Below are 220904 nucleotides of genomic sequence, written 5' to 3'. Positions count from 1 at the left end.
CTCCATTGTTGTCAAATTACAGAGAGAAAAGCCATCCAACACCGAGAGTATCGTTTAATAAGCTAAATTTAGGTGAGTTGAGTATATAGCGTTCGCATTAAAAATTGACAAAAATTGCCGATTTTTAATGGATTTACCTTCACCCGCATTGACGACACTACCTATGCACCATCAGTCACAGTAACCCATGAGTCAACAGACAAAATTCGACAGCTCGATACAACCGCGATGGCAAAACCAGTGAAACAACTCCGTTCAGAAGTGTGCGGTATTTTGTGGACGCCGGATACCTCCCGTTTCGGCATCTTGAACATCTTGGCACTATTTGACAACAATCAGAGCATCTAAAGAAAACCCGGTTCCGGACGGCCGACGACTCTGAGCGACAAGAAGCTCCGAAGGAAGCTGAAGAAGAGGACCGAAGAAAAAGCTGCGTACGCTTGGCCGGGAGGTCTGTTCATCCGGCCAAACAGTGAAAAAGTTCAATTTGAACTGCTCTGTTCTGATGAGTCAAAGACGAAACGTAAAAAAAGGCGGGTGAGTAATGTCAGAGACATAACTGGATGTCGTGAATACGAAAAAACTGACACGCTCCCATCACTTTTCCGAATATCAGTTAGTTGATTGATTGTATGAATTGTGCAAGCTTTCCTCTTTTTCACTAATAGAATTTGAAGCGATTTACCTACATTAAAGTACAGTTTAGTTACATTAAACAGCTACTATTCTACAACTATGTATTCCAAACTTGAAACAATTCCTTTTTAATTTGCTAATATAGGAAGCTAGGTACGACAAATTTGTAGTTTATTTTTATTGAAGCTATGAAGTTCGAAGATATCTGATTCTCCTCGAAATTTCAGTACGAGACAATTGCAATGGCCTGGTCTGAAATGTATCTACGATCTTCGGTATGCAAGAGTGATTCTAATAATAATAATGATAGTAATTAGAGTGCCTATAACCAGAGTGACGACATCTCATCCGTAATGCTGGCAACAATTTAAAACATTCCATTAGCTTTACATTGAATTGACAGCTCGTTTGCTCGTTTGGAACTGGTAGCTGTCATTTTAAACGAACAGCTGTCGCCACTCTGCTTATAGTCACTCTAATAGTAATAATAATAATACAGATTAACCTGTATATATGGCAACCCTGTTTCGCATGGCATATTTTCACACGACCCCATACTAGTATAAAGATGTGTTCAACATCATCATTTTCGCTTTCGCATTGCCGTTCGTAATTGAATGTGTTAGTGACGGTACAAATCTGCTTTTCTACCTGTCTTCGGAGCCATCGTTCTGACGGTGTCTCGTACGTACAGAGAGCTGCTTTAACTTAAATGACGCTATTTCTCACATCACATTTCCTTTTATACGTGCTAGTGGCAGGGTTGCCACATTTAAATCTGCATTTTTCAGAAGAAAAATCTGTAAATCTGTATCGGGAGCTCAAAAACCTGTATTGAAAATCTGTATATAGAAGTGCTAAGAAATCGAAGTACAACGGAATGAAAAAGTCTTTAGAACTCAAATTTAAAGAAACCAAAACTTTTCTTAGTCTGAATTTTATGATTTTGTAGTTGAAAAAAAGCTGGAAGTTGTTTTTGCGTTGGAGCCTTTCGAAATAATGATTTGACGAAAAACTTTCAAAATCCAATCTGAAAGTGAAACTTAATCTGATTGATCAATCGATAATCTTTCTTCTTTACTACCTTACGTTATGGCCATCTTTTCATCTTATCAGAAGCAATTTTTGAAAGCATAAGCAATTTTTAATCCACGCTATCAAAAATCTGTACAAATCTGTATTTTTTGCCAAAAATCTGTAATCTGCATATGCAGAATCTTGGTCACAAATTTATCTGAAAAATCTGTAAAATGCAGATTAATCTGTATATGTGGTAACCCTGGCTAGTGGTAGCACGGTAGGACGTCCCCTTTGTTAGAATTCCTTTCCTATACGCAGAACGGGAAACAGTGAAACGATATAAAAGAGAGAGTTAGCAGAGCGGCAGCCAGTAATACTGAATGGGTCGTCGAGCAACAACACAGCATATTGTGGAGGAACAATTAAGGGCAAGGCAAAGTCCCGCTCAAACCGTGCTGGTCTGAAGTGCCCAGTTGGCGGCAGAATCCATCGTTTGCCTCGGAAGGGGAACTACGCCGAGCGTGTCAGTGCTGGTGCATCGGTCTATCTGGCGGCAGTGATGGAGTACTTGGTTGCCGAAGTGTTGGAGTTGACCGGTAATGCTGCCCATGACAACGAAAACGAAAATCATCCCTCGCCATCTGCAGCTGGCCATCCGTTGAAAACCCCGTCCTTTTCAGGATGACTACATCACTGTGATAAAGAAATATTTAGAATTGCTTTAAGTTTAGCCAGTTCTGATACGCCTGGAAAGTAGAATACGCAAATCAAGTGGAAACATTTGTTCTAACAATTTTTGTTTTCGGCCGCATACTAAAGTACTCGCGACAAAATACATATTGATCTGTGGCAACTCTGTTTCGCACGGCATATTTGTAAACTAGTATAAAGATGTGTTCAAAATCATCACTTTCGCTTTCGCATTGCCGTTCGTAATTGAATGTGTTAGTGACGGTGCAAATTATTTTAACTCCCATCTTGATGAATCTTTTGGTAGGAAATATTGAGATCTGAGATGGTTCTCGTGTGTGTCTTGTTTCGGCAATGGGCCTTGCTGGACTTTTTGGCTGCCTTTTTCGGTTTCATTGTGCTGACGGTGTCTCGTGCATTCATATCGGGAAACAATAAGACGACAGGTCCTCGATGTTGCTCTCGTGTGTCTTGTTTCGGGGAGAGTTGCTCAGCAAATGATAGGAAAAGTGAACCATTCAACTTTTATATGGATGCTCTTGTATAGATACAGACATCTCGCGTTCTGATTGGCTGGTGCTGTCATGGGTTAAATCAAACAGGTTTTTCAATAGTGTACTATTGAAAAACTTCAATATTGTTGTAATACACGTTCAAGTTGAATATTTTCGATTCTATTGGTAGTTAGATTATATAAATCCTTCTACAGATCACTGAGCTATGAGCTTTCAAAATACGAGAAAGGCAAACGCGCCATATGAATTATCATCTTTGATACTCGTTTATACCAAACATTTCAGAAAAGTTTAATTGTGAACTATTTAAGAATGTGTCACACAACTGAAAGTTTTATCATAAAATTGTGATCATATTTCCGATGGCATGTAGCAAGAATTATGTTGATTCGTTAGATATAACAGGAGATATTCACGATCAAAAACTTATCACTCTCTCAGAGGGTAAATTTTGAAAAGGCGCCCCATAGTAAAGTAAGTCGTATTCACGACAAAATAATGTGTAACTCCACTGCATTTAATATAATTTTACTCGAATATTTAAAGCTAAATTAATGTAAAGTTATAATGCGTCGTGGTTACTTGGGTATTGATTTACCCCTCAACTTACAGTTCAGTGGTAACGATGGTTTCTATGGAAAGCCTGTTTATTATTTATAAATAGATTATATAAAAAATAAAAGAATGGAGTAGTACACGGCGTTTAGTCTGGCCTCCGACGGTTGAAAAAGCAGATTAAGAAAAATTCCGCATACCAACCCTGATACAATTGCTGGTTTGAATTCTACTCCGGTGGACAGGCATTCCCACAGTAGATGTTTGATCACCGGCAAACCCTGCCCGGAAATCTATCTGGAGATAGTACCAAACCTTACGCCATTGTAAGGGGTATTTATTAGCGTAGCGGTTTGAAAGAGCATCTCTTGGAGTTTTCAAAGTTCAAATAACAAATTGGAAGCACATCTCACTCTTAATAACCACGTGCATCGAACTAGCGGCTCGCAAATTTAGTTATAATTAATATAAACAAATATATTGTGATATTTACAGCATTTTCATAATTATTAAAAAGGCGGGTGGGTTATGTCAGAGACATGACTGGATGTCGTGAATACGAAAACAACTGACATGTTCCTTAACACTTCCGAATATCAATTAGTTGATCAATTGTATGAAATATGCAAGCATTCCCCTTTTCCACATTTTTCGCAAAAACAAAGAAGGCTTCACTTGATCTCGATTACTGTGAATTTCACATAGCGAAAAGTGCACAAATCTAGCCAAACTGTTCTAGATTTGCACTAAACTGAGGATATTTCCATACGATTTGCGAACAACAAATCCTAATAGTTCTTTAGAAAACTTTTAGAGCCATTAGAACGACTGATTTTGTGTAATGCTCTCCACCGTTGCTTTTTCACCAATGTAAATGACTGGCAGCTGTGACGTAATCGCTCTTGTCGGAACCCGTAAAAAAATAAACCATTGATTTTACAGCATAAACAATTGATTCGCCATTAGATATATGGGTTACAATACATTTTATTGTATCTTGACAAGATTTTTTTCATTTCCAACGATTCAATGTATTGTTCCTACGATTCTACAATTGAATTTATTGTACACGTGATGCTTTAAACAATATGCAAACTGTACATTTTATTGTTTTCCAAGAAAACATGTATGAGAAAACTTCATGATTTGAATTGTTACGATACTTAACAACCTTTACATTCTATTGTAAAAAGCATTTCCACAATTGATTGAATAGTGTGTAACAATACATTAAAATATTTTTCAATGGTCAAAGCAAAATTGTGGCAGGTTTTGTAACAGCAAATCGTATTGTTTTTCAACAATATTTTTTATTCGGGAAGCGAAACTACCCGTAAAAAAATAAACCATTGATTTTTCAGCATAAACAATTGATTCACAATTAGATATATGGGTTACAATACATTTTATTGTATCTTGACAAGATTTTTTTCATTTCCAACGATTCAATGTATTGTTCCTACGATTCTACAATTGAATTTATTGTACACGTGATGCTTTAAACAATATGCAAACTGTACATTTTATTGTTTTCCAAGAAAACATGTATGAGAAAACATCATGATTTGAATTGTTACGATACTTAACAACCTTTACATTCTATTGTAAAAAGCATTTCCACAATTGATTGAATAGTGTGTAACAATACATTAAAATATTTTTCAATGGTCAAAGCAAAATTGTGGCAGGTTTTGTAACAGCAAATCGTATTGTTTTTCAACAATATTTTTTATTCGGGAAGCGAAACTACCCGTAAAAAAATAAACCATTGATTTTTCAGCATAAACAATTGATTCACAATTAGATATATGGGTTACAATACATTTTATTGTATCTTGACAAGATTTTTTTCATTTCCAACGATTCAATATATTGTTTCTACGATTGTACAATTGAATTTATTGTACACGTGGTGTTTCAAATAATATGCAAACTGTACATTTCATTATTTTCCAAGAAAATATGTATGAGAAAATTTTATGAATTGAATTGTTACGATACTTAACAATCTATACATTATATTGTAAAAAGCATGCTCACAATTAATTGAATTGTGTATAACAATCCATTAAACTATTTTTCAATGGTCAGAGCAAAATTGTGGCAGGTTTTGTAACAGCAAATCGTATTGTTTTTCCACAATATTTTTTATTCGGGTAGCTTTGCAAACGACACAAAATACATCTGCTCGCAGTGGCGATAGAAACCAAACTGATCCAATTTTTGTTGAGAGGTTTGTTTTTACCTGATTTCGTTTGTAGCTTTTTCACTAATGGGCGGTCCTAACGGCTATAAAAATAGCAGCATATGGAGCATATTCGGAACATTTTCTCGAACGATTTATTGTACAGCAGATATTTTTTCTCTTCCTCAGAACGCGTTCTGATTTTCTGGTGTTAACATGGGTCAAATGAGACAGGTTTTTTAATAGTGTACTATTGAAATACTTCAATGCTTCTTCTTTACACGCTTAAATTGAAAAATTTCGATTCTATTGGTAGTTAGATTATAAAAATCCTTTCACAGATCACTGAGCTATGAGCTTTAAAAATACGAAACAGGACTAACGCGCCTTATGAATTATCCTCTTTGATACACGTTTATACCAAACATCTCAGAAAAGTTTAATTTTGAATTGTTCGAGATTATGTCACACAACTGAAAATTTTATCATAAAATTGTGATCATATTTCCGATGGCATGTAGCAAAAATTATGTTGATTCGTTAGCTACAACAAGAGATATTCACGGTCAAAAACTGAGAGGGTAAATTTTGAAAAGGCACCCCATAGTAAAGTAAGTCGTATTCACGACAAAAATCTGATGTATAAATAAAATTAACTATCGAAAAAATCAACGATCATTGAAAATTATTGCCAAATGGCTTCAAATTGTTATATTAGTATTTTGCCAGTGTTCATTCCATAGAATAATCGTGCGATACATCGGAGGGAAAGTCTCAAATGCAATGCTATCAACCAATATTCAGAACTGATATTCCAGATAATAACGAAAATGAAGTTCAGCCTTATTGTATACTCTTGAAACTAAATCCATAGATTGTTTATGAAACAGTTTATCGCAAAAATACTTCTCAGATTGTAGTTTACTCTACAATCTGAGAAGTATTTTTGCGATAAACTAACTATTAATATTGCTTAGCAACATTTGAAACGAATCACAAGTGACAGCTCAACATAAAGTTTTGCCAGTATTTCGATAGAAATCGCCGACTACTCCAGCTTGAGTTTATCTTTGGTTTTAACCACTTTCCAAACCATTTCACTCTCACATCGCACATATAATTCGGAACGCCCCTCGCCACAACGGCGAGAAATTGAAAGTGGGGGCAGATTCGATTTTGCTACTGCACTGCCCAGGGGGTTTGCTGCAGAGATGCCAGGTCTGCAGATTTGTATACTGCTGCAGACATTTTTTGCTGTGCAGACTTTTACAGACTTTTTGAAATTCTCGCAGACTTTTGCAGATTTTTGAAATTCTCGCAGACTTTCGTCTATATTAACAGACTTTTGAAATTTTCGCGACCTTTGTTTTTTTTTTTTGCTCGCCAAGTCAGTTTTGCGTGTCATACTTTATAGAAAAATTGCTGCCAGCAAGACATAGGGTAACAGACTTGCTGACTGCAGATTTTTTTTCAGATTTACAGACCCTGTCTGCAGATATTTTAAATTTTTACCTGGCATCTCTGGTTTGCTGTCATTTTTTCAGGAAACCGTCAACGTTTTGCTTCTGACGTGGTATCGCTGGCTGGAGTTTGATTCGTAAGCCGGGATACAATTGTAGGGAAAAATAGTGTTTTAAAACAAATTAAGTTGAATTTTCCTCGTTATATAGCTTTAAAATGAAGCTTACAGGTAGGTGTTGAATTTCGTTAGCAACAGTTTGTCAATTGTTCAAAATCTTCCATGAATAAATTGCTTGCACAACGGAGATAGCCGGTCTGCCGAATGGGATTTTTTTTCTGTAAGCTGTCAAAAATTTAATTTTATTTTCTTTCAAGGGATTCTTCTATTGATTGGATGCCTTATATCAACGGCGTGGACAGCAAAAACAGTTTCCAAGTATATAACTCAGTTGGAACAGGACCGATATCGAAGTATTTTTAACGAAGGTCTGAAATCAAACGATTTGCAGGCCGTATACTACGCTTCGGCAAATGTAGCCGCCACAGAAAAAACACAGGAGACTTGTAAGGGACTTACCAAAGTTTACGAAGAATCCAAACTGAATGTAAAATTATACTCATAATTTTTGAACAGTTTTAACAACCCTTTTTTGTGTAGGACTTTGAAAAAAATTTCTATCTTACGGGAGCATGGAAAAATTTGGGCTGCAAGGAGACAGTTCCGGCAAAAGTTAAAGATGCGGTGAAAAACTCCTTGCAAAAGGACGCCAGCTCTTCCCAGGAAATTTTCTTCAATCTTCACTCGGCCAAAAGTCTCAACCTACCAATCGATGAAACTGTAAAAACGCAACTGGGAAAGGCTCTCCAGGCTATACTGAGGAAGGACGATTCCTTGAGCAGTCTTGGTCATGGATTCGCTGTTGCAGCGGAGCTTGGAACTCAAGGTGCCTTTGCCTATGATCGTGTGGAGGAAGCTTTTGTTCAGGCTGATGAAGTTGATGGAAAAATGTTGCAGTTTGAAGGGGGGCTGAGTATTACTGCTCTTATAGTGAACGGTGCATTTAAGTTGTCGAGTAGTTTGAAAAAACCGGCTCCTATTAGCGCTGAGCAGGCAACTAAATTTGCTACCTATTTCCTGTCCCGTTCGTCAGTTCAAACCCCGAAAGGAATTAGTATTCTGTTGGAGGCTTTGAACACTTTGGCTGGTCAGAAAAACATCGCACCAATCTGTGTGATGCTTTCGGGGAACGGACAACTCTTGCCGGAATCTCCAGTGCTGGGTGTTAAAGTGAGTGACATGCTTGGAAAGCCGTTGAGTCCAGCTCTGGCCATTGTGACGGCTTCAATAACATCGAAAGCAACCAATCAGGCACTGGCAAGCAAAATTAATTTAGTTCCTAGCAATGCCGATCCCAGCGTATTCACTTACAACCTGAAGTCACTGAATCCACCACGTGGTCAATACAAGGTTGATATAGAAGCCGGTGATTACAAACAGTCCTTGAGAGTGAACGTTCTTGGAAAAGTAAAAGTAAGTTCGCTGGAGATCGGTGTTGGAGATTCGGATAGTGTTGCAACTATCAAAAAACATTCGGTTAGCTTCGCTAACAAGTTGAATACGGAACTGGCAGCCGATTCCCAGCAGAAGATTGTCCTGAAAACCCAGCTAGCAGATGAGGCCAGCGGAAAGCCGCTTAATGTTCATCAGGCTTTCGTTTTGTTACGTCATAAGATTACCAAGCAGGAAATTATTTTCGTTGCTGAAGCCGATTCCGCGAAGGCATACAAATTTGAAATGGTAAGAGAAAAGTTAGGTTGAAAAATTGCTATTTTAAACCGCGCTTTATTTTTATGACTTAGGATGTCGGTGCCAGAAGCAATGATTTCGGTCACAAAAGTGGAGTTTATTCGATCGAACTAATCGTCGGAGATGCCCTCATATCTAACTCGTTCAAGTGGTTGCTGGCAGATGTCAACATTAAATTTTCACGAGAAACACCGCAAGGTATTCAGCAAAAGTTATTTATGCAGTCAGCAATAAGTAAAGATTTTGTTTTCTGATTTCAGAAACAAGCAACCATCCCCGTCAACCTCTACCGGAAATCATCCACCAATTCCGGGTCCCGGAAAAACGTCCCGCCAAATTGGTTTCCGATCTCTTCACCGGTCTCTGTCTGGCTCCGTTGGCATTGCTGTTGATCCTTTGGGCCAAACTACGCACAAACGTATCCAATTTCCCCTTGTCACTAAGTGCACTCGGATTTCATCTGGGTTTGGGAGCCATCTTGGGTCTGTTCGGCATATTCTGGTTGAAGCTGAACATGTTCGATACGATTCGTTATCTGATCCCGTTGGCATTGGTGACTTTCCTCTGCGGAAATCGGCTGCTGCGGAAGATTGCCGGACGATGCTCGGAGAAGTAAGGACGCTGTAAGGATCTCTGCTTGTCTCGAGGCAAGCACACGTACGTACACTCACATAAACACGTAACATTCCCTCAAGTTGCAGTCGGTGATTCGGGGGGTTTACCAAATAACTGGCCAGGTCCGACAACTAGCATTTGATGATGAGTCAATCAATATTTTCAGTTTTATTGGAAGTAAAGTGCTGAAGATAGTCCAGTAGAGTTACTAATTTTAGCTGTCCGTATGAAGTAAGTCGAACTGATAAAGCGAATAAATTGAGTGGAAATGAAATACGATCAATTTCGTTTTAATAACGCTACCGAAATGTCCGATCCATCCGTAAGGAACAGGTGTTGGAAATAGAAAACTTGGAAAGCTCAACAGTTCTGAACAGAGTGATCTGTTTTTCCAGGTGCGACTTCAAGTGTAGATGTCTTCTTGTCCAGTTTATCACATGGATTACCATTTTTGACAATATTGACATGTAGCCATCTGATTGTCATAGGTAACCAGTGATTCGCAAGGAACCTTTGTATCCTGGCCGAATATGTGAGGTATAGGTATAGTCTTCATCAAGCGCACGCGTCACAAACGTACACCGTTAAGAATATCGGGGAAAAAGTTCTTCCACACTTCCTTTTCGATGAATATCAAGATGCATTTGCTCCTTAAGTAAACCTTCTAGTTTTCGTATCGAAGGTTGCACGAATTTTGCACTGCCTGAAGTCAACAACAATTGTATTCTTTTGTATTGGCTGCGGTGGCTTTTGTTCATTTGGTTCACTCATCTCGAGATCGTTCTATTGTTCGTTACACAATACCGTACTTGGTTTCTGCCGTTCCGAACGTAAGCGGTTCTCTTTTTATCGACTGACTTGGATGAGATGTGAAAGCGAACTCGAATTTTACTTTGAAATGTAAAAAAAATACTGAAACAATTGATATGAATCTATATTAATTTTATAAGAATATTGAACCCAGAAGTGCATGAAACTCGCAAAGGCAGGCAATCATTTTGATTGGATTTCTGCTGGTTCTTCGAGTTCGAGGAAAATACTGAACGACCAATCATCATTGAGTCAGCACATCTCATCGCCATCACCAAGTTCTCAAGCCATTATTTTCGAACGTAAAAAAATTGCGGAGTCTTGGCAATCTCAAATTTGATAAACGTCAGTTATTACCGAAATTGTCAGCATAAAGTTTCGGTATATTTTTTACTGAATGTTCGGCAAACGCAACGTTGAATTACTGAGCCTTCAGCAATTAAAAGTAAACAAATAATTCGTTTTTGTTATAATTGTTTACCATCAGTTAGGGATCAAGAATTCATTTTATTTCCATATAAACACAAAAAGTATACATTACTTTACTTATGTTTCGGGGACGTTTATTCGGCAATCGGCGAATATGTTGGTTGGCATGTCCCTGAAGTTCTTCGACATATCCTATAATAACTTCCCGACAGTGGAAGCAATATCTGAAAGAAGCTTTCTATCAATATTCAACAATACACACTTAAATTTTGTTGCTGAATCTCGGCAAAAAAATGCCGAGATTTGCCGTGTGTTCGGTAATCGTCTCGGCAAAATGTATAATTACTGAAAATCTCGGCAATCCTAAATTTATTAACTGTCAATTATTGCCCAGCTTGTCAACAGAAATTTAACTGTTTGTTCGGCAAAAGCGATCAGGATTGAATCATGAATTGCCGAGTCATCAGTCACCGAATGTGGAATGGATTTTTCTTTATTATTGTATGTAAAATAAGTCACAAAAGCAATGGTTGGAGAAAGATGGTGTTTTATTGCGTTCATTTGAATCTAGCATTTAAAAACGTGATTAATCCACCTAGCAGTGAGATGATACCTTTTTTTATCAATACGCATGTGTTTTTGCATGGATATTCTTAGGTGTTTTAGTTCTCATGACATTATTTTAATTATCGTCGTTTTAAACGGCAAATTGAGATTTTAATCACTCATTACCCTGTAATGCCGAAACTGCAAAACATATCGAATTTCAATCTTAGCGTGCGACAATCGATTGAACATTCCATGAGATGTCGAAGTAAGCTCCACTTTAGAGTTTTTCGTCATTATTTATGGTACTTCCAGAGCCGGTATTCAGGAATTAGCATAGCCCAAAATGATTCGAATGGCCATAAATTATTACGCCAAACAATTTACATGAAATTTATATACTCATCATCTGTAATTCCAGAATCGGATAAAATTCACCAATTTTGTATGGGACCTTAAGTCCTGTAATATTTGTTTTCGAAGTTCGATTTGGTCTTTTTTGAGAAAATGATTGAGCTTTGAGAATCGATTCGATACTGGAACCGGAATTCTAAAATCGGTGTAGCCGAAATCAGTTAAATTCACCTGAGCAGTGTGTAGACATCTTTGAGAAATTGTAGTGCGAATTAAAATTTGGGGTACATTCCGAATCCAAAAACGAATACCGCTCAAACTGAAATAAATTTATTTGGTAATCGACTATCCAAATCTGCAAACCCGATAAACCTGATTTATTTATGTGAAATGGACCTTTTTATACTAATCACCCTGCATTTTCTAAACCAGAAGTCGGATCTGACTAAAAAGTAAGAGGTTTTATAGGATTTTAAGACTTCTCATTTGAATCATAGATGATTCTTAGATTTCATTTGAATCTTAGATCGGTTGAGCCATCTACGAGAAAAATTAATTGCATTATTTTAATTTCGTTTCACATATCATCCTGTGGTTCCGCAATCAGAAGTCGGATCCAAACGTAATTCAGGAACCTTGTTTGGGAGTATACGACTTTTCATGTGAATCTGAGTTTGTAGAAAACGGTTTAGCCATCTCCGAGAAAATTGAGTGAAATTATTTGTCACACACGCATTTGCTGATCTCGACGAACTGAGTCGTATGGTATATGGAAGTCATGTTCTTCCAGCATTTATTGCTGTAAATAGTTTAAATCAATATAATTATGGAATTACTTCCAACTCGATAATGCTGGTATCATCTGGTTTACATATGCCATATTCGAAAGATTATGTTGCCAAAAATGAACCGTGCTAAAATTGGTCCGTGGCAAATTGTCATAAAAAAGGATGCTGTACACAGTCTTTTTGGTACTTAGAAACAATTATATGTAACAGTTTAAAAAATCGTGTTTCATGTTGCTCCCAAGCATTGCTTTTTTATACAGCGCTCAAAATTCCTTCTACTGGAATAAGGCTTACACTAAAATATCGATATCTTCGTTAAAAATGGACGGATTTTAACAATCTATGGCTTGTTGGATAGCTATTACCGAGCGAAATCTAAGTCTGGAAACATATTCTGTTTTCAAGGTCAAATGTGACAGATACTGTCAAAAAACTGAAAATTTTGACATAAAACTTCGTATAACTCAAAAAGTAAACATTCGATCTCAAAACCATTCAATAGCGTTCTGGGTGACGGGGAGACCTTTCATTTGCGACTAGTTTGATCAAAATCGGTCCAGCCATCTCTGAGATCTCGACCTCTAAGTTGACAACACACATACATACACACACACATACACACACACACACACACACACACACATACACACAGACATTTGCTCAGTTCGTCGAGCTGAATCGATTGGTATATGACATTCGGCCCTCCGGGCCTCGGAAAATTTTTCGAAAGTTTGAGCGAATTCTATACCTATTTTTTATATATATAAAAACGTGCTTAATCCACCTAGCAGTGAGATGATACCTTTTTTTATCAATCCGCATGTGTTTTTGCATGAATATTCTTCGGTGTTTCAGTTTTCATGACATTATTCTAATGTCCGTCGATTCAAGTGGCAATTTGAGATTTTAATCACTCATTACTCTGTAATGTCGAAACAGCAAATCGGATCGAATTTGAATCTAAAAGTGTAACAATCGATTAAACATTCCATGATATGTCGAAATAATTTTCACTTTAGAGTTTAGGGTAATTTAAGGTACTACCAGAGCCGGTATTCAGGAACCAGCATAACCCAAACCCAATCGATTGAGCTTTGAGAAACGATTCGATACTGGAACCGGAATTCAAAATTCGGTATAGCCGAAGTCAGACAAATTTATCTGAATAGCTATGTAGTTTACATTTGATTTAAAATGTTTAAAAATCAGTGCAGACATCTTTGAGAAATTGTAGCGCAAATTAAATTTTTGAATACCTTCCGAATCGAAAACTGAGTACAACCAAAAAAGAAATAAGTTTTTTTGGTTATCGACTATACAAATCTGCTAACCCGATAAATCTGATTAATTTATTTGAAATAGACATTTTTATACTAATCACCATGTATCTCTCTAAAACGGAAGTTGGATCTAACTAAAAAGCAAGATGTTTTATAGAATCTTAAAACTTTTCATTTGAATCTTAGATCGGTTCAGCCATCTACGAGTAAAATGAGTTACGCAGTTTTAATTTCGTTTCACATATCATCCTGTAGTTCCGGAACCAGATTTCAGGAGTCTTGTTTGGGAGTATACGATTTTTCATATGAATCAGAGTTTGTAGAACACGGTTGAGTCATCTCCGAAAAAAATTGAGTAAAATTATTGGTTACACACGGATTTGCTGATCTCGACGAACTGATTCGAATGGTATATGGATGTTATTTTCTTCCAGCATTTATTTCTGTAAGTCGTTTAAATCAATATAATTATGGAATTGCTTTCAACTCGAAAATTCGTCTGGTTTACATATGTCATATTCGAACGATTATGTTGCCAAAAACGAACCGTGCTAAAATCGGTCCGAGGCAAAATATCATGCTGTACACAGTATTTTGGGTACTTAAAAACAAATGTATGTAACAGTATAAAAAATCGTGTTTTATGTTGCTCCCAAGCATTTCTTTGCCAGACAGCGCTCAAAACTTCTACTGCTGGAATAGGGGGAAAAGTCGTTTACACAAAAATTTCGATATCTCCGTTAAAAATGGACGGATTTTAACAATCTATGGCTTGTTGAATAGGTATTATCGTGCGGAATCTAAGTCTGAAAACATATTCTGTTTTCAAGGTCAATTGTGACAGATACTGTCAAAAAACTGAAAATTTTGACATTAAACTTCGTATAACTCAAAAAGTAAACATCCGATCTCAAAACCATTCAATAGCGTTTTGGGTGACGGGGAGACCTTTCATTTGCGACTAGTTCGATCAAAATCGGTCCAGCCATTTCTGAGATCTCGACCTCTTAGTTGACAACACACATACAGACACACACACATACACACACACACACACACACACACAGACATTTGCTCAGTTCGTCGAGCTGAATCGATTGGTATATGTCATTCGGCCCTCCGGGCCTCGAAAAAATTTTCTAAAGTTTGAGCGAATTCTATACCTATTTTTTATATATATAAAAAAAGGAAAAAAGAAAACATCACGCCTCATGTCAATTTTTTCAAGTTCTCCTCAACGCACCTACACACTTAAAACCATTTCTTGAGCTCGGCATAATAAAATGCCGGAACTGATCAGCAACACGTAAATTTGCTGATAGCTTAGTAATCTTTCTGAACTTCGTTAAATGCATTCACTAATATTTCGGTAAAATGCTTCACTTTGTAGAAATTTGGCATAATTGCTTACTGAATTTATCAGTAAACAACAGATATGCCGACATCAGCAGAGACGTTTGCCGAGATTTCGGAATATGCACTAGCTGTTGCCGAGATTCAGCACAACAGCTGTCATTTATTGCCGCGTAACATTTTCGCTTCGCATTGCGCGATTATTTTCTGATGAAATTCTCTAGTGCAAAATTGATAACCTTCGAAGAAGTGTGGAACCACTTGCTAGTAAAGATATTGAATAAATAGCTTGAATGTTTCGCTTTATAAAAAGCGACTTTATCAGAGCACTCGCGATTATAAGGGAAAACACCCAACTCGGGGCTCAAAGCGTCCCTGAGACAAAACTTTGAGGGATATGTGAAAAAGTAACCCAATGCATGGAATAATTCAATGGATCATAGTAAGTTTATTTGAACAATACCGTATATGCATCATTAAATATTGGAAAATTTTGTAAACCAGAAATCAATATATATATCTATATATATATATATATATATATATATATATATATATATATATATATATATATATATATATATATATATATATATATATATATATATATATATATATATATATATATATATATATATATATATATATATATATATATATATATATATATATATATATATATATATATATATATATATATATATATATATATATAACAGTTCGGCTGAAAAGTTCGTATCGTTTAATAGAAACCCACATTTTTCTGCCAAAATTCGTTTTTATTATTCAACATAATTGCCATCAGAGGCGATACAGCGATTATAGCGATCTTCCAACTCGATACCATTTTTGTAGTACGGTTTGTCCTTTGCCTCAAAATAGGCCTCAGTTTCAGCGATTACCTCTTCATTGCTTCTAAATTTTTTACCAGCGAGCATTCTCTTGAGGTCTGAGAACAGGAAAAAGTCACTGGGGGCCAAATCTGGAGAATACGGTGGATGAGGGAGCAATTCGAAGCCCAATTCGTTCAATTTCAGCATGATTTTTCGTTGTTGTTTTTGATCGATTGTGAGCTCACGCGGCACCCATTTTGCACAAAGCTTTCTCATATCCAAATATTCGTGAATAATATGTCCAACACGTTCCTTTGATATCTTTAGGGTGTCAGCTATCTCGATCAACTTCACTTTACGGTCATTGAAAATCATTTTGTGAATTTTTTTTCACGTTTTCATCGGTAACAGCCTCTTTTGGACGTCCACTGCGTTCATCGTCTTCGGTGCTCATATGACCAGTACGAAATTTTGCAAACCACTTACGGATTGTTGCTTCGCCCAGTGCAGAGTCTGGATAACACTCATCAAGCCATTTTTTAATATCAGCGGCACTTTTTTTCATCAAAAAGTAGTGTTTCATCAATACACGAAATTCCTTTTTTTCCATTTTTTTTTCACAATAACAAAAGTAGCTTCACTCAAAATGCAATATTTCACAAACTAATAATCAGACAGCTGTCAAATTTATACACGTATCTTTTGAAGGTTGGTACTAACTGAAAATGGTATGGATTTAATTCTAGTGGCGCCCTTTCATAGAAACGATACGAACTTTTCAGCCGATCTGTTATATATATATATATATATATATATATATATATATATATATATATATATATATATATATATATATATATATATATATATATATATATATATATATATATATATATATATATATATATATATATATATATATATATATATATATATATATATATATATATATATATATATATATATATATATATATATATATATATATATATATATATATATATATATATATATATATATATATATATATATATATATATATATATATATATATATATATATATATTGGATTCGATAACCTCGTACCATGTACGGTTGCAGCAGTGCTACCGTCTTCAAGAGTCGCCGCGCCAAGCTTCTCTTTCGTTGGTAGCACTAGCTCCAGTTGTTCTTCAGTACGAACGCCACGTAGCTGCTCGAGGTTGAGTCCCGGCGTTCCTGTGCGACGAGTGTTGTGTACCGTCGATAATTTTGAGCGCATACAAGCCGCGACAAGGTAGTGGTCAGAATCAATGTTGGCACTGCGGTAAGTGCGGACATTGATGACGTCACAGAAGAATCGCCCGTCGATGAGAACGTGGTCGATTTGAATTTCCGTATGTTGATCAGGTGATCTCCAGGTGGCTTTGTGGATATCTTTGTCTGTACATTGCCTCCCGGCCTACCTGAACCTTCATGTCGCCGATGACGAGTTTTACATCCCGCTGTGGACAGCGCGTAGAATGCTTCCTTCTCGTCATCGGGTCTCCTCTCATGTGGGTAGTGCACGTTGATGATGCTGTAATTGAAGAAACGGCCCTTGATCTTCAATACGCACAGCCTATCACTGATTGGGTACCATCCAATCACGCGCTGCCGCATCTTGCCCAACACTACAAATCCCGTTCCTAGAACGCTGTTTGTGCCACAGCTCTGGTAGAAGGTAGCCGTTCGATGTCCACTTTTCCACACCTTCTGTCCCGTCCAACAACATCAAAGCCGCGGATTTGAAGCTCATCATGCAGCATTCGGTCGTATCCTGGGAAGCCAAGCGATTTGCAGTTCCATGAGCCAAGCTTCCAATTGTAGTCCTTAGTTCGTCTCGTAGATCTTTGCCGATTGTTCCGAGTAATATTTTTTTCTCAATTGTTCGTAACTTCCTTTTTCCGGGCGGCTTGTTAGGTCTGCACCAACCTCCTGTCTCACCGGAGGGCCATCGTGTCAGCACTGTTTAGAGTCCTACACTGACACAAGGACGGTAATCAGCCGCTTCTAACATGGAGAACAGACGCTAGGGTAGGCTCGCTCCTATGATTACTCGTACCCCAGCACCGCGGGGAGGTAGGGATAGGAGTTACGGGACAAGAGGCTAAGAACCACATTGGGGCCTGAATTGCGCATTGTCCAAAAACAAATTACCGAAATTATCGGTGTTCAACCATGTGAGCTAATGCCGAGATTTGAGTCAATTAATTAAAATAAAATATTAAATATAAAACAAACATTCCAGTTAAAACACGTTACCATTGATATTTTTTTCAACATTATGTTGACTGTTGAACTAATAGACTGGGAAATGATAAGAAAAAAATATGTGAAGAAAATATTGCCAAACATATGTTCACGAGTTCTGTAAGATGGCACTGCGGATGCCGACAGGAGATACTCACTTAGCCCATATAAGGAGTATTGAAGAAACATATAAACATCAACATGACGACACTTCAAACTAACATGTTATGACATTGATCTAAATCATAAAGTTACACACTTTAGTCTTATGTTTAAGCATTCGATATCAACATGTCCACACTTAAGACACAGACTAACAGACATGACAGTATGAGTAAATTCTTATAAAAAATAATTTTTCGTGATGCACTAGCTCCACCTACATATATTGTACTGCGCGAACTATTTACTATCTGTACACCCCTTGTGTTATGTAGAAGTTTTTTTACTAGTTGGTTTCCCCTCGTTTGTCAACACCGATCAGCTGCTTGCAGTGATGCCTGATTTCATCAAAATATTTGAAAATGAATCGTCATAATAAATTATTGGATTACGTTGATAAAATATTTAACTTTTTCGCGTTGTTGGAAGGTAACCATTTATTTGACTCAACGTTGTTCATCTAGACTATTTTTTATTGTGTTGGTAGTTTTCACCAGAAATTAAGTGGCGGCAGACCAGAAGCAAGTAAATATTGTAACAAAACGGGTTCGATTTTGTCTTGCGTTGGAGGATGAGAAATAGGCACAATTATGTATATAGTTTTGGCAATATGTATTAAATCTGTATCCTGCATGAAATTCGCATGGACGTATACAAATCAATAGATTACAGGTAATTCTGTATGAATAGCAACTCTGTTGGTAAATGAAAAAAATAAACACAGTCGAGATGACAGACAGGATGTTTTTGATAGGGTAACGTAGCGCCATCATGACACATGTGAGTACTGTCCCAAATAAAGGAATATTCGAAATGACCGTTAAAATGATTGAAGAATCTAATTTGAGTGTCCTGTCTGTTAGTCTGTGCTTAAGATTCAAACGATATGACACTCGCACATGTCATATGACGACACACTTTATATTTAAGCACAAAATTTTTTAAAAATAAATGAAGCGTACTTGATTTTTTAGTGCGACTAGAAACACCTGAGATTCATGTAGAGCAATACTTTTGAAAAAATTTGAGGGTTGTATTCAAGACACGACCGAGCACAATAACATTAAAAATGAAATTTTTCTAGGGTTCCCATAATAAATACAAAAATAAAGATGATTAATAAAGATCAATTGACTAATTACAAACTTGCTCTAGTTTAAGCGCTTAGATTGTTAGCGAATGATAAAATTGACAATTAGATTCTTTCTTGATAGTTGATTCTATTCAATTTTGATCCCTTTCCACAAATTTTTACATTGTTAAGTTTTTGAATAACGTCCTTTAAGTAAAAGTCAATTATAATTATTTCAAAGTTACTTGAAAACTCAATATTAGATACAAAGAACCTAAAGATTTAAACCTGAATAAATGAAACTAATTTATTTTATGATAACAATTTTCGCGAAACGTACAAACTCATTAGTTTTATAAACAGTTAATCGATCCAAGAGAAGATTTCAAATATTTTAACGCAAAATGTTGTACAAATAAACTCAGTAATAGTGTAATTTTATTAATCCTTCTTCAAAATCGTCGATAATCTTCGGAAAGTGTCGGTAAATAATATGGCAAGAATACGAGGAAGAAAACATGTGAAACAGTTCAGTTTTGCAATGACTGAGCGGAAACATATATTGGAGAAGCCAAATGAATGAAAAACTAACAGAAAAGATGAATTTTTGGAAAAAGATACGCGATGTCCAGCCAGCGACTGGTACCATTAAAGAAGGTGACAAAAGCGATTATAAATACACTCTCCTACTCAATGCTTGATCGGAGAAATAGGTATAAAGCGAGAAGACTAGTGTTTGATGGACAGAGAAGATGTTTGGATATAAGGTATCGGTCGGGTGACGGCCAGGATGTAGACCATGTTCGATGTACGCGCTATTGTGTCTGACTGGCGTTTTAGAGTGACTAAAACAGGATTCAGAGTGGCGAAATGGTAGCGAGTATGCACGGAATGCATAAGAACGCAGGTTCGAGTCCTGTCTCTGAGCGTATCTTTTTCCAAAATATCATCTTTTCTGTTAGTTTTTCATTTATTTGGCTTCTCCAATATATGTTTCCGCTCAGTCAATGCAAAACTGAACTTAGTTATGGCGGCTTTACGTCAAACAACTAAAATTAATAAATCATGTGAAACAATCCGCATAAAATATTAAGTTACTTACATTGATTTTCGCTTTGGCATATTAGGAATATACGGAATGGATACGCAACAAAATTCCGAAATTTTGATCATATTGTAACTTGATGTTTTTAACACATGAATGAACATTGTCATAGTTAAAACGCGTGTAGCCATCAGATGCTTATTGTTTTGAAGCAAATAATAATTTAACTGAAACTGGCTGTTAACCATATTCTACGAGGGTTCCTATTCAAACGATACATGTAAAATCGCAGGTAAACTTACCTTGAGTTTATCTTTGATACTATATGATATTGCATCTAATTGTACTGTATATGTGAGCCTGTTTAACTCATTTATACTACTATACCGAGGAGGCCGCTTTTAGATAAGTTTCAGAATTTAATTTTGAATCTTTTGAAGTGTTTAATTCCTAGTGGGACAACAACTTGTTCAGTCACATATAACGAAAAAGAAGTATCTATGATTATCATCATCACACAACTTTATACTGAATCCATTTGCGCGCCACCGTTTTGTTCGTATGGGAATGGAGATTTAAGTATGCAAACCGATCCGTTGCCAAATTAAAACATTTTTAAGCTTACAATATTGAAGCTTTGAGATCATTCAAATGAGGAAAATCCATTAACATATCATCGAGGAACAAGCACTGCAAATTAGATCCGAAAAATCTATCGCCGATAAATTGACCTGGTAGTTACCAGAGAACCAAAATAAAATACTCAATTCAAACCAATTTTTCAATGACATGCAATTGAAATATTCAAATGAAGTTAGCTCATAAGTTTAAGTTGAATGTTTCCGGATCGATTGGTTGTTGAATTATATAAAATCATCGACAAATGACTGAGTTATTAACGTTCAAAATTATGACGCAAAAAGGTTACGCGGCTATTTTTGAAACTTTTAATTGACACCCGGCCCCGTATAGTGAAGAGTAAGGCCTTTTTAATGCCATAAAAAAGTGTTAATTTTTAGCAGTGTAAACCATAACGTGACCACGAGCCTTCAAGTTACACCATAAGCGGCCCTTACACGAGTCATTAAAAATGTCATTACTAAAAAATAATATCATTTTAATGAACGTGTAATGGTGCAGTAATGACGAGATTTCTAACAAATTTGAAACACATCATTACTTAGTCATCATTTAAAATGACATTTTTAATGCTCGTGTAAGGGCCGCTATAGAAAGCGACACCTACACTGAAAGAAAACCCCAGCCGCATTTTGAATGAAACTTCATTAGCGGCCCTTACACGATCATTAAAAGTGTCATTACTAAAAAGTAATGACACTTTTAATGATCGTGTAAGGTCTATGAGTTCAGTAATGACACGAGTAATGATGGAATTCCGGATTTTCCATCATTACCAACATTATTTCTTCTTCTTATTTTTTTTGTGGAAGTGCTGAATATCTTTAGAACTATACGCGAAAAAATGACAAAGTGTAGTTTTAAATTGTTAATATTTCATTAATCTTAACGTTTCAATGGCAAATCAAATTTATTTTCAGCTAAACGAAAATAAAAATATTGCTATTGCTATTGCTGGAATAGTTACAAATACTCATAATTAATAATGGACGTGTAATGCTAAAAAGTAATGATATTAAGAATGCAGTAATGACGAGCGTTTGAGCAGAAGTGTCATTACTTAGTAATGACACTTTTAATGATCGTGTAAGGGCCGCTATTAAATGCGATAAATAACTGAGAATTCCGACTATTGAATGATAGAACAATCTGCATGATCATATGATCAATATTCAGTGAGTTTTACTTCTTATATGTGTGATTACCATTCGTATATTATATGACTGTCAGTTACGTTTGAAATGTTAGTGAACTGTGTGTTAATCATCATGAATCAGACTGAATGTATGTTACTCATTGTCATTTAATACCTGAGACGAGTTTATTCCTAATAATGAATTATAGAACAGTTCGAATAATTTATGATGAGCGAAAAATGAGTTTCATACTCATTTCTTCTGATTTTCTTCCATCATTTATATGGTTGGCATAAATATATGGAATGGTATTACAATTGTATGTAAAATTGATAATATCGAAATGAATTTGTTATATGATATTCCCGTAACCAAAATCTTTCCATGCATGTATTATTTTCATTTTGCAGTGTTTTACAATCGAACACAGAAGAATTTCTTCTTTCGAAATTTGAATGAAACTTAGATGAATGTTGAAGGAAAAATAACATAGCATGATTTTATTACTAATTATCAGTGCGTTTCCTCCAATTGTTAAAATATTTTTGGATAACTTGTCAGAAAAGTCAATGACAGAATGTAAACAAAACGCGTTTTTCAACCTAAGTTATACGTTCAAGGTTTCTATTTAATACGTATTGTGGTGGAGATACGAAATCAGTGATTAAGAATGGTGCTCTATGGAAATATTGGAAACCCTGGTGTCAGAGTACTTTGTTTTGGCGGAATCAGATTGGCGAACTGACGGAATCGAAATTTATCACGAAATAAATTATAAGAACACGCGGTACAGTTTTACACGTCCTTTATTCATTACGGTTTAGTTTCAAGTGACATTTCAAGAGGAAATAGATCAAGGGATAAACAACTAGTGAAATATAAGTAGTTCAAGATATGTAATTAAAGGTGCACACAAAACGGTGTTGTCTATATGTCCACACTCCTCCTCAACACAGAAGACTTACTCCTTCAGCCCGATTAACTGTCGTAGTTGCTCAACTCTTATTCGTGCTACTGGTTTGGTGAGCAGATCAGCAGCCATGAACTCGGATGGACAATATACGAATTTAATTGCTTCATTTTTATACAACTGCTTGACAAACATGTATTTTGTATCGATGTGCTTTGTTCTGTTGCTGAATTTTTCAGATTGTAGCATTTTTAAGCAAGATTGATTATCTTCGTTGAGTTGCACTGTTCGAGTGTTCTCGCCGAGATCACTCAGAAGTCGTTGCAGCCATATTGCTTCCTGAGAAGCTTCCGATAGAGCGATGAATTCGGCCTCCGCAGTTGACAGTGAAACACTCGTCTGCTTGCGACATGCCCACGATATAGTACCACCACAGAATTTAAATACGTACCCGCTGTTAGATTTGCGGTCAGAGCGGCATTCGGCCCAATCCGCATCAGCGTACCCAACTAAGCCAGAACCATCACCACGACTGCTCAAACGAAGTTTTAAATTTATCGAACCTTTGAGATAACGAACAATTCTTCGCAGCTCATTCCAATCGCACTGTGTCGGACAAGAAAGTTTCCTACTCAAAATGGACACGGAAGCAGCTATATCAGGTCTACTGTTCACAGCAACGAACAATAGCTTTCCAATTAGCTTTTGGTACTCGGTGTTGTCAGGAAGAGGTTTTTCATCGGTATTTAACTTGTAGTATCCAACATCGATGGGGATAGCAGATGGCTTAGCTTCTTGTAAGCCGGCAGACTGTACTATATCCGCAATGTACTTCCGCTGCGAAATGTGATAATCACCATCAGCGTCACGTTCAACTTCAATCCCAACATAATTCCGAACTTCTCCTAGACTAATTACTTCGAAATTCCGTCCAAGCATCTGTCCAATCGATACAACTAGGCTTCCATCGTCACTGGCAATGATTAGATCATCTACATAAACCAGGATGTAACACCGCTTTCCTTTTACTTCTTTACTGTACAAACACGGATCGGCCTCGCTTCTTTTGAAATTATCGTTCTCTAATACCTGATGAAGCTTGTTGTTCCATGAACGAGCACTTTGTTTGAGTCCGTATAGGCTCCGCTTTAAACGACATACCTTGCTTTCAGCACCTTTCATGACGAACCCTGGAGGCTGGCGCATGAACAACTCCTCCTCAAGGTCACCGTTTAGGAATGCCGTTTTAATATCAAACTGCCTCACGACCATTCTCCGCTTAGCTGCGACAGACATCAAAACTCTAAAAGTAGTCTGACGGACGACAGGAGCAAACACCTCGTCATACTCGTTTCCGTATTGCTGATTGTAGCCTTGCGCTACAAGTCTCGCTTTAAACCGTTGTACAGTATCATCCGTGTTTCGCTTCAACTTAAAAATCCATTTACACCCAAGCACACGCTTCCCCGATGGGGGATTTACCAATTCCCAAGCATCGTTGCTATTGATCGATTCGAGTTCTTCAAGCATTGCCTTCCGCCATTTGTCGCTATCAGGACCAGCGAGAGCTTGCTTTACTGTCTTCGGCTCCTCCTGAATCTCAGCTTCCACTGCGCACACATATCGACTCGGAAGTTGTCCCTTTGTTGTCCTGATCGACCGTCGTAAAATGAATTCATCCGATGCAGGTTCTGCATCCTCCCAGACATATTCGTCCTGGTCTGTAGAAGGAACGTCACACATCTTGAACGTTGGTTTATCATTTGATAATGAAATAACCACTTCACTGGCTGAGGGTTGGCCTACCGGATCCGGCACAGAACTATAGCAATCCAGGAATACCACATCGCGACTAATCGTTATTCTCCTAGTAACAACATCTATTAAACGGTAAGCCTTTGACACTTCACTGTAGCCCATAAATTTCAACTTTATTGCTTTATCATCAAGCTTGCCCCGCTTCTCGCCAGGTACGAAGCAATACGCATCAACGCCGAATGGATGAACATGACTTAGATTAGGCTTTACTCCATTCCAGCGTTCGTATGGTGTCACTGGAATCGCACGGGTAGGTAGACGGTTTTGAAGATAGTTCGCAGTTGCTATGGCTTCACCCCAAAATTGGTCATCTAGCCCCGCCTCGATCAACATACATCGAGCCATTTCTACTAAATACCGGTTTTTGCGTTCCGCCGTGCCATTTTGTTGAGGCGAATACGGTGCGGTGAACTGACCGACAATGCCATTTTCCTTCAAAAAACGTTTGAAATCTCTCCCAATGTACTCACCTCCATTATCCGAGCGTAGAATTTTGGGCTTCTTACCAAACTTGGTATTTACCATTGCAACGTACTCTCGCACTTTATCCAGCGTTTCCGATTTCTGCTTGATGATATAGACGACGGTATACTTGCTGTAGTCGTCTATTAGCGTTAGGAAGTAACGGCTGCCACTCAACGTTGCTGTTCTCATAGGACCACAAATATCCGTGTGGACAATATCCATTACGCCCAATGACCTGCTGCTAGACATTTTTGGGAATGGCATACGATGCATCTTTCCCCGAATACACACTTCACATTTTTCAGAACAGGTGCACTGTTTAAACGTTATGCCGGTTACTAAATCAGGCAGTTTTGCTACGGCATCACAGTCTCTGTGTCCCAATCTGCGGTGCCAAACATGAACGCACTCAGTGGGCGAAGCTACTAATGATGCACTTTCAACGTGAAGTTTCATAATAAACAAATTGTTTACGAGATCTGCCACAGCACCAACAATTCCATTTCGGCTGATTGAAGCACCTTTTTCATCGAAAGTTACCACGAACCCGTTATTCACTAACCGCTTCACCGATAGCAAATTTGATTTTATTTCTGGTACCAGCAACACGTTGTCCACTGTTATCAGACGACGTTTGCCCGCACTATCGACAGCGATCAATTTTCCAGATCCTCTTCCAGTGGATCGCACTTTCATCCCGTTGGCAACACAAACATTTTCTTTGACAGTATCGTCAAACGATTCAAAAAAATTACGATTATATGAAATATGACACGTTGCGCCTGAATCTAGAACCCAAACATCCGACATTCCCGAACCTTCGGTCGCAAACGCCCATTCGATCGATTCAACATCATTTTGAACTGCACTGTGAGCGCTATTATCAACTTTTTCTTCCCGTGTTACATACTTCTTGTTCTCTTTCCATTTCTTCCATTTTTCGCAATTCGCTTTCTTCTGACCGGACTTTTTACAAAAATAACACTTGTCACCTTCTATTTTGGACAGAGCATGCAAAGCAGATTCACCATTTTTATCACTCTCCGCGCGATTAATTTTCTTCTGCCATTCGTCAATCAATTTGCCTTTCACAAGATCAAAAGTTAAATCGGCATCCGGCCTTGCTTCTAAGGCGGTCACCAGAGTTTCGTACTCTTCCGGAAGGCTACTGAACAAAATTGCTATAAGCCACTGGTGATCTAAAACTGCATTCGCCTGCAACCCATTCAATTTTTCCACTAAATCGGTCAGCGTCGCAATATGTGCTTCCATATCGCCATCATGTTCCAAACGAAGACGGCAGATTTTTCTCATCAGAGACACTTTCGTAGTAAGCGACTTTTTCACGTACACTTTTTCCAGATTTTTCCACGCTTCAGCGGCAGTTTCAGCTTTCCTGATGTGGATCAATTGGTTATCTTCTACCGCTAATCCAATCGTTGCCATAGCAAGCTGATTTTTCGTTTTCCATTGAGCGGTAACTGGTTCTGGCCTATCCTCACTGATAGCCTCCCAACAGCTTTCTTTAATCAACAGCAACTTCACTTTGAAGCTCCAATTGTCGTAGTTGGAAGCATTCAACTTGACGAACGACGCCAGCCTGTCACTCATTGCGAATCCGAAAAAAAAATTCTTCTCACTTTACTACTCGCGACTCCGGCGTTCTGGGCCCATAACCTTTTGGCGGAATCAGATTGGCGAACTGACGAAATCGAAATTTATCACGAAATAAATTATAAGAACACGCGGTACAGTATTACACGTCCTTTATTCATTACGGTTTAGTTTCAAGTGACATTTCAAGAGGAAATAGATCAAGGGATAAACAACTAGTGAAATATAAGTAGTTCAAGATATGTAATTAAAGGTGCACACAAAACGGTGTTGTCTATATGTCCACACTTTGGTGAGTATTCAGTGAAATAAGGGTCTGTAGTAGACTTAGAATTCACGTAATGTAAGGGCAATTTCTGCTTTAGACAAACAATTATTGTGGCCAATTCTATTTTTCTAGGATTGTATATTGCCCCCTGATTTAATAAATTCAAAACTTTTTCGAATCCGTATAGCGGATCAATTATATTTTATTTGTATCTACTATCTTAAACAATCAGTTTGATAAGAGAAGACTTGCTCCGACCTCCGACCCTTATGTTTAGTAGAAAATCGAGCCAAAGAACTGAATTGAAATGAATGATGACGCTTTTTAAAGAAAAAACTCAGATTTAATCAGTAGAATGAAAAATGATCAAAATTTGACAAGAAAGTTTTCATTCTACCATGGAGCTACTGCATACTCTTGGAATGGATCAAATCTGAGTTTTTTCTTTTACAAGCGTTTATTTTTCTAGGATTGCTATGGAGATGAAAACCAACAAATCTCTGTAACTATACTGCAATGCAGAACTTGATCATATGCATACTTTGCTGCAGATTTTTAGTGTACAAGTCAATCATGTTCTTACTATCAATCAATTCTATTGTAAATAAAAATATTATTTTAAATAATCGTGGAAATTTATTTTAAAATCATTACTTTTACAGACAATAAATAACAAAAATAAATCGAAGCGCTCGACGTTTTTACTTTATCCTAATATAACTTTTCTGGCTGCTTAAACGAATTTATTGCGAAATCGTTTGGAAAGGTTATAACGATTTTCAACAGAAATATAATTTGCATTTGAATGGAAACGGAAAAGTCGTGTATCTCATAGCAAACGATATTTTATATGAAATTGATACTTTCAACATTAAAGTTTTCTTACATTTTCTTAATATAAACTATTGTATTTTTCATTTGACCAACCAATTCCACAGCGGAAATAAGTGATTCTCAATCGGAACTATTCAGTTAAATACAATTTATTGTATTTTGATGACAAAACATATTTTTCACTGTGAAATATATATTTCTTATGTTGGTTTCTGCTGCAAAATGGTGAATATATTCAAACTGTACACTTCATTCTTTTCAGAAAAATTGTTGAGCGGAAAAATTAAGCTTTTAATTGTTACGATACTTAACAACCTACACACTTCATTGTAAAAAGTTTGTGTACAATCCATTGAATACCCTGACGAAAATTAGTACGATAACTCAACCGACTCCAGCATAGTTTATACAGAATGTTGAAATGTCTACTTATGTTAAATGGAAAAGTTTTAATGAATATGTAACAATAAATCTTATGGTTTCTCTGCAACATTGTCTCAGGTGTCTAAGTGGTATATGTGAAAACCTTGCTCTCGGCATCTTGAAACTAAAGCAGAGTGCCTCATTAAATATATTATTTTTACTACCATGGAGTGGGAAGGTAAGTTTCTTGAGACATTATCAACTATTCAACCAATTGTCTTTCAGTTATTTTAGTCAAGAGCAAGAAGTCAGAAGAAACTATCTTTGATCCGCATACATGTAAGTGTAAGTGGATTTATATAAATTCGGCAATAAATCATTCGATTATTATTATTAACTTCAAAAAGAAGATCAAAACTTGAAAAAACTGTCGTCGTAATGGTTAGAAGCAAAGCCTTCCAGATGAATCGGGTGATAGTGCTGATCGGCTTAAAATATATGAATTCTAATTATAATAACATGTATGCGAAAATAAACAAAATTCAAATTTGAACAAATATATTTTTATTTTTGTTAAATAAATTATTTTTATCTTCCGTGTTATTTGTATCTTCTTCTTTCAATGTTATGTTTTTTATTAATTCAGTGAAAATATTTTTAAAAAAATCTAAATCCATTAAAGGATAACAAATTGCATCTTCAACCAATTCTATTCATTAAATTAACTTTTTTATGACTTTGTTACTATTTCAATAAAATAAATTGAAATTGCCCAAACTTAATTATTCGTACAATATTTCATAGTTTTATTAGGCATCCTGCAGATCCAGCCCAAAACACTTGCGAAAAATCTTATCAATTTTTGTAAACTATAGTATACGCCCAAAATTCGTTCCAACATCTTGGTTGACGAAAGTGTGTGGTACATTCGTCGTCATATTTTTCTTATCAAATCTGATCATTTGCACCTTTGATAGGAGCTCTTACATATCAGTTAATCGATTTTGAACAATATCAATATACTGTGATACCTTTTTGACACTTTGACCAGTTCTTATTCATACTCATTGAGCTCCAACGCAATTGTAAAAAAAATTCAACTGTCATAGAAATGTTTAAAAATAGAAGTGGAGTATAATTCAAACTTTTTTTTAATTATAGGTAATTTGCCTTTTTATTTATTTTCATTTCCAGCTGTATAATTTCAATAATAATTCATCTTAATATCATCTGCATTACAAGGACTCCGTAATACATAAAACTACATGAAAATCTCCTTAATATCATCCGACGATTGGTGTAGATTAAATTCATTCGGTTTATGGTATGCGATTATATGTACGAACATCATACGCACTACAAAATGATTTCCTATATGGCTGCTGTGATGATTAATTTTGAAACAAAAATCATCTACACATGTGTATGTGCTTCAAACAAATTTTCAATGATATTCATACAAATCGATTTGTTTTTGACATAGGGGAAATTGAATGGCCGACTTAATAAAACCATCTGAAAATCGTTATGGGGATCGGATGAAGCAAAAACCATTCAGCTTGTGGCCGATAAATTCTTTCAGTGTAGTTAGATTTGCATATAAACGAATATTGAATACAATGTTGGCGGAAAGTTACCGAAACCCCGAACACTTTTGCATGCGCTATAATTGCATACATTGAGGCTTTTGATTTATAGCTTTGTCAGATAGACAAATACAAACTAGGACAGAGTCTATGTGCCTGTGTCGTGTGTTCGATTATTCGCTTGTGAACCGGAATCGATATTTCGTCCTGTTTATCATATTCTCTCGAATAAAACCACCACATACCCACAAAACTGAACGTCATAAAAATGTAAACAAGTGAGATGCGGAAATGAAAACTTCAAAAACTCATTTTATTCATAAGATAATACAGCTGAGTTCAGGCGACTGTATTCCAGTAAAATTTTATCCGCAAGCAAATTTCTAAATGTTATAGTTCAAAACATTCTTCAACGAAACACTAAAAGTAAATGCATCCAAATCTACGAAATCATCGTTTTCCGGAGTTTAGTTCCAAGATCCTCCTTGAAAGCCAATCTTAAATTATATCCATAAGCATCTATAGCTTCGTACAGTTCGTCATTAGGGTGAGCGATAGAAGCAAAATACTCGATGTATCTCTGCAGTCCATGCAATTTTTCCTTTAGTGTTACATATGGCGCGAACAGGAAAATGTCAATACTTGGTAGTGTTGGGTGTTCCAAAACCGATTTGATAATGTTGAACGCAAATTTCCCATCAGTTGGCACACACACGTCGCAACGGCATTTGAAGTACATATTTCTGAGAATACTGTGTCTTTTGTCAGCGGAATGATCCCAGCAAAGTGGTCCGTAGGAAATGAGAATTTCATCATTCTCAGCAATTGGCCGCAGAACAATGAATTTTAGCTGATTTTCCGTGTGCAGCGATAATGTGTTCGGGTCACAGGAATGGTTACACAACGCCGCAAAAAGAAATAACTGTTCGGTGTAATGCTGACCGGGGCCGATTTTCATAAAAGCTGCGGTGCGTATATAGTCCAAAAAGGAGTGCAGCATGAAATTCTTATGGCACTGTTTAGCGAATATGGATTTTACTGTTGGATGGGTCAGGTAGACCTCGTAATATAAAGCTGCTAAAAATCGAAATACGATTTCGTCGTTGAGTTCGTAACGGTTCTTGTCTTGCACCTTATGAAAGAGTTCAAATTGCTTCAAGCGATCGGCCGTTGTGAAATCTATTTTGAATGGGTTAGTTTCCGATGATTTTGGGTGGGATTTACAGAATTTCATCATTTCCTCGATGTTATCTTCAAACAAACTCAAACCGTAGAAAAACATTCGAATGCCTAAATAATGATCGGTGCGAATATGATGAAGCTTTTCCGCAATACCACATTCAAAGCGGTGAATAAATTTTAGACCTTTCTCTAAGCATTCCTCATTGCAAAACATAACCGATCCACAATTTGGACACGGTATCAAACTGTGGAAATGTGTGCTCGAACAAAAGTCACAGTTTAAAAATTTCACCTGTGTGTCTATGGAAGACATGATAGGCTGCTCGCAAAGAATAACTTCTCCGACCTGAAATGCCCGATTTGCAACCATACCTCGTCCATATTTGGGTATTTGTTTTATTTGGATATCCTGGGCTACAGAAGGTCTTTTATTGTTAGTTTTTATTGTGAAATCTAGTTCCGGGTAAGTGGAGTTATCTCGGCAATCGTTGGCTATATTCTTTTTGCAGTTGAATTCTCGAGTCAGCAGTTTCGGTAACAGCTTTGCCGGATAACGATGTTTCCGTGCCAAAGTTATATTAAAAAGTGCAATTTCATATTCTTTCTGTTCGTAGTAAATGGCAGAGCTGAAATTGTTGAACTACATTTAGAGAAACCTATATCGAGTATGACATTACTAGCCACATTTACCGGTTTGCATATCCCAACGCCAGTTCCTCGGAGTCAGCTTTAGCCCAACAAATACTTTCGTTGTATTTTTCTAGTGCCGCTCGGAATCGTTTCTCCTGGAACAGCCTATTACCTACTTGTCGGGTAACGCTTGCATGGAAATTGCATTTAACCTTATTCGATATATTAATTGATGGTCCAAGCTGCTGTACGTAGTTCCGGTAAACGCTAACGTCATTGCTTTTAGGGTGCGCCGGATTTGCAAAAAACTCATGCAAATACCAATACATAGGGTTCGTCGCGGCTAGATCAGGATCTTCACTACCGAAGTCATCAAATTCAAAAAACATTTTGGGAACATTTGGCTCAAACATTTTAGGAAAATAATCACAAGTTTGGGTAGTTACATATCAAACCGGAAGTTGAAGAAAATGGAAGCAAGAAAACTGCACTGCTAGAAATAAGCAGTTTTTTTTGCTAACACAAGACCTGACAACTGGAGGGGCTGCTTTTGTTCCAAAATGAACCAGTTTCTGATTGGCTGATTTTGATGTTGCTACCCGCACATTGTGAAAAGAAAAAAGTACGGGTGTGTAATGCCAGAGACATAACTGGTTGTCGTGAATACGAATAAAAGTGACACGATTTCTTTATACTTTCGAATTCGAATTGATAGCTGATCGATTATGTGAATTGTGAAACTTTTGACGTCGAATTTGCATATTTCATTGAAAGAATCTATCAAAATTCTGTACAGGATTCATTTCTACCTTTTAGAAGGACCAAATTGTGGAATTCTCTACGATATTTAGCACAGTTCGGAACATCTTTCTCGAACGATCTTCGTACAGCGAAAAGTGCACGAAACAAATGAAATTATTTTGGATTTTCACTAAACTGATGATTTTTACCTTCGATTTGCAAAGAAGTAATCTTAATAGTTCTTTAGATAACATTTAGAGCCATTAGAACTGCTGATTTCATACAATGTTGTCCACTTTTCGTTTTCTTTCTCTTCAATGCAAACGACCAGAAGCTCTGTTGCATGATGCAATCGCTCTTGTTTAAGTTGAAACTATCTTTGCGTGCAAATCGCAACACAGTCGTTCGCAGTGCCAAATGATGCGAAACTGGTTTAATGCGTCTTCTCGCCTTGACGACCGGAGGGTAAATGAGAACTACGGCCTGAGTGTTTGAGGTTTTTAACCACGCAGAAGGTGCGCTCTCCGACGCCGCTGTTTGAATGCATCCTCTCGCCCCGACGTCTGCTTCCATCCAACGCTTTTTATAACGTTCAGTTGAAGATATGTGCGTGACTACCTCAAAATCGTCGTCCTTGCACGAAAAACTTAAGCGAAAGTAAAGAGTTTTCCGCGTTATTTTCAGAGTTTGAGACAACTTAAGTTTTGAGTTGTTTGTGGTTATCTCACACTGTTCAAAATACTGTCCTTAATTCCTGATCATATTTTTGATGAAATAGTGGAAGAATTATGTTGCTGTCGTTAATACAAGTCGAGATATTCACGATTAAGTTCTGCCCATTCTTCCATATGGCTAATTTTGAAAAGATGCCCCATAGTAAAGTAAGTCGTATTCACGACAAAACTTTTGTAGGGTACGCGAGCAATGATGCCAAGTATAAAGAAAATCAGATAACAAGTTTATTATGTCGTTTTCGCTTGATACCAAACCTAACACAGTTTCCACCCTAACTGCTGTGAAACCGTTTGTTTGAAGCTAGTTTCGAACCTAGTTTTATCGTTGCTGAACTGAAAATCGAGTCAGTTCCGAATCTGATTCAGTTTCCGTTTTCTCAAGCGAAAACGACATTAGTATGTATAATTTTGGCCCACCAATGAAAATGAAAATTTTCAGAGAATGTTTCACTTTTTTCAATCCCATTTATAATAAATGTATATAGTGGCAGTACAGTGGAATTAAAATAAGCATTAAGCCGTTTTTCTTTTTAGTGAATTAAAGTGTAACAAAAAAAGATTTGTTAAATTAGTATAAACTCGAAAGTGTGTGCAGTTTTACGAGAAGAACGAACTGTTATGTTCCACACTATGGTCGCACTAAGCATTTCTATCCAAACTCAACTTTTTCCGGTTTTCAAAAGATCCGGTAATATGTCAACAATGGATTCGATTTTGCGTTCAACATGAGATATTTCGTGTTTTGTTATCAAAGCTCAATTAATTGTTTTCAAGCGTTAATATATAATAAAAAATGCATTCATCAAAACAAAACCGAGTCTAAAATTAAAATTAAATTTTTTTTCTTAGCATAAAGTTATTAAAAAATGTGTAAATATGGCTACACTGTGGCCGATACGTTAGTATTTATTCCACAGGGCGAAAATGACGAGAATGATGATTCGGAAGGAAGAATAAGAAGCCAGTTGTCGGGTTTTGTCTTAGGTTTTTTGTAACGTTTGTTTTATGTACGATTCAGACGATCCGGCTCCTTCCGTCACAGTCAACCTCCGTCACCGTCAGCGTCAACATTAATTACATGCTTTCTTATGGAGCCATTCACACGTGACGTCACCGTCACGGAACGTCTTGACGGACGGAGCGTGTGAACGTTCCGGTAAAGAAAGTATTGAACTAATTTTGACGGAAGCTGAAGTTCCGGTGACGGTGACGGAAGAAAGCGGACCGTCTGAATCGTACATTATTGTCGTTGCAGTACTAACCCACATAATCGTAATGGCGGAATGAGCAATGAATTCTTACTCGACTGCATGATTTTTTAGTGCTCGATCGGTTCGGTGCTAGAATTTTCGTCTGAGTGTCAGTGATATATAAGTGTCAGTGATAAATAAATGTCATTGAATATTCACTCATTTTATGAATGTGTTAGTGTAAAATTAAGGCGACTTAAGCCATTTCACTACATTCCAGCTAGAGGAATGGATGATGCTGACTAAGGTAGGCCGTTTAGTTAATTTCCAGCGAATTTCAACAGTTTATGTTGGAATTCTAGGAAGAACTGGTTATTTACTAGTTCTGTATATCCGAAAAACATGAAGATTTAAATTTGTATATACAGTTGTTTTCATTCAAAAATAAACTGAAAATCAACACGACATCCCACATTATCGAAATGTCGGAATGCGCAATTCTTAGTCAACTGCATGATTTTTCAGTGCTCGATTGGTTCAGGGCGAGAATTTTTGGTCTGAGTTGGCTGCTCGATCAACCTGATTGACAGTGACATTATACATGTCATTGAGTATTCACTCATTTTATGAATGTTTTAGTGTAAAATTTAGGCGACTTAAGCTATTCCACTACATTCCAGCTAGAGGAATGGATGATGCTGACTAAGGTAGGCCATCTAGGAATCTAGGTCGGAATTCACTCGGATGCACCCATCTGACACCGGTATGTAAGCACCAGCCATTTGAAAGTATACCGATTACGTTGAGCCCCTCGCGCTTCGAGCCCCAAACACTGCGATGTTTTGATACTCATCGCGACTCTCAAATTGTGAAAATTATCTCCACTTGATGTCCCAAAACACTGTCTGCTGTATTTTAGGTAAACCGACAAGTTATTGTGAGAGAGTCGATCCAAAATTCACTAATTTTCATGCACTAAACAAGGTGAACGCGTAAAACAAATGTATTACTCATGAAATCATGATTGTCGGTGATTTCAACTTTCCCGGCTTACATTGGTGTACCACTGCCGATGGATTTTCGTTTGCTGACCCCGTATTATCAACATTCCATATTGGGATTACCACTCTGCTCGACGGGTACAATCTTAATTTGTTACGACAGTTAAATAATGTCGTTAATGAGAACGGCCGAATGCTCGACCTCTGCTTTTCCAGCAAATCTGACGTCGCACCCAGGATCAGTGCTGCAACATTTCCTCTTGTCAAATCTGTTCGACATCATCCTCCGCTGCATATTATTCTCGAGACTAAACGTTTGTCCAGCAACTGTGACGCACTTGCCATCATCAGCTATAATTTCAAAAGAGCCGACTATACTAGCATGACTGACTTCCTATCGAACATCGACTGGGATGAAATTCTTGACAACGATGATGTCAATGCCGCTGTTCAGACCTTTTGTAATGTTTTGATGTATGCGATTGATTACTTCGTACCAAAACGGTCCAGACGAAATTCTCGGAATCCGCCGTGGCAAACTGTCGAATTAAGACATTTGAAAACTTCCAAAAGAGCTGCTCTGAAACAATACTCCAAACATGGTGGATATGTTCTGCGAAATCGTTATGTGAAGATAAATCAGATATACAAAAATATCCGCGAAGCGTTGCCATGCACGTTATTTAAATAATATACAACGTACAATGAAATCTAACCCGAGAGCTTTCTGGAAGCATGTTAATGAGCAAAGGAAAGAATTCGGTTTGCCATCACAAATGCAATTCGGAGATCGTATTGGTTCGTCTACTCAAGAAATTTGCCAGCTGTTCTCGGAAAGGTTCGCAAGTGTTTTCTCTTGCGATTTTCTATCTCCGCAGGAAATAGCACGCGCCGCGAATAATGTTCCTGTATCCAATTATGCTTTGCACTCGATCAATATAGACGAGGAATCGATACAAACGGCAATCGTTGGTATGAAGGCTTACACCTCTGCAGGCCCAGACGCCATACCAGCAGTCATCTTAAAGAAATGTTCAACCGGGTTAATTGCCCCCCTTTGCCGTTTATTTAATATGTCACTAGCTACGGGAGTATTCCCCAACTTATGGAAAGCTTCATTCATGTTTCCGGTCTACAAGAAAGGAGACAAAAGAGATATAAACAACTACCGTGGTATAACTTGTATAAGCGCTATCCCCAAGCTGTTCGAAAAAGTAATACTGACTCCAATTTTCAATCATTGCAAGCAGTATATCGATGATTCCCAACATGGGTTTATGCCTAAGCGCTCCACAACCACCAATATATTATCCTTTACATCTTACGTGACCAACGCCATGTCAAATGGTTTTCAGACGGACGTAATCTATACCGATCTTTCCCTCGCCTTCGATAAAATTAACCATGACATCACAATAGCAAAACTGGATCGACTTGGTTTTGGTACAAACGTCCTTCGATGGATACAATCATATCTCAGGAATCGTCATCTTGTGGTTAAAATTGATGATTGTACTTCGGAAGAATTTGTTGCAACATCTGGAATTCCGCAGGGGAGCCATCTCGGCCCTTTGATCTTCTTGCTTTACTTTAACGACGTTAATTTTTCTCTGGAAGGACCGCGCATATCTTTTGCAGATGACCTCAAGATCTACCGTGTTATTCGCACCTTAGAGGATGCGACGTTTCTTCAGCGACAATTGGCAATCTTTTCGGATTGGTGCAAATTGAATCACATGACCGTTAATCCAGAAAAATGCTCGATCATAACGTTTACGAGAAAAAAAGTACCTTTGAAATTCGAATACTTTATTGAGCGATTCATGATTGGTAGATCGACGTGCATCAAGGACCTCGGCGTTTTTCTTGACGAGCAGTTAACATTCAGGCAACACACCAACTACATTGTGGCTAAAGCTTCTCGCTGCCTTGGATTCGTGATGAGAATGGCTAAGCATTTTACGGATGTTTACTGCTTGAAATCCCTATACTGTTCACTCGTTCGCTCTACTCTGGAATATTGTTCAGCTGTTTGGAACCCTCACTACCTCAATGGCGTTAATAGAATCGAGTCGATTCAACGTAGATTCGTTCGATTCGCTCTTCGCCGTTTACCTTGGACCAATCCTCATCAACTACCGAGCTATGAAAGTCGCGGATTGCTAATCGGTCTAGACACACTACAAATAAGACGGGAGCTATCGCGTGCTTTAATGATAGCAGACGCTTTGACTGATAGAATCGACTGCCCCACTTTGCTCCGTGAAATCAACATCAATGTTCGTCCTCGAGCTCTCCGCAATAACGCTTTTCTTCGACTTCCTTTACGCCGCACTAACTACGGGATAAACGGTGCGATTATCGGCTTACAACGGTCATTCAATCGAGTGTCATCTGAGTTCGACTTCAATCTTTCACGGCATAAAACAAGGACCAAATTCTTACATAGTATTAGAATTAATCATTAGGACCACATCGTGTCTGTTGATTTTACAATAAATAAATAAATTACTGTTTGTTTGTTAACGTTGCAATCAGCTGATTTTGAAGTTCCGATTTTGATCTTATCAAGATGGCGTCGTGACAGGGTGCCGCTCGGATGTGATAATGTGGGATTTTGTGCCACTGATTAGCCAGAAATAATCGTGTGGAATGCTAGTCGACAAAATTCACTGGGATGCAAAGAAAATGAGCGTTTTGTTTTAGTGTATATTGTAAACAGAAAATATCAGTAACGAATTATCTTCCAGTCAGAGATGCCAGGTCTGCAGATTTGTCTGTAAATCTGCAGATTTGGGGTATAGTGCTGCAGACATTGTTTGTTGTGCAGACTTTTGCAGACTTTTGAAATTCTCGCAGATTTTTACAGACTTTTGAAATTCTCGCTGACTTTCATCTATATTTACAGAAAAATTTGAAATTTCCGCGACCTTTTTTTTTTTTTTTGCTCGCCAAGTCAGTTTTGCATGTCATACTTTATAGAGAAATTGCTGCCAGCAAGCCATACTTGCTGACTGCAGATTTTTTTTCAGATTTACAGACCCTGTCTGCAGACATTTGAAATTTTTACCTGGCATCTCTGCTTCCAGTTACAAATATCGTGAATTAAACAATTAAAATTTAAAGTAACCGCATGGCATCCAAAACGTTGCTAGCGAAAACCCCGGTGACTGAATTGCAGGAACTGTGCGTCTCTCGTAAGGCTGCTCATCCGATTTATGAATATACCGGCGAGGATTTGGACAATTCACTTCAAAACACGAGAATTTTTACTACCAAGGTAACTGCTCTTGGTCTCTGGTGTGTAGGATATGGGCGTTCGAAGAAGGATTCCAAACATGACGCCGCATTGAGATTACTGAAAGAACTATCCAAGCAAGGTGGCACGGATATGGAAGTGGACGACGATGACCAACATTATTTGTCGATTCTCTCGTCGGACAAGGTCACCGAAGTTCGTGACATTTGCATTCAAAGAAACTTCCCGGTACCGGAATTCGAATGTGTGCGTAGTTCCGGACCTTCGCATGCTCCGGAATTCGAATTTGAATGTCGCGTTGGACAAATTGTGCGGAGAGGGATTCACAAGACGAAAAAAGGAGCCAAACAAGCGGCGTGTAATGAAATGATAAAAACTTTGCAGGCGGTAAGAATGATTTCGATAAAGAAACTTGAATGATTCATTGATTATTACTTTATCGGACAGATGCCAGTGGATGAACACGAAATGCAGATTCAATCGTTGGACAAACAATTAGAGCAATCGTTGGTAGAAGATGATCACATAATTCGCACATATCGAGAATATAAGAAATCGGACATCAAGAAAAAACTTGGTGTGAAACTCAGCGATCGTCATCGCTATTTCGAGGAACTGGATTCGCAGAAGATTGATGCCGCCCGACGTATTGCGACCGATGAGCTTATGTCACAACGGGACAAAAGCACCTTGATCCCGAAAGCTCTGGGATTTAAATTTGAACTGAAAATGGACGATAGCACCCTGCAAACCGAGCACGGTCAAAGGCTATACTCGTTTGAATTACTTAACACTGAATACGATTGCTACATTATAGGACGGGACTGTGAAATATTCGACACTATTTACAGCTACTTTAAGAACATGCTGAATTTTGATTATATTTCATGAGTGGGTTATGTCAGCTTTTGAACTCTACTATATTTAAAAGAGAAACATTGAATTATAAAGTCCAGTTAATGACTTAGCTTGTATAACAAACAGTACGTATTAAAAATACGACCATATCGTATTTAAATTATGAAGTCATTTCTCTTTTCCTCCCATTATAATGATTGTTATGTAATATTAATTAATTTACTATCTGCAACAAATGCAGCAATTCCACGATGTAAATACATCCTTGTGTTGAGGATAAAATTTTTGTAAATTAGATAAGATACCATTGAAATAAAATACAGGGGAAACTGCATCATTACTCTTATTCTGAATAGTGGCGTGTTGGTTTTTCATCTGAAATTACTGCCTTTCCAAGTACAATTGTTCCATATATTTAATGAAAATCCCAATTTTCTGCCTCATGTCTTTTTTTATGGCGTTTGACCTGTGGATCGGCTTCTACCGGGCACTATCGTCTTCTGCGTGAATAGCAGAATCAGAGTGTGGGAATTGGTATGTATGTTATTAAAATAACATAAGTTATTTGTAAAGTCAATCCTTAGATCGAAATAATTGCATGTTTATAAGATATTTAAGCTGTCCGGTCTAGACCCGATCTCACCTAAAAATGCTACTTGCAAAAAGTTTCTCGCACGAAGGGCCGTGTCTTTCCCGATATTTCAAATAATAATAATTTTGACGAAAGTCTGCGAAAATTCGAGAAAAACAAAAAATTCAATTTATCAATCCATTGTGAAATAAAGTTTGAGAGTTTTTGGTGATTGTATAATCACAGACTGATGTTAATTCTTATAAATTGGTAAATGAAAAAAATAAACACAGTCTAGATGACAGACATTTTAGGTTGATTTTAGTCGTCGTCAAGTTCGGACGTGTTTTTCATTCGCTCCCAGTGCCGCGCGCGAAATATTATTTATTGTTTATTTTAACTGTTAGTTGTGTAATCAACATGAGTTGTGAAATTTGTGCACTGGATACCTCCGTCGACACAATCATGTGGACATGCGTTGGCTGCCCTCGAAAATTTCACGCGGCTTGCATCGGTGTTACCATTCAGCGCGGTTCTCTCAGGAAGAGAGACAAAAAAGCAGATATTAATTCTTATGTGCTGCCATGTTGCGAGGTATGTCAAGAATTACTACAAGTAAAGATGCATTATAGCAGCCTTGTTGAACAACAAAAACTGCTGGAGAAGCAACTTCAGGCCAACACGGAAGTGCTGCATAAGTTTGCTTTCCAACAGGAGAAGCCAACTGTAATACATGAGACGATTGACGGACTAGAAGTCTTACTCACTACCATAAAAAATGAGTTGATCGCACTAAATAAAAATAGCAGTTTGCCGGGAAGTGTGACAAGTATTAAAAATCACATGACTGCACTGCTAGATACAGCTTTAAAGTCGACAAAGGAAAGTGTGTTCTCGACACTGCAAACCGTGACGTCAGAATTTTCTACAAATTTGCGAGACCTGAGTAACGAAATAAGTCAACTCAGCCAGCTATCACTTGACACAGCAACCTGTTTACCTAACAATCCGAATTCTATGGTCGAGTTGGACATTCTAGAGGAGTTGAAGTCTTTATCAACAAATATTGCTGGAATCCAAATTGCTGTATCATCATCATCGACACCTGACTCATGCCCCAGTTTGGATGACGAATTGAACTGTAAAAAACCCGACTATTCTGGATGGCGTTTATTAGGCAGCAAAAAAGTATGGAAAGCAGATTGGAGTGAGTACGACGCACGCCAATCTAGGTTCCGACGTCAGCAAAATGAGGCTGACAAGTCAAGAAGGCGCAGAAAGCGAAATTCAAGAAAAAATTACAATAACAGATCCAATATTCTTTCAACGCATCATTCATCTACAAAACGATATTGTAATAACATTATTAGTCACAACATGAATAATAATAGCAATAACAATAATAACAACAACTACAACAACAGCCGAAATAATCTTCCACCTGATAGAATACTTCTTGCTGCAGCTAAGGATCGATTTTCGGGACCACCAACAAATTACAGACCTACAATTAATTTTCAAAGAGGACCGACGATTAATCCTTATCGAGAGCACAACCTGCAACTAACGATGCCGAATCAAATGACTGCTGAATGTTCGTCAACTGATACGTGCGTGGCGTGTCGTGCTCAACATTCGTGTTTTCGACAATTTTGACGCATTACCCAGAAGAAGAGAATAATGACCATATTATCACAAGTCAACAATCATGTTCAATAAGATCTCCTCATCTAGCGTCGTCGACAGAAATCGTAGCATATTGTCAAAATTTTAACCGTATGAAGAGCGCACTTAAGATTAATGAAATCCATAAAAATATTTTAGGGTGTTCGTATCAGCCCCCTGCTATGACGTCATGAAACTGTGGCCAGCATCATTCAGCAAAAACCAAAACAATGAAGAAAAATGGCTAACAAAAAACTGGATATTACAAACTACTTGTTTATTCAGTACCCTTTAAAGCACTTCCCCGCAAATAATCGATCAGAATATCATCACTACGATAAGAAAATTAAGATTTTACTCGAATTGAAATGCTCGAATGTTTGTTTACCGTACTCTGAGCGCTCTGATTGCCCACCAAATGCCCCAGATGTTGGCTACGCTAGCACTTGCTGCAGCGCCCTATCCTTGCCACCGGGCTGGTTCGTATGGAATTATTCTAGCAACCGAAACTAGTTGGGATGATAGCGTTAACAGCACGGAAGTCTTCGGAAACATTTACAACGTTTTTAGAAACGATCGTGAGCTCCATACATCTGATAAAAAATCGGGGGGAGGTGTTCTCATTGCTGTTTTAGCAGAATTTGACGCCGAAATGATAACCACTACGAAATTTAAAGAATTTGAACACGTATGGGTAAGAATTCATTTAGCAGGTGAAACACATATTTTTGTTTCAGTATATTTTCCTCCTAACAATGCCCAAAAAGCCACATATGAAAAGTTTTTGCATGTTGCTGATGAAATAATTACTAAGCTTCCATCGGAAGTTAAAGTTCATATATATGGAGACTTTAATCAGCGCAATATCGACTTTATTCAAGACGCTGAAAATGATAGCATTTTACTACCTCTCGTTGGGGAGAATGAAACACTTCATTACTTATTCGACAAAATATCTGGTTTAGGTCTTAATCAAATTAATCATGTAAAAAATCAGCAAAACTGTTATTTAGATTTTTTATTTACTAATATTCACGATGATTTTTGTGTAATAGAATCACCAACTCCATTGTGGTCGTCAAATGGTGAGATAACTAAGTCCTCACAAGTCCCTATCTCATGCCTCCCCGAGCGTCTATGATGACATTTGGTCAATAGAACGGCGTCGACTGGGTGCTATCGCCTTCAGCGTTAGTAGCAGAATGAGAGGGTGCGAAATGGCTTGTAGGTTGAAGCCCATCCTAAAGTGCAGTGTTTATCATAGTATATTACAACATATAATTGTGTTGTTTATTACATCATGTATTATTATTATTATTTTTATTAGAAGAGCGTAACTTACACTGCGATATTACCTGTTATATTGTATCATAGCATATTATTTCATATATTATCGTCTTACACTATTTTATGTTATTATATACTATGTTGTATGGTATTATACTGCATTGCATTATATCATATTATATTGTATTATATTGTATTATATTTTATTATATTATATAATATTATATTATATTGTATTCTATTGTATTGTGTTATATTGTATTGCATTATGTTGTATTATATTATATTATATTATAGGGTTTATTATTAGTAGTACTACGTACCTCTGCGCAAAATATAAATTTGTTTTCCTTATAAGTTATCATTTTTAAAGTAACTTTCAACTAAATGTCAAGGTCGTCACAAGCTGAGCTTCATGCCTACACGTGTGTCTGTGGTGACAAATGGTCGATGGAATGCGTTGATGGCAGAATGAGAGGATGAGAAATGACATATAAATTCAAGTAATATAATATCATAGCATATCGCAACATATCATTTTATTTATTCTATTATTTATTATATAATTCATTGTACTATATTATATTGTTTTTTATTGTTATTTTCATTATTATATTTATTGTTATTATTATTAATTTGTCATCAATAATAATAACATATATTATTTTTATAGATGTGGATATTATTATTATTATTAGAAGAGAAATATTCTACTTCCTGCAGTATTGCCAAGATAAGAGCATAACTTACACTACATTAACTGTTATTTTATATCATTGTATTATATTATATTAAATTAAAATATATTATATTATGTTATGTTATATTATATTATTTTGTAATCTATTATATCATTTTATGTTATATTAATTTCATTACACTATGTTTCATTGTATTTATCAATATAAAACATTTTGCACGGAGGCGTAAAGGGGAGGGAGCATCAGGGCATCGGACGAATTGATGACTGGACGAGGGATTGTGGATAGCCAGCCCAAGTCACTTGAAGGAAACTTGTTTCCTTCTGAAGGTTTGAAATGAGTCTGACGCGCCCTTCTCAAACAAACCATCAGGCGGGTTCAAGCATGTATAGCGATATGCTTCATCCATGCACTGGATATTATGGTTGGAAGAGCATCTTTTATTCCCGCGGAATACGAGTAAGTGACTCTACTTACGTATCCGCCCAACCCTTTTTGTTCGCTTTTCGGTAACAGCTATAGTAAGAAGGTGAGTGGATGAGTCATATCGGGGCTACTGTAAGTCTACCCGCATCCACTGGCAAGTCCTTGAACTGATGGTGGCTTCACTTCACATCACATCACATCACATCAATAGAATCACCAACTCCATTGTGGAAAAATGAAGTTTTTCATACAGCAATCGAATTCTCAATATTTATACATCAGATTAATAGACCCGACGACTACGAGTATGAGGAGATTTTCGATTACCACTCAGCAAATTATGATAGTATTAGTCGTAAGCTACGAGAAATAGATTGGCAAGAACTACTTAGAAACGAAGGAAATGTCGAAATTTCAGTCGATATTTTCTACGCACGGCTGTACGACATAATAAATGAACATGTCCCATTAAAGAAAATTAGGCGACAAAATAATTCAAAGTATCCTGTTTGGTATAACGAGCATATTAGAAATTTAAGAAATCGAAAACAAAAAGCTCATAAAAAGTACAAAAGAGAAAATAATAGTGACAATTTATCGAATTACATACACATCTGTGACCAACTAAGTTTAGCAATTGATACTGCATTCAAAGTGTAGTGTATTGATTGGTTTATGTTACACCCTGTATATATTAATCGTGGGATTGCTGCGTGTCTCTTCGTGTGAACAGGATTGACACTTCTTTTTCCGGGTCCGGCAGAATACACGAGACAAGCAGTAAGGAAGGATTACGTAAAAGGGAAGCGGACAAGATTCTACAATTGGCGACGATTGAAATAAATTTGGGAGGTAAATAATTAATACGAAGACTTACATGTAGGGTCACTTGAAAAGTGTGATGTGGATGCGAGAATTAAATAGAATTCTCCATTGGTTTGAACTTTGCGAGAATTGGACGTTCTCATGGCGTTGGCGGAAATTATATGAATTTTCCCCTGTGAAAATTGCGAGAATCTAAAGAATTCTCCAGGGGGCAAAGTTCAAGAGAATATGTTCTGCAAATATATTCTCCAGAAGTGCGGAAATCTTTGGGATCTCCCAGATTAAGATGTTGAAAAAAAAAATAATCGAAGAGATTATGGGAAAGGCCTCAATTGTACCGATGATTGAATTGTTCCAGTACTTTTTTTTTGACAGTCAGTCATAGTTCATTTCGATAACGGAACATACGAAAATTTGTTCAAAAGTTTATTGGACATATTCTCAAGCGGAGTATCAAGTAGAATGAGTTTCATATATACTATCTCTGTCTATTACAGATGGAGGAATCGCGGGCTATTCCACCTTTTCGATGCGACAGGATCGAGACAAGTAAACTTGCTAGAGATTGGAAGACGTGGAAGGAGTCTTTAGAGTGCTACTTTGCGGCCTATAATATAACAGACCAGAAAGTTATGCACGCTAAAATGCTGCATTTGGGCGGATCGGCCCTGCAGACGGTTTTCAAAAACCTTAAAGGGCACGAACATGTCTCGTTGGTTACACTAACACCACGATGGTATGACACAGCAGTGGAAAAACTTGACGAATTTTTCGAACCACGATATCAGAGCATTACCGAGCGTAGGAAGCTTCGACAAATGAAACAAAATTCTGGAGAGAGATTTGCCGATTATTTAATACGTCTTAAACAGCAAGCAACCGAGTGTGGTTTTGAAAAGTATGGAAACGAAGTAGAAGAAATATTGAGGGATATACACCTGACGGATGCAGTTGTTGAAGGATGTTCCTCAAATGAAGTACGTAGAATGATTCTATTGAAAAATTTATCTTTAGTGGATATTGAAGCGCTTGGAATTACTCAAGAAAGTGTGGACCAGCAATTAATCGAAATAACTGCACAAAAAGGATCTCATTCTGAAGACAAAACATACAATGTAACCACACCGAATGGAAAACAACACAGTTTATTGAAGGAAAATATAAATAAAGCACGCTCAACAAAGACTTGCTTCAATTGTGGTAGACTAGGACATCTGTCCTCATCGTTGTCGTGTCCAGCACGAGGTAAACAATGTCACAACTGTAAAAGCTATGGGCACTTCGAGAAGCTGTGCCGTAAACGGAAAGGGGTAATAACTCCCCAAAGAAAACGGATTCGAGTGATTGAGAGTGTCAACAATGAGAATGTTCATAAGACGACCGACGGTGAAGACAATAATATGCAAGATAAAGCTTACTATGCTTTTTACTCAGGTAACGAATCCAATTTGCTCACGTGCATTGTCGGTGGTGTTTCGACGGATATGTTAGTAGACTCGGGTGCAGATGCTAATTTAATTAGCGAAATTGTTTGGACCGAAATGAAAGGCAACAAAGTTACAGTACATTCATCAAAGAAAGGGAGCAATCGTATCTTAAGGGCATATGGAAGCAATGTTCCATTAATTATTATGGGATCTTTCATTGCTGATATCACTATTGGAGCCAAAACTGTTAAATCAGAGTTTCTTGTTGTTAAGGGAGGGCAACGATGTCTTCTTGGTGATAAAACTGCTAAACAACTTGGTGTATTGCAAGTTGGATTACATGTGAACAACGTCAAAGATCAGCCACAACCATTCGGTAAAATTAAAGAAATAAAGGCATTTATTCATATGGATCCAAAAGTCATTCCAGTTTTTCAACCAATGCGCCGCATTCCTTTGCCGTTAGAAGAAGTAGTCGCGAGAAAAATTGACGAGTTATTGAAGCGTGATATCATTGAAATTAAAACGGGTCCTACCAGCTGGGTATCACCACTAGTTGTTGTAGGGAAGACAAATGGAGAACCTAGACTCTGCGTAGATCTTCGGCGCGTTAACGAGGCTGTTCTTCGAGAACATCATCCGATGCCTGTTGTGGACGATTATATTGCACGGTTAGGAAGAGGGACAATTTGGAGCAAACTCGATATTCGCGAAGCATTTCTCCAAATCGAACTTGCAGAAGAATCCCGTGACGTAACCACATTTATGACGAATCGAGGGCTTTTTAGATTTAAGAGATTGCCGTTTGGCCTAGTAACAGCACCGGAGCTTTTCCAAAAAGCCATGGATGAAATACTGGCAGATTGTAGCGGAACCTATTGGTATCTTGATGATATAATCATTGAAGGGAAAGACATTGAAGAACATGACAGTCGCCTCGAAAAGGTATTTTGAGATATATGATCGGTGAAGTTTTGTTTTCATTCTTATTTCAAGAAAATATACTTTTTATTGTCGTTATGAAACAAAAAAAAATATATATATATATATATATATATATATATATATATATATATATATATATATATATATATATATATATATATATATATATATATCCTTGTGTTTTGATTACAGGTTCTTTCCAGATTAAAAGATAAGGGAGTCGAGCTCAAATGGGAAAAATGCAAACTTCGCGTGGATGAGCTACAATTTTTGGGATATAAAATTTCCTCAAAAGGAATAAGCCCTTCTGAATCTAAAATAGAAGCTTTAATGTCTTTTAGAGAACCTCAGAATGAAGCTGAGGTACGCAGTTTTCTCGGGTTGGCCAATTATCTAAACAAATTCATACCACATCTTGCAACTATCGACGAACCACTGCGTCGACTTTTGGTCAAGGGTAAAATGTTCGAGTGGACCAAAAAGGAATCAAACTCATTTCAATCCATCAAAGTTGCTCTGAGTAACATGAACAACTTGGGGTTTTATAAAGCAGAAGATCGTACAGTTGTGGTTGCCGATGCCAGTCCTTCAGGCTTAGGAGCAGTTTTGTTACAATTCGATAATGAGAATACACAACGCGTGATTAGTTATGCATCCAAATCATTAACCGAAACGGAACGACGATACTGTCAAACAGAGAAGGAAGCATTAGGTGTCGTTTGGAGCGTAGAACGATTCAAGTACTATCTCCTTGGGAAAAAGTTCGATATTTTGACTGACTGTAAAGTTTTAGAGCTTTTGTTCTCGAAACGCTCTAGACCTTGTGCACGAATAGAACGATGGGTTCTCCGCTTGCAAACATTTGATTATAACGTTATACACGTCGCTGGTAAAGAAAATATAGCTGATTCATTATCTCGCTTAACTGTCATGGAACCTAAGGCTTTCGATCCTGCAGAAGAAATCTTTGTTCACGAGATAACCGTTCAAACGGCTACCTGTGCAGCATTATCATGGAAAGAAATAGTACAGGCTACCAATACTGACAACGATATTCTGACGGTTTTGAATATTTTGAAGAACGGTAATGTGCAGACCTTACCTGTAGAGTACAGGGTAGTGGCTAATGAACTATATGACTTCCAAGGTGTACTACTTCGAAGCAATCGTATCGTTATACCCGTAACTTTGAGAGAAAGGGTTTTAATAACAGCTCACGAGGGCCATCCCGGCATCGTGATGATGAAAAATCACCTAAGATCAAATGTTTGGTGGCCAAAAATGGATCAATCAGTCGAACGGTTCGTAAAGTGTTGTAGAGGTTGCACATTGGTTGCAGCTCCTGAACAACCCGAACCAATGAGTCGCAGTTGTCTTCCCTCATCACCTTGGCAAACATTGGCTCTTGATTTTTTGGGGCCTCTTCCTGAAGGTCAACATCTTCTAATAGTTGTGGATTGCTACAGTCGTTACATGGAAGTCGTTGAAATGGAAACAACTACAACGAAAGATGTTTTGCGAGAGCTAATGATTATGTTTGGTCGGTATGGAATTCCATCTTTCTTGAAAGCCGATAACGCCCCACAGATAAGTTCAGAATGTGTGGAATTTCGTGAGTTTTGCTCTGCGAATGGTATAAAGCTACTGAATACAATACCGTACTGGCCTCAGTCCAACGGGGAAGTTGAACGCCAAAATCGTTCGATTTTGAAGCGTCTACGCATTTCTCAAGAACTTGGAAAAGATTGGCGGAACGAGTTAAGACTTTATCTATTGACATATCACTCTTCGAAGCATCAAACAACAGGAAAATCACCAGGAGAATTGATGTTCGGGCGACTAATTAAAAGCAAGCTGCCCACAGTTTCGACTTTTCTTGAAGATGAAGAAGTGCGTGAGAGGGATACTGTCATTAAAGAAAAGGGTAAAGAGTACAGTGATATGAAACGACGAGCAAAGAAGAGCGACATACAAAAAGGTGATGTGGTACTTGCCAAACGGATGCGAAAGTCAAATAAATTAGATACAGAATATGCAAATGAAGAGTATGTGGTTCAGCGGAAAGAAGGTACCGACACCCTTATACAATCTAAAACTACCGGTAAGCTTTATAGGCGAAGTTCGGCTCACTTAAGAAAGACTGAGGACCAAGAGTATTTCAAGGACGCTCATCTAGATGATACCTCAACTTATTCTGAACCTACCACGACAACCGCTGAGCATGAAACCACGTGTACGGAGGAATTAGAAAAAACATCAACGAACAGATCGCCATCTGTGAGACGATCAAGAAGTGTACCAACAAAGTACCACGATTATGTTACTTATTAAAGACCCTACTATGATTGAAATCAAATTCAACTGACTAGACTTTTGTTTATTATTTCAAAGGAGGGATTGTAGTGTATTGATTGGTTTATGTTACACCCTGTATATATTAATCGTGGGATTGCTGCGTGTCTCTTCGTGTGAACAGGATTGACACTTCTTTTTCCGGGTCCGGCAGAATACACGAGACAAGCAGTAAGGAAGGATTACGTAAAAGGGAAGCGGACCAGATTCTACACAAAGAGTATAACTCAAGAACTGAACAGGAAATAAAGTCTTGCCCAAAAAAATTCTTTAGTTATGTTAGAAACAAATTGAAATCAGAAAACTTTCCGTCAAGAATGTATTTACAGGAAAACATTGGTAATAACTCACAAGAAATTTGTAATCTTTTCGCTAAATTTTTTCAACAAATTTATACGAAGTTTTCTGAAGATGACCGCGATCGTGAATATTTTAATTTCTTTCCAGAGTTTACTGAAGATATTAATGTAAATCAAATCGAAGTGCTAGACATAATAGATGCCCTAAACAAATTGGATGTCTCTAAAAGTGCCGGACCTGATGGGATTCCACCCATATTTATGAAAAAATTAGCATTAGATCTTGCAACCCCTTTGTGCTGGCTTTTTAATAATTCGCTTCAGTCTGGAGTTTTTCCAGATACGTGGAAAAACTCTTTCCTTATACCAATTTTCAAAAATGGGAAAAAAGCAGACATATGCAACTATCGCGGGATTGCTATTCTTTCTTGCATTCCGAAGCTCTTTGAAGCGATCGTTAATGACAAACTGTTTAGTCAAATAAAAAATAGAATTACTCACATGCAACATGGATTTTTCAAAGGACGTTCCACTACTACTAATTTGTTTGAATTCGTCCACTATACCCTGACCGCTATGGACAAGGGAAATTACATTGAAGCTCTTTATACAGATTTCAGCAAAGCATTCGATCGTGTTGACATACCCATGCTTATGTTCAAATTACAGAAATTGGGAATCTTACCAGGTCTTCTTAAATGGTTGGAATCTTATCTAACAAATCGTCAACAAATTGTAAAATTTAAGGGTAAAAAGTCGAGCCCCATTCACGTCAGTTCTAGGGTCCCCCAGGGATCTCATTTAGGTCCTCTTTTATTTATCTTGTTTGTAAACGACATTTCCTTTCTTTTAAAAAAAAAAATAAAAATTCTAATATACGCAGACGATATAAAACTATTTTTGACATTCAGTAATAGCCGTTCAACCGAGAAGGTTGTGTATAGAAGCGTACAGTTTAATAACGCTGGTTGGTTTACACGCGTTAAATACGACAACGGTTGAACTACAGGTAGAGACCTGTTGGCAGCAGCCGTTAAAACGTATAGTCGTGCTGCATAAGAGAGCCCTAGTGCTGGGCCAAGCTGGTGAAGGAAACAACAAAGGGCGTTTCCCAAACTCTACCCAGGCCGCAATATACAGCCACAAGTGCTGAGCAGGAGAGTGCAAAGGCACATCGAAGAGGAAGAGTGCAAAGGCACATAGAAGCAGGAGAGTGCAAAGGCACACCGGTGCGAAGGCACTTCGGTGCAGAAGCATATCGGTGCGGAGCACTAGGAAGAAGGAGACAAGACAACTCGGTCTTTCCACTGCCATACAACACGCAGGTATACACCGGTGACCTGCGCTGGTTACAGCTGGCGAAGACGAAAGCAAATCGGAATTCGAGTGGTGCTGGATGTCAGGTAGCAGTAGCATCACATCATATTCTATCGCTACAGTGAGCTTCAGCATTGTATCAACGTCCAGATACATCCAACAAGAACATCTAGAGCAACGAGGATCTACACGGCAGTGCAACGGAGATAGACAACAATTTCAAGGTAGAAGTTTTTTCTTTTCCTTTTGATTGAGTACTGTGTAGTGTTGGTTTCAAATTTTATTTTAAAGTTTAGTTAAAAATTTTAATGTAATGGATGAATCCATGGACGTAAATCCTAGCATGAATCCGATACCCCCACGAACGAAAAAATATCAGGAGAGCTCTTCTGGGCCTTGGATAGTCTTTTTTAGACGTATATCAAAGCCATTAAACATTTTTCAAATTAATAAAGGTTTGACATCACGATACTCTTCAATCAAAGAGATCATAAAAGTAAATAAAGATAAAATTCGTGTTGTGGTAAATAATTTGAAACACGCGAATGATATTGTCTCTTCGGAACATTTCAATAAAGAGTATAAAGTTTACATACCCTCCAAAGATGTCGAAATTGACGGTGTTGTTACCGAAGCGAGTCTTTCGGTAGATGATTTACTCAAGCATGGTGTTGGTCGTTTCAAGAACTCTATGCTTGAGGGTGTGAAAATACTGGAGTGCAAACAACTGTACTCAGTAGTTCATGAAGAGGAAAAAAAGTTTATCGCCCATCAGACTCGTTTCGAGTGACATTTGCCGGGTCTGCGTTGCCGTCCCATGTCTATGTCGATAAAATTCACCTCCCTGTTCGGCTTTTTGTTCCAAATGTAATGAATTGTACGAACTGCAAAAAATTCGGCCACACAGCTACTTACTGTAGTAATAAACCAAAATGTATTAAGTGTGAAGGGCCTCATAAAGATAATGATTGCAACAAGGAAATTGAAAAATGTATTTATTGTGGGAATAGTCCTCATGATGATATTTCAGTATGCACTGCATTTAAAGTGCACAAAGACAAAATTAAGCTTTCTTTAAAAGCACGGTCTAAGCGCACATATGCAGAAATGCTTAAAACGGTCATTGATGTCCCCCCTTTGGAAACCGAAAACGGGTTTTCAAATCTAGAGGAACCAGAGGACTCTGACTCTGACGAAAATAGTGAAGGTAATTCGTTTATCACTACCCAAGGGTCAGTTAAGAGAAAGAAGTCTTCCTCCAAATTACCAAAAAAGACACCTAAAATTTCATCTTCAAAAAAAGATCCCCGTGTTAAACAAAAAAAGTCAAAACCAAAGACTGTGCCTCCTGGTTTGTCAAATTCCCAAACCAATCCAGGATCTAGTACAGAAAAAGATAATAATCCAGTGGGCTCCATTTCACAGCCACCAACAGGATTACTGAAGTTTTCGGAAATTGTTGAATGGATTTTCTCAGCATTCAATATATCTGAACCCTTAAAGACCCTCATAATGGCATTCCTTCCAATAGCTAGAACCTTTTTGAAGCAGTTATCAGCTCAATGGCCAATTGTCTCAGGTTTTGTATCTTTTGATGGATAATTTATCACCCGTCGCGAATGATACAATCACTGTCCTGCAGTGGAATTGTCGAAGCATCATGCCAAAACTTGATTCATTTAAAATATTATTGCATAGTCAAAAATGTGATGTATTTGCTTTATGCGAAACATGGCTTACTTCAAACATAGCTTTAAATTTTAATGATTTTAACATTATACGTCTCGATAGAGACTCTCCGTATGGTGGAGTGCTTTTGGGAATTAAGAAATGCTATTCCTTTTATAGATTAAACATCCCTTCAACTTCTAGTATAGAAGTTGTTGCTTGCCAAATAAACATTAAAGGCAAAGATATTTGCATAGCTTCGGTTTATATTCCTCCAAAAGCACAAGTTGGACAGCAAAAGCTTAATGAAATGGTTGAAGCCCTTCCTGTTCCACGATTGATTCTGGGAGATTTAAATTCGCACGGTATTATGTGGGGTTCCGTTTACAATGATAGCAGATCATCTTTAATACAAAACATTTGTGACAATTTTAGCATGACGGTATTAAATATGGGTAGCATGACACGGATCCCAAGACCTCCAGCACGCCCAAGTGCTTTAGATCTATCTCTTTGCTCAACATCAATTCGACTAGATTGCACCTGGAAAATACTGCCTGATTTACACGGTAGCGATCATTTACCAATCATCATCTCAATTAGCTGTAACAAATGTATTGCTAATTCAGCTAGTATTCGATTTGACAAAAAAGCTAGTATTCGATTTGACAAAAAATATCGACTGGATTAAATACCAAAGTAGAATCTCTAGTATTTTGAATTCAATGGAAGAGCTCCCTCCACTTGAAGAATATGACTTCCTCGTTTGTTCGATTCTGGAGGCCGCAGAACAAGCCCAAACCAAACGATTTCTTGGTCCATCGTCTAACAGAAGGCCTCCCAACCCCTGGTGGGACAAAGAGTGCTCAGAGGCTAAACTCGCAAAACAAAATGCTTGCAAGACGTTTCTAAAACGGGGAGGAGGAACTCCTCAGAATTTTGAAAAACTTATGGTTTTAGAAACCAAGTACAAGAGCATACTTCGAGCCAAAAAATGTAGCTATTGGAGACATTTTGTCGAAGGTTTGTCGAGAGAAACCTCAATGAGCACTCTTTGGAATACGGCCAGACGAATGAGGAATCGTAACGTGGGCAATGAGAGTGATGAATACTCGAACCGATGGATATTTGACTTTGCTAGGAAAGTTTGCCCAGATTCTGTTCCTACGCAGAGCATTATACGGGAATCTCCTCCAAATAATGGTTTTATTAATAACCCATTTTCAATGATGGAATTTTCTATAGCACTCTTGTCTTGTAACAATAACGCCCCTGGGTTGGACAGAATTAAATTCAACTTGGTGAAGAATCTGCCCGACCTCGCAAAAAGACGTTTGTTGGAATTGTTCAACAAGTTTCTTGAGCAAAATATTGTTCCACCTGACTGGAGGCAAGTGAAAGTTATCGCCATTCAAAAGCCGGGGAAAACAGCTTCCAACCACAATTCATATAGACCCATTGCGATGTTGTCCTGCATTAGAAAATTGTTCGAAAAAATAATTCTGCGACGTCTCGACACTTGGGTCGAGACGAACGGTTTGTTGTCAGATACTCAGTTTGGCTTCCGTAGAAATAAAGGGACGAATGATTGCCTTGCATTACTTTCGTCTGACATCCAAATTGCCTTCGCTCAAAAGCAACAAATGGCATCTGTATTTTTAGACATTAAAGGAGCATTTGATTCAGTTTCCATTGATGTTCTTTCAGACAAGCTCCACCAACATGGACTTCCAGCGGTTATAAATAATTATTTGCACAACCTTTTGTCAGAGAAGTGCATGTATTTTTCACATGGCGATTTGGCAACATTCAGAATTAGCTACATGGGTCTCCCGCAAGGCTCATGCCTCAGTCCGCTCCTCTATAATTTTTACGTAAATGACATTGACAGCTGTCTAGTAACCCCATGTACACTAAGACAATTGGCAGATGATGGCGTGGTTTCAGTTACTGGACCCAAAGCTATTGATCTGCATAAACCATTGCAAGATACCTTAGATAACTTGTCCGATTGGGCTGTTCATCTTGGTATCGAATTCTCTGCGGAGAAAACAGAGTTAGTCGTCTTTTCAAGAAAGCATGATCCCGCGCAGCTTCAGCTCCATATGATGGGAAGAATGATCCAACAGGTTTTAACTTTTAAATACCTCGGGGTGTGGTTCGATTCCAAATGCACGTGGGGAGGACACATTAGGTATCTGATAACGAAATGCCAACAAAGAGTAAATTTTCTTCGAACAATAACAGGATCTTGGTGGGGTTCTCATCCGCAAGATCTAATAAAATTGTATCAAACAACGATACTTTCAGTAATGGAATATGGATGCGTTTGTTTTCGTTCCGCTGCAAACTCTCATATTATCAAACTTGAGCGAATTCAGTACCGTTGTTTGCGAATTGCCTTAGGCTGCATGCATTCGACACATACAATGAGTCTTGAAGTTCTGGCGGGAGTTCTTCCATTAAAAGATCGATTTTGGGAGCTTTCATCACGCCTGCTAATAAGATGTGAGGTGCTGAATCCCATGGTAATTAATAATTTCGAACGACTAGTCGAGCTTCGATCTCAAACAAAATTTATGACAGTATATTTTAACCATATGTCACAGGAAATCAACCCTTCAAGATATATTCCTATCCGTGTCAGCATCCTAAGTGCCCCTGACTCAACTTTATTTTTCGATACATCCATGCAGCGCGAAGTGCGTGGAATCCCGGATCATCTACGTTCGACGGAAATCCCAAAAATATTTTCAAGTAATTTCAGGCATATTGACTCTGAGAAAATGTTTTATACGGACGGATCGCGAATTGAAGAAGCGACAGGGTTTGGTATGTTCAACAATAATGTTTCGGCCTCATTTAGGCTTCAAGAACCTGCATCTGTTTATATAGCAGAGCTAGCAGCAGTTCATTATAGTTTGAGTGTAATCGTCACATTATCTCCAAACCATTATTTCCTCTTCACAGATAGTCTGAGTGCAATTGAAGCCATTCGCTCAAACATGACTGGCAAGACTGAACCGTTTTTCCTGGGCAAAATAAAACAGTGCCTGAACGACATATTGAACAATAATTATCTAATCACTATAGTCTGGGTCCCGGCTCATTGCTCCATTCCTGGCAATGAAAGAGCCGATATTTTAGCCAAACGTGGTGCTATTGAGGGTGAAATTCATGAGCGACCGATTGCTTTCAACGAATTCTATAGCTCGTCTCGCCAAAGAACACTTGCCAGCTGGCAAGCTTCTTGGGATAGAGATGATCTGGGTCGGTGGATGCACTCAATTATTCCGAATATATCGACAAAGGCATGGTTCAGGGGACTGGATGTGAGTAGGGATTTCATTCGTGTGATGTCCAGACTCATGTCCAATCACTACACGTTAGATGCACATCTCCTTTGAATTGGGCTCTCCGAGACTAATCATTGTGCTTGCGGAGAAGGTTATCGGGATATTGATCATGTCGTTTGGACATGCGTGGAGTATCGTGATGTCAGATCTCAACTAATAAATTCTTTGCGTACCCAAGGTAGACTATCCAATATCCCAGTTCGAGACATTCTTGCTTGTCGTGACCTTTCATACATGAAACTTATTTATCATTTCATAAAGAAAATTGGAGTTTCAATTTAATAAAGGCCCCTTTTAAGACTTAGTTCTGATCCCAGCTGCGTCCATGAGTTCAACCAAAAGCTAAATTAGAATAAAAATTATGTAATGATACAAACAAACTCGAAACAGTTTATGAAATTATCAACAAAATGTCTGAAAATAGCAGCTTATTTTATAAATTATAGAAGTTAATCGTTTGGTTCAAATAATATTTCCGAGTAGATTTCATAATTAATGACGAGTTACCTAAGATGATATTTAAGCTATAAGAGAATATGTTTTCATAAATTCAAAACGTTGTGACTATGTTAGAATTAAATTAGGATAAGAATATTTTGTAAAAGTGATGCTACGGCGAAGAAAAACTTATGTAAACTGCCTTAAGAAATAAACGTATTTATGAAAAAAAAAATAAAACTATTTTTAGAAATAGAGAAAAGTGAGGATGCCAAGGTTTATCAAGAAGAAATTCTTTCTTTTTATACATGGTGTAACAAAAGTCTTCTTCAACTAAATGTGAAAAAATGCAGTAGAATAACATTCAGTAAAAAACGAAATACACCTGACTTGATACTTACTCTTGGAAGTCAAACAGTTCAAAAATGCGAAAGAATTAGGGACTTAGGAATAATACTAGATTCTAAAATGACTTTTGTTGACCATTATAATACAATCATAAACAGAGCCAATAACATGCTAGGATTCATAAAACGATTTTGTTACTGTTTTCACGATCCGTATACAATTAAAACATTATACATTGCCTATGTTCGGTCAGTACTAGAATACTGTAGCTTAGTTTGGTCACCTTGCTTAATCACATGGGATGATCGAATTGAATCAGTTCAAAAACAATTTTTGTTATTTGCAATGCGTAAATTAGGTTGGACAAGACTTCCTCTTCCATCCTATAAAGCTCGCTGTATGCTGATCAGTATTCAAACATTAAAAGAACGCAGAGAATTTTCAATGGTCTCATTTGTAAATGACATTGTCTCGAATCGCGTAGATTCCAGTCAACTCCTGTCCAAACTAAATTTTTACATACCATCTCGGCCTTTAAGAAATCGAAATATTTTTATTACAAACCACCAGCGAACAAACTATGCAAAAAATGGGCCAATAAATCAATTGATGGCTGTATACAACAAGCATTCAGAAGCAGTCGATTTCACTATGTCAAAAAACAAACTAAAGCAATATTTCAGTTCTATTCGGTAAGCCAAATATAATTATTTAACTCATAATAAATTATACATTATTTAGTGATCTATTTAGAATAGTTTACTAATTTAAGACGATTATTGTAATTATCCTTATGGTCTACTTTTGATTGACGACAAATAAATAAATAAAAGACAGGATGTTTTTGATAGGGTAACGTGGCGCCATCATGCCATACGCGAGTACTGTCCCAAATAAAGGAATATTCGAAATGACCGTTAAAATGATTAAAGAATCTAATTTGAGTGTCCTGTCGGTTAGTCTGTGGTATAATATCGAAGAATTTACTAAACAAACTCATTCGCCTGAGGCAAGTTTTTTTTTGATTAAAAATGCCTTACTCTCCACTATACGAGATTGGGTGTCAACAAAAAATTTCATAAATAGCCGCGTAACCTTTACCTGTCATAATTTTGAATGACAATAAACACGTATGGCAACGTCGTTTCAGTATTTCGATAGCATACTGATGAAAAAATTGATTTTTTCGAACCAATCACAGCATACTATCATGATGTCATCCGTTTGTTTTCTCACGTACGGCTGACGGTTTCGATTATTGCTTTACACCTCACATTTCATCTAGTGGCAATTCTGCTTCGATCGATGTAGGAAAGAATTGCGTCATGCAAGAAAAAGTAACACATCGTTTGAACCTTCGCACAGATGGGATTCTATAAATATATGCTATTTTACCATTTTAGCTTTAGTCGGTGGCTGCCTATCAACAGACCCTGTCAGCTTGCAGCGAAATCAATCTTCAGTTCAGCAACGCCACCGCACGGCATCGCATTCAACATATCATGTCCATTGTATGGATGCGCAATGCTGCAATTTTGGTGCACACGAATTTGGCATTTCTCTTCCCTACTTCTATGTATGAGATTCGATGCGGACTCGCCTGAAGGCGCCATGCTCACAAAAAAGGATGTTGCCAATGATTTGTTCGGGAAATGTGAGAGCTGGATAGTTTTGTTAATATGATGTCTTTGCTATCAACCAGGTAGCTTGTCTAGTGAGTGGATGACAAAACTGAAATATATCTGGATACTCGTTTTTGTGTTAAGTATGAATGTCATTTTCCGGTTGCTGCACACCATGTTCACTTGAGTATATTGAATACCGATTTTAACTTGATTCGAAAGCATAACTTAAATACTGTACGCCTAAAATGGATTGGTTTATCGATGGGTCGTATACATACTGCACGGAGAGCCCGCAGATCACAATATTACAATATTGCAATTGTTTAGTTTCAACTAAAATGTTGTTGATTCAACTAACATATCTGTTGAAAAAAAAACGCAGATCAAAAATCCTCTTCATTTCACCAGAAACGTTTCATATTGAAAATTTTCAATGGCAAATGAACGTCATTTATGTCAGTTATGTCAGTGGCCGTTTCATGTAAGTGAAAGTATGCAGAAGAATTTCGAAACAAGTTTTCCATGTATTAATTAGATATTCCTACAGTATAAATGTTTTAATTTCATCTGCGAGTAATGTAGTTTGATATTAGTTTCCTCAAAGCTCAATTTTCAAACTGGGTACTTAATTGAAAAATGCAAATGTTAGAAGAGTGTTTCGGCAACGATACGCTGAAGAAAACATTCGTTTATCAGTGGAACGAATGTTTCAAAAGTAACGAGTCTGTGAATGATGATGAGAGAGTTTTCAGTCGAAAAAGAAGGCGATACTTACAGTTTTCATTGATTACAAGGGTGTTGTGTGTCATGAATTTATTCCATAGTACCAGACCGTAAACAAATAGTATTATTTGGGCGTTATGAGACGTTTGCGTTTAGCAATTCACCGAACAAGATCAGAATAGTGGGCAAACAACTCGTGGATGCCATCGTTACCCGTGAACGTCTGGCTAAAAACGAAACGAATACCATTCAGCAACCACCGAATTCACCTGATTTGGCTCCCTGCGACTTTTTCCTATCCGGTCGACTCAAGAAACTACTTTCAGCACCCGAGATGATATTATGGATAAGTGCAATGCAGTCGATGAGGAATTCTTTGAAGGGGACTATATCGATTTTGATGAATCATCTTGTATTTTTAATTTTCTGGATGAATTTCGGGAACTTGTTAATCAAGGTAGAATACATTTTTTGTACTTTCCACGTTTAGAAATCACTTTATCGATAGTTGGATCAAGATAGAAGGAAGACTCATTACCATGCACTACACTGTTGGTGCTCATAAAGGCTTCAGAGATCTCTTCTTCTTCCAAAATTGTTAACTCATCCTTAAACCAATTCCGAATATCGAGCTCTGTAACACTGTTGTTGATAATCAGTCACCGTACACAATATCAAAAGTCTTTATTCCATCGAAATCGTTTCCTTATGTTGGTGCAACCGCATGAAGAAAACTGTGAACGTGTGAACACTGCTTAAACACAGCATTTGACAGCGAACTAGAACCAAAGAACCAAAATTTTCGGCTTCAAGCCAATTATATGCAGATGAAAATCGTGCCACCGGGGTGGTTTTATTGATGTCCATTTTAATGCAGTATACAAAAAAGCACAACAAACCTCAAAAGAAAACATCACGGTTAAAGACAATTAGTTCCAGGGCTCCTTAACGCTTCTATCTGGGAATAAGAAGACTTTTGTCAGAATATATGAACAGAAAAGTTTTTTTTTATTTCACTTATTTTTTCGAGAAATATAAAAATCTCTTACCTTCATCTAATATACTTTATGATCAAAAAAGAACCGGAATTTTCATTTTAAAATTCCCGGGCTTGTCCAATCGGTAAACTTTTATTCTCTCAACGTTGGCAACACTTTTATACACATTCTGTCAAATTTTGACGCATATCTTACGATTAGTTATTGTTTGGCGTCTATACAAAGAAGTTGAAAAATTTTCGTGTGGCGATTTTTATAATGGATGAAAATTTAGAACAACGGCTCGCCTTCGAAGCGCCATTCGGTCGATTGTTGTGCGGTTTCGACGTCATATTCATAGATCCACACCTCATCACCAGTTATGATGCATTCGATGAATGTGGGGTCACTATCTGCGTTGGAAATCATCTCTTTGGTCACATAAACACGACGCTGTTTTTGAATGAAATTCAGCTTTTTTTGGCACCAGCCGAGAAGCGACGCGTTTCAAACCCAAAACATCAGTTAAAAAGTGTTCGGCTGATCCATAGGAGATGCCCAACAACACAGCAATCTCACTAATCGGTACAGAACGATTTTGCAACACGATTTGCTTCACCGGTTCAATGTTTTCTTCAGTAACAGATGTTGTTGGGCGGCCAGGGATCTCATCATGATCCAAGCTTGTACGACCACCTTTGAAGCGTTTATACCACTCGTATGCCTGTGTTTTTCCTAGACGCGATTCACCAAAGGCCTTTTCTAACATTTTCAACGTTTCGGAAGACTCAATCCACTTGCAACACAAAACTTGATGCACGCACGTTGTTCTAAATTTTCATCCATTATAAAAATCGCCACACGAAAATTTTTCAACTTTTTTGTATAGACGCCAAACAAAAACTAATCGTAAGATATGCGTCAAAATTTGACAGAATGTGTATAAAAGTGTTGCCAACGTTGAGAGAATAAAAGTTTACCGATTGGACAAGCGCGGGAATTTTAAAATGAAAATTCCGGTTTTTTTACCATAAGGTATATTATTTTCCCGCTTCACCAGCAATGGCTACGTGGTGTTTTGCACATTCGACAAGAGACATTAAACAGACAAGTTTAAACGAGTTTCAGTAAAAGCTAACACACTGTTCGAAATCTCGGCAAACGGACTTGCAGATTTCGGTATATTTGTTGTTTACTGACGAGCACAGCATAATATTTTTCCAAACTTCGGCGAAACAAAGCGCTTTACCGAGATATCAGAATATCACATTAACGAATTTCGGAAAAGAGCATATGGATTACTGAACAATCAGTAAAATGTCGTGTTGCCGATCTAATTCGGTGTTTCATTAGGCCGAGCTCAAGAATCTGTTTTAAGTGTGTACGTTCGATTACTGATGACTCGGCAATTCATTATTCGATCATAATCGCTTTTGCCGAACAAACAGCAAAATTGCCACTAACAAGTTCGGCAATAATTGACAGTTAACAAATTTGGTATTACCGAGATTCTCAGTAATTATTATTTTGCCGAGATGATTACCGAACTCTCGGCTGTACAAATCTCGGCATTTTTTGCCGAAATTCAGAGGTATTTTGGATACTTCATATATTTTAGCTCATGGATCGATGTTAAGTAACACATATTGCATCAATTTAAAGCTAATCACATTAAATTACCTATTGCGGGAGGGTTTTTGAAAGATATTACAACATTTGGTGGATATTTTTACAAAGTGGGCCAAAATAAAATCAACTCTAAAGTGGGCTAAAATACCTCTGTTACCCTGAATGTCGTGTTGCCGATCTAATTCGGTATTTTATTATTCCGAGCTCAAGAATCTGTTTTAAGTGTGTACATGGCTTGAAATCGAATAAAAAGAAGCAAAAGATCGGTAGCAATTATGCACTCAAAATAATAATCATATTATAGTTACGTGAAAAATTATGTGAATATTTTCCACCCTACTTTTCACGTAGGTTTTAATGGACTGGCATTTAAAAGCTGTTTAATGCATAATCCAGTAAAAGTTACGTGTTTCATAGGTAAAATGAAATGTACTGTTCATATCACATTTATCTATCAGTTCATATCAAATTTAGATACCAGAAAATTACTATTTTATATATTGGTTGAAGTCAAACGGGAGATTCCAGATTTTGATATAAATCTATGAAAGGAAAAATGCCATGAAATATAAAACATTTATTTCAGAAAATCGTCATATAATTCCAATGGCTTAAAAAGCAACTAATAACGTCGTGGTATCTCAAATCGACAAGCCTCCAGAAATCGTTTATGTTGTCACTGCCATCCAACCGATGCCGAAGTCGAGATCCAAGAACTCCCACAACACTACCGATGCAGGTTGAAGTCGCATTACATGGTTCCAGTGTCTCTAGCATCATACCGACGGCCTGTTTGAAGCATTCGGCAGGAACGGGTAAACTTCCGGACTCACGCAGGCACTCGGTCCAGTTGAACACATGGAAACTTTCATACTGGAATGGTCCGGTCGATGGAGTAAAAAATTGTAATTAAATAACTTTTCTCGCAAATATTTACACTACTTACACTTCGAGGGCCACTGCTCGCCATTTTCAAAATCGAGTTTTTCACACTGGAAATTCACGTAGATTGTTCGACGTTTGGTCAATTCAGGTAAACCTTATGTGATGACTCTATTCATTTTAGGGGATGTTCGTATAACATTCATTTTCGTCACGTAAAAGATTCAATTTGACATTTGAAACCATTTTACGTGATTTTTCAAGTGAATCGAACGTGAATTTTTATTTGAGTGTAGGGTAACAGAGGTATTTTGGCCCACTTTAGGATTGATTTTATGTTGGCCCACTTTGAATAAATATCCACCAAATGTTGTAATATCTTTGATAAACCCTTCCGCAATAGGTAATTTAATGTGTTTACCTTCAAATTTATGTAACATGGGTTACTTCACATCAATTAAATCCGATAAAATCGATAAAGTTTGTTAGGTGGGCCAAAATATATGAAGTGGCCAAAATACCTCTGTTACCCTATTTACTCACAGCAAAATTCCAACCGAATTTTCAGATCGTTCAAAATATGGGAAACAAACAATCGAGTTTTATAAATTGATTAAAGTCTCAATTTCCTTATCGTAATGAAAAATATTCTGATCAATAATTTGTTGGGAAGTATGGTAACAGACATTGAATAAACATTTAGTTAGTAATAACACATTTTTTGTATGCCATTCTTCTTCGTTGTTTTGATTTTTGCAGAAGGATGCCTACCACAGTAACATGGCTTCCCAGCAGGAGGCTGGAAGGAGCATTAGTCTCATAATATTGATACCACTTTTTTTCGAGATATTCTTGCTTGTCGTGACCTTCCATACATGAAACTTATTTATCATTTCATAAAGAAAATTGGAGTTTCAATTTAATAAAGGCCACTTTTAAGACTTAGTTCTGATTCCAGCTGCGTCCATGAGGTCAATCAATAGCTAAATTAGAATAGAAATTATGTAATGATACAAACAAACTCGAAAGAATTTATGAAATTATCAACAAAATGTCTGAAAATAACAGCTTATTTTATATTTTATAGAAGTTAATCGTTTGGTTCAAATAATATTTCCGAGTAGATTTCATAATTAATGACGAGTTACCTAAGATGATATTTAACTAATAAGAGGAATATGTTTTAATAAATTCAAATCGTTGTGACTATGTTAGAATTAAATTAGGATAAGAATTTTATGTAAAAGTGATGCTACGGCGAAGAAAAACTTATGTAAACTGCCTTAAGAAATAATCGTATTTATGAAAAAAAAACACTTTTCTTTGGTTTCTCTCATTGCTTTGACTTCCAAAAATGATTTTTGATGGAATGCCTCTGTTCATGAAGTCTTGTAAATTGTATGTAAAAATGGTTGTGTTTGATTTCGGGAGGGGCCAGGGCCTCCCCTACTGAGTATGTGCCTGCTGTCATAATTTACCGAGAGTAACCAATTGAATCAATATAGTATATTTTGGTGAGACTACGAAGAAGAAATTCATACACTGCACATGAGATTAATCTATTTGCTGTAATGCATACCTACCAGTTCTATCCTGTTCTACCTATCGTATTGTGAAAGTGACAAAGCTATCAGTCCTGCCTGCCTTCAATGCCTATATACATATTGGGCTTTGTGTTCAGTTTGTCGATGACTTTGTTTTGGTATGCGATCGGCACCGGCACGATCATTCTAAGCATCCGAGACTCAGTTTTTTTACGTTGCGGTTGAGCTTCCCGATCACAAGACACTGCTCCGAAACGAATATTTTGTGAATTCTCTCGTGCCAGCCGGATGGATCAGATCAGCGGGGAGGACAGCAGTATATCGAGCTTAGACGAACCGCCCGGCATACCACGTGTAGATGTTGTGTATCTCACCTATAACGGCAAGAGGTTAGTAGCGTAAATGCTGTAGATTCGTTACGGGCTAACAATCATGGTTTCGTACTTGCAGAATCCGACCAACGATCGCACTGGACAACGTCTGTACGGTCAGTTTGTACGAGCTGAAGAAGCACCGTTACACGAAAAAGATTCAAAGGACGCAGATGGGTACTGATGCATATCAGCATTACAAATGGGTAAGTAGGCTGTGATACGTTATTTTTGTTTGTATGGTAACATTGTGCATCTGTCAACAGTACAACACAGTTTTATCCAATAAGTTAAAGGAACAAGGCGGACCGGTGCTACTGAAAGTGTTTCACTGGTACATCGAGACGCCGAAGGTGGACGCTTTCAAGGTGGGAAACATCCTGTACGACGCGGTTTCGCTGATCATTGTTGCACACGTTGAACACTGGTACTGTGCGAAGCGAGGCAACAGCATATACGGTAGTCGGTTACGGTTGGAGAATGGCAAAAAACAGGCAACCGATTCCACGGAACAGTGCAGAGCCCGTATAGTGGATTGTCTGGTCAAACCGGACGCGCAACGAACCGATAAACAGGTGAACCGGCGCTCCCGACGGCTTTCGCTCGGTACGATCAGTGAAGAATGATGGTTGTGATTCATAATCTACTTTTTTATTCAACATTCTGTACCTTCAGACATTGTAACACGTTTTTTTTTGTAATTTTATATCAATGTTGTTGCACAAATCATTTATGTATCTGATTTTAAACGTCAATGTTTCGTTTTTAATTCAACATATGTAACTGTTTTTTTTTGTTTTTCAAAACAAGACAAAATATCATCTTTCTGCGTAAACTCACTTGGTGATCATCATAAGAGAAATAAAATAATACTTGTTCACAAAGTAACTCAACACGTATATAGCCATGAAAAAAATAAATAGTTTTTTTTGTTTGTCTCATAATAAGTTAACACGTTTGTTTTTTTTTTGGGATGGGAATTTGGTTTGTCATGAATGAGTTGTTTTGTGTTTTTTTTTCTAAGCCAAACTAGGACAAACAACAAATCCGGAAACAATATTAGAATCAGTAAAATCGGGACATATTTGGGTCCACATTTATTCTTCCGGACCGACAGGAGGTTCTATGCTATTGGACTGGCGCTGGAAGTGTGTGCGTGTAACAAAACACAACTTATTCTAAGGGTATTAATCGCGTGCAGCATCGTATATTTGTTCGTAGTGAGTAGGTGTATGATTAGTCATAGATTGGAAACGGGCGACTAACGATTAGCTTTTGCTAGGAGATAACAACGAATCACAATTTCTTTGCACTGATAACAGATTTTTTTTGTTTTGCTCCTAACTGAGGTATATCTCTTTGGGTTTTGTAATCAATTTGCCTATACATTCACTTTACTTTTAGTTTATTTTTTCATTTGATAGGATGAGATGCAGTCTAAAATACCGAATAAACTGTTTAGTACAGAGAAAATTTTTTTTTGTCCCATTTAGTAGTGTCGCCTGGTTGTTCATGAGCTATAAAATGCAGAATATCATAGAAAAGATCTTCACGGTCGTATTTTTGCATCGACGGCTAATGATGGGATGATAAAACGATCTCAATTTTCCTGGCCAATGAAACGACTATATCAACTAGGCGGGAACACCTTCCGTTCAGTTATCGGTAGAGAATTAAATAATGTTGTCCTAGAATTAGCTATATGCGACTCAATACCACCCTTTACAATCGCACGACAATCTTTGCATAGCCGTAGCATTTTTTTCCTTCTTTCGTTCCGGTGAAAAGAGTTGACGTACGATTATAAGTAGGTGGTCTCCCAGAAACATTTGTGTGCGTGCGGGACAAAACAATTTAAGCGCACGGAGAATCGGTGGACATCTCTTCGTCGACGGTGATGTAGAGTCCTTCCTCTTCGTAAGTGGAGTCGTGCTTGGCCAGAATTCTCAGCAGTGGGCGAAGTTTCAGCCACCACTGATGCTTGGGGATGCGTTGCCTGTGAATTTTGAAATGTATCGTTAGTTTTCCTTTTTCATATGTTATTCATTGGAATACGAATTAATTGTACACTGCTTATATTTGAGACGGGTGTACATTTCAGTCTGTGATTTTGACGCAGGACAACGCCTCTGATTTCTATATAAAGGTGCAAATTCAAACTACGAAAAATAAAACCGTACAGTGGTCTGACTCAACCGAATTCATATAGATTGCAGATCTCGTAAAAGTTGGACGATTTCCTGCATTAATTATGAGCAACTTGAAACCCACCAAATTCCCAATCTTACCTCGAAACAAGATATCAATGCCAATTGTTTTATAAGAATAATCTACAAAAATGTAAATGACAACTTATTCACAATAGCCGACATGCATTGTTGAATTTGTAAGGAAATTTAATGTTAATTTTTAAACCTCTAGTTTTTATCTCAATCTGTAGACAGCCATAAATGGAGACATTTTGATTGAAGACCAATTATGTTAGTGAAACAACTTTCTTGCTGACGAATAGTTATATTCGAAAAAGAGACAAAACATGCGAATAAGCTGAGGTGGTGAACCAAAAGTTTACAATATGCATTAGAAAACTAAATTCTAAAACTAAGTTATGAAAAACAACGTGTGAAATAAGAAAAACTACAAACAAAACCTGTTTTAATTCACCAAGTGGTGTAATGATGCCTTTCTCATATCTCACATATTCTCATATATAAATGTGTGGTATTCCTCAAAATAATTTTCTTTGATTCTTAGAAAACAAAACGGTTTGTCCATAAACTAGTATAACCTACAGAGTGAAACAGTACTCAGGTCGGTTGAACCATCTCTAAGGAACGAAAAGAGGTACTTCCGTAACCGCAATCTTCGGTCAGTCATCAAAAACCCAAAAACAAACAAGAAAGCCAAATTAATGTTTGGCCTTTCACTGACAATGACTATCGATTGGAATAGTTTCGGGGCAAGTTAACAAATTTTTTTACGTGTTTTGTTTCGCCGCTTCAAGTGACGGTATCCAATTTTTAACACACTTCACCATATAATTCCGGAACCGGAAGTCGGATCCGGATGAAATTTAGCAGTTTTGTATGAGACTATGATGGTTCATTTGAATCTAAGTTTGTTGAAATCGGTCACGCCATCTCTGAGAAAAGTGAGGAAGTAAGTTAAAATAAGATTTTTTTCACTAATCACCCTGTAATGTCGGAACCGGAAGTCCGACCCAAATAAAAATTAGGATCTTTGTATAGGACAATTGTACCTTCCATCTGAATCTAAGTTTGTAAGAATCGGTTCAGCCGTCTCTGAGAAAAGTAAGTGCAGTCGGATTCGAATAAAATTCAGGATTTTTGTGTAGGTTTACAAGACCTTTCATGAAAATCGAAGCCATCTCCGAGAAAAGTGAGTGCAAAAAAATGTTACATACATACTCAACACAAAAAAGAGTCGAGTTTGTAGGGCTTGATGATTGGTGATTGACTGAAGCTCTGTTAACTCCGTTGGTTTCCAATTACCTGTTCCAAAAGCGTATATAGGGGGGGGGGGGTAATCAGGGTATATATATATATATATATATATATATATATATATATATATATATATATATATATATATATATATATATATATATATATATATATATATATATATATATATATATATATATATATATATATATATATATAAACATCTGATATTCAGTTAGATGATTAATGTTGGCCATCGTAGACGTGAGTTGAACAAATCACATTATAGAACGATTTTTGTGCGGATCAATGATAGGATTCTGCTGTTTAAATAACGAGATCAAACAAAGAGGTTTTCTTTGCATTTAGTATGCTGAAGTTCGTTCGCGTCGGGTAAATTCTGGTGCATTGAAAACCATTAGTTGTGAGATTTTATGGATTGACTCGAACGATAAGCTGAATACTGGTACAATCACTCCGTTCACTGTTCACTCCGCTATAACAGAAGAATTGCACATTATTTTCATATAAAACTTTCTGATATAGATTCTCAGTACAGAACTCCATCAGCATTGAGGTACCAAACAAGATGATGTAGTGTCGACTAATGAAACGACTATTGATACAACTATTAGACGAATGCAGTGTTCATGTAAAAGTTAATGGACACAATATTTAAAAGAATGATAACTTGAACTTTCGAATGTCGAAGAATTACTCAATTTATATTTCAGTTTCTTAACAATATCAAACTAACTAGAGATTGTGAGTGGAGAAAGAATATGAAAAATGAAGGAATAGCAAGGATTTGAAGATAAAGTGCGAAAAATTTCGACGTAGCAAGGTTTATTTAAGTAAGAAGAAGGTTTCTCGCATCTAAACTTCTACCTTCTACCAGAGGAGTCGAACTTAGCGATGCGAATCATCCGAGTCTCTGATATGTCAGAAATTTACTAAATAATTACTGACTGACCAGAAGTCATAAATTAAAAGTAAAAAAAAGTTTTATCGCTAAATTGTTAATCGAAAATTGTTCCTGTGATTGTCACGCTACGAACATTAATCAAACACGACTAAATAATATCACCAGACTAGCGAGAAGTGACGAACTACAGGGTGATTTTTTAAGAGCTTGAGAACTTTTTTAAACAATAAAACGCATAAAATTTGCAAAATCTCATCGGTTCTTTATTTTAAACGTTAGATTGGTACATGACATTTACTTTTTGAAGATAATTTCATTTAAATGTTGACCGCGGCTGCGTCTTAGGTGGTCCATTCGGAAAGTCCAATTTTGGGCAACTTTTTCGAGCATTTCGGCCGGAATAGCCCGAATTTCTTCGGAAATGTTGTCTTCCAAAGCTGAAATAGTTACTGGCTTATTTCTGTAGACTTTAGACTTGACGTAGCCCCACAAAAAATAGTCTAAAGGCGTCAAATCGCATGATCTTGGTGGCCAACTTACCGGTCCATTTCTTGAGATGAATTGTTCTCCGAAGTTTTCCCTCAAAATGGCCATAGAATCGCGAGCTGTGTGGCATGTAGCGCCATCTTGTTGAAACCACATGTCAACCAAGTTCAGTTCTTCCATTTTTGGCAACAAAAAGTTTGTTAGCATCGAACGATAGCGATCGCCATTCACTGTAACGTTGCGTCCAACAGCATCTTTGAAAAAATACGGTCCAATGATTCCACCAGCGTACAAACCACACCAAACAGTGCATTTTTCGGGATGCATGGGCAGTTCTTGAACGGCTTCTGGTTGCTCTTCACTCCAAATGCGGCAATTTTGCTTATTTACGTAGCCATTCAACCAGAAATGAGCCTCATCGCTGAACAAAATTTGTCGATAAAAAAGCGGATTTTCTGCCAACTTTTCTAGGGCCCATTCACTGATTTGCAAGCGTTGCTCGTTAGTAAGTCTATTCATGATGAAATGTCAGAGCATACTGAGCAAATAATAATGCATGAAAATCATAACCTCAAAAAATCTGAGCAAATACTAATGCATGAAAATCCTAACCTCAAAAAAATCACCTTTTACAAGTGGGAAAAATGCATAAAATTGTTCTGTATGGACAATGGGATTTTCCGTTGAAAAAGTCGTCTATGCTTGCTAGATTGATTGATGTTTGGCGGGCAACGAGTTGAATAAGTGTTTGGTCGTCGAAGAAAAGAAAACTAGATCGTTTAAAAATCGTTTGGCGCGCAACGAATAGTTTTGTGTGGAGATTTCACATGCATACTTGATTCCTGTTATTTGTCATTTCGAGCCACGTGCTTAATTGGATATCAAAATTATTGCTTACTAATGTCGTTTTCGCTTGATGCCAAACCTAACCCAGTTTCCACTCTAACTGCTGTCAAACCGTTTGTTTGAAGCTAGTTTCGAACCTAGTTTTAACGTTGTTGAACTGAAAATCGAGTCAGTTTCGAACCTGGTTGCTATATCAGGTTTGCTCAAACACCCGTTGTTAAGTGCGAAATCAACACAGTTTCGTGAAAAGTGTTTGTTTGATGAAACTACCCTGGGTTAGTGTCAGTGTTCTCAAGCGAAAACGACATAAATGACTCAACGGAATGCATATGACTGTTCTAGAAAACCGCTGTAGGCATGAGAAAAAGTTCTGATATCTTTTACCAGTTGATGGATTGTGTGTAATGGAGTTAGATAAATAATATTGTCTTTGTAAGCGCGAAGTTAACAAATCAGAAAATTTTTCAATGAATCAATGAAAAGATTGTTCTGTAGAAGCGCTAAGATCAAACTAAAAGATTATCCTTGCATTTTGCTTTATAATGATTTAGCGCACACAATAAGTGGCAATCAGCCCAACCAAGTGCGCTGGATTTATCCCTTTGCTCGACTTCGCTACAGTTAGATTGCAAGTGGAAGGTAATCTGTGATCCTCACGGTAGCGATCACTTGCCGATCATAGTTTCTATCACCAACCGTGGAAGACCATCGGAAACAATCAATGTTTCGTACGATTTCACACGAAACATTGATTGGAAACGTTACGCGAGCTCGATGTCTGAGAAACTGGAAACATCACAGGAGCTTCCTCCGGAGGAAGAGTATACATTTTTGGCTGGCTTGATTCTTGACACCGCAATTCAAGCTCAGACGAAACGAGTACCTAGCGCGCAAGCTAGTATGCGTTCTCCCAACCCATGGTGGGACAAAGAGTGCTCAGAGCTGAAAACGAAAAAAGCTTCAGCCTTCATCTCGTTTAGAAGGAACGGAACTCCAGATAATTATCGGAAATACGCGGCGTTAGAATTTCAAATGAAAAGTCTGATTAAAGCTAAGAAACGCGGTTACTGGCGAAGGTTTGTTGACGGATTAACGAGAGAAACAGCAATGAGCACTCTTTGGAATACGGCCCGTCGCAAGCGCAATCGAAATCACGCGAACGAAAGCGAGGAATATTCTAACCGCTGGATATTTGATTTCGCTAAGAAAGTATGTCCTGATTCTGTTCCGGAACAGAAGATATCCCGCGTCGCGACATTGAATACAAACGAAACACCGTTTTCGATGGTAGAGTTCTCACTTGCGCTCTTGTCGTGTAACAATAGAGCCCCGGGGTTAGACAGAATTAAATTCAACTTGTTGAAAAATCTGCCCGACTCTGCCAAAAGGCGCTTGTTGAATTTATTCAACAAGTTCCTCGAGGGTAATATTGTCCCACACGAATGGAGAGAAGTGAGAGTTATTACTATTCAAAAACCTGGAAAACCAGCCTCCGATCACAATTCGTATCGGCCGATTGCTATGCTTTCCTGTATTCGGAAATTGTTGGAGAAAATGATTCTCTTCCGTCTAGACAATTGGGTCGAAACAAATGGATTGCTTTCAGGTACACAATTTGGGTTCCGCAGGGGCAAAGGAACGAACGATTGTCTAGCGTTGCTCTCAACAGAAATTCAAATGGCATTTGCTCGTAAAGAACAAATGGCATCAGTTTTCCTCGACATCAAGGGGGCATTCGATTCAGTTTCCATTAACGTTCTATCTGAGAAGTTGCATCAGCATGGTCTTTCACCAGTTTTGAACAACTTTTTATATAATCTATTGTCCGAGAAACACATGCATTTTGAGCATGGTGATTTGACGACAAAGCGATTCAGTTACATGGGTCTTCCTCAGGGCTCATGCTTAAGCCCCCTTTTATACAACTTTTACGTAAATAACATTGATGAATGTATCAACACATCTTGCACGCTAAGACAACTTGCCGACGACAGTGTTGTGTCTATTATAGGACCCAAAGCTGCCGATCTCCAAGGACCATTGCAAGATACCCTCGACAACTTGTCGACATGGGCTTTTCAAATGGGTATCGAGTTCTCTACGGAGAAAACTGAGCTGGTTGTATTTTCAAGGAAGCGAGAACCTGCGCAATTACAGCTTCAACTAGGGGGTGAAACCATAGCTCAGGTTTTCACATTTAAATATCTCGGGGTCTGGTTCGATTCCAAAGGTACCTGGGGATGTCACATTAGGTATTTGAAACGAAAATGCCTACAGAGAATCAATTTCCTTCGTACAATAACCGGAACTTGGTGGGGCTCTCACCCAGGAGACCTGATCAGGTTGTACAAAACGACGATATTGTCAGTAATGGAATATGGATGTTTCTGTTTCCGCTCCGCTACGAATATTCATTTCATTAAACTGGAAAGAATTCAGTATCGTTGTTTACGTATTGCCTTGGGTTGCATGCAATCAACCCATACGATGAGTCTTGAAGTGCTGGCGGGCGTCTTACCGTTGAAAAACAGGTTCTGGGATCTCTCATATCGACTGCTAATCCGATGCGACATTTTGAATCCGATGGTGATAGAAAACTTTGAAAAGCTCGTCGAGCTTAATTCACAAACCCGTTCATGTCCTTGTATTTTGACTACATGGCTCAGAATATAAATCCTTCTTCGTTTGTTCCCAATCGTGTTCATTTTGTGGATACTTCTAATTCTACTGTGTTTTTCGACACATCCATGAAAGAGGAAATTCGTGGAATCCCGGATCCTGTACGCCCTCAAGAGATCCCAAAAATTTTTAATAATAAATTTAAAGAAGTCGACTGTAATAAAATGTTTTACACTGACGGATCATATCTAGACGGGTCCACTGGCTTCGGTATATTCAATGTAAATTTCACCGCTTCCTATAAACTCAGTGATCCAGCTTCAGTTTACGTCGCAGAACTAGCTGCAATTCAGTATACCCTTGAGATCATTGACACTCTGCCCACAGATCACTACTTCATTGTATCGGACAGTCTCAGTTCCATTGAGGCTCTCCGTTCAGTGAAGCCTGGAAAGCACTCACCGTATTTCCTGGGGAAAATACGGGAACAATTGAGTGCTTTATCTGCAAAATCATACCAGATTACCTTGGTTTGGGTCCCCTCACATTGTTCCATACGGGGCAATGAGAGGGCGGACTCGTTAGCCAAGGTGGGCGCACTAGAAGGTGATATCTATGAAAGACCAATCTGCTTCAATGAATTTTTCAGTTGCTGTCGTCAGAAAACTCTAGCTAGCTGGCAGAATACATGGAATAGTGGAACTCTGGGACGATGGTTACACTCAATAGTCCCACAGGTATCGACGAAAGCTTGGTTCCGGGGGTTAGACGTGAGCCGAGACTTTATTCGTGTAATGTCAAGGCTCATGTCTAATCATTATATGTTCAGCGCGCATCTCCGTCGTGTGGGGCTCGCTGAGAGTGGTGTCTGCGTTTGCGGTGAGGGTTATCATGACATCGAACATGTTGTTTGGACATGTGTCGAGTATTGTGATGCCAGGTCCCAACTCATAGGTTCCCTTCGGGCCCGAGGTATACCACCCTTCGTACCAGTCCGCGACGTCTTGGCAACTCGAAATCTTCCTTATATGACTCTCATCTATAACTTCTTGAAAACTATCAATGCTCAAATTTAGTGCTCTCCCTATCTCTTTCTCGTCTACAGCTCTACCGCACTCTTCTTTACGTTGCTGGAAGTATGGCCTGTGTAAACGATGCTTCGGAGCATGCACCTGCCTTGAACTGACTGAGTTGCTGGAAGCTACCCAAAAACGTCACATCAACGTCAGAACACACCAACGAAGCATCCCAATCCAGAATAATCTCTTCATTGCTACAAGCTGAAAAACATGAAGATTCATCGAACGCAAAATGTGTCTAAAAGATGTATGCCACAAACCAATGATGTATTCAAATTTCAATTCAATACTGTGTAGGTCCCACCCTCCCTATGTCCCCTTACTAACTGGGGAGTATGCCGCCCCGTAATACGGCATCCCTTTCTCTCTCCCTAACAACAAGACAATCGGCCACGTTAAGCTAAAGCAAATGAGCCTAATAAAAATTTTATTTGAAAAAAAAAAAAAAAAAAGTGGCAATCAGATATCAATGTTCAATATGATTATCATAATGGATTTATGCTGCCATTTTATATTTCATATTCTGAAAAGAATGTTCAAATTGGTAAGATCATTACCTGAACAATATCCACTTTATTAGAGCCCTAAAGTACACGTGCCACTTTTTGGCAACATAAATATACAGAACAAGTTCTGAGAAATCTTTCTCGCTGCTTCAAAACTGTACAAGAAACTGTTTCAAAGTTTATTATGTTGCGTTGAGCGAATATTCGAGTATGAGTAATTCCTTAAAACGGACTGTTCAGAATGTTTTGTATGTATCTGTTAAGTTTATCAATACAAAATTCTGGTTAGTGAGCTTTTTTATCCATTACCGAAAGCAAGAATCACATCTGGAAGAGAAAGCGTGACACCTTATATCCATTATGTCGAAGCCATTAGAGAGAGATTTTTCATTTACTTGAAGGATGGGATGACAATCTGTGCATTTGCTCATTTTTTTCTTAACAGAAGTATTTCACATTTTCACATTAATTTTCGGTGATATAGCTCAAAAGCGAATGTGTGTCGAATTCCGTTGGTTGTAGATTAAGTAATCAGAAGTATAAAGTATAAATAACATAAATTCGAACAAATAATTTTTGGCAGAGACGAAGTTCGACGGATCAGCTAGTATCATATAAAACTTCTATTATTTCGATTCATGGATTGACTTTGTGAACGCGCTTGGAAATGACGCGGTTGAGATGACTTGGGAAGAAATGTTTTTCTCAATTTCTTAGTAGTTTAGCCCCGGTCTCCCCTATATTATGAAAACACCCCCAGAAATTATTTTCTGGATACGCGCCTTCAAAGTGCAATTGGTCGTTTTAATTTTTGATACCCAGAATTGAGGGTAATTTTCATTCATTTTCTCTGTGGCTCAATATATAAATCTCAGTTCACGAATCGAAGCCATATTCTACTATGAATCCCAAAATAATATGAATATTTTAGTTAAATACTTCAGAGCTGTCCTGTAAATAGTCCGATTCACTCTCCGTCTTCCATCCTCTAAAGGTCGTAGTAAACTGATTGATCTAGATTTATAATCTGTCCGTCGAGATGTTGGTAAGGTTACTTTTGTAACAGATCCACTTCAGTTGCAAAGCTCCGAATAACTACAATTGTTAAATCGCACTCTTAGAAAAAAAATGAAAACGTCAATTCAAGCAGTCCGCAATTTTTTCGGTGATGACACAATATATAGATATATTGTGTTATTACCATGTGAAAATAATTCTTGTGTCTGTATCGATGTAAGCAAAGTCTTGGCATCACATTCCTTTCGTGGGATTTGGCCTTTCTGTTTCAGCAGACTTCGCAGCCGATTCTTAGCGTACAGAATCATTGCATGGTTAGTACTACTGATACTAAGAATCCTTCCAGGTCGGGAGCAGGTTTAGGTGTATCGATGTAAACTTCAGTTAAATTAACTGTGAGGTTAAACACATGACTTATTTTTACATTCTTCGAATTGTAAATTTAAGTGAATTGCGACACTCTTGTTAATGAAACGCCCAAGTCGTGCTCTCATTTGGACTTCGATCGTCAGGAGGAGCAGTCGTCGGCAATGAAAGCAGATCTTTTACGTTGTATAAAACTTCAAACGCTCAAGTTCCTACTGAATTGAACTGCTGAATTCAGTTTCGGAATTTAAATTCAGTATTAAGTTCTACAACTAGATTGCAACTGAGTTTTTAAATATATTTTAGTTCGTGAACTGAGTACCAGTTTCTGAATTATTTAAATCGGTTCTTAATAAAACTATTAATATATTCCTGAAGAACTATACGAAGAATCCCTACTATATAAATTTATCATTCCGGTTGGTTCAGATCCAGAGCTCAGTTCTAGTTCCAATAATTCAATCCAATATTGCGTAATGCAGTAATTGCGTAATCTTCAAAGAAGATCGATTGGGTCGTCCTGCTGCTAGTCGTTTGCATTGGAGCAAAATACAACGAAAAGTGGACAACAATTGGGAAAATTATGCAAAATCAGCCCTTTTAATGGCTCCATATGTTATCTAAAGAATTATAAAGATTGTTTCTTTGCATATCGGAGATTAAAACCATCAGTGTAGTGCAAATCATGGATAATTTGATAAGTTTTGTACATTTTTTACAGAGCAAAACTCGCAAGAGTGTTTCATATCATAGAGAATTACACAATACCAAAAATTAATCCCGCACAAAATGTTTTGACTCTCATTTGTTTCGCGTAAATTAATTGTGTGGTAGAAAATATTTGTCGCCAAAAGGTCAATCTTTAGTAGAAATGCAGCAGTAAAAGTTGCGAAATTCACACAATCAACTAATACGAACGATTATCATTTTTATTCGTATTCACGTCCTCCAGTTATGTCTGTGACATTGATCATCCGCCTTTTTCTCGAATAAACCTTTTTCTGGCCGCAAGGATTACATTTAGACACAATTTTGGAATAACTTTCCACGCTTGTCGTGGAAAATCAACGAATTTTATATAACCGATTTCGTTGCATTTTGACGATTTGGAAGTACTAAATGAAATACAAATTACTTCACAACGATGCTAATTCAAGTTATAAACGGAATAATGTTAGTTTTGTAAAATTTTCTAATAATATAAATTTTGCAATGATCTGAAAAATCCGTTTCAGTATGAATGTGTGTAAGAATTGTGAAAGATCACAAAAACACTCATTTTTCAGAGCTATTTTTGATAACACTCGGAAAATACTCCGAATTTTTCAGCCACTTTTGCCCTGCAGATAGATAAAAGTTTTTCAAAGGTCTGTGCTTTTGGGTTTTGGCAATTTTTTTAAATTATCCATCGAATATTTCCCAAAACTACCCGCGCGCATGGTACTTGGACGATGGCCAGAATCGTTCGTTTCTGAGAAAATCAGATTTGAAGCGTGAAAATAGCCCTCTAAAACACCCTAAAACACACTGGCCTCAGACCGTAAGGGCAAAAAGCAAAATATTCCGTTCACGACTGCATTATTCAAACTCCTGCAGCCATTCAGTCATCGGCATGGAAATACACCTTGACTTGGGAGCTCTTATATTTGTGTCATTTTACGACATGGAACAGGAAACCTGTGGATCAATTCTTGGTTGAAAATAATCCCGCCGGACGCCACACGGTTTACCTGTTTGGTAGACTTATACCAACTTTCATGGGTGGCCAAGTATCCATAAAACGATGGGAAAAGGGAGGCTTCAATGGCTTATGCTAATGGCAGTTGAAAACTAATTGGCTGTCTCAGTTACAACGTCGAGGCAGTTTTGTTGATGAAGGTATTGACTAATTTTCTGGACGCGCGGAGCACCGAATATAAACTTCAATAAAAATTCTATTCCAAAAGTACGCTGTTATTTTGTTGTATTGAATCCTACAACATAAACAGTGCACAAGCGGTAAATTATGTCACGAAATGCCACTGCTTATAGCTTTTTAAAATTTCTCATTTATACCACTATATAGAAAACTAAGATATGTGCCACATCATAATCAATACTTACTCGAAGTTAGTATCGGCGATCAGATCCTTGAGCGGGCTGAATCTGTACTGTCGTCGGACCAAACCGAGCAGACAGGCAGTTTCCGGCGTTTTTGCGTTGATGCTTCCGTCGGGCAATGTGTTTGCCTTCAATTGTTCTACCAACCACTCCACACATTTGGCCGCCATTTTGGTACCCATGTTACGATCGAACGGAGTCGGTGATCCGCCCTGTTGCATGTGTCCTGTCGAGTGAAACATACGGGTTTCAAAACGGAATAACTTTGGTTTGATTCAAATTCCGACTTACCGAGCACATTCATTCTGGTCGAGAACAAACCCTTTCCTTCCTCCGAGTACAGGCGATAGATGAACTCGGTGTTATAATTCTCCGAGGCCTTCTCGTTCCGCAGAATCAACCCACGCTGTACGCCATCACTCATTTTCGACGCCATATGGTACACATCCTGTTGCAGATCTTTAATAGAGAATTTTTCCTCGTAAATGTAGGCGGCATCGGCACCGCCGGATAACCCAGACAGTGTTGCCAAATAACCGCAGTAACCTCCCATGGTCTCGATAACAAATACGCGACGCTTGGTACCCTGAGCGGACTGTCGAATGCGATCGCAAATTTCCGTGATTTCGTTCAGACCGGTGTCTGCTCCCAGTGAGAATTCTGTACCGGGAACATTGTTTGAAATGGTAGATGGAATAACCACAATCGGAATACAAAATTCTTTGTAGTTGTCCCGTTGATCTGCCAGCTGACCGGCAGCGTGATAGCCCTCGAATCCACCGATGATCAGCAATGCTTGAATGTTGAACTCCTTGAAACGGGCAGCAATCTCCTTGAACTTGCCCTCCGGGAGAGTACGTTTGGTACCGAGGAAGGCACCACCTTGGCCAACCCATCCGGTTACATCGGCCCACTCCATCTTCTTGATGTTGCCACTAACCAAACCCTCAATACCGTCGTGAATACCCATCACGGTGTCACCACGGTAAATGCAATTGCGAACAAACGACCGCACAGCGGCATTCATTCCACAAGCCGGAGCACCAATGTGCATAACGGCCATCGTGTAGCCTTCGATTCCACGACCCTGCTCGTCGAAGGCGCTCTTCGGGGGCTTTAGGCGGGTCAACATCTTGTAGGTTTCCAAGTTCCTCGAGAAGGACAGACCGCGTAGTTGGACGGCCAGTTCCCAGTTTTTGTCAGCCATCGCTTCCATAACGGCCTTGGTACGCTTGACGCACTCCATCAGGGGCACACGGACCGCCTGATTGCCGTCCAGAGACACCACACACGGTTCCGTGTTTTCGTCGGCTTCCATCAGTGCCATCACGGCTTCGGCTCCCATACGGCAACCCTGATGAGAGAGAAATCGTGTTGTGTGATCGGAGTTTTATTAGAACACATTTGACTAACTACTACTTACCAGTACACGATCGAACGAACTCGGATTTCCTCCGCGCTGCACATGACCCAGCACGGTGATTCGAGTGTCCTGTTGCAGTTTATCGACCACAACCTGTTTCACCTTCTCCGCAGTGATCGGTTGGCCTTCGCGATCGATCGCACCCTCCGACACGATGATAATGTTCAATCTTTGCCCGGCCGAACGTTCCTGTGTTCCGTCAGAAATTCGGATGATCGGGAGAAGTGCACAAAACGCACATTGGGGAACACCGAAAAAAAGAGTCCATTAGAATATACACAATTTCCAGTGTACATTTATAACAAGGTGTTGTTAGTATAAAGCCCTTTTGCAGAAATATACCATAAGCTAGACGGTGAAACAATTAGTAAAAAAACTGATATCGAAAATGAATAAAAAAAATCCAGCTAAACAACATTTTTTTACAGGAAGCGCTTGTTGATGATGAAACCGGATGAAGTGATCGATGGAACAGTGTTTTTTTCTGATTTACAAATGATTGAACACTTAATCTAAGTATTGATGACATTTTCCGTACAAAACTTCATGCAAAACTTCAGGCTCAAGAGGTTTTTAGGGCTAAGCACTATGGGAAACAATGAATGAAAAAATCCACTTGAATTTTGAAAAAAATGACATTTGTTGTGCAAGCTGCGTAGTAGCGTGTTAAATGTTGGCTATTTCGATTTTGGGGTAAAACTATCGTTAGATAAAAGCTGATAACCGTGATGATACCTGGGCATGAATTTTGTTTTACGTCTTTGAATGAGTACCGTTCGTATATGTATATTACACAGATGTACCTTAGCCCCTTAGTTCCTTTGAGTCCTACTTATTATTATCTAAGTTCCATTGTTTTTGTTTTTCTACAAATTAGAGTTTATGAAAATATTTATAATGTTGTTCCCGCGCAAGTTTTTTAATCGAAGAGATCTAATGCATTATGCGCTTCCATTTGCTGTAGGTATTAAATCGCCAATTAATAACAAACACCAAGTATTTCTTGTTTGTTTTTCGTTTGTTTTAGTATCCCGTTTCCTTTTTACAACAATCAGTAACGAGAAAAACGAAACAGAAACTCTTTCAGTATATGAATGGAAAGCGTTACCCGCTCCGTAGTTGGGATATGTGGGAACTGTGCGTACCTGCAGGATCTTTTTGCACAACTTATCGGGCCAATTGTTCGGCGCTGGATCTTCCGGTATGAACACGTAGTCCGCTTCACTAGATATCGACGCCATTAACGCTAAGTAACTACAATGTAACAAATGAATGTGATTGGTGAATGAGAGCTTTAACCAGGACAGTGTTTTCTCGTACTACGGAAATGGGGTTTGTTATTTTCAAGATAAGGGCGGCTTCTTGCTTGTTCGGTTCAAACGGGTTGCACTCTACTGGATCTACAGATGCTGCGAACAGTTTGGCGAATCTTACATATGTCGTTTTCGTTTGATACCAAACCTAACCCAGTTTCCACCCTAGCTGCTGTCAAACCGTTTGTTTGAAGCTAGTTTCGAACCTAGTTTTAACGTTGTTGAACTGAAAATCGAGTCAGTTTCGAACCCGGATTTTTTATTAGGTTTGCTCAAACCCCCGTTGCTAAGTGCGAAATCAACACAGTTTCGTGAAAAGTGTTTGTTTGATAAAACTACCCTGGGTCAGTTTCAGTTTTCTCAAGCGAAAACGACAGTAAAATGCGACCCATTTCGAAAAGATGACAGATGCGAATAGCAACACACAGAGCGTAAGAAAAACCGTGATGCAAAGCTTACTTTGATTGACGATGTACTCTCACATTTTGTCGATGTATTATTCTCGAATACAAAGAATACAAAAACAAATTACGCACAAGAGATTTATCAGAAACTTTGAAACATGGCTGTTTCTTCAAGATTTCAAGATTAGAAATAATTATCGAATTCTCAAAAACAACCATGCTTCCAAGCAGAATTGTTTCTGACAACTGTCAAATTCAAATCAAAAGTTAAAATAATTCGCATATTCGATTGATAGTCTGAGAATGATTGTAAATCAGTATTTTTGTCAGCACAAAATCTATTGCTTTAAATTTGGTTCGGTAAAAGTCGCTTTTAAAGAAAATAAATGCCACTTTATACAAGGGATTTTATACATTTTTCGTTATGTTGCAGCAGATGATTGAAAATGTTTATTTTACTCTAGGTCAAGATGGAGAAATGAACAAACCAAACCAAAATATTGTCAATACCGTTGGTAACTTGTGTCCAAATTTTCTGGTAACTTGTGTCCGAAATCTGGTGTTTGGAGCTTTAAATAATCCAATTGAATAGAAGAGTTCATTGCACATATTAAACAGTTTAATCTCTGGTGAGAAAGTAGTGTTGGATTGATGAGCAGTTTTGGTTTTGTGGTAATATTTTCTTCAATCCGATGGAGTACGCGATCAATAATATTGACAATAATACTTTCCCGTGTAAGGGCCGCTAAAGTCTTCTACAATTAGTTTATTTTTGAAAAATGATTTTTTTTTATGTTCGACCCAATTCTATTCATAATGAAGATAAGTTTTACCCTTCCCAAGATACAGTGCTTTTAAAGAGCAAGACCCTTTGCAAGCGTATAGTGGCCCTTACACGAGTCATAAAAAATGTCATTACTAAAAAATAATATCATTTTTATGAACGTGTATGGTGCAGTAATGACGAGTTTTCTATCAAAGTTGAAATACATCATTCTTAGTCTTCATTAAAAATGACAAAAATAATTCTCGTGTAAGGGCCGCTTATGAGTAATGTCAACAATGTGTGCGTAAAAACAAATTCCGACGCTTGTTTTGCTGATTATAAACAATAAATCTTCCATATGGTTGAAAAACAAACCAATCAGTTCATCCTGCTTAAAATTGCAACTCAAGAAAAGGGAAAATCGTAGTCTAAAACTTTTCCGTTTCTAATACAAATCTATTGAAGCAGTGTTGCTAACTTTTTTATTAGGGAATGAAAATCTACATTCATAAAATGTAAGCAATTTTCCATCAAACGTTGGTGAAAAGTTGATCAAAACTGATATTGCATCCAAAATATCAGCCTTAACATTCATTTGAGAATAAATTATTGTTAAAAAAGATTGTTTGAAACACAGTCGTGCAAACCACTTTGATAAACTCGTTGCACTGCATATATCAATACATAGATCTATGACATACGTACCAAATAAAATGTACGTAATACATAAATTACCAACACAAGTGATTTTGGTTTACTCTTGATCCTTAATATAAAATTTACTGATAACTGAAAATTTACAAAATGTACCTCTCTGGAGATAATTATATTTCATTTGCGAAATAAAACAATAGAACAAACAGATGTCTTCACAGTGCATTCTTTTTCCTTAAAACCCTGGTAATTATCTAGAATATTGGCTGACTTCAAATCAATCGAATTAACCGTTTGTGAGATACATGTTTTAGGAAATATCAAAGGAATTTTTGCTTAGGCAACAATTGAAACTGTGAGCTGATGATGCAAATTGTCCTTATTGGTCCGGAAGAATGAGTATGCCAAATTTCAACACCTAACACGTAAAAACTCTAAGCTTTCGCGGTTGCCGGCTGCCCAGAGCAATAAACACATTATGCTATTATTATATACAGTAAAGTGGAGTCGACGACACGACCAGGCACTCCGAAGAAAAACTGACATTAAAATTGTCCGTTAACGATTCACCGCCAGTTACCGCAAATATAGCGACCCCTTGATAATGATGAAAATAATCTTCTCGAGCAACACTGTTTAATACCGTTTTCGTTTATTGATCAGAGCAGCCCGAGAGCTGGCCCAAACAACTTTTGAGATGTTTGTTGACAACCGCGTAGTTTCGTTCTGAAAATTGTCTAGGGTCGCACCACGATATCCATACGAGTTCATTTATTTTTTTCTTTTTTCTATGAGTTGTTGTTTAGGGCGCGTATAAGTTTACCAGGATCTAGTTACCAAGGATCCCCAGAGCAAATAAACGAGCAATTTGGAAACGCAAAAGATACGAGAAAGCATTTTTCACAGATTTGCTTAAAATATAGGAGAAAATATCTGCGTGTATTTCAAGAATAGAATCAGTGACCTCTACGTGAAAATTTAATGAAGGTCAACTTTCCATTGTATACAATTCAAATGCTAACCTGCTGTTCTAGTTTCAGGCGACGGGAGTTGCAAATGGTTTTGTAAGAAATCCAATTCATGGTCAAGCAATATTGCATTTATCGTGAGTTTTGAAATGTTCTGCCGATTACGATGTAGGATATGATTACAAAAATCAAACAAGAGAATGAAAAATAGGTAGTAGCTCAATTTGTTTGAAGTTGTCAAACAATCTACTTTATAATTCTTGTTGATTTTTTCATTAAATGGCTTAACAATAAGTAACAATTTCTTTTGTTTGTTGTCTTTTATTTCAATTACTTAACCATTTCCATGTTTTGTGTCATCGTACGTAAGATGCCCGATCATTTCTACTACTAAGTACTTGCCGTACTTAAGAGTTTCCTTCACGAGCAAAGCCTCAGCTAATGTTCCCAGTTTGACTACGTTAACGCTCAAAATCTGCTTCATTCGCCCGTTCTACTCGATAATCAGCTGGCGTGACTCGTGATCGATCACGGCATTTCAAATAAGGCATTTCCGCATACAGATTTTCTTCGCTTTTCTCGGCAAACGAGATAAGACCTACGGTTTCATTCATACCGAAGAATTTGATCTACAATGAAGTGAAAAATTGAGTTAAGCAAAATGTCCATTCGAAGCTAGTACCTGCGAATATGCCATTTTCTATCGCCCGTTCTTACACCATGTACATCTAGTCGAACAGCTGCTCTATGCTCTACAGTTTCTACTTTTCAGGGGGTACTAAACGAAACCAAGTACCAAGCAGATCCTAGGAACAACGTAACCAACCGTTCGTATTTCTTCCGGCTCGTAGAAATCTCAATCTCTTCGTTGTTGTTTTGAGATTATTTATATAGCATGTTTCAATTAAACTATATACGTAGCCATGGTTCTGGTATATGTTATTCAAAATCAACAGTTTTCGATTTTTGTTGCCAGTTTCAATAGTTTTTTCAAGCAATTGCTTTTTGACATGACCAGTTACTGTGGGGTAGTTAAATTTACGATACAGTTTAGATAGACGAGTGGCAGGTCGTGTCGTCGGTGGAGTTCAGGAGTTGCATTCATTTTAGTGGAAGTTAACCTGTGTCTCCATATGGATTTTACTGTTGCTAACGTTTCATTGCCTTTTGGTAACCGACCGGAAGCACTTTACATGATCCCAACCTAGCCAGGGATGCCAGATCATTTTTTCAAAAATCTGTGATCAAGCCAAAAACCTGTCTGTGTAAAATCTGTGCACGATTCCCGTCCCATAACAGCTGTTCAGAATCATTTTGGTGAGAAAAAATGATATCACTATTTCCAACCGTTCTGTATTTTTTGGTGCTTAACTGTGATCGATTTTCAAGAATATGTGAAAATCTGATCGATTTTCAAAAATATGTGAAAATCTGATCGATTGCAGCATCTGTGAAAATCTGTGCCAATTTAGAAATCTGTTCAGAAAGTTAGGGCATATTCAGTAGTGTTCTAAATCTAGATGCATAATTTATGTTAGTTACAAAATTTAAATCTGAATTTTATAACAAGAAAAACTGGCAGCCCCAGCAGTGTTTTACTCGTGTTTCAAACATACAAACAAGAGAACGACATCGTTGACCAGTTTCCAATTTGACAGAAGAACGAGTCGAACAAATAAAACTAGAACGGCTTCCTGGGGATACGTTTGTTCCAGTTCGTGCTCTATTATCGATCTTCTATTAGAACTTCGGGCTGCTGAATGCTCTTAAAAACCTGTGAAACACATATTAATCTGTGAACCTGGCATCCCTGAACCTAGCGATGTTTTCTGAACGTATCAAATTAGTATTTTCTTTCAGATGTTGGATTTTCATTCTTTACTAATTTCGGCCAGAGGTTACACGATTGCAAAAACGCTCCACGCAAATTTGTTACTTTTGGAATAATTTGCGATTGAAACATGTTCGGGTTCGGCACAAGGTTATCAACAACAAACCACACGCGCATTATTTTGGAAGAAAAATATACTTATCAACCGCTGAATCCGGTTCTAAACCATTCTAAATTGGATCGATTATTAGCACCGTTTGACACAATCATCGACGCTTTTTTTCCTGTTTGGTTGTTTGATAACATTACAATCTCTGGTGCGATTTCGAATGTACAATTAGCTGCTGAACAAACTAATAACTTCGCGGATCAACTTGACGTATGACCCTCAGAGAACAATCCAGCCTAATAGTCAACTGAAATAATTTGACACAGGAAATTGAGCATGAATCAGCTCATTAAACTCGTGATAACGTTTTTTTTTTTCTGATCGCTTATTGCAGCTATCGGTTGCACGTATACCTCGAACAGATTTTTGGTTGGTTTCAGCTGTAATTGTCATTTTACAAATATACGAACCGAAAACTGTCAAAATAACCCATATCTAATTGTTTTATTGCGGTTCAACTAAATACAAGATCCCACACAAACGAGTCGCGTATATTTGGTTCACCAAAACGATCAAGTTAGCCTAGCCCTCTGTTCTACGTTGAAAATAATTTGCACGTTAGCATCATATGCAAAGCATTTGTACTATCACCACTTGTAGAACACATGAAATTCACATCAAAACGATAAGATATATCGTTACCTCTAGATTCTCAATGAATTTCATGCGAATATCACATTGTTTTCCATATAGATTTCTATTAAACAGAGTTGGCCGATTCAAGTGTTTTGCACATACATTTGTGCTGTACTCATTCCCACTAGAAAACTAAGTGTTTAACACATGTAGTTCAATTCAATAGCAAAACACATCACATCTAAAGGAAAAACGCATCAAAACTAAGTGAAAAATAATCTAATCTCGCATCTTAGTGAATTTTCACATGAAATCTTGAAACAAATCGCTTTGGTTATGTATTGAAAAAAAGTATATTAAATTGAAGTGATGTTTATATATGAATCGATCGTGCAAATTTTTATCAGTGTATTCAGACTTGACAAATTCAATGTTGCTATGGTTATTGGTTAGTGTTGTTATTTCTGTTCAAAAAATCTGGTAAGATGGTTCAGTTACTTGAAAATAAATTAGAAAATTATAGAATTGCTCTCATTTTTAGGACCCGCATAAGGAAAAACGCACCCTCTAAGGAAATGTTGCTATATCTCAACTAAAGATAATAGAGCATGAAGGTTTCATGCATGACTACCTCCGGCCCAGGCTTCCCAGCAGTACTGCTTTTCAATGACATCCGCCACGAGATAGCATGAACTGTCGGAGCGCAAAGTCGAAAGCCCAGTCTACAATATGTGTGAAGCATACGCCGAACTGTAATGGCAACAGCGCTCGCATGCCTAAATGAATGCTGTCACTGAGACAGTTTGTACTCGCCAGATTGATGAGAGTATTCTATCCGGAGAGTAGTCAAACCGAACGGGCTGTTTGTATCCTGTTTCTTTCTGTTCGCTCATTCGCATAAAATGTTACGGAGACAGCCTTTGAAAATCGAAGACATCCTTTGATTTTAAGGGCATTACTGTTACGAAGGGCTGTCGCAAGCCGGCTGTCTCATCAATGTCTCTTGAAGCAATAAACCGGCTGTTTCTGGAGACGAGCCGTGGGTCATAGTGCGCTCGCACTATTTCGGCTGCCTCAATGAAATGGTACTAGTACATACGATTGCGTTGTTGGGATTACCTTTGCAGGAAACTTTAGTAACGTTTCATTACAATACCATTGTGAAATAAAGAAATTGTTTTAGATTTATATATACTGTCGGCGAAGGCAATGAATTTTAATAACTAACGAATATTAAAAGATAAACACTGAGTTTTGTGTAACGGCTCATATATATGAATTTCTAAAGTATTGATCCTTACTGCTTCCTTCTTATTTCTAAAGAAACAGATACACTTCCATTCATTAACAATACTCCGAAAATGGCTTATGCACCCTTATTCTGAATAATGACGTTTGATTTTTGGATCGAATCGCAGCTACTTTTCACAACTAATTAATTATGTAGTGTATTTAACGTTACTCCACCAATAGTCGGCACACTTTGGTACCCGTGCCTCACCGATTTCGTTGAAACTATAGAATATGATACTCTGAACCCAAATAAGATGTTTGGTGCACTTTGAATAGTTTTCGACCATAAAATTGAATGGGCAACTTTTATGTTTATATGTGAACATGTGCTTTCAGATTTTCGCTAAAAGTGTTTTAAAAAGAAAAATATAATGAAACCATTATTTTTCCCAAAAGCATCAAATTTTTTGGTTTACCCCAAACTTTGTTACAAATTTAGTATTCTCAATTGTTCTTTTCCACATAGGAATCAATCAACTAATAGCTTAAATTTATTTAAAATAGCTTAAATTTAGTTGTTCATTTAACATTCACATAGGTTTTGCCAGCAGTTGAAGGAATGAGAATATAAAAAACGTTGAGTTCTTAATTTGTTACTACCTTTGAGAACAGATCTTCAATAAACCTCTTTTGTTTTCATAAATATCACAAAACTAGAAAAATAGGTTTATAAGTTTTTTTTATGGAATTCAGTGCCTATTAATATAGCTCCATAGCGGCTTAAATTGACTTTCCCTTTGCTCTCATTGCAAGTTTCTAAGTACTCCCCGGATCTTGTAATTGAGCTCTTTTTCGTTGAGGTGGTAGATCTTTTAGTACCATCTACACAAATACAGGGTCCGCAACCATGAAGTTGATTGGGGGAGCTCTCAGATAAAAAGTAGTTCAACAGATGGTTGTTTATGCGAAGAAAAGTTAAGAAGAAATTTTCAAATCGCAAATCATTTAATTAAAAGCCTTCCATTTAGTTTCATCCATATTCAACTTCTTGTTTCGAAATTAAGGGATGATCAGTACCAAAACTGGGAATTTAAAAATTTAATTTTTGAATTTTAAATAAATGAAAGACAAATTCGTGTCATATACAGCTCTTAAATTCTGTTTCTCCTAGGATAACTAAAACAATGAGTTTCTTAGGGTCGGAAATGACTGCTACAATATTATTATTATTATTATTATTATTATTATTATTATTATTATTATTATTATTATTATTATTATTATTATTATTATTATTATTATTATTATTATTATTATTATTATTATTATTATTATTATTATTATTATTATTATTATTATTATTATTTTTATTATATCTTTTATTTATTCCCGGTTTCAAACTTAATTGTTCACCGGGGATTTACACCTACATTTTTCAGAACATAATTTCTTTTTAGAAAGAAAACTGTTAAATATGTGCAAAGAACTCGGCTCTCAGAAAGTTTGACTATTTAGTTACAATATTTATAGTTCCAAACGTTTGATTTTTTCAAATGCAGACACAAGCTACTAAGCCAATTAGATTTTAGAAAATTTTCGACATTATTAGACTTTTAACTGCGGAAGTCGGATCCGAATTAAATTCAATAGTTCGCTTTGCTATTCACGAATAACTTTCCTTTTCCGTGAGGGCGTGAGAGTCGACTCAAACAGAAAACCAAAAATGTGTACGAGAATTGTAGCGAGCGCATATAAACTGGATGTGCTGTTTGAAATTTCAATGCACCGCATCTTCTTCTGCGTGCGGCTCGTGATTGCAACATCTACATTTCCAAAATTGGATTGAGCGTAAAAGCACATAAAGGAAATGATTGAGATACTTCTAGAAGTTTACATGAAATTGTCCTTTTAACTGTAGATATAAATTTGGGCCTCAGTTACTTTTATAGCAAGTTTTGTGGTAAACAACGACATTAAGTTAAAGAATTCAAAATATACTGACACAAGCTTCTACTTGATGAAAGATACGCTTTAACCGAGTTTTAAATTTTACAATGTAAAGTGACAGTTTCAACGTGTGTAAAAGTTGCGAACTTCTGGTAGCTATGACCAAAATAATGTAATAGTTAATATGCTGTTTCTGGAAATAAGATAATTCTATGCATAACAGGAAGAAAATGATTCAGCAGATTATCAGCAAAACCCTATATCATATAAGTAACCGTACTATATCCGATTTTTTTTTTGGAATATATTCCAGGGTAATAGAAACACCATAATATTCATATATAGAAGAGAACTTGATATGTATGGAAAGCTTGAGACCACATTACTCAAGAAAGACATTATTACATAACTTGGGGAATTAAAACTTTTCTTCTAAATAAAACAAAATAAACATTCGAATCTGTTACGGGCAACCATGCTGCATTCCACGCTTGGAAACATATTTTTTGGAAGAACCGGAATTTTTCATTCAGTTTTTGCATTCAAAGCTTTGTTGTACGGTACCTGAAAATAAGATGTTTCTGGATGATTTTTGCCTTGCAAATTCCGACTCCAAATTTTTCACTCAAGGTTTTTATTCGATTGGTGGTTCAATGTATAACGAACTTAACGAGCCAGGTTTTGTATGTTTCATTCCTGACTTGAAAGAATTCTTAGTGTCCGTAGTATTGCAGCACTGGCCATGCAAAAATCCCGTAGACTTACAAGTCGACTGCAAAGCTAACGCTAACGAGTATCGAATACGGAATCTTTGATTTGAACATATCTTTCGCTACGAACATTTATTTACCGTTAACATATAAATCTAAAATCTGATTCAATTGGCTTTTACACTCTTATATAAGGAACGATTGCGCCTTTACTATCCTGAAGGAAGAGATAAAGAGGATGAAAATAATGCTCCACGCACATCAGTACGCGCATACACTATGAATGTTACAGCCCACAAACCGACCGCAAACTGCCTGAAAGGAGCACGCCGAACTGACTCAGCTATTGAAAAACATTGCTCTTTAATTAATCGATCTATCAATTCATAGAAGATCGACCAAAATATAAAAATTAACTTTCATTAAAACCAAAGTCCGTTCTTCAATCCGTTTCGTATTAGTAGTTTCGTATATTATTAATTATCAATTATATTGTTATCAATGCCCTACCAACGGTGATTGCTATGCGCAATGATCAACCGCTGCGCAAAGCAATCACCAAAGGCAAAACTAAAACCCACATGCTTGCCTCGAATCTTCATAGCAAACCAAGAGCAACAAATTTGAACCGCACCGGTTACTGTCGCAGACCTGGTCAAGGGAGAGTAATATTTTGCTCTCGACAGAAACAACGCAGTGACTGATACCCGAAGCTTACTGTCGCAACAGCGAGAACTTCATGCTTCTTCGGCTGTCGTGGACCATGACAAAATGTCTTAAGATGGAATGAACTGTCGAACGAAGTGAATGACGGCAACGTTGGCTGTACAGAACTATTTGTCTAAGGGCTGTCGTGATGAAACCTATCACAAGGCTGTCATGGAAAGAGTAGCATGACATCCTCAATAATAATGTCGCGCGGCGGTACATTTGGGAAGCCTGCTCCGGCCCCACATTATTTCTCATAATTACGAACACATACCTACGCACTGTATGCATTGAAAAATACATCAATACATACAAACCCCTTAAAAATTTTATGTTACGTGAAATTATGGTTATCTGAACATAGAGGAAGGACGATCTTAAACATAGGATTAACATCCATCCAAACAACGGACCAAAACCCACTCTTATAATGCTTCTCCTTATTTAAAGAAAGTTTTTTGTTGTGGAAAAGATACTTGCCAGATGGAAGATTGTTCACTATTATTCCTTAAATTTATAACTTATACAAAAATTTTGTGAGTGAATTCTCAAGTATTTTGCTCACACAATTCGGATCATTTTGCCCCCATAAACATGTAACGATAACTTTGATGATTTTTCCATATAGTTGCAAATACATCATCTGTATTAGAACTTATTTTAGAAAAAAAAAACGAAAGGTTGACAAAGAAGTAAACTGGTTACAAAATTGAAATTGTCTTCCTCACTCTAGAAAATTACTATGGAACGAACATCAAAATTTACATGTAATGAAGACATAATTGGTTTTTGGTTATTTTTCCAGATATGACTGAACCATCGCAACCAAAATTTTATTGTTATCTATGGTCATGACGGACTTTCAGTTTCATTAAAATTTCTGAGAAAAAAATTGGACTCTTCTGAGAAAAGTAAGAGGTACATGTTGCCTCGGGGGTACGTTTTAACCCATCTTCCCCTACGTAGTTATTTAGAATAAGGGTGAAACCCCAGGTTTGAGATTGAGATGTGGAATCAGAAAAAGATACACAACTATGATTTTCGAATGATTTATTTTCACTAAGCAGAAATAAAACCTTTTTTCATAATAGCTAAATCCATTCAAATAAAAATGTTCACATTCTCGTATCACACAGTTTACTGAACCATACTTTCAACGAGTTGTACTTCTTCTATATTCGATTTTGATATCGTACACTTGATCAGTTTTCCAACAAGCTGTTCCAATTTTGCACGAGGAAATTTTTTAATTCAAATGTTTCTGTCCCGGAGCAGGGGTTTTGTCATTGTTCCTAACAGCAATTTTTCTGATTGAACTGCAGGGCAGAGCGGAACAATAAAAAGTAACTCTAGAATGACATACAATAGGAAATTTGCCTAAGTACACTGTCACTCTGACAGTGTATCACATAGCGAAAAAATGTGTCCCCGAAAATTTGTCGTAGCATTCCGTATTATAATTCTCGGAAAAATTTACAAAAGGGCGTATAAGCAAGTGACAGTTTCTCTTTGTTTACTTTCTCTTCTCTTAATTACCAAGCTTCCCACGTTTATCACTCAACTCTTTGCATGAAATGATACCCAAAACTTTCGACTTTCAAACAGAATAGTGATATCAAAGAAAATCTTTTTAATCACATCACAATAATCGAAAGAGAGAGTGATTAAATAAAAATTTCCGTATTTCATCTAGTATCGGGGTGGTGGTAGAGGAAAAAAAATTCACTATAAGTCCGTATAACTTATTTTACATGTAATCAGTTTTCATATCAAATGATTCATATGATTTTTTTGCAGTTCAAATCTTACTGGTAGGTGGAGATAGCGGTTCAATATGAATTACTTTGAGCACTGATGAGCCGAAGGCGAAATGCGAAGACTATACTTTGTACAAACCAAAAACCTAAATCTTCAGATGTCTTAGTGTTCAAATGAATTTTATTATTGAATACGAAAAAATGTAGTTTATACCAGAATAAATTATCTATATCTTTATTGCACTCATTAAAGTGCCTAAATACATTCAGAAGAAAACATCTCGGTTGAAATAGGAAATAATGACAGAAAGTATTTAAAATTATCATAAATGACATTTTGGTGTAAATTTTTCTCTCATATAAAAAGTCAAAGAGTGTTTTGTGTTAATTACACAATGAACATAAAGAATCTGTCGAGAGGAGATAGCAACTGCTGGAAAATAAGGCGCATGAGTGTTTTTAATGTGCAGAAAGCACAAAGTTTGTACATGTACTACAAACATGTGGATAGTGTCTAGTTTAAAGAGCACTACAGGCAAAAAGCGCCCAGGCTAAAGAGCTCCCAAATAGCTAACAATTATTGTGAACTGGAACCATTGAAACAAGTCATATGCATATGACTCTGATATTTTGTATCTCACAAAAAATCAAGTATGAATGTTCACTAGTGATCGCGACCAAGAGATTTTTGGAAAATGAATTTTCATAGCCGCCCTTTGCACCCGGAACCTATCTGAAAATGTTCAGTGCGCGTAGGGTGGATAGAATGAAAAAAAAAACATGCCAAATATTTAACTCTTGCAATGTTATATCTATTGGATCACAAAGCATGTTATGAAGCTGATTAAAAAATGTAACCCAATTTACCTAGAATATCATACGCAGAAGTAGCAGGAGCGCAGATTATCGCTACGCGAATTCAAACGCGGCATTCAAATGTTACCCCTGTTGTGTGTTCAAAACATGCAAAATCCTGCGCTCGTATAATTTATATAAATCAAATTCATGCCTATTCTAAATGTAATCTACCAACCGGAAATAGAACAGTCTTTTGTCGTAATAATCACTATTTTGAATGTGGAAAAACTATTGTTGTTTAAATTGACCACATTATGTACATTAAAAAAAGCAGTTATTATTTCTCAGTTACGATTTACTTGCGAGTTTATTCAGTACAGATTTTTATTATTGATAAAAAATTATAATTAAATCTTCTACGAATCACATCAGTATCGAACTGAAGCTTAGTGAAAATTCAGAATCGAAAATCATCGGAGACTCTTCTCCTCTTGCGATTATCTGTTCAGCGATATTACTGTGAGTGAAAATTCGTCATCAAGTTTCGCTAACACAAAAAATCACTTGTGAACTTCGAGGTTCAGAATTTTGTGTATGCGTGTTTCATGATTGAAAATCTCGGAAGTGATTTTTTCAATCACTGATTTTTTTCTATAGAAAATCTCTTGAACTGATTTTTCCACGGGTGATAATGAAATGAGATTTTTTTTATCATGACATTGCAGCTGAGTTCAACTTGTGCAGGTTTCCAATGATTTAAACCAGTGGAGTCTGTCGCCCGGATTCGGTCCGATTGTCGAAATGATTAATCATGTTCCTCTATCATCGTATGATATAGCAGGAAAAACTTGCTGTAATATTACATATATTGATAGGAAATTGGACTTTCTTAAAAAGTCTGCATAAAATCAGTATTTATTGCAAAACCCGTAGAAAAATTCAGTAAATTTCACTAATGTACTTGAAAATCAGTAGAATACCGAAAATTCTGTATATCTGGCAACTCTGGTACTGTCGATTCCGAATTGAAATGATCTACATTACCCGGACTTGCTTAAACAGTGTCTAGATTGCACAGTGTCTAAAATAAAAAGGTTACCTTTTTGCACTTCTGGTTTCAAGAGATCATAGATAAAAAAGACTCTAGTTTAAAGAGCGCTGATCAAAGAGCGCCAAAATTGAAGAGTACCAAGGATAAAGAACACCTCGTCAAAAAGCATCCAGGTTGAACAGCACCACGATTAATGTACGCAAGCGTCTGATCGCTACACTGCCGTTCTACGCATAACTGTCCCATATTACTTTCGGTCAATTTCGACTTTTTGCTATCAAACGGTTTATAAACAAATATATTTCAATAAAATAAAATTAAATCTGGCAGTTTGTATCCCAAAATCTTCGATCGAACATATTAGAATTCAAGGAGACGAAATTCTAGTATAGTAAAAATTAGCAACAATGATATTCAAATTCCGAAACACAACAACAAACAACACAAATCAATGCTATTAATACACTCCAACTGCTAATGACGACACACAAGCTGCTCGAAGTAGACCAATCGTTTTCTATTCTGTCTCGGTTCGATCCTCGGTTAGAAATTTTGTTTCACTTAAAGACGCTAGCTTTGCTTTAACACTGTTGCTTAGGAACGGGCACTAACAAAGGAACGGTCACAGCGAGACAAAAAAATACAATATAATTAAAGTTAGAACACGTATGTCAAACTGAGTTGAGAGTTGTCTAGATTGTGTGTTTTTGTATGTTGTTGGCACTAAATCAGATGCCCTACCTGATGGAGATGGTGAACCAATCAAGCCAAAATTTCAAATCACATTCTACAAACCAATTAATTTTAGAACGGGAAACTACGGTCAATTCTAATAATGATCACTAACAGTAGCATGCAGATGGTGAAGTGCACCAAGCGGGACGCGTCTCGGCAATCAGTTGCAGCTGGTGGTATTGTTATTGTTGGCCGTCGAACGAAACGGAAAAAAGCGACTCTATTGTCGTGGTTATATCTGAATCTAACTGAATCTAACTGCTTTTTCTCTCTACTTGTTTATTACTTAATTTCTTACTTACTCCGAAGATACAAGTTAAAATGTCGAAATAACTTTACTCATAATAATACTAGGATTCCTGCAATATCTCGTGACTGACAGGAATGATTTTATTATAAAACTACACTCTAAACTTCATTCGGTAATTATTTCATCTTGTGTTCTTTAGATTCTACTGATATATTAGCACAAATAAACATTTGTTGACAGACGGTACATTAAGGTACTGCTGTGATGAAATGTTATTTTTACTGAAAAATCTGCAAACGATGTTTGAACAACTGAGATCAGTAATCCTATTTAAGTGTGTAAATTGAAACTAGTAATTTTCTGAATCCGGTTTTTGTTCTTGATCTAAAATTAAAATTCGTAGAAAGTTTGATTAGTCATATATTTAGAGCCGAAGTTCGTGTATTAAGGCTCCGTTATTGATATTTAATGTTTCTTAGAAATTGATCGGAAAAGGAAAAGAGGTTTGTAAGAGAATAAGTTTCTTGCTATTTCTACATTCTTTCTATTGAGCTATCTGCCTAGAAAATATTTTCTAATTTGACTATCTAAGCCTTTTAGTACAAAACGATTATTGTTAGAGTTACCACCTGGGATGGACCCCTCGTCCGGTAGTAATTTTGGGAAAAAATGATCCTGCTATTGAAGAGAGTTGCTTCAAAAATGGTCCCAAGGATTGGTTCCCCCCCCCCCCCCCCCCCACCTCTAAAAACGTTGCGCCGTGGGCGAGTGCCCCTTCGCCTCCTCTAGATACGCCACTAGATACTAGGAACGTACTTGAGTATTTAATGAATACCATATTATTCGCACTTTGTCAGGGGTGTACGTTTTTTACTAGCGATCTAACTACCGGAAGATCTACGATGCGTAGAAGTTGCGCATGATTTTGTATGAGTGGGCTAATTTGTCATCCGATGGGTAATCTGATAGTGGTGACATTTCCCAATTAATCAAAAGTTGTTCTAAAAGGAACTGATTTGGCTTAAACAGCTTACGAAGTTCTGTAATAGCATTCTGAGTAACCCATTTTTTAAGTTATTATCAGCACTTCACGTAACTGAACGTGCTTATATGCAGCAAGAATCAGGAATCATAACTAATTGGCTCAAGTGGCACGTTCCCCTAGTTATTTGGAGATTTGTGCCTTGTCGTAGCTTCTCATCAATTTCCTGATGCGAAGAGAAGGATAAAATGAACATGAAAGGGAATTGTGAAGTGGGTGAGGTGGGAAAACAGCACAAAACATAAAGAAACAAATCTTTCGGCATCCCCGAAAGGATGCTGAACGATTTGCAGGTGCCAAAACGCGCAGAACCTTCAACCCCCGAGAGGATTTAGAGATTTTACAAAAGCGACACCATTCTGCATTCCCGGAAGAATGCAGAACGATTCGCAGTATGTATTCCGCATACACAGACTCAATCATGTATGGAGAACCAAAAACCCGGATACGTAGCTGCGTCAATGCGGGACAGTTACATATAAGATGATATGAAGTACCATAACCGCATTCACACAAATCACACGAATAATACTCAGCACGTTGAATAGTAGCCATGTGATAATTAAGTTTGCAATGTCCAGTCAGAGTTCTGACCAGAATACTGCAATGATGCTTGGTAAAATGCAGTAGACACTTTGTCATTTTCAGATTTGAATCTGGTAAAAATGTTTTGTCTGAGCGCAAGTTAGCAAGCTGCGCCAGTTGCTGGCATTAGAACTGCCATTAGAAGAAGATGATTTGGCCGATCTACCTATTAATAAATTGTTTTCATTAGAAGATGAACTGCAACGTTTTGATTATTTACATTAGAAGAATTAAGAAGTGTTCGTCTACCTGTTACCAAAGCGTACCTGACATTAGAAGAAGACGATGACGAGGTCGATCTACCTGTCAGTGAATTGGCTTCGTTAGAATACGAATTGGAAGGCGTACCTGTTTTTTGTTTTAAATTCGAAGAAATAAGTGCTTTAGAAGAATTAGGTGTGGCATTTGCAACGGTTTTTTTATTTTCAGGTATGTTCTGTAAATTTAAGGTCGTTGATTTGACTTGTTGTCTAAGCGAACGAACGTTAAAATTTTTTTCTCTGACAGGACATTTCAAATAATTGGACTTATGATTTCCATCGCAATTTGAACATGAAAATTTATCAGTGGTTTCATTCATTGGACAAACGTCTTTCGAATGCGATTTACCACAATTCAAACACCGAATGTCCATATGACAACTTTTGGTTTCATGGACGAAGCCTTGGCAACGACGACATTGCGTTAAGTTCGCAATACGATTATGCCGTTTATAATGTTCCCAATGAATTTTAATATGGGATGAAACGTACTTTTTCTAAAGTTCTCGAATTGTTTACGTCACTGCGATTGAAGTGTTTTAGGCAAAGTTCATGGGAAATTCCAGAGCGTGGTTTAGAAGTACCATTCGTTTTTTTGTCATAAGTATTATTCGGGAAGGGGCAAAACCAAGCAATTCTTTTAGTTAATTTTTAATTCCATCAGTACTTTGATCATTTGATAAGCCTTTCAAGACAGACTTGAAGGGTCTGTCTGATTTTATATCATATGAATAAAATTTATGAAGTTTCTCGGACAAATATCGGTTCGACGTTCATAATCTTCCAATCCATCAACCAAGACTCGACATTCTCCTCTTCGTCCGATTTGAAATGAGACTTTTACTTCCGGGAGAAGAGTAGAAAGCTCAGTACGGAATGCTTTGAAGTCGGAAATCATCACCGTCACTGGTGGCATAGATTGATGTTTCTTCCCAGAACGACAAGCGTCCATTTTGGGAATTTTTGAAGAATTTTCTTCTATGTCGCTACAATCGGATTCAGGAAGAATCTCGTAAATATTGCTAGACGGCATAGAATCAACGGAAGGGAAATCCGTCCGTTGTCTTATAATGTTATAATTTTTACATTCAGATTCTATAAGATCGTGAATGTTATTAGAAAAATGTTGAAAAACGGATTGTGATTTATTCCGTATTGAGTTATTTTTAGCCTTAGGCTTGTTGCCTTTCCGGTTGGACGCTGGCATTTTTGAAATGAATTAAATTTGAAATTAAACTAACTAGGCTAAATTATTCTTCGATTAGACTCCTAGTTTGTAAAAGTCTTGATAAAGACTGATTTTGTGGTAGTCTTAATAAAGACTGATTAGTTCGAAGAATAGTTCTTTGAATAGCTAGCCTTAAGAAAGGCTGATTAATTTCTTAGTCTTGAAAAAGACTGATTATATTAGAATATCACTCTTTGTATAGCCTTGAGAAAGGCTGACTAATTGTTAGCCTTTAAAAATACTGTTAGTGATTCAGGTAGCCTTGAAAAAGACTGAAGCCTTGAATCAATGAAACTCTAGGTAGCCAGAAAAAAATTCCAGGAGCCAAGAGCTATACGCGTGCGGTGCGAACGTCCGTTCAGGGTTGTAGTGGACTTTCCATGCTGGTAAGCATGTTGCATTCCATGTAGCGGATGCACGCCCAAACTAACATTCCTGATATAGTGATCGACTACGCGTTCGTATATTCCTTCATATATTCATTGGAGAATGAAATCATCTTCAAACATTAAATTATATTGATCGTTCTGTCGATTCTAACACAGGGATCAATAAGTCCCGAGACTAAAGCAGAGATGGCGCTCGTAGTAAACCAGTAACCACGTCTTTCTAGAGTACAAACCTTTGCTTGAAACGGGTCAAAATTTTAAGTCGATCCGACCAGAAATAGCTGAGTTATCGAGGTTGGAGTAAAGTCGTTTTGTAGCTTGTTTAAAAATGGAAAAAAAACCGAGTTTCGTGTTTTCATAAAACATTGTTTTTTAATGGGTAAAAACACCGTGCAAGCGAAACAATGGATTGAAAAATGTTATCCGGACTCTTGTCCATCAAAAGCAACGATTTGTCGGTGGTTCGCCGAGTTTAAACGTGGTCGTACCGACACAAATGACGCGGAACGCAGGGGTAGACCTGTGGAAGCCGTTACACCGGAAAATGTGAGTGAAGTGACAATAATTATAACGAAAGATCGTAAAGTGAAGCTCCGTGAGATTGCTGAGATGACACAGATATCATATGGAAGTGTATTTACTATCCTTCATGAAAAATTGAGCATGAAAAAGGTTTTTTCCAAGTGGGTGCCGCGATTGCTTTCGATGGAACAAAATGCACCCTGCCACAAGTCGATGAAAACAATGGCGAAATTGAACGAATTGGGCTTTGATCTGCTTCCCCCACCTCCCATACTCGCCAGATTTAGTCCCCAGTGATTACTGGCTCTTTGCTGATCTTAAAAAAATGCTCCAGGGAAAAAGATTTGGCTCAAATGAGGAGGTCATCGCTGAAACTGAAGCTTATTTTGAAGCGAAAGATAATTTTTTTTATAAACATGGTATTGAAAAATTGGAAAAACGCTGGAACCATTGTATCACCCTAAAAGGTGATTATGTTGATGAATAAAAAAAAATTTTGCAAAAAAATGTTGTTTCCATTGTTAGTCTCGGGATTTATTGATCCATGTGTCAATAGAGATTTCATCAATTTTCTAAAATTTTCCGTTTTTTTTAATCAAATCTCATACCTCTTAAAAAATCACCCTTTCAAATCAGTTGCTTCTTACAAGACTAAAGTCATATATTGTGCTCTTCTAAACATCCTTGAGACTACTTAAATAATTCCTCTTAAACCATGTATCTATTTTCCTCTCGTTAAGGCTGATCTCTGATTGAAATGATTACATCCTCTTCTCCGCCCTCCACCTATCTTGGCTACCACTCGCTACAGTCTATAATCAGCTGCTGTTTGCTGTGATTATTCTTTTGCTGACCAATCCGGTCGCACACGTGAAGTGTTACCTCACTACTAACCGATGGATGGATGCCGCTTGTAATCAGTACGGAAAAGTCAAACAAATCCCGATCATGCTAGAGACTGATGCCTTGAACACGTCGATGCTTCAAGACGGAACAGAATAAACACACTCACTCACACACTGACACACATCTTAGCGATCACTATCAAACTATTAAAGTGTAAATTTCACTCTCCACCGATTCTACCGTGTGGTGTTTGCAAAATAGAACACAAAAGACTTCGAACCGAAACGCAAAGCCTAAACTGAGGTGATGATAGCGAAGAAAATGTGACGAGTAATAATCGATGATTAGAGTGAGGCTGGCCGAGATAAGAGCGGCTGCTCCTCACCGCAAATGAAAGTGATATCGAGTGTACTGTGTACTGTGAGAGTTCTGATTATGGTTGAGAGGTAAATAATTCAAACAAAAAAGAATTTTTTTTAAGAGAATCATATGTTTCAATCATATCGACTAGCGCAGTAGTGAAAGAGCGTGCGGTGAGCAGAATTTTCTTGCCTGTGAAAGGTGTCTGCACAGTTTTTCGGGCCAATCTGGTTTGGGTGGATTTTCGGGGATGAAAATGTAATCGGCCTCCGCGCATAGACCGGCGACTACGGCTAGGTAACTGTAAGTGATTGGAATGCAGTGGAGTTTTTGGTTTTGTTCGATTATTGATGCGAGGAAGTAAACTATTTTTGATACACAGTCGTCTTCAGATTAGTACGATTCGTCGAACTTTTTTTTCGTTTGTTTGTTTGTTTATTTTGGCTTGCTGGTGTCATAAACAGTAAGTTTCGATTTGTTTGTCGCGATTTTTACACAATGAGAAAGAAACCTGTTCTTGCAAGTAACATTTAAACTCAGCGGAAAATAGTTTGAAAAACAGTTTAACAGTGAAACGGTATATGATCAGCACGGGACGGGGTAACACATTGAGAGGGATGAAGAGTTTGGGGCCAAAGTTTGGCCGGGGGAGGGGGGCGATAGCCTAACAATATTTCAATTCTTGCCTGTTCTAGTTTGCTGCACAACTTCACCTCCCAGTCACGTGGGGGAGGCGATTCTGGAATGAAAACATAATCAGCCTCGGAAACCACACCGGCAACGACGGCAAGATATCTACGGATCAGAATATTTATCGGAGAAGGGTTAGAGTCGGTTATTCTCAAATCATTGTGTTACTGATCCAGAATAATTTGGCCAATTAGTTGATAATCCGATGAGATTCCTATTTTTTCGTTTGTTTTTTTTCTGGTCCCTGGGAAAAGATTTTCCCCCCACCCAACGACAAACTTACCCACAATGTCTGCCCATGACCTCCATGATGAAGGTTCTCTGATGCGAGTAAGCCGTACTGACAATAGCATCGATGGCCTCGATGATACGATGCAGTGCCGAATCCGTACCGATGGTCATGTCCGTGCCACAGAAATCGTTATCGATCGATCCGACCATACCGGCGATGTGCAGCGACTTATATTTGATCCTTTGATCCTGGTTTATCTTACCAACAGCCAACAGTTCATCCAACAGGCTGGCCCATTCCTGACGGAACAGGTTGGCACCGGTCAGCGAACCATCGCCTCCAATCACGACCAGATTGGTGATGCCCCGGCTGACCAGATTGAACGCGGCTTTCAGACGTCCCTCGCGCTCCCGGAAGTCCTTGCAACGAGCGGAACCAATGACCGTACCACCGCGATGGATAATACTGGATACCGATGACCAGTTGGCTTCCACGATGTTGTCACCGCCGTCCACCATTCCCTGGTAACCTTCGCGGATGAAGAAGACCTGCAAAAAGGCGAAGAGAAATGCGGTGTTAGTAGTTGGCATACTTGACGTGTAACCAGTCTCTGTTGGTGAATTACATGGTAAAATATAGAATATGATATTATTATGACTGGGTTGGGTGTGTAGAGATAGTACTAATACTACAAATACCCAATACCCGACCACCTCTATATCCACACTTTGGAACCCGAACCAGACCTGTACCAACCGGATAGCTTGTCTAGTGAGTGGATGACGAAACTGAAGCTACATTCGCTCGCTCGCCGCTGTGTTTGGATGCCATTTTCCGTCTGCAACACACCGTGTTTGCTTTGAGTATATTGAATACCGATCAGCTGTTGATTCTACGGTAATTAGCAGCCCATGTTAGAACCAGTTCGGTAAAACTTAATTTCAATCGAATATTTCTTGAATAAAATCAAATTTATGGTCGTTGACTGTCAGCATATCCCTTCTCATTAATTTTAGTTTTGTTACCGAAGCTCCCAGAATTTATCGTCAATTGAATAACCGTACCTAGTCTGTTGAAGTTTTTCTTGCTCAGTTTGAAGTGCCAAGTAGTCTACCTGTTTCATTGTCTTCCTTGTCTTCACTGTTTCTCCTTGTCTCACTGAGTTTTCAATTCTCGGTTAATTTTTCAAAAGAGCGTATAAGCAAGTGACAGTTTCTCTTTAATCACTCTCTCTTTCGATTATTGCGATGTGATTAAAGATTTTCTTTGATATCACTATTCTGTTTGAAAGTTTCGGGTATCATTTCATGCAAAGAGTTGAGTGATAAACGTGAAAACCGCTTGGTAATTGATAGAAGAGAAAGTAAATAAAGAGAAACTGTCACTCGCTTATACGCCCTTTTGAAAAATTAACCGAGAATTGAAAATGGCGAATAATGGTGTTTCACAACTATTTGTCTATTTTCCAAATTTAAATCTGTTGATTAAAGACGTTTGCATTTTGAATGACATTATGATCGGTCGTGCCTCGTACACAACCCTGTAATGTTTTTTACCGTTCAACTTTCTTATAGATGGCTGAACCAATTTCAACACATCTAGGCACATTTGAAAGCAACTGTTGAATTATGGATCAAGTTGGAAAATCAAATGGTTGTTACTTCCGGTTGTTAAGATATAATAGTATAAGTGACGTAACCAACTAATCGCACATTTTTTCATCGGCTGAATTTTCTCGAAAATGACTCAACGAATTCTGAAAAGCTTAGGCTTATTGGAAAGCTAACAATGTTAATTAAATTTGGAAGGGTTATGGCTAACACGGTTCAAGATAGGTAATCTTATATGTGACGTAACCGACAAGTTCCAGTGTTTTTCAATGCACCATAATTTCTTGGAGATGCTTTCAATCAATCGATTTTGAACGACTTAAACTCGTTTCAAAGCTATTCGATAAGCCGAGGACAGAACCTTACAAATGTTTAAATGATACTTTTGAAATGGCAAGAGAAAGGCATTATCACACCACTAGGTGGATTAAGAATGTTTTTTTTTAATTTTTGTTTTGATGTGGAACACATCTTTGTTTTCTATATGGGTGCAAATAAGAATATCAAGGAAAAATACACGGAGAAATGTGGTGAGGTTTTGAACACTTACAGCCTAGTCAATTTTGTATCAATTATTAATATTATTTCACCATTCGATTGGAAATATTTCTAAGTTTCAGATCAGGAAGTGCATGCAAAAATACATCCCCCTTTTGTTAGAAAATCATGTGCCAAGTTTTATTAAGCCATTATGTCCTAGCGTATGATATATCATACGCAAAAATATCTATTTTTCAAAAAATGTTTACTGTGGAAAAGCTTCACGATAACAAAAACAGATAAACTACACTACGCAACTACAGGTTGGTTTCCTAAATATATGTTAATAGAAGGAGATATGATTTTTCTACTAAACGTTATTGAACTACATTTCTTAACGTTTAGTTGAAGTAAGCTTTTATTGCACCAAATGTTGAATACGTTAATTTCATATTGGAATACTTCAGCATCCACAGCATTTTTTATTTCCATTAAGAGCTTCATGTCGTCCGCATATACAAGTACTTTTAGATGTTTGAGTAAGGAGGAAATTTTTTGTAAAAAACAAAAAGAAGAGCGCCTAAATGTGAACCTTGGGGAATACCTGAAGTGGCATTTATTGGTTTGGAGTATGTGTTGTGATAGAGTACAATTTGTTTACGTTTTGTGAGATATGATTCAAGCCATTCCAAAAGTTTTTGTTCAATGTCATATTTTTTAATTTTGAATAGTAATAATGGCATGTCAATTCTGTCGAAAGCTTTGCTGAAGTTAGTATAGAGTTTCTACATAATTTGCATTGTTCATAGCTTCCAAAGAGAATGTAATGAATGCCAAGATATTTGTTGACGTAGTTATGTAATTTTTTACTTGTTAAAATATTTTTCCATTGATAATTTTTTCAAACAATTTTGGAATGCACGAGAAAATGGCAATTCCTCGGTTATTACGTATGTCTGATTTTGAGTAGTAATTGTTTCAAAGCTAATTGTTTCAAAAATATTGGTGCTATTCCGTCAGGTCCAGGTCCCTTTGCTGCGTTGAGGGTTTCCAGTGCAGTGAATATTTCTTGCTTTGATAATTGATTGACACTGATGTCATTAGAAAGCTCCGGTATAAAAGAAAAGATTCCAACATTGATGGAACAAGTAAACAACTTGATATTTAACAAACATAGTAAATTCCTTCTAGTTGCGGATATTCGATGACCTAACCCTATGTGAAGAAGCTAAATAGTTTCCATATGACCAATGCAAAAATATACTTTTCATAGTTATATCTACTCAATTATAAAATATTTTGATCCAACTATTGAGTTTTATTTATCAATACAGATTCTATATATTTCTGAAGAAACAAACATTTCTAGTGTTTTTGCTGAAGCTAGACATAATGTTAAAAAATGTATTTTTTGAGATACATTCGCTTCTTTTAATAAGAGTTTTCTGAATTTATCTACGTACAATCTTTCTTTATTACCTGAGTATCTACTAAAAAGTTTTAGATAACCTTCAAATAAGTAACTTTTCCAAATACACCACGTTGATTCGACGTTACTATCAGAACATCAAACAAATTTTATGCGAAAAATAAACGTTTTTCAAAATCTTTTTTTTTCATTGTTGTAAAACTTTGTGAACGCATACTAAGCACTATTTGAACCACTGTACCCTCTAGATCATTGCTATACATGCTATATATTGTAAAAAACGTTAGTATGCAAATATATGAAAGATATCTCTAACCGATTTCCAGCCAAAAGTACATAAGTTCTTCTAAATACGTACAAGCGTGTAATTATATACGACAGACCGCGAAGGGAACTACCAGTCGAGACGCGCGGGAACACGACATGCTCATGTTTGAATACGTGACTTAAGCAAATCGTTGCGATTTTTATTAAGTTTACTTTTTGACAATGAGCCATACTAGAAAAAGCCAGCTTTTTGGGGTGAAGCTATGTACTTTTACAATATTTCATCGTAAATCGGTTATTTTCCAAATCTTCAATAATTAAAACTAACTATGAAAAGGCTTAAAAAAAAGTTACATCGTGTTCCACTTAGATTTTTTTTCTAATATCAGGAGTATTTTTTCCTATGAGTATTGTAAATACAGCATAATTTGCTTATGTCGCTTCAATGCAAGGTTTTATTTTAGGTAAAAAGAGGTAAAGTATTGTATAAGAATAAACCTCTGCCCTACCTTCAACAAATATATATATGATTTTATATTTTCTATAATTATTCCATACAAAATATGTATAGAAAAATATCTCGAAACAAGATAAAAAACTGACATAAAAATGCATTGTATATCCGAAACGGTGCGACCTGGACTTTTGGTATTTTCGACAAAAAAAGCCTTGGTATTACATTCCTGTAGTGGAATTTGACCTTCTGTTTCAACAGACTTCGCAGCCGATTCTTAGTGTACAGAATCAAAGTAGGCCATGAACAATTGGCGATGGAATCAGATAACGCCGTAAATGAATAAACAAGCATTAAATGAACGGTTCTTCTACAAAGTGAAAGTTGACAAACTTTTTGGTCGTTATGAAAAAAAACAACGCTGCATTAATCAGGAGAATTTTCGCGTGGCTCATTGTAACAGAAAGATTGCACTTTCATCACGCTTATTTATCTGTGACATTAGTTTTTTATGGCTGCAGTGAAAGTATTAGCTCCGTTTACATAACAATCCGTTGATTTTGGACTGAGAAATCGGCAAAAACGCTGTAGTCGGTCGAATAATGAGATATTGGACTATGCGAAAATTCTAGACGAGCAACAACACTTTGGTAACAATTTTTTCGCAGCCTACTGTTGCATTTCCATAGCATTTGCATTCACCAATTAACACAGGGTAATAGCTATAGGAAAATAAATGTGTTTCATTGGTTTCGATATTTCGAAGTCGAATGCGATGCTTCCCAACCGGTCACAAGCCAGATCCAATGTCTTCATAAAAATGATCGAAATGCTTATGTCGGGGTGCTAATAAAAATTCACAAAGTTCGCGCTCTCATTCGATGCTTTCTCGGTGTCACGTCCATCACTTCAATTTAAATAATTGAATGAGTGTTTCGTCGCCTTTTTCATGTAGCTTTGGTGGGAAAAATTCCTTCCGATTCCAAGGCACCCTAACTATTAAAATTGTTATCTGCTAGATCTGCTGCAATTTCGGGTCAAGGAGAAAAAATATATTTTTGAAAACTCATCACCAGGATGCTCGCCGAACTCGAAGTCGCGTGACCTTTCTTCGTTCTTCATGCTCTCTGACGAAGAGTAAAATATGGTCATTCACTGTCTAAACGTGTGCGTTTTGAGCAGGTTCCATTTTTGTGGAAAACTGACCACGCATCACACTGATGCCGTTAGGCCACCTAGCTGTGATGCTGCAGCCTATTATTGACAGGGCAAAATTTCCGTCAGTTTTCAGCAGACATTCAACAGATCAATACTCGTTTGCAATACGCATGGCCGCAGTTGAATGTCATACACCCTATCGTAACTATTGTTATTTCCTTTTTCCTCGCCCTTGAGTGAAAGCATGAAGCATTTAGTTTTAGCTGACCTACCATTGCAATTGACTGCCATGGTCGCAACAATTTATTGATAGCCATTGAAAAGTATTCGTCTTAGCTTGATTCTTGAATCTGGTCGACCCTACTTTTTTTTGCGCGTTCGAAAAGGTATATTTTTAGAACATTCGGTATCTGTAATGGATGAGATTGCCTTACCTTACATCCCACATAAATGCCCATACGGACAACGGCACGGACGGCTGCGTTCATGCCCTGGGAATCGCCACCACTGGTGAAGACGGCAATACCCTTGCCCTTGTGCGCTCCATGTTGGATATACCGTTGGACAGGACCTGATTTAGAACTCATCGCGTTGCAATCAAGTATCGACTATTGCTTTCACTATTTCTTAGCACACTCAATCACTGTAATCTTCTGCTGCTTCTCTCGAACACAACACTTTTATTCGCAAATTAATCCGAACCAAACGAGCGTCCGCTGCTGTTTCGAATGAACCCGAGATATGCACTTGCTCACCGTCGGCGATGCTATAACAGACTAATCACACTGATCCTAGTAGCGCTTAGAATAGCGATCCTGTGCAACGATAGGCGAAGAGCTCGTCCCAAAACTTGTAACCGCACTGTGCCGAGTTCGAGACACGATCGACCTAACAGCTGACTCCTACTGTTCGATTTTATCCAGCAGATATCTAGCGAAAGACTGCGATACAGTTGGTGGGACAATCTGGAGTTATAACTACCGTGCGGAGTCTTTTTTTCGCCCAAAGGTTACCCAGAATGACATCTCAAGGTGACTTTAAGGAAAGCTCCTCTCAAACTGCTGCCATATGGTTGAGGCACCGGCTGGAAAATGGTAACATTTTTTAGATTGTTCGTGTTTGTTCCCTATCTGGTGTGTTTTGGGTGTTTCATTAGTTACAAAAATTCTAATTAATAACACAACTGGATTAATAACTCTAAAGTGTATGTTTAAATAATTAAAATCAGAAAAATTTGCTCACGATGAATTCAGATTAAAAATGGTCTGCTCATACAGTACGAAACTCAGTGGGCATTCGCGATGGTGTCGCTTACGATGACCAAATGCCACATGCGGGAGCTTTTTTGACGTTAACAAAAAGCTTCTCAGGTGGACTCTCATTCTCGTTATAGACTCATTTTGGAGGATGCAGAGCAAAATGTTTGTAAACAAACTGCACTTGCATATCGATTTCTATAAAAACTACACGATCGAAAAAGAAATATTAAATGCTAAGATTCAATTATTCGCATTATGCCCTACGGTCCACCGAATTTTGCATCATTATGACGAAACATACTGCCAAAATCCCATCCGGCTGATGCCATCAGTGGAAATAAATCGCTGCGGGATGACTCACGAGACCGGTGAATCAGCACGTGGGAGAGAGCATGTTTTCATACTTTTGAGCAAGAGAAATGTGAAGGAGAGCAAACAGACGAAAAACAACCAAAACGCTCTCGCAAAGCTTCAATACCGCGTGCTGTTTATCACGTGTTTCGTGGTAGCAGCGCTTTAATTATGATTGCATATTCTCATGCACATGTGAAATGCGCGGCGCACAGCCATAAGTCGGTAATGACATTTTTAAAAGGAGTTTATAGTTCGATTGGTCTTTCTGTAAGAGAAAACATATTTTATTAGTTGGCTCGATAGATAAATTCATATCCACTTGTAGAAGGGAAACCCAATATTCAATTCGTCAAAAATGAGTTATTTTTTTAAAAGTGCTATAATATCCTCTTCACATATCGACATCGAAATATCAGTTTCCTTAGCTGTTCTTCGCGTAGTCTTTCACAAAACTTTCACTGCAGTTGATATAACCGGTTTACAATGAAATCTGAGAAATACAGTACGTTTAAATGTGTTTTCCTATCTATCTCTGATGTCAACCAATCAACTTTTGCGTCACTGTTTCTTCCTTGAGTGCAACCATGAATGGTAGTACGAGGGTTTAAAACTGCCGATTTCTAGTTCCAATCTATAACACTCTGGATTAAAACAACCGATTCTGGTTTTAGGCTACTAATATTTGGATTTTATAGGAAACTAGTCGTTTAATTGTTTTGAATAAACTTGATTTTTCTGCTTCTAATATTAAGAAGTATTTATGCACACAAATATAGATTGAATAAAAAGAAAAGAATTGTTCATAATGCTTGATAACTAACGAAGCTACAAAATAATGTGGGTTGGGAAGGCGCAAAAATTTAAAAAAAAAGTGCGTCATCCACAAAAATGAAACTGTAAAACAAAATCTGAGAACGAGTTATGAATTGTCTAGTTATTTGCACTTTTAAATAATAAGTACTTAATTGTTCATAGAACTTGCCCGCATAGCGTTTTGGCTACCTGGGCAGCCATGGCCACCAGACGGCAACCAAAATTGATTCAGTGACGGTTGTCAAATCCAATTTGACAAAACAAAGTCGCCTGTATCTATGTTAGCCGAGCGTTTTCATCTTCTCACCTTCGCTGAAAATGTCAATGATTTCAATTTGGAAAAATCCTGGTGGATACGGTTGTATCGTTTGAGTTGTATATCTGGCAGCGATGAGGCAGTCGGTCACCAGAATGTCTCCCAACCATATTTTTCCAACTGGCAGCGTTTAGTCAGCCATGCGTATGCGGGTGGTGTTGAAACATTCCCCCTACGCACGGTCCTGGAAGATGTGATTCTATAAGAATCTTAAAATGTTGAAAGGGGTTTTGACCGTTGTGAGGAAACCGAAAGAAAGCGAACGAACGAACGGACCCATAACGCTTTTGAAGTAAATTAAATCAAGATAATAATTGTGAAACTTTTGTTTGCTTGGGTTTTGACATTGCAGTGGCTCAAACTAACGAATATCACACAACGACGTTCTAACGAATGAATTCCGGCTGTGTTGCTTAATAAGTTTACGGTTTATGCTTAAAACTTATCTCGCTGGGACAATGATCCGAGATTTCTCTAGAGTTTGTAGGAGTGTCAGCGATTTGCGAGAAACTACACTGAAAATAATTTGCACACTAGCATCATGTGTAAAGCATTTGAACTATCACTACATCCCGCATTGGCTTGGCTGTCAGACGGCTGGCTGCCAGCGGGCACAATATGGCTGGCAGCCAATCTGTTATCCGGCTGTCTCGCCGTTACCAGACATACACCTTAAACGATACAACCGTATCCACCAGAGATGCCAGATATTTTCATATAAAATCTGTATTCTTTGTATAAAAAATCTGTATTAATCTGTATTCACTAATAAAATGAAATTCTTACAACAAAATGATGATAAAAGATGTTATTCCAATAGATTGTGGTTGTATCTTTTTCCAAAAAATCATCTTTTCTGTTAGTTTTTCATTCATTTGGCTTCTCCAATATATGTTTTCACTCAGTCATTGAAAAAAATTGAATATCAGTTCAAATTGGTTTCAAATTATAATATAAATGGATTTCACAGATTTTTATATTAATTTGTGATTTGTCCGTTGATTGATAGACTTTTATATCGTCTCTGGAATCAAATACTTAAAGATAGCTCAGGCAGAAAAGTTAAATTTGTTCTTTCTTACTTTTTGTGACATCTGTATAAATATGTATAAAATTTAGAAAATCTGTATAAAATCTGTACTCTGTATTAAATCTGTATGCGTATGTAAAAATCTGTATAATACAGATAAATCTGTATAAATGGCATCTCTGGTATCCACAAGGATTTCTGAGGTAGACGTGGCTGCCAGCCGTTTGTCATACCGATGGAAAGGTGAAGGCGAACCCGCCCAGTGAATTCGCCCGTCGTGCGAATCGGGCGGGCGAGTTGCATTTGCGTTTGAAAAGTTTGACGTTTGCATTGTGTATCATTAGAACAAAAGAGAAGAAAGATTTATTTTTATGTTTCTCTGTCCGAAATCTTTTATCTCGCTCATTAGTTATGTCAAAAATGTTAGAAGAGAATTTGTAATACGATTGAAGTGACATAATATTTCATAGCAGAATTAGTTTTTTTTCTTAATAATCGAGATATTACTTCGTAGATTAATTTATCACCGTAAATCAAGTTATAGTCCGCTATACGAAAGCAGAAATAAGAGTGCGACATACAACAGAAGATAAAATTTTTTCTCGTTACGAAACTGTTTTCTTCGCTTGCAATTGATTCAATCTGATCGTTTGAGAACGTTTCCTCAACGTTGGATTATTTACATTCTATATCATTCCTTTTATTGCAGAGCCGATCATGACGACATGAAAATCCCGCCGGAATCTGCAATAGGTGCTCCAAACAACCACATCTCATCCGACGCAATAACAACTGGCAATAGACAAATAATTTCAATTAATATACGCACAGCGGTATACGGCTGCAACTGAAGCGGAATAATGAGATTTTTTCCGACAAACGACCCTCACACTTGAATGGATTGGATAAATAGGTATTGTGGATAATTGAACTACGATTTGTTATTTCGATGCATTATATTCAACATAATATAGATTTATTAGTTATAAATTAAAACATCAAGGTTAACGACTATTTTTCTTTCGATTAAATCCAAGAAATCCTAAGTAAAAATAAGAAGAAAATACAAAATAAAAGAGCCCGACGATCGCACGATGTTCTATAGTGCGATATCGGGCCGATGTCGGTCTGATATATCGATGCGTTTCGCTTGTTCGAATGTTGACGCGGTTGATGCAAATGGTGCAAAATCGTCCGATGACGACCCGATCGAAGCGCTACGATCGGGTCCATATCGTGCTGAATCGGTCCGATAATCGGGCCGATGATCGGACCGATGTGGGTCGACAGATTTCACTGGGCGCATACGCATGGCTGCCAGCTGGCTGACTAAACGCTGCCAGCTGGAAAACTATGGCTGGCAGACATTCTGGTGACCGACTGCCTCACCGCTGCCAGATATACAACCGTATCCACCAGGATTTTTCCACATTGAAATCTTTGACATTTTCAGCGAAGGTGAGAAGATGAAAACGCTCGGCTAACTAAGATATCATTTAGGGGTTAGCCAAATTTTGTGCTAGGGCACATAACCGTTTTCATTATTTTTACGTTTCGTCTTTGACTCATCAGTGCAGAGCAGTTCAAATTGAACTGCTTAGTGCTAAACTCGGCAGTTCAATTTGAACCGCTAAGCAGACGTAAAGTTTCTGCTACTTACAGAACACTTTTTGTTTTGCAACGAAGTGCAATGTCTTTTCTGACGTGCCGAACGAAAACGTGTTTTCGACTATTTCTGGCCGATGCCGAGTTTAGCACTAAGCAGTTCAATTTGAACTGCTCTGCACTGATGAGTCAAAGACGAAACGTAAAAATAATGAAAACGGTTATGTGCCCTAGCACAAAATTTGGCTAACCCCTAAATGACCATACCTGCATCGGCCAGAAATAGTCGAAAACACGTTTTCGTTCGGCACGTCAGAAAAGACATTGCACTTCGTTGCAAAACAAAAAGTGTTCTGTAAGTAGCAGAAACTTTACGTCTGCTTAGCGGTTCAAATTGAACTGCCGAGTTTAGCACTAAGCAGTTCAATTTGAACTGCTCTGCACTGATGAGTCAAAGACGAAACGTAAAAATAATAACTAAGATATGTTTGGCCAAATTGGATTTGACAGACGTCACTGAAACAAGTTTGGTAGCCCTCTGGTGCCCATGGCTACCCAGGTAGCCAAAAGGCCGTGCGGGATGTAGAACACATGGAATTCATGAAAATATTCACTTCACTCATAAAATAAGTGTGAAAAATGTTGATATCTAGAGGAAAACATGCTACATTTACCTGAAACGCACATCAAAACGATAAGATATATCGTTATCTTTAGTTTCTATACGAATTTCATATGAATGTCATATTGTTTTCCACATAGATTTCAATTGAAACACAGTTGACCGAATCAAGTGTTTTGCACATACATTTGTGCTGTATTCATTCCCACTAGAAAATGAAGTGTTTAACACATGTAGTTCGATTCAATAGCAAAACACATCACATCCAAAGGAAAAACACATCGAAACTGAAATAAAACGAAAATAACGAAAATCTTTAAATCGCTCTGTAGTAATCGAAAGATAAAGTGAACAAAGGAAAATTTGTTTTTACATGAACATTACCTCACAAAATGCGCTGAATGAACGTCATTTGACAGTTGACGGTGGTTTGTATCTAGGACAGCACCTGACAATTTTTAATCCACTTCGAGAGCCAGTTTTGGACCAGCTCGTGATTGGTTGAAATTGACATAAGTAAGTACAAATTGTTGAAATTAATATAACTGCAGGGTGGTAGAGAAAATGTTGTCAGTATCGTCAGTCAGTGTTGTTGTCGAAAATGCTTCGTCTCTCTTCGTTTGTTCTGGTGTCGGTCATTTACGAATGAAATAGTAAAATATTGAAAATGAGGTTGTTGGAATGGTTTCTTTCATTGACAATGTGTGACAATTTTAAGCTCTGCTCGCGTATACCTGACAACGTTGGGTACGATATTCACCCATATTTCTATTGTTTTCTACACAGAGTCTGAGCCACAGTTCCAGACGATTCGAATGCTGTTTCTAAGATGTTCTGATGAATTGAAAGCCTTTCCTTTCTATTTATTTTACTTCATACACACTTTTTTTTCGAATATATCCATCACAGATGGAAATTAATTGTTTTTATTTGAAACAGAGTTGAAGTTGGCAGTTCTGGCCAACACATCAGGCGAACGGAGAGAGAAATAAACAGTAGTACGAATATACGCAAAACAAAGTCTTGGCATTACATTCCTTTCGTGGAATTTGGCCTTTCTGTTTCAACAGACTTCGCAGCCGATTCTTAGCGTACAGAATCATTGCATGGCTAGTACTATGGATCCTACTGACACTAAGTCCTATGCATTGAACCGCCAACCCGGGACAATACGAATATACGCACACCGTTCAAATAGAACTCGTGAGCAGTTCCCTCTGTTTATAGAACGCTTCCGCAACTTCCGTTTTGACGAATTATTTATATCCCAGAGACTGAGAACGCAAAGGGTGAGATTGAGACTGCAAATACACTTATTAATCGTAGTGCAAAATGTTAGGGCGATAAACAGAAGCATTCGAACACATATTTTTATTTACCAGAAACAATATTTTCTAATTCCAACTCCGTTCAGAAGACTGCGCGTTCAAAGAACGGCACGCCCGTACCGACATCTACAACTCCTTGGTACTATTAGACAATAATCAGAGCATCGAAAGAATGCCAGCTTCCGGATGGCCGACGACCCTGAGGCCAAGCAGCTCTAAAGGAAACTGAAGAGGAAGACCGTGGGAAAAGTGACTACATCGCTGCGTTCAGGCTCGTACCCAGGATTCGGTTTCGGGAGGGGCCCAGATTAAAAAAATGCGCCTTTTTAACAGACACCCTAAACTTTTACACTGGAACTATCATAATAAGGTATTAAAATAATTTTTTTGACTATGTCCGAGTGAAGGTTATTGTATTACATTTCTTAACGTTTACTGTCATGCCATTTCAATCCCACATGTTTAAGACCTTCTAAATGTCCATTTCTAGAGCACGAAAATCCACAAGACTTGCGATGGATTTTGAGAAGTGGTCCGAGATAGATCCCTTACCGATTTGTGGAGAACGGAAAGCATCTTCTAAATTTGTAGGTCATATTAGTTGATGGCCATACAAACTTACTTTAGCTATACAGGTTTCGGAAATAGCGCTCGGATGTTCCAAAACGAAACTCAAATTGATTTCTCGGAAATGTGAGGTTTGGGAACAGATAACAGTTCGAGGAGGCCAAATCAGGTGAACAAGGAGCAAGTAATTGGAGCATTAAACCGATGGTTTTAACTATGGTAGCGATGCTCATGTGCTTCATGTCAGGCCCTTTCACAGCGATTTCGGTCTTTAATCAATTTAGTACTCTAAAAGTATACTATGACAATCCCAGAAAACCGGCATCATGATCTTTCCGACCCATTGAGTATCCCTTCCAGGCACTCATGCCGCGACGACTTCAGTCCATTGTCGGGTAATCTTTTATTTCTCTGGTGTATAATAATGGATTCAGCCAAACCTGTACTCGAAGTGCACTTGCGCTCGTCTTTTTAGTCCTAAATAATTATGTGCGAGGTCCAGCGGCAGGATATCTTTTGAATTTGCAGAATCTCGCTCAACTATGGTAAGCTCGCGCACTTGCATTTTCCAGTCATCCAGAACAATTAAGTGTCTTATTATTTTTGTCGTTTATTTTTTCATTTTATTTAGTTTTGACACTATTCGCTTCGTATCATTTTTTTTTTTGTTTCTGTTTCTGATTTCGGGAGTGGCCAGGGCCCCCCCTCTGGATACGTGTCTGGTTGCGCGCCCTTGGACGGAAGGTCGGTGTAATCGGCCAAACAGTGCAAAAGTACCTGACGAATATGAACATACATGCCAAGAAGCGGAAGTCGCGTCTACTGGTTTCGGATCTGCAGGTAATGACGCAGCGGCAGCGACTGAATAAGATTTCCCGGCGAATCGCGATCACGATGGACGACGAGACTTATCTTACCCTGGATGCCGACCCTGTCAGCTTGAAGCGAAATCAATCTTTAGTTCAGCAACGCCATCGCACGTAGAGTGACTATAATCAGAGTGACGACAGCTGTTCGTTTGGAATGACAGCTTCCAGTTCCAAACGAGCAAACGAACTGTCAATTACAATGTAAAGCTAATGGAATGTTTTGAATTGTTGCCAACATTACGAATGAGAAGTCATCACTCTGGTTATAGGCACTCTAATCGCACGGTATCACATTTAACATATCATGTCAATTGTATGGACGTTTCTCCACTTCTATGTTCGAGATTCGATGCGGACTCGCCTGAGGTCGTCATGTTCGCAAAAGAGGATGTTGCCAATGATTTGTTCAAGAAATGCGAGAGCTGGATATTTTGTTAATATGATGTTTTTGCCTGGATGGAAACGACTGTCAGGACACTTCGCATTTTACTTCCCCCACGAAGGAAATGAGCATCGAGGTGAAGTTCATTTCACACATTTTTTCAGTGAGAAGGGGATGTCAAAGCCGCTTTTCTTTCACTCCGGGATGGCCGTGAATGGGGAAATTTTCTAGTACGAAATGCCTGCTGGACGTTGCGTCGCTCATTAAGAAATGCCACGAGGGCGAAGACGCAGTGTTCTGGCCGGATCTGGCGTCGGCCCACTACTCGAGCCGATCGTTGGAGAGGATGGAGCGGTTGAATATCGATGTGATACCCAAGTCGGCGAACCCGCCCAACGTCCCCCAGCTGCGTCCCATCGAGAATTTTTGGGCCAACCTGAAGTGTAAGATCTACTCCAACGATTTTGTCGAGAAAACTGAAGAGAAAGCTTTCAAAAACATACCTAGTTTAGCACCGTAGGTCAAGCATTCGATATTTCTTTGATCTGCTATTTTTTTCTTCTGACCTATTCTACGATGAAATCCGTCCCAGAAAACTTTTCATATGAACTGAACACCGTACATGTACACTGTGTACGGTCGGTGGGGAACTAATTTTAGTCGTAACCCGCAGATTGTACCCAATTTTCTATCGTTCGACGGAACAGAGCCATCTGTAAATTCTTTCGATCTAAAACAATAGCTACGTACTTACTTACCTTTCGTCCCGACACGTGAACCTCAACAAGAAACACAGTGGTCGGTTTTTTGTCTCTTTATTGAAGGTTTTATTCTCAGTTTAGAGATGTTTAATCGTTTTAAATACAATACCTCTTTTGCTTAATATGGTACAACCAATGAATGGAAACAGCGATATTACCGAAAAACGAAGATGAGTAATTTTTTTTCTTGATTCTCTTCTTTCTCATTTATTTTCTGTTATTCTCATTACATTTACTGCGATTGTTTTTTTTTCTTAAATGTTTTCAGTGAAGCTTGGAAGCTTTGGAGCTGTTGATGTTTCAAGCCGTCGTCTTGTCGCTTCGATAGTTGAAACGTTTTGCGTTTTGAGGCAATCAATAAATTAAAATAACATAGCACTTTTAGCTGAACGCTACCGCAGCCGATAGCACTGATTGTAAATATAAGGGTTGTCAGCGTTCTGTCTAGTGTTTTTTTTTCTTTCTCGGTGAGTAAAAGTAATAGGAAAGGAAATGAAAGTGCAGAGACGTGATTTCGCGGCCTAAGAATATTCACACGACAGACTGCTGGGCTGTCGTTTTCTAAGAAATAAAAAACTGAAACCTAACGAAATGACATAAAAATCGTAACTAAATTTTTTTTCAAGCTGCCCTTTGAATATGCTAATCATTGATTCTATGGATCCAAGCAGTTCAAAATCTAGGAACAATAAATCGTTTTACATTTCGACTCTACTCGACGGTACATATTTCGCATATCTAATATTGTGTTTTAGCACCAATCAGCGAGATTTGTCTTGAATGTTCAACTCAACGTAAGGATCCGAGTGTCGCCCGTTCGCTGATTGAGTGTGCGAACAAATGAATCAAAACCGGAAACCAATGTAAGCCGGAATTTTTATGGTATGATAAATGCCAATTTAACGTACGGTACGTTTCCCGGGTGTTGTTGTTGTTGTTTGTCGCAGTATCCTGTCTTATTCTATATAAATACCACACCCAATATTACACTCAGATCGGGGAAAACACGTTTTTTTTTCTTACGTAAAGATCACGAGAAGAAACCTTTTTCTTTCCCAGCAGTGACGGGTGGTGCGTCGCGCTAGGGCCACAGGCAGCTCCCCGGGGAAGCAGCGTGCGGGTTTTCTTGTTTTTGGGAACATATACGTGAGGTTCTTTTTTTCTGTCATTTTCGATCACCGAACGGAGAACGAAGGAAGCAGCCCTGCGAGAACGGGGGAACGAAGGAAAACTCAATTTTGAGATGACAAGCAAAATGTTTTTTTTTGTTTCCAGTTATCGAACAGTTAATGTTGTTCTTGTTTTATTTAGCTGTTTTGTTTTCACCAAACTTGGCTGCTGTTATAATACATGAAAAATCGTGAGTGTGTTGTTTCTTGTGAGAACGCCATAAGTTAAAAAATATTCCTTGTTACATTTCTTCACAGAATGTGTGTTTTGCTAGCGTATGCGCAGCCAGGCTCCTCTTTAAAAAGGTTGGATATTTTTTTAATTTTTTCTGCCTTTTGATAAAAACTTTCTTACATTATGCGCGTTTTTTCTTCTTCTTGTTCTTCTACTGCTGTTGTTTTTGCATTTTTAGAGTAATAATTTCCATATGATGTTGTTTATTTGTTTTTCCGCAGAACGATGTTCGTGTTCCTTTCGTGTTTTTGGGTCGCTTTGTTCTCGGTAAACGACACGTTAGTTGTTTTTTTTTCCGTTTTCGATTGTTTCTATGTTGAATGCTTAGAAAGACTTTGCTGGTTACATTCTTTGCCATTACAGTTAACAAATTTTTTTTATGTTGGTAAAAAGTGTTGGAAATTGTATACGCGGAATGGCACTGGCGCCCTTCCAAAAAAAATTCGGGCGCCCGATTGCATTCCAGAGTGAATCACAAAAATTTCAATCGGGATGTTTACACATTTACAGAAGTGCGATTTCCTTCTCTTTTGATTTTTTTTTAGTATATTCTTCGTATAGAGGACACAGAGGCATAGAATAATACAATTCGGTTTATGTTGTGTTCTGAGTAAACATTGTAATAGCCGAAAAATTTTAATACTACAAAACCAACCAAATGAAAGAATCTACTCAAACTGGGCTCGCATTGTAAGATGCGTAGAAGCAGTTTGTGCGAGAGAATAAAAAAAAACGTCTGACCAAAGTTCTGCTTTGTGTCTCGAATGAGATTTATTAAAAACGAAAAGTATTCTGATGTGATATCCGACTTCAGTTTATGACTACATAAAATACCATAAAAGCGATGAACACTATTTTGCGGCCTGTATTATGTCAGATAAACTAAACAAAAATCAACAATTGTCCTTGTGAAGTGAAACTGTACTAACGAAGCTTCAACTTTTCGGATGTTTCCCAAATGGAAACGATTCATCAGGAAGGGGGAGATAAATAGAACATACATACAAACATGTATTTTTGTTTTTCTCTTTCTCTCTGTCTCTTGTTTCTGAGAGATCTCTCCACAAAGAAAGTCTGTGAGTGTGTGTAGCAATTTCTTAAAGAAATGATTTCTGCATTTGTTTTCTTCTCTCTCTTTGTCTTGTTTTTCTTTTTGTTTTTTTTTAATTAATTAGTCAAAAGGAATTTCTATTATATTTAAGTGTGTGTGTTTTTTTGTTTCTTTAATTTTAGTTTGGTTAATTATCGCCACCTTCCTGTGGTTCATCGCCATCGCCTTGGGTGTCCGAGGTCCACAGGGTGAGGTTATCCCTCAGCAATTGCATGATCAGGGTGGAGTCTTTGTAGGAATCCTCGTTCAGTGTGTCCAGTTCCGCAATCGCGTCATCGAACGCCTGCACCGTTCACCGATGGTTGGTTTCGTAATTCGTTGTAAAGAGAAAGGGGAGAAACAAAAAAAAAACAAAATTATCATCAACGATTTGAAAAGAGCACAGTTGCTCGCGTTAATACCGAATAAGAAAGCTAATTAAAAACTATTGTAATACTAAGAAGAAAAAAAAACAACAAAAGAACAACTAATGAGAAAAATTATCAAAATAAATAAAATACACAACATGTCACAATTCGAAAGAGCATCACTTCGGTATAAGTTCTAACTTCTCTAACTAGCACATCGGCAGCATTCCTTGTTGGGTATCGTTTTACGTTAGTACGGGTTTTGGTGGTTGTTTGTTGGGAAGTACGGGATTACACAAAGAAATTTCACATCTGGACAGGCTCACCGGATGGAGTTCGAGTTCGAGGGGTTGGCTGGATGTTAGTTAGTTTGGGACAAAATACAGATTTGTCGCCTGCGGCTTCCGACTGCAGGGACGGTTAATTTCAACTGAACAACTGTTGTGGACCGTGTTTGTCGTGCACTGAATATTAGTTGTACAATAAGCAATAGTTATTAACAACACACGTTACAATTGGTTGGGTGTTACTACAGACGTTTCCAATTTGTGGATTGATCAGAAAATGGTTATATGAGTTGTTAATTATGTTAAGGACATACAGAATATTTGGTTGATTCTAGAATGGGTTGCTTCACAAGAATCTGATTGTGTTTGAGACATTGGTGAGGCCAATTATTTCGTAATAACATAGTCATGTACAGAGAGAAAAAAAATGGACACAAACAAGAAGAATAGGTCGTAGTATATAACCTGCTTAGCCAAATGACAGGCCCGTGCCGGTGAGTTAATAATTTCATAATAAAACACGGAAAAATTGAGTGCGAGGCCTAACCGAATCGGATGCGTCGGTTGCATTTTCGACTTGGCAATATCGAACGCTTCCTGGTACGATTTCTGCGAATCCTCAACCACAGCTACAAAAATGTGAAAAGAAAGAGATAAAGAACATTGGGATAGAGAACTAGACATGATATAAAGAGGGTCGTAGTTGCTGTTTTTTTTTCTCGGGTTAGCACTGGTTGTTTTGTGACGGTCAAATTCTAAGTGGAGTGTGGGAAAGCAAACCTTCCAGCAAACAGCTAGCTAGCTATCTAATTGGCTTCGGGAGTGGATTCAAGATTGTTGATCACTGTAAGATGATGCTACCTGCCTTCTAGTGCGTCGTGTGTGCTCGATATGTGTACTTTATTGATTTTCGACAATTTTTCTTTCTCCGCAAAGTGTACGGAAAAAGAAGTGAACAAAAAAACAAAATCAACTTCCGAAAGAATGAAGTTAAACGATAGACTAGAGATAAACACAAATAATTCTAGTAGTGACCTGTTTCGCCAGCTGGCAGGCTTTGTCTGGAGAGTTTAGGATCTCGTAATAGAAGACTGAGAAATTGAGCGCGAGACCCAATCGGATGGGGTGTGTTGGCTGCATTTTGCCTTTACTAATTTCAAAGGCATCCTGGTAAGCGGCTTGGGAATCGTCTACTACGGCTATAATGAGGGGAAGAAATCGCGCGATGAAAAATACAAATAACAACAGTGACGAGATTAGTGCGTGTTCGTCTTCGATGTTGGACGTCCACATCGAGCGTATGATCGTCGGTTAAACGTCGACGAATGAACCACGAATCTCGCACACGCAGTACCAGTGAATCGAAACCGAAACGAAACCCGTAATACTTACTGTTGCGGGTCTCTCCTGTGGCTACCTCGGCTAGGTATCTGTAGTAATCTCCCTTCATTTTGAGGTAAAAGACCTTACTTTCTGGATTACTCGCTTTGGGGATCAAGAATTTGTCCAGCAGGCCCTAGAATTGAGAGAGAATTTCAGGTAAGAAATTATAAATTCATAAAAAAGCTAAAATATTACGGATGATTCAATAAGATTTGTTTGGATAGCACAAAACATTTACTATAAACTAAATGCCCTAAAACAGGTGCATCATCGACTGATACGCAAAGTTTCAAATGGCTTATGGAATCTCAGAATCCGGATTCAAAAACATTTTTATATTTTTCAGTCTTAATCACAGGAACAAAGGCAAAATTATGTCAAAAGTGTTAGTCATTGTAGATCTTTCATCAAGAAGAAATAGCAATAGAAACAACTTTCACTGGTAGTTTGGATCGAAGTGCGAACGCGATTCGTAATAGGACAAATAAGCAATTTAAAAAAAGTTTTCGAATTTCTTAGAACGGTTAAGCTATATCGGTCATCTGATATTCTTACTGTGTGTCAACGTTCGATGCAGAGTTATCGAATAGTTTTCGCTATTACCGGTATTCAGTGGCTTTGAAAGTATTTTTCTTTTCATTGATTGCGTTACTTGAAATTCCAACAACACACCAACTACAGTATTGCTGAAGCTTCACGGAGTTGAGAATGTGGGATGAGAATGCCTTGTGGCTGTGTTTGTTCACTGAATCTGAGTCTCGGTCATTTTGGACATGGAATCAACATTTTGGCGTTCTAAAATTTCCTTGGAAAAACGCATTTTAGTTTCCAACCACTTTCTTTTTGTAAACGATTGGCTATCTGCTAGAGTGGATTGTACCGTGATTATCATTCTTATAAGGAATATGTTTAAATAAGGAAAGATAACGGGGTGAAAAAATACAATCGCCGTTTACTTCAAGCAGTGTCGCATTGGACCTTCAATTCAAGAACTTGAAACGCACTGCTTACAGGGCAAATGCATCTCGCTATAAAGCAAGTACATTAGTAACAATTGAATAAATGTAATAATGCTGTCAACATTCAATAACGCTTCGATTAAAAAGAAAAAGAACTTGTTCCGTGTACATCGTCACTAACGAATCAAATCATTATACATTCTCCGCCAAGAACGGCATCAAAGAGAACAGAATACTTAAATACGAATAACATTCATTATGAAAAATTATTGTTAAATGACAAGTAACCTCAGTAACACACTTATACATATATCCCTTCTCATACATCATAACAAATCAAACAATAATCGAAAAAGATTCAGGTTTGATAGTGATTATTTTCGGCTAAATTGTTGCTACGTTTCTGATTTCCATTGTCATCGACTGCCACTGTTGACCAGCCGCTAGGGATCCTAATCGGAACACGGACAACGCTATTGCGAGCGTACAGAACTTTTTTCAGATGGTGACAGAAAGAAAGCTAAGACAGATAATTGCGTTTGGCCTACCGGCAGTTAACCGCAACATTCGCCATGGCTGACGATAAACTCGTGTAGGCATGTTTTTGAGTATATTTTCTTTGTATTGTTTATTAATTCCTCCTCAGTTTTCGTAACAAAATTGTTGGAGTAGATCTTACTCTTCAGGTTGCTCAGAAATTCGGGATGGGACGCAGCAGGACGGGTTTTCCGATTTGGGTACCACATCGATATACAGGTACTCCATCTTCTCCAACGATCGACTCGAGTAGTGGGCCGACGCCAGATCCGACCAGAACAAGCGTCTTCGCCATAATGGTATTTCTTGATGAACGACGAAACTTCCGATAGGGGTTTCTTACTATAAATTCCCACGTTCACGGTCAGTCCGAAGTGAAAGAATAGCGGCTTTGACTTCACCGGGAAAATCGAGTTGACCATCTTATTCAACCGTTGCCGCTACGTCATTGTTTGTAGCTCCGAAACTAGTTGACGCGACTTCCGCTTCTTGACACGTGTGTTCATGTTCGCCAGGTATTTTTTAATCGACCTCCGATGTAGATGTAAACACTTTTCCCTCGGTCTTCCTCTTCCGCTCCCTTTGGAGCTTCTTTTCCCTCAGGGTCGTCGGCCGCCCGAAACCGGGCTTTATTTCGAACCTCTGATTGTTGTGTAATAGTGCTAAGAAGTTGTAGATACCGGAACGTATACGTAGATATGTATCCGGCGTCCCCACATGCCGCACGATGTCCGTTTTCGACGCGGCGGGGTGCAGTTCATTGAATGCGCACATTTCTGAACGGAGTTATTTCATTGTTTTTGCCATCACGGATTAATACTGCATGGGTAGTTTCGACAATCTTTGTCAATTTTTTCAAATGCAAGCGATGATACTATTCGAAATGCTAGCGATAATTTTATTCGAAGAATCGAGTCGCAGTATGTAGTAGGGGCTGTGGTTCAATAGGAGATTGATAGTACCTATTATCCTTCTCCGGATAGAACCAGCCTAGAGACCGTGTAAAATCCGTCGGACAAAACACGTTTTTTACGCATGCGATAAAAAAGGTTATACCTTCTTCTGAATATTTTGGTCAGATCACAAGGCTTCCATGTGAATCGTTCATCACCTATGGCAATCAGTTGGCTACATGTCAGTATTGCTAGAAAACTATTGATTTCCGATGATAGTTTACACCTATAGAAATTGATCTTCAGTGTCAACTTCTCTTTCTGAGCAGCCTAGATATCCGTGTACTGTGACTACGGTCCATCTATCCCGATGGTATAAGTCAACCAGATTGGTAAGCCGTGTGGCATCCGGCGGAAATGTTTCAATCAAGAATTGATTCACTGGTTTTCTGTTCGTTGTCGTAAAAGGCCACTAAACGCAATTCAAGATGTAGGAGCTTAAGAAAGGCAGTCGTGAACGAGACATTTGTGGCCTTTTTCCTGGCAGAGCTCAAAAGTCACACACAGTTAGACTGACTAATTGAAGGAAACGACTGAACATATGTCTATTTTCGGTTTATTTGTCGTATAACCGATCTTCGTCGAGCGATGGCTTCGTATTCTTCATATTATATGAATTCCTGTGGAGCTGAACACGTTGATTTCTATTCAATTGCTCTCATACAATACTTCGTTGTTTATAATCTTTCTTATATATTTGAACACTGTGTTGGTTCTGCAAAGCAAAAGGCTTTTGGAGTTTCAAATGCGGGATGATATAACAATTGCATCTTCATTCTACGAGACAGGACATCATAAGATGAATGATGCAGTTGGGATTTCACCCGCCGTTGAAATTTCGGATGCTGGAATTTATAAGTCTACAACTATCTCGGGTGAGTTATCACTGTCAACTAGTTGGATAAAGCACAGGATTTGTTCTAGGGCTGCCTCTAAACATGTCAGCTACTGGCGCAGCTTGCAAACTTGCGCTCAGAAAAAAGTATTTTTACCAGATTTGAATCTGAATATGTCAAAATGTCAACTGCATTGTTCTGGTCAGAACTCTGACTGGACATTGCAAACTCAGTTATTACACAGCCACTATTCAGCGTGCTGAGTATTATTCGTGTGATTTGTGTGAATGCGATTACTGTACTTCATGTCATATGATATGTAACTGTTCCGCATTGACGCAACCACGTATCCGGGTTTTTGGTTCTCCAAACATGGTTGAGTCTGTGTATGCGGAGTTAAAATTAAAGGATATTCTATCATTTCTCATCCAATGCGATAAGGATCTATAGTCTGAGAGGTTCATCGTTCTTCCTGGAGTGTACGAATCCTTTCTGTATTGACCTTAAATAGAGTTTATCAGATTGTTTGGTATCCCTTATGGGGTGCCGAATTAACTTCTGCTCATACGTACTGCGAATCGTTCTGCATTCTTCCGGAAATGCGGAATGATGTCGCTTTAGTAAAATCCTCTCGGGGGTTGGAGGTTTTGTTAACTGTGCATTTTGGCACCTGCAGCTCGTTCAGCATCCTTTCGGGAATGCAGAACGATTTGTTTCTCTATGTTGTGTGCTGTTTTCCCACATCACAATTTCCTTCTATGTTAATTTTATCCTTCCCTTTCCATCAGGAAAATGATAAGAAGCCACGGCAAGACGCAAATCTCCAAATAAATAAGGGAACGTGCCACTTGAGCCAATTAGTTCTGATTCCTGAACCGGAGAACCAATTGAATCAACCTAATGATAGTAGAAAAATTAGAGACTCTGTCCAAAATTTCCGGAATCATTTCAGATATCCTTCAAAATGTGCAATTTTGAAACGATTTTACAAATTCTGTCGTACCTTCCTCGCAGTAAAAGAGCTAACGACATATTTCAAAGCACGCACGATGCATTTCACGAGAACAATTTTGTCAAAAAGCTCTAGAATACCTTCTGATTAAAATTGAGCCGGTCAGGTCTATTTAAACTGCGCGCGTAAAGCCAACCGGTAAGTTTTCTAGGTTTGCACATCCTTCTTTGACATGTCTGTTAAGTTTGAACGCAATATGTCAATTTGTGTGTGTTTGGCAGCTGTTTGTTTACGACACGAACAATTTGTCTGGCTATTTCTACTATGAAAAAAAAATGAGTTAGTTTGCTTAAAATTTTGTGTTTCAAAGCAATTTCGGCTTTAGAATCATAAAAAATGTTGCAGAAGTGTTTTGAGGAGTCTACTCTATCAGGAACGCAGCTATTTGAGTGGCATAAAGCATTCAGTGAGGGTCGGTGAATTCGTAGAAAATTTGCCTCATGCTGCTCGTCTGTCCACCTCTGTTAACGACGATAACATCGAAAAAGTGAAGGAAATTGTGCTTGAAAATCGTCGTGTTAGCATTAGAGAGATAGAAGAGGATCTTATCATCTTTTATTAAAAGATTCAGCACATTTTCGTCAATGTTTTGGATATGAAACGCGTAGATGCCAAGCTTGTACCGAAAGAACTGTATTTTTTAGCATGATTGTGACGGAATTTATGATGAAACGAAAGTCATCGCTCAGCCACCGTATTCACCAGCTTTGGCCCCCTGTGACTTTTTTCTATTTCCAAAACTGGAATATCTACTCCGGAGAACGCGCCACGACTCGATCGAGGACATAAAAAGTAATGTACTAAAATCGTTTTTCAATTCAGTTAGGGTCAATTTTAATCGGAAGGCAAAGTGTGAATCTAAACTAATCTCGGCTCTGAAAGTATAGTTGTGCCGTGGCATGAAACAGTAAACGACGGTGTGCGAAAATGATTGGATACGCTAGAATGGTCTCTTGAATGACGCGAAACCCAGCATTTGAAGAATAGAAAAACTTTTTTCCTACACAAAATCCTCAAAATCTGTAGAAATACTTCACATATCGCAAAGCAGCGAGTATTGTACCGATTTGAAATACTCTTTGGCTAGTCACACATGACTATCTAATGCTTGCCACGTCCAAGCAAGCAACGCGCCGCGGATCCCTGGCTATAAATTGTATGGAAGATTAAACATGAAGAAAGATTCATTCGTTATCTTTTTATAATGGTTAGATAATTTTTAAATTTGCCACACCGATAACAATTGCACATGTTAGCCCGTTTTTTTATCATATATTTTTTTTTAGTTCGGACAGCTAGATAAGTGATTAGCAACTCGGTAAAAAAAAATTGCGTAAGATAGAATATTTCCGTGGAAAGATAAACCCCAAAACAGTGAGGAATATTTTTTTTATCGATTTTTGTGATTTTAATTTGATTTTCACAAACACACCAAAGTAGCATGGCCAAAATAGAGAATCCACTTTCGTATGGATCATTAATAAGTTTGGGGAACACTATTCTTTGGATTTGAGCTACTAGGAAGGGGCAGAAAACCCGGTTCTTCCAACCCGAAACTGGACCAGAAAGTGGTATCCCTGATCGTGAAGAACAAATCAATGTCAATACGTGATTTGGCCAAAAAAGCAGGAACGAGTGTCGGAATGATCCAGCGTATCAAGAGGCGAAATCACCTGAAGGTCTACAAGAAACAAAAAATCTAGAAACAAAGTGTAGAACAGAAGAAGCGAGGGCCCGGAAATTGTATTCGCGTCTTTTGCAGTGTCCGAATGCATGCGTTTTAATGGACGATGCGACTTATGTAAAGGAAGACTTAAAAACCCTTCCAAGTCCACAATACTTTACTGTCGTCGTTGGGAAGGATGTGAGCTATGCGGACAGGTCGATTCAAGTGGTCGAAAGGTACTGGTATGGCAAGCAATATGTCCCTGTTGTTTGAAGTCAACCATTTTTTACACTACCGGAACTATAAATGCAGAAATCTATCGATCTGAGTGTCTCCAGAAGAGATTGCTGCCTTTATATAAGAAGCATAGTACACCTCCACTGTTTTGGCAGGATTTAGCGTCGGCTCACTATGCCAAAACCACTCTCGATTGACTTGCGGAAAAGGGTATAAATTTCGTTGAGAAAAATATCAATCCACCAAATCGCCCTCAGCTTCGACCCATCGAACGTTACTGAGCAATCGTGAAGACGGTCTTCAAGTAGACTGGTAAGGCAACATGCAGGAGTTCAAAAAAAATGTGGGCTCAAGCGTCCAAAAAATGCGATGCAACTCTTGTCCGGAACTTGTTGAAGAGCGTTCGATCAAAAGTTCGAAAATTCGTGAAGAAATAACTTAAATTTTATCCGGTTTTCATTATGTTCAAGTTTAACCTTGTACAATAAGGGATCAATTTTTAGTTTGAATAAAATATCGTTTTTTATAATTTAAAAGAAAAATTCGTGGATAGATTATTTTCGATACACTCCTTATAATGCATACATTTAATTTACTTTATATCGAGACTTGTAGACTGTTTTCGTGACCGATTTCGATATTCAATGATACATTTGCAATGTAATGTAATCTAATGTTACTGAATCAGCTTTGATGGTAAAATTTACAGTTTGGAAAAAAAAGTAGCTTACCAATACTTCGTAGCAGATTTCCCTCAGTTCTTTTTCGACCCGTTCTCTGTACTCCCGGGCCAGTTGCTGTTTGCGGGCAGAGGATTCGGTTTTTTGCTCGATAGACGATATTACTCGCCATGACGATCTGTTGATAAAACGCGATTGGGCGATAGAGATGTTTGGTTAGGACTGACACCGTTGCCAATATGCCGTTTGCTACTGATCGCAGCAGCACTTACCTTCGCGCACCGACGACATTCTTGTAAGCGACAGATAGCAGGTTTCGTTCTTCGTTTGATAGTTCTACTCCGGTTTCTGTCACTGATTTCATCGCTTGTGCCATATCGTCATATCTGCCGAGGTACGAAAAAACAAACATTGAACATAGTGAGCTAGCAGATGGCAGATGCCGTGGGAATGGAATGGGATGGGTTGGGATGCGTTGCATTACACTTACCGTTCCGACTGTTCGGCCAGTTTGGCCTTCTGGACCAGCTCCTCCTTGTCGACGGTAGACATGTTGCTACTTCTGGTTAGTTAGCGCTGACGCCTGCTGCTGGGTCGAGTATAGGAAATAATAAACACACTATGATCGAAGATTCGCCCGAGAGTCCGAGACGGTCTAACTTCAAGGTTCTGCTGCAGCACTCAAACTATGATGCAAAAATCGATAGTTGACCCCTGCGAAGAAAAGAGAGTATGAAGTAGTGTTAATAATGATTGTGTGTTGGCCTGCAGTATGTATATTGGATTGGATGGACGGCAGGAGGCACACGTAAACAGATCGGTTCGAAAACGGCTTTCATCATGAATGGTGGGTCCGGGAGGCGGAGAAAACTCAATCAATTGTGTATTATAATGCAGTTGTTCACTGTTCGGTGACAATTGTCATACTTTCTATTGATGCAAACGGTAGTGTTGACGACCGTCTCTAGCAGCAAATCGTAATCATCTCACAAATGGTTCTATACTCGTATTCAATTCACTTAGGTTATATTGTTGGTATGCTTTTCTAGCTAGTAGCAAGCACACACAGCAGCACGTGTCCGAAAGTATATGACTTTATTAAGATAAATAAGATAATATCTTGGGTGGGGCAAACTGAAAGTTCTACTAGTGTAAGAAATAGTTCCTAGAAAGTTACTTAAATTAAAAAAGAAAAATCTAACAAAACCAAATTGGCGAAACGACGTCAGTACAGGGATGTCACAGCTTTAAATTATTACGATGACTAAGCGCATCGAAATGGCAGCAGCAGCAGCAATGCCGCCCGGGTACTGCACACTCACTCATCAGACAGCGGCAGAAACGTGACGCCCGGGTATGACGTAATACGGCACACACAACTCACTTCCAAGCACCAAGTATGGAGATAGGAGAAGAAAAAAACAGTTTTCAATCACTAACTACTTTTTTTCGGCTGATCACTGCTGCTTCATCTGAACCGAAGGGGCCTGGTTCATAACTTTCGAGACGTTCCTCCGGAGAAGAAAGAAGAACAAGTGCAGTGCACTACTATTGCGGACCGTTTTTTACTCTTATCTTCCAGCTAGCAGGTTCAGTATCCATCTGCCAACGGCGTCGAGCTCCAAAGATTGCTGCAGGTCCAACGATCAGAGCATGAGAGGCGTAAGAACTAGAGTAGTAAGAGAGGATAAGAGAGAGAGAGAGCGGAGGATGTGTATGTGTACGAGAGAACATTGGGAGTCCAGGGTTGCCAAATTGTTCAGATAAATTTTTGACCAAGATTCAGTATATGCAGATTACAGATTTTCGGCCAAAAATACAGATTTTTGACAGCGTGAATTTAAAATTGAATTGAACTTGTTCGAAGTAAACCAATCTGCTAATCAACGTAATTTCTTGTGATTTCAAAAATTTCAGATTTCTCTGCTGAAAAAAAAAACAGATTTAAACGTGGCAACCCTGCCCACTACCATATGCTGTGGGGTGCGCTCTTGGCAAGGACACAAGCCCAGTGTGCCTGAACCGCAGTCCACTGCATATAGGCTCTTTTGTGCAACATTAATGCGCCTTTTATCTATACTAGAGCGGTACAAGTACATAACGGAACAACAATAAAGTAAAACTGGAAGCTAGACAAACGGTTATGTAGTTCTCCTTGCTTGCCAATGCGCCTAGCCTACCCCCGACACCGTAGGCTATTTTCGTGCCTCTGTAAGTCTTCTTCCCTACGGTGGCGGAAAAATCAATAAAATATTTTGCCATTCGAGTGATATTATCCGCAGTGCCGCTACCTCAAACTCATTCTACTTTAAATACCCGATTCAGCATATTGGAATGTGTCCACATTTCAGACATGACACATCACAGCGACAAAAGTAAGTTGAGACTATTCCGCCCAAGTGGGCTGAGGAGCTAAAGAAACTATGTGGGGCTTATATGAATAATGTGGTGTATTTCAATACTGCAGGGAAAAAAAACCATTGTCCTGTATTCGACCAGGTGTGAAGCATTTTTCCCCGATAGCATCGTTCTCCTGCACTTCATGGTCAATCACTGGAAGAAATCCTTCACGCACACCCACAGAGATTAATCATAAGTTTAACCACCAAACTGTTGCACGGCGTAATAATGGCGGTGATTGTTTCGGTTAATCGATTTGGTGTCACTGGAATAAATCGATGCGGTCGTTGGCTACCAATTATCGGAGCGGAGTGCGCGAGGCGGTAACCTTTCATATTTGCGAAACTCTAAGCGAAAAGTTGTCCCCCTTTCGTTATGAAACGATATTCCTGTCTTGAAATTTGCTCTCCTTGGCTCTTGTACGAGACTGATATCTCAGTCTGATAGCGAGGGGATAGCAGAAATTTTTTTTGCAAACATGGGAATTGCCAGGAATAGACTGAAGCCGCCGCATGGTTTTGTCGTGCATGACTCTAGCGTAGAAAAAAAAGTATAAACTAATAAAGGAGAATTATTGAAGGATAATTCAGGCTGAATTCCTTTGTCACAAGAATATACCAGTCAGGTTAGACTAGATATAAAAAATATAGTCACACTCAAGGCGCAAACCACTCTTAAACTCTGAGCTACCAAAAAAACTCATTTAATACCCAGTGATCTCTCAAACTTTTTTAACCCATGTTAATTTTTTTCTAAACATGCTAATCCTGTATAATTTCTCGTAAACTTTTTTAGTCCCGCCCATTCCCCCCTAAACGCCTTTGCCATATAGAAAGGTTATGCAACCACTTGAAAAACCGACTAGCAAAAATTGGCCCTGAGGACCAAGTGTCATATACCATTCGACTCAGTTCATCGAGCTGTGAAATGTGTATGTGTGTGTGTCAAATAATCTCACTAGGTTTACTCGGAGATGACTGAATCGATTTCCACAAACTCAGATTCAAATGAAAGGTCTCACGTTCCCATACGGAATTCCTGAACTTCATCCGGATCTGACAGATCCGACCTTGAGTTATACGGTAATGTGTGTTAAATATTGTACACCGTCACTTAATCTGGCGAAACGTAATTCTCTAACTAAGGGTCAAATGAAAGGTTTTATGATCCTACCAAAAATTACTTCATATTTTTGGATACAACAAAAATTTAAATCGTCGTTTAGAGTACGATGGCAAAATTGTATAAAATCTTCAAAATTTGAATAAAAACTAGTAGAGTTTGTACGTCATGTACCAGAAATGGACGTTTGTAAGTCATTTGGCATCATGTTTTTCAATGTCGGAAAATTTTCGAATTTTGACCGCCGGGCAGCACAACTTATCCATATCCGATTTATTTCACATTTTGCAGAGACTTTTTCGAGGTGCTTAAACTTTTGAGCACTACCGCTTTACAAAAATAGAGATCACACCTTTTTATTGGCACATGTAAAAAATCAATCATTTATCTTCTCCCGTTTGCTGGCAGCACGGCCATAAGTGGGTATCGAAATGATCAGATGGAATAAAGATAACGAGCCGTGCTTGTTCGGTTGTTTTATAACGCTAAACTAGAGAACTCGGTTCCCATCCGAAGAATCCCTAGAACACCATTCAGGTAAATTCGTTTTTTGATAAAGTTGTCTTTAAACGGACATGAAAGTTACTAACCGTTTAGACCAAAATTTGGAATCTTTTTCCCATTATGGGCTACTCTGGCCGATGGCCTTGTACTCCACACTTTTCATACCGGACAAACTAGGACGAACAGGATATGAACGATGATTGATGAGTGGGGTGGAGCACTAGTGTGGAACTGAGTGGAATTAACAAATACCAGGGAAAGTACCAAGCATTCTTCAACGCAATCTGAGATAGAGAGAACTACTTTCAACATGCAATCAAACTACTAGGTGGGCAGAGCTTGAACGATACTGTTCACGCTGTTTGCGGCTTTCAGAGATAACGATGATGACATGATACCACTCTCCGTTCTGCGTCAAAGTACAGGGGAAACAGAACTATAGAGTTAATACACATTGCAATCTATGCATACATATATAACCACAAATCATGAGATATTTGATTAGCATATTTCATTTCTTCCACAGATCAGTGGACAGTATACGTTCTATCATAATCAGTACAAAGTGCTGAGCGATGTGAGCAGTTTTTGCTCCTTTGAGAAATATATTGAAGTTATAGTAAGAAAGAAATAAGATATTGTCGAAAGAGAAACTACAAAGTATTCTACAATCGACAACATTGTTGTCTGTAACAAGAATTATATATATTTCGTATAGAAATACTAGGTGTTATTGAATGAAATGGTCCACCTGAACCGTACTATTCCAAAAAACACATCTCACACTTTCAGTTAGAAGGTGACATCTGTGTCAAAGTTGGAGAAATTCAAATTTTTCTCGATCTGATGCGTGTCATAACATTAGTACCGGCACCGAACCGTATCGAAAAGATTTGAAAGTTCTTTCACGGTTCATAAGATGTCAATTTAGTTTTATTCCTGATTATGATAGTCCTTTTTGAAATAAATTCATCAGCTGAAGACGAATAAGATATATTAATATTCACCCCAACTGCATCAAGTTAATCCAAATTGGTGATCAATTCCAGGCATAAGAATGTTTAAAATTACCTAATGACCTATTGTCTATTTCAAGCACTATTAGCACCAAGAGAGATCTTTTCCTATCCTGAGTAAGGATAAAATGTAAACCAAGTTTACTGGTGTTAGAAATTTGTGTACTACGTACTTTATATTTAATACGTATATAAAAGAAAGGTGTTACCTATATAAACAATAGACGTAGATCTTGTTTTAAACGAAAAGTATTGTACATTATTGATAAATTTAAAATGTTCACCTTGGGCCAATCATATTCTGCCTAAAATATACAAAATACCATTAAGGATCAAATGTAAACCAAGTTTACTTGTGTTGGTAATTTGTGTATTACGTACATTTCAATTGATACGTATGTCATAGGTTTATATATTTATATATGCAGTGCAACCAGTTTATCGAAGTGGCTTGAGCGATTAAGTTTCAAACAATGTTAATGTTGATTTTTTTGGATGAAATCTCAGTTTTGATAAATTTTTCACCAATGTTTCATGGAAAAATGCTTACATTTTATGAATGCAGATTTTAATTTCGTAATAAAAAAGTTGGCTACACTGCTTCAATGCATTTGTATTAGATCGCGCTACACAAAATAAACAAAACAAAATATTTTCTGTTAAAAAAAAACAGTTTTCCGGAAAAATAAATAGTTTTACGACAACCTTTCATATCCATCTATATAGGAATGTGTTTGTTGCTAATCAAATGTGTTAGTGGAAGTAAGCTGAAACTGAAATAATTTTCTCGAGCAGTTTTCAGAAAAACGGAAAAGTTTTAGACTAAGATTTTCCCTTTTATTGAATTGCAATTCTAAGCAGAATGAACTGATTTGTTAATTTTTTAGCCATATGGAAGATTTATTGATTAAAATCAGGAGAAGCGCAGGAATTTTTCTTTACGCGCACATTATTGACATTACTCATACGCTTGCAAAGTGTCTTGCTCCTTAAAAAGTCATTCTCGTTCAACCCTATTCATTGTATTCTATACCAAAAGCTGCCGGTATTTGAATCTCTTATATAAATAACAAAACAGGTTCATGTATCGTCTTACACCTGAAGAATAGCGTCCAGATCAAGTTGATAATAAAGGTGCAGCTGCTAGATGATAATTTTGGTGGTATGATACATTGTTTTCCATTGCAACATGGGACACTAACACTCATGTGATGCAGACTGTGCTGCACCTGCTGATTAGGCCAAATTTGTAGGTTCAGTGTACGCGTTTTTTTACGCGGATCTCAGTTTTTCGATTTTCTTCGGTTTACTCTCCGACACTCTAACTCTCTAACTCTTTTTTGAGATTGCACCAGATCTCGACGTTTCATACATTACATGTCACACATTTCTAAAACATTCGGCATAAAAAATTTAGATTTCAGAAATCTCCAAATTTTTTCAAAATTTTTTTGCTGATCTCGATTATTTTTCAAAATTTTTTTGCTGAGGTTACATCAGATCTAGAAGTTCCATGCATGCCTAAGACATTGGGCATACATTTTTTTTTCTTTAGATTCGTGGTTTTTACTATGCGGATTTCTGAAGTTATTCGTATTATACCAAATCTCGATGTTTCATGCATTTCAAGACATTTGGCATCAACGAAATTTTCGATTTCGGAAATCTCAAGAGATTTCCCAGAGTCGAGAAATTTTTTTTTTGGAGTTTAGACGTTTCATGTATTTGTAAGATATTTAACATAAAAAAAAATCTATAGTTTTGCGTTTTTTTACGCGGATTTCCGAAATCACGCGGATTTTCGAAGTTACGCAGTTTTTTACTCGGTACGTAGCCCCCGCGTAAAAAGAGCCCTCAGTGTACAATTAAATTTAAAACATTATACAAATGTGAAGCATGATTTTTGAAATATAAATTTTGATCAATGTTTCGATTTATCAGTATCAGATTACGCTACACAACATAAACAAAAATAATCATGTTTTGTTAAACAGTAGTTTTCCGAAATAGTAAAGAGTTTTTCGACAACAGGCCGTATTTATTGCCTTTGACTTGTTGAAGTAAAGGTTTCCATTTTGTTGGAATATTAATACACGATATGTAAATCATTGTTTTGCAACAAAACCTGCGAGATGAAATCCATATGGAAATATACTAATTTCTGATGAAGTGTATTAGTGCAACGAAACTGAAACTAAAATATTTTTCACCAGCAGTTTTCAGCAGTATGGAAAAGAATTTTAAAATCGCGCCCCTATACAGAACACAAAGACGTAGCCCTACGTCAAAACAAGATTTAACTAAATTTACACCAGCTCTTCAGACATTTTCCTGCATGAGTTTCGCAATCAGAGCGATTTAGCTCTTCAAGAATGAATACTGCCAGCAAAGTCTCTGGCGATGAATGATTCGGTACGTCATATATATTTTGAGCTATTCCTATCTCTACCGTTCTACACATAACTGTCTTATGATTAATGAAAATTTCCTTAAAGTTTAACTGCCCGTACTAACCTAAGCTGCTCGGAGAGCTTAATGTGAACACTGCTAGCCGTTATAGCGTCTTTTCTCAATCTGCTTTGTGCTACACGCAGAAAAAAAATACACAGGATATAGTTGACTCAAACCGGATCGCGCCTGTTTCAAACTAGTCAAAAATGTTGGTTGGTTGAAATGAACCATATCATATACTTTAGGGTAACTCAGCTCCAGTGGTCATCTCATATACGAAAACCATTAGTTACTAGTGAGATTTGTTGTCGATAGATTGATTTTCAGTGTAAGCTGAAAGTATGTACATTCGCTTCGAGTTAACAGCAGTATTGCACAATATTCGAACCGCTTTTTCTTCGGTATTGCTTCTTAGAGTCGAAGCAAAGATATTGTATTCGATTTTGTCACAATTCCTTGATTGAAAGTCGGATAATCGGTAAAAAAACAATAGCCAATAGCCCCATGTTGTTCGAAAAAACGGAAGTAGTAAATTCGAAATTTGCTATACTACAATCGATAAGACAAACCTTTGTTTTCTACTGAAAAGTGGATCTTCTAATTTCCCGAATTTTTTTCATGTCTTTCATGCAGAACTAACACAGAATCAGAACTATAGCATTACAAGCCATTAGCCTGGACCTGAATTGGTTCAGAGAACCCGGTCAATGAAATCTATCTAGCATATATAGGCGACTTGCTGGCTCAAAAACTCAATTTTGTTGTAGATTTACGAGTTCGTGCCGACTAAAGTGCTTCAACACTGACACGTTCACTGTATTGATTTTTACGATTTTACGTTCTTCTGATATTGGGGTTACACCATTACAAAACTGAAAATTTGAATGTAAAATCAGTCGGATCTATCGGTGACTAGCTCCGTTCGGCCATCAACCAACAATCCGTTCGATTCAACCGATTTGTAAGGAAAACGATGATCGCTCCCTCCGTAATCGTAAAAATGCCAAAATTATCATCCAACAGTAGTAGGATGGTCGAATAATTTCATCCGGTTTCATCCGTTTTTCTCACGAGATGGATGGATTCCTATTCGAACGAACGGCGGATCGTAAAACGAGCACCGGTCAGAATGAGAGGAGACAGAGAAATATGTACACGACGTTTTGAAAAAGGTGGAGACAAAACACACGGGGAAACTGGGATTGCTGCTGGCGGAAGCGGTATGCTGAGCATAGTGGAAAGCTACCGCCTGTAACACGCAGAATCGGGAAATGAGAGAAAAAATAAATTAAAAAAGTATATATAGATATCGAAAAATGAGCTGATGAAGAATACATTTCTGAGTGAAAGGAAGTGAAATATGTATTGGAAAGCAATCAGCTCTAGTCTGTCGCATCTGTGAAATCGGAAAAACCAAGTGAAAGAAAAAACACTGGAGAGCGCGAGGAAGAGAAAAGATGGCACCAGGATGAAATACCCTATCTAACACGCCTCATCGATTGATTCGTTTTCGATTGTTGAGCAAACATTTTTCCATTCAAATTACCTCAATAAAAAAATTTGTTAATTAGCTAAATGCGTTTTTTAAATTTTCACAGCTTCTTATTATCACTGGTAATCCGGATTTTCCGTTCAGTGCATTCCAACTGATTGGGTTATTCTTTTAATTCAACCTCTGCCCCGGACCTATTATTTTTTCGCGTGACTTGTTTTTTTTTCTTCCGTTCACAAGCAAATTTCTTCTCACTTGCCGTAGTTTCAATTTTCTTTACTTATTTAAAGACAAATGACTTAAACATTTCTATCTATAACTACAAAAATGTGAACATTCCCGATAAAAAATTTAAAACCAACTGAGTAAAATTTAGAACTCTTGTCGCTGTATAGCGCTCGGGAACCTCACCGACACAGTAACAGTGACAGAAAGAGAAAGCACACAGACGGCTGAAGCACCGAGCTGCTGCTGGCAGGCAGTCGACGGCGAAGACGACGACGACGACGACGACGTTGACGACTGGGCAAATTTGCAGCATATGGCGGAGAACACGTGCGCAGGCGCCTGGGACCTGTTTCCTATACCATACCAGCGGCAAACACCAGTGTCGGGAAACCCCCGCATTCACCCACCCACTCGTGTTTGACAGCCCCAATGAATGCTGGTCAGCAGTCGAGCGAATCCGTTTCTACGGTGGAATGCTAATCGGCTAGGGATGCGGGAAAAACATGCGAGTTGTTGGTTACATCAAACAAACCCAAAAACAGCAGATCGGCGGTGCGATATTCGCACAATTAAATTAACGACCGTTTAGTCTATGATTATGAGAATGGTGTGAATTGTGTGCGTTGTGAGCAGCGAACAAGACTAACAAACACACACACTGATAGCTGCTCCGTCACTGATGGTCGACGCGAACGACGCATGCTCTGGCACTGGTGGCAAAAACGGCATCGGCCGATGGAGAGAAATTGTTTTCCGACTGTTCACAAGGCTGTCCATACGTTGAGGAAGGTACGAACGGATGTTCCACATTGAATTCGATCAATGGAAAAAATCTGTAAAGTACGTATGTTTAGCATATTTTATGGTTCGAATGGGGAATAAGTCTTGTGTTTGCCCGTATCGGAATTGGGATAAGGAACATTTTGATCTACACTTATGTGCCGTTGTCTGTTCCATTTATGCTCTTTTCTATCCAGACCAATCAATGACAGTTAAATTGACAATCGCCGTCATATTTCTCCCTATGAATTTGTCTGTAGCGGATGTAACCAATTAGAAGATTATCGGAACGAATAGACCATTTTCTTGATGAAACTGTTTAGTCAGTATAGTGAAAACACAATCTTCTTACGTTCCAAATTTCGGGAGTAATCTTGACTGGTAAAGACTAACTTCCTTCTACAGTTTCAATGTACTGAACAAGCCTTCGAAATATTTTCGTTTAGGTAATAAATTCCTATTCGTATCCGTACAGTCATCGCGTTACGAAATCTCTCTTGCTTGCTGGTTGTCATCGGTTTTACTGAAATATATGGTTTATAACCAGATAGCGAACAAGGCCATTTTTGGCTGTAAAGACAATTGGGAAATTGGGACATCAAGTAGTATTGTCGATATTTATGTATTCATGCATTTCTTAGACATCTATAGAATTGCTGAAATGCAAACTTGTGGAAAATATCTTTTTCGTATCGTTCATCCGGTAAAGACGTTTGAGAATCATTGTATCTTATTGCCGCTTGTGTATAAGTAATAACTAGGAATTGATGACACCTCCCTGTAAACGACTTTTGAAGTTAACGATATAACTAAACTAACTTTCAACACAAATAGTGCATTCCTGCGGTCGCTTTGGGACTTGTAGTATCATCATCTTGTTCAAAAAGCAAATTTAGCATAATTAGCAGTTTGTTGTTATCAAAAATAACCCTGCTAGCGGTATTGGACAAGTCTACGAAAGTACACGAGGGGGGGCCAGAGAAGGTCCAAAAGTTTCAAATTTGGTTCTAAGTGGTTTATGAACGGTCCCAAAATACTAAGACATTTGGTCAAATTTTTTTTTCTGATTTTGGATTTTTTCTCTACGCAGATCTTCGAAGTTACGCGGTCTCAAAGTCCCAAAGTTGGTTAAAAAAAAATGTTTGTGGGGATTACACCAGATCTGAACGTTTCGTGTTTTTTTAAAAGATTAGGATGTCGTTTATTTTACCCCTGTTTTAACTTTTTAGTCGTTCATCGGAGAGCGTTTCTAAAATATCTGGCATCAGAAAAAAATTCTAGTTTTGCGGATTTTTTTACGCGGAATTCCGAAGATACACGTTTTTTTGCGCGGTAAATATCCCGGCCTAAAAAAAGACCCCAGTGTACCAAGCAGTGCGGTAAAATTTCATTTTCAATCGAATAATATAAGATGAAAACGAAATTTATGGCCGCTGACCGTCAGCATATCCCTACTAATTCATTTGACTTTTGCTGTCATTTTCAAGTGAAGCTCCCGGAATTCATCGTCAGTTGAATAATCGTTGATAGTCATTTGAAGTTTTGCTTGCTCAGTTTCAAGTGCGGAGTAGTGTAACTCCTTCATTGCCTTCGCTCTTGGTAGTAAGCAAATTCGAACGAATAGAATTATAAATGGAGTAAAGTATTAAAATGAAAACTGAAGGAGGAAACAATTAATTTATGTGTATTCTGTGATTGATATTTCAGCTATCTGGTTTGTCTTTCATCTATTATCTTGAACCAATTGGAATGTTTACATGAACCTCATGTGAAGGCCGCTCTCACACTATTGAAAGAGATATTTTGTTACTTCAAGAGATCAACTGACGGTGGTTAAACTGAGCCTCGATTGAAGAGAAACGAGTCATGACTGAATGCTGCCCGTTCGGGCTGTCAGCAAACATTGTGTGTGTCAGAGAGTGAAGTTTACTGCATTCGAGGGATCGTCAATGTGTTCCACATTCAGTTTCAATTGAATTGAATGAAGTTTTACAGCACTGGTACCAAGTCCCTTGCTTGAATCCAAACATTTTCCAGTCCGAAAACTTACTGACGAAGTGCGCAACTTTTTTGACAGAAAAAGTAAATCGCAATTATTGGTTATTTTGACACTCGTGGAATTTTAACATTTCAACCAATTTTGCCATGAATACGATTTACTTTACTATGGAGCGCATTTTCCTAATGTACCCTTTGAGAGAGTGATAGGTTTTTGATCGTAAATATCTCTTGTTGAATCTGACGTATCAACATAATTGTTGCTTCATGCCATCGGAAATATGATCATCAATTTATGATAACATTTTCAGTTGTATGACATAATCACGAATAATTCAAAACATTTCTGAATTGTTTGGAATCAACGAGTATCAAATAAGAAAACTCATGACGCCTTTATCGTACCCGAAGTGACATTTCAGCTGTTTTTCAAAGAAGGGCGAATCTTATAAAAAATAACAAATCGAGTTTCTCTCTCTCCAACGAATGAGTGCTTCAAAATTCTACCAATATGTCTAAAAATATGGATTCTACAAAAATCTCTATCTTAGTAATACAAAGAACTATAGAACGAAACTGTCAATTCATTTGTTTACGTAAGTAGGGCGTTATTTTCATTATTTTAGATGGTTTCCGCACTTTTGACTACTGGCAATATTAAAAGAGACGATAAAATTACCCGCAGATTTGTCTTAATCGCGGAAAGCAGTCAATTTCACGAAAAATGTGCGAGGGCGTATCTTCACGTGAATTGTATAAGGAGTAATTTTAGTGTGCAGGGAATATAAAAGTAAACAAATCGAAAACGGGTGAAACTGCATTGCATTAATCGATTTATCAAAAATTGATCTGAGAATATACAACTATTTCTAAATAGGAGGAAATGAAAACCAAATTGCTTGCAATGTTAGATTCAAACTTCTTTGAAAAACAGCTGATTTGACAAAAGATTGTTTGGCGTAATGATCCTTGTACGCAAATGCTACTACTTCCCGGAAATCTATTTTTTTTCTACGATATATTTAATAAGGCACACTGCCTTAGCTCTTAGATGCCGAGGGCAGAATCACACGCAATTTGGATACTAACCAACTTTCATCGTATCATTCGTCTCCAAAATCCATATTGGATCGCCACGATGATGAATGAGCGTTTTGGTTCTTTCTACTGTCCAACTGCAGAATACTCCGTAGAAATGATGAAGTCCTAGAATAAGAGAAGAAAATTGAAAGCCATATTTTTACGATGTTGTGTGATATAATAAACTACGCAATGTATATTTTAGGTACAAATTTGATTCATATTCGGTAAATTGTTAAAGTTGATGAGGTAAAGGTTATTTTTAGGAAAACAAGAAATGATACTTCATTTATGTATTTAGTAAATGTCACATTGTACTCGGTGAACGACCATAATTAGTTTAAAGCCGGGTATAACTAAACAATATATAAAAACTATGGCACATTGACAGAGTAAATATTGTCAATATTGATAAACTTCAATTACGAAACTTGCATTATTCCCCTTTTTAGCTTTGTTTTTTAGAAAGACTATAAAATCACTATGAATACCGACTTTTGAACCGAGGCCGAAGGTCATATACCACCTTTCTCAGCTCGACGAACTGAACAAGTTGCTGTGTGTAAGACAAACATAGTTACTTACGAAAGATGATTAGTCGACCGTACAAATATTTGCATTAATTATGGCAGTATATAACAGCCGTTCTTATTTAACAGACCGCTAAAGCCGAAACCATAATTAATAGTCACTTACTTTTCTCGGAGATGGATGAACCGATTTTTACCATTTTAGATCCAACTGAGAGGATGCTATGAGAATATCCCAATTTTCATTCAAATCAAACCCCTGATTCCTGAGGTAGGTTGCTTAGTGTAAAAATTTGTTGCCTTTCTCGTATAGAAAGGCTATGCAATCATTGTGAAAACCGATTTTTGAACCGAGGCCCGGAGGGCCGAGTATTATATACCATTCGACTTAGTTCGTCGAGCACCCAAATGCCCATTTACCATAGCTTGCTGTATACACTAAGGTCTTTTTTATGCGTTTTTTTAATGCAACCTTTTTTATGCGAATTTTCAGAGTTATGCGGTTTTTTTATGCAAAGTTTCAGAGTTAAGCGTTTTTTTTCTGCGAATTTCCAGGGTTATGCGGTTTTTTTATGAGAAGTTCCAGAGTTATGCGGTTTTTTATGCGAAGTTTTAGAGTCATGCGGTTTTTTATGCGAATTTTCAGAGTTATGCGGTTTTTTATGCGGTACGTAAACTCGCATAAAAAAGACTTCAGTGTATGTGTAATTGATAAATTCGTCATAGCAGCGATAAGAAAAAATTAACAGGGAAATAATCGTCGTTTAAAATCCCGAGTTGCTACCAAATTCTGGAACGCACTCGACTGGCAACACTGACCTCAATTTATAGCGGATCATCAACCAAAAGTGGTAGCAACGAACCAACGGTTAAGGGTTCAGATGGGACCTAGAAGGAGAATTCGATCTCTTATTTTGTGGATGCCAGCCAGGACAGATCGTTCTTTTCTGTCGACCGATAAAACAAGTGCCAAGAACCAAAGTTACAGGACCGCGTGGTGATTAAACATACAATAATTGGTGACCCCGGTCGAGATTTTCCGTGATATGCTCTACCGGACGAAGAGATCACGTGTAAAAAAAACCCATCTACTCGGTGATTCCTGGTTCGAATTCCTGCAAAGGACCAAAGTGAAGACTGAGGCTAAGGGAGAACGTGAAACTAGTGAAACAGTGTTGATCGTGCGACGGGAATTGACTAGTGTCGCCGTGTGATCTCGGGTAAATGAAAGGTCCTGTAGCCCCATACAGGGTGATATGTGCACAAAAAAGTTCAAATGAAAGGTGGGATCAGATCCCATAAAAAAATTTACAAATTTCATCCGGATCCAAATTCCGGCTTCGGAATTATATGAAGGTGTGTTAAAAATTTGATACCGCCATTAAAAGCGTAACATGTAAAAAACTTCAGTTTAGTTTTTTCAATGACTGAGTGGAAACATATATTGGAGAAGTCAAATGTATGTGAAACTCACAGAAATAATGATTTTTTGGAAAAAGATACGTTCAGAAACATGACTCGAACCTACGTTCTTTATCATTCCGTGCGTCACGTGAACGTTCTGGTCGTCCAATTGAGGCAGGGCTTGAAAATTGAAGCAACGAATATTAACAAAAGAGTTTCACACTCTGTGCTATTCACACACATTCGTGTGTTAGGTAGAATTCACAGCGCAACCCAAGCAAGGTGAGTTACTTCGTTCGTTCTTTAGTTCATGAAGATGTGCGCCAGGTAATGAGTATGCTTCATAAGGTTAGCATTTGATGAATGGTTCTCATATTAGGTTTTACACGATGAACTACGTTTTTTTGCTTGTATGAACTTGCTTCGCATTTTGTAGAGCACCGTGAAACAAAGTGAACCTTTCATTTCAATGCATTGCCATGGATTGCTTAGTTCGTGTGTTAACTAAGACTGAGAGCACAGGCAATTTACCAAGCAAGGGAACTGGTCTGCTCGGTAGTATATACTCTCACGAATCTAGTTTCTCTCCAATGTAGGTCTCTCATTCAGTTATGCCAAGCAAAGTGTTCACAGCGGATTTTTTTGTTGTTGCTTCGTTTGTTTGAGAATTCACAATACAAGCCCTGAATTGAGGTGGTTACTCCAGAAGACATCAACAGAGTCCACAAATTGATATCTAGTGACAATGGATGAAATATGGATCCATCTCTTCACTCCGAAATCCAAACGATCATCATCTGACTGTATTCTCCAGATTTGGCCCCCAGTGACTTTTTCCTGTTCTCAGACCTCAAGAGAATGCTCGCTGGTAAAAAATTTAGAAGCAATGAAGAGGTAATCGCTGAAACTTAGGCCTATTTTGAGGCAAAGGACAAATCGTACTACAAAAATGGTATCGAAAAGTTGGAAGATCGCTATAATCGCTGTATCGCCTCTGATGGCAATTATGTTGAATAATAAAAACGAATTTTGGCAAAAAATGTGTGTTTCTATTAAACGATACGAACTTTTCAGCCGAACTGTTATCTCTGTAACCTTGAACTCTGTAACCAAAAGTTGGAGTCGGACAATATTCAGAAGTACCCTTTGGAATTATAAAATCTTCCGTTTGAAGCTAAGCTTGTGGAAATCAAATCAGCCAGGTTTTTTTTTAGAGAAGACAAATTTTGCTGTGAATCATTCGCAATCCATACCTGATTGATCGTCTCACGAAGGATCTTAAATGAAGCAGAATTTTTCCAAAAACTAGAACACCAGTCTTCACAGTCTATATCAAATGTGTGAGAGTGTTAACCTTATACCTAATGTTTAGTGTACGATTTACACGATACGTCAGCTTACGTCAATGTCAGCGTCACCGTCAATTTTAGTGCAATACTTTCCTAGTGGGTGTTATTTTACGTGCGATACGTCAAAACGTTTGTGTGTGAGCTCTACATAAGAATTGGATTCTTCATGTTTGCTTTGCTCACTCATGAACGGGTAAAGCAATCTTGCTTATACTTGGGATGTTCACTAAAACCATTAACAAGGATTCACTTATCAAATATTTTTCCAGTATACTTAAGTCCATCTACATATCGGGTTCCAAACAAATTCATGAAACAGTCGGATTTTTATTAATTTAACATTATTTCTCGATTAAATTTCAAACTAAAAGTCACCCCTTCTAGATGCCAATAGCAACTATAGAATAAATCTAGAGGTTGATTTGGGGTGAACAAAGAATGTATGTTCCACGATAAGCACAAAACGTGTCTACTGAGTGTCAGATGTACAAAGCAGTGTGAACATGATAACACATAACATCATTACCATAGTAAGTCAACCTGCGTTAGATGCATTCGTGCGTGTGCTCCATTGGGCTCAGCGTGATTTAGCACATATTACGTAACAAATTTTCCATGGCAGTGGATGTGCGAGGACGAGTTCTGCTACAGTAATCGTCCCGTTCAATGAAAAGAATTCATTCATCTTCCCGGCAGACATTGTAGGCGTCCAGGAAAATCCGGTTCTACTGCTACCCCCGAGCATCAACCGGGCCAGCGAATCCTGCTACAATCAGATATCTTATCTTAACCCGAGTACGCCACCGTACACACAGACAGCAGCGCAGAGCTCGTGATTATCAAAATGACATTGAAACTTTGTTTTTCATCTTTTCTGAAATAAAGTAAACTCATAAACTAATTGAGCGCCCGCATGTAGCCTACCGTGCGTATTGCTGCTGTGTCGTAAAAATTCACATTGAACATATTTTAATAACTAATTGGCATTGCCACAACGAATCGAACTCAATGAAAACTAGGATAAATTTGTTCTATCGGCCCCTATTCCAGCCAGCGATTTTACGCAAAACTGTAACAAGAAGTTGACGCAAACTTCATGCTGGGTATCACGTTTTCTGCACTACGTTTGCAACGCTGCGACCGATTCGATGTGTGAATGACGAGTTTGCGTAGGAACGAATGAATACGCACACCCACAGAAAAAAAAGAGTGCCGAGGTTCTAATCTCTAGCACGATGCGGCCAACGAATCCGGCGTACGACATCTGCGCTGTGTGTTGGTTACATCAATTGAAAACTTACACCGGTGTAGTGGTATCATCGAACCAGTTAGACAGCTCTGCTTGGAACGGATTTTTCAGCGACAATCCGATCATGATTATAGATGCCGCTTTTTGATCACTCGGTAGCATACTTCTGATTTTGTATAGGCACCGATCCGTATGGTAAGGTAGCTATTAGTTATGATAATATACCATTCAGAACTAATTTTGTCCTAACGTCCTAACGTCGATATCAACTTGGTGCGGCAGGAACTGATTCCACGATTCATTTTCAAGACCTTCGTGTGACCACATGTCGGTTAATGATCGGTTGGCAATTAACCACGCCCTCATCCTTGTCATATCGAGTACGGGAAATCGATTAGCGCGCACAAGGCAAGGACCGTACGCCTTTCCCGTGTCGCTAAGGCTGGCGAGCCGCTAGAATAAGACAGCTTGACAGTCTGTGCTAACCACTGCTAGGACGTAGCCTTGAAAATGATTCTCCCCGTCGCACTTTATTAATTTCTATGCTTGTTAAAGGATCTAGAAATAGCAATTTCGTGTTCCGTCTGACCGATCGGCGGTGCCGTTCCCGATCGTTGATGGACGTATATTGCATTTTGGGCAACATTCCATCTTTCTGAATGTGCACGGTAGCAGAAAACTCTAGAAAAAATGTGAGCATGAGGAGCTCGACTATCATAAAGTGGAGAGTAACATGCGTACTCTTTTCACTGACGGAGGTAAAAAAGAAATTCAACTCAATTTCACGTCACATGCACTCACATGTAGGTGAATATTTCCAGTGCTCGTTCCTGCAATTCTTCTAGTCTCTATGCACCGGCTCACACTTAATTTATTCCTTACACTTCAGTATTGCAAATGAAATTTCATTCTTTCTTTTTAATGAGAACTGGACAACGGGAACCGAATACCGATTTTCTTCCGGCTTTGTACGACTCGTATTAAAACACCAATAAAAAAAAACCAGGCAGGCTCTGATGGGACAAGAGCAGTCAAAATGGCGACTGGACACTCCTCAATGCGTCACAGTAACTTACCGCACTGATATTCAAATTTCCGAAATGAAACCCGTATAAATTTATGCCTCCCGGATAGCGCAGAACTTAATTCACAAGTTTTACTTACTTTTTGCAAGAAGGGACAATTTTTTGCGTATAAAATAATGGCACACACACTACTTTTCAACAGAATCTGCTCTCGAAAAGACTCCACGGCCGCAATATCAAAAATCGATCGATTCAGGCGCTAGTCGATGAATGCACTCGCGGCAACCCTCGTTCGTGTTTGAAATGCCAGTGCAAGGGTTTGATCGATTCGAGCAGGGTAGCGTTCTCAACTCGCATAAACTAAATCCCGGTAAATCATTATCGAGCCACATCAGTGCGATCATCGGACCGATTTAGCACAAGCAGACAAAAATATTATAAAAGTATCTAAATTTTGCTTTCACGCTACGATTTATTTTATTGAAACAGCGATAAAAAAAATTAGTTATATATATCAAATATTGTTACTTGAAACTACAAAATTAGATACTTAATTTTTCTCAGTGGATTAGCTTGTTTTAATAGATATTTTGATAAAAATAATAAATATTCTACTTGTGCGTGCCTGTCAATTCCTAGATAAACAATTCCATAGAAGGGGACGGGTGTAGCGTGATGGGATAGTCGATGCCTTTCACGCAGCCCGCCTGGGTTCGATTCCCAACCCCGCACATAGGGTCAGAAAAATTTTCTGGTCCGAAGAGGCGAATGACCTAAGATGTTAAAGCCTCTATAATTGAAACAAAAAAAAAAATTCCATAGAAAGTTCAACTTACAAAGTGTCCATGTATAACTTTTGTTCCAGTGGTGCCAAGTGCACCTTCCCAGTACAACACTTTGAATAAAAAAAAACTGTTTATCAGATGGCGGGGGTGGAATATTGCAAACGATGTATGTTTCTATCCATATTTTGAAGACTGATCTTAACCCTAGCAGAACAGAAATTCAGTACATTCCAAAGCATAATGTGCAATCGTTTGAATCCTGCAAAAAGGAGCCACGAACAAACAATTTAGGGGGAAAATCTTCATTTGGTAATTCGTCTTCTGCCTGTAAAATGTATTATTTTTACAGCCTCATTTGTATATGTAGTTTCATACATAACTAACTTAGATAGTATAACTCCTGATCTTTCATGCGCCGAATGATGTCATCCATTTGAACGCGCACAGTTTTTAATTTACGCACTTTAATACACTGAGTTTAACACTTTAGTTTACACTGAGACTAACAACTTTTTCCGCGGGAAAATAAAATATTTTTTCAAGTACAACACTTTCGATATCATTCAGTAAAAACCATTCAAGCGAAGAGGTTGTGTTTCGATTGTACTGGCTCGTGAGTTAACGGCTGATACCGAGACAATTCTAAGCTTCAGGTAGTTAAACTGCCCATAGCAAACGTAATATTCGGGGCGTTTCCCGACTGGAAAGCTAGCAACGAAGGCCATCCCGTTCATACGCACAGAGGTGTAGAAACACAGAGGTGCGAGAGCATAGAAGTGACGAGTCACAGAGGTGCCATCGCATAAAGGTGCGAAGACGAAGGGGTGCAAAGGCACAAAGGTGCTAAAGCAACCCAGTGCTGATCTACCAGGTACCAGAATTTGTACGCTGCGTAGGATCAAAAGAGACGGCATATATCGCGAGGTGCTACACTGCAAGCATCGCATTTGATCGCCACCAAGAGCAAAAGCACTGTACCTGGGGTCAGGTACAGGCAGCACAGCAAGTGCAGTGGTGTTCACAACGACGGCAGAGCAACTGAGATAGCAGTAAACGACAGAAGACTGCCAATTGGAAACAGCAGAAGACTGCCAATTGGAAATCGTTGGAAGAGCTTCACGTCGTTCTTCACGATAAAGGAACAGAGACATCAGCTACAAGGTAGATTTAATTTAATTTATTTTTTATTTCTTATATCTGAAATTTTACTAAACATAAGTTTTTATTTTGGTATTATTAATTTACAAAAAAATTTAATGTAATGGATGATCTTATGGAAGATCATCCGAATCCGATTCCGGATACTAGTAAGAGTTTAAATACTCCGAGGGCTAAACATTATCCACAGGGTACCACTGGGCCATGGATAGTCTATCTTCGAAAAAAAGAAAAGATTTTAAATTTGATGCAAATTACCAAGGATTTGACATCACATTTCTCTGAAGTTAAAGAAATATGTAAAGTTAATAGAGATAAAATTCGAGTTGTTGTCAATGACTTGAAACAGGCGAACGAAATTGTAACCTGTAAATTATTTTCTGTTGAATATCGAGTTTACATTCCATCGAAGGAGGTGGAAATTGACGGTGTCGTGACTGAAGCAAGTCTGACGGCCGATGATTTACTTAAAAATGGAGTTGGTCGTTTTAAAAACTCCATGCTTGAGGGAGTTAAGATACTCGAGTGCAAGCAATTGTACTCAGCATCTATTGTCGATGGAAAAAAGTCGTATCGTCCCTCAGATTCGTTTCGTGTAACATTTGCCGGATCTGCGTTGCCTAGCCATGTCTATATCGATAAAATTCGTCTTCCTGTTCGGCTTTTCGTACCGCATGTTATGAATTGCACGAACTGTAAAAAATTCGGGCATACAGCTACTTACTGTAGTAATAAGTCCAAATGTATCAAATGTCAAGGGCCTCATAAGGATAATCTTTGCGATAAAAATGTTGAAAAATGTGTTTATTGTGGGGAGAGACCTCATGATGATCTTTCAGTATGCGCTGCATTTAAGTTGCGTAAAGACAAAATGAAGCTTTCTTTAAAAGCACGGTCTAAGCGCACATATGCAGAAATGCTTAAAACGGTCATACATGTCTCCCCCTTGGAAACCGAAAACGGTTTTTCAAATCTTATGGAGCCAGAGGAATCTGACTCCGACGGAAATAGTGAAGATACCTCGTTTGTCACTCCTCAAGGGTCTGTTAAGAGGAGATTAACAAACCACAAAATACCTAAAAAGACACCTAAAATTACATCTTCAAAAAAAGATCCCCGTGTTAAAGCTAAAAAGCCAAATTTAAAACCAAAAACTGTGCCTCCTGGTTTGTCAAATTCACAAACCAATCCAGAAACTAGCTCAAGGAAAGACAATAATCCAGTGGGCTCCGTTTCACATTCACCAACAGGATTACTTAAGTTTTCGGAAATTGTAGAATGGATTTTCGCAGCATTCAATATTTCTGAACCTCTAAAGACTATCATAACGGCATTCCTTCCAATAGCTAGAACTTTTTTGAAACAGTTATCAGCTCAATGGCCAGTTCTTTCAGGTTTTGTATCATTTGATGGATAATTTATCATCCGCCGCAAATGATTCAATCACTGTCCTGCAGTGGAATTGTCGAAGCATCATGCCAAAACTTGATTCATTTAAAGTTTTGTTGCATAGTCAAAAATGTGATGTATTTACTTTGTGCGAAACATGGCTTACATCAAACATAGCCTTAAGTTTTAATGACTTTAACATTATACGTCTCGATAGAGACTCTCCGTATGGTGGAGTGCTTTTAGGAATTAAGAAATGTTATTCCTTTTATAGATTAAATATTCCTTCGACTTCTAGTATAGAAGTTGTTGCTTGTCAAATAAACATTAAAGGAAAGGACATTTGCATTGCTTCAGTATATATTCCTCCAAGAGCTCAAGTTGGACAACGACAGCTTAATGAAATTGTCGAAGCCCTTCCTGCTCCACGTTTGATTTTAGGAGATTTCAATTCGCACGGAATGATGTGGGGTTCCGTTTACAATGATAGCAGATCATCCTTAATATATAATATTTGCGACAATTTTAGCATGACGGTACTAAATATGGGTAGCATGACACGGATCCCAAGACCTCCTGCACGTCCAAGTGCATTAGATTTATCTCTTTGCTCGACTTCAATTCGACTAGATTGCACCTGGAAAGTATTTCCTGATTTACACGGTAGCGATCATTTACCAATCATCATCTCAATTAGCAGTAACAAAGGCATTGCTAATTCAGTTAATATTCCATATGATTTGACAAAAAATATTGACTGGATTAAATACCAAAGTAATATTTCAAGTGCCTTAACTTCAATGGAAGAGCTCCCCCCACTTGAAGAATATGACTTCCTCGTTTGTTCGATTCTGGAGGCCGCAGAACAAGCCCAAACCAAACGATTTCTTGGTCCATCGTCTAACAGAAGGCCTCCAAACCCTTGGTGGGACAAAGAGTGCTCAGATGCTAAGCACGCGAAACAAAATGCCTTCAAGACGTTTTTAAAACGAGGAGGAGGAACTCCTCAGAATTTTGAAAAATTCTTGACTTTAGAAACCAAGTACAAGAGCATACTTCGGGCCAAGAAATGTAGCTATTGGAGACATTTTGTCGAAGGTTTGTCAAGAGAAACCTCAATGAGCACTCTTTGGAATACGGCCAGACGAATGAGGAATCGTAACGTAGGAAATGAGAGTGAGGAATACTCGAACCGATGGATATTTGATTTTGCGAGGAAAGTTTGTCCAGATTCTGTTCCTACGCATAGCATTATTAGGGAATCTTTTTCAAATAATGGTTCCATTGATAGCCCCTTTTCTATGATGGAATTTTCCATAGCACTCATGTCTTGTAACAATAACGCTCCTGGGTTGGACAGAATTAAATTCAACTTGGTGAAGAATCTGCCCGACCTCGCAAAAAGACGTTTGTTGGAATTGTTCAACAAGCTTCTTGAGCAAAATATTGTTCCACCTGACTGGAGGCAAGTGAAAGTTATCGCCATTCAAAAGCCGGGGAAACCAGCTTCCAATCACAACTCATATAGACCCATCGCGATGTTGTCCTGCATCAGAAAATTGTTCGAAAAAATTATTCTACGACGTCTCGACACTTGGGTCGAGACGAACGGTTTGTTGTCAGATACTCAGTTTGGCTTCCGTAGAAATAAAGGGACGAATGATTGCCTTGCATTACTTTCGTCTGACATCCAAATTGCCTTCGCTCAAAAGCAACAAATGGCATCTGTATTTTTAGACATTAAAGGAGCATTTGATTCAGTTTCCATTGATGTTCTTTCAGACAAGCTTCACCAACATGGACTCCCAGCGGTTATAAATAATTATTTGCACAACCTTTTGTCAGAGAAACGCATGCATTTTTCACATGGCGATTTGGTAACATTCAGAATTAGCTACATGGGTCTACCGCAAGGCTCTTGCCTCAGTCCGCTCCTCTATAATTTTTACGTAAATGACATTGACAGCTGTCTAGTATCCCCATGTACACTAAGACAATTGGCAGATGATGGCGTAGTTTCAGTTACTGGACCCAAAGCTATTGATCTGCATAAACCATTGCAAGATACCTTAGATAACTTGTCCGATTGGGCTGTTCATCTTGGTATCGAATTCTCTGCGGAGAAAACAGAGTTAGTCGTCTTTTCAAGAAAGCATGATCCCGCGCAGCTTCAGCTCCATATGATGGGAAGAATGATCCAACAGGTTTTGACTTTCAAATACCTCGGGGTGTGGTTTGATTCCAAATGCACGTGGGGAGGACACATTAGGTTTCTGATAACAAAATGCCAACAAAGAGTAAATTTTCTTCGAACAATAACCGGATCTTGGTGGGGTGCTCATCCGAAAGATCTAATAAAATTGTATCAGACAACGATACTTTCAGTGATGGAATATGGATGCGTTTGCTTTCGTTCCGCTGCAAACTCTCATATTATCAAATTAGAGCGAATTCAATATCGTTGTTTGCGAATTGCTTTAGGCTGCATGCATTCGACACATACAATGAGTCTTGAAGTTCTGGCGGGAGTTCTTCCATTGAAGGATCGTTTTTGGGAGCTTTCGTCGCGACTGCTAATAAGATGCGAGGTACTGAATCCCCTAGTTATTAATAACTTCGAAAGGCTAGTTGAGCTTCAATCTCAAACAAGATTCATGACTGTATATTTTAACCATATGTCACAGGAAATCAACCCTTCAAGATATATTCCTATCCGTGTCAGCCTCCTAAGTGTCCCTGACTCAACTTTATTTTTCGACACATCCATGCAGCGCGAAGTGCGTGGAATTCCGGAACACCTACGCTCGTTGGAAATCCCAAAAATATTTACAAGTAAGTTCAGGCATATCGACTCTGAGAAAATGTTTTACACGGACGGATCGCGAATTGAAGAAGCGACAGGGTTTGGTATGTTCAACAATAATGTTTCGGTCTCCTTTAGGCTTCAAGAACCTGCATCTGTTTATATAGCAGAGTTAGCAGCAGTTCATTATAGTTTGAGTATAATCGTCACATTATCTCCAAACCATTATTTTCTTTTCACAGATAGTCTGAGTGCAATTGAAGCCATTCGCTCAAAGGCTGCTGGCAAAAATGAACCTTTTTTCTTGGGCAAAATAAAACAGTGCCTGAACGTCATATTGAATAATAATTATCAAATCACAATAGTTTGGGTTCCGGCTCATTGCTCCATTCCAGGCAATGAAAGAGCCGATATTTTAGCCAAACGTGGTGCTATTGAGGGTGAAATTTATGAGAGACCAATTGCTTTCAATGAATTCTATAGCGCGTCTCGCCAAAGAACACTTGCCAGCTGGCAAGCTTCTTGGGATAAAGATGATCTGGGTCGGTGGATGCACTCAATTATTCCTAAAATATCGACAAAGGCATGGTTCAGGGGACTGGATGTGAGTAGAGATTTCATTCGTGTGATGTCCAGACTCATGTCCAATCACTACACGTTAGATGCACATCTCCTTCGAATTGGACTTTCCGAGACTAATCATTGTGCTTGTGGCGAAGGTTACCGCGATATTGACCATGTTGTTTGGACATGCGTGGAGTATCGTGATGTCAGATCTCAACTAATAAATTCCTTGCGTACCCAAGGTAGACTATCCAATGTCCCAGTTCGCGACATTCTTGCTTGTCGTGACGTTCCTTACATGAAACTTCTTTATTATTTCATTAAGTCCATTGGAGTTCCAATTTAAATTTTATTTTATGTTAGATTGTTTTCTCTTCCATGAGCTCAACCAATAGCCAGCTATCTTATATTAAATAAAAGTGATGAACTGATACAAACAAACCTGAAATAGTTATAAGATCATGTACAAAATAAATGTATTTCATTTAATGTAATTTATAATAGCAACTCGCTTGATAAAAACAGTGTTTAGATTAACTAATGAATACCAACATACTAATAGGATATTCGAAATGTATTAGGTTTAAAGTACTATGTATTGTAGATGCCACGGCGAAGAAAAACTTATGTATATTGCCTATGAAATAAACGTATTTATGAAAAAAAAAAAAAAACACTTTCGATAAATATGATTCAGTAATATGTTCCAATACCGACTAGTTCGATAATGAAGTTTACAGAATTCGTTAAGTCGATAAACGTTTTTTAAAAATCGCGGACCCTTCGGAGTTTTTCGTATCACTGGTTATATTCAGTAATTTGTTTTACTGAACTCTGTATGATTTTTAAGTGTGTTTGTTTGTCATTAATCTTAGAAAAAAGATTTCTTTCAACCTAATTTTTAAGGTCATTTTTTAAAATAATTTTATTTTGACTTGTAGCTAGAATAAGAATCACGACTTTTAACGTAAATGTATCTCTCTGTTAGACATTACCAGACCCTGTCAGCTTAAAGTGAAATCAATCTTCAGTTCAGCAACGCCATCGCACGGCATCACATCCAACATGTCATGTCAATTGTATGGGTGTGCAGCCCTGCTATTTTGGCGCGCACAAATTTGACATTTATCTCCCCTAGATCTATGTATGAGATTCGATGCGGACTCACCTCAGGGCGACATACTCAAAAAAAAAAGAATGTTGCCAATGATTTGTTCGGGAAATGTGAGACCTGGATATTGTGGTATCCTGAATTATGTGATATCCACATTGAGTATGATTGGGTTAGCGTGTAGCAGTGGGTGACAGTGCGGAATAACGGTGGCTTGCGTTGAGTCAGAGGCCGTGAACGAGTGTCTGGAATATAAGTGGATATCTGCGGAAACGAGAACATCACAGATATCATGTTAATATGATGTCTTTGACATTATAGAGAAAATCGAATAACGAAAAACTATCAGAAACCACTTGTAAAACTAATTCAATGGCATTCCGATTAGAATCAATAACAGGCATTTACATTGACTCAAATGCCATCTCAGCTTCGCATGCACACGCACTACGTAAACGACGAAAGTGGAAATTTAGAATCCTGATTCATCTTCGGTTTTAAGTGAAAATTGTATAATAAACAGTATCGATATTCAACCCAAGCTTCGAGAATCGATAATAAAAAGAAAACGATTCACAATGATTATTACCTGCAGAGGTTTTGGTGAACTTTGATTCATCATTTTTTAGACACTCTTTTTAATCAAACTACACAGCTTTTCATTGTGTTGAAGATATAATGAGAATTGAAATTCGCTTGAATTTACTTTAGACGATGTTGGCATTGAGACAAAAACGAAGATGAGGCTGTTGGATTCGATTTATGCATTGAAATTACGTGACAACTTTCGACTCTGATTCCGATACATCATACTCAAAATTCAATAATGGACTTTTTTGTGGTTCAACGCTCTGTCTCAAAATTCCAAAGTTTTTGTCTCAAATACGGACTGTGTAATGAATTCTTACTCGACTGCTCGTTTCTGAGTGCTCGATTAACCCGATCGACAGCAAAGCAAAGAAATGTCTCGGTATTACATGCCTTTTTCCTATTAGCACAGATTTCGTAGCCGATTCATAGCGTACAGAATCATTGCGTGGCTAGTACTACGATCCCACTGACACTAAGAATCCTTCCGACCCGATCGACAGTGACATTATTAATGCCATTGAGTTTTTGCTTATTTTACGACTTCGTTAGTGTAAAGTCAGGCGACTTACGCCATTTCAATATAGTCCAAGTAAAAGGATGGATGATGTTGACTTTTTTTGTCTATTTTCAGCAAATTTCAACAGTTTATGCTGGACGAGGAACTAGTAATTTTCTAGTTTTACATATCCGAAGAACTTGTATTCAATTTTATATTTTTGAGTTCATTTTGAAATCAGTATGAAAACGTGCAGATTCGAAGAAGAAAAACAAAACGAATTAACAACTCAGTTCACTTTTTCTCACTCAATTTCGGCAGATTTCCAAACCAACCGGATGGAGGCAATATTTGTTCAGAATCGGTTGTTGCACTGCAGGCCGTATTGATTTGGATTTCGTAGAGAATTTCACATGGAATTCTAAATGAAAATTTTGCACCCACTAGAATTTGATTCGGAATTCATTCCGAACTGATAATGTGGGACGTATTGTACCAACAAAAATGGTTGGACGATTTTTTCCAGCCCGGTGGCAACAATAAGGCGCTCCAGCTAGTGCTATCATAACCAACATCTCAGACCTTCGGGGCCATCAAAGCTAGCAAGTCAGTGAGAGCAAAGTAAACAAAATGAAGTAAAATACAACACTTCATTGATTGTGAAAGTCAGTATTACAATTTGGCAGCGCACGTTTCATAACGATATCACATTTATAATCAAACATAAAAAAATCAACTTTCACAGCTAAATATCACAGATATTTAGCAACAACGAACTTATATACTTCTTCGTTGTTTTCGTCTTTGCGGAAAAGATGATGGTCACGAAAACATGGCGGCCTAGCAGGGACTTGATTTTTTCTTCTCAGAGGGAGCATTTGCTCGAAAACTGTGATAAATCGTGAACGGAATCTGATTGAGTTTTGGTCGAATTTATTTATCGCACTGGTTACCCTAGACGGTCAATCGAACGTCAAAGACCGCACATGTGTTTACAACTTTTACAACGGATTCAGAAAATAATTTGATACTGCATCGTGTTATTTGCAGGTTTACCGGTCAAAGTGTCATGCGGTTGAAAGTTATTTAAAATCCTGAAAATATAGTACCTAGTTATATTCCAGAATGCCCAAATCGAAGCGAGATAAGAAAGGTACGTAAAATCATACGATTCACCAAACGGAGTAATATATCTTTTCATTTCCGGCAGTTTCGTTAACTAAAACGGAACGTAAGGGTCTTTCTAACAAACAGCAAATTATCGAAGACATTCAGGAGTGCCGACAAAAGTATGCGAACATTTTTCTGTTTTCGGTTCAGAATATGCGAAACACCAAACTGAAGGATATTCGCACGGCATGGAAAAATTCGCGCTTTTTCTTCGGTAAGAATCGGGTCATGCAGTTGGGTTTAAATTTCGTTAGCGACGATGGTGAGGACGATCCCAAGCTCGGGAAGGATTTGGAACAGTTGCGGGAACAGATGGTTGGCCAGTGCGGTTTACTGTTCACATCGGAAACGAAAGAAACGGTGCTCGATTGGTTCGACTCATACTCAGCCGATGAGTTTGCTCGGAGTGGTTTCCAGGCGACCAAAACGGTTCGTTTGAAAGAGGGTGAGTTCCGTTCGAGATTTTTGTTGTGCGAGGATCGTCTTAATATGTTTCCTTTTTATCGGTTTCAGGTCCACTAGAAGAATTTTCACATGCCATCGAGCCTCATCTTCGATCGCTGGGAATGCCCACCAAATTGGAACGGGGAATCGTCACACTGTACAAAGATTTTACGGTTTGTGAGAAGGGCAAGCTGTTAACACCGGAACAAGCCAGAATTTTGAAGTTGCTGGGAAAACCGATGGCTAAGTTTAAAGTTGTGGTGAATTGTTGTTGTACTAAGGAGAATGGTTTCGAGGAAATCAACAAAAGGGATATTGAGGTAACGAAGAAAACGAAAAAAGTGCTAGTCAAGAAGAAGTCGACTAAACAAGATACGGAGCATGGTGAGGATGAGGATATGAGTGAGGATGAAGACGAAGATGATGATGACGATGAGGAAGATGAAATGGAGCTCGACGACGAGGAGGACAGTGACGAAGATGATTCGTAGATTTTTTTTAAGTTGGAATGTTGTATGATAAATTCACTCCTTTTTTTCTATTATTGGATGAGTAAACTTCCCTACACTGTCAATGTTTGACAGTGATTCTCAAAGAAAAGAAATATAAAATAAAAGTTGGATTTTCAAATGTTTTATTAGTTTACCTCTACACTTATATATTACAAATAAATAAGTCGTAACGTTTCTCTTTACAAAAAAGAACACTACCTACTAAAGACAGAGTGTTAGGCTACGTCGTACCACTAATTTGGTTTGAACTTGTTCTTTTTCGGTTTTTTCTCCTCCGTCTTGACACATCGCCCCCGGTAGCAGATTTCGGTTTCGTGCGTGATTCCGTTCGAGGTGGACGTGGGGATGGCCAGTGAGCCCACGGCATTCTGAAGCGGTTTCGAAACCGTCGACTCAGCCCTGTTCTCGCTGGGTGGCGGTTCCGTCGTGGTGGATGTGATAAATTCCGGCTCAGCCGTACTGGTTGTCATCCGTTCTGCGGGTTGGTAGCCCATCATGAGCGAGCCATAGCGTTCGTCGTCTTCTTCCGTATCCGGGTCGCTCTCGGCCATAGCGAAAAGGTCGGACAATTGTTTTTTCACATCGGCAAATATGCCTTGATTGGTAGCTTCCTTACTTGGAGGTTGATCGTCTTGTTCAAGCTCAGCTACGTCGTCGTAGAACTGTTCGGTTGAAGTCTGTTCATCGTCACCCAACAAAACTTCTACCGTAGGGGGCGGTGTCGTAGTTTCCTTCTCCGTGGGCAGAACGGAAGTGGTTTCAATGGCCGAAGTAGTTTCCACGATCGCAGAAATTGTGGTTTCCGCTGGTGATACGGCAGTAGTTCCAACCAGTTCCATTTGGGCTGGCAGATTAGCATGGTTCGATTGCGGTGTTACATAATTAGTACCCTTGGCATCATCCCCGACGTTCTTTCCTCGGAGGTAGGCCTTGTCGATGCTCTTGAGCGATTCGATCCCGGCCGTATTCAACACGTGACTGTTGATGTGCTGAGATTCGGCTGTTTCGAACGAGTCCACTGCATGTGACCGGCCTCGTTTGCGGAAATTGTACCCATTGCGAACACCGGTGCTTTTCTTCTCGAATCCGTTGCTGGCGACGTTCGCAGAACTACGCTGCAATTCGGGGGAAGGTTTTTCCGCATTGTTGAGTACTTCGTTTTCGACTGGTTTGTTTTCCGCTTCCGCCTCCGAGTGGATGCTGTCGTCGATATATTCCTTCATCACATCGTTCAGCAGCTCGGCGAATGAGGGAATGTTGCTGGAATAAAGAGATTTTCCGTTAGATCAACGATTTTCGGCCTCGCGGCCTCGCGTCTGCAAAGTAGAAAAGCTGTCTTTAAGGTCTTTTAGCATAACAAAATAGAATATAAGTGGTTGCCGATCCCACAACCGGCTGGACTAAGTACGATTGGACATTCGAAAGTTAAACAACGGTGTGGAAGGACGGAACGCTTGCTGAACTTTCAAAAATCGGAAGCGAACAGAAAATGGTGTATCCTCGAGCTCGGTAAATTTCAGTTAGTATTCATTCAGTAAGTATAGTAACTACAAATTATTGTTGACTAGCTGAATAACCCGGCGTTGCTCGGAAATGCTTCGGGATGACAAGCCCGAAAAAAATTCTAGAAATTGTCATGGCAATCGAAATAATGCTGAATCTAGTGAAACACAACTTAGACGGCAACCCGATTGTACAATAGCATCGTTTCTCGTCGAACAAAATTTATATTGAACTCCCATTATTTTAATGAACTCACTACAGCTCCCCTTCGTGATTATCCTTATGACCGCCTCTAAGTAGCTTAGAAAGTACCTGTGCTCATCAAAAAGTATCGATTCCCACCTTTAGTACATGCACCAAACTTGGTTGCGATTCGTTTAGTTGTTTCGTAGTTATGCTGAGACTTAAATACACTCGCGTTCATAGGCAGATAAAGTTTATTTTCCCTTATTTCTTTGAATTCCCCGCCAAAACGGAATCAGATCTATTGAAATAATTTAGAATGTTTTGCGTTGCATTCAAATTAACAACAGCAGTACTATCTAGAACGGACTTGAAATTCTTGCCCCTCCCTTGTTCTACAGAAAATGAAAGATAAAAATTGATTTAAGGACCTGGAAGGATTCTTAGTGTCAGTAGGATCCATAGTACTAGCCATGCAATGATTCTGTACACTAAGAATCGGCTGCGAAGTCTGTTGAAACAGAAAGGCCAAATTCCACGAAAGGAATGTAATGCCAGGACTTTGCTTTGCTTTGCTACAAACTTTTGTTCCAAAATGGACCAGTTTCTGATTGGCTGATTTTGATGTTGTTACCCGCACATTGTGAAAAGAAAAAACTTTTGCAGGGTGCGCGAGCAATGATGCCAAGTATAAAGAAAATCAGAAAACAAGCTTATTAATATGTATAATTTTAGGTCACCAATGAAAATGAAAATTTTCAGAGAATGTTTTACTTTTTTTCAATCTCGTTGTAATAAATGTTTATAGTGGCAGCACTGTGTAATTAAAATCAGCATCAAGCCGTTTTTTTAGTGAATTAAAGTGTAACCAAAAAAGATTTGTTAAAGTAGTGTAAACTCTAAAGTGTGTTTAGTTTTACGAGAAAAATGAACTGTTGTGTTCCACACTGTGGTCGCACTAAGCATTTCTATCCAAACTTGACTTTTCCCGGTTTCCAAAAGATCCGGTATTTCGTGTTTTGCCATCCAAGCTCAATTAATTGTTTTTAAGCATTAATATATAATAAAAAAAATGCATCCACCACAACATTTTTCATGTTTATGTCAAATCAAAAATTGAGTCTAAAATATTTAATTGAATAAATATTTTTTCTTAGCATTAAATTATTAAAAAATCTGTAAATGTGGCTGCACTGTAGCCGATACGTTGGTATTTATTCCACAGGGCGAAAATGTCGAGAAGGATGATTCGGAAGGAAGAATAAGAAGCCAGTTATCAGGTCTTGTCTTAGGTTCTTTCAAACTTTCAGTAATGGTTATGCCGAACGGACAGTAAGCTTTTCACTGATAATTTCGGTAATAACTGACGTTTCGTTTGTCAAATTTGAGATTGCCGAGACTCCGCAATTATTTTGCCGAGATTAAGCGAAAAAAAAGTGTGTATGCTACAATCATATTAAATTAATGAAATATATAATATCGTAAAAATATAAGTTTTCTCATAAAAACTGATTTTAGGATTCTCATTTGAACGGATGAAAGCAAAAATGGGATAAATGAAACTTAGTTTGGAAAATCCGTTTAAGTGTTTTTGAATGCAAAAACCGGTCAAAACTTTAACCGGTTCTTCCAAAACAAATGTTTCTATTCAGGAAAAGGTTTTACCGACTGCTTCAGAAACGAAGAAAACATTTGAAGAAAAAGTGGATGAGAAAGTGCAGGGGCGGTGGAAGTCCTATTGGTAGTATACCGAACTCCACACTTGGAAAATGTCTGTGTGAGAGATTCCACACCTGGAAATTTGGAAGAATTCGTGAATATATCTGATTGCGGAACACTGCTGAAACCCCCCCCGAGACCCATTCCTTTCGTACACTTTTTAGTGCTTAGTCCAGAAATTTCTCATTCCTGCACACCTAACCCCCCTAGTCTACATATTTCGCACACTCAACACCTGGATGAAATTTGTTCCGCCATTTCTAAAAGAGTGTAAGAAAGATGCCACAATATTTTCCAACTACAGTCCATTGGGCAAGGTTTACTGACAGCATTAAATAGACAGATTCGTGCGATATTCTATGGATCAAAGTCGGTATTAGACTTATTTAAGTCCACAGATCTGTTGCCGGGCAACGATCTAACTAATACAGGGTTACGCAAAGGTACCTGACACATTTTGTTCTTCGGTTACACTGGAACCATACAAGGTAAAGAGAAACCGAACGCGGCATCGGAAAGTAGAAAAAATGAAGGTTTATTTGCGTTCAGTAGTTTTCCATCCATCATGGAGCCCTGGAGTGTCACTCACCGCGTTTTTGCCTTTCTCATATAGAAAGGTTATGCAATCACTTGAAAAACCGACTAGTGAAATTGGCCCGGAGGGCCAAGTGTCATATACCATTCGACTCAGTTCATCGAGCTGAGAAAATGTGTGTGTGTGTGTGTGTGTGTGTGTGTGTGTGTGTGTGTGTGTGTGTGTGTGTGTGTGTGTGTGTGTGTGTGTGTGTGTGTGTGTGTGTGTGTGTGTGTGTGTGTGTGTGTGTGTGTGTGTGTGTGTGTGTGTGTGTGTGTGTGTGTGTGTGTGTGTGGGTGTGTGTGTGTGTGTATGTGTCAAATAATCTCACTAGGTTTTCTCCGTAATGGCTGAACCGGTTTTCCCATACGGAATTCCTGAATTTCATCCGGATCCGACTTCCGGTTCCGGAGTAATAGGGTAAAGTGTGTTCAATATTGTACACCGTCACTTGAACTGAGGGAACAAAAACCGTAAAAAATGTTATAAACTGGACTCTAAACCGTTATTCCCAATCTTAGGGTCAATTGAAAGGTCTTATGTTCCTACCAAAAATTACTGCATATTTTCGGATACAACAACCATTTAAATCGTAATTTAGAGTGCGTACTAGTAGAGTTTGTATGTCATGTTAGTTGGTGGCCGTACGAACCTACTTTGATTATACCGGTTCTCGGGTTCCGGTGCCGGAAGTGCACGGAACGACCGAAATCAGCATTTTCGCGAAAAATTTAGTTGATTTGCTGATTTTAGTTAGTTATTTTTTGAGACAACTAAAAAAATCTTACTTTTGCTAATTTAGATTTTTTATTCTCATTCCCTTAATAATAATAAAATATTTGTTGAAATGACTATTTTTTAGTTGAATTCACAAATTAAACGTGCTGTCATTTCTTAGCTAAGGCACATTTCATTTCCATTCAACTAATTTTTTAGTTGAATTAAAGAAATAAAATGTTATTTTCAACCAATATGAATGGTTGAATTGGCTTCTGCAATCTGCAGCTATATGGCGCCCTGTCACCGAAACGGTAACACCGTAATGACTACTAGCCACTAGATGGCACACTACTGCCGAAAAAAATTCAGACGCGGTTGTCTTTTCTATATTGGCAGGTATAAATACGATGTTGTATTGGAGATAAAGACATGAACGAAACATAAACATCTTTTTGAATTTTTTCTTCTAAATCACTGTTTTCTTCATTCTCACTGAAAACTTTGAGCACTCGGAAAACTAAAACCGAATACAAGTAGTACACCGGACGGCGCAGCTCGGAAGGTTTGAAGATACAAAAAAACTTCATCACAATTAGCGTGAAACATTCGAAATTCACTTCACTGTTCCGCGTAAAAACATTATTACGCGCAATCGCTTCAAGTGCGCACAAATTCTGAATAAATACGATTTGCACTAACAGTTTACGACATTTTTACATATCGGTTTAGAAATTCAAATAAAGATATATCGAACACATGCGAAAAACATCAAAACAATTTTCAAGCAGTTTCAATAAGACTGTCCTTTTTAGCTTTTTAATGGATTGTTTTGCTTTGACACAGTTTTTGGCTAATAAACTTGTTAATAATACCCATTTCAGTTTTGTTTTCTTTGTGCTGTCCTTCAGTAATGATGGTGGTAGATAAATAGAAACAAATTGTCTGATTTTAATAACAAAATTAGTTGTCAATGAGAATTTCGTGTTGGATTGAAATATTGCTGGTTTGTGTCCAGAATATTCACCAACTAAACACATTTTCTAAAAATAAGAGTTTTTTCAGCAAAGTAAATTCTCAAATTTTTTTAATTTCGGTCGTTCCGTGTGCATATAATAGTGAACTCACTTCGTTTTGTTAAGGATGACCCACGCAATCAAAGCACTGTTTTATTCTGTATGTTATACTAGTTAATGCAAAAACATTCTCTTGGTTTCTTTCAAAAATCGAAGAAAAATTTTTTGAATAGTATACCACAATATTATACATGAGAAAGGCATTATTACACAACTAGGTGGATTAAAACAGGTTTTATTCATTTATGTTTATTTAAGTTTTTGAAGAATCAGAAATTGAATACCGGTGCCTTCGCGTAATACTGTGAAGCTGTGGGTGGACATTTTTTTTAAAACAAATTCTGTAATTTAAATTAAACCTCAGTGCCGCGCCTAGACGGTCCGGACACCAGAGAATGTTAAACGAGTTCGATCCGCTTTCGTTATTTGAGCGCGCTATACTGTCTGTTACATAAGATCGTGGTCACTGTTGTGAGAAAATGGAAAAACTCAACATGAAAATACTCTGAAAAATGTTGTTTTATTTGATCAAAAACTTGCATGCAAATACATTAATAGCAAGTCCAATCCTCTTCAGCGTTAATAATGGCTCGACACCTTCGAGGCATACTTTGAGCGAGATCTGAAAACGACCTCCAAATTTGTGAATTTGGAGAACAAGCTTTCAAATTGTGTGTTCGGTTTTTCCCAAGCTTCATATTCATTTGAGCTCAAACGTTCTCAATTGGATCGGCATCGGGTGACTGCCCATTGAAGACGTTTTTGCACATGTTTTTCACTCAACATCGGTTTTTGCAAAGTTGCGATCAGACCCATACGATATATTTAAACAGTTTTTGGTAAATTTTGAAGTACTTTCGCTCAAAGTTAATATCGGATTTTTCAAAAACAGGTCCCAAATTACTTTTTTGTCTGTTTTCTGACAATACACCGACAAAGCCGCCAATTTTAAAGTTGTCGAAATTTTTAGCCACTTTTAAACGATGCACGATCCACTTACTCACAAACTGTTTCGACTTCGTGTATTTCGCCGCGGCAGCTTGTGTCATTTTGGGACCTTTCGGGTGCGAGCACAAAAAAAGCTGCTTCGAATCGCGTAGCGTGCGCGGTACTCATTTTGGAAAAATGCTGCAATCGAATTGTACACAATAGTTAACTGATTCATTCTTGCATTGCATCAAGAACACAACTGCCCTCTGTGTTAATAGAAATATCTCACACCATTCCACTAATCATGACTACGCTCTTATGTAACAGACTGTACCAACATGTTGAAAACATGTTTTTACCCAAATTGAAACGGAAATTTCGTTTCAATCGTGCTTGAGTGTTAAAAAAAAACTTCCACAAGCGAATCATTTCCAGAAGCACTGATTTTTCTTGGTCGCCGTGACTGCCTGACTTATCAAGCTGTGGCTTCTACTTATGGGGCAATTTAAGAAGTAAAGTTTATATTCACAAGCCCTGGACCTTGCGTATCAAGTAATGCGCATCATTTGTCAAATATCGTTTTTTATTGCTGGTTAGTTTTTTCGTCTATCACTTCCGAGGTTTTGTAAATTTACATCATAAATGTGTCAGAATCCGTTGCGCAACTCTGTAGAAAGAATCAACCCAATGTATTGTCAAGTTATACCAAATCTCGGTTGATTTTCAGAAGGCCGTAAGAGCAAGTGACAGTTGCTCCTTGTTTACTTTCTGTTCTATTAATTATCAAGCAGTTTCCACGTTTATCACTAAATTATTTGTATAGAATGATCAGGCCTGTACCCAGGATTTCATTTCGGGAGGGGCCCACAAATAAGATATAATGCATCTAACTGATGATTCTTGTGCCTTAAGTATTTATTTATTTTTTTGAAGAGTGAGTGCAAGTAGTTATAAATTTAAGTAAATATGTACTCACATATTTTGGATTGGACAATGAGGGATTGAAGCAAGAAGTTATATGTGTCAAAGGGAAGGGATCGTTTTCTTACATTTCTTTTATCAAATAGTCCCATAGTTCGGCTTTGACATCTGGTTCCAGAAAAACTGAGTAATGAATATTAAGACCTTCAATTTTAAGGGTATGATCTAATGTAAAAAGGATGTTCTTATGTGTTCACGATGTAAAAAGGAGCAAATATTTTGAAATTATTCAAGCTCTTTTAGTTTGCAAAATTTATTGATTATTTTTCAAACAGATGATCGAGCAGATTTTGATAAATTTATATTCAAATGAAGTGCCTTGCAATCCCACATAATTCTATTTAATTTCATCGAGTCATCTTCCGTGTCTGGATCAGAGATGCCAGACCTGCAGATTTGTTTGTAAATCAGCAGATTTATGAAATAAGCTGCAGACATGTTTAACTTGCAGACTTTTTTTGTAGGTTTTTGAAAATCACGTTTTTTGTAGACGTTTGTAAAAAATTACAGACTTTTGAAATTGCCACGGTCTTTTTTTTTTGTTCACTAATTCCATACATCATTCTTAGAAGAAAACTTGGAGTCCGCAGACTTTTTTCGAGTTTACACTCATATTTTGGATTGGACAATGAGGGATTGAAGCAAGAAGTTATATGTGTCAAAGGGAAGGGATCGTTTTCTTACATTTCTTTTATCAAATAGTCCCATAGTTCGGCTTTGACATCTGGTTCCAGAAAAACTGAGTAATGAATATTAAGACCTTCAATTTTAAGGGTATGATCTAATGTAAAAAGGATGTTCTTATGTGTTCACGATGTAAAAAGGAGCAAATATTTTGAAATTATTCAAGCTCTTTTAGTTTGCAAAATTTATTGATTATTTTTCAAACAGATGATCGAGCAGATTTTGATAAATTTATATTCAAATGAAGTGCCTTGCAATCCCACATAATTCTATTTAATTTCATCGAGTCATCTTCCGTGTCTGGATCAGAGATGCCAGACCTGCAGATTTGTTTGTAAATCAGCAGATTTATGAAATAAGCTGCAGACATGTTTAACTTGCAGACTTTTTTTGTAGGTTTTTGAAAATCACGTTTTTTGTAGACGTTTGTAAAAAATTACAGACTTTTGAAATTGCCACGGTCTTTTTTTTTTTGTTCACTAATTCCATACATCATTCTTAGAAGAAAACTTGGAGTCCGCAGACTTTTTTCGAGTTTACAGACTTCTTCAACTCTGCATTAAAATTTTTACTTTTGCATCTCTGGTCTGGTTATACAGCGTGATGAGAATAAAAATTTAAATTCGTCATTGGGAGTGACGATGCAATAACAAAAAAGCGTTCTTTGTAGCGGTCAAAAACTTCAAAATTTAACTCACATAAATTTCTCAGAGATGACCAGGACGATTTGCGAAAATGTAAAAATGGATTCTAATGAAAGGTCTTATGGATTCATAGACTTTTATGATATTTTAACCGAATCCGGCTTCCGGTTTCGGAACAAGTCCGGAAGAAGCGGTCAGAGCTCAAAAATGAAACTCACACTCTGCTCTTGTGTATCTGTGCATTATTTTGAAAACCCGATTTTCAATCGCTCCAATAATACACACTTCTATTTGATATTGAAGGTGTTTTTCTTTGTTCGAGGTAGTCCACGAAAAGTATACCGAGACAAACCCAAAGAACCGACCAATTTAGCCTACCTAGGCCGCTTCGGAGCACTCTTGCCGATTTCAGTCTATTGTCGGTTAATCTCTGGTGTATAATAATATAAACATTAACTAACTGACACCATCATCATCAGCATAGGCGAACATGCTTCCGAAGTGTGCTCGCGTAATCGTTTTAATCCTGAGTATGCAAGTGCGGCATCCAGCGGCAGGACATCTTTTTCATTCACAAAATCTTGCCAAAACTATGATTATTTTGCTCAGTACTAATCTTCATGGCATTTTCTGGCCATCTAGTACCATTTACATTGACTGTAATCACTGTGAAAACCGACTTTTGAGTTTCGAAAAAAAAATCGATTGCAGAAAGAAGCGGGTTGATGGCCAAAACACTCATTTCTGTTCTTGATTCCGGAAATAGTGGTTAAAAATCCTAAAATGAAAATTACTTTACTCCTACGCCTCTTGCCCCCCCCCCCCCCCCTCTGGATACGTGCCTGAGGATGATACCTAAATACCAGAAAAAACACTTTATACTATGAAGATAAAGTGAACAAAGAGAAACTGTCACTTGCTCATACGGCCATTTGAAAAATCAAACATGAAATGTTCATTTGAAAAATCAAATGTGAAATGTTTATACTACCAACAACCACCGAAGCAAATGGATACTTCTCTACAACCTATCGTCCGCCTGTGGTGGCATCTGGCTGAGGGCAACTTCCTTCGTCAGTACACCGACCGGTGTCGTGGATGGCGTTCCGGCGAGATTGGCGGAGACGTTTACCAGCCGGATACTTTCCTCCTGGAACGGATTGGCCGTGACGATCTCCGGCTCCGGTTCGAGAGAATAATGTTCCTCTTCGTAGGTTTTGTGGCGTGATTCTACGCTCTGTACCGGTTGGAACGAGTTCTGTACCAATTTGGCAGACCACTGACTTTCCTGTGGCTGCAGACTGAAGCGAGTTCGCTCACGGATCCGGAATCTTGGCGTTTGTGATTCGGGTTGTTTTTCGGATGTTTGTTCTTGTTCCTGTTGCTGTGGTTGTTGCTGAAAAGTACAAAAATAAAAAACGACAAATCGGGATTAGAAACAGTCGATGGAACCGTATCGTTAGAATACTTCTTGTCTTGATCGAATAGTGGGAGACACCCTTCGAAGTTCCTTAGTTCTCGCGAACCCTCTAGTGACCGAAGGCTCTGGAGAAGCGGTTGTAGTAGGAGTCACATAGGTCGTCAACGGTCGACGCGTTCGGGCTCGAAGGATATCCTGGCGGGTTTTTGGACGCACCTAAAATCAGATAATTCAGTTACCTTCAAATAACCGCGGTTACGCGCGGAAACTCACGGTAAATGCTCCTTGCGTAGATTGTTCATCATCGCCAGAGACACCTCGGCTCGAGTACGTCGTCGTGGGTGTGGCGGTCGTCGTCGTGTACAGTGGACGACCAGGTCGCCTCACGAATGCCGGTCGACGCTGCGGTGATCCTCGCGACGGTTCGATTGTCGTGCGTTCAGGTGTTGCTCGCTCCGTAGCGATCGTTGTCCTCGGTGAGTAAACGGGTTGCCGCAATAGTGGTCTCCTGGGTCTGGGAGTGATTTCCACTTTGCGGAAGTCCTGTCCGTCTTCCTGTTGATTATTGTTGGAGGGAGTTTCTGGATCTGGTTCTTGTTTAACGGGGTGTCTTCTGGTACTGTGGATGGGTCGTTCTCGTTGAATCTCGACTGATTTTATTGGAGTTTCACGTTGTGGTTCTATGGATTGGTAGTTGACTGGCAAAACCCGAACGGATTCGTCATCCTGCGGAACGGTTGAGTCCCGTCCATTTTGGCGAATGGTAGTAGGTGCGAAAGGACTTGTACTTTCCGAGTCGTAGTTTTCACTATTGTAAGTTTCCTTCCGCAGATTGGAACCTTCTTCGATGGTTGGTATCGCCGGAACATGTTCGGTCTGTGCCATGGGGTACAGATTCAGACGGTCGGTTTGTTCCTCGAAGATTTGTGCGTATGTTAGCGGCATTGTGGTTGCATGCGTTGTTGTGGTAGTGAAAGTTGTTGTTGGAGGCGGAGTGGAAGTGGATGTGGATATGGATTGGGACCCAGACCGGATCACTGGGTAGTTTTGTTTTAGAACATCTCGTTGATAGTCTAGGTTTTCCTCTTCCTTGGCGACTCGTGAATTGCTGTGCGGACGACTTCTGGTTCTACTTCGAACGGCCGGTCTTTCTTCGCTGGACGGAACATACCGTGACCGGCTTCTGTTGACTGTAGTGGCCCGGGTTGGAGCGGTATAGTCGCCAGTGGTTGAAGTGGTTGTTGGACGTCGACCACGGACACGTCTGGTCGTCACCTCGGTAGAGTACGGGTCTGGAGTAACCGGGGCAGTTGATGTACGATGCGCCGTCTTTCGGAAGTGTCCCTTGGCGGCCGTTGAGGACGTAGCGGTGGACGTTCCGGGTTGATGGTTGCCATTTTTTTGAGGTGACCATTCGTCTTCCATCAGAGAGTTGACCAATCCGGGAAGGTTGGCACTGATGGGTGGCAGCTCGGACGGAATGCTGTAAGACTGTTCCGATGATGGGGTTGTGATACGGGAAGATTCACTGGTAGTGTCGTATCGGAGAGGATCTTGGGTGGTTACTACTTCTACCGGGTAGTGCACTTCTTCGTTGGTGTTCGTTTCGTATTTGTACTTATTTATGTAGGAATTTTCCGAGAATCGATTCACGTAGGAATCCGAACTGTACGGTTGTTCGACGGGACGGGTTTGCTGGGAGTATCGAGGACGATCGGATTCAAACAGTCGGCTCTTTTCTTCGAAATCTTCGAAGAAAGAATCACCAGTGTTTTTAGGGGACACGGTTGTAGTGGTTGTCGGTGTCACCGGGGTAGTCGTCGGAACGTAGTAAGTGCTGACAAACTTTTGCTTCGGTGCATCCTCGTTGGTACTCGGTTGGAAGTAGTTGTTACGAATCGTGTGATGTGCTCCGCTGGGAGCGTGGTTGTTTACAGTGGTTTTCAAAGTGTCGTGGTTATCCTGCTGCTGGAAGAACTCCAAGTACGCATTGTCGACGACCGACTTCGTAGTCGGTGTGTTTTGCGGCCGGACGGAATTGACCAGTTTGAATTTGTGCACGAAGTGTTCCTCTTCGTGGTTATTTTGGTTCGTGGGCAAGCTTTCGTCTTCTTCGGGCTGTGCGGCTACGGTTGGACCACTGTACGGACGGCGATTACGGAAGTGTTCCTCTTTGAAGTGTGTTTTCAGCTGGGTGTCCTCCTGGGTGTCGGTGCTGTAGGCTCGTTCGGTTGTCGTTACCGGTTTCGAGGTGGTAAAACTGGGAGCGTGATTTTCCGAATCAACGAACGACGGTATCTTTTGGTCGGGAATGGGTTTGAATTCGAATGGTTTGTAGGTTTTCGGGGTGTAGTTCAGTGACGTGGAAGAGGTTGTAGGTTTCTTGGTTTTCGCTAGATTGAAGTATTCCTCGTTGACGATGTGACGGTTCGGTTGATTGTTAACACTGTTGAACGGAGAGTGGGAGTGGAGAGCACGATCGGCTTGTGGTTGTCGATAGGAATCTGGTGAAGTTTGTGTATTTCCTCGGCTGTAGTTTGATCGGTCGGTGGTCGGTTTGTTTGAGGGCGATGTGTAGTGTAGACCGGCTGGTACCGTTATGGGAGCCTTTGTGGTAGCCTCGGTAAACTTCAAAGTTGCCGGTTGATAGTATTGAATGTTTTCCGGTTGTCGGTAAAAGTTACTGGCAGGACTACTGCTGGCCTGCTGGACGATTACGGATCCTACGTGGGGAGATGGAAGAGGGATTTTCGAAAAGCCGGACGGAGTTTTGTAGCTGAGTGGAGCTACGAAAAATGGTAAGCTGTCGAGTTTTCGGTCCAAGCGATTCTGATCAATACTGGACAGATATGGCAGTTCGAATTTGGAGTATCCTTTGGGTGGGGCTAGTCCCGATGGACCGATGAATACTTTGGGTAGATTCTTGTTGAGGCTATCGATGACGGCAATTTGGTTGACGTTCTTCAGGTTACCGAGAGCATCCGCGATGGTTACTTTGGACTGTTTGTCTTCGTTGTACATGAACATAGCCAACGGCGGTTGATTCGGTTTTGGCTTCACCGGCAGAGGAGCACTCGTCGTAGTTCGGGTAGTGAACGGAATTTGAGTGGTTCGAGGTTTAGGAGTCGTTGTTACCGATGTGTAGAAATCGTTGATGAGCGAGGCACTGACGGGTTGTGGGAAACCGTTGAAACGGCTTGATTCCTGTTGCGGTGGCTTTTGGTTGTACAACGTTTCTACGGGAACGTACAGTAGTTGGACTTCTTCCTGTGAAACACCGCCACCTCCGGGTTGGCTTTGGCCGCCAGTTTGTAACAGCGGTTGACGAATGTTGTTCGTTTGGCTTTGCTGTGGTAGTGGGAATTGGAACTGTTGTTGCTGTTGTTCTAGGATTTGTGGCTTTTCTTGAACTAGCGTATCCTTCGTTGACGGTTCTGCACTGTACGAAGGAATCGGGTGTCGCTGAATCGTCTGGATACCTCCGAACGGTGACTGCTGGAGGAACGATTGGTGATTTCCGAAGGGTTGATTGAAGGCCGATTCGAAATCTTGCTGAAGTGGCTGCGGAACGGGAAGCGGTGGGAATCGGCTCGATTGACCAGCTGCCGGAAACGGTTGATTTACGAAGGTAAAGTGATGATGCTGCGGTTGGGCACTGTTATCGTTGCCCAGAAAGCCCGTATTGTCGAAATAGTTTAACACCTTGGCACCGGCTTGTCGATCTCCGGGTCGACAGGTTGGGCAAGGTTGTGCCAGTGGAATCCAATCGTTGCCGGCGCCGTTGCCAAAATCTGTCAGCTGACGAGACCATCGCTCGCCGGCATCAAGACTGGACAGCTTTAGCACCAACAGCAAAACTGGATACCAGCATCTTTTGGCGACATCAATCGCCATTCTCCTACGCCTGCAGGGGGGAGAAAACAAAAAGAAAACTGTTAATCATTTATGGCTTTCCTTAAACTGTTTTATGCATTGTGTTTCTACACGTGACTTTCTTGCATTTTCGTTCGGCTTTTACATGCATCTCATGTTTGATAGAGCGTATCGTTTTAGGTCTTTCGCTCGCCTCCCCAACAAATATGGGTTCGGCAAAGGAAAAAGGGGGGGAGGCCCCGTCGATACACAATAATTTTCACCGCCCGGGTGCGCGCCTTGAATGCATTCGAGTCGACTGCATCATCATCGTGTAAGAAACTAAAATGCATTAACTAGATCATGAAAAATGAAATTGCACATTATTATGCTGGTGGTCAAGTATTTCTGCTGAAAAATCACGATCAGATTTCTCTCCTATTCGCAACCGACTGGCTTTATATAGTGGCGAAAATATGTTTTCCCCTGGTGGGGGCGATTTGGGCGATTTGGTAATGTTTCGAAAGGAAATTCTGTAGGCCTATCTAATCCGTCACTATAGGAAGCAGTTTAAATAACACTTTGCTTCCGTTTTTGCTACTGGCGGACGGGGTTGAGTTCCGAGAGATCCGGTTTGGTCTTATTGGTCACGCCGTACGTCCGCGTGCGCGCGCCGCCGCCACCGGGTCTCTCCTGGTCCCAACGCGGGTGAGGAAATATGTAGGAGTGAAAGTGTTTTTGTAACAAATCATAACCGGGGTGCAAAAGACGTTGGGGCAGGTTTTGCAGATTGCTCCGGTTTGCCAAGTCGTCCATCGGCATCGGCTTCGGAGGGAGGCCACCTGTACGATGACGTCACTTATTTATTTCGAGTCGCACAGCCAGCGGCCACTGGTTGGCTGGGCTGGAATAATGATTGCGATAAGTCACGAACTGGTTTGCGGCTTCTGAACTGGCGCATTGTTTTATGGGATCCGTTGAAGGTTGTGACAAATTGAGCCCTCAAGCAAATGCACTTTCTAGCGTATTGAATGGGGATTTTAGAAGGGTACTGAATCAATTATAGCACTGAAGTGATCGTTTCAACGGTCGTTCTTTTAAACTAATTTATGACAACAGATTGACGATTTATTGATTCAGTCATACAAATAAGAAGCAATAATAGAATTTATTGTAAGCAGGCACGTATCCTGAAGGGGGGCCAAAGCCCTAGCCCCTCTCGAAATCAAAAAAGGAAATATAAAAAAAGTTTGATGAATATTAAGGGGCGGTTGATCCTGTAGATTACACCGTGAGATAGTGTTTCAAGTGTTTCGTTATGGTCGAAACTCAACTGCCACTGACAGTGTCAAAACTATATGAAATGGAGGTTAACACAGGGGTAAAATAAAAACAATTACAATAATATATAAAATTGTACTGGATGACCGGGAAGATTCTGCAGATGAGATAGTCTGCCACTGTAACTCGCACATGCTTATTTAGGACTGAAAAGACGAACGCAAGCGCTCTTCGAATGCATGTTTGTCTAGATTTATTATTACACACCAGGACTGAAGTCGGAGGCTCGAAAAGGGTTGAAAAAATCCACCTCGTTCACATGATCTGATCCCAAACCTCAAATCATTTCTAAATAATTGATGTGACATTCGTTTTGGAATTTTAGATCACTACTTCCGGATCATGAAACCGAAACCAGTTTGTATGGTCATCAACTAATATTACCTACAAATTTAGAAAATGTTTTCCGTTCTTCAATCGGAGTAAAGTAACTATCTCGGGTACAATTAGGGCTCATGGGCACGTCGGTATTGGCTGAATCGTCTTCAATTAGCACGTTAAGAAAATCGCTGTATTCTGCAGAAAACGAATACTTCTTCAACTCTATTAGAACACCCCGAAGAAACATAAACGTGTATAACTATTTGAGATTTATAGCACACAAAATTCTACCGCACGGAGAACCCGCAGATCACAAAATTACAATATTGCAATTGTTGTTTTACGCCCTGGTTGTTTCAACTAAAATGTTGTTGATTTAACTAATATATCTGTTGATTTTGACATAACCATTCAGGTAACCGAAATTGGTGTATTCAAATGCTGTCACTTGGCGGAGAACGAAGACAGCAAAAGGCAGAACAAAAAACCTCTTCATTTCACCAGAAGCGTTTCATATTGAAAATTTTCAATGGTAAATGAACGTCATTTATGTTAGTTACGTAGTGTTCGTTTTACGTAAGTGAAAGTATGCAGAAGAATATAACAGTTAATTGTAAAACAAGTTTTCCATGTGTTAAATAGATATTCCTGCAGTATAAATGTTTTAATTTCATCTGAGAGTAATGTATTCTAGGACAGTTCATGTCAATGTTATTAAAACCGCTTAACGCATTAGGTGTACCAGCGAGCCATTCTGCAAGTGAAGGAAAAATTTCCTAATTCCCTGTGACCATTTTTCTGGTGAGTTCCCTTTTGAGAATTGTAATCTTTTGGTTCATTTCTATATCCTTTGTGAGTTTAGTGATAAAAATATAAGCAGTTAATTAGGTAAAATTTCGTTGTTCAAGCAGTGAACGATTAGCTGCCCCCCGAAGAGGCTAACAGTAAAAAATATTTATTGCAATTGGCGTTTTAAGTTCAAATAACTGAATAATTGGTTGAAACAATTGAGACATTTTTTTGCTTTCATGCATACAAGTAATTTTTCTGGGATTGTGTCTTTGCTCAATTGCACGAGTGACATCTCATTGAAATGTTTCATTGTTCGCTTAGGGTGTTATTGTTCAACTGAAACGTTTCATTACTTGTTGGGTGTCGTTGCTAAGCTGCCAGCACGATAAATCAAAAATGACAGATTAGTTAAAACAACAGTCGACAGTACCAAATTTTAACCAATCAAAATCAGAAAAACAACTAAAATTTTAGTTGTTTTGCGATCGCTGGCTTTTCCGTGCGTTTGTGAAAATTAGTCTAATCATCTCAGGTAAATCGATGTGCGTTCTGTTTAAAAATTTTTGGCTGCCACATCCGGAACCTAAGACCGGAAACCGATAATGCCAGGTGTTCGGAAAGTGAAAGCCTATTCGCGCACCCCTGGTAGTGATGCTGCTGAAATCAGTTATACCAAGGACTCAAGGAGATGCCAGATCTGCAGATTTGTCTGTAAATCTGTAGATTTCGAACATAGTGCTGCAGACATTTTTTGTTGTGCAGACTTTTGCAGACTTTTGAAAATCTAGTTTTTCGCAGACTTTCGTCAACATTTACAGACTTTTGAAATTGCCGCGACCTTTTTTTTTGCTCGCCAAATATCGAAAAGTAGTTAGCAACATTGAATAAAAAAGCGAAAAAAATAAAACATATTTTGACATCAGTTTTCGATATATTGTAGCAAAATTACATTTTTAAGCATTTCGTAGCTGTCCGATTTTAGCTGTCCGTACGATAGGTGGTTCTTCTAGCAGCTGTTGCAATTCGTGATTCATACGCCTACTCCACGTTCCGTCTTTCATCTGCACTCCGCCATAGATGGTCCTCAGTACCTTTCTTTCGAAAACACCGAGGGCGCGTTGGTCCTCTGCCAGCATAGTCCAGATCTCGTGGCCATAGAGAACAACCGGTCTAATTAGCGTTTTGTAGATGGTCAATTTCGTGCGGTGGCGTACTTTTCTCGATCGGAGGGTTTTTCTGAGTCCAAAGTACGCACGATTCCCTGCCAACATACGTCTATGAATTTCTCTGCTGGTGTCATTATCGGCGGTCACCAGTGAGCCCAAATACACGAACTCGTCAACCACCTCGATATCGTCACCGTCTATCAATATTCGTGGTGGGAGGCGTAGTGTTTCTTCTCTAGAGCCTCTTCCTCTCATGTATTTTGTTTTCGACGCATTTATGGCCAGTCCGATACGCCTAGCTTCAGCTTTCAGTCCGATGTAGGTTTCCATCATCTTCTCAAGGTTACGTGTCACAATATCAATATCGTCAGCGAAGCTAAAAAGTTGTACGGACTTTCGGAAGATCGTGCCACTCGTGTCGATCTTCGCTCTTTGAATCACACCTTCCAAAGCAATATTGAACAAGATACAAGAAAGTCCATCACCTGTACGTAGCCCTCTCCGAGATTCGAAGGGACTCGAGAGCGTCCCAGATACTCGGATGTAGCACATCACTCTATCCATCGTTGCTTTGACCAATCGCGTCAGTTTATCCGGGAAACCGTATTCGTGCATGATCTGCCATAGCTGTTCTCGATCGATTGTGTCGTATGCCGCTTTGAAATCAATGAATAGGAGATGCGTGGGTACGTTGTATTCACGACACTTCTGGAGTACTTGTCTTATCGCGAATATGTGATCCGTAGTGGCGCGGGCTCCAGTAAATCCCGCTTGGTACGGCCCTACGAATTCCTTAGCTATTGGTGATAGACGACTTCAAAGGATTTGGGAGAGTACCTTGTACCTACTTTTCCTGATATACTCAACCACTTTTAAGTCCCGCCTGGCTGGGACCCGTTTTCCTACCGGATCGGGGCAAATCCTTCATGGAAAGGGTCTTACCGAACTTCTCGATAGTGTTTATGACACTGGTGTGATGCACTTTCACCCGTTTTGCAATTTCGTTGTACGTGACACCACTTTCTGAGCACCAAGTGAGTAGAATTTTCTTTCGCGTTTCCAGACCAATTCGACTCATCATTGAAACGATAAACCGTACCGAAACCAATCGATTGCGCAGCTGTTATTGACATGTAATCAAACATGTCACCGCAAAACACGCTGCAAAAAATACACTCCTTATCATACTTTAAGACATACTCGCTAGTTGCAGATTTTTTTCCGGATATATAGACTTTCGCAACCCTGTCTCCAGGTATTTAAAATTTTTACCTGGCATCTCTGCATCTACTGTACTTCAGTGACAGTTATTATAGTGGCTTTCAGCTGGACATAGAATGCGACGGAATCGTCGCAGGATAGCGAAATAATGAGCGTCAGAACCACTGATGCCAGATTTGCAGATTGGTATGTAAATTTGCAATTTCGTTTGTTAGCAGACTTTGCAATTAAGTTGACTTTTTTGCAGATTTTCTAAATTTTTATAAACAATCATCCATTTTAATGACTTTTGCTATTACTGTAGGGTTTTCGTTTGGTTTTTTCGTCATACTTCTGAATATTGAGGGCGCATAGGACCATTTCTAATACGCAGACGCCTAAAATTTCACCTGGCATCGCTGCCAGAAAATTGGACAGTTGTTTTAACAATTGCATTTTCAACTGGTAAAATTCCTTATCGACAATTGTTATTTCATTGTTCATCGAAAGCATCAACAAATGTATATCTGTCAAAGACGACCAACTTTTTAGAGTAGACAAATAGCACAATCGAATAAAGCACGAGGTTTTGAAAACCAAGGCGTCGATTAATACAAAATATAAATGAAAAGGGTACATACTAAGCACAAAATAATAATTACGTACGATTCAGACGATCCGTCTTCTTTTGTCACAGTCAATCTCCGTCACTGGCACCGTCAACATTAATTACATGCATTCTTATGGAGCCATTCACACGTAACGTTACCGTCACGGAACGTCTCGACGGACGGAGCGTGTGAACGTTCCGGTAAAGAAAGTATTAAACTAATTTTGACGGAAGCTGACGTTTCGGTGACGGTGACGGAAGGAGGCGGATCGTCTGAATCGTACATTATGTCAAATAAATAGCACACGCTTAAAAAATCCGTGCAAGTTAAAGCCGTATTCATACGCATTATCAATATGAATTAATTATGACTACAGTTTTCTTAATAATTAGTTGTTGTAACGGTCAATTTAAAAAATATTTCTTTCTGGCTTGTGATCTCGAAGGGGTTGAATCGATGCGAATGACAGTTTCGCTATCTTTGCGGCATTTTGTCGCTATCTTATCGCATCGCAATCTTTTCTAACCGACAGTGAAAATCACTATATCTCGTTGAAGTACAGCAACCCTCTCAGCAGGCGGTTTTATTTTGTTGGTCGTTGAGCGCTTGTTGAACAACATACTGCATGAAATATTCGATCAGTTTGCAGGAACGGTTTGTTTCGTGTTTTCTCTTGCAAAAATAGTGTGAAAATTTGGTGTTACCTACATAAACAAAGAAGATTTGTTGATATTCTACGTGAATTACGCTAAAGGATTGTGTTATTTCTAATCTCGTCGTGACGGACTTCCACGACATTCTGAAAATATCTAACCTCGTCGTGACGAATTTCCACGACACCAAGTTTGTATGAAAACCAACTAACAAGACCTTGAAATTGAAACAGTTTTGAACCAAGTGGAGAAGATTTTTCTATTTTTGTTTTATCGTTACTTCTAATGACGATGCGGGATCATAACACCTTTCATTCATATAACTGGTCCCTCCCGAAACGAAATCCTGGGTACGGGCCTGATTGTAAGTATTCCTGCTGATCTCCTCCATCTTTAGCGTGTCATAGAGCGAGATTGTGAAAACTTCTGACATCCCATATTGCACCTAAACTTCAAAAATGTACATGTCAGACTCACAAGTTTTTGACTTAATTAAATTGATCGCGTTGCATTTACAAGTTGACTGAGAGTACGCTAATCCGCCTTCGACCTCAATAAACATCAGTTTAATTTTGATATTTGCTTCGCGTCAAAATTTTGCTTGTACATCTCGAAAATCCCAGCTACTCGCTCTAGTGTGAAACAAGCATTCTGAGAATGTTTATCGAACGCCAGGAAGACTAAGGGGGAAATCGAACGCCAAATGTCACAAAATCATTGAAAACAGTGGCTCGAACCCCAACTCCTGCATCTAAAATGTCACAACATCTGTGTGATTCTGAATTTCGGAAATCTCCAATATGGCCATTCCAACATGAAAACGTTCTTATCTCGACTTTGTTCAATAATAATAATAATAATCCAGATATCAAACGCCGCAAACTATTGCTGTGATGGAGATGCATTGATTGCTAATGGTCACGGAAATGAGGCGAAACATGATAACTAAGTTGTAGTCTAGAACCACACAACAACCAAGCAGGGGATGCCGACTACGACCGTGGATCGAATTAAAAAGTAGAAGTAGAACTATCGACGTACAAAAATGTTATGACCCCCAATCAGTATCCAATCAACAGTCTAAAATTCGTTTTTTTTCGTGTCATTCGTAAAATATTGTCCCCAAAACAAACGAAGAGAAACGAAGCATTTTCGTTTTTCATTGAAACAAAAGAAAGTATCAAAGCCAACATCACGCGTTCCCGTACGATAACACGAAACCAAAATATTGTCTGCAGGGAGAATCGGTTGAATTTCAAATCAATCTGAGACGTTTGGCTATCAAGAGTGTTCAGAATATGATAAATCGAAGTAATTACACCCATGAACCTCTTTGAAAACAAAATTGTGACTCGTTTCTTGTCATTATAGATTCTCGAAGCTTCGGTTGAACATCGACACTACACAGAACACGGTTTTCACTGAAAACCGAAAATGACTGAATGGGGTAAATGAAAGTGAGGACACAATTTTTAAACTACTGTTCCGCTTATGTCATTGAGTGGACAAGGATCTCGTTCTCACAATTTGCAAGCAGAGCTGTGTGTGACATTTATTCTGCGTTTAGTTAGTTTTTCAGTCTTTGTAAATGATTTTTATTAGCTCTGCTCTCAATCGTGCTATAAGTAAATCAAGTCAGTCGGTCGTGCACGCTGAATTTACGTGTTCCATCGGGGTGATAGAAGAGGAAAAATGTCGTATTAATCCGTGTAGCTTGTTTTACATTGGTTAAATGTTTTTTTTATATCAACTACCAGGAGAAAACATCCCGATCGGAAAAGGAAGTTTTATTATTTTCGGTGTTGAACAGTCGTTCGCACCGCACGCGTATAGCTCTTGGCTCCTGGAATTTTTTTCTGGCTACCTAGAGTTTCATTGATTCAAGGCTTCAGTCTTTTTCAAGGCTACCTGAATCACTAACTAAGTGACTAAGTGATACAAAGAGTGATATTAGAGTGACTAAGAAATTAATCAGCCTTTTTTAAGGCTAGCTAGGAGTCTAATCGAAGACTAATTTAGCCTAGTTAATTTAATTTAAAATTTCATTAATTTCAAAAATGCCTGCGTCCAACCGGAAAGGCAACAAGCCTAAGGCTAAAAATAATTCAATACGGAATAAATCACAATCCGTTATTCAACATTTTTCTAATAACATTCACGATCTTATAGAATCTGAATGTAAAAATAAAAGACAACGGACGGATTTCCCTTCCGTTGATCCTATGCCGTCTAACAATATTTACGAGATTCTTCCTGAATCCGATTGTAGCGACATAGAAGAAAATTCTTCAAAAATTCCCAAAATGGACGCTTGTCGTTCTGGGAAGAAACATCAATCTATGCCACCAGTGACGGTGATGATTTCCGACTTCAAAGCATTCCGTACTGAGCTTTCTACTTTTCTCCCGGAAGTAAAAGTCTCATTTCAAATCGGACGAAGAGGAGAATGTCGAGTCTTGGTGGATGGATTGGAAGATTACGAACGTCTTATTCGATATTTGTCCGAAAAACTTCATAAATTTTATTCATATGATATAAAATCAGACAGACCCTTCAAGGCTGTCTTGAAAGGATTATCAAATGATCAAAGTATTGATGAAATTAAAAATGAAATAAAAGAATTGCTTGGTTTTGCCCCTTCCCAAGTAATACTTATGGAAAAAGAGCGAATGGTACTTCTAAACCACGCTCTGGAATTTCCCATGAACTTTACCTAATACACTTCAATCGAAGTGATGTAAACAATTTGAAAACTTTAGAAAAAGTACGTTTCATTTCCCACATTAAAATTCATTGGGAACATTATAAACGGCATAATCGTATTGCAAACTTAACGCAATGTCGTCGTTGCCAAGGCTTCGGCCATGGAACCAAAAATTGTCATATGGATATACGGTGTTTGAATTGTGGTAAATCGCATTCGAAAGACGTTTGTCCAATGAATGAAACCACTGATAAATTTTCATGTTCAAATTGCAATGGAAATCATAAATCCAATTATTTGAAATGTCCTGTCAGGGAAAAAATTTTAAACGCTCGTTCGCTTAGACAACAAGTCAAATCAACGACCTTAAATTTACAGAACATACCTGAAAATTCTTCTAAGGCACCTGCCAATTCGTCTTCTAACGAAAACAGTTTATTGACAGGTAGATCGACCTCGTCATCATCTTCTTCTAATGTCAGTTATGCTGGTATATTAGGTAGAAATCTATCTCCTATTTCTTCTAATGTAAATAATCAAAACACAGGACCGCCTTGCAGTTCTTCTTCTAACGAAAACAATTTATTAATAGGTAGACCGGCCAAATCATCTTCTTCTAATGGCAGTCTACCTACAAATATTCCTTCAATGCCATTCGCTTCTTTAAATGAAGTCGATTTAGGCGATATAACTGAAAATAAAATGATCTACCTACAAGATCAACTTTTTCAAATGATCATCCAAATGAATTCGACTTCATCACTTTTTGAAGCATTTCAAATCGGATGGAAATTTGCAAATAATATTATAATGAATTTAAAATTTAACAGTGATTTTTTTTTTTTTTTTCAAACAAAATTTTTATTAGGCTCATTTGCTTTAGCTTAACGTGGCCGATTGTCTTGTTGTTAGGGGGAGAGAAAGGGATGCCGTATTACGGGGCGGCATACTCCCCAGTTAGTAAGGGGACATAGGGAGGGTGGGACCTACACAGTATTGAATTGAAATTTGAATACATCATTGGTTTGTGGCATACATCTTTTAGACACATTTTGCGTTCGATGAATCTTCATGTTTTTCAGCTTGTAGCAATGAAGAGATTATTCTGGATTGGGATGCTTCGTTGGTGTGTTCTGACGTTGATGTGACGTTTTTGGGTAGCTTCCAGCAACTCAGTCAGTTCAAGGCAGGTGCATGCTCCGAAGCATCGTTTACACAGGCCATACTTCCAGCAACGTAAAGAAGAGTGCGGTAGAGCTGTAGACGAGAAAGAGATAGGGAGAGCACTAAATTTGAGCATTGATAGTTTTCAAGAAGTTATAGATGAGAGTCATATAAGGAAGATTTCGAGTTGCCAAGACGTCGCGGACTGGTACGAAGGGTGGTATACCTCGGGCCCGAAGGGAACCTATGAGTTGGGACCTGGCATCACAATACTCGACACATGTCCAAACAACATGTTCGATGTCATGATAACCCTCACCGCAAACGCAGACACCACTCTCAGCGAGCCCCACACGACGGAGATGCGCGCTGAACATATAATGATTAGACATGAGCCTTGACATTACACGAATAAAGTCTCGGCTCACGTCTAACCCCCGGAACCAAGCTTTCGTCGATACCTGTGGGACTATTGAGTGTAACCATCGTCCCAGAGTTCCACTATTCCATGTATTCTGCCAGCTGGCTAGAGTTTTCTGACGACAGCAACTGAAAAATTCATTGAAGCAGATTGGTCTTTCATAGATATCACCTTCTAGTGCGCCCACCTTGGCTAACGAGTCCGCCCTCTCATTGCCCCGTATGGAACAATGTGAGGGGACCCAAACCAAGGTAATCTGGTATGATTTTGCAGATAAAGCACTCAATTGTTCCCGTATTTTCCCCAGGAAATACGGTGAGTGCTTTCCAGGCTTCACTGAACGGAGAGCCTCAATGGAACTGAGACTGTCCGATACAATGAAGTAGTGATCTGTGGGCAGAGTGTCAATGATCTCAAGGGTATACTGAATTGCAGCTAGTTCTGCGACGTAAACTGAAGCTGGATCACTGAGTTTATAGGAAGCGGTGAAATTTACATTGAATATACCGAAGCCAGTGGACCCGTCTAGATATGATCCGTCAGTGTAAAACATTTTATTACAGTCGACTTCTTTAAATTTATTATTAAAAATTTTTGGGATCTCTTGAGGGCGTACAGGATCCGGGATTCCACGAATTTCCTCTTTCATGGATGTGTCGAAAAACACAGTAGAATTAGAAGTATCCACAAAATGAACACGATTGGGAACAAACGAAGAAGGATTTATATTCTGAGCCATGTAGTCAAAATACAAGGACATAAAACGGGTTTGTGAATTAAGCTCGACGAGCTTTTCAAAGTTTTCTATCACCATCGGATTCAAAATGTCGCATCGGATTAGCAGTCGATATGAGAGATCCCAGAACCTGTTTTTCAACGGTAAGACGCCCGCCAGCACTTCAAGACTCATCGTATGGGTTGATTGCATGCAACCCAAGGCAATACGTAAACAACGATACTGAATTCTTTCCAGTTTAATGAAATGAATATTCGTAGCGGAGCGGAAACAGAAACATCCATATTCCATTACTGACAATATCGTCGTTTTGTACAACCTGATCAGGTCTCCTGGGTGAGAGCCCCACCAAGTTCCGGTTATTGTACGAAGGAAATTGATTCTCTGTAGGCATTTTCGTTTCAAATACCTAATGTGACATCCCCAGGTACCTTTGGAATCGAACCAGACCCCGAGATATTTAAATGTGAAAACCTGAGCTATGGTTTCACCCCCTAGTTGAAGCTGTAGTTGCGCAGGTTCTCGCTTCCTTGAAAATACAACCAGCTCAGTTTTCTCCGTAGAGAACTCGATACTCATTTGAAAAGCCCATGTCGACAAGTTGTCGAGGGTATCTTGCAATGGTCCTTGGAGATCGGCAGCTTTGGGTCCTATAATAGACACAACACTGTCGTCGGCAAGTTGTCTTAGCGTGCAAGATGTGTTGATACATTCATCAATGTTATTTACGTAAAAGTTGTATAAAAGGGGGCTTAAGCATGAGCCCTGAGGAAGACCCATGTAACTGAATCGCTTTGTCGTCAAATCACCATGCTCAAAATGCATGTGTTTCTCGGACAATAGATTATATAAAAAGTTGTTCAAAACTGGTGAAAGACCATGCTGATGCAACTTCTCAGATAGAACGTTAATGGAAACTGAATCGAATGCCCCCTTGATGTCGAGGAAAACTGATGCCATTTGTTCTTTACGAGCAAATGCCATTTGAATTTCTGTTGAGAGCAACGCTAGACAATCGTTCGTTCCTTTGCCCCTGCGGAACCCAAATTGTGTACCTGAAAGCAATCCATTTGTTTCGACCCAATTGTCTAGACGGAAGAGAATCATTTTCTCCAACAATTTCCGGATACAGGAAAGCATAGCAATCGGCCGATACGAATTGTGATCGGAGGCTGGTTTTCCAGGTTTTTGAATAGTAATAACTCTCACTTCTCTCCATTCGTGTGGGACAATATTACCCTCGAGGAACTTGTTGAATAAATTCAGCAAGCGCCTTTTGGCAGAGTCGGGCAGATTTTTCAACAAGTTGAATTTAATTCTGTCTAACCCCGGGGCTCTATTGTTACACGACAAGAGCGCAAGTGAGAACTATACCATCGAAAACGGTGTTTCGTTTGTATTCAATGTCGCGACGCGGGATATCTTCTGTTCCGGAACAGAATCAGGACATACTTTCTTAGCGAAATCAAATATCCAGCGGTTAGAATATTCCTCGCTTTCGTTCGCGTGATTTCGATTGCGCATGCGACGGGCCGTATTCCAAAGAGTGCTCATTGCTGTTTCTCTCGTTAATCCGTCAACAAACCTTCGCCAGTAACCGCGTTTCTTAGCTTTAATAAGACTTTTCATTTGAAATTCTAACGCCGCGTATTTCCGATAATTATCTGGAGTTCCGTTCTTTCTAAACGAGATGAAGGCTGAAGCTTTTTTCGTTTTCAGCTCTGAGCACTCTTTGTCCCACCATGGGTTGGGAGAACGCATACTAGTTTGCGCGCTAGGTACTCGTTTCGTCTGAGCTTGAATTGCGGTGTCAAGAATCAAGCCAGCCAAAAATGTATACTCTTCCTCCGGAGGAAGCTCCTGTGATGTTTCTAGTTTCTCAGATATCGAGCTCGCGTAACGTTTCCAATCAATGTTTCGTGTGAAATCGTACGAAACATTGATTGTTTCCGATGGTCTTCCACGGTTGGTGATAGAAACTATGATCGGCAAGTGATCGCTACCGTGAGGATCACAGATTACCTTCCACTTGCAATCTAACTGTAGCGAAGTCGAGCAAAGGGATAAATCCAGCGCACTTGGTTGTGCTGGCGGTCTAGGGTTCCGTGTCATTTCTCCCGTGTTTAGAATTGTCAAATTGAAGTTGTCACACAGATCTTGGATTAACGAAGAACGATTATCATCATATAAGCAGCCCCATCCTGTACCATGCGAGTTAAAGTCCCCTAAAACCAGCCGCGGTGAAGGAAGAAGTTCTATGATGTCTGCAAGCCGACGATGCCCTATCGAGACTCTGGGAGGAATGTAGATAGAAGCTATACATAGATCTTTGCCTTTAATATTAATTTGGCAAGCAACAACTTCAATTCCCGGTGTCGAGGGGAGGTTAATACGATAAAATGAATAGCACTTTTTAATCCCTAAAAGTACCCCTCCATAAGAGTCTTCTCGGTCCAGGCGGATTATGTTAAAATTATGGAAGTCGACGTTGATGTTAGAAGTAAGCCAAGTTTCACTCAAGGAGAATACATCGCAATTATGAGTATGTATTAAGTGTTTGAAAGAATCAAGTTTTGGGATGATACTTCTGCAATTCCACTGAAGCACAATGATCATATCTTCGATTCTCAGTGGTAAATTATCCATCAAAAGATACGATCGCTGCAAGGAGGGGCCATTGTTCAGTCAACTGTTTTAAAAATGTCCTTACTGTTGGCAGTAGAGCAGTTAGGAAGCTTTTCAGAGGATCAGTAATATTGAAGGCTGTTAATATCCAGTCCACGATATCAGAAAATTTCAATAATCCAGCGTTTGTTGGATTTTCTGGTTGTGCTTTGGGGTCATTCGGGTTTTTTGATGCCCCAGGAAGTGCTGGGTACTCCTTATCATCCCTAAGTTTTTTGAACCCAGGAGGTGTTTGCTTCGGTTTTGAGTCAGCACTTTTTGTTTCCGTTTGGTTCTTTTGTGACGAAGAGGACAGTCTGAGGCCTTTACGAGGAAGCTTGGGAGAAGCCAGATTTTGTCTTTTCCTGCTTCCTTCAACCTGTGTGTAGGAAGGTCCTTCGCCTGGGTCGTCAGAGGTATCCTCTTCAACTGGCAAGATTGCAAACGGGTTCTCAGGGGTCGATGGAGTGGTTCTTTTTAAGATTTCCGCATAAGAACGTTTGGAACGTTCTTTCACGGATCGCTTCAATTTCTCCGCACGCTGTATGTACGTAGGGCACACCGAAAGATCATGAGGATTCTCCCCGCAGTAGCAACACTTTTCCACTGCTCTTCTGCAGAGATCGTCCTCATGGGCCTCTCCGCATTTGCCGCATCGCAGTTTGTTGCAACAATAGGTTGCCGTATGACCTAACTGTTTGCAGCTTGTACAATGCATTACCCGCGGTACATACAGCCGAACAGGTAGACGAACTCCACTCACTACCAAGTAATTTGGAAGTGCAGATCCGGCAAAAGTCACGCGAAATGAGTCCGATTGGTAAAATTTACCATCTATCGATTTGGAGTGCAATTGCTTGCACTCCAAAATTTTCACTGGATGAAGGTCGGGGTTTTTGAAACGGCCTACCCCGTCCTTCATCAGATCTTCGATTGTCAGACTTTCGTCACGGACCACACCGTCGATCTCCACCACATGAGACGGGACGTACACGCGGTACTCCTTCGTGAACAACTCGCTGGTAGCAATCGCGTTTGCTTGCTTCAGGTCGGACACAACAACGCGTAACTTGTTTGGCGAAACCTTATCTATTGTTTTTATTGCCGAGTAATGTTTTTCCAGGTCCCGAGCAATATTTAAAACTCTGAGAGACTTTAATTTGGGCCGGAAGTATACCACCCACGGACCCCCCGAGCCATCGTCTTGGTAAACTTTTTGGCGGGCAGGCAATATCTTAGAGGGAGATGGAGGCATCGGAGAGGGAGATGGCATCGGAGAGGGAGATGGTATCGGAGGGGGAGATGGTATAGGAGGGGTAGATGGCATCTCGGAAGCAAACTCAGCCTCTAAATGTTCTTCGTTCATTCGTTCAGCTTCGCCCTCCTCCGAGACACCCCCACTGTCATCAATATTCATATTTAAAGTGCGGGAGTAAAGACGTCTCCCGCACTTGAAATGAGAAAGAAAGAAATAAAATGAAAAGAAAATATATGAATAGTAAAAGTTGAAAGAAAAAGTTTGAGAAAATACTTAACAGTATGTCACGGTAAGCTGTTAGGTGAGTTGCTCCTTCACTCCTTCGTTGTGCTTCAGCGTGACCTTGACTCAGGATTTGGCTGCTGCGATGCGGGTAGCAAACAATAGAAATAACTGCTGCCCGAGGATAGCACAATAGCGTCTACTGTTGATACCGATACAAAACCGGTGCACAGACAGAACTCACTTGCGGGGATGCTACTTTTTATCACTTTTATTTAATGCCTATACTACAGCCTCTGCTGTGATAGGCACCTTCGTCTTACCGATGTCGATTGTTAAAAAAACGCGTGTGCTCACTTCGAACATTCGGTTACGAATGGCATTTAACAGTGATGTTAAAGAATTATTTGAATATTTTAAATTGGAATGCTCGATCTTTGAAATCGAGTGAAGATGAATTTTATAATTTTCTCAAAGTTCACAAAATTCATATTGCCATTGTGACAGAAACTTTTCTTAAACCAAATGTAAAATTGAAAAGTAATCCACATTATGTGGTTCATCGATTTGACAGGTTTACTGGAATTGGTGGTGGAGTTGCCATTTTTGTCCAACGGCAAATTAAACATCGAATTTTACCTTCTTTCAATACTAAAGTTATTGAAAGCTTGGGAATCGAAGTTGAAACCATTCATGGAATTTATTTCATCGCTGGAGCATATTTGCCATTCCAATGCACCGACGAACAATTAAATTTCTTTAAAGGCGATTTGCAAAAACTTACAAGATATCGATCGAAATTTTTCGTAATAGGGGACTTAAATGCTAAGCATGTCCAGTGGAATTGTAGGCAAAATAACAGTAATGGTAAAATACTTCATAATCAACTCTCAGCTGGTTACTTTACAGTTCTTCATCCCAGTAATCCTACTTGTTTCTCTTCCGTGAAAAACCCGTCTACAATTGATCTGGTTCTAACAGATCAAAGTCACATTTGTAGTGAACCGATTACTCATGCTGATTTTGACTCAGATCATCTTCCTGTAACATTCAGACTTTCCAACGAAGCTATAATTAATCCAATTAGTTCTATTTTCAACTATCATAGAGCTAATTGGTTGGATTACAGATCTCACATTGAAAATCATGTGGATCATGAAACTATTTTAGAAAATTCTGCGGACATCGACACAGCAATTGATAATTTGAATCATTATATTATCGAAGCTAGAAATCTTTCAGTTCCCAAAGCTCAAACTAAATTAAATTCTCCTATCATCGATGACAATCTTCAACTGCTCATTCGGTTGAAGAATGTTCGTCGACGACAATATCAACGTTCTCGTGATCCTGCTATGAAAAACATAGTTAAGGATTTACAAAAAGAAATTAAACATAGATTTACTCTTTTGCGAAATGAAAATTTCGCTAAAGAAGTTGAACAAATTAAACCATATTCTAAACCTTTCTGGAAACTTTCTAAGGTTCTTAAGAAACCTCAGAAACCAATTCCTGCTCTCAAGGAAGGAAATCAAATACTTCTTACAAATGGTGAAAAAGCTCAAAAGCTAGCTCAGCAGTTCGAGAGTGTCCACAATTTTAATTTAAACGTTGTGAGTCCTATTGAAAAAAAATGAAGTCTCACTGAAGTATGATCATATTTCAACCCAAGTGTTATCACACGATGACATTATTGAGACGAATTTTGATGAAATTAAATCAATTATTAGGAAACTCAAAAACATGAAGGCTCCTGGTAATGATGGAATTTTTAATATTCTTATTAAAAATCTTCCCGATGTTGCCTTGAGACTCCTGGTTAAAATTTTCAACAAGTGTTTTTCATTAGCTTACTTCCCAAAAAGATGGAAAAACGCTAAAGTAATTCCTATCCTAAAACGTGATAAAAACCCAGCAGAAACATCAAGTTATCGCCCAATTAGCTTACTTTCTTCTATCAGTAAACTTTTTGAAAAAATTATCTTGTTAAGAATGATGACTCATATAAATGAGAATTCAATTTTTTTACCAGAGCAGTTTGGATTTCGTCATGAACATTCAACTACTCATCAACTTGTCAGAGTAACGAACATGATAACATCAAATAAATCTTCTGGGTTATCCACTGGAGTTGCTCTTCTAGACATAGAAAAAGCATTCGACAGTGTTTGGCACAAAGGTTTAATAGCAAAAATGTCTGATTTCCAGTTTCCTATTTATTTGATCAAAATGATTCAAAATTATTTAACTGATCGTACTCTTCAGGTTAGCTATCAGAATTGTAAATCTGAATTGCTACCCGTACGAGCCGGTGTTCCGCAGGGTTCGAGTGTAGCTCCAATCTTGTATAATATTTTCACTTCTGATCTTCCAAATCTACCCGTTGGTTGTCAGAAATCGCTATTCTGTGACGACACAAGTCTGTTAGCCACAGGTAGAAATCTAAGAGTGATCTGCAGTCGCCTACAAAGAAGTTTAAATATTTTCAGTGATTATCTGTCAAAATGGAAAATTAAACCAAATGCAGCAAAAACGCAATTAATTATCTTTCCTCACAAGCCAAGAGCTTCTTTTCTTAAACCAAACAATAATCACATTCTCAAATTGAATGGCTTGGAATTGACATGGTCTGATCAAGCTAAATACTTAGGTTTAACGTATGACAAAAAACTCACTTTCAAGGATCACATTGAAGGAATCCAGGCAAAGTGTAATAAATATATTAAATGTTTATATCCTCTTATAAACAGAAATTCTAAGCTCTGTCTAAAAAACAAATTGTTAATTTATAAACAAATTTTCAGACCAGCCATGCTTTATGTGGTACCAATTTGGTCAAGCTGTTGTTCCACCAGGAAGAAAACGCTTCAAAGGATTCAGAATAAAATTCTGAAAATGATTCTGAAGCGTCCTCCCTGGTTTAGTACAAATGAGTTACACAGACTCACAAATATAGAACCATTAGATGTAATGTCACATAATATTATAAGCAAATTCCGACAAAAATCGATGCAATCTTCAATTGAATCGATTCGCTCTCTGTATTAGTTAGTAAGTTAGTATATAAGTTCCTTTTCCCCATTACACAATACAAGTAGGTTTAGAATTTTCCCTACACAAAAATCTCAGAATTGCGGAAGCAAATGATGTCTTCATGGTAATAACCAAATCATATATATATAACAGGGCTGAAAAGTCACCACTTGTGGCTGAACACCCAATTTAAATCCTAATAATTTAATTTTAACTCATATTCCAATAAATAGTTATTAAAAAAAAAAAAAAAAAAAAAAAAAAAAGTTTTATTATTTTTAATGATGAAAGAAAGTATAGAAAAGATGAGTGAGAGGGTGTTAGTTTTCAGACTCAGTCTGTCATCTAGACTGTGCTTATTTTTTTCATTTATCAACAGAGTTGCTATTCAACTATGAGATGCAATGCGATACTTCATTGCGACGATTCATTTTAAAACATAATACGAATCTCTACAATCAGCTGATCCGTGATTGATGACAACCGGGGAGGGGTTCGGTAATTGTTCTTGCGGTTACGAACTGTAAACTATGATTTTACGGTTTGTAAAGTCTGGAATGTAATTTCTTTTGTCAAACCCAGTAATAGTTTTACCGATTTTCAGTAAAATATTTAAAAATAATGAAGAATTTCAGTATCAGATGCAGATCTGTCAAATAACATCATTTTCGGAAGTGAAAATGAAAAAGTTGCGATAGTTTTAGAGATCTTCATACAATCGGCTTGAAGCCGAAAATTTTTGTTCTTTGGTTCTAGTTTGCTGTCATTCGATTTCGATGGAATATAATCAAACTATAATAAACCACAATTTCTTTTTCTTATTCAAAAAGAGGTCAAATTACTTGTTTTATAGAGAATACTAGACTAGAGTTATATTTATGTTGAGTTTGAAGAAATTAACTTTTGACACCAGTGTGGTTTGATTGTATGTTATGAACGTAGCTTAACATATTGTTGACAACAACGCCACCAAAACAAAATGTGTAGGTTTCAGGAACCAGCTTCCATACCAGCGAGGTGTAGATAACACTGATTCCTGACGGTAAGTTTTCTTTTAGTAAATGAATTCAAACGGCCTTTTACAGCTTCTGAGTTTAGGACGCTACAAAATGTTTGATGATCTCATATTCTACTGAAATAGGAGCGCTAACATTGACAATGAAAAGATATACGATCATTATATGAACGGTTGAAAGCAAACGTCGGATAAGTGCAACTTTTTCTCTGAAAAACCCGCTTAAGTATTTTGGAATGCAAAAACCGGATAACAGCATTAAGAACAAAAACCGGACACGGATTTTACAATGCAAGAATCGTTTGAAAACAACTTTTTTGCTAAAAACCGAACAACAAACTTTGAATGCAAAAACTGGACAATAACTTAACCGGTTCTTGCTAAATTTGCAAATTATTTTATCCGGTTCTGACATTCAAAGTTTTTATCGACGCTGTGGGAACGCAAAATACACGGAGAGTAGAGTTTAAATTTTTTTCAGGAGACATCGCTCATTGTCGAGCTCTAAGTTACACAAAACTAGATAGGAACAAAATTTCGGCTGCTACCCACAATTTTGGATAAATAACTGAGTTCATAGTAGTTAGTAACTGAATCGTTATCTACTCAAACTTTGACTTGATATTAAAAAATAGGTGGCGAGCATTGCCAAAGTTGCCTTGACAACACTTTGGACAATCTGGTTTATGTAATACGCTAGTTACATAAAAATCGCGGAAATGCACTTTACTTGATTTTAGGTAGGTAGGTTTCGACCCAAAATTAGCTACCGGCTGGTAAGGGTGTAGATCAGGTTGCCCGTGACAAATGAGCAAATCATGCGACGTCCACAACGGCAATTGCTAAAAACTTTGAATGCAAAAACCCGATGAAAAGGAATTTTCATTCGGAATTCCATGTGTAAATCATAATGAATTCCGAATCAATTCTAACTCCAGTGCAACAACCGATTCCAAATGAATTTCGCCTACAACCGGTTGATTCGGGAATCTGTCGGAACTAAGTGAAAAGATGCGGACTGAATTTTCAATTCATCTTCTTCTTATTCTTTCCGATTTTGCACGATTTCGGGCTGATTTTAAAATGAAACATTATATAACTAATAAATTTAAATCTTGAAGTTTTTCGGATATACAGAACTAGTAAATAACCAGTTCTTCTTAGAATTCCAGCATAAACTGTTGAAATTTCGATTTCTTCGCGTTTCGCCTTCGGCTCATCAGTGCTTGAAGCAGTTCAAATTCAACCGCCATCTCCGCCTAACAGTTCATTTTGAACCGCTAAGCAGACGCAAATTGTTGATTGTCCACATTATGTATGTGACCCTTTAAAGATATGACACTAGGTGCCATATCCTATCTGACTGAAATATGTTGAAATTTGCTGGTAATTAACAAAACGGTCTACCTTAGTCAGCATCATCCATTGCTCTAGCTGGAGTGTAGTGAAATGGCTTAAGTCGCCTAACTTTTACACTAAAACTTTCATAAAATGAGCGAATATTCAATAACATTTATAATGTCAGTGTCAATCGGGTTGATCGAGCACCCAACTCAGGCGAAAATCGTAGCACTGAACCAAACGAGCACTGAGAAATCATGCAGTCGAGTAAGAATTCATTACTCATTCCATCATTTCGATAATGTGAATTTGTTTTGGAAGAACCTGTTAAGTTTTTGTCCGATTTTTGCATTCAAAGTATTTTGCAAAAAAGATGTTGTTAAACGATTCTTGCATTATGCTTTTGTCCGGCTTTTACGTTCAAAAATACTTAAACGGGTTTTCCAACTAAGTTGCACTTATACGACTTTTGCATTCAGCCATTCATATTTGTATAAATAACCATTGTTCATAATAAATATTAATTAATTTATTTGATTGGAAAAAAATGTTTTGTTTTAAAATAAGGCGAGTGGGTAATGTCACAGACATAACTGGAGGACGTGAATACGAATTAAACTGACATGCTTCTTGAATACTTCTGAATATAGATAATCGTTCGTAGCAGTTAACTGTGTGAACGGTGCTTCTATATTAAAGTACTTATCGACGACAAATATATTGTACCATACAAATTGAGAAAATATAGAAATGAGCCTAAAACATCCTTCAAACAATGTTACAGTATTTTTTTTGAGGATTTACATACTCAGTAGAGGAAAAATTCGCATAATCCATTAGGAATATTTTAATGGTTCTAAAAAGAACCGATTTGCGGAATTAATCCGTGGTCCACAACAGTAAAGTACGGTTTGCTATCATTTATTTATCTACACCAGAAGCAAGATTCTGGAACTGAAACTGAAAAAAAACTCTGTTCCTGAACTAAATGTTCCTGAATTTAGTTCTAGAATTGAGAAAATGAACGAATTTTCTGAATCCAGAAGTTGCAGACCTGAATCCTGAACTTGAATTCCGAATTTGAATAAAGGAAGTTAATTCATTTCCAAAATCTAGTTTTGAATTCAGTTTCAATTAGAAATGAAAATCTGAAACTTAATTTAGACATTTAATTCTAAACCTGAACTCTGGTTCAGATGTCAGCTCCAAAATTCAGATTAGGAGTTAAAATCTAACATTAAGTTCCACAAATTCAGAAATTTTGTTCTAGAACTCTGAACTTGAAACCCTAAATCAGATTTCTGGATTCAAATTTCAAAGTCCCAGAATCATAGTTTTAGTTTCTGAAAATGCTATCAGAAATTAAATTCTGAAACAGAATTCTAAGCCTGGAATTCATTGGAAGAAAAAAAAAGTGAATACTAAAAAGCTATCGCCGCGACTTGAACAGAAAATCATTAGACCACTAAGCTTGGCTGTTAAAAGGTGCCTTTAAATTCATACAGTCATACCTGCTAGGCGAATGCAAGTTACAGTCGAAACCAGTAAAATAAAAATAAAAAATCTAGCATTAAGTCATTACAAATGAAATTTTGCATCATTTTGACAAACTAGGTCTTTATAAATTACATCGTATGAGGGATTAATTCACCTGTAAAATTCATATTTTTTGGTGTACAGAATTCAGGTTTTTTTTCGCTTAAATCCAGAATTCAGCTTTTGAATTCAGTTTTCTAAGCGAACGGAGATAGTAAAATGATTGTTAAACATAGAGAAATACATGAAACCATTTGTTTACAGTATATGAACAGGACTTAAAGTTAAATAATGCAAAAAAAAAACACTTTTCACATTCCTATCAAGTGCCTCCAACCATCATCCTATTTGTGCTCACCTGGTCACAGTGGAGCATCTAAGAAAATTAGCCTCTAGGACAAAATATGATTTCCTGCCCCTCATCGAAGAAGCCATTGCCTTAGCGATAAAAAAACATTAATATCATAGAATATCTCTACTAAATTTTCAATATTTTTTTTAGTTTCTAAAACTTTTGAGGGGACCTGGCTTTCATTTAATGCAGATGTAACGAACAATAAAATAGCTGACACCACTTACATATCCTGAAGTCAACAAAGCGCAATTAAAACAAACACAAAAAAAAAACAATAAAAAAAGCCGAGCAAAGTATGCGAAAATGTTCTAATTAAAATCTATCAGACGTTAAACCTTCACTAAACTGATTATTTTCACTTTCGATTTGCACATTTCAACAGATAAGTAATTCTAATAGTTCTTTGTTAAACATTTATACCCCTTAAGGTCTGAGGCCAGTGTGTTTTAGGGTGTTTTAGAGGGCTATTTTCACGTTTCATATATGATTTTCTCAGAAACGGTGACGAATATAAAAAAAATCCCAACTGACAATTTCTTAGAAAATTAGTTTAGATTATTCTGTGCAAATTTCAGAATGATCCATTGACTTTAGCGGTCGGGAAAGGAAGAATAGCATAGCTGAAAATGCCGTATTTCAACTTGTTCATTGAATATCTTGCCTCCAAAAGCGTGTATCAAAAATCTACCCTGACAATGTCTAGATAATTTAGCGATTGGTGCATAAAAACATAGGTGTTGTCACGAAAAAAATGAAGTGAATGTTATTTTTGTGAAGGTAGGTCGATTTCTATGCACGCGCCATTTTTTCTGCTCTAGTTCCCTGGTAACGTAACGAAAATAAGAGAGAAATAAAATCGGCTCAGAAAGGCTGCCAAACAAGCGGTAGCTTTATTTGATTTTATGTGATGTAGTCAAATTTGTAACCGAAAATATCGAAACTTTTCTGGCCACCCGGCCCATCGAGAGTCGTTTTGCACATATGCGAGAGAGCATGGAGAGAAATATAATACGCAAAGCGAGACACGTGGTCGATTCAAGCTTATTCGCGAACTACTGGCCTCAGCCCTTAAGGTTCTACTTACAATCTCAGGAAAACAGCCATTGCTGAAAAACTGAAAAAGCAGTTTCCTTCGCTATTGCTTGATGAATCGTCAAGAGAGAACAAACATCAGTTTGATTGGTACATTTTTATAAACAAACTGATGTTTTTCTCTTGACGATTCTTCAAGCAATAGCGGAGAAAACTTCTTTTGCGTTTTTCAACAATGACTGTTTTTCTGAGATTGTAAGTAGAACCTTAATGAGCTGATTGGTAGAACTTTCACGGTCGTTGTTCTCTATGCTCTAATGATCAGTAGCTGGATGCAAGCCCAGTACCCAGGATTTCGTTTCGGAAGGGGCCCAAAACAAACCAATTCTCAGTACGCTCTCAATAACTTTGTAGATTCTAAAACATCAGCTATGGGTTGCCTAATATTCAAGTTCTAAGCTGTTATTATTCTTTTTTCGAAATTGATATACTGTAAATTTTATATGAAACTATCAAGTTGTTCCTGACATATGGTTGCTCAAAGTGGGATTTTTATTTTCAATCGGGTACGGGTAAAAATTTTACTGCTCACTCACAAAATTTTACTTTATTGCACAACAGTTCTTCCGAAAAATAAACAATTTGACTCAAGGGTTACTTACTAAACCAACCGATTTCGGCTATACTTGTTCCAAGTTCCGGGTTGGCGGTTCAATGCATAGGACGCTGGTCTTACAAGCCAGCTGTCGTATGTTCGAGCCCCGACCTGGAAGGATTCTTAGTGTCAGTAGGATCCATAGTACTAGCCATGCAATGATTCTGTACGCTAAGAATCGGCTGCGAAGTCTGTTGAAACAGAAAGGCCAAATTCCACGAAAGGAATGTAATGCCAAGACTTTGCTTGTTCCAAGTTCCCGGTTCCCGAAGTACCGGAAATAGTGGTCGAAATTCTAAAACGAGACTCACTCAATTTTCTCAGAGATGATTTGATCGATTTCCACAAACTTAGGCTCAATTAAAAGTTCCTATAGTCTCATAGGCTGCTGTTCCGTTTCATCCGAGCCCGACTTACGGTTCCAGATTTGTAGAGTAAAATGTGTTTAATCATTTAGTGCGACGATGTAAAATAAAGAATTATTCTTATTAACTTGACACAACTGTTTACAAATTGAAAAGGTTATTTTAGTTCATACCCAAAAAAAGTTTCTTATTTTATTCCAGATTTAAAAATAAAATTCTTGACATAATCTTCTTGTGATATTTTTTTTAAATATAAGCAATATGAGAAAGGCATCTTTACACCACTAGGTGGATTAAAAAAGGTTTTTACTCAACGGGTTTTTTGTCGAGTGCGATTAAAATTTTTACTGCTCATTCGGGTTCGGTTCGGGCAATTATTTTTTATTTTTTCTCGAGTACGGGTATTTTTTTGTAATTTTAATCGGGTACGGGTAATTTTTAAAATTTTTTTCATTCAACTATCTCAGAGGGGAAATTTTGAAAAAGCGCCTTATGGTAAAGTAAATCGTTGTCACAAAAAATGCTCCTTCCTTCCACAGATTTCCAATAAAATTTACAAAAAAAATTCGTCGAACATCGGTATTTAGCGGCGAACAAGTCAGTAGAATTATGACAGATCAAAGTTCAGTGAAACTCTACTGATTCTGCTGAGTAAAAGAAACTTTTATTTAACTCATTACTATATGTTCAGTTGTTTGAAAATCAGTAAAGCTTTACCGACATCCGTAGAATAACTAGGTATGCATCACAACTAATGAACCGAAAATAATGAATTTTTGACATATGACATCTGAAGGACGACCCTATTGAACGCTGGAGAAATTTTCAATTAGTGACGCCATCTGTCTGTCAGACCGGGGACTTATTGATCGACGGGTTATGAAGACTGGGTTTCGATCGTAAATTAAGAAAATAGTATACTCTTTATGAAGAAGTAAAGCAATCGATATGAGCGAACACCGAAAGCACCTTTCTTCCGTATTATCTTTAACCATCGGTACACAAGACGAGGCAAAAATCAACGACGGTTATTGTTGACCGTATTTATGTCTGCCCGACAATTTATAGCGTGATGGATTGGGAGAAATCCTGTAAGTGATTGGAGTGAAGATTTATTACGTCTTGTGGCAATGAGAAACTATATCTGATTGTTCTTCCTACATGAGACTCCGTGTACGGTTTAAGTGTAGTCTAATGTCGTTTTCGTTTTTAAATTGCACTACACCGGTGTAGCGAAAGCTGCACTGAAACCGTTCGTTTTTGCCAATTGCACTACACCAGTGCTACACTTTTTCTGCACCGATACCACTGGTGTAGCACTCATCAAAAGTTTGGTGTAGCTCTGTGCAATGGAATCGTTTATTGTAGTCAATGGTTACTGTTTATGTTTTCGTCAGTTTTGTTCGTTTATGCATGCCTCAGTGTAGCACTGCACCGGTGTAGTGCAAATTAAAAACGAAAACGCCATAAATTCCGGATTTTTTTTTCCACCAAAGATCATGTTGAAACACTCTCATAACATATGCAAATCCGCCCGGTGCAATCGGACAGAACGGGGGTTCTAAAAATCTGCATAAAACTTCTGACAAAACAAACCGGCTTCTATTTGCAAATCTTGTTTTCATTAGCGAACTGTAAGCTGGGAAAACATAAACGGAAAGTAAAAGTTTCATTGTTCCGTTGAGTAAATATTATTTTTTTTTCTAGGAGAACAGCAACGTAGCCCGTAAACTGTTTGCTAGTCGTTGCGGTAATAACCGTGGGAGTAGCAGGCTTTGAATTCCAATGCTGTTATGATTTTGAGAGCAGTTCGAATAATACCAGTGTGCCGGTCCCAGTAAGCACTCCTCACTGTCAGTTCAACAATCCAGTGGTGGCGGCGTTTCCCAACTCAACTGCAGCAGGGGTCGGTAATTTCATATGCCGACACATTCGACGCAATGCGCTTTATGTGTGCACTGGTTGTTAAACCTCTGCGTCACGCAAATATTGATTAAAGCTCTCCGGTTCACTAACCGTCAAGTGAAGTGTTGCTTCGAGAGGTGAGCTTCAAGATTGAACCCAATCAGGGGTCGCTTTGGGAGGGCATTACGAAACCACATATGAAATGCGCACGCATCGTGAGTCATTCGGGAACGGATATACGGTTAGGTAATTTACGTATTTATTTACTGCGCGGAAAGTTTTTTCCTTTTTCCCAAATCGGTCTCGATTCGTCATTTCGGTAAAGCTGACTGAACAGTTCCGTCTGGCACCCACGGAAATCTACTGTCGGTCACACGATTGGAGAACAGTGAATTGATTTACCTTGGGGACATTAGTCATCGACTACGACGACAGTGCAGTGCCTCCAGTGCACCCTTATTCCGCCACTCCACCCCATCGTTAAAGCACTTCGATATTAATGTACTTTTTCATACATAAAAAGTGAAACACGTGTGCACTAGCGGGACAGTAATTGACAATAAGAAAAAGTCAATGCAGGAAAAAGAACGGCGTAGACACTGAAGACTGGAAACGATTTAGTTTAAAAGTGACAAGCGCGAGCCTTGAACAAATCCTCACAGGCAACGCTTTGGTTAATCATTGCCTTGTTCCGTCCAGAGGTTCCATAGAAAAAATAGAAAAAAAAAAACTCCGACCGACAACGAGCAAAAGAAGTCAAGGAAAATTATGACCAGCGTTCAGCTTTGCCGGCGATCAGAAATGACACCTGAATGACTGAATTCCAAACGGCGGTTGGTGCTGATTGAAAAGACTTTGTGATTGAGATGTCCCCTTCAAATTACGGTTTTACAGCATAACAAAAAAACGTTAATCACCGTATGTCCGGAACAGTATCCCGCACCGTAGTTTAAAGCAGCTGTAATAGTAAGCTTTTGATTTGATTTGATTGATTGTTTTGTGTTAAGAAAGATTCACTTTCAGTGAGATTTGTAAGAAGAACCAATACTTCCACGGGCGAAGTGATAAGAAAGTTGAAAGAAAACAGATTACATTTAACCAATACACTGAATCAGTGTTTCATAAGAATCACGAAGGGTCTCATGATGAGATAATCAAGTGCACATAAGTTCCTATCTCATGTCCTCCCGTGTGTTCATGACGATACTTGTTTATAGTCACCAGTGGTTCAGGTTTTCAGTCCTATTATTTACAAGATGTGTTTTTTTATTCAATAGTAACATATTTGAAGGCACACTGCTTAAGCTCTTAGATGCCAAGGGCATTTTCTTATTTTAAATTATAACTAACTTAAAACTAGCGTATTATTCCGGTCGCAATGGTCGATTCTGGCAGATTCAGTCTGCAGCTGGCGATCGGCAATGGTCAGTGGATTAAATATGACATTAGTGTCCTCCAGATGACGATTATACGTTTCAATGGGTCCGCGGAAAACACCCCCAGGTCACAGAGACCCAGCGGGTGGCCCGCATGTTGTTCATCGACTGAAGCAGTTTTCCGGTGGGCGATGATCAAGATGTGGTTATCACCATTTGCTTCCGGAATTCAGTAATCACTGAAAATATTTAAACTTCTTTTGTAGTCGACTACAGATTACTCGAACATTTCAACCTGTGGACAAAAAACTTGTATCGTAAGAGAATAAAGACAAACGACCAGGGTTGCCATATTTAAATCTGTATTTTTTAGCAGAAATAGCTGTCAATCTGTATTGGCTTTCAAACGCCAAACTCAAAACAACTCAGCGCCTTCTATGTTTCACTTTATGAACCAAGAAAACGATGATGTTAGCTAATTATAGAGTAATAAAGGAATCGAGCATTAACTGCGGAAAACATTACAAGGAGAGGGAGGTTTGGGGGTTTTAAACACCCCCCCTTCCATGGAAGATTTTTCAACATTAAGTTCCCTGAACAATAGAGTACTTATTATATAAAAGTGAAAATAACTTAACTTCTCTTTCAAATTTTTGCGCCTTCTCCGCCTTCTAAAACCCCCTCCCCCTTCTCCCTTGAATCAACCCCCCCCCCTTTGAATCCCCTCTTTAACCCACACCTTGAATGATTCCGGTGCACGAGCATCCTTAAACAACCTTTCGGAATGGGTAAAACTTTCTCATTCGTAAAACTTTTGCGTAAAAAATAAACCTTCATCTTCTGTAATATTGAACTAAGGAGTGTATCGAAAAGTAGTTAGCAACATTGATTATTGAATAAAAAAGCGAAAAAAAAAACATATTTTGACATCTGTTTTCGATATATTGTAGAAAAATTACATTTTTATTAATTTCATTGATTAAATTGAAGGAAATCCTAGTTTCTGTGAACGCTTGCACTTTGAACTTGACATTCTTCATTGAATTCTGCACAGTTACTTTTGTGACTTTCCTGGTGGCAGCTGTCTAGTTTTTTTAACTCCTGCATGTTTGTTTTTGGACACTGTACCTTTCTTCCGAAAGTGCCGCTTGACAATTACCCAATACCTTTCAATTGGCCGAAGACCCGGGCAGTTCGGTGGGTTGATGTCCTTTTCCACGAATTGTACACTGAACATTTCTATGTATTTTCATTCGTTTATTTTGTTTATTTTGGGGAGCAGGGAAAAGCCCGATGGAGATGAAATTTGGCAACCTCTCTCTCCAGCAGGCATAAAACCTCCTCATCTATTATATCAACAGATAACAAAGATCCAACAGATACAATAAGGCTTAACATTAACAATAAAGACTAACAATTAAAACTAAACCTATAATACTATAACTAGTTGATGGCACCAATCATTACAGGGCAGCAATAGTGTTCTTGCTTAAACGGCCAGAGAGAGAAGAGATAAATGGTAAGTAAGGAAGGGCGAGCGGGTTAGTATTTGCAAGCGAATCTGATTAGTTCCAATAGAAATACAGAAGACGAAGAAAATGAGAGGAAAAGCGAAAGGGTTAGTATCAGCGAACGAATCTAATTAGTTTCTAACGGTGATGAAGGATAGACCTAGCGATGGTTGAACAAAAGTACAAACGGTTACAAACTTTAACCATATTTCGAGATAGATGAAAGTCGAAAATATTGGAGCAGCTTTTGAATGTTCTACACATACTGGAAAAAGGTTCATTGTAACCATAATTTGTTCGTGCAATGGGTAAACTCATGAAGCGATGAAAGCGTAGATTACGTCGATGAATGTCCAGATTAACCAACTGCAATCAAGCTCGGGATCGATATACGTGATTGCAATAAATTCATAAAATAGGGGCCATCGGGGCTAAATCGGAAACTTTTTAGACATTGAAACCCATGCTGTAGCATAGGAATGTGAACTGATATGTTGGATTCATATTTATGAAGAAATCGTAAAAGGAAATATGAGACTCGAAAAGGTGAGGTTGAGTGGTGTTTTCCAATCTGTGAAATTTTTAGTTTTCGTCAATGGATTTAGATGGATCATTGGTAAATTAAGATCGCAGTTTCTTTCATTCGTCTATTTACACATGTTGTATCACCCGAATCAAATCTGTATCAGGGATGCCAGGTCGATTTTTCAAAAAATCTGTGATGGAGCCAAATACCAGTCTGTGAAAATCTGTGCACATTTCCCGTTCCATAATAGCTGATCGGAATCATTTTGGTGAGCAAAAAAATGGTTTTCCTACCAACCTTTACCTGACCTTTTTACTGTACTTTTTAGATCGATTTCGAAAATCTGTGATTAATTTCAGAATCTGTGAAAATCTGTGATTATTTTCCATAATCTGTGAAAATCTGTGCCATTTTTTAAAATCTGTGCAGAAAGTTGAAAATCTGTGAAACACAGATTAGTCTGTGAACCTGGCATCCCTGATCGGTAAGTGAACTGATAGTTCCACCAAAAACAAACAATAATACCGTTCATTATCCAGTTCGGACTTCAGTGGTGCTACACTATGCAGTGTACCGCATAGTGCAAAACGTGTCCACCGAAATTTTTCTGAGTGTTCCGTAGTATTATTTGTATTTGATGTTAACGTTCTCGGAATATTTAGACATAAAATTCAAAGAACTCTGGGCATCACAAATTGAGTCTCTCGAAACGAGTGTTCTTGAAACCGATTCGTGGATACGGATGTGGCGCATTAAAACGGTGCACAAAAATTGTGCAAATTTACGTATTCTAAGACCACCATAAATTAGCGACAAATGTTTCATATATTCTGATATATTTTTAAGAGCTGAAACCAGTGTTGGCATTATCACTCTAAAAACCTTCTTAATTCTCCTAGTGGTGTAATGATGCCTTTCTCATATTACTTATATTTCCAAAAACATCACTTGAAGATTCTGTCAAGATTTTTTTTTTCAAACTTGAATAAAATCGAAAACTTTCTTTGGGTATAAACCACCATAACCTATTCAATTTGTGAACAGTTATGTAAGGTAATATAGATTTAAATGTGGTAACCCTGCACGCCATACAAAATTGAACAAAGCACGCTGTGTTCTAGGCGATGGCGGTTTCTTCTTCCGTACCAGCACGTACCAATGCGTGCCGGTTTTGCATAATTTTGTATGACAGTTAGCAAATTTCGATACTCATCGCCCTATAATTTTGGAACCGGAAGGCGGATCTGGACGAAATTGCATAGTATCAGACCCTGTCAGCTTGGAGCGATCTCAAACTTCAGTTCAGCAACGCCATCGCACGGCGTCTCATTCAACATGTCATGTCAATTGTATGGGTGCGCAGCCCTGCTATTTTGGCGCGTACGAATTTGACATTTCTCTCCCCTACTTCTATGTATGAGATTCGATGCGGACTCACCTGAGGGCGACATGCTCGCAAAAAAGGATGTTGCCAATTATTTGTTCGGGAAATGTGAGAGCTGGATATCTTGTCAATATGATGTCTTTGAGAGTATCTTTCAAGACACTGAGAGCTTCAATTTGAGAAATCAATGTGAGTTCGGTTTCGGAACTTTCCTTAACACCGGTGCGTTCGGAAGCAAAAACCGGAGACTAGTAGTCCTAAAGTAGATTTATATATCTACTGACTTACAAGATCTGCACACTAAAGGAATTTATCAGTAAGTATTCGGGAACTTTTTAAAAATTTTCAAGGCCTTTCATTTGTATCTTATACCGTTTTCGTTTTAGAACCTACACGCGGGCGACTCTGACTCCGAGTAAAACGAACACGTGGTACGCGCCCTAAACAACAACTCATATAAAAAAGAAAAAAATAAACAAACTTGCATGGATGCGTGGTGCGACCCGAGAAAATTTTCAGAGCGAAACTACGCGATTTGAGTCCGATCTAAGTTGCTAAAACAAACTCATCAAAAGTTGTTTTGGCGACTCTGAGTCAGCTCTCGGGCTGCTCTGATCAATAAACGAAAACGGTTTTAGTTTGTGAAAATCGATTGAGAAATTTTCAGAAAATTTAGTTGCGCATTTTCTCATAGATTTGCACATATTGCCTTTTAATTCCGGAACCGGAAGTCGGATAAAGATAAAATTCAATTGCTATACGACCTTCAATTTGAATCTGAGTTTGTGAAAACCTATTCAGCAATATCTGTGAAAATTGAGTGACATTATTTGTCACATACACACGCATCATACATACAAAGACATTTTGTTACCTCAACGAACTGAGTCGAATGGTATACGACACTAGGCTCTCCGGGCCTCCGTTCAAAAGTCGGTTTTCACAGTGGTTGCATAGCTTTTCTATATGAGAGAAGCAAAAATGAAAAATCAGCTATCATCACCGATAATAATCGTCGGTGGTTATCATCGATCATTATAATGAACATGGTTTGATTTTCTAAGATTGTTATTAGAGCAGCATTATCGCCTAGTCAAATATCGCTGCTGAGTATGATCTCATTCCTATCAATATCACTACAGTCATGTTCATTAAATTCACATATGATTATGAATGATCACTCTCACGTTTATCAGGCATAAAGCGATTTTCAGTTTGCTTGATTCCAGTATTGATTTACTGTCATGGACTATTTAGATTGAATCCAATTAAACGCTATTTAGCACGAATTTGATTTATAGAAGTAACAGGAGTGCAGCGTTTTGTACAGTGTTTGAACCAGCCCTCTGCTGAGAAGCTATGTTGGCTACGATAGTTTAAACGTTTTTTTTTGTGTTCACTCCTGCACTCCTGTTACTTCTCTGTATGAATTTCAAGTAAATAGTGTTAATATATTTGAAACTGCTGCTTGAAACATGTTTGTGATGTCATTATAATTGCTTTCTTCGAGTGATCATAATCATCGTTGATTTTGCGGATAGTGGTAATTAATAGCTAAAATCGGGCATTATTTTTTTTTCAGCGATTTCCAGATTCAAGTATTTCCTTTAAAATTACGAACGAATTATCTTTTAATGAATTGTGTCATATAAGAATTTGTGTCATCTGTAAACTTCACAATTTTTTGCTGAGTGCTTAAAATTTAAAGGAAATCTAATAATACCGTTTCATCATACATAAATTTCAAAAATACGTAGCAATCATTTCGAACGTCTTCATATTCACAAGGATTGAGAAAGGTTAAGAAGAGAAAAAAAGACCTCGCTTACTTAACAGAAGGACAACGACTCATCAGACTCTTTTACAGGTGTCGCGGAGTTGTACGGTGGCTGTTGGGTCACGACTATTGAATCACATTTCTTGTAGAAGTTTCCTTAACCATTAAACATACGTTTGATTGAAAAGGAACAAGGGATTTTATTTTTATGCGTTTTAAACTTTGGGAACCAGCGTTGGACACATGAAACCTAGAACCAAAGTGTCTGTTAGTAAACTTTATTTTAAGCTTCTATCATTCGAGAACTTTAGTCATCCCACATGAATCCAACCCATTCTAATCCAAACTACCAGAAATTACGAGCGATTTCTGCGTGACGGACGGATGTGAATAATTTCAAGGCCACACAGGCTTATTGTGTTTTTCTCGATCGGTGTTCTCGATCCAGTTTCTTCGGACCTCGTCAGCAGCCGGTTACCGGGGTGGGGGCGGAGGTTTTCGGCCGCAACCGGTGGGAAACGTGATCCACTTGTTATTGCTTTGTTTGCTAGCTGTCTGTTGGCCTGGCGGATTGGATTGAATTCCAGTTGAGGTAAATGGTTGATACACAGAAAATGAAAGTGAAAACATGCGGCGGCGGCGGTGCGACGGACGGCAAACGATGAACGATGCTAGATTGTCTCACACGCCGATAGTTAAATGAATCGGCTTTGGGGGGTTGAGTGCGCAGATTGCTACGTTAATTCAATTCCCATTCACCGGTGTGGGTGGGTGGATGGGTGGATGGTTGAGGTACGTTAGGCAGGAGATATATTCATAATAAAAAAAAACTAAATCCAGCCGCTGTCATCCAGCGATTGTCTGCCGGCTGGTGGTGAAATATAAGCAATTATTTTAATTTATTTACCATGTGGGCTACGCATGGCTACATCGCTAAGTTTTGCAGAGTGAGGCACTTATGCGTATAATCATATCAGAGAGCTAAGAAACCATTACCCCACAGGTCCGGAAAACGAGCTCAAAACGAAAATGACAAGCTCCGAAGCTCCGTCCATCCACCGAAGAGACACATTGTCCAATTGGCAATTAGTTTAAAGCCGTTTTCAGTCGTTGCGATCGATGGAAACGGAATTTGCAAAGTCAGCAATCGGAAAACACGATGATGAGGCCCCCGTGGCAGCTGCGATTATTGAAGCGTTAAAAAAATTCCTTTTTCGAAACCTATTACTTAGCGCAGAGGCAGAAGGTAAAACGAAACGAAACGAAACGAAATCAAATGTTGACGACCTCTCTGTGTTGGGTTTGTGTCTCTGCCACGCAATGTCATGCCACAGCCCTGGAAACCGGTGAAACGGAACGGTAATAAAAGGGTTTTTTGGTTTGTCTAATAGTCTTCGGGTACAGCAGAAACAAACGAAATTTCGTGATATAATGTCGAAAATTCAATCTCGTTATGTTTCAATTATGATCGAATTAGGGAAGGAATGGGCAGCAATGCGGAACACACTTCACGCAACTCGTTCGGTGGTTGGTCGATGGAAATTCAACCAACCCGCGTGTGGAACTGAATTTTTCTCACGTCGTTTGCGAGTGCGCCGAATATTAAACAGTTTCCGATCGATTCGTGCGGTCCGAAATTCAGGTCAAGGTCCGTGTCGTGTTTAGTTGCGCCTCGGAAAACAGGAATATATTACAAGTGTCAGCTCATTATTCAGACACTAAGTCGAGTTGATCCATCGTGGATGTTGTAGGCTGACGCAATAATTGGAATATTCCAACATCGTCTGATTGAACATGAGCTCTTAAGGTGAAATGTAGCGGAATGCGAAAATCGCGTTTTTGATCAATTATTCAAAAATTAGACCGATTTTCGAAAAACCAAAAACACTTAAGTTTTCGAAATCAAATTTATCATAACTAAGTATTCTTAGAATTTTGAAATTTTGCTTTGGCGAGCCGTAATTGGTTTTTGAAATGTATAAACGGTTACTGTTCCGTTCCACGGGGATGATTTTAGAACTGAAAAGTAGTGTTTGTAGCAGAATTTCACGAAGGATCTGAAAATGTAACTCAAAATTTTAAAATTTTAGCTAAAACAAGCGAAAATTGAAAAAAGTTTACATAAACTTTTTTGCATTTTTTTTTATTGCTTGCGCGCTGCTGTTTCGTATTGAGGTGGTGTGAGAAATGCACGGTGGACTCGGTGGCATTATATCGTGAGAAAAAATTACATATAAAATAATGACGCGAATTTATGCAGCATTGGGTTTTGTGTTGAAATAAAAACGAGGTGAATACAATAAAATGGGTATTGTAAGAAATCGTTTATTTTCTAAGTAACTGTCATTTATAATGCTAATAATGTCGAATTCTGTTGAGTTCAATGCTTTGCAAGGTCTTGGTATTACATTTATTGTTGAATATGACCATTTGTTTCAACAGACTTCGCAGACAAGGAGTGGCGGAACCGTATTGGAAAAATACTGAATCCACACCAGGAAAATGTCTGGGTGTGGAAGTCTTGGAATTACATTCCTTTTGAGAAATTTGGCCTTTCTGTTTTAACAGACTTCGCAGTCGACTCATAGCATAACTTCGATTACATGGCTAGTGCTACGATCCTATTGACACCATAGAAATAATACTTTCTACTTATTAGAAGATGATAATAAAAGTCAATTAGAATGGAATATATTGGCATTGAATGTATTCGATAAATAAATTCAACCGCGCTCTATCATGCGCGTCAAGTAAATACTTTTACGTAAATTCCACCTCATCGGCAGGAAGGGCCTGGTGAACGACTGGCAAAATACTTGAATGTTATCTCAACTTCAATCGTTCTTTTGAAAGAGAATCCATGCTTGCTACTAAACTCAGGCATATACATGGTTAGCAAGTTGGTCAATACATATACATATATCCTCATGTTAGTCATTCATAATTACTCATGATTTATAACTCTAGTATAAGAGTAATCACTAACAATAACGATTGAATTAGCATATATTCAAAGGGTGAAGGTTTCAAAAATCCATTACGTCCCGTCTTTTTTACAAGCCAATATAACGAGAGGTAAACCCACTGCGCTCAATCATTGAAAAAAGTTCTTGTTTCTATGTGTCCGTTTTTCTTGGTATGCTTTGTGCGACGGTTCGTTCAACTGAAGCGGATAAAATTTTGCGCGCATTTTATGACGCTACATTTCACCTTAACTGATTTGTTCGTTTATGGTTTTCGGAAAGATAATTCTTTCTCATATAAATCATATTCGCATGTACATTACTGTGGTATTCTATTCAAAATGTTTCTCTTCGATTCTTGAAAGAAACCAAAGAGATTGTTTGTGCATTAACTAGTATAGCCTTACATAATGAAACAGTTCTTAGATCGGTTAGGCCTAGAGATGGGCAAAACAGTTCATTTTAAAGAACCGTTCAGTGATGCAGAGTTCTGTTGAAAGAACTAGTTCTCCAGAGCCGTTCATTCGTTCTTTTCATAGTTGTTTTGTTTGTTTAAAGACTGAACGAGAACTCACTTGTGTAAGCTTAAGCGAGGAAAAAAAGGTCCCTCGAAATAGAACTGAGGTTTCGTGACGAAACTTTCTTATTTGTACCGTTCTTGAAAAAAGGTTGAGCGAGCTTAAAAAACAAAAAAAAAGATCCCTCGACTTTGAACTGAGGAACTACCGTTCTCGAAAAAAGAACTATAGCTCGTTCATTCTTTCAAAAGAACTAATTCTTTTGAACCGTTCGCGAACGAATTGCCCATCTCTAGTTAGGCCATCCATGAGAAAACGAAGTGAGTTCCACTGTCAGGGCCGGTGAAACATGTTAAGCCCAGGTGGGTAGTTTTTCGATTTTTTAATAATATTTTGTTTCGTTATTAATCTGCATGAAACGTGAAAATACGAAGTTTGAAGCGTTTTCGGTATTTTGTTTCAAAACGGAATTGCACATTTAAGGATTAAATACGCCATGAAATTACTGTGGGGTTATTCGAACTGTTGACATAGGACTTCCCAACTAGATTCAAAATCACTGCCAATATTTGTTTTGAGTAGTAGTGCAGTGGCCTTGTCTTGTTCCGTGTAAACTTATTTGTGTGTGCGAACTTTCGAAATTAATTCTTCGAGAATTTTAGTTACTCTGACCGTTAAGTTCGTTGGGGCTGATGATAGAAGGTGCTGAATTCGCGCATGTCATTCTGCCGATTTTCGATCAAAATATGTCTCGTGCGAAGCAAACGGCGCATAAAACAAATCCATAAACAGTCCAGTCGCTGATGTGCATAACACATTGCTCAAAAAGTCCCAAGACTAACCCAAATGTCAAACTTGCCTCATTTTTCGAAAGAACTAACCTTCAGATGTCAAATTTTCACCTTGATCTCACCGTGGTGTTACTTGTTCACTTATGAAAAAATGGAAATAACGAGTTCTGTATGCTGATAAAGCAACGGTTTGAGAGGTGTTACCCGCACTCGGATCCATTGAAAATAAAGATTTGTGTGTATTCTGATTTCAAACGGGACCAAATGATGCAATCGTTAGAAAAAGTCAAGCAAGTTTTGACAATCGCGATGAATGAACGCAAAATTGAAGTTCGTAAAATTAAATATGGTGAAATGGTTAGGACATTAACTGGAAGCGCTATTATGATCTTACGCGAAAATCTGGGCATATGAAAGGTTTTTTTTCCAATCGAACAAAATCAACAACGCATTAACGATCCAGAGAGCTGTAAAAAGGATTTTCTTCGTTTGTATGAAACTGTGAACGAAACTTGGATCCACCATTTTTCTCCGGAGTCATATTAGCATTCATACGGAGAAAGTCGTCCGAAAATGTAACAGGTAGCTGGAACAATCATGGCGTCAGTTTTCAGAAAATGAAAGCAGCATCTAAAGTGATTATTACATTGAATTATTGATGCGTTTGTAATGCGACATCGAAAAAACTATTTTTAACCAAGACAGTGCTCCGTGCCACAAGTCAATGAATATAATGACCAAATTGAACGGATTGGTCTTCGTTCTGTTTCCTCACCCACCATATTCTCAATAACCTAGCCCCCAGCGACTACTTGTCCTACGAAGGCCCAGCGGGTGGTCCGCATGCTGGTCATCAACTGGAGCGGTCTTCCGTGGGCGGTGATGGTGATGTTATGGAAGAGAAACGTACTCATTGAAGAGCAGAAATCTTCTGAAAACCGGGGAAATCCTGATAAAATGTTTTGGGAAACACGAAAAATTAGACATTGAAGTTTGAATCACCAATTATCTAAAATATTTAGATTCATCTACTCGAATCGTCGCGTAAAAATATATCCAAGCAGTATGTGTAATGATATCGAAAATCAGTTGAAAAATAGTTGAGATGTAAATGTTCAAACCACAGTTTGTACAGTTTTATTTCCTGTATTTTGAACTTGCACCTCGGTGTAGCAAACAAGGACGTAGCCCTACGTCAAAAGATTTTGAGTAATTATATTTTTTTATCGGTACTTTCCAATACACGAGTAATTCATTGATCAGATGCTTAAGCTCGTCTCCTCTGGTTGGAAAAAAGTAAAAGTTGAGTTACTAAAAGATTTCTATTTACTCAAATGATCCTTGTCACATCTTACCATTCTGCTGTATATATTGACACCAATACTCTACTAGCTGAGTACTAGGGTTCTAAAATTTTGATTTTATTTATTATTCCGAGTTACATTACAAATATTCTTATTGTTATAAATAATACTTATTCTTAAACCTTCGATATTCATGAATTATACTTATATTACCATTGTTTTTCGTTAGATATTTCAGGTGGTTAATTAGCTACCTTTGGAATTTTCAGGTGGGTAGTACTACCCACCGTACCCACCTCTTTCACCGGCCCTGACTGTAGTAGGCAGTTCCGGCACCGGAACCCGGGCAAAATTGCTCAATATCGTTCATACTGTAACTTGATATTGTTACAAACATAAACAATCAATGTCATGGTTACGACGCTTCTAGCAATCAGACGCTTGTAGTTTTGCTTCAGAAAACTGAAACTAACAGTAAACCGAGCTCATCGATGGGTCCTTTTCAAATGATGCATAAGAGATCGCAGACCACCCTATCTTGAGGTTGAAAAATGAACCAATCAGTTCATTCTGCCTAGAATTGCAATTTAAGAAGAGCGAAAATCTTAGTCTAAAACTCTTCTGGTTTCCTTAAAACTGAAAAATTATTTCAGTTCCAGCGAGAAAAATTATTTCAGTTCCAGCTTACTTACACTAACACATTTGATTAGCAACAAACACATTCCTACATGGATTTCCTCTTACAGAAATCATTGCGATATAAAGATTTACGTACCTTCTATAAGTAAACCTTTAATTTAACACGCGAAAGGCAATGGATAAGGAAGGTTGTCGTAAAACTATTTATTTTCCCGGAAAACTGCTTTATTTTGGGTAGCGCATTGAAGTAGTGTTGCTAACTTTTTTTTATTAGGGAATTAAAATCTACATTCATAAAATGTAAGCAATTTTCCATCAAACGTTGGTGAAAAATGGATCGAAACTTATATATCATCCAAAAAGTCAGGCTTAAATTTAATTTGAGAATAAATTATTGATAAAAAAGATTGTATGAAACTCAAACTGGTAGCACTGCATACATGAACGTACCTAATAAAATGTACGTAATACACAAATTACCAGCACAAGTTAACTTGGTTTAGTCTTGTTCCTTAAGCAAATTATTAAAGATTTTTATTTTGTTTACTTTTTGACAATTAACAATATTAGAAAAGATCTAAGTGGAACTCGATGCAATTTTTTTAGGCCTTTTCAAAGTTAGTTTTAATTATTGAAAATCCGAGAAATTATCAAAAGTTCAACACATATTTGAAAAATGGAAAAATGTTTTCTAAACAAAATATGATGATGTATTGTAAAAGTACAAACCTTTACAAAGAGATTCCATGTTTAAACGTGCCAATAAATTGAGTTATCTCGAAGCAACACGATTTTGAGGATAAGATGTTGATCGTGCGACGCTAACTGCAAAAGTGAGTTACAGAAATAGCAGACGCGTGACGCCCTCCGTTTTTTAACCAATCATGGTTTCAGCACGGCTGTAGTGAAAATGAGTCACTCGAATAGTACTCAGAATATTCTCACTGGAAAATAAATTGTATTAGAAATATATTTTCCTACAAGTATTGCTGCATTAAGTTGCATATTTTGCTTCGGCACACGGTTTTCTAGGTAAAAATTCTGGCAAATGTTGAATAATTTTGCCAGAACAGAATAAACCTCTGCATTACTCTCTACAAAATTATGGGATTTTATACTTTCTACAATTATTCCAATCAAAGTATGAATATAAAAATAACTCGAAACAAGTTATGATTAGAAAACTAATTTTAAGGAGGTTGCCATTAAAAACGCTTTGTATATCAGAAATGGTGCGACCTAGACTTTTTGTATATTTGACAAAGTAAATTATTTTCAATAGTTCCTAAACTTTGTAGAAAAAAAATTTCTATCTCTTCAGAAAAAAAACGTGTTTAATCCACTTAGCAGTGAGATGATACCTTTTTTTATCAATTCGCATGTGTTTTTTGCATGAATATTCTTCGGTGTTTCAGTTTTCATGACATTATTCTAATGTCCGTCATTTTAAGTGTCAATTTGAGATTTTTGTTTTTTTTTTCAAGTAAGACGCATTAGGTTGTTATGTTCTGTATGATGATGATGGATTTTTAATAATTTGTTTAGTTAAAAAAAAATGAGTTGTCTACAAAAGTATGAGCCTCGCGCGCGCAAAGCAGGTAGAGGCAATCTGGAAATTGAATATGACTGAAACTGGATATGTTCTCTTTTATTTTTGAGAGCTTTAGCATTCTACGTGTCGAGATCGAATATTAACTTTGTAAGATTTGATGAATTGTTTATTGATTATATTTCGGAAATAATAGGGATCGGAAGTTGTTGATGGAATTGGGCTTGGCTCTGTTCATCCGCAGTCTCGTTACTCCATCGTAGCTGATGTGTGTAGCGATGAACTGGTCCGGCGGGAAGGGCCAGGTGAATTACTGTCTGATACTGACAAAGATATCGGGTTCGATTCCTGATTTGTTCAAGGATCTTCCCGGGTTGGAAATTTTCTTGAATGACCCTGGATAGTAAATCGGAAATATTTGAATGTTTTCTTGTTCTCAGTTGTACTTTAGAAGGAGAATCTATACCTGCTGGATTAACCAGATCGTTTTATATTTAGTTAACTGGTTAAAATATGTGATGCAATATTTATTATCATTTAGATAAATCGTCCAGCTCACACCTTTGTAGGGGTATGAGGCGGGACCATCATCATCATTTTAATCACTCATTACTCTGTAATGTCGAAACTGCAAATCGGATCGAATTTGAATCTAAAAGTGTAACAATCGATTAAACATTCCATGATATGTCGAAGTAATTTCCACTTTAGGTTTTAGAGTAATTTAAGGTACTTCCAGAGCCGGTATTCAGAAACCAGCATAACCCAAACCGATTCGTATGGCCATATGACGAATAAATTGCAATAGTTTTGAGTTCAACTTTAAAGCTTTTCGAGATTGTCATCTTCTATATCGCTTTGAATTTTAAAAATTCATCATCCTACAATTCCAGAATCGGAAGTCAGAATTGAATAAAATTGGATTTATTTTAATTTGAACTTTTGTTTCCGAAATTCGATTTGGCTTTTTTTGAGAAAACTATAGAGCTTTGAGAAATGATTCGATACTGGAACCGGAATTCAAAAATCGGTGTAGCTGAAGTCAAATAAATTCACCTGAGTAGCTGTATAGTTTACATTTGTTTCAAACTGTTTGAAAATCAGTGTAGAAATCTTTAAGAAATCGCAATGCGAATTAAATTTTTGGGTACCTTCCGAATCGAAAACTGAATACCGCTAAAACTGAAATAAGTTTATTTGGTTATCGACTATCCAAATCTACAAACCCGATAAACCTGATAAATTAATGTGAAATGGACATTTTTATACTTATCACCCTGTATCCCCTAAGCTGGAAGTTGGATCTGACTTTTATATGATCTTAAGACCTTTCATTTTAATTTTTTATGGTTCCTAGATTGCATTTGAATCTTACATCGGTTTAGCCATCTACGAGAAAAATGAGTTACACAATTTTAATTTCGTTTCATATATCATCCTGTAGTTCCGGACCCTGGGCTTTGGATGATGAGCTACAGGGTGCGTACCCCCGCTTGGTGGATGGGGGTGGGAGTCAATTTACACTTCGCGTATTGACAAAGTCTGACCATGCCGAGATCGATCGTTCGCTTATAAATGTAGAAGATGAAAATTATTGTGTTGTCTGGATCGATCACGGAGTGGACAGGACTAATAATGCTTGAAATTGACAATAGGTCATTAGGTGGTTTCGAGCATTCTTATGCCTGGAATTGGTCACCAATTTGAATTATTTTGATCCGGTTGGGATGAATATTATTTTATCATATCCGTCCTGAACTTGGTGAATTTAATTCTAAAAGGAGAACTATTGTTATCAGGAATAGGAGTAAATTGATATCTTATGAACCGTTTAGGAACTTTCAAACCTTTCCGATCCGGCTCGGTATCGGTAATGTTTACAAATTGCAATGATGACGAAACTGATTAATCAAGTGTGAATACACTCTCATATCGGGAAAGGTTTGAATGTACTTAGATTTCTCCAACTTGGACACAGATGTCACCTTCTAACTAAGAGTGTGAGATGTGTGTTTCTGGAAGAGAACGGTTCACTTGGACCATTTCATCCAATCACACCTAGTATTTCTTCACGAAATACATGTAGTTCTTGTTTACTGGATGCGTGCTCAACACTAGAAGGCCCAAAACTTAGTTTAGACCTAAATTTCTCAAAAGCAGTCAAAATGATTGAAAGAGAGAAAGTCAATAATATAAACTGTGACAGAATAAATAAAAACTAGTGCAGTATTCCTAAGTGCATATATCGTTAAATAAAGAATTAAAAAAGTTCACTGAATTTCAAGCAATCCTTCCATTGTTTACATACTGTGACTTTCCTGGGCAATCTAGTGTTAAATGCGCATCCTTACATTATATAATTTAACAAGCTTACTAACACCTGATTTTATTTTATTTTTATCACGAGGAACTATCAAAACAAAAGATTATAGACAAAAACGATATGGAGCGGAAAAATCCTAGGGTGCCACAGGAATACCAAAAGGAAATTGAAAACAAATCAAGAGCCCCAGTGAAACGACGAAAAATTGGTATATTAATGTAATAAATCTTTTGATGACATATTAACTTTTGGTAAGTCACAATATTTCTATTTTTATTATTACTTTTATTATTATCATTATTATTATTGTTGTTGTTATTGTAATATTATAAATATTTATTTCTTTATTCTTGATAAATTATCACATTGAGATATTAACAGGTTTCTCCGGCATAATAAAAAAGCGATGCAATGGGGAAAAGGAAATGTAACGTAACATCGACAAAGATAGAAACAATCAGAGCAGATTAGAATGGATAGTGGTAGTAGACCAAACATATCTACATCTATTTAGGAACTTTAAAGTAATAATCGTTTGTACCGCTTCAGACATAAAAGACTATATAGGAAAGCAGGGCCAAGACCGAAGCGGATACAAAGCGAAATTTTCTAAAGTCTCATCGATGAGGACATTTAAGTCACAGAAGCGGTTGGTAGGATGACAAAATACTAATACGATACAGACGCACGAATCAATGATTGACTGGTTACAGGGTGAAACACACACTTCCTACCCAAGTGACAAACTCTCTGGTGAACTTGCAATATAAGATATTCGAATCTTTCGTTGCAAATTGATAACCGTAAAGGAATCTGTCGCTTGGGTTACATGCTGGAGGGAACCTATCAATGATAGGCCGGTTTCCTCCTTCGTTACTAGTGTTCATTTGGGCTTCCATAGCCTAGTTCGTCCGGTATGAAAGTGCGGATCGTTGTAACCACCCCCCTTGGCCAGAGTAGCCCATAAAGTGAAAAAAAAAACATATCATCCTGTAGTTCCGGAACCAGAGATCGGAACCAAACATAATTCAGGAACCTTGTTTGGGAGTATACGACTTTTCATATGAATCTGAGTTTCTAGAAAACGGTTGAGTCATCTCCGAAAAAAATTGAGTGAAATTATTTGTCACACACGCATGTGCTGATCTCGACGAACTGATTCGAATGGTATATGGCTGTTATGTTCTTCCAGCATTTATTGCTGTAAATAGTTTAAATCAATATAATCATGCAATTGCTTTCAACTCGAAAATTCTGCCATCATCTGGTTTACATATGGCATATTCGAACGATTATGTTGCCAAAAACGAACCGTGCTAAAATCGGTCCGAGGCAAAATATCATGCTGTACACAGTCTTTCGGGTACTTAGAAACAAATGTATGTGACAGTATAAAAAATCGTGTTTTATGTTGCTCCCAAGCATTTCTCTGCCAGCCAGCGCTCAAAACTTCTACTGCTGGAATATGGGAAAAAGTCGCTTACACAAAAATATCGATATCTCCGTAAAAAATGAACGGACTTCAACAAACTAGGGCTTGTTTGAAAGCCATTACCGTGTGAAATCTAAGTCAAAAACTTATTTTGTTTACAAGGACAATTGTTACAGATATTGTCGAAAAACTGAAAATTTTGACATAAAACTTCGTATAACTCAAATCTCAGCCATCTCTGAGATCTCGACCTCTTTGTTGACAACACACATACAAATACGGACATTTGCTCAGTTCGTCGAGCTGAATTCATTGGTATATGACATTCGGCCCTCCGGCCCACGGAAAATTGTTCTAAAGTTTGAGCGAATTCTATACCTATTTGTTATACACGTGAAAGTATGGGATTAGAGGGATTGATAGTAACATAATTCGAAGCTTTTTGGAAAACAGAACTCAAGATGTCTCAGTCGATGGTCGATCAGTAAGCATTGGCGTACCACAGGGAGATAATATCGGAACCTTACTGTTCTTGCTATATATTACCGGTATATTCAAGAGTAATCTCTTTGACATTCCAAGGTTATTTGCGAAGGATACGGCCTTGTTTTATCCGAATGCCAATATTAATTCTATTATAATAAACATGAATAACGATTTGCTGATTTTACAAGAATATTTCTCTAGAAACCTGCTCCCTTTAAACCTACAAAAAACTGATCACCAAGGAAAGTTCTTCCCACTCTTCTCAACTTAATTTTTGAAAGCAATGTTATAGAAAGAGTGGAAGTTTTTAAATACTTGGGCATCCATCTGATTTCTACGTTGTTCTGGGAATATCAATCCAAGGAAATCGAAAAGAAAATCTCATTATTGTGTGGATTTTTGAAACGTGTGGAACATTTTCTATCACGCAAGACAATACTTCTGTTCTATTTTGCCCATATTTATTCTCGTTTGAATTATTTTAGTGTTGTTTGAGGTAGAGCCTGTAAGTCAACGTTGAAGAAATTGCAAATATTGCAAAATCGATGTATCAGAATAATAACCAAATCATGTAAAAAATCTTAAATCTTAACAATTTAAATTTGACTCATATCGCACTAAAAATACATTAAAAATAAAGAAAGTGAAACTCCATTCTATCTCCACTCCACCGTAGAACCTGCGACCATCAATTTGACAGATCAAACAGAGTGACAACCAGAAATGATAGAACAGAAAAAAGCCAAAAAGCTGACCGAAAGCATTCATCACGAAAGCGACCGGTGCCAGGAGCGCATACTCACCTAAATTATAGCTCTAATAAAAAACAATCCGAATTCTCGTGTTCGGTTTCCTCGGCTTAGGCAGGCAAACCCCCCGATTAGAAGGGAGGCCAATGCACTTGACTGTGACTTGGTATGTTTAGCCAATGACGGCGACGGCGGCGGCGGTGGCCAGTAAACAATAAAAGGAGCTTTTCTTCCAGTGCAATGTGCCGCGCGATGTGGCGTGGAGTTTTCGTTTTTCTCTTTTTTTTTTATTTTATGTTTTATGATACAGCACTTTCTTTAGATATTTTGCGCTCTCGCATCTCTTCCACTAATCACTATCACTGTTGGGCATGTTTGGACTTCTTTTCTAGCTTTTCCTTTCCCCGCGCGCGCGCGGACGTCAGCGTGTTGGTAGCCTTCACTTTTTACACTTTCAATCTTTTCCGCTTTCGGTTTGGTTTCTGTGACAGGTCGGAGATGTCAGTATTACCGCCTTTCGGACCGCACTGGGATTCTGTTTTGTTTTTTTTTTCGCCACCGCTGTTTTTGCACACTTTGAACCCCGTCAACGACACTCGACACTTGACACCAGGAGCCCAGCAGGACGACAGCCACCAGCTTCTTCGACTCCGAGAAACATGCGACCGAAATCTAGTAATATATCTGCCAATAATCTGACTTCTGCAAAACACAGGTGCGCTACGGTTGATGGCCAAAGAGGATTGTGAGGACCGTGAGGTGAGACAGACTGACTGGAATGGTTCGATGGATGTGTCTCGCAGCGCGTCTGAATCGAGACTGACTGGAATCCGTTGCGGCAAAAAGAAAGGGGCTTCGGTGTGTTTTGCCCACTTGAGGAGTTGTGGTACCGTGCTGAGCTGAGCTGAAACTGAAGCTGAGACTTGAACTGGTGGCGGTGCAGCGAGCGCGCGCGCAAATTGAATGAGGCTGCCGGTTGTAGTCCATAGATTAAATTCATTGCATCTCGCGGGTTTGCGTTCCTACTCCAGGTTCTTCAGGTTTTTGGAAGGTAGCGTGGTTAGTGGGTGACTTTGGGATTAATTTATATGCGTTTTTTTTTGCTGATTTATGAGTCTGTGTCCGAGGAAGTTGGTCCGAATCACACACACACCTTCCAGGGTTGAGCAATCGTGATTGGTGCAGCGAAGAAACGTATCATAATGATGACGCAATCTTATTCTTATTGGGGTTTTGAATTGAAAATTATAGCTTTTTACATGTTCGGGGTAAAATCTGCGCCATGTAATAATGATCAGTGAATTTGACAATTGGAACACGAAGCGTTTTGGCAGAGCCTGACCTACACTGTTTGATGCAAATTGCAATGATTACACCTAATGTGCATAATTTACATTCAAATGAAGTTTCCAGGGCAAATAGTAGTGTGTTATTTTCTTCTAGCAATGTCATTAGAGATACGACCGGTCTAAAAATGAGTCCAATGTACTTTAGAATGATTCATTAATATCATTGATTGAGAAATGGTATTGAATCTGTGGAGAAAAAAATCACTGAAAATCTCTTAAGACAAGAGCGGATAAAATAGCAATAGCACTGAGAAAATATTGCTATGTCCTAGGGGTCGTTTATTAATCATGCGCTTAAAAGATTTTTCACGAACAAACGATACATACATTTTCGAATTGAAAAAAAAACTGTGCGAGATGTTTCTAGCAAGACAATAAATTCGGCGAAGTAGCATTCGTTAAAATGGATCCATCTGGTGAAATGATTTTCAAAGAGATGACTTATGCTGCAATGAACTGTTGATTTTCGCAAGAACAAATAGATTAATAATCAAATCGCATCCTAGAAGGCCATGCAGCCGATGCCATTCTATGGACCTAAACATGTCACAGGTTCTGGGAGAGTCGCGAGATAGAAGCTCGTGAGCGCGCTATTTACTTACATCTCTTGTAAACAGAGATGCCAGGTTATTTTTTCAAAAAACTCACAGTGCAAAATCTGTGCAAATTGAACACTTTTTGGGTCTCATTGCCAGTCTGTGATCGATTTCAGAAATCTGTGAAAATCTGTGTCATTTTTATAATTTGTGCAGAAAATTCAAAATCTGTGAAATAATCAATTCACATTAATCTGTGAACCTGGCATCTCTGCTAGTGAATGTAAAAACCAGTGTTGGAAAAATCGAAGATTCGAAAATCGAAAATTTTCACAAGAGATTTTCAAACAAAAGAATCATTAATCAGACAACTCACTGAAGAGAGTTCACTACTTACATGGCAAAATTTCACTTGTGAAAAGTTTACTAGCGAACGTTCATCATTTGATAAAAAAAAGTTCGCGCATTGAATATATCTGATGTGAGTCGCGAACAGAAAATTTTTGGGGAATGAATTTACTTAGCCGTTATATCTCAACCCCTTGCAAAATACATGATGAATAAATGCACCGATGAAGAAAAACTAAATCTTTAGGAAATATTTCCCAATATACTTGAATTTCACACGCAGAAGTAACAGAAGCGCAGGTTATCACAGCGCAAAT

The 220904-nt window shown here is 38.2% G+C and overlaps 9 protein-coding genes across 16 annotated transcripts; 5 read left to right on the top strand and 4 right to left on the bottom strand.

Annotated features, from left to right (window-relative positions):
* The first annotated feature begins 7151 nt into the window (after positions 1-7151).
* On the top strand, positions 7152-9763 carry LOC131436228 (dolichyl-diphosphooligosaccharide--protein glycosyltransferase subunit 2). The gene is made up of 5 exons (XM_058604848.1): positions 7152-7291; positions 7438-7667; positions 7721-8860; positions 8923-9067; positions 9130-9763. The coding sequence occupies exons 1-5, from the start codon at positions 7279-7281 to the stop codon at positions 9483-9485; spliced, it is 1884 nt and encodes a 627-aa protein (XP_058460831.1). The 5' UTR covers positions 7152-7278; the 3' UTR covers positions 9486-9763.
* Positions 9764-30420: 20657 nt separating this feature from the next.
* LOC131437602 (SET and MYND domain-containing protein 4-like) lies at positions 30421-32315 on the bottom strand. The gene is made up of 2 exons (XM_058607057.1): positions 31933-32315; positions 30421-31868 (listed from the first exon to the last, which is right to left on the bottom strand). Exons 1-2 carry the CDS (start codon positions 32283-32285, stop codon positions 30503-30505), a joined length of 1719 nt encoding a protein of 572 aa, XP_058463040.1. The 5' UTR covers positions 32286-32315; the 3' UTR covers positions 30421-30502.
* A 6034-nt stretch (positions 32316-38349) lies between these two features.
* Positions 38350-40008, top strand: LOC131438566 (double-stranded RNA-binding protein Staufen homolog). Its single transcript, XM_058608667.1, has 2 exons — positions 38350-39184; positions 39245-40008. The coding sequence occupies exons 1-2, from the start codon at positions 38672-38674 to the stop codon at positions 39686-39688; spliced, it is 957 nt and encodes a 318-aa protein (XP_058464650.1). The 5' UTR covers positions 38350-38671; the 3' UTR covers positions 39689-40008.
* Positions 40009-45774: 5766 nt separating this feature from the next.
* Positions 45775-47511, top strand: LOC131434381 (uncharacterized protein K02A2.6-like). The gene has a single exon (XM_058601048.1). The coding sequence runs from the start codon at positions 45775-45777 to the stop codon at positions 47509-47511; it is 1737 nt and encodes a 578-aa protein (XP_058457031.1).
* Positions 47512-64513: 17002 nt separating this feature from the next.
* LOC131439000 (uncharacterized) lies at positions 64514-66050 on the top strand. Its single transcript, XM_058609473.1, has 3 exons — positions 64514-65049; positions 65111-65237; positions 65298-66050. The coding sequence occupies exons 1-3, from the start codon at positions 64949-64951 to the stop codon at positions 65655-65657; spliced, it is 588 nt and encodes a 195-aa protein (XP_058465456.1). The 5' UTR covers positions 64514-64948; the 3' UTR covers positions 65658-66050.
* Positions 65661-108236, bottom strand: LOC131438999 (ATP-dependent 6-phosphofructokinase). Of its 3 annotated transcripts, none has more exons than XM_058609470.1 (7): positions 107719-108236; positions 101938-102434; positions 101157-101265; positions 79863-80051; positions 78731-79793; positions 78443-78665; positions 65661-67027 (listed from the first exon to the last, which is right to left on the bottom strand). In XM_058609470.1, the coding sequence occupies exons 1-7, from the start codon at positions 107869-107871 to the stop codon at positions 66886-66888; spliced, it is 2376 nt and encodes a 791-aa protein (XP_058465453.1). In that variant the 5' UTR covers positions 107872-108236; the 3' UTR covers positions 65661-66885. The 3 variants fall into 3 exon arrangements, with proteins under 3 accessions (XP_058465453.1, XP_058465455.1, XP_058465454.1); XM_058609472.1 differs by lacking the exon at positions 101157-101265 and adding an exon at positions 81008-81116 and having other exon boundaries at positions 107719-108235; XM_058609471.1 differs by lacking the exon at positions 101157-101265 and adding an exon at positions 101651-101759 and having other exon boundaries at positions 107719-108234.
* Positions 108237-117228: 8992 nt separating this feature from the next.
* LOC131439499 (14-3-3 protein zeta) lies at positions 117229-147519 on the bottom strand. 6 transcript variants are annotated; one of them, XM_058610589.1, is made up of 7 exons: positions 147370-147519; positions 129093-129316; positions 128875-128988; positions 128654-128780; positions 121732-121855; positions 120805-120968; positions 117229-119988 (listed from the first exon to the last, which is right to left on the bottom strand). In XM_058610589.1, the coding sequence occupies exons 2-7, from the start codon at positions 129152-129154 to the stop codon at positions 119833-119835; spliced, it is 747 nt and encodes a 248-aa protein (XP_058466572.1). In that variant the 5' UTR covers positions 129155-129316; positions 147370-147519; the 3' UTR covers positions 117229-119832. The 6 variants fall into 6 exon arrangements, with proteins under 6 accessions (XP_058466572.1, XP_058466571.1, XP_058466576.1 ...); XM_058610588.1 differs by lacking the exon at positions 120805-120968 and adding an exon at positions 121375-121538 and having other exon boundaries at positions 147370-147518; XM_058610593.1 differs by lacking the exons at positions 120805-120968; positions 147370-147519 and adding exons at positions 121375-121538; positions 141683-141799.
* A 9579-nt stretch (positions 147520-157098) lies between these two features.
* LOC131439422 (mRNA turnover protein 4 homolog) lies at positions 157099-158371 on the top strand. The gene is made up of 3 exons (XM_058610409.1): positions 157099-157280; positions 157338-157742; positions 157811-158371. Exons 1-3 carry the CDS (start codon positions 157253-157255, stop codon positions 158230-158232), a joined length of 855 nt encoding a protein of 284 aa, XP_058466392.1. The 5' UTR covers positions 157099-157252; the 3' UTR covers positions 158233-158371.
* On the bottom strand, positions 158359-219294 carry LOC131439421 (mucin-2). The gene is made up of 5 exons (XM_058610408.1): positions 218409-219294; positions 168958-172588; positions 168733-168900; positions 168293-168660; positions 158359-159513 (listed from the first exon to the last, which is right to left on the bottom strand). The coding sequence occupies exons 2-5, from the start codon at positions 172576-172578 to the stop codon at positions 158487-158489; spliced, it is 5184 nt and encodes a 1727-aa protein (XP_058466391.1). The 5' UTR covers positions 172579-172588; positions 218409-219294; the 3' UTR covers positions 158359-158486.
* Between the last annotated feature and the right edge of the window lie 1610 nt (positions 219295-220904).

Source organism: Malaya genurostris, chromosome 3, assembly GCF_030247185.1.
Source record: "Malaya genurostris strain Urasoe2022 chromosome 3, Malgen_1.1, whole genome shotgun sequence".
Taxonomy (NCBI): domain Eukaryota; kingdom Metazoa; phylum Arthropoda; class Insecta; order Diptera; family Culicidae; genus Malaya; species Malaya genurostris.
Note: the sequence above shows the minus strand (reverse complement) of the source record. Positions and strands in the feature narration are given on the sequence as shown.

Excerpts from the sequence above, each read along its gene's own strand:
- LOC131436228 (XM_058604848.1), top strand. Across the intron at positions 7,668-7,720 it reads ACGAAGAATCCAAACTGAAT|GACTTTGAAAAAAATTTCTA; the intron begins GTAAAATTATAC and ends TTTTTTGTGTAG. Across the intron at positions 8,861-8,922 it reads AGGCATACAAATTTGAAATG|GATGTCGGTGCCAGAAGCAA; the intron begins GTAAGAGAAAAG and ends TTTATGACTTAG.
- LOC131437602 (XM_058607057.1), bottom strand. The coding sequence starts at position 32,285 with ATGTTTGAGCCAAATGTTCCCAAAATGTTTTTTGAATTTGATGACTTC. Across the intron at positions 31,869-31,932 it reads GCGTTGGGATATGCAAACCG|CTCTGCCATTTACTACGAAC; the intron begins GTAAATGTGGCT and ends CAACAATTTCAG.
- LOC131438566 (XM_058608667.1), top strand. The coding sequence starts at position 38,672 with ATGGCATCCAAAACGTTGCTAGCGAAAACCCCGGTGACTGAATTGCAG. Across the intron at positions 39,185-39,244 it reads TGATAAAAACTTTGCAGGCG|ATGCCAGTGGATGAACACGA; the intron begins GTAAGAATGATT and ends TTTATCGGACAG.
- LOC131434381 (XM_058601048.1), top strand. The coding sequence starts at position 45,775 with ATGCTGCATTTGGGCGGATCGGCCCTGCAGACGGTTTTCAAAAACCTT.
- LOC131439000 (XM_058609473.1), top strand. The coding sequence starts at position 64,949 with ATGGATCAGATCAGCGGGGAGGACAGCAGTATATCGAGCTTAGACGAA. Across the intron at positions 65,050-65,110 it reads CTCACCTATAACGGCAAGAG|AATCCGACCAACGATCGCAC; the intron begins GTTAGTAGCGTA and ends TCGTACTTGCAG. Across the intron at positions 65,238-65,297 it reads CATATCAGCATTACAAATGG|TACAACACAGTTTTATCCAA; the intron begins GTAAGTAGGCTG and ends ATCTGTCAACAG.
- LOC131438999 (XM_058609470.1), bottom strand. The coding sequence starts at position 107,871 with ATGAGTTCTAAATCAGGTCCTGTCCAACGGTATATCCAACATGGAGCG. Across the intron at positions 101,266-101,937 it reads GTCATGGGCAGACATTGTGG|TTACCTAGCCGTAGTCGCCG; the intron begins GTAAGTTTGTCG and ends AATCACTTACAG. Across the intron at positions 78,666-78,730 it reads GACCAGAATGAATGTGCTCG|GACACATGCAACAGGGCGGA; the intron begins GTAAGTCGGAAT and ends TTCACTCGACAG.
- LOC131439499 (XM_058610589.1), bottom strand. The coding sequence starts at position 129,154 with ATGTCTACCGTCGACAAGGAGGAGCTGGTCCAGAAGGCCAAACTGGCC. Across the intron at positions 128,989-129,092 it reads CTGGCCGAACAGTCGGAACG|ATATGACGATATGGCACAAG; the intron begins GTAAGTGTAATG and ends GTACCTCGGCAG. Across the intron at positions 128,781-128,874 it reads AATGTCGTCGGTGCGCGAAG|ATCGTCATGGCGAGTAATAT; the intron begins GTAAGTGCTGCT and ends TTTTATCAACAG.
- LOC131439422 (XM_058610409.1), top strand. The coding sequence starts at position 157,253 with ATGCCCAAATCGAAGCGAGATAAGAAAG. Across the intron at positions 157,281-157,337 it reads ATCGAAGCGAGATAAGAAAG|TTTCGTTAACTAAAACGGAA; the intron begins GTACGTAAAATC and ends CATTTCCGGCAG. Across the intron at positions 157,743-157,810 it reads AACGGTTCGTTTGAAAGAGG|GTCCACTAGAAGAATTTTCA; the intron begins GTGAGTTCCGTT and ends TATCGGTTTCAG.
- LOC131439421 (XM_058610408.1), bottom strand. The coding sequence starts at position 172,578 with ATGGCGATTGATGTCGCCAAAAGATGCTGGTATCCAGTTTTGCTGTTG. Across the intron at positions 168,901-168,957 it reads CTACGCAAGGAGCATTTACC|GTGCGTCCAAAAACCCGCCA; the intron begins GTGAGTTTCCGC and ends ATCTGATTTTAG. Across the intron at positions 168,661-168,732 it reads CTATTCGATCAAGACAAGAA|CAACAACCACAGCAACAGGA; the intron begins GTATTCTAACGA and ends TGTACTTTTCAG.